The sequence below is a fragment of the Chionomys nivalis genome, chromosome 17 (assembly GCF_950005125.1).
Source record: "Chionomys nivalis chromosome 17, mChiNiv1.1, whole genome shotgun sequence".
Taxonomy (NCBI): domain Eukaryota; kingdom Metazoa; phylum Chordata; class Mammalia; order Rodentia; family Cricetidae; genus Chionomys; species Chionomys nivalis.
The window spans coordinates 24,058,863-24,347,220 of record NC_080102.1 but is presented as its reverse complement, the minus strand read 5'-3'; the positions used below and the strand labels follow the sequence as shown (position 1 = coordinate 24,347,220).

At 40.5% G+C, this 288,358-nt stretch overlaps 1 protein-coding gene across 3 annotated transcripts; it reads left to right on the top strand.

Moving 5' to 3' along the window:
* Positions 1-49,289: 49,289 nt before the first annotated feature.
* Adcy8 (adenylate cyclase 8) lies at positions 49,290-257,826 on the top strand. Of its 3 annotated transcripts, XM_057791701.1 has the most exons (18): positions 49,290-50,260; positions 96,276-96,425; positions 128,820-128,950; positions 133,410-133,521; positions 140,780-140,907; positions 164,119-164,277; positions 167,400-167,670; positions 186,940-187,137; positions 200,682-200,782; positions 207,526-207,727; positions 209,758-209,847; positions 218,273-218,445; positions 229,777-229,855; positions 239,819-239,977; positions 249,304-249,450; positions 252,658-252,750; positions 254,166-254,280; positions 257,323-257,826. In XM_057791701.1, the coding sequence occupies exons 1-18, from the start codon at positions 49,313-49,315 to the stop codon at positions 257,808-257,810; spliced, it is 3,744 nt and encodes a 1,247-aa protein (XP_057647684.1). In that variant the 5' UTR covers positions 49,290-49,312; the 3' UTR covers positions 257,811-257,826. The 3 variants fall into 3 exon arrangements, with proteins under 3 accessions (XP_057647684.1, XP_057647686.1, XP_057647685.1); XM_057791703.1 differs by lacking the exon at positions 186,940-187,137; XM_057791702.1 differs by lacking the exon at positions 209,758-209,847.
* The last annotated feature ends 30,532 nt before the right edge of the window (positions 257,827-288,358 follow it).

The following is a 288,358-nucleotide window of genomic DNA, read 5'->3' as shown; positions in this document are numbered from 1 at the left end:
GAACTGAACTCAGGTCCTCTGGCAGAGTAGCAAGCACTCTCAATCTCTGAGCCATTTCTCCTGCCCTCTGAGTTTGCTTCTCTGGCTGTCTTGTTGGGAAAAGACAGCAATTGTTTTATCAATAGCTTAGAACTTTATTCTCTGATACACTCATCCAGTTAGGGAAATATGTATATCATTTGTGTGCACAGTAGATATCTCAGAAAGTCCACATGCCCTCTGTCTGCATGGCATATCTGTCTCCCACCAATGGTATGGTCCTTGCCCACCATTGGACCTGCCTCAAGAGTCCCTCAGAATCACAACACAGGACCTGTCACCAGAGAATTCCTCTGAACAAAGAGGAATGACTAACTTCTAGCTGCATAGAAGCACTTGCCTTGGATAATACAGAAAAAGAAAAAAGAAGCAAGCCTTTCAAACAGTAAAAACTCTCCTGCAATGTACCAGTTGGTGACCCCGGAGCCAAGTGTCTCTGAACCTCAAGGTTACTGATCTACCTGATATTTCTCTCCAGGTTTTAATTAAACACCTGACATTTACAGAAAATTTAACATTATGTGTTTTACCATGTGTGTTCAGCCATCATAATTACTTAGTGATAGACATGTTTATCACTGCTATTATTATCATTAGTGGCTGTTTTCCTGGTATTAGTATTAACATTAGCTTTATAAATGATAGAAGAATCATCATGAAGTACTGTGATCTGGTAGTTCCAAAACAAAGTTGTGTATGCTTAAACCTTGATATGCCTCAAGTTAAAACTCATATTTTATATCTATATTTGGATGACTCATGTTTATGGTCACTGTTACTTTTTAAGATCATTCTGTTATTAGACGTGATTCAAATGATGAACAAGGAAACTATGAAGGACATCCAAGATCACATACCTAATAAATGTACAAGTTCAGAGAAGGACGCAGGGCTGTCTATTGCTAAATGTCATTGACTTTCAATCATCAGAGCAAGACCAATGCCTCTGGGAGAATGAATAAGTCAACAAATAGCAAGGTGTTTTATTAAGTGTAACAGAATGCATTGTTTGGGCAATGTACTGTTATTAATGGTTCATCTTTACCTTTATGAGGTCTGGGTCAACCATTAAGTCACATAGGCTGAGAAGCCACAGTGAATCTAACTAAAAAGGCAGACATTTCTCTTGCTGATAGACAACAAGAAAAAGAAAATCTTTCAAGAAAGAAGATCCATGAAACTCGAGGTCTTGAATGATGTGGTGTCTGCCTCTGAAGGAGGAAATAGAAGATAGTGTGTGTGCCTTCCAGTAGAGAGAACAATGCTTCTGTTCATGAGGTGTGATGGAAAGTGGCATGTGGCACGGGGGAGGAGAGTGGTGTAGCCTTTGTCTTAAGGAGAGATAGTCCCCTGCCAAGGTCAACAAATCTCCCCAGGTAGAGAGTTTTATCACAAGAGCACTGATGATGTTTGCTAGAACAAGGGGGCGGGGGGTGGTTGAGCTGGTTGACATCTCCTTTCCCAAATGTTCTGCAGTATTTTCAATTGAAGTAGAAACAGGTAAGAGGAAATGATGAGGACGGAAGCCCTGATGCCAAGGGCCAGGTGCTCTCACCTGACAAGTATTCCTGAAGCTTCTTTGTTCTGGATAGATAAGAGGGTTGGGCAAGAAGATAAGCAAGATTGCTGCATTCAGTACATGGGGAAGTAGTCAGTTAGGGAAAGTGGAAGTTTCTAACTAAAGTTAAGAAGACTAAATCAACATGTTTCCTTTCTCATTAGGAAAAGATTGGGTATCATGAGAAAGGAGAAAAAAATAAAACAGGCGAGGAGAACATAGTCCTGGGGATCAAATGAAATGTCATATAAGATTGTTAAGAAGGCAACATCTGAGCAGAGACTGGGAAATGCGGGGAGATGAGCGGTACATGAAAAAGAGGATGCCAGGAAGAAGGAACAGTCAGTGGAAAGAGCCTACAGGGGGTAAATAAAAAAAATGAAGGTAAGGGAAAGAGCAGATGGATGAGGTCAGAGAGGATATGGGTGTCATTCCACACAGGGACACTGGTCATTCTGAAGCTTTGGCTTTTATTCTGAGTGAAGTGGAGTGTGGCAGGATTGAGCAATGTTGTATCTAACGCATGCTTTGAAGATTCATATATGAATTCACAATATCGGAAGATTGCTGCAACCAGTACGGTCATAGATGACAGTGGCTTGGAAAAGGATGTGAAAGTGGAGCCCATTAGAATGGTTGGGTTGGGATTATATTTTGAATGAGGACACAAGGTTTCTACCTGTTTAAATGTCAAATATAAAAAGAAGAGAAAGTACAGAAATGGCTCAAGAGGTATGGGTTTAAACAGCAGGAAAGATAGCATGACCATCCATTGACAAAAGTAGGGTTGCATATGGGTGTTTTGGGGAAGAAGATTAGAGATTTTCCCTTATATCTGGTTTGAAATTGGTACCTTTTCAAGTAGATGTAACAAGGATAACTGTACGTGTAAGCCTAGTATCTGATAAAAGTGAGATATATTGTACTTATACCATTTTATCCTATTGTTGGCTGAGTCTGCAGAGGCTATTCATTCATTTCTGGCCACTTAGATCCAAAATAATCACTGAGAAACTATATTATTTAAATCACTGCTTGGCCAAACACTTAAGGGTATTGCTAGCTAGCTCCTGTATCTTTGGTTAACCCATTCCTATTAATCTGTATATATCCATGTGGCTGTGGCCTGCCAGCAAGGTTCCAGTGCATCTGACTCTGGGAGCGGATCCATGGCTTTTCATTGGCTCTGCCTTCTTTCTCCCAGCATTCAGTTTAGTTTTCCCCACCTAGCTCTATTCTGTCATATCACAAGCCAAAGCAGCTTCTTTATTCATTAGCCAATAAAAGCAACACATATACAGAAGGACCGCCCACACCATCTCATTCTCCTCACAGTCCATCAAGGTAGGCACTATTTCCTCTGACTTATTCCAAAGTGGTTGAGACTTACTCATGATCACATAATTCATAAAAAGATCAGATAGAACCATAATTTGTATCTAAAAGTAAATACTTCAAGTGAAATTGGTGCCCATTTTCTCTCTCTTTGTTTCTGTTAGAGTTGTCTTTCTGATTTAGTTTGTGCTAGCTACAATTAGATAGATAGATCTGTCAAGGCTGCAGACAGCTTGATCAGGCATGAAGATGGAAGTTGCACTTGAAGTTTGTGGGATCTTAGAAAAATGGAATTAGAAAATGAGGGGAGTTGATATAAGAAAATACTGACAGTTGGTCATCAATGACACAAGATGTTCCTATTAGATAGTTCTCAATCTTATCTTGCCCACACTGCATTTTTATTTAAGGGGGATTTAGGCGTATATGCTCCCTCAATGAATGTGCATTGAGCAAAGTATCTCAGGCACAAGAGGATTCCAATGTCATATCAGAAACAAAAAACATGCAGGTCATTCATATGTTCTTAAGGACTCCTATCTTCTGAATTTAACCTTTACAACTACCGCGTTCTATAGCGCACCTAGCACAGAGAACATGTAGGATGGACATGTGGGTGAACAGGTGGTTATAATGCAAGAATTTGGCTCTAAGGACCCCTGAAAGGGACATTCCAGAAAGCAGAAAATTAGTCTAAGTGAAATTAAGTACACTGCCTTCTAACTTCAATTCAAATTCTAGCAGATTTCTATGAGCATTTATTTCATAACTTTTTCTTAATGAGGCAGGCCAATTTGCATACATTTATATGTTCCACTCAAAGAAACTTAACTCTCAGTGTTCAAACTACTTTGCATATTAGGTTTTCCTTTTCTTCTTTCCATTTTTCTCCTCGTGTTTTACTGTTTCTTTTTCATAATTAAGTATGCATATTTTATGCAAGTTTCCCATACTTTGATAGTTTCCTTCAGTGGACTATATTAATGTGAATGACATTTTATGGGTATATATACATATAATAAAAGTTCTGATTTGTTGTTAATCAAGGTAACTATGTCACTATATTTTAGTATTAAAACATTTCTTAGGATAGCCTACTTTTTAAGTGCAAAATTTTGTACCTAATCAAGAACCTTGATCCAGGCGTAATGAATCAACTAAATAATGTGTCTCAAGGCACCATGCCTTTATGAACTCCTGTTTATCCTTTAATAAAATGAAAAGCTCTGTGTTTCAATATTGTGCCCAAAGATTGATAGACATTCATTGCACATCTACTATCTCTAGCAAAACACTGGAGACACAAGATGATAAACGAAGCAGTGTCACTGCCGAAGTGTTAAACAGGCTGCCTGCAGAGGACTGATGGAGATGCAGAAACGAAAACCATTTCCAGAGCAGAATAAAGGAAGCAACCGAGAAATTACACTGGAAAACTCTAACAATTGTTCAAATCAATGGTCCCTAGAAGCAGCTCCCAAAGAATAATGTGCCTTTAAACACCTGAGAAGACCTTTTGGCAATCTACCATTTTAAAAATGCATATTGATGTATAAAGTCTGACTCCTACTGAAAGGTAAGAGAACTCCTCAATACAACTTTCGCATGCTAAAGTTTAAAAATAGCCTTGCCAGCCTGGCACAGAGAAGGCTGCATGAAATCCAGACCTTTTCCTCCCTAAACAGAGGCTTTGTCTGAGGCCAGGGCTGGTGCTATCAACAGTAACAAGAATCATTCTAGGACCACCAAAGAAAAGGCTCACAAAATGGGTGTTTTAAGACCACAGAACTATCTTATTCTACCTCTGGAGACTGAGCCATGACCTCAAACTGTGAGCAGGGCAATGCATTCACCTAACAGTCCTAGGGAAGAATCCAGTCTTTCAGGTTTTGAGCCTTTCTACTCTGGGTCATCTTAACTAATACATATAAAGACTACCAAATGAAGTCACAGCCCAAGAATCTCTGAATTAGAGGAATACCATTGAATTCTGTCCAGCAGCTCACAGTCCAGGCCCCAGAGTCACATTGCATGAGCTTGTATCTTAGTTGATATCATTTACCAGTCTCAGACTTGGCTTTAGCTTTTATAGGGAGAAAGTGAGCAAAAGGAGAAATCTGTTGAATTATATGAAAAGCACAAAAGTTAATGACAAGGTTCAGAGACTCCATATATGCCAGATTGTCCAAGCATTTTGCTTACACGAACATTCATACTCAGAGCTGCTCTATGCGGTGACATATAATTGTCCCCCTTTCTGAAATCATATGAATGATGAGGTAAAAGAAGCTTAAGTCGTTCTCACAAAGGTCTTCTGTGAGATTCTAAGGTACTTAAATTTAAAAGACTTGCTTTTGTGAAAAATTCCTTAATAGACCACTCAGAAACCTAGGAATTAGCCAATGATGTGATCCACTTTTGTTATCATAGCTAGAGTACCTTTCCCTCTAAGATCTGATATCCTTCATAGCTCAGAGTCAACCAAAGCACTCCTGTCCATCCCTAGTGTACAGTGCTGAAGTACCCTCACTGCTTTAACACTCTGTAGCCATTGAGAGAATTCAATGTCAAAACAATTGAAGTGTTGGAAAGAGTCATTTTCAGTAACAATCTCAGACCAGAAGCCTAGAAGCCAAATAACCTAATTTGATTTGTGAAGCCCGTGTGATGGTAGGTCTGAGCCAAGGGAGAATGCTGTTGATTGCTAATTTGAGCTCCAAAGCACTAAACAGGTTGCAGTACTAGATGATGATCATATGTTGTCACCCATAGCTGTTGAGCAGTTATGGCTATAGCAGCCCTGTCATGTACAGAGGACACTATTTCATAGCAGTACGCTCAGTCTTCTGGCCCTTACCATTGTTCTGTTCTTTCTTTCATAATGTCGCATGAGCCTTGGATATATCAGATTTCCCAAAGAGGGACATCCCATAGTTGTTTATTCTTTACACTTTGGACAATTGTCGTTATCTGAAATAACTTCCCTCTGCTGCAAAAAGAAACTTTTTTGATGCCAGATGAGAGCTATACTAGCCTATGTAGTATTTAGATAAGTATTTAGAATGAAGCTGGATAGTCTATCAATTTAGCACAATGAGAGTAGTAAATTATCCTCCAGGGTCTATGACCTATTCAGCAACTAGTTCTTATGCTTAAATTATCAGGAATCCGCTATCTTCTAGTTAGTGGTCTTTACCTACAAAAAGAGAGCAGTTGGTTAACCCAAGACACTAGTGCCACTATTGTATCAATGGGCATATCTCACCAGAACAGTAGTTGTTTTAGTTGGAAGAATTTACAACCTGGTAAGACTATTGATACCTTTCTTTCTCCATCTGGCAAATTTTGTAGAACGTTGTCATACTAGGAGAACAAACCATCAGGGGTGGCTTCCAAGTCAGTGTTAGCTTTATTTCTCCAAGTCCTGTGATTAAAGTCTATGATGTCTTCAGCAACAGTTTCTTAACCCTTGAGTTCTTTCAGGCAACCAAGAGCAATGACAAATACCGATATTGATTAGGGGGAGCTCTTGGATCATAGAGTAAGCAAAATAAAGTCTCTATGAAGCAAAATGAAATTCTAAAAACCTGTGTATGCTGTTTACCCCCAGGGTTTCCCAATTTCAGCCCTACTGATACTTGAATTTAGAAACAAAAAAGAAGTGGTCAAAGCATCAGAACAACTGATGCTGCATCAATAGCAGTGGTGAGAGGAGCAAGAGTATACAAAACATGGCCTTATACATGTCTTCTAGTAGGTGGCATGTTTGTAGCCTAAGTCCAAAGCAACAAATTGCATTTTGTCTGAAGGTTAAAATGGATTTCTTTTGTTTTATTTTTGTTTCTGTTTTTTTTGAGACAGGGTTTCTTTGTGTAGTCTGGGCTGTCCTGGAACTCATTTTGTAGAACAAGCTGGCCTTGAACACATAAAGATCTATTTGTCTTTCCCTCCTGAGTGATGGTATTAAAGGCATATGCCACCACCACTGGCATGAAAATGAATATCTTTTTCATTCAGTATTAAATAAGTTCTCTATATCAAGAATGCAGTTGGATTCCCAAAATAAACAAACTTTTCTAATAAGAGCATGAGCATATAGCTGGTAATAATGAAACCGACAAAGCAAAATGCAAGGAGAGGTGAGGAGAGAGGAGGGTAACAGAAAGATAATAAAATGCAGAAAGAGAGCTATGTCATCAGACAGATCATCAAGCAAAAGGGAAGAGAGAAAAACAACCAAAAGACACAGCTAAGGACCACACGTTGAACAGGCAGACATTTATCATTCAGAATCAATCATAGAGGTCTACAGGACCTGACACAGCAGGCCAGTTAACTCAACTACCTGCTTCAAAATGCCCACAGTTCCTAGCGAAAACAGCACACCCTTTGAAGTGTACAGGTGAGTTTTCATATGGAAAAAATATTGGATTGCTCAATTATAAACAGTCAGCTGGTGTTCCGTTCTCACCGTGAGCTTTGGGAAAGAAAAGAGGAAAATGGAACTGAGACCTCTGCCAAGTATTTGACCTATTCTGCCATAGGCAAGTGGGTGGATTTGTCTACTACCATAAGCAGCCCTGGAACACACCACCCGCGAACGGACACACATGCACACACACACACACACACACACACACCCCGCCTGTCCTGGAATACAGATCTATTTTTAACAGGCCAATGGTAGAAAAAGCATAAGATAGTGAAAGGAAACCTTCCTTTCCCCAGGCTTCGTGTTTCCATACAGAAGGGGCATCTTTCACTGTTGCTCTAAATTCTGTTCCAGTTCCCTGATCCCTCATGGCAACTAGGGCAGCTTATATATGAGCTTAGGATAGAATGGGGTATGTTCAACTTTAACAACTTTCTTTCTCCTTTTTCAGTATCTTTCAATCAATGAAAACATGAATTTTCCTTCACTTATGCATGCTGCAAATTAAGTAGAGACAAGGCCTATGATATGCATCCTGGATGGCAAAATTCCTTAATCTATTGGCCATTTCTACTTACTGGGCCCTCTCAAATCCGAATGTGAGCCTGTTGCTCCTCAGCAGAAATTGTACTCTCCTTTTGCTCAGCAAACTAAATAATTACAAATTAAAACAGAGAATGGTTTCACACTTGAGAATCTCTATAAATTACGGAGTAAAAAAAAAATGGAGAACCACCATTAGGGAACACAATCTCCAACAAAATCTATTGTATTATAAGTATAAAGGCCTAGTAAAAGTAAGTTTACAAATGTGATGGTGAAGCTATTGACACTTAGAATGCTGTGGTAATGATTACAGTTGAGGCTCTATTTATTTTAACTATAGCATTACTACACAATATGTGAAAAACAGGTTATATTGATATGCTCAATATTTAAGAAAATTGAAGCACAGAGAATCAGTATAAGTAGTTAAGATCACTTTATAAATGACAAAGTCAAAATTCAAACCCATGAATTCTGGACTCAAATTGTTCATAACCCTTTTTAAAATTCCTTATCTCTATAACAAGCAAGCAGATTGTGGAAAATGTCAGAATAAAGATCAAATTTGCTTAGAACTTCAACGATTCCAAATAATGAGTACATGAAATTAAGACCATATAATAAATGTCTTGAATGATTATAGACATAAAAGAATAATTTGAGTACATAAAAATGATATAAATGAAAGAACAGACACAAAGAATTTTCATAAATTGAAAAAATAAAAAGAGAAAATCCCATCAGGGGAGTAAAGCAATAAAATAGCTACAACTAATACTTTAGAAAAGAAATGATGTAATAAATTTGAGAAAAATACCCATGAAAACAGAGAGAACAAGAGGAACAGGAATAAAAGGAATGTGATGTTCCAATAGGGGTCAAAATGTGTCTATTCATAAATTCACAAGGAAAGAACACAGAAAATAAAGATACACAGGTGGGGTGATGTCTAAGAACAGACAGTGAAGCTTCTTAGTATAATCACCATTTTAATTTACTGTTATTCATATTAAAATTATTGAAACCCGAATATTAACCTGGTTACCACATGTTTTCAGGTTCACTTTACAATATCCATAGTTTGACACAAATCTTAAAGAAGAATACATATAATATTACACAGGGAAAATATGCTGAGATTGCTCAGAGAGAAATGAAAAATAACTGTAGAAGAGCACCTCAACATATCAACCCAGAAAATATCCTATTAAAAGCATTGAACAAAAGCAAGGATGTCTACATGAATAGCAATGAGTTTCAAACAGGATAAACAAGAGCAAATCTGAATTGAGGAAGCTTGGTGAAAAATGCAGGGAAGTAAAGAACAGGAAGCTGTCAGAGACAGAACAAAATGAATGTGTTTTAGACCAATATTAACTTATTGACAGAGATATTAAAATTAATGTCCCATAAAGCAAAATTATCAGAACATAGATAAGAAAAGGGATGTCAGTCTAAAATTTTATACCCACTTAAACTGTCAATGGAGAAATGATACAATAGATACAATAAGATATAATTTGAGAGATGTAGCCATCAATAGATCTTCATCAACAAATTGGCAAAGAATGTACCTCATGAATAAGTTTAGGACACTCAAAAGGAAGATTTATGCTATAAAGCTTAACTGTTTTTAAATGGATAAGCTTGATGTAAACCTAATCAATAAAGTAAATCGTAGGGCAGTGACTTCTATCAATTCACAATCAGAGCAGTGGAAAGATTGTGTTTTAAATTACCAACAGTGGACTAATTAGTAAGTAATTCTGAGAATTAAATAATTATAAATTTATTATCTCATTCCAAAGAGAAAGGGAAAGATGCTGATTATCAACAGTCATACTGAGGTATACTAAAAAATGGAAAAAATGGAAACAGAAAAAAATGTCACAAGGGTTATACTTTAACTTTTTCAACGGAATCAAAACATTTCCTGGCCAGGAAAAGAATCTAAGCCAAAAAAGCTATGTCTTAGCAAAGACCAGCAGTGGTCAAGATGTACTTTTGTGAACCATAGAGGCTCTAAATTAGGTCATATAAAAAGTAAGAAGAGAGTGCTGTAGAGATTCAGAGGCCAGCCTCTTGAATTCCTGAGAATTCCTTAGAATCCGTAGAATTATGACCTTGTGAAGCCTTGCACAAAACTCTTGAAATCTGAAACACCCTGAGAGGTTACTTTCCTATTCATTCCATGTTGGCTTGCATTTGGACAATTCTTCAGATTTCCTCCAACTCAATATGAGATCTTCTCCATGAATGTGCCTGAGAGAAATGACTATTGACAACCTGAGAGGTTCTGTGGAAGGTCCTGACTACCTCAACTGAGAAGCAAACAAGCACTATGTCCTCTTGTTCCATTGACTAGAGTAGGTCACTTGATAGCATCTAAATAAAATAATATGGGAAAGTCTAGTCAGCTAGTGATGGAAAAAGAAAAGGAATCAGAAAAAATGATAGATACCAATAATAATGTGAACTGGCTTCATTCATTATAAATAGTTTAAGGTGTCATTCTTTTAATATCAGGCTAAATTAATAAAAACAACTGTTTCACATTAAAAGTAAACAATCTCAGGAGCCTTCTTCCCATCCTCTCTATCCTTACATGGGTTCTGAAGGATTATTCCAACCTATAAAAATTCTTTACAATGTTCAAGACTTTGTTCACAAAGCATTATAATACATTCGGTTACTTGGCATCGTGTATTTATTTATTGAGAATCTATCACATGACAGATATAATAAACAAGGGAATAATTTCACATAAAAGATGCTGGTGATTCAGAGATGTTTAATGACTTCTTTGGGATTCTCCAAAATAGAAAGTAAATACAGTAACTCTGCCAATTGTAACAACGTTCATCAAGAGACAATACTTTCCCTCTTATGGAGCCACAACTAAACACCATCCATGCAGATTAATAATCGCTGACAAAAGATGTTGCATAACCAAAGTCAACTTCAGGAGAAAGGCATGCAAAAAGAGACAAGAGAAGAATCACATTAGACAGACCATAATAGACTATTTTAAGGGCTTTACTGCTGCTAGAGAAAGAAGCAATCATAGTTGTACTTTGAGTGTGAGAGAGACATGTTCCTAACTTTTTCAAGTTGGACTATCCCTAATGTTGTCAGGGATGAAAACTGTGAAACATGGAAGAGTTCTTGAAATTAGTATCTTGACCCAAGACACCATAAGAGTAGATGGTGAGTACCATTCAACTCCATATGTTTGAAGGAAATTATTATGAGGGATTTTTAAGGGTAAATTGTGTAATGTGAGAAAGGGTAAGGCTGTTGGAAAATTACAAGGATATAGATAGTAAAGACTCTGAACAGAACAGCTTAGAGTTAAAAAGAGAGCACTAAACTAGAGATGTGAGTGAATGTCACAAAGACTGGTTGGTGGCTGTCATTGTCTCAAGCTCTATGTCAACTGCTTTAGCTATACCAGTGAACAGTAGCCTTTTCCAGTAAATCCTTCCCCTCCAAAAAAAAAAAAAAAAAAAAAAAAAAAAAAAACTGGTTGTAACATGAGGGCCTGCTTGTTGGGGTTTCTGTCCTGCCCAGTTACCACAGTTGTTAGGTCCCAAAGAAAATCACACGGAGGTCTCCATAAGTTATAAACTGATTGGCACATTAGCTCAGGCTTCTTGTTAACTCTTATAACTTATATTAACCCATTATTCTTATCTATGTTAGCCAAATGGCTCAGTACCTTTTTCAGAAGGGCAGGTCACAATCTGCTTCTTCAGTGTCTGGACAGGACTTGGAAGGAAGGGGCTTCCTCCTTCCCAGAATTCTCCTGTTCTCATTGACCTGCTTCTACTTCCTGTCTGGTTGTTCTGCCTATACTTCCTGCCTGGGCTACTGGCCAATCGGCATTTATTTAAAACATAATTGACAGAATATAGACAATTCTCCCACACCACCTGGTAGAGAATTCTGTACTGACTTTAGTGAGACTGAACTATAAAAAGTTGAAGCTTATGTAGGTCTATCCTGAATTTCTTGCTCCCCTAGTAGAGATTTTTGTCCTGCATCCCACTTTTCCATGTGTTGGAAGGAAACAATGCTCATTGGGAAAGTTTCTAGTTCTGGAAAGAGAGAGAAAGAAGGCAAAACTTGTAAGATTCTTTGTTCATCATCCATCTCTCTCTCTTTAACAAACCCTCACACAAACATTGTGTTATAAGTCCTTTTGCAGCCGGGCGGTGGTGGCGCACACCTTTAATCCCAGCACTCGGGAGGCAGAGGCAGGCGGATCTCTGTGAGTTCGAGACCAGCCTGGTCTACAAGAGCTAGTTCCAGGACAGGCTCCAAAACCACAGAGAAACCCTGTCTCGAAACCCCCCCCCCCCAAAAAAAAGAGTCCTTTTGCAAATGAAGATTAATTTTCTTTGCTCTTACTACTGATGGTGAGTTAAGTGAGGACAATGATTCATATGCACTGACTTGGAAAAGGATCCAATAATGTACTGAGTTTTAAAATCAGTCTTGAAACAATATGATTCATATAATTTATTTATATATAAACAATAGATAGTTATAGTTTTCCCTATTATAAAAATAATGTAGATATAAATATTGTAACTAATTCTTGCTTGATACCTCTTTTGTTACTATGTTAAAGTTAAAACCTTCCTTTTTATTTAAACAGAAAAGGGGAGGTGATATGGGATTCCCCCTCTGTATGCTGTGAATATCATTGGTTAATAAAGAAGCTGCTTTGGGCCTGCACAGGGCAAAATAGACTATGGGGGAGACTAACCTGGATGCTGGGAGAGTAGGCAGAGTCATTGAGAAGCCATAGAGCTGCTACTGGAGACAGACTGCTGAAACTTTGCTGATAGGCCATGACCTCATGGTGATGCACATATTAATGGAGATGAGTTAAATTTATATGTAAGAGTTAGCCAGTAAGAAGCTAGAGCTAATGGGACTAACCAGTGATTTAAAATAATATAGTTTCTGTGTGGTTATTTTAGGTCTGAGCTGCTGAGCAACGGGAACCAACTAGCAGCCTTCCCACAACAATAAATTCATGGTGATGCATATTTCAGAGGGAGAATAGTATCATAATAACAGTAATAGTCACCATTCCTAATGGTGCAATTTTGAATGCAGAAGTTTACCAAACCACTTACAAACCCAATCAGATATCCCCTTTACTTATTTCCTTTTGACAAACAAGGAAACACAGGCACAAGAACAGAAGATATTTGATTTCTCAGGAGCCCACAGCTAAGATAAAGCAAGGTGAGGATTCCACTAACCTGGTTCCAGAACACACAGAATTTTTGACTTCTTTATGACTTTCTATACAGTATTTACCATCTGAAGTTTCCACAACAGGGTGTTGTCATTTGTGCAATAATGGAGAGCAATAAAGCAACTTCATTTTGGAAAGGAAACGTATATTCAATCACTGGTGTCAAAGCTGAAGAAGTATCTACAGTGTGTACACTAGAATGTGACTTTGATCTGTTGATGGCATATTGAAGGTCAATCCTGTTGGAAGCATTCCAGGTTTGTTTGGCCCTGGTATGTGAGGCACACCCTCTATTACCAGTGCCTTTGCCCACAGAAACACAGTGCTGGCTTCTCAAGACTACATACGGTGCATTCATGTAGCTGTCCAGGTTGAGATATATACAGAAAGCTGGTTTTGAACTTCTAACCATTTGTGTGTCTAAAGTACACCCTACTGAGAGTATGTACAGGCCTAGAGTCAAACAAGGGGCTACAAACAAAGGTTGTAAGATACTTGGGTGTTTCAGAAACAGTATCTCAAATAACAGAGCAAAACAGACATTTACAGCCATTAAGGATCTTCATTCTTCCTTAAATATGAAGTCAAAAACTCTAACCATTATAAGGGCTTGACTTTTAAACAGAAAATATATTTTAAAATCATTTTTCTGTCGCTGATGCTATATAATATTTCTTCAGTGGGCCATGAGTTTCTTTTACAGTATTTATAACTCTTAGTCTGATGAAGCACATGAATTTAGTTTGAATTCTTTGTGGATCAACACTACAGAGACATTTACTCAGCAAAGACAGCCATGACTCTGCCTGGACTCCTAGTCAGACTATGCCTAGAATCACATTTGCTTGTCCCCCACCTTATATTTAGACTTTCCTTCCTTCCTTTTTTCCTTCCTTCCTTCCTTCCTTCCTTCCTTCCTTCCTTTCTTCCTTCCTTTCCTTCTCTCTTTCCCTTCTTTCTTTTCTTCCTTCCTTCTGTCCTTTCTTTCTTCTTTATATTTTGCTAAAGTCAGTCCTTTTCATTTCTGATAAACTAATATATCCCAAATTTTCGTTTACTTTAGATGATATGGACATTACCAGCTCTAACTAAAATAGAGTCATCAGCTAATGCTCAAGCACATAAGAGTGTTCTTCTTCCTCCTCTTCTCAATCATGAGAACTTGTGTCTAAACTTCAAGTCCCTGTTCAGATATCTCTTTCTCTGTAGTGTACCTCAAGACTTCCCTAGATGTTCTCAATATATTTAATGTAGTTCTCACTTTGACTACAGATCTTGTGGGTGTTTGATACATCATGTCTTCATATCCTTCCATCAAAACTATGAAGGCCTTTTGTTCAGTTTTCTTAACATTTCTTAACACATGGAAAATTTTAGAAATAAATTTGGGGTCCAGAGATACATGAACATGTATCTATAATCAGATGCTTCCCCAACAACCACATGCCTAGAATTTTCTATCTGAACATATTTAATACTATCATTAAAAATCAGAAAGATGATGTTGGGATTGTATAGTCAGGATAAACATGTTTTGTTTTGTCTTTATTTCTATTCAACAACACACTGAACAGCATTGATAATAAAGTAGTCTTATTTCAAATTTGCAGAGAGTAAATTTTAAATATTCTCATGACACATTATGTTTATTATTTGAAGTGACCAACACCTATGCTAATTATATTGCTTTCATTTTCCCTCATTGTATTTATAAACTGTAATATCACTTTGTGTCTCAATATGCTGAATATAATTAATAAAAGAGTACATTTGAGACTTGCTAAGACAATAAATTCTAAATGACTTCATAGAAAAATATATTCAATGTTTGAGGTGACTAACTAACTTGGTTTTCTTATTATATATTAAATTCATAAATCATAACATCATTTTTGTCCCATACACTTATATAATTAAAAATTGACAACTTCAGTAAAAATAAATAAAATGTTATCATTGGAATAAATAATAGCAATGACAAGTGAAGAAGGTCGAAATGAGAATGAGAATAAATTGAAAATGAGAAAAATCAATGTAGACATGCAATAGGCTTGCCGTTAAAAAGAAAAACTAAAGATTAATTTAATTACTTAAAATACAAAGAAAATTGTGAACGTAATTTTGGAAATAATTTAAGAGTTGTTTGCATGAGAAATAAAATGTGCTATCCTTCAGACTTCATGATAATGACTCACAGAACACAACACGGGGTCCCAAAAGGATTTGTGTGGAATTCAGTCCACAGGTGTTGGGTGAAAGGTAACCACTTGTGAATATGATCTTCAGTGTTCTCTTTGTTTTGATACTTCAGTTCATACTCTTCTTAGTCGCCTTCCACTGCTCTACCCTGTTCAGCGTTACAGAACCCTAGTAACTGTGTCTTCATCGGCATTATAGCTGAAAGGCTGACACAGGAGACGTTTCTTTACTCACAGTTCCAAAAGTTGAGAACGTCGAGGTCAAGACAGATTCAGTGTCTCGGGAGGCCCATTTATTGGTTCTGGTTATAGAAGAGAATTAAGTTCCTTGAGACCTGCTTTCTAAGGGCAACAGTCCTTCCCATCAGGGCTCCACACTCATCTCTCATCACCTCTGAGAGTCCTCCTCCAAATGCTATGTGCCACTCTGCGGCTTTCAATATGTGGATTTGGAGAGAAAACAAAGTCCACATAGCACAGTGAGAAAATACTTGTTTCTTAAATTCTCTTTAAAAATAAATTTTTACAGAGGGCAGTCACTATAAGCATGAAATGAAGAAACAAGAAAAGAGGTAATAAAATAGAATTTGGCAAATTCAGCTCCCCCGCCCCCCAGCTGTGCAATGCAGGAAACATTGCTTCTCCTGCTTATGTCTCAATTATCCTCTCTCCCCTTTAGATTAAAAAAAAAACTACTTTTGCATAATGTTAAAGCAATAGGTAAGTAAATGGTAGGTTGATTCTGGATTTTCTAAGTATTATTTTGTTTTAAAGTATAAAAAAATGACCATTGGTTCTACTATCTATTCATACTATTATATCCTAGTGAGCTTTAATTCTGATAAAACCCCAGAGTACATCTCTCATTCTTTGTTCCACTCTGCCAATGCCTTTGCCCACAAGGGCTGTTCCCACACCTGGTCACTGTGCCAACAGAAACCCCAAACTTGTCACAATCTCACTGCAGTCTACATGTTTACTGACCTCTGGTCTGAGATCCAGTGTCTGTTCCTCTGCCATTTTCATATCAAACACATAAAAGATCAAATAAAAACAATATCTTATGGAGTGGAAACTCGCTCTGCCTTTGTTCTTATTCCTGTTGTAATTTCACAGTTATGGATTCTTTCAAAGTGTTTGCCTCAAAGGTTGTCTGGTATCACAAGAGAAGTAGACAACAGGCATATATTTCATACCAGACAGACCCAAATATTAGGATGTACATTCTATACAAGATCTATAAATGACATCATTCAGTATACAAGCACAGTAGCATACAGTAGCATGGGAGAATCAACAAGTTGTGTACTAGAAGGGCCACATTGCATAGCTGGACCTGCTTGGCTTTATTTTCACTGGTCATTCTACACTGTACACAAGTTCTCAGGCTACAGACTCACTCTCAATTATCTGTCTCTGTTATCCATTGTCTATTGACAAGATTTATTTAAATTTTAAAATATTTTTAATATTTTTAAATTAAAATATAGTAACATCATTTCCCTTCTTCCATTTCCAGACAGGGACCACTACAGAAAAACACAGCCAATAAAAATACAGAGTTATGGAATACAGTTGCAATAGATGCATCTACAAAGCACTTCTGCATCAGTGGACCAGGGAACATCACAGAAGAGAGAGCAATAAGATTGCAAGAGCCAGAGGATGGGAATCTGCTATGCCATTTCCCCCCCAGGAGTATCAGAAGCTATACCCACAAAGTCTCATGAACTTGAATAGCCAAAGTGAGCCGAACAAGGACAATGCCAATAGACACACCAAAGTATATGGGAAAAGCCCACAAGGCTTCAACCCTACAAAAATAACCACAAGCAACTAAGGAAAGTTACGAATGGAAGTAGTAGTTTTCCCTAGGGAAGGTGTTCCACTGCCAAATAGTGAGTCCTGAAAATACACATTTAAGTAATATTATATGGACTGAGCAGTTTATATTAAGGAATATATGTGTATATATGTGTATATATATATACACATATATACACATATATCCATGTAAAAATAATTAGTAAAAAAAGAAGCCATGAATTTGAAGGATGGAAAATGGGAGGGTTTGAGAAGAGAAAAGAATTGAGAGAAAAGGTATGATTAAATTATAATCTCAATATATATGTATGTGTATAAATAAATATAGTTACAAATATAATATATATAACATACTTATATCATTTATTTTTAGCTACAAATATATTCCTAGCTGTATAAACACAACCTACTCAACAGTTTCTTCATTAAATTTCATAGGGGTCTAGGATAATAAACTTCTTGGCTTCTTTGACTGAAGTTCAGAGGCATTTGACTCTGCTTTTGGTCTTGCTACTCATTCTCAATGATTTAGAATTGACTTTTATACTCTTCAGTTGTTAGTCATGTTCTTGATATGAATCCATAGCAACAAATGTCATGAGCTTCCCTCCAAACGTGCTTTTGATGATTTGGATATGGTACCAGTGTGGCTGAGAACTGTCTACACATATGGAGCTAACCCTGCACATAGTTACCTTATATTTCCCAGGCTGTTAACACCACCAAATGCTCAGAGAGTAGACAGAGTAAATACCCTCTAGAATTTCAGGCTGTAGCTACCAAATGATTGCTTCAGATCCCTTTTGCTAGAATGCCAACATACAATGGACTCATGCTATTAGAAATGACTGCTGAATCATCTGGATGAGTCTGGTAATTGACCCTGATGTTCAGAAAAGATCCTCTTCCATTTCATCTGAGTACAAATAAAAATTAATCTGATATACAAGTAGGTACGATTCTTTGACAAAAAGTGGCCCAATACTAAAGTTGTGATCCAAGATCATAGGGGCCAAGAGCTCTGGCCTTATGAGCTCTGACATTTATACTCCAATCTCAGCTACAAAAGAAAGGGGTAGCATTCATTGTTCTAATCTTTCCTTGTAATTCTTCCAATAAGATGCCATCCAGGATCCTGAGATCACAGTGGGGAAAAATTTAAAGTGGAAAACAAGTATATCTGAGCATAGATAGTGATAAACTATGAAGCATGTTGTATTGAACAGCACCCCGTCCTAAATCTCCTTCAATACTGATGCATTCTTCTTCCCAGCTCCTGGGGGCACTTCACAATGGAATCAGATAGCTCCACCTTGCCTTAGTCTCTAGAAACTGCCTTCAGGCAGACAGATGTACCATGACCAAGACTACATAACTTCCTGGGCAGCCTGCATCCTGTAACTAGTCTATGAAGAGGTATAAAACCTGGGCTTCTTGCTTCAGATTGGGACAACCCTAAAGAACCATCCTGTCTCTAGTGCTCCCGCCCTTTGGTCTGAGTTCTCTGTATTTACTGGGTGAACTTCCCCATCTGTTGAATCCTGCTGTTCTTCACATCCTTATAATTTATTTTCAAACAAACTCCAGCACACATGTCAGATGTGTTTCTAGGAAACCAGGTAAGATTCTTTTATCAATATTATGTTTGCTCATTTCTTTAGCAATTTCAGTAATGGCATTGATGGACATTATATTTTTCCTTATTATTCCATTCTCCCTTTCAATTATTTTCCCAGTATATTATGTCAATATGTTGTATCTATCCATTCACCACCATCTGTATGTTTTCTCTACTTATTAGTTATATGACACTGTTAATTCCCTCATAACACTTCAGCAATTCAAATAACCCTCTTAGAGAGAATAGAACTGATTTTACATTATTATATGACCTAAGATATTCTTGCAATCTCTCTAGATCATTCTTTGGGAGTTGAATGATCCTATCACAGGAAAACATAGATATTTACATTTATTTGCATTGTGATTCATAGTATCAAAATTGCAGTTATGAAGTAGAAATGAAAATAATTGTATTGTTAGGGGCCACCACAACATGAAGAATAGTATTAGGAAGGTTGAGAAGCATTGCTCTAGATGAAGGTTCTGGCTTGGGTGACTGATCCACGAAGTGTGTCTGCTGTAACCTCTGGTAACTGCTGTGTTCTGCTGGATCAAGATTGTGGCTGAGAAGAATCCTTCCACATACAGTCCTTTTCATTCTTTTGATATTTCTTAAGGCTTAGGATTCTGATGCTCACAGAATTAGCACATAGAAATATTAGGCACCTCAATAACTTTCAATTTTAGATAAACAAATGAGATTGAAAGATGGATATTCATCTTGTACTCTGCAGATTTCCTGGCAACCTGAAAACATGAAGTGAAATTTACTCTTCATTTATATGAAATTCAAATTTAATTGAGTATTCTGTATTTTAACTGAATTCTTTTTTTTTTTTACTACTTTTGAGATTGTAATATAATTACAATTCCCTTAACAGGAAATATGTATAAAATAATGTAGAAAATTCAACATAATGTTCAAATTTCTGAATTTGAAGATAGATCATCAAAAAAATTCTCGGCTTATTGAAATACAGATACAATCTAGTTGCTAGAATTTGTTCAGCTCTCGGGACCTTAATCTATAAAATGGGTATCATTTGGACATACCTTATATTCCTGGTTCTCAGAAGGCTCAGACATGGTGGCAAAGGGCTGGCGAAGTTGGGCCAATGATAAAGTACTCACATAGTATACAGGAGATTTGCTTTTATATGGGTGTTTACTTCCCAGCACAATGGAAAGCACTCCACGAAATGCAAATACACAGAAATCCCAAACTGACTAGGAAGAATCAACTAGAGATTATAGTTTTGGCCCAGGGGCTACACACATTATGAAAGCTTTTGATTTATATTATCAAAATGCTTTTTAAAAGGCTACAGACAATTTCCCTCTAGTGAATGTGAACGTCTGTGTTTTCTCCAAAGTCAATGTCAGATTAGATTAACTCATTTCAGCAATTAGCGTGGTTGTGACTTTATCAAGCATGCTTGATGAAATCCAACATTCATAGTCTAAACTTCCAAGGGAGTGCTATCTCGAAAAAATAATGACTCTATTATCAAGAACTGAAAATCTAGACTGCTTCATAGAATAAATCATTCTGATCCGGCAAAGTTTACTCATCAAATTTGCTACATCCTCCTTATACTCCAGCAAAGGTCAAAGTTAAATTATCCTATTTTTTGCCACCCTTTAAGGTGAGCCGACTCCTTGAAGATTAGCTCATGAAAATTGTACTGAAATGGAATTAGAGGCAGTTCATATGATGAGAGGGAGGCTATTCTGTAGATTCTTTTCAATCAAGCATCTCAAAGCCCTCAAGAAAGTCAATAAACTTCTGAGGCTCCACCAAACATGAAAATCAGCCTGGTCCTCCCTTAGCTTGGCCAGTCTCTGATGATCTTTGAATCTGGCGTTTGAGGTCTAATTACTCTTATAAGAACTCAACTAAGTCATGTGTCATATCTGCTTGTGTTTCACGAGGTCCAATGCTTTACCAGAAGTGAGTAGCAGGAAATGCCTTTTAGAATGTTTTGTTCCCTCATTCCTTCATGCATTATTTATCCTCCTCAAATTTTTAGTAGACAGTAAAAAATAATTGACAGAAGTCATTATGAAAAAATAATTGGGACAATAAGATAAGTGCCAAGACTCATAAAGACACCAACAATGTTACTAAACAAAATTATTACAGTGTAATGGATGATGTGACAGAAAAAGCAATATGATGAACTGGGATAGCTGTTCATCTTAAAATATAACCCAAAAATCATACCTATTTGCCATGTGGGAAATGGCATATTCCCATTTTTTTCTCAGCACAAAACTCTAAAGTGTACATTTAAAATAGTACCATGTCATCATTGGAATGACAGACATCTAGATTATAGCAGATACTTCAAGGTTCATGACATCTCTTGGACACCCTGGCTCTCTTGGGATGTTTACTCAACTGAACATGATATAATGCAGCATGTAGCACCACCAAAAAATGTTGAAGTTGCTTTATATTTTATTATGCCACCTTTGGGGATATTGGGATATTGATCTCTACCTGTACCATCTAGAAAAGTGACCATTAGCTATCTATGTCTGGTGAGCAATTGTGATACGGTTACTTGAGACTGACCCCAGGGTACAATATGCAATAAATGCCAGAGAAAGTCATATCTAATTAAGAATCTCTCTGTCTCTCTCTCTCTCTCTGTCTCTCTGTCTCTCTGTCTCTCTGTCTCTCTCTCTCTCTCTGTGTTACTGAGGGTTGAACCTAGAGTCTTGAGCATAGTTGGAGAGCCCTTTACTACTTAACTCTATGTCTTGTCTCCTCTATTCATTTTTTTAAAAGAAGCATTATTAATAAATTTCCTAGGCCAGTTTTGAATTTGCACACTACTTGTTTCACCCTCCAGAGTAGCTAGTATTTCAGGCCTGCCCCACTAGGCATGACTTAAATTACAAATTTTACATTAATTATAGTATTAATACTTTTTGATTGCTCTGTGTTAATATATTAATAAAACTTATTTCATATAAATCATTTGCATTTTAAAATGTGGCTACTATAAATTAAAATTACATAGGTGTCTTACATTTATAGCTCATAGTCAAGAAGAATAATAAAGAATGTTATTGGTCATATTTTAATAACATAACCATTGCATAAAACAATTTCACTAAGACATTGTCTTTAGACTGTCCTAATATTGGGTAAGCCTGGACTCTGTCCCCTTTCTCTGTTACGCCTCATTCTCTCTTTGTGTCCCATTTCACCCTCTAACACATGATTATTGAAAAGTAGATTAATTATTCTACAATAACTCAGTTGAAAACTTTTCATACCAACTTACTCAGCCTCCACTGCAATCTTATGACAAAGTTACTATTGTAACTCTATTTATTGAGCATAAATTTTAAAAGAAAAGAACATGCCAAACCTTGCATAGTTATGAAAAGCAAAAAGATATGACTTGAACTTACTTGTTTAGCTCTTGAATCCATGCCCAAAGATTCTGTAGCAAATGCCCTTCTAAGTACTTTTGTTTCTGCTCATCGACCTGGGCTGCTCTCAGCCTTGACTCGAGAAGCATCTTTTGTGCAGTGGACAGAAGTTATTGCACAGACACATGACTGACCTGAGTACTGAGAATGAGAGGTTGGGTTCTCAGAGCTAAGCAGCATATCTTAAACAGAGCCACCACCAAGGCTCACAGGGATTCCTGGGAAAAAGAGGCAGAAAGAATGAGAGAGCTGAGAGATAGGGAGGAGGGTTATGAGGTGCTGTCTTCTGAACATGACAGGCTGTCACACTCAGAAATTTGCAGCAGTCATGGTTGCATGCACGATCAAACCAGTTAAAACCCTGGAATAGATAGGGTAGATGATCTGCAGGCCCCATGTCTTACTGAGGAACTATTGGCAGTGGATAATTACTGATGGAGAGAGAATCATTTTACTTTTAGGGTATCATCCCATCCTACAGTGAATACTCCCTATCCATGCACCAGGCATCACTACATAAACTTAGTAAATTAATTTTATATTCTAAAGATTTGAATTCATGAGTAGAAGTGTTGGGAAGTATAAGGAGAAAGTTACAAGAGGAAATGAATGGTGTATATGATCATCCTGGGTTGTATATGTAAACAATGTTTTTAATGAAAAAAATTTTTAATCTTGAGACACCTGGGGTAGGACTGGTGAGCGGTGCTGGAGCGTTATTGGTGACCCTTATTGTGTGTTGTATGGAAGCGAATTATCATTGAGAATTTCAAAACAAAAACACATCTGGCCAAATGTCAGCATGCATTTATTGTCAAATTTACTCTGACATGTAAATTATGTCAACCAACTAATACATCGTTCCCTAAATTTAGTGCTTCAAGTTCTCAACAATTGATTTGACTGCTGTTGGATCTTATGAATGTGGACATGAGCTTCAAATCTGTGCATTTCTTTTTCCTATTAATAAAATAAAAGTTAATTTAGAGACCTCTCAGTTCTAAAAGAAATTCTTAACATGGGTAGATACAGCTACATATAGTGACTCTGACAGTAAGTTTGTAATCATTAGGTACCATTAAAAGTCACCTTGAATACAAATGTAGTTTCTTTTTCCCTCACCCTCTGTGGTAGTGCATAGTCCCATATTCAACCAATGGATAAAAAATTCCAAAAAAAAAAAAACCACCCATGATTGTGTACTGCTGGCAAAATTAGCATTGGAGTTGCTTCAACACGTCATCCTAGGTAACTAGGAAGTATGAGTATTTATTATACAGATAATTTTGCATACTAATCCCAGTTCCTCATCCCTTTCTTCTTCCCATTCCCCCAAACTTCCCCTCACCCCCCCCCATCTGCTCCTTAAATAGGAGAAGGGTGTCATGGGGAGTCCACAAATTCTCTCACATCATCACATTGAGGAAGGACCAAAGCCTTCCCCATAATGTCTAGACTGAGCAAGATTTCTCTTCATAGGAAATGGACTCCAAAAAAAACCAGACAATTCATTAAGGATAGCTCTTGATCCCACTGCCAGTGCCCCACAAACTACCCCAGCCACTCACTGTCTCCTGCTTTTAGGAGGCCTAGACTGGTCTTATATAGGTTTCCTTGTGGTCTGTCCTGAGTCAGGGAGTGCCCACTTATTTGGGTCAGTTGTTCCTGTGGTTTTCCCATCATGGTCTTGACCCCTTTGCTGATGTTGTTGCTCCTCCCTGTCTTTGACAGGACTCCAGGAACTCTGTCCTGTGGTTAGTTTTACAACAAACCACTTTGCATCTTCTTCCATCAGTTACTGGATGAAGGTTTTAGGAGATCATGTCTATTTCCCCTTACTAGATAGAACCATGAATGCCTCATAGAGTGCTCTTTGTAACCTAACTTCTCTGGTGTTGTAGACTGTAGGCTGGTCATCCTTTTTTTATGTCTAATATTCACTTCTGAGTGAGTCCATACCATATCTGTCTTTCTGGGTCTGGGTTACCTCACTCAGCATGTTTGTTTTCTACATCTGTCCATTTACCTTCAAATTTCAATATGTTGTTTATTACTGCTGAGTAGTATTCCATTCTGCAAATGTACTATGGTTTTCTTTTTATCCATCTTCAGTTGAGGGGCATCTGGATTGTTTCCAGGTTCTGGCTATTACAAATAATGCTGCTATGAGAAGCTTCTGTAAGGCAAAGTACATGATCAACAAGACAAAATAGCAGCCCTCAGAATGGGAAAAGATCTTCACCAACTACAGATCTAACAGGGAGCTGATCTCCAAAATATACAAACAACTCAAGAAAATAGACACCAAATTACCAAACAATCCAATCAAAAAATGGGGTACCAATCTAAACAGAGAATTCTCAAAGACGAAATTCAAATGGCTGAAAGACATTTAAGGAATTGCTCAACATTCTTAGTCATCAGGAAAATGCAAATCAAAACAACTTTCAGATTCCATCTTACACCTGTCAGAATGGCTAGGATCAAAAACACTGATGGCAGGGCAGCTTATGCTAGAACGGATGTGGATTAAGGGGAACACTCCTCTATTGCTGGTGGAGTGCAAACTTGTACAGCTGCTTTGGAAATCTGTATGGAAAGTTTTCAGAAAAGTGGGGATCAATATACCTCAAGACCCAACACTAACCACTTTTAGGCATACACCCAAAGGGGGCACACTCATACCTAGAGTATTTATTTTTATTTAGTTGAATTATTTATTTTTATTAAAATTGTCCTTAACGCTTCATACAGATAATTAATGAAATACAATCATACCCAACCTTCATTTCTTTCCTTTAACTCCCTCAACACAGATCCCTCCCAACATCATGCCCTCCTTTTTACAACCCAACAAGTCCCAGGTGCACAGATGTCCTAAACAGGGCATCATGATTAATACCAGGCTACCACCAAAGCTCAAGGAACTTCAAGAAAAGGGATGCAAAAAGAATAGAAGAGCCAGAGGATTGGGAGGAAGGCTGTAAGATACTGTCTTCAGGACATAACCTAGCACTGCACTCGGGAACTCACAGCAGTGGCGGTTACTGTGTAAGAGCTGCACAAGCCCAGGTCCCATCCTTTACCAGGGATCTATTGACAGCTGATAACTGATGTGGGAAGGGGGGAATCATTCCTTTTTGAGGGGGTTCTCTCTGGTAGGTTTCCAAAGCTGCGGTGGAATGGATAGGACTGTTTTTGTTTAGAATTTCAAACAATAAAACAATGTGAACTATAAAGTGAAATATTTTTATTTGGAGAGTTCACATTTCAGTTCACCCATGGAACATGTTATTCCATTCCATGATTATTGCTCCAAATACTTCTCGAGAGAGCAAAGGGGCACTGAAACCAGATCTATTTTGGCTGAACCAAGTACCAACTGTGCTAGATTTGCCACTTGACTGATTTTCTAGGGACAAGCGGACTCTGTCCCTGATCTACAAACACTGCATTCTATGACCAGATCAAGTCTTTCCTTCACTGTATTTCTGAATCAGCTTGGAGAGCTTGTCATCCTTCTGCAAAATGAAGCAACAAGAAAGGGGACAATTTCATCTCTTCCAGGGTCCCACAACTATGGTCTTTATTTTATTCTGATGCTTCCCTGGGCCTTGCCAAGCACCTTTCTCAGAAACGAGGTCATTAGGCCACTGTGACAGGTGAACACTTCTTTCTGTCTGGAAGGAAGCCTAGCACCCTCGCAGCTTCATTTCATCTAAACAAACTCTGGTGTGTTACTCAAATGTACCATTGTCTTCAGTTCTGTGATATGTGCCTGCTCTTCCTTCTGACCAAAGAAACATCCCACTTTCTCAGTCTTTGACATACTTCGTCTTCTAGAAAAATCCCACCTCGTTCCTTACACACTCCCTCACATATAATCGAGAGTTCTCTTTACTAGTGTTACTGAAATCTCCGTATGACCTGTCTGAATTTCTGCTTCCCTTTACCCTGCTGTCATAGTGTCTTTAAAAAGCTAAAGAGTTACTTTCTCTGCACAGTTTACCTAACTCAGATTCCTGGCACAAGGTCTATATTTTGTTTTATTATGCCCCCAACAAACATTTAACTAACAAATGTATTAATGAAATCTGTTCTCTGATGGCTTAAATTGAAACTTTCAAGAAAGCCATCTTTCAATAATAAAAGTAGACCAGGACTGTAGTTGACTTTTATAGTATCTCTTTTATCCCAAGCCATATATGACCTGAATATTGTCAATGATGTATATGTTTTCTTTACGTTTCTCAATATCACTTCATGCTTTCTTGGGTCATGTCCTCTTTGTAACCTTCCCTGAGACTTAGTGAAGTGTTATTCCTACCACTCAAATGCACCCACTCATGTAAGAATAATTCTCCCATTCCCTCTCCTACAATCTTAGAAATAAATTACTTATTTAAATATCCAGGGTTATATAATTTAACAACTAACAAGTGTGGTCTTTCTAGCAGTGAATCTTTACTGTCAACTTGGAGACACACCTTTGGAAACGTCTGTAAGAATGCTTCCCACGATGTTTAACTGAGGGAGAAAGACCCATCCTGAATGTACAGGAACTGGGATCCTGGAATGGGTAAGACAGGCAAAGCAGAAAGGAACTGGGCACCCTCATTAATCTTTCTCTGCTTCCTGACTGTGGACATAGTGTGACCAGCTGCTTCCCACTCTCAATGCCACACCTTGTGCACTCAAACCGTGAGCCAAAATAAACTCTTCCTTTCTCAAATTATTTGTTAAGTATTTTATTTCAACAACAAGAAAACTGATATAAGCGATATATCTATAGTAGCCAATATTGTCTGGGTTTTCTCATTAAAGGAGAGTCGTTGCTCTGTCTGAGGAATTGTGGGTACTGGGTAAAGCACAAGTACAGGAAGCAAAGAGATGGGCCATTTATATTTTCCACAAAGACTGGAAAACACCACCTTGTGATTCTCTGTCTTCCTCTTTACAGAGGCAGAAAGCAACCCTCTTTTCTTGCTTGATTGTTCTATAAACTGATAAGACTTTTCTGTTTAAATAACCTGTTAAAATCACTTATTATGAGGGTCCTTTTTATTCCCACAATAGAAAATGATAAAGGAATTGTTTGGCCTTTCAAAGTATTGTGTAGAAACATTTTTATCCTTGTAGGAAACAAGATACATTATTTGCTTTAGTAACATTATTAGTAAAGAAAAGCTCACAAAATGTTCTTTGTAAAACTTAATTATGTAAAAAGATAATTTTAAAATATTCTAGAAGGAATTAAATGTTAAACCCACGGGAGCCGTCTAAATAAAATCCCATTAAAATTCTAATAGGCAACCTGAGCTTGCTTCTGATAAAAACTTTTCCTTGATGGTGAATTTTATGCTTGAATTGGCCACATACAATTCCTGATTGATAATTTTTAATTAAGTTTTCTTTTAAGTTCTTGGAGTGACAAATAAAATTGTCTTTCTATGGGTAGGTGATCTTAAAAGTTTTAAAAAACAGGGGAGGGCAACATCTGAAATAAAATTTAGAGAAGATCCAGCTTACTTTCCTTAACTTGAGAATGTAATAAAGAAATAAACACTTTCCCTGTGCTGATGTGAATGGGCTTCAAAGCATTTCAGCACCGCCAGGAAGCTCTCATCTAGACACACAAGGATTCTTAAGATGATTAACCTCTGCAGTTAGTTCAGAGCTCATCAATTGCGAATATAACACAAACAACAAGCACTTCTTGCCACAGACCTGAGTTCTAGGCTGCCCCTGGGGTGTATCTTCCAGATCATGTAGGAGCAGCCACCCTGCTCTCTATCACTCGGAGGCTTCCTGGAACTTAAATTTTTCATCTACTTGAGTCTGGTCCACAAAAGTCAGGACAGAGCTCTGTGGCTGCTCTTAGATCACATTTCACAGTAGAACATGAAGAGCGAAATGTGCCTGATCCTGGCTATAGCTTGAGTTGCCTCATTTGGCCTCAACCACCAGGTCCCATCTTTTGTCAAGACACCCAGGAGTCATAAAGCCAGTAGCCTGGGGATCCTGTTCTCCCCATAAACCCTGATGGATAACAGAGATGTCTCAGTAATTCCCTCATTCATATTATAGGTTGGAGGATTTGAGCTCTGTTCCACTCATGGGAATTCGTGCCTGGTTCTATAAATCCATGCCTGTACTAGTCACAAGTTTATGCCTGTGGAGGTCACAGGCCCTAGTGTAGAATCTATTGTGTCATTTTGCTAAATGCTCTTAGTGTCTTTCTAAGTCTTAAGGTTTGTTTCTATAGCTCTAGACTGCTCTCAACTGCGGTCAGAGAAGCTGCTCTATACAGTAAGCAGCGGACAGTGCAGAGGTTCACAACTGGCCAAGGTGCTGAGAATAAATGACCCTGAGTGCTCAGCAGGAAGTGACACATCCTTATGCACCCCTCGCCAAGGTTCAAGGAACTTCAAAGAAGAGGAAGTAGAAAGAAAGTAAAAGCCAAGATAGGAGTGTTGCGAAATTCTGTGTTTTGGACATGGAATGGATATTGAACTCAGTAACTCACAGTGGCTGTGATTATCTGCAAAAAATCAAGTTAGCCAAAATTCCAGCATGGATGAGGAGGAAGAATCCAAGACCTCCACCCAAACTAAGGAGCCATTGGCAGATGATAGCTGCTGGCAGGAGAATCGTTCTTTTCATGGTATATGGCCTCTGGTAGGTTTTCCTGGTGATGGCCCCGCAGTATGGGTGGTACTAGTTGAACTTAAGGAGTTCTTTAATTTAAAAATTTTTAATTAATTCTAAAATTTTAAAAATGAGGAGTTGTGAATAGAGTTGGAGAAAGAAATAGGGACAGATGTGATCATATTTCATTACATACATGCATGTATGAAACCCTCAAAAAACACTTGTTTAACTAAGGACTGTAAACATCTGACCTGGAAGACTTTCCTAGGTACAGAACAGAAAAAAGCACAGAGTGTGTGTACATAAGTAATACACAACCCAGGATAAGCAGGTGGGAAAGGGGGTGGCATAATCACACTGCCCTTGAACCTGAGTCCCCCCCCCCGCCTCAGCCTCCTTAGTGCTGAGATAACACTTGACACCCCCGCCATGCCCATCTGGAAATCAGGTCAATCCACAGTGGCCTTGTCTTCTGGAAAATAGAATGTGCCTCTATGCTCTGAGAACTTGTCTAAGCAAGGTGGGGATTTTAACTAATAAAGCCAAATTCAAGCTTTAACTTTAAAAGTGAACATGAGTCAAAAAAGCATTCTATATGTAGGTTGAAAATAACGATTAGAGGTGCAGTTTTATCCAGGTAACAGCTCATGGACAGATTAGCAGGAATCAAGCTGATTCTCATTCCACAACTCTCGCTGGCTAATAAAGAGTTCTGCAGGATGCAGCCATTAGTTTTTGTTTGGTTGCATAATTATCAAGTAAAAATCATGACTCATTATTAGTCCCATCAATATGTGGTTAAATACTTATTTGAATGAAAGAACCATCTTCTTTCTCCTATTTCCAGAAAAAATGATTGTTGACACATACAATAAATATAATACCTCCCTTAGCCCTCTGTTAATTTCCCGTGTCCCTCAGGCTCAATTAAAGTTCATTTATATTACCTATTCAATAGAGAAAATGTACTCCAACCATAGATATTTCAATAAATAAACTCATTTTAACTTTTTTGTGAGTTCAGGGTATTTCAAAGAAGACCTAGGGATATCTGCTAAGGACCCCAATTATTTTTATCATTACTCCTCCCAAACTGTTCCATGAGTCTACAAATGCATCACCCCTTTAATGCATAACTCCTTTAAAAATCTTAAAAACACCCAAGTGGTCAACACACCCAGTAAATTAAGAATCCTCAACATTGTTCATCACACTCCTTTCTCAGAAAGTGCCTATAGGTATTGTGATAATTCAGTTGGCTTGATGCCCCATTTGAACAATGAGATGAATAAGTAAATGAACAACTGAATAACTCAAAGAGCCTTACTTTTCCCCGTGTCTCTAACCAAGCACTAACAAAGAACTTCCTTTCTTTCGTACACCTGGCTATTTTACAAATGAACCTACAGACACACTTCAAGGGCCCCCTAGATAGCTCCACAGCTGTCACACTCAGTGACTCTACTCAACTCTAAGAAGCCAAATAAATTTATACCCAAGTTTCATAAATGACAGTTAGGATTACCTCTGGCAAAGGGAGAATGATAAAATCAAGAGGTTAGGGAAGGGACCCAGAGGGCAAACAATGCAATAATTTTCATAGCTCTGCAACCAGAAGGGAACCCCAGTTTCTTATCCTCTCCTTAAATAGCACTCCATCTGAAGGCTATCCAAAAGGATGGGGACTTAAACTCCAGAAATGCATCTCCTCTGTTGAACACATTTGAACCAAATCTCTAGATTTTCTCAATGAAAATGGACTATATCTACTCCCCAATTCTATCCCATCACCTAAATGGTCTAAATCACTGAAGACCTAGAAAGGAAAAGCCATTTCCTTCTGATAAAGAGAGTGTGAGTTCTAGTCTGAGCAAAGAGGGACTTAACATTCCATTGGGTTCCTCAGTGGCCTGGCTAAGGCACTACCCCTCAGGAGATAAGGACCACTTTAAGTCATGCTAACAAGATAGAAGGAATATTTTTTTATTCCTTTAATGAAATAATTTGCTTTTCCTTTACAGAATTTCTGACCCCTGGTTCAGTAGGTTACAGAGCTAAATGTATGCAGCTGTATGTATCTGTCTGCCATCTCAATTGCTGAAACAAACATAAATTTTCCTTTTCTTCTCTCCAGCTCTTGTCTAAGCATGTTTTTCTTAACACTTGGGGATTCACATTTTTCTGTAGTTCTCCTTCCCTCCATATGCTGCTTGTCTACCATGAGGCTGACCTCAATGCAAGCTTAACTCAAACAGAATGTGTTCTTTTCCTTCTTTTCTTTCTATCCTTCTCATTTGGGCAACAGCTATGATTTACAGCTTGCCTGTTCTGTGATTTTTCTTTTCAACTCTAATAAAAATGGAGCTGAGAGAAAGAGAGGTGTTGGGGGTGGGGAGAGACAGCACAAAGGCAGGAAGGAAGGAAAGAAGGAATAAAGGAAGGGAGGGAGGGAGAGAGGAAGGAAGGAAGGAACTAAAGAGGGAGGGAGGAAGGATGGAAGGAAAGAAGGAACAAAGGAAGAAAAAAAGAAGAAAGGAAGAAAAGAAGAAAGGAAAGAAGGGAAGAAGAAAGGAGAGAAAAGAAAGAATAATAAACACAGTAGAACATTCCTGTAATCCCAGTACTTGGAAGGAAAATATTGAGTTTGAGGCCAGTTTGGGTTACATTATAAGACCCTTTCAAAAATCAGAAAATAAACAAATATTATTATAGAAGCCGATATGCTTTACCACACCCAGAAAGTCCCTTCTCATCTATACAGTGAGCTTGCCTGCTTTCTCACGAGGTACTATCTACACTGTGAACAGACTCGTGTATCCTTCTGGTGACATAATAAACTCAAGGCCCTGAGTGCCTTTTGCAGAAAAATAAGCCATGATAGTGAAACCCTCGTGTGCAGGATAAATGTCTTCATAAGAAGCTTATAAGGGGGTGATATCTCCCCTGCTGAAGCCACAGCAAAGCAAGCCATCCACAATCAGGAAGAAGGTTCCAACCAAAAGCCAAGCCATGTTGGTACTGTAACATTCACAAACAGAAGAAATCCAAGTCTGTTGTTTGACAAGTATCTTAGAGAGTCCAAAGTTATTTATTGGAATAGGTAGGGCAAAAGATGAGAAGACAATAGCTGCATGTAACTGATGCCTGGGTCCTCAAACTGAAAGTATATGAACATCCTCTGAAGCTGGCCTCACCATGCTACAGCCAGCAAATTGTTGTATAGAAATATAAAACCAGGTACCCACTATTTATAGAGCATCTAGCTCCTATCTCTCTGTCATAATGTAATGGCAGAGATGTGAGAGGTGGCAGAGACCAGACAGCCATCATTATCCCTTCCTACAGAGGACTTTTTGGCAAGCCCAGTTTAAAGATTTGCTTTTAAAAAAAAAGTACCCATGAGCCCCACAGAGATTCAAAATTCTGCAGATCTCCAGGAGACTCTGAAGTTCACACGTAACAAGTACCCCACATGGTCTAAAGTGTCCTCTTCAAGATAATTGGGTCAGAAGTGCTCCTGGAAGACAATGTAGTGTGAATGTTCAAATACAAATGTTAACAAGGCATCAAAAGCTCTGAGTGGCCTGGATGCCAGGTCTTTCCTGGCTGGTGGCCTCCCACCTGCGGAACTCAGCCACACAGGTTGTGCCTCTATGCAGGTGATCCCTGGAGCCTTTGATCATGTTGCTTCTGTCTGGAGTCTATCCCAACCTTCTCTACCTGGCTGGTGTTTCTCTAAGCCCCAGTCTCCACTCAGGCATCACTTGTTCTGGATCACTTGCCTGACAACCCTGCCCTGTGCTCAGAAGTTCTTGTCACTTTCTTTGTTCCCAGTCATGTGACCACTTCTTGTGACTAGTTTCTCATCTAGTGTTCTTTTTCTACATGTGCACACATGCACACACACACACGCACACTCATATACATGGGCATATACACATACACACACATGCACACACATACACTCACACACATACACATACATATACACATACACATGCACACATATACACACATACATGCATGTACACACATACATACAATTTATCCCTTGATTCCTGCAAGGCCAATTATGACAAGACCATGGCGGTTAAAAAAAAAAAAAAAGACCTATGCTGAGGATGTAGTAGACAAGCATGTAGTAGACAAGCAGATAATTCAAATAAGGAAAAGAAAAAAATAAATGAAAGAAAGGAGAGAGAGAGAGAGAGAGAGAGAGAGAGAGAGAGAGAGAGAGAGAGAGAGAAAGCTTGTTAGTTTTGAAACTAAGTTCAGCACATAGCCTAGCCTAGAACAGGACTCATGTCCATAGAATCATAAAGTCCTTTCTTCCTCAACTTGCAGAGTGTGTCTTGATCTAAGTGTTCCCTAGTAAGTAAGCCACAGTTTTAGACTGCCTTTTTCCAAAGTGGAAGAAGATCTTTCTGCTCCCCTGATGGATGGGTCTGAGACACAAGTTGGTATTGTTATGCAAACTGCCCTCCAGACCTCTCCATCCCAGGACAGGTAGGGATTGACTACATCTGGGCAGAAACAAAGGCTCTGTTTTCAAAGTCTTATCTTCCTTCATAATGAAAGGGAAAGATAGGTTTGTGGAAGGCAGAAAGGGTGAAGGGGAAGGGGAGAGAAGAGGAGGGCAAGGGAAGGGAGAAGAAGGAAAGGAAGGAAAGGAAGGGAAGGGAAACGAAGGGAAGGGAAACGAAGGGAAGGGAAACGAAGGAAAGACACAGGTGATTATCTTTGCCCTCCCCAAAATTGGGTTGAGGTGGGAAAATCCAGCATAGTAGCCACATTGTGCCTCACTATTAATAAAAAATGAGTACCTACCTGTGCCAAGGACTTCACAGTGTCGTATCTAAGGAGCATTTTTGGAGGTATGGCATTGTCTCAACCTGCCAAAGATAACAGTGAAGTGGAAAGAAGTCCGGCTACAAGGCCAAGGCCACAAAACTGCCAACCAGAATGGTAAGGGTTCAAAGCTGCTTCAGGCTTCAGGACTGTGTTTAGATTTACAGTCATGCTGTGAGATGGGGATTCAGGACTGGCTACTAGCTCGTGATATGACAAAACTCTTTTGAACCACTCTGAGCCTCAGTTTACCACTCTTGTGGAATGAAAGGGCTTCAGTCCCTGAGGTGCCTTCCTTCGATAGGTCAGTGGCTGCATTAGGCCCACAACATACTCTATTTTTTAGTACAGGACCCTGTTAATTATAAGACAATCCATCATAGAATTCAGCACTAGAGGATAAAAAATGGTGCTAGGTTACAAAGTGTTTTCTATCCCCTTGAAATTAATATTATGGCTGGGCGGTGGTGGCGCACGCCTTTAATCCCAGCACTTGGGAGGCAGAGGCAGGCAGATCTCTGTGAGTTAGAGACCAGCCTGGTCTACAAGAGCTAGTTCCAGGACAGGCTCCAAAACCACAGAATTTAATATTATTCTATTCAAAAAGTATTTTCCCAAAAATAAATAGCTTATTGCATGTTACCCTTGGAGATAGAAAAAGAAAACTCCAGGGTCTGTACAATGAGAAAGAGATTCACAAAACATTCAAAGAGCAACTCTTCTGAAGAGCTTTTCCACAAGTGATTAGTGACTGTATCTTCTAGAAACCATTATCTCTTATACAGCCAAAGTGGCTTCATTATTTCATTTCTTAAAACACTGCCTATAATTGTCTCCTGGAAGTTCTTCCAGGCAGCTAACCTCATTCTAATTTGATTCATTAATTAATTTTAATTTGAAAGCTTCCTTTAGATTTTATCAGTTGATATCAGCACAAGGTTCTTTATACACTCTCTTAGAGATAAAACCTCACTCATCAGGTTTGTGATCCTTTCTGCATTTGAGCAGCTATGACAATAAGGAGCTGCTTATGTTAGGAACTTGCAGTGACAGAGAAGGGGTCAACGCACCATGGGAATGCTAGATTGTTTGCGTGATTCTACGGCTCTAAATGCACAGACAACCTATCACCAAAATCTGCCCGCAAGCTCTCAGTTTCACCAGGAACCGAAGCCAATGTGTCTGCTTTGTTTATGCTGACCCCTTTCCGGGTGCCATAGCCACCATGTCTGAACACTATTTATCGCAATCCTCTCTGAGTTTGTTAGGAGTACACTCAAACCTAATTAATCAGCCTGACTAATAGTGTGCACAGTCGTTAAAGAGTAACCGTGGGTTTAATGAAGACAAAGGGCACCAGATGTCCCCTTTGATCCTCCACTCAGGCTAGTTCTCCTTGTCTCTACCCCGAGACTGACTGGCCTGGCTCCTCCCCATTTTGTTCATTGCCAACTAGCTTCCTGGTGTCCCTTTTCTTGGCAAACACACACATAAGCTTGAAATCCTTTGGTGATTTTGGGTCCCATTTCTGATTCAGTTCAGTGAGCCACTGTGATAAGATAAGACTTGGTCTTCTTGTCTGTATTGTGGAGATGGAGACATCCACCTCACAGAGTTTTCAAGTGCCAGACTCACATTAAGAAACTGCAGGGAATATCCCTGACTTCCACCTTTTCAGTGTGTGTGTGTGTGTGTGTGTGTGTGTGTGTTTGTACATGTGTGCATGCTCCCAGTTTCCCTGCTCTTCATCCTTCCCTTTGAAAACCAATATCCAGTAGATGGGAGCTTGCTGGGTGTCTACTCAGGTAGGCAATTAAAAAGTATGCATAACACAAAAATAGCTTTCGAAGTTGCAAAGTGGTACAGGTTTTTCTTGTTCGTGTATGCAACAAGATGATGTTTTTCTTAACATAATTACTAGGGAGGAATACACAATAAAGTCGGAGGTAGAGGAGGCTAAGAGAAAAGTAAGCCCCCAGTCTTTCTGCCTTGATGTCTCTCCTATTTTACAAGTTGCATTGACCATCAGCACTGGGAACTAGAATCTATAGTACTTGAGAAATGTTGTCTATTGAACAAGCATAATCTTAACTGAACTATAAATAAGCCTAAAAGATGTTTGACACTTGATGCTGTTTGGGGAATTTTATTCATGTTGTTTAATTATTTGAATGCATGTTAGCTGCTACCTGGAAATCAATTTCCTGTTTCTTCCCCAAAGTGCAGCCCCAAGTGATCTCAACATTGTGATGATTGGGTATGAAGGTATAGAGCAGTTACACCAATCAAATGTCTCATTCTCTTAAACTTTCTTTGAAGTTTTCCATGACCAACTGACCCGACTACAGGCAATGACATGGAAATGAAGTCCACCAAGACGGTGATGCAAAGCAGAACCTTTGCTTTCCTAGCAAGCAAGAACAACTAACAAAGACTGAGAGCAGCAACCTTAACCACCAAGAAGAGTTCAGAAAATGTTCTACCCAAGTACCTTTGAGATCCTAACTCATACAGATTGACACTAACTACCTTGAGAAAAATAACCCATGATCTACTTAAGCTAGTTATTTAGATATACTCTTAACTTGTAACCTAAAATAGTATTGCCCTCCTGATATTCAGAGAAAAGTTGGGAGCAAATCTCCTACAAGTCAGGTTGGAGTGGACTGATTACTTTGGGTGCATGCAAATATATTCCAAGTAGCTTCCTGAGGTTACTACAAAGAGGACATGAGTGTACTAGAAAATGCTAGCACTGAGTCCAGTATAGCAAATGTTCTGATGTCCCATCTTCCTTATTTGGGAAGGATCACTTAATGACAAAGGTAGCCCAGTGATGACCCAACAGAACATCTCTGAGAGAAGCTCCTGTGTTCCTTCTTCTGAGGTTTACTCTGCTGAAGTTTTTTGGTATGTAAACCTTTTTCTCCTAAACTGACAAACTTCTTCTGCCCTTTACCTATATGAGAGTCAGCAGTCAGTTAGTTAGCACGTGTTAGCCATTCATGGTCCATATTCACTCTGGACCAAGCTTCTAGTACCAGCAAGCAACATAGGGAGAGAGCATAATAGAGAACATTCCTTGTCTTCCAAGATCTCATTCCCTAACAAGAAAAGATGGAAATAAAGGAACCAACAAAACAATAGGTGATTGCAGATGATGCAATGTGCTAATCAAGAAATAAAGATTGTTTGAAGGGAAGTTTGGAGAGCAAGCGTCTGAAGGGATCTGATCACAGCTCACTTCTCTGTTGGAGGTATGCCTTCTTAGTGAGATCCAGTTGGGGCAGCTAAGGGCATGCAGGAAAACACTCCAGTCAGAAGATGCAATACAGGGACAAGAAGCATTAAGATCCCTTGTGCTTTGCTTAATAGCTATGAATAGATGTCATTGTCTATTCATTGTTCAAAGCCTAGGGTAAATTAAATATCTTTTTCATAACTCCATGGTATGCCTCTATCTGTCATTCAGCTAATTAATGTACAACCATCTACTAATTAATTCATTGATTAGTTGCAAAAAACACAAAATAAGAATGACTTAAGAATTTAGAAGTGATCGGATTTGCTTACTATCCTTCTAGCCACTCATTACTATATTAAAATAGAAGAAAAAGTTGTTGGGAGCACACAAGATTTCTCCTTCCTCTATGAAATTAATAAAACCTAAAAAAGTTTTCTTGACATTCTTATTACCACATGACTGAGAACTATTTTAGTTGCTGCCTATGGTTTTGTTTTCGCTTAAAGATTAAAGCCCAGTTAGGGAGTCAGGATATTTGTTACCTGTTTACTGCATAACGAATGACCCCCCAGGAAGTTGGCTACATCAATAAAAACATAGACAATTGATGATTGCACAGCAGCAAATCCTAAAGAAGGGAAAAATACACACAATAACATCACCAACAATGAAAACTAAATTAACAGGAGATAGCAATGACTGGTCATTAATATCCCTTAATATAAATGGACTCAACTCACCTATAAAAAGACAAAGGCTAACCTACTGGATATGAAAACAGAATCTATCCTTCTGCTGCATACAAGAAACACCTCAACTTGAAAAACAGAGTAAAGGGTTAAGGAAAAAATTTTCAATAAATTTTCAATAAATTTAAAGAAACAAACTGGCGTAGATAACCTAATAGCTAACAAACTAGACTTCAAACTAAAATCAATCAAAAGAGACAAAGAAGGACATTTTATATTACTCAGAGGAAAAATCCATCAAGAGGAAATCTCCATACTGAACATCTATGCCCCAAATACAAGGGCACTCTCATATGTAAAAGAAACACTTCTAACTGTTTTTTTTGTTTTGTTTTGTTTTGTTTTGTTTTGTTTGTTTGTTTGTTTTTGTTTTTTGTTTTTTTTGTTTTTCGAGACAGGGTTTTTCTGTGGTTTTGGAGCCTGTCCCGGAACTAGCTCTGTAGACCAGGCTGGTCTCGAACTCACAGAGATCCGCCTGCCTCTGCCTCCCGAGTGCTGGGATTAAAGGCGTGCGCCACCACCACCCGGCTAAAGAAACACTTCTAACACTTAAATCATACATTAAACCCCACACATTAAGAGTGGAAGACTTCAAAACTCCACAGTCACCACTGGACACGTCAGGCAGACAAAAAATTAATAGAGAAATAAGGGAACTAACAGATGTTATGACTCAAATGGACTTAACAGACATCTATAGAATTTTTCATTCAAACATAAAAGAATATACCTTCTTCTCAGCACCTCATGTAACCTTCTCAAAAACTGACCACATACTCAGTAACAAAACAAACCTCAATAGATAAAAAAAAATGAAATAATCCCATGTATCTTATTGGATCACCATGGCTTAAAACTAGAATTCAACAGCAACACTAATACCAGAATGCCCAAAAACACTTGGAAATTAAACAAGGCTCAACTGAATCATCAATGGATCAAGCAAAAAATAAAGGAAGAAAATAAAGACTTTCTAAAATTCAATGAAAATGACCACACAACATACACAAATTTATAGAACACAATAAAAGCAGTGTTAAGAGGAAAGTTCATAGCACTAATTGCCTACATAAAAAAGCTGGAAAAGTCTCACACTACTGAATAAACAGAACATTTGCAAACTTCAGAACAAAAAGAAGCAAACTAACCCAAGAGAACTAGACAGCAGGAAATAATCAAATTGAGAGCTGAAATCAACGAAATACAAACAAAGTAAACTATACAAAGAATCACTGAGACAAAGAGTTGGTTCTTCAAGAAAATCAACAAAATAGAAGAACGTTTATCCAAACTAACCAAAAGGCAGAACGTGAATATCCAAATTAACAAAATCAGAAATGAAAAGGAGGACACAGAGGAAATCCAGAAAATCATCAGGTCATATTTCAAAAATCTGTACTTCACAAAATTGGGCAATTTAAAGGAAAGGGCAACTTTCTGGATAAATAACACTTACCAAAATTAAACAAAAACCAGATAAGCAAATTAAACAGGCCTCTAACTGCTGAAGAAATAGAAACAGTCATCAAAAGTCTCACAACCAAAAAAATCCCAGCACAAGATGGATGGTTTCAGCTCAGAATTCTACAAGATTTTCAAAGAAGAACTAAAACCAATACTTCTCAAATTGTTCCACATGATAGAAACAGAAGGAAAATTACCGAACTCTTGTTATGAGGCTACAATTACCTGAAACCCAAACCACATAAAGACATTACTAAGAAAGAGAATTACAGACCAATCTCACTCATGAACATTGATGCAAAAATACTAAATAAATACTGGCAAATCAAATCCAAGAACACATCAGAACCATCATCAATTGTGATCAAGTTGGCTTCATTCCAGAGATTCAGGGATGGTTCTATATACTAAAATCTGTCAATGCAATCCACCATATAGACAAACTGAAAAGTAAGAACCAGATGATCATCTCATTATATGCTGAAAAGGCTTTCGACAAAATACAACATCCCTTCATGATAAAGGTCTTAGAGAGAACAGAGATACAATGAACATACCTAAATATAATAGAGGCATTATACAGCAAGCCAACAGCCAACATCAAACTAAATGGAGAGAAACTCTCAGAGATCCCACTGAAATCAGGAACAAGACAAGGTTGTCCACTCTCTCCATATCTATTCAATATAGTTCTTAAGGTCCTAGCTAGAGCAATAAGACAACAAAAGGAGATCAAGGGGATAAAAATCATAAAAGAAAAAGTTAAACTCTTACTATTTGCTGATGATATGATAGTTTACATAAGCGACCCTAAAAACTCTACTGAAGAATTTCTACAACTCATAAACACGTTCAGTAATGTAGCAGAATACAAGATTAACTCAAAAAAATCAAGTGGCCCTCCTATACACAGATGATAAATGGGCTGAGAAAGAAATCAGAGAAATATCATCCTTCACAATAGCCACAAATAGCATAAAATATATTGGAGTAACTCTAACAAAACAGGTAGAAGATTTGTATGACAAGAACTTTAATCATTTGAAGAAAAAAAATTGAAGAAGACACCAGAAAGTGATAAGTAGAATTAACATAGTAAAAATGGCAAGCTTACCAAAAGCAATCTACAGATTCAATGCAATGCCCATCAAAATCCCAGCAAAATTTTTCACAGACCTTGAAAGAACAGTATTCAACTTCATATGGAAAAGCAAAAAACCCCAGATAGCCAAAACAATCCTGTACAATAAAAGAACTTCTGGAGGCATCAGATTCCCTGACTTCAAACTCTACTACAAAGCTACAGTACTGAAAACATCCTGGTATTGGCAGAAGGACCAATGGAACTGAATAGAAGACCCGGATATTAATCCACACTCCTTCAAACTCCTGATTTTTGAGAAAGAAGCAAAAAATATCAAATGGAAAAAAGAAAGCATATTTACAAACATCCTTAGTCATCAGAGAAATGCAAATAAAAACAACTCTGAGATTCCATCTAATACCTGTAAGAATGGCCAAGATCAAAAACACTGATGACAACTTATGCAGGAGAGGTTGTGGGGTAAAGGGAACACTCCTGCATTGTTGGTGGGAGTGCAAGTTGGTTCATCCTCTTTGGATATCAGTATGGTGACTTCTCAGAAAATTAGGAAACAACCTTCCTCAAGACTCAGCAATACCACTTTTGGGTATATATCCAAAGGATGCTCAATCGTGCCACAAGGACATGTGCTCAATTATTTTCATAGCAGCATTGTTTGTAATAGCCAGAACCTAGAAACAACCTAAATGCCCCTCAACCAAAAAATGGATAAGGAAAATGTGGTACATTTACACAATGGAGCACTATACAGCAGAAAAAAAAATGACATCCTGAAATTTGAAAGCAAATGGATGGAGCTAGAAAACATCATTTTGAGTGAGGTAACCCTGACCTATAAAGACAATTATTATATGTATTCACTCATCAGTGCTTTTTAAACATAAAGCAAAGAAAACCAGCCTACAGTTCACAATCCCAGAGGACCTAATCAACAATGAGGACTCTAAGAGAGACATACATAGATCTAATCTACATGGGTAGTAGAAAAAGACAAGATCTCCTGAGTAAATTGGGAGCATGGGGACCTTGGGAGAGTGTTGAACGGAGGGGAGAGGCAGGAAGGGGAGTGGAGAATAAATGTAGAGCTCAATAAAAATCAATTTAAAAAAAAGAAAGAAAAAGAATTTCTTATGAGGCTAAAGTAAAGCTAATAGCTACAGCCAGACTGACCCTGTTGCCTGGATGGGGCTGGAAAATTCATTTGAGGGATGATTTCATCAAATGGTTGCCCAAGGGAATGCTATTTTTTACTGGATGTGGGTATAAGGCCTCAGTTTATCACAACATAAATTTCCCTGGAAGGCTGTGTGAGTATCTGGCTGCCTCACCCATGTTTGGACACTTCAAGAAATCAAGTTTTTGTGACATCCTTGGAATTAACACACTACCAATCACAATCCCCAGTTTTAAGATCTATCTTCCCCTTTGACAACTAAATTAGGTCTTTGCCATGTCTTAAGCAAGGGAGTGACATGATGGACTCTAGGGAGGAGGAACCTTGATCTTCACTATGTACAAAATTTCAGTTTCGCAGGAATGTGGGGGGTGAGAACTAGGAATTGCTCAACAATGTGCTTGTGGCTGGCAGCATCATATCACATACTTATTAAAAACTGTTGGGAAGGTGAATTTTATGTTATGTGCTATTGTCTCACTGTTTATAAAAAAGGTGGTGTGATCATATTTTTAATTTAGAATAATCACAGGCACTGGGGAAAGGAGGTAGACAACAGCTAGAAACATGTTAAAAGTCTCTGTTGAAATTATCTAAGTGAGAGAGGACTGTAGTCAAAAATAAGAAACAGCAGCATAGCTAAAAGGAACAGAAGGCGGCTGGAAAACCACACTGCCAGCAGACGACAGTCTCATCTGGTGGATACCTGGGAGAGGTTAGCCACTCAGCTGAGCATTTTCTGGGTGGACTCCCCATGCCAGAAGTCTCTTCAGATGTTCTTCAGTTTTCAAAAAACCCTGGAAAATTATCATCTTTGCGCCAGAGAGTTTGAAAAGTCTAACAACTTTCCCAGGATCATAAAGATAGCATAGTCAAAGTCCCCAAGGGACTTTGGCCTTCCAGAGGACAAAGTTGACTCACCTCACCAAATAGTGTTTTGGTTAAATTCAAATTCAGGATTTCAGGGCTTAAGGCCTCCTAAACATTTCTTTCATAGCAACTCACATAACAAAGTCTACTTTACAGTATGCCCAAAAGTCATAGTTATGTGTGTTGGTGTACCTGTGCAAATCTGTTTCGTTCATAATTGGGTAACGAAAATCCAAATAGTAAATCTACTTTGTGAAAAAAAAAACAAAACTCATGTTGTATGGACTTGGGAAAATCTAACATTGAGAGTTTAAGTAAATACATTTTTTTTCTAGAATTTTGCCACATTATCTCAAAGTTATTCACTTTAGAGGATGAATATGTACATTAACAGCTGCCCACACAGAAGTATAGATATAGGCACATTATTTTTCTATTTTATTTATAAATTCTATATATATTTGACCCAGAAAGTTGACTGCATAATCAATCCCTTGAGTAATTTGGATCGTACTCTGTGAAAAACAATTCTGACCTAGGAAGATTGCAAACACTCCATAAACATGGAAGCCATGCTGAGAATTCTCCTGTGCAGGGCCTCCTCCCTTCTTTTATTGAAGCAACCTGTCAATCACTTCCAGAAAAGAGGAGATAAAATCGAAAGTCGTGTTTTCATCATCCCAAATCTTAATCTGAAAAGGAAACAGAAAGGTTTTACAGGGGCACAAAGTGATGAGATTCACAGAAGAATAGGAGTATCCAGAAATAAAAAAAATGAAAAGATTTTGAAAAATAGGACTTTTCAGAAAATGCAGAGATTCTCAGACTTATGGGAGAAGACAGTATGTGGATCCTAAGTAAGGGCCTCTTGAAAGGGCAATGTGCTATGTCAGCAGATAAGACCAAAGGTAAGCCCATAAAAATGTCACAGGATGGCATCTTTTACCTAATGGTCATACTGTCAAATTGCCTTCTGAACATTTACGTTTCTGTCTGTAGACCAGAGCTGCACTCAACCTTGGTCAGAAAAGATTCTTTTTCGGGCAGAAGTGGATGAAGAGTTACATGACACAACTGTCAGAGTAATGAAGATAAGAGACTAAGTACTAATGAGCACACGCGCACGTGCACGCACATACACACACACCTGAGAACTACCTAAAAAGCATCTCCCTGAGATTAAGAAGCTACACATGAGAGCTCCATGAAAATCATGGGGTAAATAACTGACCCGCCAAGAAGAAATAGAAATATATCATTTTTGAAAAGTAAAGATGGATGTGTTCTACACACAAAATGAATCTGCACATACGCAGAAAATACCAATTCATAGCAACAGTTGCATTGTTTGTATAAAGAGTCAAATTAAATATTTTACATGAACCCAAAAAGGTTCCAAAGAGAAATTTTCAAGAAATCTGCACAAGATCAGTCTAATGACACCAGTTCATGTGACAATGTTGATGGCAGAAATTTCATAAAGCCTCACCCCCAGGTGAAGAGCTACAGGTAATCAATGTATATATTCTAGCGAGGTTTTTACTGTATTATATTTCTATAAAAGCACTCAAATGGCCCTTAGTTTTAGCTGTCCCTTCCATATTCCCTCCCTCAGCTCCCTCTTTCCTCCTCTTCTCTATTTCTTAATCATGTGCGCATGTGCAGGTGTGTGTTCTTGTAATTTTAGAATCTCCGCAACAATGTCACAGTGAAATCACACTTACCTCACCCTCTGTTTAAACCACAGATCAGATCATCTTTTAGGAAGCCGAAAGTGTTTAAGTCTGTCTCCCTTGGAGGCCCCTGTCTGGTACTTGCCTGACTCTGCCATGAGCTCTGCCTTTCCTGTCTCAAAACAGTTTTCTTACTGATGAGACCCTTGTCTCTTTGCAGGCACTAAAAGCTAATTTAAACTAGTTCCTGCTAAGATGTTTCCTCTTGCGTCTTTCAAGACAGAGAGGACACAGGAGTAAAGCTGATGCTTCAATCTCCTGCCTTACACAGTGCTACCTTCCAGATGGAACAGGAGTGCGAATTTTTTAATGCAGACCTTTCCATAGTGAGCTCTAGACACTGGCTTCCGCCGGAGTTCTGTCAAAGCAGAGATATCGCTGGTGTCTCCTTAAGCAGCTTTCCAGGGGAGGCAGATAAGTCATTTTCCTTCAGGAACTTCTGACTGGGGGAAGCTGTCCTGTTACAAACGTGCTCCTTTAGAAACAGGATCTCTCTAGTTGAACTCAGTCCAACTTTTCCTTTACATGTAAATATTTAATGACTTCGGAAAGGGCCCAGCTTTCTGTGGGCATTTGAAAAGGGGCATAGGTCTTCTAGAATCTAAACCTATATGTGAATATTGAAAAAAAAAGTAAGAAGTCAAAGGTACTTCTGGAAGGGAGAGCCAATTTTTTTTTTTTTAAATAAAGCTACTGTAAATGTAGTCAGTGGTAGGCATCAACATCACAAAACAAATGCTATCTTCCAAAGATGAAAAAGAATATTTTCTCACCATGAAACCACCCAAATGAAATAAAAGAAATTAAGTCAATTGTTTGGTTTAAATCCAATATGTGAAAATCTGTTTTTTCACAATTATAAAAGTAGCATGGGTATATGCCTTGAAATAAGACAAAATTAATAAGCCTTCCATCCATCTAAACCAGACTGTGTTCTGAAAACCTGATAAATTCCTTAATTTGCCCTTGGAAAAGCAACTTACATTTAATATGTTCACTTCTATCGTTCTTAAATTAATCATTATTGATTACCATATGATATCACTATGATTATGATAATGATAGAAGTTTGATTAAGTATGTGCATGTGAGGCCTAGACCATCTAAATGTAACTAACCTTTAACTAACCCTGACACCCTGGGGAAGGTACCTAACTACAAGAAACCTTAGTGTCTACTCGGTAAAATGGGACCTCTAAAACTGACTGATTCACAGAATTGCTGGAAAGGTTAAATGAGATATTTATGAGAGAGTTAGAAAGATTTGACAGCTGATGGGGACTGGAAAACTTGTCACTGTCCTTATTACTCTCGGTAAGCCATGGGATATGGAAACAAGGAAGATCTAGCCACTCTTCAAAGGGGATCACTGTGTCACCAGGAGAAGCAACAGAAATGTAGACACAGGAACAAGTGGAGGATCTCCAGCGCCTCTAGTAGGAGCTGTGCCAGATGATGTGGGAGGGCATCTTTCATGGTTACTATGGATGCTATAAAAGGCCTTATGCAGAGATGTCACTCCCCAATCTTTGAAGAATGGGCTACATCATTATTTTAGGGGAGAAAGTCCAAAAAAGGACAAAAAGAGAAATAGTCATCATATACAAAAATAAATTTAAAATCTCAAAATAGTGTATCTAGATCACAGAAAAGAGTGCCCTAGTAAATATGTAGGGAATAAATGACAGCACTCTCAGAGTTGTATGCTGGTCCTAACACAGTGACTTGGGATGTCGTAAGTAACAAATCATTTGGTGGTGGGCATATTATGAAACAAGTATAGTGTTTGTGCGCAACCAAAGTTCTCATTCAAGAAAAGCATGCTTTGGGGGCTGACCAGCACCATGTCGTCCCAGCGAGGAAAATCCCATTTGGATCATCTTGTGGCAAGCTTTCTTGCCTTACAGTAGCCTGTGACAGCACCCTTCTAAGAAAGAAAAGGTCAGAGGGGCAGATGTGATGCTTCCTCCCAGTAGTGTTTGCTTCAACCTCTGACTTCATGAAATTTTTGGAGTTTCACCCAGCAGCAAGCTAGGCTCATTCACCAACCCGAGTCATTTTATCTGACTGGGCCCAGTCTCCCCCTCTTTGGCCTGCCTCCTTTTGCTGATGAATAAATCATCCTGGGAAACATTCAGGTTGGAGGATGATTTTTTTACAGGAAAGTTCCATCTGCCTTCTTCCCCTCATTGATCCAGGCTCGGGCTACGAGGAGAAACCAGTGACAAGCTGAAGAGGGGGCCTTCTCGGTCACTTCTGCTAAGATGGTCATAGGCACATGCAACTTGGATCAATGCCCTCCAGAACAGAAAAGCCACAATCCCACCTCTGTGGCCAGACTAGAAAACTTCAGAAAAACTCTTCATTTTATAATTCCCTCTCCCTCCGCCTCCTTCAAATCAAGAGGGCCCACCTCAGAATTCCTGAAGGTCTAGGAAAGCCTGAGTCCGAGAATCTGAAAAGGAGAAGCAAGCTGTTCCCACTGATTCCTATCTAAAGGTCTAGGTAACAAGAAGACTGTTTTCTGAGACGCGTTACTTTTAACTTCCAGCTCCCAAGGGTCGAGGAGCCAGTCACTCTCCGAGATCCTTTCAGTTAACAGATTAAAATACACACAAGCTGAACTTTAAAAAGAATCAGCTTCCTTTCTATTTAAAATTCAACGTTTAATTGAGTTTTTCCTTGAGCAATCTTTTCCAGTTAGTATAGTGCACCAAATTCCAGAAATGTGGGAATTAGAACCGGGGTGCCTTAGAGGACTTTTACCCTGTTCTTTCTGGATGCTCTGTGCAAGGCAGGTGACCTGTAAAGCTCGGAAAGGAGAGGTAAAACACACGTTTCTGGGGCACAGCCGCTACAAATAACCCTGAGAAAGCTTGGGGGGTTGGGAGGAGGGCGCTCTGACACCGCGGGGAAAGCTGGTTTTTTGCTTAGGACAGAAAGGAGCTGGGAGTTTGTCTCCGCTAGAGAAAGGCAAAATCTCCATCTCCTGTGGGGGAACAGTGCCTAAGTGATGGCTTGGCCAGGTCTGTTAGGCTTTCATGGGACGCCACAGGGATAGGTAGGAGGATTGCAAAAGCGCCCAGAGCCTTACGTCATTAGCCATCAGCTGACTGTTCAGGACCCGGGCTTTACTGGCTGCAGCAGCAGTCGCGGTGGCAGAGGTGATGGCCACCGAGAGTGACACCACCTGCAACCAGGTTCCAGACAGGCATAGCTACCCGGTTCCTGCACTGGCAGCACCCAAGGATCCCGCTAGACTGGACGCTTGTGCAGGCGGGAACCTCTGCGCCACAACTTGGTTTTTGTCTGCGACTCTTGGAATGCCTGGGCAGGCGGGAAACCTGCACTCAAGGCGGCCACTGGAAATGCCTTTTCCAAGAGGTCTTCCTTCGCACCTCTCCTGTGAGCCCTGACAAATTTAGTGTCCGAAAGGTGCAGGCCACGCCCCCATCTTAATGTTCTATGCCTCTTTCCTCCAGACCAGTAGACACTAGTAGGAGGTAGCCCACTGCTCTATGATTGGAGCTTTTGGGGAGCATTTTGGTTTTAGCCTGAAAGTTGACGTTAAACACACAGAGAGAGACACTCGCGCGCGCGCACGCAGTCACACACATACTACATCACTTTCGAGTGGGGAGAGCGGAAATGAACCCCTCTACTGCGTGTTTCTGGTCTCTAGGAGTTCGTGGGCAAAGCGGCCTACGATCCTGGCTCTGCACCTGCCAAGGACAGGAGCCAGTGCTTAAAAAAGAACCGCGGAGGAACCAGTGAGCCCAGCGCGGCCAGCTGGAGCGCTCCACCGCAGCGCACAGTCAGGCCCGGGGCTGCCGCCCGTGCCCGCCAGACCCACTGGTGCGGGCCTTCAAGACCTGGGGCATCCTGTGCGGATCTGGGTGCCGCCGTGACCCAACCCCCACACTTCTCCTCCCCGCCCCATTCCGAGTTCCGGAGGCGTGGTTTGGCGCGGGGGCGGGTTTAAGTCGCCGCGGGTGTCTGACCGCTCTGACAGGTCTCCAAATTCCTGCCAGGCTCTGGTCCGCTACGTGGTTCAGAGCGCCGGAGTGGCACCGCGCTTCCCTGGATCCGGAGGCGTTTCATCGACTTCCTCTAGGCCTGGAACCTCTTTTGTCGCCCAAATCTTTCGCCTGTCGCCTCATCCGCCAAGACTCTGTTCTCGGGTTCAGGAATCGGCGCCTGTGGGTTCTCTTCGTACTCAGTTGGTTTTGCAGACCTCTCCACTTGTTCTTTCCTCATACACCCCGAGGTCCAGGAAGGCCCAATGGACTCCAAAGAGCGAAGTAAAGGGGATGGGAATTGTGTGCTACGACCCTTCAGAAACGCTGCTAGCAGAGGTGACCTTGTTCTGTAGCGGAGGCTGGGACCCTGGGGCTAGCGCCCCGCCACCATCCTCCTTGAGGAATGCATCGGTCCAGAACCCGTGCTGTCTGGAAGTGGAGACAACCAGGAAAGAACCGAAGAGAAAGCTTCGGCACACCTCCAAATTAACTGTTTGGTGACTTGTTAGCGCTGAGGCTACCACCTCTCTCCTGCCCTCCCGCGGGGCTCCCTGCCACCTCACCATCACCCACACCTCCTGCTTCATTGCGCCCGCCTCCAGCTCCGCCCCGGCTCCCCATGCCGGCGCAATGGAGTTAACCGAAGGGCGATCATTGCAGCCACAGCTGCTAACTTAGCACCCACCCTAGCTATCGGTCACCCTTGGCCAGCCCTGCTGCAGGCGCCGAGACGTGGGCGTCCGGAGCCCAGTGCCGCAGCCAGAATCCGCCCGACGCGCAGCAGAAGCGCGCCGCCGGGACGCCTCTTGGACAGCGAAGACTGCGCCCAGACGCTGAGCCTAAAACCAGCCAAGGATTTTGAGAGCAGAAAGGGGACTGCGTGGCTCAGAGCGCCGAGAATTTCGCAGACAAATAGCCACCACTATCACTGCGTATCCAAGCTGCGCTGATTGGCGGGAAGGTGGCTGGCCAGAACTCAAGGGTCCGCTGCAATCTACCTAGAGTCCCTCGTTCCCCGGAGCACTATGACCTGACCTGTGGGGCCCCTGCTCAGGGCTTCTGCAATTGAGCAACCTAGGGAAGAAGGGATCGCTGCCAAGTGGGCCTTCGGGTCTTTAGAACGCCCCCCCCCCCAACTGCCACCACCAGTTTCTGCGCCTCCCTCCCTGAGAACCCGAGCCATGGAGCTCTCGGATGTGCACTGCCTTAGCGGCAGCGAGGAACTCTACACCATCCACCCGACGCCCCCGGCCGGCGACGGCGGGAGCGGCTCTCGGCCGCAGCGGCTGCTGTGGCAGACGGCGGTGCGGCACATCACCGAGCAGCGCTTCATCCACGGGCACCGGGGCGGCGGCGGGGGCTCACGCAAAGCCTCGAACCCTGCGGGCAGCGGACCCAACCACCACGCGCCGCCACTGTCTGGCGATTCGACGCTGCCCCTCTATTCTCTGGGCCCCGGAGAGCGAGCGCACAATACCGGCGGCACCAAAGTCTTCCCGGAACGCAGCGGGAGCGGCAGTGCCAGTGGCAGCGGGGGCGGGGGCGACCTGGGCTTCCTGCACCTTGACTGTGCCCCGAGTAACTCGGATTTCTTCCTCAATGGTGGCTACAGCTACCGTGGGGTCATTTTCCCTACCCTACGCAACTCCTTCAAGTCTCGGGATCTGGAGCGCCTCTACCAACGCTATTTCCTGGGCCAGAGGCGCAAATCCGAGGTAGTTATGAACGTGCTGGATGTACTAACCAAACTCACCCTCTTGGTCCTCCACTTGAGCCTGGCCTCGGCCCCCATGGACCCACTCAAGGGCATCCTGCTGGGCTTCTTCACCGGCATCGAGGTGGTGATTTGCGCCCTGGTGGTGGTCAGGAAGGACACCACGTCGCACACCTACCTGCAATACAGCGGAGTGGTCACTTGGGTAGCTATGACCACCCAGATTCTAGCAGCGGGCCTGGGCTATGGGCTTCTGGGAGACGGCATAGGCTACGTGCTCTTTACACTCTTCGCCACCTACAGCATGCTTCCCCTGCCGCTCACCTGGGCTATCCTGGCGGGCCTGAGCACATCGCTGTTGCAAGTCACCCTTCAAGTGCTCACACCCAGGCTGGCGGTCTTTTCAATCAATCAGGTAACTCAGGCTTGCCTTTGCTTTCCCCGCTCCATCCCCCTGGGTTGTTCAGAAATAACTTCTAGAGAACTAGGGTTGCCTCACTCTGGTGTGAACCTGGTCCCCTGCTGACTTAGGCTTTGGGCATCCTTCCCTTGCTGTGTGTGTTGGGAGAAGAAGGGGGCCTTAAAGTCTCAGAACATAAGAAACTAAACGGCGGCTAACTTTACTTTTCTATTAATTGCTAACTTTTCCACTCTGGTTTGTAATTCTCCTCTAACAGCAACTGGGAAAATCTTTTTGCCTCACACACTGACACCCAAAGTCCACAGGTGCTGGAGCAGGAGAGAGAAGGGGGTGGGGACCACCTAGATTTAAAAGGTGGCCCTTTGCTTGACTCTTCAGGCTTAGGTTTCCGCCTAGTTTGTTTCTGAATGGGTTCGAGTTTTTGCTAAATATGGATTTGCAGTGCTGAATGCCCTCCATAGGCCCCCCGCATCCTTCACGGTCCCATGACAGAGTTTTTATTTGGGAAATTTTAGTGGCCTTGGGAGATCGACTGTGGTTTCATCTCTTATTACATTGCCCAGACCCAGACCTCTGAATAAATAAATAAACTGGTCTCAGAAATTGAAGAATGGCAGGCTATTGGCAAAAAAAAAAAAAAAAAAATGCAAGTTTTTATTCATTGAAGGAGTCGTTTTAGTATAGATGACTTTAATGAATTACTTAGACAGAGTATCCAACCCCGTCACTCTCTTTTCTCCCCCTGTCTCTTCCTCATCAAATATGGATGTGCTTCCGTGAACAAAGTCCATGTTGTCTATGCCTGGGAAGGTAGACAAAGAATCCAGTCTTTAAATTCACTAAAACCAATGGATAATTAATGACCTGACACTTTGTTCAACAAATATCTGCGAAAGTGAGGGGTGGGCAGTCGTCTTCTTTACCGAGGGAAACATCACCAGAATTGATTTAGGAAGAAAACATCTATGAGGTGTTCAGTTAAGGGTCGTTTTGTATGAATTTGTCCTGTCCTCAACATCTCTGCTTACTCTTGCTGGATCAGACATTAAAACACCTCTGGGCAAGTATGAACAGATAGTTCTTACAATGAACATTCCTGCTAGAAATGACTCGTGATTTGGAGATCACTGGCGCCATTGGAAAGCTTTGCCCATTATTGCCTTCTGGGGTTTGATTGGAGTTTGGGGTCCTTTCCCTTTCATGAGGGATCTGTGTCTGTTTACTCAGGTTGCTTATCAGATTAGCTGTTTGGATGGTGCTTTTTGAAGTGTGTCCTGCAGGAGAAGCAAAGGGTGCACAAAGCATGTGACTGTGGCCGTCCGTCAGGCATGAAACAGGGAAATAAGAGTCTTGCTAAGAGCCACGTAGCTGAACTTTTCTATAATATCGGCAGTATTGAATGTACTCTCAAAACATCCCAAGCCTTTACTATTTGATGCTTAGTACAGCTTCTATTGAAGAAGGCCTTGCATTCTTTGCCTGAGGTTGAATTATATTATACAGTGTATGAACTGTGCTTCTCAAACCCAGGGAACACAGACATTGGAATCCCTTGCATGTAAACCCACTCTCCCCCAAGCACTCCCGTTCGTCTCTTTGCTTTCTTTGCTATGTTTAAATCTCAGCAAATCCTTTCTTTTTTTTTCTTCTGCCCCTCGCCATGGCAGCCGCCACTTTCTCCTGCTTCTCTCCTCTTTTTTGAAAATCTGTCTCAGTCTCAGTTGTTTTCACTAGCAACCATAGATAGATGATATATACAGAAAAATCTCATTTACAACCCACCGCCTTTCAACAGTAGCCTTCCTTGGTACACATTACTGAAAGACCTCATCAAATATGCCAGGGTAGTATTTAGAAAAACACATCCTAAGTGTCAAATTATGAATATCTTCAAAGTTCTAAGTATAGACATGCTTTTCTGGCCAAGTGGATCCAGCGAGTGAGTTCTGGCTCCATATTTGTTTGATACTCTACTCAAATACTACCAGATGGGGGAAGATTAAAAATATCATCAATGCCTGCCCACTCCCATCCGATAATAAACAGTTCTCCACTGTGAAAACCGAGGCGAACTGCATGTAAACTAAGCCCATTCACCTTTCCGCTTGGGACAGGTTATTGATTTAATAGGGTTAAAAGCCAGGTAACCTTTGACCAGACTGAAGAAACCTGGACCACAGTGTTCTTCAGTATGGGAGACAAAAGTTTCTTTAAACGTTTTCCTTTGGCGCCCCCTAGGGGCACGAGCTTCCTAGATCCCACAGATAAAGTGGAGGGTTTATCTCTTTACCCCAAACCCTGATTTTATTTATTTATTTATTTATTTATTTATTTATTTATTTATTTATTTATTTATGAAATACTGGTTGGCTTTACATGTTTAGTACATAAAGCACACTTAAAATTTTCTGGGCAACAACAGAAGCCTATTCAGTCACCCCTAGTGACTGTGTCTCTTTCCATTCATATTTTCTCCTCTGCTCTTCTTCAAACCCTAAATTCTCCACCCATCTTTCTGCCTTCCTAATATGCCAAGAGATTTTATACTTCCTTTGAGCCTTTATATCTGCATTATAGGTCAATTTCCCCCAATCTTCATATGACTGCCACATTCTCTTTCCAAACTCTCCCAAGCCACTCTCCCTGACACACGAGTTTATCATTGCTTTATCATAAATAACATTGCATTAACTTCTGCACAGCAATTACAGGGTCTGAAATGGTCTTATCACTCTGTTGTGTTTATTGTGTTTCTTACAGAAGCCCCAATGCTCACAAGAACACACACATACACTAAGAGGGCAAGAGAGTGCTCTTTCTAGTAACTAGTTTATTCCTAGCACTTAAACAATCACCAGTAATAAAGTAGGCCCTTAACAAATTAACCATGAAAACAGGACTGTTCATCACACAATGATAAGATACTCAGCTTCACAAATTCTGTTGATGAAAAACTCCTCCACTGAAGCAATCTATGCACACACATATATACAATTAAGTTGTTTGTGTGTAAGACAGGCTTTTCCCCCTAAACCCTGGAGAAGTCAAACCACAAAGCATGACATTTGTACAATATTATACCCAGAAACAAGGACCTTTATTGGTGTTATTATACCTGATAATGGAATATAGGCAATGCTATCCTTTGTTTTTCTTTCAAAGAAGAAACGTCAGAGTTTTTTGAAACAAAGGGGACTTCCCGAGGCTGGAGAGCTAACTGGTAACAAGGATAGAATTAAAATTGGGGTTCAAATGCTAACCATTCATCAGCAACTTCTAGGGGTATCCTTCTAAACACCCTCCTGCAGACTAAGAGTAGTACATATATTAGTCAACAGAGTAATAGAACATACATGACATCGATGGGAATTTAGGGAAAAGCCAGAAGGGAATTAGGGAGAAAATCCAGAATGGCATAGATTCTTTGAAATGAGTTCATCATTCTGCTCAGCTGGATACAAATCTGTCAATTGAAGGCCGTAAACCCTTTGAATATCATCTCTACATTAGTCTTAACTTAATTCCCTTTAAGAAGATGGCTCAGGTTCAACTTAATGTTTTCAAGACTCATGGGATTAAAACGAGAATATAGTGTCAATAACAGCTTGTCTGCTGCTTCACTTCACTGAAAATGTCATTTTCAAATGTAATAAACAAGCCAGTGATTGCCTTCTTAATCCAAGCTGTGATTTTTTCCACTCCTAAGGAATCAAATCCATGTTTTGAAATGGCAACCACCTTGCCTCAAATCCCTGCAGACCCCCTATATGAGGTGCCAATGCCCCTTGTAAATCTGTATTGCAACTTGCTTCCCACTGTAGATATGAGATTTAATTTTAAAAGACTTACTCAAGAGAGGATTCTTCTTAGCATAGAAATAGTTTGCATTCTTTCGATTCAGTTAAATTAATTCACTACGTGCCCCCAACACACACACACACACACACACACACACACACAAACACACGTACGCATCAAGAGAGAGATTATTGTCTATGGAAGATATAAATAATCACCTAAATTACCTACATAGTTTCTGGGTCCAGTAACATTGGAAACAATGAGGGACCTTCCTAAGGTGCAAAGTCCAGCTGGAGGATGTTTTTTTTGTTTTTTTTTTTTGTTTGTTTTGTTTTGTTTTTATTTCACCCTCACAAAAGTTTAGTTCCAGGGAGCCCAAGATCTACCATTAAGCCATTAATTTATCTTATGTCAGCTTTACAATATGGAATTCAAATCAGTGGTACTAAGGTTTCCTGTCCGAGTTTCTCTAGGAAGTTGATATTTCCCCCTTCTTAAACCAATTGCTTATCCTGCCAGTTCAATTCATTCATCAGAAAATGTATTACAAAATGACATTATAAGCATAAATAAAATATCAACAGTAAGTCTCCATTTGGTAGATTTTTTTCTAGGCCAGATACGTTCTAAGTTCTATAGATATGACTACCATTTTATTCTGCTTTAATTCCTAGTGACAATAAAACGAGTTACCTCACATTTGAAATTCGTCTTGTTCCCATTCTTCAGCTCATTAGAGATGGGACGCTACAAATCATTTAGTTATTGGAAAACTGAGACCAATACTATTTAACCAAAAGATGACTGCATTGTTCTTCTTTCTTGGGGGCTCTAAAATGTTACAGCTGGTGATTAATTAGTCACCTGTGCCTCTTGGTGCAGCAGATAAGCAGAAACGTAGAGTGGAGGTGGTAAATACAAGATAACTCTAAGTAAATGCAGGTAGGTTTGCACAGCCTGGTTAATCTGTGTTCAAGGTCATGCTGTCAGATAGGAATTTCTTTCCCCGCTTAGACACAGCTCATCAAACAGCAGAGACTTACTACAGCCAGACAAGTACTTACTAATCAAGTCATGATCCTTGAGCTTGACAAATAATGAGAAGCAGGTAGGCTGCTGCCTGTCCTGTCGGAAATCCTGGAGGACGGCATGCAATTGTAATTGTAGCCAGTAAGACAGGGGCGCAGGACGTGAGCAGCTGAGGTTTAGGACTGTGGCTAGAGTACGGATTTCTGGTCATTTAAGTGAGAGGTTGACCTCAGAGTAGAAACGAAACAGGGATGATGGAGTCACAGCCTCTCCCTATTTATACAGTTTTGACACAGGTGCATTTATACATCTCTGTCTAAGACTAGGGCTTTTGGTATCTAACTCAATCTAATAAAGGGATTCTATGACTGCTTAATGTACAAGGAGTGACATGTGATCTAAATCACCCCTAACTCCATAAACACTCTCTTCAGAGCACAGAACTCTGCCTTCAAACAGTATGACAAGGCTGTGACTTAACCGACCTCTCCAGCTACCATGTGCAGTTTCTAAACCTCATGTACCTCTATTTCTGTACATTGTTTTGGAATATTCACACAGGCTTAAAATAGTAACTGCAATCTGAAGAGGAAAAAATACTTTTCAAAAGCATATCTGAGTGTCAGCCTTCCCAAGGTGCCTCTGAAAGCTAGGGAATGGAGCAATTATTCCTCCTGCTTGTGAAAATATGTTTGCCCTTCATGTCCTTTCCTTTCTTTTTCTTTATTTCCATTTTACATTGTAGTTTTGCCTTCTGTTTATTTGTTTGGTTTGTATTTTTGTTGGTTAGTGATACCCAAGTGATCAATTAAGTCTCATTGGCCCTGGTCTGTGGATATTTTTGCCTAAGAGTAGCAAATAGATTTTGGGGTCTGTATATGTAGAGAGAAATATATACTGTTTGTGTGGTATGTGCTGTGCAAGATAAGTTACGAATTTGTTTCCCCATCAATTCAGTTCTATCACCTGACTGGCATCGGTAGGCCAGAACATGATTAGATTAAAACTGAGGGATGGGGGTGATTTGGATTCTGAAGCAGAAGCTGCAATGTCATGCTAAGTAGGATGGATGCATTAGTCATCTTTACACTTTGATGATTGATGACATTTAAAAGCTTACTAAAAAGAAGTGAAACCAAGCATAAGAGGAAAAGATGAACACACACACACATGTAATCAGAGGACACTACTACAATCATCTGTGACATTTCACTGTTGCCTAAATATTTCTTAGGATGCTAATTTATTCACATCACAAATTGATCCATTGGAGTTCACCCTGCATGTGTTTGTTTTCAGAACACAGATGACAGTTGCAATATTCATCTCAAACCTTTTCTCTCACCAACAAATGGGAACAATACTGTTTCTCTGAGAGACCAGTAGGCCTAAAATATACAGCTGGGCAATACATCAAGTCACTTGGCATTTTGTTTCTGAAGCGCGTTCCTTTTTCAGAACCGAAGCAAGAGTCTAAAGTCTAGAGGCAGTGTTGGAAATTGGGGAACATTTGTGACACGTAGGTTTTCACCTCAGTCAGCCAGATAATGGTTTATATAAATAATATCTTCCTCAGGATGAGTACAGGAACACTGCTTTTGTCAGCCACCCACAGCAGGGGAAACCAGTGTAATTGGCCCTGAGCTTCCCCAGGAAATGTAATTGGATTTACACACTCAAATTATATCATGTGAGTTTTGTTTATGAAGGGTATTTTAGGAAGTCAGGTCACTTGAGCAGACTTGAGAGGCCAGCTTTTCTCACTGCAAGATTTTTAGTCAGCGCTGTGGGCTAGAAGAAGAATGTAGGGTGGATTGATTAACCATGGGGATGCTGGGCATTCTGTGGAAGGCTCCAGCCATATCCTAGCCAGAACGAAAGCCATTTCCCTAGCAAATGCTTCCATGGGACCATCTTTCCAACCAATGAACTGAGTTTATGATCTGCTGTCAAATAAACCTACAATAGCTCAATTCATCAATATCTCTGTAGTGGGCTTTGAATGAATGTTTGTAGTGTGAATTTCTCTTTCTGAATTATATATAATTTAATACACATGAGACCTGAATTATCTACTAGTTGCTGGGTTATTGCATCTGCTCTATTTCCTTAAATATATGCCTAAATTCTGGTGTTACAAACTAAAATGCCTTTGGCGAAGAAGGCTCCCCCAAATCAGGAAACAATGCTAAGTTCTATATGGTGAAGACAGAAACTAAATGTGAAAAGAAATTGAAATTACATTAATGGGGATTCTTTCTAAATGAGTAAATTTTTAAACTGCTGTTCAGATTTAAAGTACACAACCATGTAAATATTTTATCTGAGAACAAAACCTACAGCACTTCATCTTTTGAAAACCCCATCCTTGTTTTGGGCCAGCTGATTTTCCAGTTGACTGGAATACACAATTTCAGAACCCCCCCCCCCTTTCTCTTTCTGTGTGTGTGGGGGAGGGTGTGCGTGTTTGCATGTGCACATGTTTGCCTATATGAGTGCATACCAACGGCATTGAGGATGATTATAAAACAGATTGTTAGGGAATAAGTACATAATCACAAGTTAAAACATAAGAACCATAGTTCCCAAATTTTAACAAAACAGAACCAGAAAATTAAAAAAAGAAAAGAAAAAAGAAAAAATACTGCTGGTTACTTGAGGATAGAAGGAATATTGAAGGAATATGGTGATTGTCCTCAAATATCTGGGATTCTGTCGAAACGATGAGGTTGGTTGTTCTATGTGTATCTCCTATCAGCTACAAAGAAGTGAGGCTCTTTAGTATAAGAAGCTGCTCTTTTAAATGATGGTCTCTCCGACAAGAAGACTCGTCGAGGGAAAGCTATACCTACAGGATGGGAGCTCTCCTTAGGAAAATTCTAATATAGGTAGTCCTTTTCTCAAGGTCAGTTGAAAGCCACATTAGTTACATCTTCAAGTTACCAAGATTTCTTTGCTTTCAGAGAAAAAGGGCAAAGGGGGAAGGGCGGGAGCCCTGACTGGATCCGCTCTCCTTTTGAGTGTTCCTCTGGGACCTGTGCCTAACAAAGCATCAACGTGTTTATATTTGAGGGACCAAATTTGTGACATATGACGATTACATCTGCAAGAAATGATGAAAATGATTAGATTTTGCTGCCTCACAAAAACAGCATCGGTTTGGAATCAGGAAGAATGGGAGAATGGATATTTAGTAGACAAACTATTTATTAAACATCTGTTCGCATCCTAGTGGATTCTGGAGCACTGCTGGGGACCAAACTGACCAGGTTAGGCTTTAATAGATCTGATATTTGAATGGATTTGGACAGGGAGTTTGTGACTCCAGTAAAGAGGGGGAGTTTGTCCCTGGTGCTCAAAATGCATCCACAGCAGAAGGTTCAACAAATATTTTATCAAACCCAGGTTTTGGCTTCTGTTGACTTCAACTCTCACAATCCTGAAACCTTTCTGATAGGAACTAGCAAAAGAAAGTTCAAACTCTAGAAAGAAAAGGTGACTGCAGCTCTACCTTCTTAATGAAGTTCATGCTAAAGGGTCATGAGGAGGACCGAGGTCAGTTATTCCTGCATCACCTTGTCTATCACAAGCTCAATTCATCCCAAGTCTGGTGACCTGCAAGCAGGTGGAAGAGGCTAGCCGATGCCAGGTAGCATAGCGCACCACGCCCACCCACGCTCTGTGCACTACCATACAGTTCATGAGCCAGGCAAGAGGATGGAGATTGAAACACACAAAGACACACAGACAGAGACACGGGTCATCCTTGAAACAGGAATGCCTCCCTTACTGTGTACCAGAGCCGCTTCTATAGAGATCCTTAACTGATAACCACGCCCCAGCCAAACCCACCAGAAACCACTCTCCTGCCATCAGGAACTTCTGAGAGTCTCGTGCTCAGAGCAGCTGCAAGCATTACAAGTTGTTTACCAGAAATTCAAGATCTGGGGGGTTCACAGCTCCCAACAAGGTAAGGACAGGAAGGCCTGCAGTTCTGTTCATTTAGCCTCTCAATGAAAACTGAGGTACCGCTCTGGGAGCCCAGATAATCTTCCTCACACAAGGGAGGCAGACCGGAACTTCAACAAGGCTCAGGTTTCTTTCTTGAAACATTGCTATACCCTGAATCTTCACCTATCACAACAAAACCATCACCTTCCCATGTGACCACAGACTATCAGACTCTTGAACACAACTGCTGGGTCATGTTATCTTTGTGTCACTAGACCCTGGCATAGCATTTAGCACAAGGTCAGCTCTGAATGCCATTCTTTTAAATTAGTGGAATGAATGGTTGTGGCCTATCTCCTTCCTTCTAATCCTCCCCCTTGCAATTCTCACACAGACACCAACAAGGCATAAGCAGCCAATGACAGAAGCCAGTTCCTCTATTCAGTACATCAGAAATTACCCTGTGATGTACTTTGTCCAACAAGCCAAAACTGTTTTTACTAGTCATATACTAAATAAATTATTAAATAATATAAGAAAAAACTTAATGAGATTATTTCATTAAAATAAAAGTTATAAACTGGAATTATTTGTGGGTATTTGTCCATCCCTGAAAGCTTTTTTTATATACTTATCACTTCTTTTACTTTTTGAGATTATAATTACTTCATTTTCCCTTCCCTTTCCTCTTTCCAGACTCTCTCGTTTACCGTAACTTCTTGTTCTTTACAATCACCTCTTTACTAAATCAGCATAATCCTTATCTGCATTCTAAATATCTGCCCTTCTACCCACTGGTAAGTTCAGTCCTCACACTTCATCGAGGAAACTTCTTATTGCAACAGAAAGAGAGCGTACAGAGAACCACAACCAGTCAAATGCAGGTGTGGAGCTCAGTTCCAATGGACCACACAAAACATTTCCATCCATAAGGCTCAGGGAACAGTGTGACAGAGGGGCCAGAAAGAGTGTAAAAGATGGAGGAGCATCCCATAGGAATGTCAAAAGTGACACCCATGAAATCTCACCAACATGACTCCCTGGAAATTCTGAATGTGCCACATCCATCCATTCAAAGTAGAATCCAAATACTCAGAGATAGGCTTTACTCTCCTTTGTCTTCTGTTCTTTAGTATTCTGGCTCTGAATTCTGGCATCCACATCAGTCTATTGGTTCATGTACATTCACAAACCCTTTCTTGGCTTGGCACCCCAACAGTAGGAGCCTTTCTGGTACATGCTCACTCTGTGTGTGCTGAGAAGCATTGTTCTCCTCTTTCACCCTGAGTTCCAGTATTCAACAAGCAAAGGGATGCTCTGCCTTACTCTTAAGGGGAAGTCACCGAACAAAAAAGTCCTTCCCTGAGCATGAAAAATTACTCTTCTTCTTTTTTTAACTTAAATTCTATTGTGTAAAAATCAGGTTACACATCAACTAGACCAGTTTTTAGAAGAAAAAAAAACAAAAAATGTTTATAAGAAACTACTTTGTTTTTAGATCTATGAAAGATTATCCATGTAGCTCCCTTTTCTACTGCCCATTAGAAACTAAGACAATGATAATAAGCTCAGAGTTAAAATTCCCCCATGTTCTTTGGTGAGCCTTTCTGGTTCATTGGTAGATAGACAGTCCATCCTAGAGGATGGGCTCATGTCTCCAAGTGGTGAGCAATCAGTGAGTACAAAGCCTTCTTGCCTCTTCTATTTATGAGGTATAGGCTTTGTAATTGTCTCCTTCATGGTGACTACTGACGTTGCATAAGCTTTTGGGGTCTACCCAAGCCACCTAGCCAGAGAGGAACTGCAACAATGGATAGATAAAGAGATATTTCAAACCATGTAGGTATATTTCTTAAAAACAAAGAAACCACAAACTCTCAACCTATTTTTGGTCTGGGTTTTTCTTAGTGACTTTGGCCAAAGAAATGGCTTTGTCTCCTTGCAGCCAAAATTTCCATCAGGCCTAAAAGGTTTGGTATAGAGTGGATATAGAGGGATCCTCAGAGCTAAGACCAAAGCTATATAATACTCTCCCTGTTTATATGGTCTGCCTCATTTGCCCCACTCCTGATCCCCACATATGTCTTCACGGCTGGGCTGTAAATGTCATGGAGTCAAAGTGGCACCTGAATCACTATCAAGTCTCTGTGACCTTATCTAATGCTTTCTCTTGTGTCTTCAGAACTCACTCTTCATTTGACTTCTTTGTGAACAAATGCTTGACCAGTCATATCAGCCATGTTCTTACTTCTTCCCATTTTACAGATGAGGATATTGAGCTCCGAAGAGTGACATCATCTCTCTCAAGTGCAGGGAGATGAGAGGCTCCAATCTAGTTTTCCATTCCCAGTGCTGCCCACTGAACCTGATAGTATATTAGAACCACTTCATCCCAGTTAACTCTGTTAGTTTCAGAGGCAATGAGTTAAGAGTGATGAAGAAAAGGGAGAATGAAGTTGGTCTTCCAAATAGTGGCAATGTCTTTGCTATTGATCTGTGGAACCCAGAAAATAGGGTATTGTGTTGAAAATAGCATCAAAATATCATAAATAGAATTGCCTTGGATTCCTGTATACCTAACAGCACAACTCTGAATATAACATCCACTAGCCTTGGCTTTGTGTGAAGCTTCAAAAGTCTAACATGGTGGGGAGGAAGAAGAACCTAAGTAGTTAAAGAATTTGCTACCCAAGAAAAAAGACAAGATAGCCAGGATCCACATACATGTAATGTGAGTGTGGTGCCTCACCTGTAGTTCTTATCTCAGAAGGCAGAGACGGGGGATTCCTACAATAACCTGGCGAGTGTGTCTAGCCATATCAATGAGCTCTGAGTTGAGTGAGAGGGCCTTACCTCAAAGGAAAAAAAATATTCTTGACATCTATCTAGAGTCTTCACATACACATACATACATATCACAAACCTACACACAGCAAAGAAGAAAAATGTCTAAACACTGTGAAATGACTACCAAATTTTTACATAGTACACAAAATTTTTGTTTCCCTGAGTTATAATGAACATGAATATGGGGATTTTTATCCTGCTTTGGTTTATTTGAGTCCTTAAACCAGACAGTGACAATTCTTACAAAGCATACAACATCTCAACATCTTTGACCTTGAGATTCTAAGAAGGTCACTTGTAAGAAATGATTGAATAAATATTGAGAGAGAGAAAAATCTTAAGAATATGGTTTGTAATACTTAATTCTACTGGTGGCTGAGTGGCATTAACAGTGTGATAAGACCGTGTGTAATTTTAGCCACTGGATTTCTTCTGAAGAATGGATGCCTGTGATATTTAATGGACAGGAAATAGCTTCTTTCGAATATCTAATTAGTGACTCTGTGGCACTTGTCAGGATCGCCTAGCTGGCTTTTTCAAAATGTGTGTTAGCTGTGATCAACACATCTTTTAATGTCAACCTTACTCAACAATGATTGATCTGCCTTTTACTCATCCTGAATATCCAGATCTTGGGAGTGTGGTTTCTGTTGAGTTTTATTTGTCTGTAGCCCCCAGGAAACAGACAAAGTGGCTTTGAGGAACTCACTTCATCTTGCGGTAGGCTAGTCCTTTCACCTATATCTAGATGAAAATTAGATTCCTCTTGCCAACGTCTCTTTCTATAAATGAATAAGAAAGGTTTTGAACCTAATAAACAACAGGGACCAAGAGCTGAGTGATGAAATTACTCCATTAACAAAGCAAGTTTGGTGTGGCATATAGCAGCAGGCTGCTTTGCCTGGGTGGTTGCCATAAAATGCTGCCAAACACAGAACAATGGTTCATAGGATGAATTCATCTGTTAATCACTTCAGTGGTAGATGAAAGAAACAGAATGGCTGTGCCGTCCCTAGCCACCAATGGCAAGACAGATGCACACTGGAAGCATGGGATATACCTCAGAGTGAGAAGATAACCAACATGGGCTTCACTTCCTCTCATGCACACACACACACACACACACACACACAAAATAGCAGTCATGAGGGCTCCTCCTTTGTCATGTATATCGAAAGTTCTTATGTGTGTGTGTGTGTATGTGTGTGTGTGTGTGTGTGAGAGAGAGAGAGAGAGAGAGAGAGAGAGAGAGAGAGAGAGAGAGAGAGAGAAGTTTTGTTCTCATTTAGGGCTGATGTGTCTTCTTTGGGTTCTACACATAGAATTCCTTCCTTATGCAAAGCACTTCTGGTACAAGTTTCTATTTAATATGCTTCACAAAAGCTCTGGATGGTCATCAGTTTAGAGTCACTGTGTTTAAGCACAGTGGAAAAAAATCAGATAATAAAGCTTGCTTCATTAGACCTTTCTTGTGTGCATGGATATATGTCAAACTGCAGATCTATCCCAAAATCAAACAAACCTATGTATGGAAAAGTAATATATTCTCAATAAAACCAGAGAAAAACCCATAAGAAAGAAATACCTCCAATAAATGGTATGAATAAAGAAAAATTTAAAAAAGCAGAAGATTTACTTGCAAACTAAGTCAAGCACTACATTGTTTAAAAGATACTACAGTGCTGTATGAAGAAAGGAAGGTCCTGCTGCCTCATTCCTTGCCATCTTCCCACCCATGACCCACCAAGGATCACTAAATTCCTATTTTGTGACATTTGAGAACCATTTCTTAAGAAAATTCCTTCTAGATAGTTTCCACTAAAGATTTATCTTCATTGTCTTTAAAAATGGAAGAAGGGCCGGGCGGTGGTGGTGCACGCCTTTAATCCCAGCACTCGGGAGGCAGAGGCAGGCGGATCTCTGTGAGTTCGAGGCCAGCCTGGTCTAGAAGAGCTAGTTCCAGGACAGGAACCAAAAGCTATGGAGAAACCCTGTCTCGAAAATCCAAAAAAAATAAAAATAAATAAAAAAAATAAAAATGCAAGAAGGTAGATCATACCCACATTTAACAATGACTCTTCAATGCTGTTGTTGCCATTGGTTGGTAGGTATCAAAATGGAAAATGGTTCTTCTTGATTCTGAGCACCGGTGGTATATTAGTTGCCTTCTGTTGCTGCGATAAAACACCATGAGCAAAAGTGGCTTATAAAAGAAAGAGTACATTTTGATTTCCGGTTCTAGAGAGAGAGTCCATAGCAAAAGGGAAGGCAGGGCAGCAGGCAGCTGAAGCAAGAAGCGAGAGATCACATCTCCATCTATACACAGAAAGCAAAGGCTATAAACTATGACCTAAAAGTTCCGTAAGTACCCCCAAACATCCATTGACTGTCATGGATCATGAAGAGAGCGGGAAGCCATACAGATGAAACTAGATGACGAAGAAACATGAGTATTTAGGAAAATGTTGATAACTTTAGACCATTCTATGAGCCATGGACTAGAGATTCCTACTTTTTGTTTCGTTCAAGTACACGTGTGTGCGTGCATGAATGTGTGAGACGAAGTTAAGACTGGCAACAGACTCACTATGTAGCACAGGCTGCCCTGTAACTTGTTATCCCCTGCCTTAATTTTCTAAATCCTGGTATTCCCATGTGTACAGTCACAGTGAACTAGGAATTTTTAACTGGTACAATTATACTCGTGCCTTATGTTGTCCATTTTATTTTAATTCTCTATTACTAACATGTAAATAGAATTTCTAATCAATAATTGCTACAATGTGTAATCGCAGTGCATTTCCTGAATGATCATCAGTCAGTTCCTGAGACAAATCATGTCTTCTGTCATATTTTTGAGTTTCTGGTGTCTAAGACAAAGACAGTAAACAGCCATCTTCATGTTCTGGGGGTTTAGGGACTTTTTTTCTATGTATTCTATGAATTGGGGACCAGAAAGAACAAGATCAGATGTTGTGTCATCTGATGTATAATTTATTTCACTAGAATAAGTGCAAGGCAGCAGTAGTGACTGGAGACAGGTGGACTATTTCCCAGGGGAAGCAATGAAGGCTTTCCTATTTATAAATCTTTGAAAGCTCACCAGGCTTTGTGAGATTAAAAACTCATCCCTGGAGGTGCTCAGCAGAAGCCAGATGCTTCTAGCTAAGGATTTGGTGCATAGGAGGATGGTTTGAATAAAATGAATTTTAAATCATCTTTTCCAATTTGAAGCTCATGGTTCTGGGACTCTTCTAGGAGTTACCAATAATTGGTTAGGTGTACCACAATCAGAATGTAAAGAGAAGTCCAAAGAATAGCCTGCATCTCAGAGAGATGGTGTATGTTACATCAAGCTGTTTCCTCAAGCTTGTTTCTTCTGGGCCTGACTTTGTGGTCCCAATATTCTCTGTTCTACTCATGCAATGGTCCCAAGTCAGAAACCTTAAAGAGTATTCCCCATTACATCTCCTTTGCTGTCTCTATGGTTAGTCTGTTGTGTCTGCAAACTTCCCCTGCTTAACTTGATCTCTGATCCTTCTGCTCCGGTTCCAAAAAAAAAAAAAAAGATTTGAATCACAGCAGCTTTCCTGTACCTACTCTTTCTCCCTTCCAATCTACCATGTACAGCACTGGGTCTTTCCCTGTTGCAATGTGTTAGGGTATTCAGGTAAACGCCATTGGCTTCTCATTGTTCCTACACACAAGAGCTTCTTTCCTGGGGTGAACAGCTTACATCTGTCTCTGTCTCCTTCAGATGGCACCATCCGTCATCAGGTTCTCATTCCTCATTCACAATGTTTCATTCAGATCATCAGAAACACTCCTCCCCTCTTCTGCTCCTCAGCTGGCGGAGTTCCCAAGGAGAAGAGCTTCTCGGGGATGTCTTCTCTTACGTCACAGTTTGATAGCACTTTCTAAAACTTCTTTCTCCCCCTTCAGAAACCTCTTCCTCCACAGCATCCTCCATCTCCTTTCCCCTCCTCTTATTATTTCTTTTTCTTATAACCCCCTTCCTTTCTCCTCTTCTTTCTTCTGTTGTTACTATTTATTGACCCTGCTTCGGTGTTCCTCCACTTACTTCTTTCTCCTTCCTTCTCTCCTCACCTCTCTTCTCCTCTCCTCTCCTCTAATTCTCTCTTTCCCTCCTCTCCCTTCCTGTTTGTCTGACTTCACTCTCATAGAGTAAGTACAATGAATACAGTGTATCTGGTTTATTTATTTACCAAAATATTATCAGTATTCCATGTTTGACAATTATTTAAGGAAAAATTAATGAGAATACCAAAGGCCATTGTTCAGTACCAATCGTGTGTGTGTGTGTGTGTGTGTGTGTGTGTGTGTGTGTGTGTGTGTGTTAATTCTCATATGTTTCTCAAGCATGCCTTAAACCCAAATTGTTCTGGTAGGGATAGAAGTGTAGTCCACAACACTGAGCTGGCTAAAAAATTTCAGTGTCCAAGAAATTAAAATAAATCTAGGTTGGATCGGGATTCAGGTAGTGCTCCTACCAAATTTCTGGTGTTTTGCCCTGGTTCAAATGCAGAGGAAAGCTAAAATTTGCAGATGAGACATTTTCAGTAGCAGCAGCTCAGTAAGAATTGCACCAAAGTAAGATGACCTCGTATATCTGCCAAACTGTAACTTCAAGAATCCCACACAAGATTATTGTGCCAGTGCTATACCCTTCTTTTAATAGCTCATGTCCTGTAACAGGACTTGTGGTTTCCATCTTTAAATAGATGAAATCGTTTAAGAAGTAAACAAGCATCTATCCTATTAAACATGATTATTCTTGTCTTACTGCTTTTACGTCTGATGCCAGCTCTCAGTAAGATTGGTATAGCAAATAAGCGTACAACATTTTGTGTCTTCATGAAGAAGAATTTGATGCTAATACAGGATTAGGCATGGAAGACATTTTTGTCTTCAGTGGCACCAACATTTCTGTAGTATTTGAGATGTAAGGCGTGTCAATTCAGGCTGAGATCCCCACAAAATACTTCACCTCAGAGGAGCCAGAGAAGACAGCATTTAGAAGTATTGAAAAACTGGGTAGCTATAAAGATAGATCTCCATTGGTGGAGAAATAATACTTTTGTATTCATAACTTCACTACATTTTAATCTTCAGGAAATTGCCCTCCTACACTTTACCCCAAATAGAAAAGGGAGGTTGGCAAAATGAATGATATCACATAGCTCAGTATCAATTTGGTTGACTTTGGATCCTGACACCAAGACACACGAATCCAGCAAGATAGTCAGCTTCCATTAGCCTCAGTTAAAGGGGGGAAATTATAATGTGTGTTTTATTTTTTTTAAACAACATGAGAATAAACAGAGTTGATGCAGGAAATTCCCCCAAATAGTTGCTATTTGACTTTATTCAGCTTGCAATGGAAGTTTGTGATGGTTTGGACTTTGACTCTAATTTATTGACTGACCTCCAGTTCTAAGAACAATTCCAAGCACACAGATGCTCAGTGGATTTTTATTGAAAGAATAAATAGAGCCACTAGGGAGGTTAAAATGACCAGCCACTGAGAAGTTGACATTAGACTCTGGGAAAAGTACTAGAAAAGAGCTCAATTAATGAAAATGTATGTATTTGATATCTTTAAATGATATGGCCAAGTCACTCACCCAAACGCTGGAAGACACATCAATCTCACCCTCTAAGATGCTTGGTACATTTTACTAAAAGGGTTTTCCTCCCTCTCTTTCCTTTTTTTTTTTTTTTTTGAACTACTTTTCTTTCTTTGCACGTTCTTTTTGACCTTTCAAAATATTAATAGCTAAAGGAGATAGTGTTGGAATTACATTGAGTCACTACTTGATTAAATATTGAAGTAGAACATGTATTTCAGAGCCCACTTCTCCCCCTAGAACCAACATTTACTCCGTGTGAGCCACACATCAGAGCACTCAGACCTACAAACCACATCTCTGACACTTATAATGCAATGTATACTTTCACATACAAGGTGGTATATATAAGGAAATTACTGGCCTTAATTTTTTTGCCAAACAGAGAAACAATAGTCTGGAGAGTGATGTGTGTTTGTGTACGTGTGTGCGCATCCCTGCTTGCCTATGTGCATGTGTGCATGTGTACATGTGTGCATAAGAGAGACAGAGGACAAACTCAGGTAACATTCCTTAAGTATTAACCAACTTTGTTGTTGACACAGGTCTCTTGCTAGCCTGAAACTCACTCCCCAAGGAGGCTAGACTAGTTAGCCATCAAGCCCCAGGGATCTCTACCTCCCCAGCACCTTGATTAAGAGAGCACACCACCACAGCTGATCTTTTCTAGATGGAGATTTAAGGATTAAACCTGGGTCTTTAAACTCGGCATTTTTCTAAGTGAATTATCTCCCCCAATTCACTGGGAGGTTTCTAATGAACCCTGAAACAGTTTACAATTATACCTTGTTCATCTCCTAGTCGGGTTTTTATCTTCTTACATGGCAAACTTCATGCTTACCATTTTAATTCTGAAGAACAAATAATTGGCTACTGGATTCAAACAGGAAAATCACCAATGCTCTAATGGTTGGCTCTCCTGGGCACTCTCTGGTGTTGCCCCTTCGTATTCCAGCGTGTGTGTGTGTGTGTGTTAATGTAATTATGTGTGTCTGTGTGTGTATGTGTGTGTGAGTGCTCACCACTGACTTTCCAGCTTTTCTTCTGCCCACTAATAAAAAACAGTTATGAAAACATTATTTCTTTTTCAGAAACTCAAAAGCTGTGACCTGCTGAGATGGCTCAGCAGGTGAAGGTACCTGCTGCTTAGCCTGATAGCCTAAGTTTGATTCCTTGATCCACATGATGGAAGGAGAGAACTAACTTTCCCAAATTACACATGCCTCATTAATAAATAAATGAATGAGTAAACAGATGTAAAAATCTTAATTCACAGCCGAGGCATTTGTCTGGAGAAAAATGACTCAGGGTGGGAGTCAGCAATCTCACTTGGAGTGGTTCTAATCACCTGGTTCGTATTCCTATGTTCTCTGACTTTAGAAGAACGGATGTTCCAAGCTGGAGAGAATTCATAGGGTCACCCAAGCATGTTTTAATCAAAGCAGGACCAAAATCTCTGGTATTTGTCTTTTGGTCTGAGGAGCTTCAGAAGGAGGTGTAAAGGAAACCTACCTGGTGCTCTCTTTTTTGCAAACTCTAGCACATGGACCATTGGCTTTCTGAGACATACCTCATGGACTGAACGAAGCCAGGACCCTCCTTTTCTCTAATAGTACTGCAGTTCTCTGTTTTATTCTTATTGATTGAAATGAGTGTTGCCAAAGTGGTCCATAGAATCCTCCTGTATCCTCTTCTGTCCAGTTCATGCTATTGTCTCCATCATTGATCTTCTCCAGTCTTCTTTCCATGAAATCCTTAAACATGCCAGTCTACTCTTACACAGGCTTACTATCCGTACTGCTCAAATCTCTTCGCTACATAGATCCAAGAGATTCCCTCAAGATCTTGCTTGAGAGTCATCCACCCCGTGGGGACACCTACCTTAACATACTTAGTCTGTGATTTCTCCCCCATGTGCATCCCTACCCAGCCTCCTCTTCCTCTCCTTATTAACTTAGTCTACTGTTAAAATTACTTGCCTTCAGGCCGGGCGGTGGTGGCGCACGCCTTTAATCCCAGCACTTGGGAGGCAGAGGCAGGAGGATCTCTGTGAGTTCGAGGCCAGCCTGGTCTGGACGAGCTAGTTCCAGGACAGGAACCAAAAAAGCTATGAAGAAACCCTGTCTCGAAAATAAAAATAAATAAATAAGTAAATAAATAAATTGCTTGCCTTCTTTTCTTGCCGAGAAGATAGGTACAGCAATCGGAAACGATGAGCAAATTACTGTGCCTACAGCAGTACCTGACACATAGCAGGTGCAAGGGAAAGTACTGTTCTGTTTATTGAGGGACGAATAAGGAAATACATTTCCATGAATACTTGTCCTGACATTTTCCCTCGTTCTTAAATAGACAAGCTTCACAGCATATTTTCCCCAGTGCAGAGAAAGTGAGACAGACCACTTTATTTTCTGTGTCCTCATAAGAAAGGGTGTAGTCTATTTCATTTGACTAACTTATCCCTAGCCTAGAGTTCTGCCTACCTTGCTGAGTTTAACAGAGTACCCTTCACAAATCCGTTTCCCAGGTTTGAAGACTTATATGACTGTCCCATTCCTTGATTAGTAATGTGTGCCCACACCTAGGACACTGCAGATTTATGTCTGGCACCTTTTTCACTGATATAGTGTTCTAATCTGTACAATGAATGCCACTGTCACAACAGTTATGAAATCAAGAAGAATTATGTCACATAATCCCACACTGAAGGATCGGAGAGAAAGAAATGAACATTGATAGCAGCAGCTAGCATGTCCTGGATGCTCAGTATCTGTCAGGGTGCTAAGTAATTACCTCACTTAATCACAAAAACCTGTGAAGTAGGACCAGCGGCATCACTGTTAACATATGAAGAGCCCGAGGCTCAGAGAAATTAACAAGATTAAATCTTTCCACACTAGAAAAAGCCAGAGCTGGGATCCACATGTCAGAAACAGACCTGTAAGCCAGCAGGTTAAGGTGGCAGGCACAGTGGGGAGACTTTTGTAGGTTTCTCCTTGTTTCACCCTGTGGCAGTCCTGGAAGGTAGTCATTAATTACTCCATGTTCTAAACATTGGGAAAATAAGCATAGTTGTGTTAAGTGGCAAACTTTAGATTCAAATATAAAATAGACGTATTTCTTTTAAATATTGTGAAAGGAGGGTGTTAGGTATGAGTCATCATCGGCTGAAGACATTTTATGTTCCCAGCTTCCATTATATTTTTACTACTGAATGTGTCACAAGGTACATGGCTCAGCGTTATGGGCCAAGTCGGTTTGCACTTACTCATAAGTGCTGTGCACTTAAATTTTGGAAGAACATTTTATTTGATTGGAACATTGAATGAGAATGAGTAAACTTGAAAAGGCATAGATGTGCTAAACCCTTGTTGGCAGATTGGCTAATGTTTAGTTTCTGCCATAGATGGGAGCCAAAGTTTATCCTTAGCTAGTATGTCCTTCTAAAACCACCCTACTTTCTATGTCCATCAGAAAAAGCTGGGACATTACTCAATCCCTCTCACCCTGGAAAACAATACAGTTGAGAAACTGTGTAGAGTTACTTCGTCTGATGTTAGCTTGTTTATGAGCCCAGGTATTCAACATGGACCTAGGAAACTACCTTTTGACCTCTATTAGGTCAATATAATATCCCTTTGCAACAATAAGACTATTTCTTCTGTAAAGAAAAAGGGAAGCTACTGTAGATGTCTACATGAAAGTCAAAAATTCCCTGACTTGGGAAAAGCTCCAATCCTTGGTGCCTACTGGACTTTCTCTGTCCTAGATAACAGATACATTTTAAGTAAAAAATGAAAACAAACTTGGGCCTGGGATGGTTAAGTCAGCATCTAATGTGTTTACCTATTGAGTGTGAGGTCTTGAGTTTGATTCCTAGCACTCATGTGAAACTGATGGAAGCAGCGGTGTATCCTTATAAACCTAGTACTGAAGATGTAGAGACAGGAAGATATTTGGGCATCATTGCCTAGCCAGGACAGTCTAATTGATGAGTTCCAGGCCAGTAGGAGAGCCTGTCTCAAGAGAGGTGAACAGAATTCATGGGGGATGATACCCAAGATTGTCCTCTGACACACATGTACACACCTGTGGGCACAGACACACAGATATGCATAGACACATACACACACACACACACACACTTGAAAAAGCCACATTCAGAAAAACAAGTGCTTGATAAATTGCTATTTTTAACTTAGTAACTAATGATGAATCAAATATTTCTTCAGTATCAATTACCCAATAAAAATTGCATAGTAACCATCATATTACACCACACACCCTTCATGCTAGCTCCAAAATCTTCCTCAGGAGCTGCTACGACCACCTTCGATGACAGGGCCATCTACCCCGCAGAGAGGAGGGAGAGACAAGAAAAATGTACTTCTGTTGTTCAAATCATTGTTAATGGGGTCTTGGGGAAACAGACGTCTCAAGAGGAAATTTCACTTTCTTTGGAACTCTGTTGTGTTTTTCTCCATGGTCTTGAAGCTCAGGACAAAACAATCAATCACTCCCAAGGCCACCCTTCTTTTTTCTCCTTCTTTTGCTTTTTGTTCACTCCCCTACATGTAATGACTGTTAAGTGGGTATTTTCTCCTTCCCCTCTTCATGTCTTAGATTTTTCAAAATACCTGACATAAAGTGGTACAAGACATCTTATGGAGAAGGGATCTTGGCTTTATTCTTTACTTTTGGGTTTTTGTGACTCAGTCCTACCTAGAAACCAACAAATATTTCTGAAACCAAGGAGGAAATGGAGAAAACTAGCTGTGAGATAGTTACACCATCATCATTATCCATAAAATGTTCTAAATGCAAAAAATAAATCTTTTGATTAGATCATTTACTCAACAAGTCCTGGAGACTGAATAGATTAGAAAAAAGTAAGGAACTCATGTAGGCCATACCAGGTTGGGTCTTCTGAGAATGAGATTTTGAAAGGAAAATGCACATGCTTGAAATCTGTTAGTGATGAAGTTGGGATCAATACCTATGAAAGAAGGGAAGGAAGCAGAAAGAAAGATGTGGACACATCCAGTTAAAATACATTTCAACAGAGACTCAGATTCTGTAGGCAGTTTTGAGGTTAAGACAATCTCTTGGGATATTCTGAATTAGAGTTATGAATTTTTATATGTCAATGTTTTTCAGTCTTGGAGCATGACTTTGGATGATGTCTTCTTTTCCTTCTGAAGTTATCTTCAAAAGAAGTTGATATCTGTGAACTGTCTGACAGAAATAAGCCTGATCATACATCCTTCATTGCTAGCCAAAGGAAGATCTATGACTTACATAGGATTTACCATGGTCTACCCCTTTGCCCCCAGGATCTACTTACCTCACATATAGTCTATGAGTTACCCCACTCCCAGGACTGATAGGCTACTCTTCTCTGGTGAGGTTTACAGGAAGAACATTAATGGTACCAATTGCACTCATTACCACAACTGCTTTAAGAGTCAAACAAGTCATACGTTGTGTCTCTCCTCTACTCTTTGACCTATCAACATTCTCCACCCCTATGAGATCTTCTGATGGTCTCAGTAGCGTACTTGGTAGTGTGATGATGGCTTAATTACTAGGGGGCCAACCTTCTGATCACTGTGGCTTCTCATGCAAGCATCTTACACCTTCCAGGGGAGTGACTTATTTCCATCACTTTGCTTAAAAACATCCAACTAGTTTCTTGCCCAAATGGCTAGCAAACTCTATAAGGAGCCCCTTTGATGCCCATTATCTTCCAGAAGTCATTACTGCTGTCAGTCTATGTCTCATTGTCATGAACAGTTTACATTCTTAAAACATTTTAAATGTCATGTTCTGTAGGTCTTTGAAGTCTTTGAAGGTTATCTAAATAGCTGAAATGTATCTCTGTATGTCTAGCTCCCATGTAGAACAGTTAATGCTCTGGACTCTGTATCCAGCCATACAAGTTTGTATCTCAGTGGAACCTGTTCCTTGAGGAAGAGACCTGGTCAGTCATCTTCATCAACGCAGACCATGAAACCCAATATAAATGGGCTGTCCATGCATGCCTCCACATTGCCAGGGCAAGTTTCACTTGTTTCATGTCTACATGGCCTACCTAATTAAAGGTTTGATTTTCACGGATGACTATTAACCTATATTTCTTAATTATACATTCATTTTAAGTGAGCTGTATAAACATAACACCTTAAACAAGAGCAGAAGTATACATATAACAAAATTGACCTTAAATTTGCATCAATCAATCAAAGCCCATACCAAATGTAAAGTATTCACTTCTATATCATATTGCCCCTCCTTTTTTGAAAAAAAGATTTTGACGTGACCATTAACCATTTATGATAAAGCCCCTTTAAATGAAAAGAAACATTCATAAACAATCATTTTTTTTTTTTGGAATTTTGGCATAGTTTTCTCCAAACTGCTTCCTGATGTTTGTTGGGCAAAGTAATTTCAGGGTTCATGGAGACCTTTTGGGGGGGGTTGCTCCATCAAGCCACATTAGCCTGGAAGGAATCCATAGGTTTCCATTCTCTGTGGAAACAAAAGCAGAACATCTTTTCAGAAATAGCATATCTTTAGACTCAAATGTTGAAGTCAAGATTCCTTTTAAAACAAATGTATTGGTTTAGCTTAGCAGCTCCCAGTATCAAACGTTTCTCTGCAGTTAAAAAAAATTCAGAAAACACAATAATGTACATAATCTAGACACTCTGTGCATTTTCCATCTTTATGTGGCTTAATATGCATATACTTACAACTTTATATAAAAAGACATACACACACAACATATTCAGAAGGATGTCCCACATCACTCTCCAAACTCAACCATTCCACACACTGGGAAAATGCAGGATCTTGTAGAGGCTTTTGATTTAAAGTCTTTACTGTATATGGAGGAGAGCCCCACTTTCAGAGAGGGATGGCTTTCCTCAAGCACCTTTACCAGAGTGTTCCTGTATCAGCATCTGGCCTGGAATAAATGATGGAGTTGAGAAACCCTGCAAATATATGCTGTTTCTTCTTTCTGCTGTGTTTTATAAAGGTCTGTTTGTCTATCCTAACAATACTAAAATTGCCTGTGGTATCCTTTCAAACCACTCTCTTCCCCAAAACAACACCAAAATACCCCCTACCTATACCATCACCTCCATGCTTAGATTAATTACAATTAACTTAAGTCAAAAAGCTACCTCAGAGGTATCTAAAACAGATCCCCAGAAACCCCTTGTATTTCAGGGGATTATATGTCAGCAAATACAGAGGTTTCTTCAGTGCCCTGTCTGTGACCTGTTTAGGATCCATCTGACAAAGGAGTAATACACACCAGGCTCAATCTCAGGGAGCCCTTTACTCCTTCCTGCCCCATTCATAAAGCACTTTAGATGCAATGTCTGACAGCTCCTGGATAAAAAGGAAAGAGAATTGAATCAATGTCCACTTTGGTCTTCAAAACATATCTGATTTGCCTGACTACGAATATTTATAGATTTCATTTTCAAAGCAAGGCTGAAAACGTCCCTGTGTCCACAAGACAAGGCTTCTCAGAAGAGGCAATGGATTGTTTTCTGACAGAAGTTACCCAGGGGTCACTCATTCCTTGTTTTTTAGCCAACAAACATTTAATATGCAGTGCCTATTGCTAAGTACACTGCTAGGAACTGTGTGCACCTATCAAAGATTAGAGACACTAAGGATTGTGGATTTTCAGTGGCTTCCTCTCTCCTCTCATTTCTACATTTTCCCATAGCTACGTATGTCATAATAGGACTTTGATACACACACTTTCCCCCTCTCTTCGAGTGAAACCTACTCTACCTTGGAAATCATTGCTTCACTGGGAGTCGTTTTTAAAGAACTGAATCCAGTTTGTTTTGTTGTTGTTGTTGTTGTTGTTTTTAAAAAAAAATGCCTGCAAAAAGTCAGTAAATGGCTGTATCCTGTTTCAACAAGTCCAATACACTCCCCCAAAAGCAGTTATCTTACGTTTCATGTCCATAACCTGTGGGAAAGAAGCACCTTTATGCTGGGTGGTACACTGACACAATGAAAGTGAGTCCTCCACCTCTGGAGGTCACAGGCTGTGAAAGATTATTGGATCATCATTTTCTCACTGTGCCAAAAGCTCTGAGCAGTCAGCATTGTGTAGGGACAGAGCCCCACCCATTGGGGGCGTGTTCGCCTCGGGCTAATGTTTACGGATAAATCTGCCGGGCGTGAGCCCAGCAGCCCTTTTTCTTTTGCTCCGCTTTTCCGGTACACCGCGGGAACCTGTGGTCCTGTAAGTTTATTTCCTTATTAAAGCTGTATATATCTATATAATCTGTCTACATTCATTTGCGCCACCACAGCATTGTTTGGGATGCTTCATTTATGCAAGTCTTTTCTTTATATCTCTCCCTGCCTCTCAATCCAAAATTTGTCTTATGTATGAATATATATATATATGTGTGTGTGTGTGTGTATTTGTGTGTATGTGTAAATGTGTGTATGCATATATATGTATGTATGTATATGTATATATACATACGACAAATACATATACAAGTATACACATACTTCTTATTCTATTTCTATTTATATCTATTTCTATTTACATCTATTTCTTTAATATATAGGTCAATTATACATTTTGTTTATATAAATAAAATTTATATAAATAAAAATTATAAATTTTATTTATATAAAATTTAAAATTTATGTATATATTTTTAATTAATTTATTTATTTATTAAAGATTTCTGCCTCCACCCCGCCACCGCCTCCCATTTCCCTCCCCCTCCCTCAATCAACTCTCCCTCCCTCATCAGCCCGAAGAGCAGTCAGGGTTCCCTGCCCTGTGGGAAGTCCGAGGACCTCCCACCTCCTTCCAGGTCTGGTAAGATGAGCATCCAAACAGCCTAGGCTCCCACAAAGCCAGTATGTACAGTAGGATCAAAACCCAGTGCCATTGTTCTTGACTTCTCAGCAGCCCTCATTGTCCACTATGTTCAGCGAGTCCGGTTTTATCCCATGCTTTTTCAGACCCAGTCCAGCTGGCCTTGGTGAGTTCCCAATAGAACCTGATAGAAGAGAAAGTGGGAAGTACACTACAGCACGTGGGTACAGGAGACCACTTTCTACGTATAACCCCAGCAGCCCAGACATTAAGGGCAACATTGAATAAATGGGACCTCCTGAAACTGAGAAGCTTCTGTAAAGCAAAGGACACTGTCACTAAGACAAAAAGGCAACCCACTGACTGGAGAAGATCTTCACCAATCCCGCAACTGACAAAGGTCTGATCTCCAAAATATATAAAGAATTCAAGAAACTAGACTGTAAAATGCTAATCAACCCAATTATAAAATGGGGCACTGAGCTGAACAGAGAATTCACAACAGAAGTTCAAATGGCCAAAATCACTTAAGGTCATATTCAACTTAGGGAAATGCAAATCAAGACAACTTATATTTCTTTTATATATGTCAATTTTATATATAAATATGTTAATGTTAAATTAATTCTAAATGTATATATATATATATAAATTCCACTGTGTTATAATTTTTCACCTCATAGAACAAGTTCAAAGAAACAGTCTTCCTTTGTATGCCTTATGAGAAAATGACACACCTTGTCTGGACCTGAATCTTGGTTCTCCTTGAAAAATAACAGCTGTTTTGTGTAAAGCTTGTAGAAAGAAAGAAAACAGAACTCCTAAAGCTAACTGTGTCAATATGTACGCTCGTAGGTAAACTTTGGGAATAATATCTGTGTTTGGGGGTATGTTTGTGAGTCCTAATATAATGAAGTACAAATTTTCTGAATGTGAAGAGTGTACGCAATCACATAGAAGAAAGGATTTTCAAATCAGGTGGACCTCCTACTCCATTGTGAAATACAATTATGGAACAAATTAGAACTTTCAACTGTTTTTTTTTTAATCCATTTAAGACAAGAAGGCCATACACTGAGAGACGTAATAGTTAGATAAGCACAGTGTGTTATAGAGAAATTGGTGGAGTTGGTAACCTCCTCAGCCTCTCCCAGCTGTCATATCCATTGCCAACCTCTCCAAAGTTAAATCTTTCTTGCTACACTGCTAGTCTTTTATACCCTGCCAAATGTTCTTGCTATTCTTTCTATTCTATTCACTGCTCTTTCAAAACACTGGACCTCTATCTCTACATTTCCTAACTCATACTCATGTTTGAGCTTCAACTCTATCCTTTCCAGGAAACTTCCTTGGATTCCATAACCTCTGTGGATTCTATTGCTTTCCACTATTTTTATAGAACATCGTAGTTAGTACTTCCAGAAGTGGAGTCTGGAACCTGAATGAATGACTTGCAATCCTTGCACTTCCACCTATATAGAGAGATGTCCTGAGCTGGGGACTTAGTATGTTTTACCTTATTTTCCTTACCCATAAAATGCAGATTTCATAACCAGATATCATATGCTTTGAACCTTAAAAGAATTATCACTGTCAAAAATCATTCTGGTTGGACAATATCTATGGTGACTCTAATGACAACAATAGCACTCATGTAATTGGCTTTTTGTAATGGTTTGGAAGATGTTAAGTGATATTAACTATTCTCACACCGCATATGGTTATCCTTCATGCGACTCCACGATCATATTCAGCCACTGTATCCTGATTTCATGTCCCGTCGTCTGTCTTCCTTCTCAGATTTAAGTTGCTAGAAGAGAGATAAAAACTTTGTTATGATGATGTTTGTACAGCTAGGATGCAAGTCAAAAAATAGATTTAAAGTCACATTTACGCACAAAAAAAAATAACCCCATAAGGCAAGATCAGAATTGTGGGGATGAGAGCTGAGCTTGTAGATAGCTCAGTTGTAAAGTACCTATGCAGCAAATGCTAGAATCTGAGTTTGATTCTCAGAACCACCTAAAAGGTCAGGCATTTCAGCAACCCTGATGCTGACTGAGTGAAAAGAGGCAGATCCCTGGAGCTGGGAGGCCAGTCACTCTAGCTAATGTCAGGTGCAATTAAGAGGTGGTCTCTCAAATAACCAAGGGGATGGCTCTTGAGGAATAATAGCTAAGATTGACCTCTGCCCCCCCACAAACACATAAACACACTCAACATACTACACATACATAACATACCATACACACATAACACACCATACACATGCATGCACCACACATCACAAACCACACATACATATACAACATACACACACATACACCGCACACACTACACATCACCACACCACAAACACACACATCACACCACACACACCATACACACCACACACACACATACACACACCATCATAATGAATGCTGAAATGTTTAAAATAGAGTCACTATATTCTGGATGTAAAGGGATTTTGAAAACTAAGGTTTTCAAAATGTGTTGCCCACTAATCTGGTGATAATACCTTGAGTATTTGTTATACTCTGACATTTGTTATACAGCTGCTAAGCTGACAGAGGGGGTTTCTTAGTCTCCAGTTACTGGTGCTTGGAGTCAAGTGAACCTCTATTGGAGGAAGCAAGACTGGTGTTTGGAGTCAAGTGAATCTCTATTGGAGGAAGCGAGACTGTCTTGCACTACATAACATTGCTGTCTTCCGGCAACACCAAATGCCAGCAGCACACCTCCCCATCCCAATGGCAATAACCAGAGACATCTCCAGATACTACTAGAGTTCCGTGGTAGGAAAAGAGCCCCTTTTCTTTACCTTACAAATAGATCTGAGAAGCTGAAAGACCTGGCACTTATGAGTTTGCATAACAAAATCCATGCACGCCATCCTGGCATTGTGTATAAAGGGCTCTGATTTCCTGTCTGAGCCACTAATATTCCTAATAGCTATTTAGTAACATGTGTTCTTTCTTAGCTGATACAGCTAATCAATCAGCGCAGTAAAGGCATTTCTGCAAGGGAAGTGTCTTGTTTTCTGATGCCCATTTGTTGTTATGTCGCTGCTGTTTCCTGGGCATGGCTTCTCATTTTCAATTTAATCTCTTTTAGACTCGGTAAGTTTCTCTTCCTATTTTTGGTTTCATATAACAAATCTCATGTATTTATTCATTGTAAACAGGAATCACAATATGTTCTAAATTATCAGTATAACAAGAGACTAAGATGCTATATTGGAGCAAAATGCCTCTGGGAAGAGCTGTCATTTGGCCTTGGCACTCACCTTTCTGGGGACATGATTACAGTGTTTTGGGGGTGATTCATTTTGAAGTTTCACCATTTGACATCATGGTGACCTAAGCGGGGTTGAAATGAACCTATTGTTGTTACTTGTTTGTCTTGAATTTTTTTCCTTATTTTCCAACATTGATCCCAGTACTTAGTGACACAGAAAAAATGATTTATCTGTTACCAAGGGCTTTGGTAATATAAAAATGCAAGCTTCCCAAAGAGTTCATGTCCCATAAGCAAATGTTTAAGCCTAAGGACCATATTTATGAAACCCTTTGGATTAATGGGTTCTTCATTAGTAGGAGCAAGTTATAGGGGAAACTCTCATGGTTGCTAGAGTGAATGAACCTGAAAAATCCTCACTGCCCAGAAATGCAGTCTCTTGATAAGACATATGACTTTCCCTTAGGAAACAACCTTCCTTACAGTGACAGGCATGCAGAGGTCACTTGTGCCTCTTCAGTGACTCTCTCATCAGATATCCCTGCTGTTCCTCCAGACAACTGTCAACACAAATTTACTGACTGATCACTGCATGTCAAGTACAGAAACCCAGCAGTGGCAGACAGCAAAAACTGACCCCCAAATCCACAGATGAAACCCCAAAACTGATAGAAGCCCTGAGGCAATGTGGTAAGAGCATGCTCCGAAGCTAGACAGCACATGAATGGGGACTACCAGGGAAGAGTTTCAAAGAGAAATTTTTAACTCCATATCAAGTCCTAGGAATGTAGGTGTGGGTGTGTGTGTGTGTGTGTGTGTGTGTGTGTGTGTATGCATGCTTCTGGATAGTGGACAATTCAAGGAAAAGGAACTAAGTGTCCAAAGGTCTGGAGATGTTAGAGGGCTTGTAGTGTGTCTTCCAGGGTTCTATCAGGAAATAGACATTTGAAGGGGTAAATGATGTAAGCTCAGGCAAAGACTGAGATAAGATTCCAGGCACACATCTTGATTAGCTACCCACCCCTGAGCCATAAGGAAATTGTTTCTGTTCTAGGAACTTGAAGAGGCAAGGGTATGGGTAGAATTAGCAGATCTCGATAAGAATTTCAGCACTTTAGAAGAACACAGTCATTACTCAAAACTGTAGAATAAATGAATCTCTTTCCTTCCCCCTCTCCTCCTTCCCCTCTACCTTCTTCCCTTCATCCCTGTCTCTTCTCCAGATTACCCTATCTTCCTCCCGCACTAGTCAGAAATCACATGGAAGTTGAGGGTGAAGGCACCTGACAAATCCAACACAGAGGAATCAGTTTGGGGAGTACAGAGTGGGGCAAAGAAAGGCAAATCCTAGAGGAAGTGAATAGCCAGTAAACTGATCCAGCTAACTTCAAGTTACTCTATGTAACTCGAAGCCAGAAAGTGCATGGGGAGGGGAAAAAAGAATCAAAAGAGGACCTGGAGACTGGAGACACGGCTCAGTGGGTAAAGTGGTGGCTAAGCAAAGATTCTACCTTGAATCCCTAGCAACCATGTAAAAAAGCCAGGCTTGACAGTGAACACCTGGCTGAGGGGCAAAGACAGGGGGATTCAGGGGCCTCACTTCCAAGCCAGGGTCAAGGAAATGGTGATCTCCTCTAGATATAGTAAGAAACCTTGTGTCAAAAAAAATAGAGAGAGAGAGAGAGAGAGAGAGAGAGAGAGAGAGAGAGAGAGAACACAAATAAAGGATTGAGTTAGAGAGTCACAGTGCCAAGTACCCCAGGATCCTTCCTAGTCTCCTCAGTGCCCTGATGTGGAGGCAGCTTGGGGAGGATAGAGGGTAGTGGCGTTAGTGGCTGCCATGTGGGATATTGGCTATGCATCAAGCAGATGCCAAGCACTTTGTGTGTGAGTTCTTCATTTCATCTTTATAGCCACTAATGAAGAATTAACACTTGCTGGCTGACGGGTTCCAATTACCCACCAACTGGAGTCCTCTACAACATTGTTTGATTTATCCTCAGAATAACTCTAAGTCACAGAGTCTCTCTCTCTCTCTCTCTCTCTCTCTCTCTCTCTCTCTCTCCCTAATTCATAGGAATATAAACTCCAGGACAGAAACCTGTTCTGTGTCATCACATCAAGGGATCCCACATGGCACATTGGTTACAGACAACCAGCAAGTGCTTGAATTAAAGCTGAAATAGACTGTGATAATGAAAGTCAAGATTGCATTCTGACTCCCATCCTCTAAAAATTCTAAGTCATCGAAGCACCCTAGGCAATTGAGAAAGAATAGCACAGAGAACATGCGTCTTCCTTCTTCCCCATTCGGTGTCCACCAGAAACCACAGACTCCCTTTAATTCCCTCAACCAAGCTAGTTCACTCCGTCAACACACATATTTCAAAGTCTGCAGCATGATTAGCCTTCAAGCTGCAAGAGGGAGTGGTCCGGGTTTATTTTGTTCACCCACAGATAACCCTAGCACACTGTCCACCCTACGGAAAGCACTCTGTTCGTACATGAGTATGGATGAAAAGGAAGAGAAATGCAAGCATCATGCAAAGCACTAGAGGCAGAGAGGCCACCATACACAGCCCAGGGCTAGTTAGTAGCATGTCAAACAGTGACAGGGCTCTGCACAGATAGTGTCTATGAGATGAGGAGGAACAAAAGGTTGACCCAGTTGGATCTTGACCTCCATTAGGTGAGTAGGTTCTTACAGGACAAATAGTGGAAGGAGCTCTGAAGAGCCCATGCCAAGACAATAGTATAGTTTCGACAAGAAAGGAAGGTGAGGGTGGGGTGAGTCTGGGGAAAGCAAAAAGACAAATGATGAGGCTTAAGAGGTCATTAAAAGGAAGGTTCCAGATAATTTTTCTTCTCTATTTCTATTCTTGCTCTAAATACATCGTCTTTTGTCTGACTACTTTGCTTCGCTGAACCTTATCTCTCTAAAGTGTGCCAAATAAGATCCACTCTAGATTCCAGCAAGCCTTTCCTTAATTCACCCATGTTCAAGTTTCCTTCTCTTTTTTTCATTATTTAGAGAATACTTTATTAGTTTTAAAACTAATAAAACTAAAACTAATCAAGTTTTCTTCTTAACCAGCGTACAGCCGTCACCATAAAACTCACCATTGCCAGGCTAAGAGATAAAGATAGAAAATAATTAACTCAGTGTCTTTAATCGCTGATTGTTTCCCAACTGTTGGCTAGTTTCTTAGGAATTCCTACAACAATACTCCTAAAGCCTCTGCTTCCTTTTCTCCCGTTCAAATTCATTCCAAATGGACTCTGGGGGATGTGAATCCAGCTAGCACCAGTGTTATGGTATCCAGTGACCTGGGCATGGCTGAAGTCAGTCTGTTTTTGTTTCTTATCACAGCTGGCTTCTCAGCAGCATTAAGCATGGCCATCAGCAGCCTTCCCCTCACTCACTCTCTCCATGGCACCTTTGGATCCCTGATCCCTGAGTTGGAAGCCAGTAAACTGATGGTCCAGTCTACACACAATTCTTCACAAGCAGATATTATATCCTGTTTCCTTTGCTTGACCCATGAAACACACACACACACCACACTTGGCCCAATCCCACCTTCTTCCTCTGCTGTCATTCCAGAGGTGCTGAGGGCCAGGGGTCAATAACTGTTTGGTTTTTGATTTTTTTTTCAAATATTTCATGAATAAATCAGTCATTATTTTAGGCTTTTCCAAACACATAGTTACTTTTCCCTCTATTCTGCTGTTCATCTTCTGCTTCTCCTCCTTCCCTGCTTTTTCTTCTCATTCCTTCTCAGTTCTTTAAAAATATATATGTCATTCTTAGGTTGCCAGCTTCCCAGAGCCTGATTTACTACCCTGTGGCTGGTGGGACCATGCATGAGATCAGGAATGAGAGTTCCCTTTCCAGGATTAGAAGCAAAACTGCAGCAAGCAGAGGTAATTTGGTCATGTTCGTGCCATTTGCTAAGTCTATGACATTGAGCAATTATTTAGCGTTTATGAGGTAATAGCTTACTATTATTTAACACAGATCATCCGTTAAAGTAGTATTTGAAAACTTCAAAGTACAATGTCTAAAACATGTCTGGGTGTGTAAATAACCTCAAGATAGCTTATCAGGAGGCCGGAAGGGCTCTCTGAGCTCTCAGTCCGGAGACACTCTTGGAATACTCAGCCACTGCTATGTTTACCTCTCTGAACCTAATGGCACATATACTTATAACACGTTAATGGTTTTTTCAATTTGTACTATGGCCTATTAAATATCTCATGTAAAAATTATTAACTTCATTTTTCACCTGGTCGATTTTCTAAAGATTTGCTTGTACCCTTTATTTCTTCTCTACCACTAGCCTTCCTATTTTTTCAGTCTTTACCAATTTTATTTCCCCTGACTATTATAGTTTTTAAAAACTCCATATTTAAGAAAATCTATTATTCCTACTCTTCTAATCTATTTGTGTGTGTATGTGTTTATATCTATATCTGTGTTTGTGTGATATCTTTGGAAAAGACTACATCTTTCCACCTTTGCCACCTACCTGGATGTTAGTCTTTGAGCTCAAGATGTTCCCATGGTTCATTATTATTAGTCCAGCATGTCTTATCTTTTCTTTTGTTTTCTATGATTTTTCTTGCTTCTTTAAAGTTCGGGAACCTTTCAGGCTTCATTATGTGCTATTTAATTCCTTATCCAAATCACAAAGTGCAGGCAGGAAGGATGGCCACATAACTGACAGCTGGAGGGAGAGTCCACAGCCCCAAGAGAGGATGCTGTCAGGGACATTATCCTCCTCCCCGGTCTCTGCAGACTCCTTCAGATCCTCTTACACACTCACTCCCTCCTCTTTATTCCCTGACTCCTCGAAGCATTTAGTCATGGTCAGGACCGCTCCTCTTGCTATACCTCAACTGATTTCCTGAAACACAAATGTGGTCATGGCACTTGTCTGCTCAAGTTCAACAGTGGCAGAAGAAACAAAGGAAACAATCATAACAACTAGTGGTATCTCCCTGGGAAAAGGCAATTCAAAGCCACCAACACATTCTACTTCTCTCCAGTAAGAGCGACTGTTAACAAGAAGACAGGAGGTAATTATCACTGTTTGTGGGAACGTAAACTAGTCTAGCCACAATGGGAAACAGTGTGGAAGCTTCTCAATAAATGAGCACAAGGAGAACTGGCAGGCAATCGAGAAATCCCAATAGTGCTTCTACACCAGGGGAAAGCAACTAATCACGATGAAGAGGCATCTGAGCCTGCATGCTTATCGCGGTGTTATTTGCAGTAATCAAGATACAGAAAGAACCTAAGAGTACATTAATGGAACAGTGGACACAGGAAATGGAAACTATTTTCACAACATAAAGGATGGCTGGAGTCTTGCCATTTACAAGGATATGGATAAACATGGAGGAAAGATAACTGCCTCTTAACATCACTCGGGTAGAATTTTGAAAGACTTTATCTCAACAGTTCGGAGTAGAAGACTGGTGTGACCAGAGGTTGAGAGCAGTGAAAAGAGAAATTTGGGGAGACACCAGCCACTGGATGCAATGTTAGATAGGAGAAGTAACTTCTGATGTTTGATTGCCCTGTAAGGTAACTATAATTAATGACCATATGTTGTTTGAGTAAAAATATCTAGAAGGGAAAATGTTAAATATTCTTACCACAAAGAGACGATAAAAGTTCGACATAATGAATATTCTAATCATGCTAACGTGCTAATTATGTATTTCAAAGTACCATATTGTATATGTAAATATGCAATTATTTTGTATCTATAAAACATGACAATTTTAGGGCTAGAAAATGACTTAGGACAAGACGTTTCCTGAGGACATATACCACACATATACACCAGATAGGGAGTTCATGACATACAAAAGTATGGATACCACCAAAGTCCAACTGGTGAACCAATGAGTTTTCTGGTGTTAGTCGGGAATGTGGAGGAGGATTACTTACAGGAACAGAAATGCCTCAAAGACAGCTGTGTCCGAAAAATCTGTCCCCACTCGGTGACAGATCCCAAAAGCTGGGAACCTGGAGCATGCTGCACGGCCTGCAGGTGACTCAAAAGATTGAACAGTGTCCTCTCTAAGTGACTCACTTGATCTCTTATAGTCAGTTTGGCAGGCCTCCGCTTCTTCCAAGCACTTCTCTTGTTCAGCGTCTTCTTTGTAGCTTAGTTCCTCTGAGAGAGACTCTAAGCAGTCTTTATTGTTTACTGTAGATGGGCACTTCTGTGTCTCAGCAGCTGCTCCCAAATAACCACAAAGAGGCTTAATATTAATTATAAATGCTTGCCTAATACCTCAGGCTTGTTGCTAGATATCTCTTACATTTTAAATTAACCCATATTTCTTGCCTATGATCTGCCTCGTGGCTTGATATCTTTTCCCAGTATGACAAGTTCATCTCTTTCTCTCTGTATCTCCCCCCAGTTCTGAAAGACCTCTTCTCTTCTTCTTTATTCTCTCTTTTTTTTCTGCAAGTTTTACCTAACCTCTACCTGTCCAGCTATTGGCCAGTCAGCTTCTTTATTAACTCAATCACATATTCACACAGCATAGAGGAATACTCCATGGTTTACTCTTGGGAGGGAGGAGCCAAGTGAATCTGGTCAGTTTTGGGGACTTCCTGAAGCTATTTTGAGTTGTTTACTGTTGGTGGGAGTCAGGTGAAAGGGAAATAACAGATTAATTTATTTAGCAACAAGGAGAATCTTGTATACCCTCTGGAGCATCACCTAGGTAACCATTACCCATTTAACACTGGACATCAGTGGATCTTTCTGGAATGACAACATTTAGATCAAGTGGTGCAGATGATTCTGAGTGTCTTCCAAATGGCCCACACTGTGGATACCAGCCCAGGAAGGATGTAAGGTACCCAGCTTCCTGGAGATTATTTCTAGTTCCTGTGGTTGGAGAAATGAGCTGGTCAAAGGGAAGAGAGGGTCCATATTTGGATGAATTTATGGAAGGCTTTTCACATCAAAGTGACTGATGACATATTACCAGTGATTAGAAATCTAGATCAAAGAGGTGGGCCATTGGTATCTTCTCAAATGAGGGTATTAAATGCAATACATGCTTACAGAACTTGGGCATAGTGGGCCCAGAGCTAAGACATGGAGCCTCAGTGGATACAGTCTCTGTCCCTGGAGGATTCAGACTTTAGGAGAGTTGATGAGCGTATGCAAAGGAGACCAGAATTCTGTCAAGCTAATCTTCAGTTAATTTATGGGAAGTAGATTCCAGTCCTCCAACCGGGGAGGCCGTCCCAGCAGATTGACTTGGAAGCTTTCCAAATTAGGGACCCGAACACCTGTCAGAGATCTGCATCTTCAATTCCTCAGGAGATTCCAAGCACAGTAATTACCATGACTGACATCAGCTTTGTCTCCTTCCGTTTTCTCATAATCCACACAAAGACCCATAGGTGGGGCCTGTTCCTTTGAAATATATGGAAAAATTCAGCCACATTTCAATGTCTGCAATTATTCCCCACACTCACTCAGGACTAAGCCAAGAATCGTTCCTCCATGAGGCTTTTGAAAGATAAGTCTAGCTTGTCTCTCTTGCTCCATCCTTTTATACTGCAATCTATTCCCAGGCATTGCGACCTTGAACATATAAATAAGCCACATTTCTCTGGTCAGGAGCTCTCAGGCGTTCCAACCCTTAGGAGAGAAATGCCATTGGTATTAGCATGTCTCAGGCCCCAACTGTTCTGTCGTGTTATGACCTTTCAGAGCTCACCTGAAAGAGAGTCCCTCAACTTTCCCCTCTAGCACATCTACAGTGTGCTGCATAATGAGATTCTGTTTCTCAGAGCCTTTGCCCACTCTGTTCCTCCTTCTTGAAATGTCCTTCCCCAGCATCCTCATAACCAGCTTTTCCTTTCTCCTCTGCTCAATATTCTTTTCTATTCATTGACTGATTGATTTACAGGTCAAATGCATGTCATGATGTGCATAAGGAGGTCAGAAGACAACTTCTTGGAAATGGTTCTCTTCTCCCACCCTGTGAGTCCTGATGATCAAACTCAGGGTGTCAGGCTTGGGTGCAAGTGCCTTGATGTACTTAGTAATCCCTTTGGCCCTCAAATGTTTTCTTATTGTAGAACCTTTTCTAACTTTGCAGAAGTTAGTGACCCCACTATCCTCTTCATTATGCCCTATTCTTTTACATAATGTTTTATTATGATAAGCACTGTGACCACTATGTATTATTTTTTGGCTTCCTTGTTAACTGTGTCCTGTTCCTAGAAAGGGCTCTATCTTCTTTGAATATTACTAATTCATAAGATTGTGTCAGACCTGAGACATCACGTGGTTAGAGTGAGGACCAGAGTTCAGATCTCCAGAGTCTATACAACTGTTAGGTAGACCTGATAGCCCATCTATAATTCCAGCACATCAGAAATAGAGATAGAAAATCCCAGAAGCAAGTTGGAGAGGCTGGTTAACTGTATCTACATCAGCAAGTTCTGGGTTCAAGTGAGATACCCTGCTTCAATAAATAAATGGAACACGATCAAGAAAGACTCAGAAAGGTAACCCGGGACTCCATACCTAAACAAACGCATGTGCACACCAACATGCATCCACACACATATGCACAGGCATACATACACGAACCCATATCACAATTCATACATGTGAGAAAAAAGAAAACTTTTTCATAGTCATAGAACTTGCTCCATAAAAAATCAGGAGTGGGGGGAGAGGGAGGGAAATGGGAGGCAGGGAGGAGGCGGAAATTTTTTCAATTAAAAAAATAAAAATTAAAACAACACAATAACAAAAGAAAAAAATCATGAAACACACATTAGTAGAGGTTAGTAAAGTTTACAGATATCTAAGGGTAAATAAAATATTGATTCATGGTATTTCTTCAACATCTAATGCTTGGCATACTAGCTCTGACTAAGAGGTGCTTTAAAGATACAGTGAGACAGCAGGACCCCGGGTAGAACTGTGTAGTTGGATAGATCACAAAATACAACAAATCTGAGACAGCACACAGAAAAAGCACTAACGGGCCACCCCCAAATGCCATAGCCACTAAAAAGTAGCATTTACCTCATCACAGTAGCATAATAATAATTGAATGATTTAGATATTCTTAGATTCTTATTAGATAGCATTAGACAGATTAGATTATGTGATAATAAAATTATTTGTAAGATCGATGACATCCAGACGCTGAGGGCCTGTGGAGGATGGCTTGCCTGTGAACTCTATTCTTCTCTTCTTGCATTTTCCTTTACTGAAAATGTTCCTGACTATCTTATTTTCCCTATCTAAAGTCTCATTTCACACTTAACTCAAATCTACTGGCATTCGTTTTGCTACATAACCGAAGGATACTCGGTTGATGAATTTTCCCCCAATAGCTGACCATTTAATCTTTTAGCAACATCTTTCCTCTTTGACATATGCATATCATATGCAAGCCCGGTATGATTTTGATCATGTATGTCTCTATCATGTACTTTCATTTTTCCAGTAATTTTCAATTGAATATCTCTATTGGTACAATTTTAATTATTATAACATAAAGGCATTTGTTACTGTGGTTGGTAAAGACCCACTATAGTCACTTTTGTAGAAAAATATATTTGATATTTATAAAATCATTCATGAGAACAGCACATGGCATGTTTAGTGTAATATTTTTAAAGCTCCAAAGCAAGTTGAATAGTATTTATATAGCTAATGATAGCATTCCTTTACTGAAATGGCTCCTTCGGATCTCGTCTAAATTCACTCACTGTCTAGCACATTTGCTATATTAGCATTTGTTAGAGATATTGTTTGATGTCTTTACATTTATCACTGTTACTCCCAGATCATCACCATACACCCATATCTTGTAAATGATGATTAGTGGTACATAAGGAAGTTATTCATTAATTCATGTGGCCATTCATCAAATACTTAGCACATTGAAATGCAGAACAATTCATAGACTCATTGTCAAGCAGTAAAGTACTGTGCAAGGCAGTGGGTATCAGTCAAGCTGAGCAACTATCACGTCTGTATTGTAGGAGTAAAAAAATCCACTGTGGCTTATAAACACCAGCCAATCAGGCAAGCAAATAAGTATGTAATTATAATTAGTAATGAACACATAGGCTGCAAGAATCACAAATGTCAGGGAAATCTGACTATGATAAAGTGGTCAGGGAATATCTCTGGGAAACTATAATAAAACTAGAAACTGGCAAGAATCAGCAAGACAATAAATCTCATGAGAGGTGCCCGAAAGTAGAAGGAACAATGCAGGCAGGCTTGAACTCAAATGACTTTTAATTCAGAATTGACTCCAGATGGAAAATGAGTCACATGTGGGTTCCCATATAAAAGTCCAAAAAACGAAAAAACCTTAGGGAATATCAGAATCCATGTAGATGCTGGTATAGTGTAGTAAGTAAAACAGTCTACCAATAAACCCTTCACTGAGAACACAGACATGATATCTAAGGCACAAGCTGACCAGCCAGACTAGCCATATCATGTAGCTCTGGCTTCAGGTAAGAGGCTCTGCCTTGAACAAAAAATGTGGAGTGTGACCAAAGAAGATTCCTAACGTCAACTAGTATTTCTCTGTATATATGAACATGTATGCACGTTCATTTACACATTATGCTTGCAAATACACATCTGCAAGCATGCATACACACACCATGCATGTTTGTATAAAAGAAGGAAGAAAAGTAATTGTCAGGCTTGTATATCTTGGTCCATACCTAATCTAGACTTGGATATCACTATACAAGTTTAGTCTTGACTTACAGACACTCATCCATGGTACTGCGGCTCTTCATTTTCTGTGTTATCTGTCAATGAGTGGATAGGAATGTACACAGTTTTTCATGGAGACCACAAGATCTCCAATAAATGTACAGGGACTTCATACTAATTATAAATGCTCAGCCAATAGCTTAGGCTTGTAACTAACTAGCTCTTGCAACTTAAATTAAACCTTATTTCTTATCTACACTCTGCCACATGGTGATACCTTTTTTCTTTTTTTTATGTTTTTTTATTAATTAATTAATTTAATTATTAAAGATTTCTGCCTCTTCCCCGACACCACCTCCCATTCCCTCCCCCTCCCCCAATCAAGTCTTCCTTCCTCCTCAGCCCAAAGAGCAAGCAGGTTTCTCTGCCCTGTGGGAGGTCCCACCCACCTCCATCCAGGTCTATTAAGGTGAGCATCCAAACTACCTGGGCTCCCACAAAGCCATTACGTGCAATAGGATCAAGAACCCATTGCCATTGTTCTTCAGTTCTCAGTAGTCCTCATTGTCCATTATGTTCAGCGAGACCGGTTTTGTCCCATGCTTTTTCAGTCCCCGGCAATTGAAAACACTATCCTGAGTGAGGTAAGCCAGACCCAAAAAGAGGAACATGGGATGTACTCACTCATATTTGGTTTCTAGCCATAAATAAAGGACATTGAGACTATAATTCGTGACTCTAGAGAAGCTAAATAAGAAGGTGAACCCAAAGAAAAACATATAAGCATCCCCCTGAATATTAACCTTCATCAGGCGATGAAAGAAGACAGAGACAGAGACCAACATTGGAGCACTGGACTGAAGTCTCACGATCCAAAGGAGGAGCAGAAGGAGAGTGAGCACGAGCAAGGAACTCAGGACGGCGAGGGGTGCACCCACACACTGAGGCAATGGGGATGTTCTATCGGGTGATACCTTTTTTCAACACAGCATGTTCATATAGCTTCTCTCCACTCACCTTCTTCCCCATGCTCTCTTTTTGCCCACAAGTCCTGCCTAACCTCTACCTGCCCAGTTATAAGCCAGTCAACTCTTTATTAACCAATGAGAGTAATACATATTCACACTGTACAAAAAGATCATTCCACAGTACAGGAGTGCAATCAATTTTATTTTGACTTGGCATCCTTGTTAAACTCTTCCTTATCTAACAATTTTACTGCAGAGACTGCAAAATTTTTCACACATGTAGTCCTCTCATCTGAAAATAGCAATGGCCAGATTCTTCTAATGCTCTTTCTTTCCAAACATCTCGTGAACTTAAGAAATTCCAGTTTGCTTGTTGGTTTGTTTCCTCAGAGTGGCCAGGACGTGAGAATAATATTGTAGTGATAACATGTAGTTATAACTTGTTAATAACTGATTTCCAAACCATTAATCAAATACTTTCAACCTTTTATTGAGTGGCATATTGCTTCAAGTGTTTGTGTTTCTATTGACTCTAATATTCCACCTTTTGGTTAGGAGAATTGATTTCTGTTCTGAGAATTTCATTTATAAAAAAACTATTGAGTTTTACCCGTGCTTTTTATATTATGGGATATTTAAGTATGCGTGAATATAACAGATTTAATAATGTTAAATTATCCACAAATTCTTAGAAAATAAAACCTCAGCTTAGTCATCTTTTCTATATAATTACAGCTTCAATTATTTATTGTTATTATGTCTGAAAATTCACCTACTCATGATTATGAACAAAATTGAAACTGCTGTATCTTAACTAATAGTTTCAGCATATCAACATTATGCTACTCCAAGGGAGACACTGTGGCATACATCTGCAATCCCAGCACTAGGAGGCTAAAGCAGGAGAATTGCAAGTTCAGTGCCAGATCTGTCCCAAATAAGACAGCTTCACAAACCAAGTTGGGGAACCTTCTCTACTTCTATTCTTTGGAATAGATAAAATGTTTAGAATTTTTATCTCACAATTGTTTCATAGTTATCTGATGAACCTATCAGAATTTGTAGACTCCCTTGTGGGAAGAGTTTTAATTATGGTTACACATATTTAATTTTCCCCTCTTTTTTGATTCAACTTCAGAAACAACGCACTTTCAGAAACATCTTAATTATATTTGAGATCTTACTCACAATAGACTCCATAATTAGCATTATTATTTATTAAATTCCTCAAAGCCTTTAATTTCCTGGTTTTCTAATCCTTAATACTGATCTTTTACACTTTTTCTCTTTACTCAACTTGCAAAGAAGTGTTTCTCTTTTACTGTCCTTGGCAGAAAAGAAGCAATCAAGTTTATTGGTCCTTTAGACTTAATCCTCTTTTTTTTTTTATTTCATTGCTTGTTGTTCCTATTGTATTGCTTTTTTACTTATATATACCTTGTGTTTATCCTGGGGCTTACTTTGTTTTATTTGGTTTGATATGATTTTGATAATTCTTTATGTTTAGTGGCCAGCATGTTCATCTTCGACCTCTTTTTAACTACTAAGTTTTGTTCTGTGGTATTTTCACTATTCCCCAGCCATCATTTTCCCTTACAAGATTATGATGTACTCTTAGATCAACATGATATATAAATTTTGTATATTATTTTTAATTTTAAGCACATGGTATTTTATGATTACTCTTAGTACATTGCTTTGTAACTTGATGGCATTTAGCTGTATCAGTTATTTTTCTGTTGCTGTGATAGAACATTAGGGCCTATTTGGGTTTATGGTTCCAGAGCTTTAGGGTCCATCACAGTGGAGATGGCGAAGCAACAGGTGGCAGACATGGTAGCTGGAGCTGAACACTGAGAGCTGAGGACTGCCTCTTCAATCACAAGCAGGAGGCAGAAAGAGTGACCTAGGGATGGCACAAGACTTTTGAAACCTCAAAAGCCTACCGTCAGTGACATATTTCTCTGTAGTCTACTCAAACAGTGCTGCCAACTGGGGACAATGGATTTAAATAACTGAATTTGTGGGAGCCCATTCTCATTCAAACCACGACAGCAGTCATTCACTGTATTTGTTTGATGGCAGTTCTTTAAAATCTGAAGAGACTAGCTTCTGGCCTTCTCTTAAGATGTGTCTACAGTTTTCAGTGTTTCTCTGTGAAGAATTTAAGCTACCTAATTCTTTGATACTATACTCCATTTAATAATAATTAATTGAAAGAATTAGCTCAAGCATTTTAATTAATTATTTTATATTTTTATTATTTATTTACTTATTTATTTTTATTTATTTTGGTATTTCGAGACAGGGTTTCTCTGTATAACAGCCCTAGCTGTCCTGGAACTAGCTCATGTAGACCAGGCTGGCCTTGAACTCACAGAAGTCCACCCATCTCTGACTCCTGAGTGCTGGGGTTAAAGTCATGTGTTACCACATCTTTTTTTTTTTGATACAGTAACTACAGAAAATAGATCCCTATGATACTGATCTATAAATAATTACACAGATTTTATTATATTTTGAGACTATATTATTAAATGTGTTATAATTCAGAATTTACATTTTCCTGATACATTGGATACTTCCCTCTCATGTAGTGACTGCACTTACCCCTAGTAATACTCTTTTATTAAATACATAATATTTATGTAACACAACTAACTTAAGTTTGTTATAAATTTCAGAATTTTTATGTAAGTGTATTTAGGAACATCTCATCAATAAAATAGATCACGTCTTCCTATTTAATATGGAAATAATTCTGATACTGGAAACTAGATTCCCAATGTCTAATTTTGTCCTATGACTGTTTACAAGATTGGTTTTGGCTTTTAGTATTTGGCCTTTTATGTGTACAGGCATATTTTGTCCACATTTAGCCTCTATGGACTTTACTGAGTTTTTTGAATCTGAAACTGCTTCCAGAAAAATTGGTAAAAACATTGGTTCTTTAAACAACTTTTCTGCCACATTCTCCTTTTCCTTTCCCTATGACAATCTAAGTCGTAGGCATGTTGGAATTTTCAATATTGTCACCCACATTATTAAAGCCCTTAAAAGTGTTTTTTTTTTCTCAATGGGCATTTTTGCCAGATGCTTATCTTATGAGCTGCCTTAACATCATTCAGAATTTGTATGTGTGTACAGGTGCGAGCCTGCGTTTTCTGCTTCTCTCTTACTCTCTGTCTTTTCATTCCTTGCTAGCATACTTGCCCTTGTCTTTAACTGAGCAGTTAAAAGCGCTGCAGTGAATTTTGGCTGCTAATTCTGGCATCTGGCTCCAGTCAGAACGGGTGTCTCTGTTGATCATCTTATCTCAGGAGAGGGAGAGATATCCAGCTCCTTCTATGCTCTATACCTTTATAGCATGTTTGGGAAATTGTGAGCTTTATCATCATCTGGAACTGGTGGGTTTTTTTATTTGGTTGCGTTTTTATATATGTCTAAATTAATTGAAATCAAATGAAAATCTTTACCTCTTGGTCTGTAGTTCCAATCTCAGTTGATCCTTAATCCTCAATTCAATCATTCTTTATCTACTCCATGCATGTGTCTTTCAGGAAATGGTTTATATAATAACTTTGGGAAACAGTAAGGCATTTCAATGATAGAGTACTTACTTAGCATTCCCCAAACCCCAGATTCATTCATTACCCACACCCTAAATACTAGAGTCCCCTCACAGATTCTCTTCATTTAATGATTCATTCATTTAGCTTTTTATTTTGAGATACAGTCTCAAAGAGTAGCCCAGGCTAGCCTCAAACTTGCAGCAATCTGTTGTGAGGTATTTGTACACTCTATGAAAATGTATTGCTGTGATTGGTGTGATAAAAAGCAGAGTGACCAATAGCTATTCAGGAGATATGGGTGGGATTTCAGAGAAAAGAAAGGAAGAGAATGAGGAATTTAGGTGTTCAGGAGATACCAACAAGCCATGGAGAGAGTCGAATATAAAGAATGAAAGAAAAATAAAACAGATGAATAGAAATGGGCTCATTTAAGTTTTAATAGCTATTAGGAACAAGCCTAAGCTATAGGCTTAGTTTTCATAATTAATAATAGGTCTCCATGTCATTATTTGTGAGTTGACAATCCTAAGGAAAGTCCAATTATAAAAATCTTTCTACCTTAGCCTCCTGAGTGCTGGGATTATAGACATAAGCCACCACATATGCCTCCTTTTGGGAATTCTTTCTTTGTGTTAGCCATTATGTGCTGGTGTTTCGTTGTTGTTGTTGCTTTATTTTTGTCTTGAGTTGGTGACTAGTCATGATTCTGTCAAAAGAACATTAGAGCAATAATAAAAACACAGCACATTCACTAATAAATAGTGAATGCACGCTCGGCAGTGACATCAGAACACAGCACATTCTTCACGCTGCAGTGACATCAGAACACAGCACATTCTGCATGCTTTGCAGTGACATCAGAACACAGCACATTCTGCACACTGCAGTGACATCAGAACACAGCACATTCTGCATGCTTTGCAGTGACATCAGAACACAGCACATCCACTACTAGTGAAGGCATGATCTGATCCTTTTTGATTTCTTAACTTCATCTATCCCTAACCTATTAAAGACCCAACATTTCAGATAATGATGGAGGAAGATGGTGAAGTGGAGAACCTCGCAGCCTTTTCTTATCTAGAGTTTCTAATGAAAGTCCAGGCTCAGACTTGAGGACAAACTGGCAGTTTTTAATTGAGTCATCAAGAAAGGTCTGTCTGAAAAGTGACTTTTAATGCAAGATCAAAATGAAAAGTATCATTGGGTCAATGTAACCCAAGACACATTGCTAAAAAAGACTTCCTTCTAAAATATTTACTTATCTTGATCTTTGCCTCTGAGCAGCTGCTGTTTGACTCATCTAACCAGGATGTTTGGAATTGTCTCACAGGTTCTGGCCCAGGTGGTGCTATTCATGTGCATGAACACGGCTGGGATCTTCATCAGTTACCTGTCTGACCGCGCCCAGCGCCAGGCCTTCCTGGAGACACGGAGGTGTGTGGAGGCCAGGCTACGCCTAGAGACAGAGAACCAAAGACAGGTACCAAATACCAGACCGTGTTTCAGATGTCACTGAGACAGTCTTTTTATCCTTGCACAGGAAACTCTTCCTTCCAAACACATCCTGCTTTGCCAGTGTTCTCTCCAACTGTGGGATCCCAGAGTCTAAAAGACTCATGTTAGACTTTGAGTAAATGTAGGTTGTTCTTATTCTCCACATTATTTTCTATAAGATATAAATACCTCACTGACACCTGTAACTGACATAACTATTTGGGACCAAGACAATCATTCTCAAAAATCACCAGCACCCTCTCATTGACATTTCTTCTTTAAAACTATAAATTATTATTTCATATAATGTTTTCACTACATATGAATTTAAACTATAAACTCATAGCTGGGCAGTTTAAAAGCTCACACCTTTAATCCCAGCGCTTGGGAGGCAGAGAGAGGTGGTTCTCTGTAAATTCTAGACCAGTCTGGTCTACATATATGGTTCTAGAACAATCAAGATTACACAGAAAAATTCTATCTCAACAAACAAACAAAATACTATAAACTCAAAAGATCCTGATATTTATCAAATTACTCATACTTCACCCTGGTTTTGGGAGGTATAGCACACAAAACAAATTCAGTGAACCTGAAGCCAAACATAGACTAAAGAATGATGTAGGCAAAGAAGTTTAGATGGGGTTAGAAAGTTGGAGAAATGAGTTTCTGTGTGGAAAAAAAAAAAAAACATTGAAATAAATAAGAATCTTAGACATATTGTTTTGGAAGGTTTATAGAGCTTAAAACTAGTTTGTAGCAAATGATATGCTTTTCTAGAATGAGATATGCTTTCAAAGGATGAAGATTTGCTCCTAGTGCAGCTATTCAGATGTGAAAACTCCATTTATTCCATTGTTTTTGAAAGCAATTGTTAAAGAAAATATTAAGAATGTACTGAAAACCTGCACTAGAACCAACATACAGGCTCCTAAATTTACATATTCCTGAGAGTTGTATGCATAGTGGATGTATTAGCGATACCATAGCAGGCTCTTCTTCTTGCAGTTATATGTGTACTGTACCAAATCCATTCTAAATCTTCACTAATGGTTGTGACATCATGCAGCAGCTGCGAGGGAGACAGATGGCTCCACATTGCAATTGTCTTTTACTCTTTTGGCTTCTTGGGGGGGGGGCGCCACCCAGCTCCCAAATAAATCACACACTAGTCTTATTATTTCTTATATATGCCAGACTTCAGCTTGGTTTGTTTCTAGCCAGTTTCTCTTCACTTAAATTACCCCATCTATCTTTTGCCTCTGTATTTACTTCTTACTTCTGTATTTCTTACTCCGTGGTTGGCTGGTGGCTGGGTGGCTGGCCCCTTCTTTTCTGCTTGTTCACTCACTCCTTTTCTCCTCCTAGATTTTTTTCTCCTCCTTTTTTCTCTCTGCCTAGCAGTCCTGTCTATCCTTTCTCCTTCCTTACTATTGGCCCTTCAACTCTTTTTTAGACAATCAGGTGTTTTAGACAGGTAAAGTAACACAGTTTCACAGGTTAAACAAATGCAAAATAAAAGAATGCAACACATCTTTGCATCATTGAAACAAATGTTCCACAGCATAAGCAAATGTAACAAATCTTGAAATCATATTCTACAACACTGCATTTCTAAAGCATTTCTTTAGTGGAATCATGAGGAAGTCAACAAACCCAGGTCTGTGCTATAATGGATGTATCAGACAAGCTGGGTCCAACCTCCTGGGTCAAGACTCACAGCACAGAAGACACCACTGACCTTGCAGATTCTGCGTAAATGGTAGGGAATTCAGAAGAGGACACCTCTAAGTTAATGCCTAAAAACATTGCAGAACCTCCTTAATAGCTGTTTTTTAGGTTCTCTGAATAGCTCTGAGGATCAGTTAGAAAAATTCTTTCCTGAAAGCAAAGCACTTCATATAATAGAGATCTCCAGGAGTGTGTATTATGTTCCTATGCAAAGCAGAGCCATTGCCAGACTAGCACGTCAATCTTCCTGTGTGACTTGTGCCAACAACAACAACAACAAAAAAAAAAACTCGCCATGTTAATAATTTATGCAGCTGTTGATCCTGATGGTCTATCACAACAAGAACCACACTGTGGATGAGTCTTCAGCATGCTATTTGCAGTGTTTATAAAATACTGGAGGCAATGAAAATTGGTGCTTCTTATCCTTAAGGTTATTCAGTTCCAAGCGTGTTATGATCACTGTAATACAGTTATCAAACTTTCTGCATGGATTCTTCTACTGCCATCCATCCCTAATCATAATTAATTTATTTTTTATTTGTGTGTGTATGTGTGTGTGTGAATGGACATGTATGCATGTGGGAAGATGCTCCTGTTGTGTGTGTACATGGAGAACAGAAGAGGGATGTCAGGTGTCTTCCTCTACTCCTCTCCAATTACTACTTTTGAGGCATGTTCTTTCTCTGAACCTGGGACTCACAGTTTTCTTGGCTACTCTGGAAATCAAGTCCCAGAGACCAACCTGTCGCCGACCCTCTGAGTTTTTCTAGCTTGTTATGTGAGGTCCAGAATCCAAACTCTAGTCTTAATAACCATGTAGCAAAAAGATTTCTCATCTGCCAGACCATCTCTCCAGATCCTTAGCTTATATTTTTACTTAATAGAAGGAGAAAGAAATGTGCCAGGATGACAATGTAAACACTCCAAATGCAGACAGTCCAAAGTCTAGTAGAGTTTTGACATAGTCTGTTGCTTCCTAGTGGAGCTACCTACACTACTGGGTTCTCATCCTTACGGCAGCCATCCATTCACCACTCAGTATTTTCCCCATTGCATTTGCATGGCATTAGATAAAGCATATATGAAAATAGAAATTTATGGAGCAGTCTTGTTGGTTTTGTGGATAAAAACATCTATCACTTAGTAGATTGTTCGTTGTAAAAATTAAGCAATATATCCTGTAACCTTATAGGCCCATAATCACAGAAATAATCAAATACACCTCACATGTTGTTCCCTCCTTCCCCTAGTACCTAAGATAACCGGCTTTGTATCACTCAGTGCCAAAATGACTTTCCACTGACATTTGGTCTCTGCTGCAGGTTTCCATTATCCCTGGGAACATCCTTTGTGGTAGAAGGGCAAAGGAGTCCAGCGAAAAACACACAGGCTTTTGAATGAGAATGTCCTGGATTTGAAAACTTTGCTTGGTTACTATTTTGGCGAGCTGAGAATAATCTGAGTCTTCTTTTCTCTATCCACAGCAAGGATATAATAATATCCTGCCTGAAAAGCCTCCTCAACAATTTGAAATATTGTGTGCAATGCCTTCTTCGCAAGTCAGTGAAGAGTTTCCATTAGTGTTATTTTGTATAATTATTTATGTGACTCAGCCAATTCAGCTCAGTCCCAAGAGGACTCATTTGGGAAAACATTATGAATTGGCCTGTCTCGTTTGAAATAAGGTAGAGTTCTTTAGCTGGAGGTTAGGCAGCATGGGGGCTCGCCTTAAGCATACAGCAGCTAGACCTCATCACCATTACACTTCATCTGTATTTTTCAAAATATTATGTGTCACTGATGAATACATCCCCATTTACCTCTTAGAGCTAATTATAATATGGCAATGGCTCATAATTCTCTACGATGCAAAGGAGGTACCAGAAGAGCCTAAATAACAGATGGCAAATGCTATCTGGATAATTATTCCAAAGGATCCTTAACAGTATATTTTTTCAACTAAAAGTGAAAGCTGAAGAAGCCAGGTTGAACACAAATAGTCACGTTTTATGGGCTTTTTCAAGTATGGGCTTTATCTTGTGGTAGGACACAAAGGGGGTATCTAGATAACTTGTTCGTTCAATCACAAGCTGACTTATTTGTTGTGGATGGGTTACAAGGGGGGAGTTCAGCTGAACATTAAGAGCAGAATGTGGGTAGTCATCAGCACTGGGACTTAAAGTTTATTGGATAAGGACTGGGTAAGGACATCTCCAAGGGTAGTTGTGGTAGTAGAGATTGGGTCACAGATAACCTGCAAGCATACCGAGAACTCCCTAAAAAGAAACCATCCAAACTGACCCATGGATGAGATTCAGCACAATGAAGTAATGACAAGTACCCCACCCTGGGCAAAACATATAAGAATATCTTGGAAGAGAACACAGTTTGTAGGTGTAACCTGTAAAATGCCTCACAATTCTTCACTCAACTTGTCATTTGTTTAGACACTCATCCCTAGTGTAGACAGAGTCAAGTAAGACTTACTTTTCACTCGTGATAGAGTCTCAAGAATGAGTAGAATCTCAGTTATTTAAGGTCACTATTGATAGAAAATCTGCTGAGTGTTTGGCATGAGGTTTTATCTGATTTCATCCAGGAAGTTTGTGTACTACTTCAGTGGAACATTGCTGCTCTCCATACACTGAACATACAAGCCCCCAAAAAATGGCATATTAATGGACATGCTAATGCAGAAGAGCCAAATTTTATGGAATCCTACACTCAGACAAAGGACTATAGCTAACTAATGACTGCTGGGATGGGAGGAATTATCCTCTCCCAGGGATGAACCTCTATTGTTTACTTAATACAAAGTGAACAGTCCTGAAACCACATACACAGAAATACAACAACAAAAATGAAACAGATTCGGCAGGTTGTAGTTATATATTTGTGCATACATATTGTCTTAGAAAGGGGTTCTATTGCTGTGATGAAATACCATGACCAAAAGCAAGTTGGGGAGGAAAGAGTTTATTTGACTTACAATTCCACATTGTAGTCCATCACTAAAGGAAGCCGGTACAGGAACTCAGACAGGAACATGGAGGCAGGAGCTGATTCAGAGACCCCAGAGAGGTGCCGTTTACTGGTTTGCTTCCCCTGGCTTGTACAATCTACTTTCTTTTTTAAAAAAATTTTATTCATTTTACATACCAAATACAGTTCCCCTTCCCACCTCTCCTCCCACTTCCTATTACCTCCCCCACAACCCACCCCCTATCCACTCCTCAGAAAGGGTAAGGCCTCCCATGGGGAGTCAACAAAGCTGGGATAGAACCCAACCAAAGCATCTTAGCCAATGTTCTAATGCCGTGAAGAGACACCATGAACACACAACCTTTATAAAGGAAAATATTTCATTGAAACTGGCTTACAGTTTCAGAGGTTTAGTCCATTACCATCATGGTGGGAAGCAGGCACCACACAGACAGACTTGGTGCTAGAGAGGTAGCTGAGAGTTCTACATCTGGATCAGCAGGCAGCTGGAAAAGAAAAAGGATGGGCCCGCTTTGAGCATTGGAAACCCAAAGAGTACCCTAGTGACATACTTCCTCTGAGAAGGCCACATCTCTTCAAATAAGGCCACATGTCCTAACCCTTTCAAATAGTGCCACTCCATATGACCTATAAGAAGCCATTTTCATTCAGAACACCACAGAGAAGAAAAGATCTGTTTTAGCTTACAATTCCAGAGGGATTGAGTCCATCATGGTGCAAAGGAACGGTGGTAGGATCACAGTCCATGCACACACAGGAAGCAGAGAGATAGAACAAACAGTAAGTGGGGCAGAGGTAAATTCTCAAACCCCCAGCCCAGTGCTGTACTTACTCCAGTAAGGCTTCGTCTTCCCAAACAGCATCACTTACCAGAGACCAAGTGTTCACATGAATGAGCCTATGGGGGAACATTTCTCATTCTTCCTTCATCTACATTTCTCTTGTTCCAAGACCACCAGAGATTAGTGCAAAAGCAGCTTCTATCTCTCATTCATCTGATATTCTGACACTTACCTGGCATTTTTATTAACACTTATTTTACTGGATACTATTGAACTTGAACTTTGGCTCTCTTCTTACTCTTCTTCAGATGTGTATTATTTTAAAAAAAGGTTCTGTGTAAAAGAAAGGAAGCCTGTGTCAATCATAGACAACCCCCACTGAAGCTAGTAATTGGGTAAGAATGCTCTTACCCGATTTAGGAAAAGCTGGGACAGACTGAATGCAGACCAACTAGGGGAATTTTCCATCTGAAAGTTACATCTCGGAACATCTCTCTTTGGGGAGTTAGATTCTAATTATTGCAGTTTTTGTAATCCCATTTCTCCTCCCAAATGATCCAAATGGCCCATATTTATTTTAAATATTAAAATGAATTAATTGTTTTTCTTTCAGCTTCGAGAATTGCATAAACCTCTTTATGGTAATCGTGGCATTTCGACGTGTCTCAGAAGCTCCAGGGGTGCTGGAATAAAGTTTCTGATGATGCCATATGTCACAGCAGCAGGAGATTATTTTTGAGTGCAGCAGATGTTTTTACTGTATTACAGCAGTTCTGTTTACCTTAAACGTCTTTGTTAGAAAATAGTGACGTGAGCTAGAGGTTTGGACAATAGATTGAGAGGCAAAGCTGGGCTTCCCACTGAGCTCTGAGTAGGGTAGTTTGATCTATGTTTCTGCCCTATAGCATCTAGGATATCTTTAAAGATACAGATATAGATGACTAATAAGAAAGAATCAAGACTGGTTTAAAAGTAGAAGAATCTCAAAATAGTTATTTCTTCTCCAGGTATAGAGAACTTATTAGAACATAAAATCCACTTGATCGTCCTGCTATCCAATCATCTTTCTGCTAGTCCCCATCCCTTAGATTCAAAGTCACCCCCAAACCACTCATCAAATTCAACCTCATTTGTTAATATATCTCAAATTCTTTATTCTCATCTGGACAGAAACATTTACTGTTTCCCACATGTTCTGCACCCTGGCTATACTTGCTCATTTATGCCTTTCTTCTTATTTGGTATGACCATCTTTTCTCCCTTAGCCTTATGCATTTTTTTATTTTTATTTACTTATCATATAGACAACATTCTGCCTCCACGTATGCCTGCACACCAGAAGAGGGCACCAGAGCTCATTATAGATGGTTGTTAGCCACCATGTGGTTGCTGAGATTGAATTTAGGACCTCTGGAAAGGCAGCCAGTGCTCTTAACCTCTGAGCCATCTCTCCTGTTCACCTCATACGTTCTTGAGTGCTCAGGTCAACTGTTATCCCTCCACAAAGACTCCCTCTGAACACAGCTCTGTAACCTTCATAAAGTTCTATTTGTGCATCTCTGTATAAACTTAATCTCTTTATACAGTTTTCTGGATCCCTCCTTATATTCTCTATGAAATGGATTTACTGAGATGGAACAGATATTTGCTTGGTCTTTTTCACAATAACTGTAGTCTCAAAAGGGGAAAACACAAACCAAGAAAAACAATAGAGTCAATATACATGTAGTGGCCTCTACTAATTGTTTTCCAAATATTGTTTCATCTATTACTAGATAACTTAATAGATTAATGACATGCTTTCCTTTTAGTTTAATTACTCAGGTCCTTATTATTCAAAAACAAGAGCCTAGTCTATCCTCAACCATTAAGAATGTTAGTCAATAAAGGGCAGGTCTCCCATGTATATCAGACAGCCATGGTATATCAAGTTGTAGTAAGACTAGGTGCCTCTTCTCTTACTGAGGCTGCTGCACAAGGCAACCCAGTAGGAGGAAAGTGTCCCAAATTCAGGTAACAGATTCAGAGACAGCCCCTGCTCACACTGTTAGTAGTCCTACAAGAAGATCAAGCTATACAACTGTAACATACTGCAGAGGAACTAGATCAGTTCAATGTAAGCTCTCTGGTTGGAGGATCAGTGCCTTTTTCTGAAGAAAAAGGAGGAGGAGTGGACGGAGAGGGGAAAAAGGAATTTGGAGAAAGAAACTGGGAGAAGAGGAGGAAGGGAAAACTGTGATGGGGCTGGGGAAAATTAATTAATCAATTCACTAATAAAAATAAATTTAAAAAAGAGAATGTCAATCAACTCTTGTTCTGTTGATCCCCCTTTGGTATCTATATTCCTTTATATGAATGGCATCAGCATGCTGCTAGAAACATATGCATGACCTTCCTCGCATTGTCTAGCAACAATCTGCTCCTCATAGATGAATTTTGTTCATAATTTCATCTCCATTGTTTATATATCTTCCGAGTCAAAAATAAAAGGTTATTTCAGTCACCATCCTTTCCCCAAAATGTTACATTCTGCAAATTCTTGTGATGGTAGAAATAGTTTAAAACTGTGCTACCCAAACTCTACCAAGCACTTAGGAGTATTGACAGCACATGAGACTGAGGGGAAAAAGTGTGTGCATGCATGTGTGTGTGTGTGTGTGTGTGTGTGTAGAGCCACAAAGTCAATGTTGGGTGTCTTCCCCAATCACTCTCTTTCTTTCTTTTTTTGTTCTTTCTTTCTTTCATTATTTATTAATGTATTTTGTAACTGTCTCTCATTGATCCTAAAGTTTATTGATTTGTTGAGGTTGGCTGGCCAATGAACTTCAGAAATCTGTGCCTCACAGCCAGCTTTTCTATGTTCCTGTCTGTGGTCCCAACTGAATCCTCACGCTTGCACAACAGACAATTTACCAACTAAGCCATCTTGCCAGCCTCTGCCAAAATTCCATCCCTCCTCTTAGATTCCCCCTTCAGAACCTCCATCATATTAACGCGTGTATTATTGCTATCCAGTTAGATTAGTGTATCATAAATCACACACTGTGGGTCAAGCACTCAGGTCCCAAAGATTAAAAAAGAAATAGATGATGTTTTCAATACAATTTTCAGAGTAAACTGGAGTCGGGTAAGATTGACACTTTCCAACTTAGTCTCAGAATTCTATGTAGCATGTCAGACAGCTCCACTCTTAAATAGCAAGCTCCTTGATCCATGAAGAGCTTTGCATTTCTCCACCAAGGCAGCTTCTTTAAATAGATGAATACTAGAGGGAGAAAGAATTAAGGACCCAGAATCAGAAAATCAAGAGCTAGAAAACTTAGAGCGCTTCCTTTCCTCTGCACCTCCTATTTTCTCTCCCTCTTTCCAAATAACTATCTCTGCAATTCATGTCCCGTTGCGGGAAAAGGGAGTGCCGCACGTCTACTTCAATCTAGAGAAGAGTCTAAAATGAAGTGATGTTATTCAGTCAATCTGAAAGTATTGGAACTGAGATATAATTGGACAAACTTAGGATGAGTATTACCGCAAGGGTTGCTGTGAGAAGCACATCACACACTGAATCGTGGCCACTGAGAGCCTTTCCTGATTGTGGGGTGGGAAGGCTTCCAGATGACTGTCAAGTGCCCAGTATTGTCTTCTACTATCTCCAAGTTTCTCTCACTCACGCAGAAAGCCTCCTCTACTGTTTCCAGTTCAGAAATTATTTCTTTTTCCTTGGCACACAAAAATTTTAGTTTTCATGGGTTTCTGACATTCTGAGAGTGACAGGGGACTATATTACTTTTTCTGGAGAAGTGTGAGCAAACATCTATTTACCATAGGAAGCATATCAACAACAAAAAAGAAGAAATGATCTAATATAAGTCTAACTTGGAGTAATGGGTTTTGGGGAGTTACTCACAAGAACATGAGAGATTCAAAAACAGTTTCATCACCTCTATGTCGGTGATATCTCATGAAAGCTGTATTCCTGGAGTTCCCTGCACAACCAACATGCAGTTTGCTCTACCAGGGATTTTGTTCTTTACTATCTGACAACCCTGGAGCAAGGATCTTGTGGATCTGGTAAGTTTTTTGAGCTTCTCAAGTCTTGCATGTTTCATTAGCTTTCTGAGTTCTAGGAGTGCCCTTCCCCTTCCAGGAAGGGATGTTTCAATTTGGGAAAAATGTCTTCCCCACACCAGGTCAGCACTATGATTTCTTTTAGCTGTCGAGAACGTGTCGAGCCATGAGTAAAGCCTTGGTGTTAATGGTTATTGATTTCCTTGTCACAGCTGTCTTTGCTCTAGAGAACATCTACACTCCATGTGGCTAGTCCTCCATCCCTTATTCCACCTTTGCAATCTTTCTGTGAATCATTTGTATTTGGGGTGGGACGGGGTAGTGAGGTGAGGGGTGTTTCAAAAAAAGACAAGCATGGATTTGAGTCTAGTTTTAAATCCTTTTCTAGGTGCCTCTGATTTTAACACCTAATTTCTGTCAAAGATCAGACTCCCTACATCTTAAAGTTGTGCCAGAAAATCAGGCTACGCATGAAAGTATGGGGTCCATTGGTCGATTTAGTGGGGCACCAAGAGGTGTTAGTTGAGGATCAGGGTTGATTCTTGGACCGTTTGTGGCACATTCTGAGTCTAACAGCAGCAGATCCTGAGAATCTAATAGTGTGGGTTTTCTTTCTTGCTATTTGTGTTCCTATTTAGATTTCCTCCTTGAGCAGAATTCACTTTACATACTCCTCCTGATTCAAAGAGAGGCTACCACCCTGTGCTCATTTGCATACAATTAACATTTTCAGAGATATTCCAGAAAGAAGAAATCAATCACCATGACAGCTCACCACACCTTTGATCCAGCATTGAAATGTAGGGGAGCCACATGCGGATATTTTATCTCAGGAATTTAAACAGAGCACAGAGCGGGGACTTGATGCTTAATACAGCCCACTAGGAAATACTGAAGTGAAGCCCTGCTCTGTTATTTCAATGCAAGTATAGCCATGTTTTTAAGTAGTAAAATAGAGAAGAAAAATAAAATGCATATAATTTAAATGACCCAGGCCAATCACAGTCTAGTTAACTGGATTTCAGTGTGGGCCCATTGACTGAACTTCTACACCCTTTATTTTGCATAAGGAACACTCAAGAAGGGGAAACAATCTAAAAATACTTTCTTAGAAATCTCAGTACAAAAATCATTCTATACTCTTGTTCCTTAATATTTTGTCTCTGTCTCATTTGAAGGAAATTTATCAGAATAAGTTTCTTTGTTTTGTTTTTAGTTCTCCACAGAATACTATCCATTTTTCTTAAATACAAAGCTATTTTTTCTTTTCACGCTCCTCTTTTGTTCGTAACACCATACTTAACTAAATCTGAACACAGTCGTAGTGAATATAACTGGTATAAACAAGTTTAGAAAGAATTCTTGCTTCATGGTAAAGAGAGAATTCTTTTTATTATTGTTGATATTTTTTACTATAGTTTTTTAAGTTAAATTAATTTATTTACTTTACATCCTTACCACAATTTTCCCTCTCCTCTCCCCTCCCATTTCTTTCCCCCACTTACCCTCTGCCCACCCTCAATCCTCTCCCCTTTTTCTGTTCAGAAAGAGACAGATCTCCCATGAACATTAAGAAAATACGGCGCATCAAGTTACAGTAGACCTCAACACCTCCCGTTGTATTAAGGCTAGGCAGCTCAGCCCAGTATGAGAAATAGGGTCCCAAAAGCCAGTCAAAGCATAGTGAATAGGCCCTGCTCCTGTTGTTAGGAGTCCCAAAAGAAGACCAAGCTACACAACTATCATTTTTTTGTGTCTTTTCCCAAATAGATGCTGGATTTTGCAAAAGCCTACAATAGCCAATAGAGGGTGTTCCTACAGGTCTCTCCACTTCATCGTTTTATCCTCCTTCATTCCTGTTGTCCAACAGAGTTTGCAGTTCCGCTCTACAGAAACCACATCTACTGTACATTGTCAAGATGTAAACATTTTGTCTTTATAACTCTTGATTCCCCAAGACCTCGAAGTATTTTAATTATCACATATATTATTTTGTATCACTTTGTAGTGTGTAAGAGACCTAATGCTGATTTCTGGCCTGATGTCATCAATGCATTTTTGCAGTCATCATTATCCACTAGCCAACTAGACTGCAAGCAAGCAGGCAGAATGAAGCTAATCCGCTGACTGGCCCCATGTGGAACACAATGCCTACAACAAACCCCTTCCTCACTACACTAAATTCGAGAAGTTACAGTTTGTCAGATGCATGACTGAGTAGTAGATGATACTGCACAACAGACTGTAGGGTGGTAGGAAAAGATCAGGACAGCCCCAAGTAATCCATTGCATCCAGAAAAGAGTGTTTTCTAAGTTCCGTATCACAGAGTCCACAGATGTATGTAGCCACTCGGAATCACCAATTACTCTGTGTCTGAGGACAATCACCCAGTCTTTCTGTGCCTGGATTTCCATATCTAGGAAACAGTGACAATAAACACATCTACCTCACCAGTCCTGGAGATCCTATGAGATGATCACACACGAGCCTGACACATAGCCAGTGAGCAAGTGACATATTTAGATCTCTCTTAGAAGTGTTGAGCTCAGTACTTCCTGATCCTCTTGCGTTTTGTTGTGACTTGGTTTGGTTTGGATTGGATTGTGGTGGACTGGGTTTGGGTTTCGGGGACAGAAGCTTACTCTATAGCCTAAACTGACTTGGATCTCTGTCATCCAGACTGACCTTGATCTCATGATTATACTGTTGCCTCTTCAGCTTCCGGGGTATTTGGATTACAGGTGTGAGCCACTACACCCTGTTTCCATATTTTCTTGAAACAGGAAATCAAACAAAGTCATCAGCCTGTCAGACACTGAAATGATATTAAGCAAGTATAAAAAGATACAAGCTGAGACATTCACCATTCAAAAAGATAGAAAACTCAAAGAAAATTAGATTGTATCTTAGGCTCTGAAGGGTAGCTCACGCTTGTGCCTAAAACAATGAAAGAGAAAACCAATGAGTACATGAATGATGCATGCAATGTCTGGGTAGGCTTGACTGATAATGATACAGTTCATGGTTTTCATGTGTAAATTAGAAAGATATTTTAATTTAAATTTATTTATTTTTTTAAAATCTATCTTTTCTCATTTTACATATTAGTCCCAGTTTTCACCCCCTCCCCTTCTCTTGCTCCCTCCACCATTACCCCTCTCTTAACCCCCATCCACTCCTCAGAGAGGGTAAAGCTTTCTATGGGGAGTAAACAAAGTCTCACACATTGCTTTGAGGCAGCACCAAGGCATCCCCAACTATATCTAGGATGAGCAAGATATACCTCCAAAGAGAATGGGTTCCAAAATGTCAGTACATGCAGTAGGGATAAATCCTGGTCTCACTACCAGTGGCCCACAGTCTGCCCTGTCATACAACTGTCATCCATATTCAGAGGGACAAGTTTGGACCTATGCTGGTCTCCTCACAGTCAGGCTAAAGTTGGTGGGCTCCCATTAGCTCAGGTAAGCTGTTCACCAGTTAGAACAGCTAAGAAAAAAAAAACACCAATGATAGCTTATGCTGGAGAGGATGCAGAGTAAGGAGAATACTCCTCCATTGCTGGTGGGAATGCAAACTTGTATAATAACCACTTGGGAAATTTGTATGGCAGTTTCTCAGAAAACTGGGAATTAAGCTACCTCAAGACACATCAGTACCACTCTTGGGCATATACCCAAAGGATGCTCAATCATACTACAAGGACATTTGTTCAATTCTGTTCATAGAGGCATTATTTGTAACAGCCAGAACCTGGAAACAACCTAGATGCCCCTCAACTGAAGCATAAATAAAGAAAATATGATACATCTATACAATGGAGTACTACTCTGAGATAAAAAGCAGTAACATCTTGAAATTTGCATGCAAGTGAATGGAACTAGAATAAACTATCCTGAGTGAGATAATCCAGACCCAGAAAGATGAGCATGATACGTATTCACTCATAAGTGGATACTAGCTATAAAGCAAAGGATAAGAAACCTATAGTTCACAACCCCCAGAGAAGCTAAATAACAAGGAGAACCCTAAGAAAAACATATATAGATCCCCCAGGAAAGGGAAATATACAATATCTCCTGAGAAAATTGGGAGCATGAGGGTGGGAGGAGAAGGGAGGGTAGAAGGGGAGGAGGAGGGAAGAAAGGGCAGGGATGGTAGAAGCATCTTTTTATAATTTTTTTAGTTCTAAGCAGAAAATGGACCCAAGTTCATAGTTAAACATCTGAGAGAAAAATGAGAGTTCATTAACCAGTTGGTTTTCACGTCCAGAAGCCCTAAATTCCAACCATTGGGAGGGAAAGACAGGGAGATCTCTGTGAGTTTGAATCCACCCTAGTCTACAGGGTGTTCAAGACAGGCAAGGCTACGCAAAGAAACCCTGTCTCAAAACATAAATAAAAAAGAGGAGGAAAAAGAAGAAAAGGAAGAAGAAGGTCAGATTGGAAGGAGAGGCTAAGAGTCTACCACAGGAGCACTTTCTTGGGACGTTTTATGGAAGGAAAGCTGTGAAGAGGCTGGGCTCTGCTGCCTCTGAGGTATTCATTCCTGTGCCGTGCCAGCCTTGCCAGGTTAGAGGCCATAAAGCAAGTGAGGAGTTTGGCAGCTTGCGTGACTAGACAGACTGGCTGTAAATAACTTCTTTCTGACCTTGTTCCTTTATCTGGGACATGTATTTAGTAATCTCTACCTCACTGAGCTGTACTGACAGTAAAATGGGACAACAAATAAAAAGATAATTTCAAGTTTAAATGTGCACTACAGATGTTATTTTAAAAATCATTAGTAATGACAAGTATTGATATTTTGTATTGTGTTTGACAATGATATATAATCTCCTAATGGTGCAACCAAAAGGCTGCATATTCGAATCTTAACTATTCTTTAAACTTCCAAATTAGGCACTCCAAATGCTACTGCAATAAGGTGTCCTTCACATGAATTAATGTGAAAAGTTCAGCTCCACATAAAGTTAAACCTTATTAATTTTATCAGCTTTATATCAATATAAATATACTAGAATTATAAAATTGAATTGGAAATTAAGAATTTACTGTATTAGGGATGGTGTCGAGAAAACCTCCTAAAATCTGTACCATAGCATAGTTCCAGTCAGGTAGCTATGGAAACGACTGCATATTAATATTTGAAACAGGCAAGAGTTTTTCACATATGACTACACACAGCCATAGGCTAGGTGGTTCTCTAATGCAATGCGTCTTCAAACACTTAATGAAAATGAAATGTAGCTTGTCTTCTCAGATGTGTGCTCTCATGAAGCTGATGAAGGTCAGGCTGGAGGGGCCCCACACTGGAAAAGACCCTTTGAGGCCTCAGAAAGGCTCCTGGAAGTTAGTAGCTACTGTTTTTCAGTTTTCAATGCTGCATATCCTCCAACTTACTGAAGTGTTAGGAGCCACCCAGCCTGGAACGGGCTATTACTTACTTAGAATAGATGGCATCCTTCTTCCTAACACACCTGCAGTACGAAAGACTTCACTCTGTAATGCACTAGTTCTTGTCTCTTCTAAGAAGGATTGGGTGTTAAAATTGATGCATTCTGAATGTTTCCCATGCTTTTATTGGAAAAAGAAAAACTGATGATGTAGAGGTCATTTTTACACAAGCATTTGCAGCTATCCAAAAATATACATGGCCTTTCACCATGTTAAAGCAATAGTTGGTAGCTTTTTAAGACTCACTTCTCCTGTCCCCTAACACCAATTGTAGCATGCATTTTAATTATTTCTTTTATTTTTGAGATTGTAATATAATAACATAATCCCCCTTCCTTTTACTCTTTCCAAACTCTCCCATATACCACCCTACCCTGTCTTCTTTCAAATTCATATCCTCTTTTTGTTAATTTTGTTGTTCCATGTGTGTAGATGGCAGATGATAGATAGATGGAAGATGATAGATAGATGATAGATAGATAGATAGATAGATGATAGATGAATAGATAGATGATAGATAGATAGATAGATAGATAGATAGATAGATAGATAGATAGATGCATACAAACACAATTCACACACATGCATATACATACGTATATACATATTCCTAAGTAATACATGCTCAATCTATATAATGTTATTTGTGTCTGTGTTCTTGTGGCTGACCAATTGGTGAGTTCTTCCTTAACAAAGACTCTTTTTTCTACTCTCAGCTTTCTTGGTTGCCTTTAGTTCTTCTTGTAAGTTTGAGGCCTTGTGGTTCCCCCTATTCTCTTTGGCATGTTTATTGATGTTGTACTTATTCATCTAATGTTTAAGGAATCATGCTGGAGAGACTTTACTAGTTTAGCCTCGTGTAGATTCCTGTCCCAATTGATAATTCTATAAAACACTCCCAAACCTAAGGCTCAAGGAATATGGCAGGAACAGGGCAGAAAATTTTTAATAACCATGGGATCCGGGAGTTTACTGTACGATTGTGTCTTCTAGTAATGCAGCACATATTTTAGGAGTTTCTGACATATTAAAAGAGTTTCTCATTATTGAAGGACATATCCAATATCTAATGTCAAGCTTACTAGGGCCTGTGTTTCTCAACCTTCTGTGTATGAACTCACAGGACAGTTTTATTCTGAGTGAATTTACACCGTGCATAAACAACGTAATTGGAAAGTTGACATCAGGGTCCCACAGACCCAATTTTGATTCCTAGGGTTGCGTCCTAGGAGCTGTGTAGTCTTGGATAAAAGAATATATACCATAATGTGCTTTATCTTCCTTACTTGTTGAATTAGAATGCCCCAGTCTACCTTACTGAGTCACTATGAAACATATTTGAAATAAATGCTCATAGCGGAATTGTCTGAGAGATTGCTGTAATTAGATCCCCATTCCCTGCTTCCAGGGGTGTCCTGGTATCCCCATAATTCCCAGAGTGGCAGAAATGTTTCTGAACCCACTTTCCAAGAGGCTTACCTGTTACTCAGAAGGCAGGACTACAGTAATCACCCGGCAGCACATTCTGAGCCTGGTGTGTATCACAGGTGATTACTATTTATTGAAGGAAATTGAATTGAATAGTCAAATAGAGTCAAATATGCATGCTCTTTTGGTGTCTAATGGAATGGTGGAAATATGTGCGGTGTGACATTTGCAAACACATAATCAGAAGGACTTCCAGGGCATGCATAATTTGTAAAGAACTGGTGAATTTCTGAAAGGATTTTTGAGAGAACTGATGAAATTTTAAAATGCCTTTTTTTTTCTTCTCTCACCTCTTCCACCATTAAACAAGAAGGCAGCACTATTCTTGTCCACTGACCTTGGAGGTGGATGAAACCCGGTCTTAAGACATCGGTTGTCCTTCTGTAGACCTTGCTTTCTCGGTGGATATTGAAGGACAGAGGTTGGCAAGCTCCTATTATCCCCGTAACCTATGTAATTAGTTCCAGAGCTGAATTGCCTTTCACATCTACCCCAACGAAATGTGGACACTAGCCACTTTGGGGTATCCATAGAGATTGTCACTGGACACCGTGGAGCTACTGACAAAAATCAGAAGTAACTGAAACACAGCCTCCATTTAACATCTCAGGCTTGTAGGAGTACATTTAATTGGCCAAAACATCAAACCCCACCCAGAGATAAGTAGATGAGGAACATGAAGTCATGCTCCTTCCTCTGAAGGGACATCCCTTTCGCATTTGTTTGCTTCTCTTTGATAAGTTAATTCAGTTTGGAGCCAGTGTTGTCATCTATAAAACAAGATGGTAATACCCACTTGCTTATGTCTACACATAAAGTGCCAATCTCTCCATATAGAAAGATACAAATGTAGATAGCGATATATTTATAACTATGTTTCTATATATGTGTGTGAATATGCATATATTTTTCTATTATCTATCTGTATTACATTTGCTAAAGCAAGAACCATAACCAAAATACAAATACATGTTGTAGGTATCTCTCAAGCAGAGTTGTTATATAAATGTATGGAAACAATCTACTCTATTTAGCTAAATTTCTGTTGTCTGTGATTTCCTTCTGATAGTGAATGAAAAGACTTCCTTGCCTCGCCACTACCTGCGGAACTACAGGAAGAGAGACAATATTTGTTCTGATTCATTCAAAAAGACACAAATGAAATAGAATCCTCTATTATTAACCATTGTTTCTTATTCATTTTTAATGCTTAAAGTGTGAAAGCAAAGAAATATGGAGAAGAAGGAACAAAGAAAAAGAAGTAATTAACATTTGTAGACCCCGCCCCAGTCTGTGTCATGACTTAGGTTTGTCCTCATTACCCAGAACCCACTATGGGACGCTGGATATCATTCCCATTTTAGGGACAAACTACATATGCCACTCCACTATAAAATAAATTGAAACCAGTCAATCTTAGTCCAGAACAAAATTGATTTCCTCTCCTAGGTAACATGAAGATCAGGGTGGCAAATAAATTGAGCCACATTCCTGTGGTTTCCTAAATGCCCACCAGAAAAAAAAAAGAAATCATTTTTCATTTCAAATGAGCAAAGCACTTTTACACGGACTAGGAAACAGGTCTATAAATATGAATTGGCCCCTGGGAAAATATCACCAGCTCCATGGGATGATTGAAATGTCACTTTTCAGGTTCATGAAGCTGTTCCTAAACAGATGTTGTGGGCCTTTTCAATGCTTTTTAATGTTGCCTTATTTCTAATTTCATTAGTTATTACATCACCAGTTGATTTTCCTGACAAGCCAAATGAATTGCAGCCTGTGTTAGATTGGTGTCATTGGGCCTCTGTTTGAGTCTATGTTTGTATACATTTATTGCAAATTGATTCCAGCTCTGTTGATAACTGGAATACAAATGTATGGCAGAACACATGAGACAAGAGAAAGCAAGAGACTTTGGACATATATTTACTGCATTACTTAAATACAGTGAAATCTCTGTACACCTGATATGCGAAGGAAGCTTATTTCCAGAACAATTGAACAGGCCAGTAAACAGACACGGAGATCAGCTGTTCTCATGTTTGTTCACAGGGACTCCAGGCAATGTTCCAGTGCAGCTTAAATCTCTAAAGGTTTGCCAGTCTCTCTATAAACCCGGTCTTCTCTACCAATCTACCTACCTCGCAAACCATTCACTATTCTTATGCATGAGCATAATGCAAAGCAAATAATTTGGTTAGGAGCAGGAAGATCCATTAGGTGAAAAGATGGTGTTAGAAAGGATAAGGGATAGGAAATGAGGCCAAAGTGGGCACTTTTGCCTTGTTAACTTGGAATGCTTGCTATCGATCTCATGGAGCTGCTGAATGTGCAAGTTTAAATCCAAGAGTGGAGGTTAAAATAAAGACACAACCTCTGGAACAGGTTGGCCATACTGGTCATTTACCTGGAGGCAATTAAGGAAGGAGGTTCAGACAAAGGAGTGGGAGAGCTTCTGCACCAAGCTCTGATGTTTCCCAACATTTAAGGGGTGATCAGAGGAAAAAGAATGAAGGAAACACTAAAACTTTCAATAACAACAATAATAATTAAAAACAAGTCACCTGGTGATAACATACCCAGAAAGACCAGGGCATCTAAAAAGCACCTGGTGGTGCCCTGGAGTCACGATAGGAAGCTGTAAACAGCTCTTCTAGTCCCTGCTGTTGAAAAGAAACATAAAGAGCCACACGTGACCCATTTCTTCTTGATGTGCAGTAATGTAAAGAGACACATAAGAGACACATAATGCTGTGTGGCAGCATTGCATGACACTCAAGACCAGGAAAAGAAAATAACTTGTGGTCTTAGGAATACCGACTCCCTGACAATGTAAAGCATATCAGTTTTTATATCTATTATCTTTATATCTCTTTCTAATGAACACAGGATATGTGACTCACTGTTCTGACTTCTATCCTAATGTCACTAGTATCTTATTAGAGTCATTTTCAGTCCCTGTGCCAACTAGAGGATGACACAGGAAAGATAAAGTACACACCTCCTTGATCCTCAGTGCGGAGCACAGTGCCCACAAACTCCTCCCTCATTGTACGTTCACCAAATTGCTGTCTATCAGATACGTGAATGAGTGGGGTACCAGTCTGCACAAAAGATTATGGAATCCTGGGACAGCACCAGGACAGAACCCGATGCTCCACTATATCAAAGGAAATGAGGACCACACAAATGGAGAGAAACCAGGCTCACATTCACCGTTTACTTGCTCTGTGTTGTCAGAACAACCATCTGACCTCTTGGTGGCTTGATTGGCACAACTGAAAAACAATGATGTAAGCTTATCTTCCACATCACTTGCTGTGAGGACTGAGATGATTCACGTTCAGAGCATAACAGAGAGAAGGTGCCCAATAAGCATCTTATTGTATGATGGCCATACTGCCTCGAGCATCAGCTTACATAGTGAGACAATGCACTTACTCCTCCAGAGGCTCCGCTTAACCTGCAGGATGGAGTTCCTGTCTCCCAGCTTACTTCACAAGCACTGTGACCACTTTGCCTCTGACCAACTCTACATCAAGATGCTTAAATCACCAAGGGTACATCATCTCTCAAACACGGCTTCACTCATATAACTCCACACACCTAAACCCACTCTCCCAAACTCAACCCCGGGATTCCATTTACCCAGAAGCATTTGCATGCTAGGAAAGATATCCTTAGTGGGGTCTGCCCTATCCTGGCCCTTCTACCCACTACTGCATTTGCCATTCTTAGGGATCCATGCTCACATTCCTGAGACTGTAAGGGCAAGCGACCTTTTATTGAATAAGTTTCATCATTCTGAAGACAGCTTTGGAAAAATATTTGATGAGTGGAATAATTAATGTAGCACTCCCAATTATGTGGCAACTGTTAATACTATCAGGAGAGAATAAGACCAGTACCATATTTTTTTAGCCAAATTTAAAGCAAACTTTGTTAAATATACTGGTCAGTATAGTAGACACTGGCTGGATACAAGCCCAGCATTTCCAGGATCTGGTGATGAATTACATTAGTCAGGGGCTTATAAAGGCAAAACCCACAAGGCTATTTACTTCCCACCTCATACTCCCCACCTTCATCCATTCAGAAGCAAGCAAGCATCGTGGTTTACTTTCTGCCTATGTATCTCCAGCCTATATGTAGTCAAGCACATTCAAACAAGCTTGGGCAACCAAGTTTGGTTACAGAATTGAAAACACATGAATTGTTATTTTATTTAAACAACAGACCCTAGCATTCTAGGAAATTAACTGCCCCTGGGCAAGTAGGGATTACAAATTAGAGACTTTTTTGCTTTGTATTTCTCTTAAGCATAATAATTTAAACGTAAAGCATAATGCTAGCCCTCACACAACATGCCTGCGTCAGCAAGTAAACTTTTCTTTCTTGCTCTTCTGTTGCATTCCAGAGCCCTTGCTAAGCCTACAGATAGTTAAGAGCTACTGAACTTTGACCTCAAAGAGCATAACAATTAAATGTTGTTGCATCCACACAAATTATCCAAAACATCCTTCTTCTTTTCACCTCTTATACCCAATGTGCCTACCCAATATATGCCACGAGTTTCTGCCCCTATTCTTCCATGATCAGAGTAACTTAACCCCTACTCCCATTCTTTATTTCTTTGAAGAAATTCTCCAAAGAGAAGAGAGAGTAGTCTGAAAAAAAAAAAAAAGCGAAGAAACAGTTTGAATTTTCAATCTTCCAGTGGCTCTCCACCATCATTGGTAATCCCAACTGGAGAAGCCAAACCAAAACCATTAAGGAGAAGACATCTGAGCTGCCTTGGAAAGCTACATGGATTTTGAAGGATTAAATTAAAAGAACGTAAGTCACCAAGCAGGGAAATGGTTTTGGAATTCAGAGGTGTTGTTTCATTGTCATTACTAACAGCCAGCTCCCAGGACTTGCCTCATTCACAAACATGCATTGGCCCCATGCTTATTATGTATATATCCCAGCTGACCTATACCCACACTAGCTTCTCCGTTTTCCTACAAGTACCACTTCTTTTTTCCTACTTATTTGTTTTAGTCAGTATTGAGTTACACCCAAAAAGTACACTAAGAGATAATCCTGGTTGCTGGGGCTGAGAACAAACCTTCCATGATTTCCTGTTCAGCCTGGAGTTGCAGAAATAACCCAAATTAGAGACTTCCTACCAGCTAGGGACCATTTGCCCTGCAGTGATCTGCTTAGTTGTCACATGGGAGGAACTAAAGGTAATGGATCAGTCAGGCTAGATTGTCACTTGGTAAGTGACAACCAACTGGGAGAAGTTATACCACACTAACGTGCAACAAGAATGGCTATATAGGTTTCAAAAAAGCAGAAAGAGTGAGGTTTACATAGCCTAGGAAAAATCTGGGAGCTCCCTATAGGTGCAGGGATCATTCAGCAGATGCATTTTATAGGAAACTGAAGGATTTCAAAGGATCACATGATCCACCTGAGTATATATGCATGGATTAACAGCAGAGACTGAGTACTTGGATCTCTCTAAATTCCTGGTGGCCAAAGTTCTGGCTTGCCCTGGGTCTGGAAAACAATCAATTTTACACAGACGTCCACCTCCTCCACCTTTCTGTATTGACCAATCTGCTAAAGAAGCCACTAGCTTCCCTTAGTCCTCCCTGTGGTCTCTTCTATTAGTTCTACGCGTGGACCCATTTTGCTTTCTGATAAGCTCCATGCCCAGGACTTGGCCACCCACTTTTTGACTTTGTAAATAAATGATTAAATGGGTAGGTTGTGATCTAAGTTTCAGCTGGTAAAAGAAAATTTGCTTATGTTTTTGTTGTGCAATTCCTAAATGGATCATCTTCTGTTCTTATTTTGGGGTTTTGTTTTGGTTTTGTTTGAACAGTAAGCTCCGTAGCCTAGACTAGTTTTGAACTCACCGCCTCAGCCTCCCAACTGCTGGTATTATAGGCATGAGCCACCACATCTAAATCCAAATGCATGACTTTGGATGGCCTGGTTTAAACCTTTTGGTGCTCAGTATCTTCATGTGCAGATGAGACGAAACTAGCAACTCTTATGGATGGGAGGTTTCTACGGGCAGCGCATGTGAAGCAAGTGACATGCTACATGGTGTGTGATCAGTATCACCTGAAACCTCAGAAAAAAGGCTTACCTTGGTTTCTGTATGTTGGCTGCAGTTTATACTGCTCTGCCGGCACTAGAGCAAAGGGAGTTAACACAGAGCCAGGGTTTGTGAGAGCATGGGAGAGGTGAGGGCTTTCCAAAAGCAATCGAGAACTCTGCAGCTGCGTGTACACTCAGAAACGCTGCCTGTGTCACGATGCCACCCTGCTACTGCTCTCTTCCTGCTATGACCATTTGCATGGAATAAAGATCTCGATTCCCTCAGTTTCTCCTTTGACGCCCCCTCAGAGGTACTGTAGCAGCTGATGGCCACGGAACCATTTTAGTGTCATGAATAGAGAAGGTTATGTGAACTGAGAGGGGAATCCAGAGGCAGCTGCTTCATAAATTTTAAATCCAACCAGGGTTTCTTTTCATGCAAATGTAAAAACCCAGGGAAGAAACTAGGTGCAGAATGTGAGCACAGCCTCCACCCAGGGCCATAGTGTGGGTCCGGGAAAGATTCGTGTACTTAGAATCTCCAAAGCCAGAAAAGTATAGATTGGGCCTCAGCAGGAGCTTAGAATTGTAATAAAGGGTGAACTTCCCTGTTTTCTTTCAGTTTGTGCTTTCGGGGATCTGAGGGATGTTTCTCAAGCAGTGAATGGATCCAAGGGAAACAAAAGTGCTGAAAATGGGCCTTTGTGAGCAGACTCCAGGCAAACTCCCTTCGTTCTGCAGAAAATGCTTTACAGAGGGAAGACCCGGGACAGTTGCCAGTAGCACAAATGGCTGGAGCCTGGCAAGTCTGGGTGCTGGAGTATTTCTCTATGAAAATGTTACTATCAAGATCTCCCATGTAAGCATCATGACACAGTGTCAGCTGAGGATTCGATGTGTTTTACAACGGAAAGACGAGTTAACAATCCCTGAACGTTCTACACCGAGAACACATTCATTCAGGAGCCCCTTCCTTCTAGAATCCTTACAAAGGTATCATTTGTGAGTTCATTTGGGAGCTAGTTAATTACTTATCACCTGCTCCTTCCAAGCATTGAGGAGGTTGCTGAGCATCTCAAGTGAACAACACAGATGCCATCACCATCTCCAAAGCATGAGGAGTTGTGGCAGGGAGACAGCCTAGCCCATATCGTGAGCACTGGAAAGGGGAAGGAACGCGGCAGAAGTGTCTGTGCTGCAGAGCTGAAAGACCTAAATCTTCTGAAGGAAGGGGTTATTCTGGAGAGAAGCAGGCAAGAAAGAAATGAAATGGTCTGTTCAGTAGTTCAGTGAATGGTAGGTGGAGAAACATGGACCCCTGCGAAGGCTGTCTGGAATACCTGTACGGACAGAACTACAGAGGAGGAAAGAGGAGGCCAGAGACTACTGTCAGTCTAGGTTTGCCAAGGATATGCCTTTTGTCTAACTAAATAGGCTTCCCAGAGGTAGGCACTGGATGAAAATCACTGCTGCGATGGATGGCTTGCTCTCCCAGCGTTGCTTTCATTTGTTGAATAAAGAAACTGCCTTTGGCCTTTTTATAGGGCAGCCCGTAGGTGGGTGGAGTAGACAGAACAGAATGCTGGGAAGAAGGCAAGTGTTGTAGATGCCATGAATCTCCGGCCAGAGATGGATGTAGGTTAGAATCTTGCCAGTAAGCCACAGTCACGTGGTGATACACATATTTAATAGAAATGGGTTAATCAAGATGTGAGAGTTAGCCAATAAGAGGCTAGAGCTAATGGCCAGGCAGTGTTTAAATGAACACAATTTCTGTGTGATTATTTTGGGGGTTAAGCTAGCTGGGTGTGGGATGCGGCCCACTCCTCTTACAACAGCCTTGTTTAGTTTGATGGTCTATTGAAAGGATGGGTTTCCATGACCATCTCTGTACAGGTAGGTGTGTCGCACCAGGAGCGGCCTGCTGTTGGCCACAACAGAGGCAGGACAGTTGCCTTTTTTGGAGAACAAAAGCTGAGTGTTGGTGCACCCCTCGCAGTCCTGAGTTCCTTGCTCGTGCTCACTCTCCTTCTGCTCCTCCTTTGGATCGTGAGACTTCAGTCCAGTGCTCCAATGTTGGTCTCTGTCTCTGTCTTCTTTCATCGCCTGATGAAGGTTAATATTCAGGGGGATGCTTATATGTTTTTCTTTGGGTTCACCTTCTTATTTAGCTTCTCTAGAGTCACGAATTATAGTCTCAATGTCCTTTATTTATGGCTAGAAACCAAATATGAGTGAGTACATCCCATGTTCCTCTTTTTGGGTCTGGCTTACCTCACTCAGGATAGTGTTTTCTATTTCCGTCCATTTTCAGGACTGCGATGGGTGCACCCACACACTGAGGCAATGGGGATGTTCTATCGGGAACTCACCAAGGCCAGCTGGCCGGGGTCTGAAAAAGCATGGGACAAAACCGGTCTCGCTGAACATAATGGACAATGAGGACTACTGAGAACTGAAGAACAATGGCAATGGGTTCTTGATCCTATTGCACGTAATGGCTTTGTGGGAGCCCAGGTAGTTTGGATGCTCACCTTAATAGACCTGGATGGAGGTGGGTGGTCCTTGGACCTCCCACAGGGCAGAGAAACCTGCTTGCTCTTTGGGCTGAGGAGGAAGGAAGACTTGATTGGGGGAGGGGGAGGGAATGGGAGGTGGTGTCGGGGAAGAGGCAGAAATCTTTAATAATTAAATAAGTTAATTTAATAAAAAAAAAAGCTGAGTGTTGATGAGCCAGTGTCAGAGGACATATCAGCAGGAAGAAATTCCATACAGAGGCAGGGGAAGCCAAGTTAAATCCTATCTTGGATTCTTGAAAAAAAAGCTTCAATTGTTTCTTGTTACTCTGAGATTAAGATCTGACCAACCCTAATACTTTACCTTATATATTTCACGTTACTGGATTCTATCCATGGTCCTTCTTTGGACATCTCAAATATGCTGTTCATCCTTTTCCAGTCGGTCCTTGTGCACGCTTTTATCTCCCCTTAGGACGATTTTCCACAACCAACCAGCACACACACGAATACACTCTCCGGCACATATCTGAACTTCAATTAATTAACTACTCATCTAAGCTAATCACACTCTCTCATCCCCCATTACGGACTCTCGGTGTATTAAGTATGTCTCTTTAATTGCACTAGCAGTAGATGCAGTTGTATAATTATTTCTATGATCATTTCATTAATATCTACTTCTCCCACCAGACTGAGTAAGATCATATTAGGTTCTGTTGTACACTCCACTGGAGTCTGATTAGCTATCACTGTTTGGGGAACTAAAACTTGTTAGAGGAGTTATGACTTATGATTTTTACATTACTTTGTGTCCTATTAGATTTGACACAAAGATAAACTGTGAATAAGAAAGAACACGTAAATTTTAAGTTACTGCCCACTCACTTTGCCTTTATTTAAGGAACTATTAAAAACACTTCTGGAGACAACAGACCCACACTGTAATTGCTAATTCAAATGTAGATAAGATGAGAGCATTAGTGAAATGTTCAATCTACTTGGATACAGAACAGCATGTTAATACACTTCGATTTGTTATAGTTTAGTTTCATATTTTAATCATCATTAAATACAAATGCTTTTTTCAACACGAAAGCAGTAAGTACTCCAGCTTCACAGTTACTATATACAGAGATGTGGGTCAGAACGAAAAGAGTCAATTAAAACCCTTCATTTAAAAAAAAATCATGTAACAGATAAAAACTAGAGGCCTAGTAATTGCTAGGTACCTTTCTAAGTACTGTAATTATTGATGCTGAACAGATGAAGCAAAATATAGACCCTCATCAAACTCAATCCCAACTGATACAAGCAGATGTTTCCTTTTACAGATAAATGGGTATTATTTGGAAAGAGCCTCTGCCTTCGCCCCCCAAGACCAACAGTTTGAAGAGAGGTTTCACAAACAAGGGTTTTTGATATGACCATTAATGGCTTCTGGGAGGCATAATATCCTCTGTGGCCTAAGGCATTTTGAATAACAAATATTTTTTGAAGATAAAAAGTAAAAGCTATAGAAAATTAAGTAATAATGAGTACTAAAGGAAAAAAATAAATCAAATATGAAAAATATATGAAGGGGGGCCAGGAGTGTCTGGGCATCGCAGCATGGACCTAAGGAGATACCTCCATGAGAAAATGAACTCAGCAGATAGAAATCACAGAAATTAGGGCTGAACATTATCTTTCATTTATTCAGTTAGCTACAGTTATTTATACACTAAATCTTTAAACACTTGAAGTTACTGTTTTCACCACCTTTGTGTCCATAAAGCATTGCTCATGAATAAACAGATCTGTTCCCATGTTTCTGGGACTGTGTGGATGGGATACCAATGCTCCCATGGGATGCTGATGCTCCGATGGGATGGTGATGCTCCGATAGGATGCTGATACTCCCACGGGACGCTGATGCTCCGATGGGATACTGATGCTCTGATGGGATGCTGATGCTCCGATGGGATGCTGATGCTCCAATGGGATGCTGATGCGCCCTGAGGCCTTTCACTCGCTTGCTGCATCCTACCATCCAAATGCAGAAATTCAGACCTCCCACCCTGCATTGGCTTTCAGGAAGAGGTTACCCCACATCTATCCCTGGAAGCAGCCACAGTTTAGCTCCAGAAAAACAGAAATAAGCTTCCAAGTTACCCCAGGATCTGTTTCTAGCAACCATCCCAAAACTTAAAAGTTGAGGAATGAAAATCTTAGCCTGGTCTCTAGTGAGATTCAAGTTCTCTAGGCCATTAGAATATAATCGTTTGAGGTTAGGGGTTCTTTGCAGGCCTTTTTGATTTATCCAAATGTTTCATATTCAGACCCAAGTTTTACTTGCCCATTTATCATGTGCACATTTACAAAAGTCTCTTTAATGCATGTTCCTTTGCTTGGAATACACACACACACACACACACACACACACACACACATACGCCGAGTAGTTCCTTGTGGTGTGGCAAATGCTGGGTGAGAGAGAAGGAACAACACAAAATAGTGTGATATCAGAGTGGATGAAAAATCCTTTTCACGCCGTGGTAGTGGCACACACCTTTAATCCCAGCACTCGGGAGGCAGAGGCAGGTGGATCTCTGTGATTTTGAAGCCAGCCTAGTCTACAGGAGCTAGTTCCAGGATAGGCTCCAAAAGTACAGAGAAAGCCTGCCTCAAAAAAACAAAAAATAAATAAATCCTTTTACAAAGGAAATGAGATTTGTCCTAATGTGTGATGAATAGTGAGACTCAACTTGCTAACCAGAATACACTCAATGAGTGTTCTGTGACCCACTCAACATAGACAACACAGAACGGGCCGAACTGTCTCAGCATACAGGATCTGACAATGTGTAACAGGCCAGGGTAAAGGGCAGAACATGCATTTTTTGTTTAAGAAGACCGTGTGCTTCTAATTTCCAAAATAATTAGGATTTCTTCTTTGAATAACTTGGCTTTGAGAGGATATTTTTTTTTCAAAAGTTAATATCTCTGGTAAGGTAAAAGGAAGTTTCTAGAAGAGGCTAGCAATCCAGATTCTGTCTCTGTCTTCATTGTGACTATGGGAAATTGTTTTACCCCTCCTGTTTATGAACCCATGGTTAAATATTCTCACTACATAGAAATGGTGAATTGTACTTGAGATTATGAATGATAATCATAATCATAACATAATCCTTGTTAACTCTGTGGTGTAGAGCCTGTGGTGGTTATTCTTAGAGCCACGTAAATGACAGCTGGTAAGGGGACTTGCCCAAGCATGCCATTTAGGGATCTTGTCCAGTTCTATGTATAAAGCCTCCCTGAAGGATCCAGCTTTTCTCTGTGTCTGGAACTATGATGCCACATAGGATGCTTTCAATAATTATTTGTTGAGTGAATGATTAAATCAACACCACCATTAGCAAAAATATTTGAAATCTCACCCAATCTATCAGGAACCTTGCTGGGTCATAGCCCCTACATTCCTTAGTGCACTGGGTCCTCACTGAAACACTCAGCCCTTATCACAGTGAGTTGGGTGCTTTATTTGCCAACTAGACACTAGCTAGAGTCATCAGGGGAAGGAACCTCAGTTGAGGAAATGCCTCAGTGAGATCCAGTTGTGAGGTATTTTCCCAATTAGTGACCAGTGGGGAAGGGGACAGACCATGGTGGGTGATGCCATCCCTGGGCTGCTGGACCTGGGTTCTATAAGAAAGTGGGTTGAGCAAACCAGTAAGCAGCTCCCCTCCATGGCTACTACAACTCCTGCTTCTGGGATCTTGTCCTGTTCTGAGTTCATGTCCTGATTTCCTTTAGTGATGAACAGCAATGCTGAAATGTGAGCCTAATCAACCTCCCCACTTGCACTTTGGTCATGGTGTTTCATCTCAGCAAATAGAAACCCTAGCAAAGACGCACAGGAATACCTAGCTGCTGCCTTAATTAAGAGGGTTTTCATATGTATACAATGACTTTCTGTATTTATGTGCCTCAAAAAGGTGCCTGGTGTGCAAAGACGTAAGGACGGCACATTGGAGCCCCTGAACTGGGAGTTCAGATGGCTATGAGCCACCATGTTGATCCTGGGAATCAAACCCGGTTCTTCTGGAAGAGCTGCCAGCAGTGATAATCACTGAACTATCTCTATTGTCCTGAGTTATTTTTAAGTCTTGTGGAACTCAAAAGATGCCTGAACAACTAGGAACATTTGTTGCTCTTGCAGAGGGTCTGGGTTTGCTTCCCAAGGCCCATATGGTGGCCCACAACTGCCTTGTAACTCTGCTTCTAGGGTATTCAATGCCCACCTTTGACCTTCATAGTCACCAGACACACATGTAGTTTTTATACATACATGCAGGATTTCATAAGAAGAAAAAAGTTAATACATTTTAAAGAGCCTTGTGCACTGGGTGAGAGGAGATTTTAATACATTTGGTAGAAAGAGGAACTCTAGGAAGCATCTTATTCCAAGTCACATGATTTGTTTCGAGGTCTCTGTTATTGGCTTCTTAGGTAATCAGATTACTAATGCCATATTTTTGGTATTTTCTATGGCAATTATGAGCTACATAAAGTTTAAGGTGTCATTGAGTTCCTACCAATGTTTGACTTAGAATAGGCTAGCTTCTGTCTGTCTGGCCTGAGTATCCCAGACAACTTCAGATCTTTCAACACCCTGCCTGCCTGGCGCTAACCGTAGAATACAACTCAGTGAGTCAGGGAGGGGCAGAGCACATGACTTTCACAAGGCTGCCAGCCATTCTGCCAGAAGGTCAGAGCACGGAGTTCATGAAAGAGTCTCATGAACATGGACTTGGATTTCAGGGATGGAACTGCTTCTTAAGGCTGCACTGGAAGAACCATGTTTTCTCTGCATCTTTTCAGGTCTCACAAACTAGGGTCACCCTATGCATGCAGCGGCATCGCCTTCCCGTGCTTCCTTTGTGTTGCTCTCCTTCTCATGCCAGCTCTTCCCTCTGTCATTTTTCTTCTTAGACCTCACTGCTAACGCAAATACTAGTGAAAGGGTTAGTCACAGCACTTTTGCAAACTGACCACAGGGTGTATGCGAAGTGCGTGCTTTATTTCCATGACTCCCTCTTACTCCGGCTGTACCAAGTGTGTAAATAGCATCACAATTAATCATCACCCACAACCCTGAGCACCAGTGCTTGTCAAAGCTGTGATTAGCACCTTCTCTTATTCCCCAGCAATTGTATGAACCGGGCCATAAGCACCTGGGAAATTGACAAGTAACATTTGTGAACATGAAAAAGACATGATGTAGGGGCACTGAAAAAAAAATTATGCCTCTCAGTCACATCATGGGTCAGCTTTCAAGGGGGGAAGCATTATAATATAGCACTCAGGGGGTACTTTATCAATAAAGCCCTTTGTATGAGAGGATCAGGATTAAGTAGAGTAGGGAAAAAGGAGAGGGAAGAATGGCGGGTCCTTGCAAATTCTACTTTACTAATTCTCAGAGCAACCCCCACAAGATAAATTATAATATTACCTCTGAACAAATTAGGGATCCTAGGCACAGAAATCACGTAGCTTATGTAGTGCTATATCACTCATCCATGCTGGGGACAGGATGCAATACCTCCTTGAGACTCAGAATGCAAACACTTCCCCATCCCATAAGAATCCCTGCAGAGAGAGGAGAAGGAAAAGGATTGCATCCTGGTTGCTCAGTTTATGCAAAACCTTGCTTCACTTCCAGACTCAATTGTACATTCTGTGAGGGATTTTTGCAGACTTAAATTTAGACTCTTGTGACAATGCCTAAGAGCCATAAAGCAGCACTCAAGCACTGTGGTGACCAGAACCCATCTGTCTTCATCCATGTGTCAGAATTCAGACCCTTGTCTGGGTTCCAGGACACAAGGATGTTTGAGGATTTCATCTGTGTTCTCAACCAGGGCATTCTTTTCTCTACAATCATAATGACTGTTATCATGACTTATATCACACCAGATACCAGGGCTCCATCTTCAAACTGCACGTGTCTCACTTTTCTTTTCGATAAAGAGTTTGTGCCTCTGGGGTAGCCTACACTGTACCTGTATGATCCCAAGTTTGTCAACAGTTAACCACAGAACTCTTGGCTACTGGTGGATTCTGGAGAAGGGAAAGTCATTGTTTTGTTTCTGTACTTCAATGGGTAGCTCCAAATGCATGGCCCTGAATAAACTCAGTGGGTCACAAAATAAAAGATGTGAATGTAAGAGAAGGGCACGGAGGGAAGAGTGGGGGGAGATGGGGGTAAAGGAAGGTCTAAGAGGAATTGGGTGAGAGGAACCGCAGCCTTATATAGCTGTGCAAAATTGACAAGCAGCACACATTTAATTTAAAAACTAAAACTGTTTTAAAAAGAGAGTTGGTGCCTCATATGCCTGGTTTCCTTCCTGTATCCCCTCGTTCCATAGCTGTAGCAGGTTCCCCCCCCCCATCAGCAGGCTCAGAACCCAACCATCTCAGGGAGACCCTCTTTCCCTCGGCCAGTCCTGGGAATCTTTTCTCAAACGCAACTTCCCATCAGTGCGGGAACTTTTTCCACTGACCCCTTTGCGTCTTTCCTTGGTCCCTCACACAAGTCATCCTCCAAACCAGTCAGAGAAGTATTTTTAACTGTGAAGAAGTATTTTTACCTGAGCTCCTAGTTATCACTGGAATTAAATTTGAGCATCTTTTGGTATAAGATCTGTCTATATGTCTCTCCACATTGGCTGTTACAATCCCTCAATTTATTTACCAGTCTTTACTCACATCTTCCCTCAATGATGCTGGAGAGCATTGCATTAACTACTTATTCTTTCTAGATTTTTCCTTGTCCTAACATGGAAATGGCTCATTACAAACACTCGGGTCTCACATCATTCCAAGAAAAGGTCATTCATCACACCTGATTTTGATCACATCACATCTCATTCTTTTGTAATCTTTGATGTTCTTCCATGTCACTCATCACATCTATTCAATGTGTATCAGGGTCTTTGGGTATGTAATAGATGGTCTCTTCTTTCCTTATTAGGCTATAAACACATAAATGGGCACTACACCCATTAATAGCATCATCACTTAAGTAGGCACTACACCCATCAAGTGTCAACGGACAGTTGTATATTCTCATAATGACAAAAAAACTAACAACTCCTCCAGAAATATGCGGCCTGGGGCTTCTACACCTCTACCCCCAACCCACGTGGAACTCACTGGTCAGCCTAATGAGCCTGCCCTTCTTGCTTCTTCTAGGAGCGGCTTGTGCTGTCTGTGCTTCCCAGGTTCGTCGTGCTGGAAATGATCAATGACATGACCAACGTGGAGGATGAGCACCTGCAGCATCAGTTCCACCGCATCTACATCCATCGCTATGAGAATGTCAGGTGAGGACATGACACCCAACCCCGGTCTCCGCAGGGTCAGTGATCCATGTATGCCTGCCATTCGCATCACCCTGCTTTGAGTGCTGAGTGTGGAAGAGTCCTTCATCTACCTGGTTAATCTATTAAGTAGTGGTAATTCATCAGAGATATCTGCATTCCCATGTTGACTGGAAAAGAATGTCAGAAAATTTGATTATATCTGCTGATTGATGTATTTCAATTCTTTAAAATTAGTTGGCTGTATTTTAAGTTCTAGATCCCTTTAGAAGCAGATAAAAGTAATCATCCCAACATTCTGCCTGGGGCCAGTTATAATCATTCATGTCTCCTCCTGATGTCACTTTGAAATCAGCACAAAGATGGATACAGCTCCTTTTCCTTATCAAACAGGTTTTTGTAAGCAGCCATACATACATACATTCACACATTCACCCACCCATGCATCTGCTCACTCTTCCAACTACTCGTCCATTCATCCACTTCCCCACCCATCTACCCATCCATCTATCCATATAGTCATCCACCCATCTCTCAGTCCATCTGTCTGTTAGTACCCTCTTTGTGCTCAGCATTCCAGTATGTGTGGCAGATGCTGAAATCCAGAGAGTTGCCTCCATATTACTAAAGACCTTAATTTAGATCTTCATTTTGACTTTTCCTTATATGTGGCCATATATAATTCATTTGCTTCAATTTCGGTGTCTATCTGTGAATAGATGATTTAACAACTATCTCGCAGTTTTCTATAGATTATGTAGATGAAGACAGGTCTACAACACACAGGTTTAGAAATCTAGTGGAGTATCAGGCTTATTGTAGGTTACTTCAGACATACTTCCTAGTGGCAATCAGTTCCATATAATTTAAAATGCACTGGGAGGCTGCACTGCCACTCACAGAGTCGCTGGAGAAGAGTAGAAAAGCCATCTAGGGAAATGGGCTGGAATGAAGAAAGGCCACAAAGTCAAATAGCTCAAAATCACACCAGGACACTAGGCCACGTAGGGTGCCACTGCAATGGTCTCTGATTAGACCACTTCTTACAGGAAAACCACTGTCCTGATACAGGGTACCCCAGTTCCTCAGAAGTGGGGTGTTGCTGCCTCTGCTTCATTCCATTTTCTGTTCCTCCAGCTTTTTTTTTTTCTGCATCTCAATTTAAAACTCCAAACGTATAGGAAACGGCTAAGCCTCGTCATTTTCTAGAAAAGCCAGGAAAGCTAGCATCTGACATTTTCAGCTTACACAACAGAATTGCATTTCCCTCCTACCAAATCTCATAAGACAAGATTTCCCAGCACTGGCTAAAAGCCCGTATATTGATGAGCTCCTGAAATGAAACACATGGACACTTGGTCCCTTCCTTTTCAGCCTCGGGGGCAAGTAGCAGCAGCTCCTAGCACACCTGTGTGTGTGTTCTCTGCCTGGCACTGACAACATTCAGTGCACTGTCCTGCAGAGAACAAGACTCTCATCAGACCTTTAGCAGTGACAGCAGAAACCCTGATTTGGATGCTGGCGTTTGCCAAGCAAGCTTTTGCAAGAAGCAACCCCAGGGAGAGGTATTCCCACACCGAACTTTGACTCTGGAAAACAAAAAGGAGCTCATCAATTCTGTTTCTGGATCACAGCATCATACTTAATGTGACAGGGAGTTTTACTATTAAGTGTGATAACGGATAATTTTTTAAAAGACAGATGAGAAGTAAGGATGTAGAGGATGGGGTGGGTTGTAGAGAAGCTTTTCCGGAAGAGGTGATCCTTCTGGTCCTAGCTGACGGGGATCAACCAAATTTACACAGCAGAAACATGAACTTTGGACAAGGAATCTGCTCTAGCTAAGGTTGAAATTTGGAATGTACAGACAATAACTGGTTTTCTACTGTATTTCCCTAGTGACAAAGTGGCTTGTCAATCAAGGCAGGCCCAGACAGAGCAGAAATTGGATGGCTTTTTTTTGGAAGACAATAAGCAAATAAGTAAATGTTTTATGGATATATACGATATATATCTCTATATATGATCCATACATAGAATAAAATACATAGCATAAGAAAGTGCCTATCATCATAGAGAAAAACATAAACCACCTTTAAAAGGAAAAAGGGGAAAATGCACATGTTCAGCGTTCCACGTTGTCTCCTGAGTTCACTCAACGTGCTTGACCTCCATGCTATGCTAATCACTTTTGCTCCACTCTGTGGTCCACAAGAGCTCATTCCTGTTCGTTTGCTCAACACATCTTATGATGGGGTCTTTTTTCCCAGGAGTTCACACTCCTCTAAATGAGCATTTGGCTTCCTGCCCTGCATTCTCTATGCCCCAGGGTAACACAAGCAGTTTCTAGGAGAGAAATCAAAAAGCATCAAATCCCCTAAGACTTGCTCCTCTCCAAGAGGCAAAAGCAAGATACCTGCAGCCATAGACTCTTGGTGCTAGGAGGATGAAGTTTACCGGTGGCGGGAGGCTGCCTGCCTGTTTGGAGGCCACTGGGTGCTAAAATAAGACTAGAAAGAAGGAAAGAGGAGGAGGATCTTTCTCAGCCGGTGTCTGAGAACAAAGCCAGACCGGCTGCTACACCCCCTCCCCAACCCCCAAAGTCACCCGCACTGGCATTAGGAATATTTTTGAAATTATTTCTAATCTTGCCGCCCTCTGCATAGCAACCTGCCTCGTTTATTCTCCCTTCTCTACTGTTGTTTTAATTTTCAATGTTCATTCGATGAGTATTGCCTAAAATTTATCTCCTGTACATTTCTAAGTTTCATTGTGTGTTGTTGGCCTATTGGACTATTGTCTCCTACTAGTGACGAGTACAGTGATACCTGTAGGAAGATTCTAAGTTTATGTCTAGACTCAAGAGACCTTTTGATCTTGAGTCCAGCAGCTGGGGGACAGAATGTCAAATGGAATGAAAGCAAGGCCCTGCGGGCTGCTCTGTCCATCACTAACCCAGGTGATGAAGCAGGAGCTGCTCCATTATTACAGTGGATAGCCCTCATTCAAGGCCCTTGCTGAAGCAGATTTGTTTCTGTGGGTCCGCAAGGACTCTGAGGGTCTCCACTTCAAACAATCCATACTCTGGGAAAGGAGGGCTTAATTTTGAGTAGTTCTGCTGATTGGACGCAGAAAGCATGTAATGAAGCTGGCGTGTTGTGGGTATGTGGACCCCAGAGGTGAATTTTGTCTTGTTTTATAACTAATACATGGAACCCACCAAGCCAGGTGTCGATGCGTTCTTAAGTGTCATGGAAGGAGGAAGCACACAATTGGTAAGACACTAGAGGTGGGTGTGACAGGTTACTTCAGTTGGAGAAGTACCTACCTATAAATGTTCATTAGTAGTCTATGATAGAGGTCATGAAGAGCACGTAGGATTTTAATAGGACTATGTACTGCAAGGAGCAGCGCAATGCGTGCAAAGACACATGCATAAAATATACCTTGATGCTTCCCAGAAGGTGAATACCAAACAATAATCAAATCAAATCAAATCAATAATCCCAAGCACAATGTCCCATTTTGCATCCATCCTTTCATTCTTTTTTTTTTTTTTTTTTTTTTTTTTTTTTGATTTTTTGAGACAGGGTTTCTCCGTGGCTTTTGGTTCCTGTCCTGGAACTAGCTCTTCTAGACCAGGCTGGCCTCGAACTCACAGAGATCTGCCTGCCTCTGCCTCCCGAGTGCTGGGATTAAAGGCGAGCGCCACCACCACCCAGCTCATCCTTTCATTCTAAGGTCTGAAACGACATGGCAAGATGAGTGGGTCACTGGCTTCTGACGACAGTACCAGCTCTATTACATGCCTCTGGCCCCATCAGGTAGCTGAGCAGATTGACCAAGACGGTGGTCATGCAGTGCCTGGCTTGTAGAAAGCTTTGGTGGACTGCTTTCCCTGTCCAAAGCCATATGCACAGAGTAAACTGCATCACTGAAATCTATATAAATGCGAATATTTTAGCTGAGCATTCTACCAGGGCCTCACGGTGTTACCACCTTAACTCATCATTTTGGGGAAACCTACTTCTAGATGTCTTATTGGAGGGTAAAGCACATGCCAGAAGGCCTGGGGCACTGAGGCAGTTCTGTATGCTTTCTTCATGCCAGGTCTGTTTTGTTCTGTGTTTGTGACATTTGTATTACTGCACATTGTAAAAATACAGAGATAGATCATAAAATGTTATTGTAAACAGGTCTCCTCCTACTGACCTCTTGGAGGGTGGTTTACAACACAGGACCAAGACCATGGTGTTTGGCTGTCCCTTTGTCCTTCCTGATCGCTAAGTTGACTCACTGTCATTGTTAAACACTGAGGCGTTCCTCTTAATATCTATGGCAGAGAGCTAAAATCTCAGACCACAGACACGGTTGATTTATTAGAATAGAGTTTATGTGTCTCCCAGAATGGACGAAAATATTAATCCACTTTTCCTCCACTCTTTCCTTCCCCGTTGTTTAGTATTCTTTTTGCAGATGTCAAAGGATTTACCAACCTCTCTACGACCTTGTCCGCTCAGGAGCTGGTCAGGATGCTCAACGAGCTCTTTGCCAGATTTGACCGGCTGGCCCATGTGAGTTGCATTTAATTCCATCGTCGTCCTGGCAGAAGTGAGGGCCTGCATGTGGAATGAGGGAGGAAAGGATTCAGCCTTCATCGCCAATGCCGTGACCGTTCTGCACTCCGTCCCCCGGCATGGACCCCTGACCCTCTTGCACCCGAGAGGCCAGTGTTACTTGTTTATAAGTCTCGGGTGGGAGGTTTCTTAGATTGATTTTCCCCTTGAAAGACAGCTGGTGGAGTGATAATCAAACCAGTCTTTTCTGTCGGCTTTCCACTCTCCCTTCACGAGGCCAGGTGCCATCCAGCTGCAGGCTCGGAGCTGGTATGCAGAACTGGCTCCCTGCAGTTTCCTGGCCAGCTCAGGCCATCTGCAATGAATTAGCCTGCTCTGCAGAACCAGTGATCTGCTGGGCCCATCCCACCACGGTTTTGTTTGATCTAACTTAAGAGCTGTGTTTTAGCAAAGAAGACACACCTTTAGTTTTCAGCTGCCTTAATCACAGCTAAGCAAGAAAACAGAGGTAATGAGGTAGGCATCTAGGAACAAAGCACAGACTGTATTCGCGGATCCACTCAAGTGACAGAGGAATAACACTGTCACACCACACTTAATACTGGGCTTTGGGTTCAAATAGGAGTAACCCAAGTTCCTGCTTTGTGAAGTTCTGACTTCCTGAGCCATAGCGAGGATTAAAGAATACTGTGTCAAGTAGAAATTCACTAGTAGTATTCAAAATTTAGGGCTGCCCCATTCCAGGGGCAATCCTGTCACAGCTGCATATGAGCAGCCTTTAGGTACTGTCATGTCCCTATATGCAGGCATGAACATGAGAATGGTGAATGTTCATCTCCATTCTTAAAGATAAGACTAGTTGGGGATACAAGGGTGGATAGTCAGTACACAGAGTGTTCCCTACTCTTGTTAACTCTGGAATGCTCTGGAATCACAGAGGGAGAATGTAACTCTGTAAACATGGCAGACAATGAGGGCTGATGAGAAGTCAAGGACAATGGCACTGGGTTTTGATCCTACTGCATGAACTGGCTTTGTGGGAGCCTAGCCTGTTTGGATGCTCACCTTCCTGGACCTGGATGGAGCGGGGAGGACCTTGGACTTCCCACAGGGCAGGGAATCCAGACTGCTCTTCAGACTGGAGAGGGAGGGGGGAATGGAGTGGGGGGAGGGGGAGAGAAGGAGGAGGAGGGGAAGGGAATTGGGAGGCAGGGAGGAGGCGGAAATTTTTTCAATAAAAGAAAAATAAAAAAAGAATGTAACCATGAGAAAGTGAATCTGAAGCTAATTCTTAAAAGTGATATAAACAAATATAATTTGATGCAATACTGTTTAGCAATGAAGAGGAAGATACACACATAAGTAATGAAGTTCAGATAGAGTATGGCAAAAGAAAGGTGGCAGACTAAAGAAGTGGAGATTCTCTAACTCTACTTATAAGACATTCTATACAAGACAAACGACAGAGACAAAAATCAGATGCATAGATACAAGGGGTGCTAGAATGGGAGTAGATAGGTTGCTAGCAAAGGAGCCTGCAGGAGGTTAAGTCACATGGCAGCTTTGTGTCTTGATAATGATGATTGCATGACTGCACACATTAACCAAAAGGGAAAGTCTTGGCCATAATTGAGAGGTCAATTAGCAAAGTGAAGAAATCATGACATAGTATTTCATCCAGAGAGGAGAACAAGAATAAAGATGTGTCTCCGTATACCCAGAAAAACCTGAAGCAATTGTGGGAAGAGGAAGCACATGATAGAAAGCGGAAGAAGTGAGAAAAGATATAGACAGGGATCTTTCCAACTAACTAAACTCCAAGTTGATGTACCAGACAACTAGTAGATAGGAAACTGTTAGAAACTGAAGTCTCCTCCTGGGAAGAGGGTTGAATTTACCTGGGACCCAGAATTTAGGGGGAAATATGCATATGACCTGTCCTTTAATCATTAAATCAGTGATGGTTGAGTCACACATTCTTATTCTCTTTTCTAATACGGTTCCAAGTATTTTTCTTTCCACAAAGACAAAAGCAACAAAGATAAATTCCCAGTAAGACTTAAAAGATGTGATCAAATTCAATTTTTTGTGTCTTAGAAACTGCCCCCCCACACCAAACACATGCACAATGACCTAAAGAAAGCGTACAAAGTTTAATTTAATCCAAGTTATTCAACCAATTATTATTTGCTAGGTTTGAACACAATACAAGGCTCTGGAAAGAAAAATCCAGTGCCTTCTCCCAGGAATCCGCTAGTCCGGCAAAAGTGAAGGGCTGAGTGTATAACATTTTAGCAGTGTGATACACTGATAAACACAGACATTCTGGTGAGAAGAGGAGAGGACTATCAAGATTGGGAATCGATAGCCACCTGGCAGCATCCAGAGACAAGAGCTTCGTCTCCAGATTAGGCAAGTTCTTTTAGGATAAGGATTGGTAGCTCTTGGGAGCTTGCTAGCCAGCTGCCCTCACTGAGTGTGTGGATTCTAGGCTCAATGAGAGACCCTGTCTCAATATGTCCATGAGGAAACTAAGGAAGACTCAAAATTGACCTCTGGTTGCCACATACATGTGCACACATGTGCACACACTTAAACATCAGCACATACACACACCAAACATGAGTATCGTGGGGTGAACTTACCAATTTTGGTAAGAATATTAAACATTCATAAGCCACCAGTGCTGAATGCTTTCCCTGGTGCAAGGAGGTTTTCCTCGGATTAGGTCATAGTGTTCTTATAACTACTGACCTGTAAGGCAGACCTTGTTGTTCCTGCCTTGCACATGGAGACCAATGTCAAAGAAGTAAACTATCCAGAGCTATTCATATGTGATGATCTATAACTCAAATGTGGACCAGCAGAGGCCCCTTATGACTAACCTCAGGCATCATTAGGGTCTTAAAGCTTTTTATTAAACTTCTATCAAATGGGAAGCAGCATCAATTTTTTAACAATAAGGAAAAACACTGTGGAGAACTGACCAATTAATTTCTAGTGAGATGGCATATCTATTGCCTGACATAATATTATATGGGAGAAAATTCAAGTTTTACACCTCCAAACATGGTGTGATAAATCCAAGACGAAGATGATGAAGCACAGAGCATATGTGTACCTGTGTACCTTCCCTATAAGAACAGCTAGAAGACTGAGCCGCCAAGGTATTGGATATGTGACAGAAAATGGGTGCCCAAAGGGACTTCAGCCTTTTCTATGGTTTAAGTTTTACTAGGACAATATATTCACATATCATTCTCTAATTTCAATATGATAAAATTAGACAAAATATTTTAAGTTTTTCATGATTTTATTGTCTATTTTTAAAGTACATTACTTTTAATAATCTTTTTATTGTGCATTGTTTTTCATAACTAAACAACTGTTTTTAATAAAGTTGAAACATCAAATATATAATATCACTGTATATACTTTTAAATTTTTAAATCCTTCCAAAAATGTATAAGTATCTTGATATGTTTTCCTAAAGTTTCATCTACTATCTACATTGGTTATTTAATCAACTCTTTGGATTTGGAAGACTCTTAAGATATTAAGCCAATCAAGATGGGAAGAAAAGGATTATAATAAGACTGACTTTAAATGGAAGATGGTCCTTATCCTTCTTAACTTTTAAAATATCTTTTTCCAAAGCAGCTTGTCTTCTCTAGCACGAGTTTTCAAAGCCGTTTCTGAGAGAATATACTTGGAATATTCTATTAACTCATCTGACAGCTCATCAAACATGATAAGAAAAATGTGTTTGAGAACTGACAGAACTTGGCAGATAAGAAGTCAGTCATTTCATATGTGTGTGAATATATATATGTATACATACACACATATATGTGTGTGCACATTTGCATATTTCCCTGCACACACAATGTATGAAATATATACCACATGCTATATATTTTATTTTGTATATAAAATATATTCTATATAAAATATGCATATATAAACAAATAGGCAATAAATAATAGGTGTTAGACAGACAGACAGACAGACAGACAGACAGACAGACAGACAGATAGATAGATAGATAGATAGATAGATAGACAGACGCATGAGATATTCCCATTTACTTAGGGCCTATATATTTTCAAGAAACCTGTCAGATTTACTTCTTCCTTACATGAAAAGTGGACCTTAGAAGTGAACATTGCTCAGTGTCTTCACCAAAGGGATAGTAAGTCATTTTATGCAATCTTTTTCCAAAATATATTTTTGCCAGGGGATCTGCGATTCTGTGCTGTCCTATAATTCTTGGCGTTTAATGGAGAACATTCATTGAGTTCCAGGGTCAGAAAGGCATAGACTGAAATTCCCTGTCTGTCTCTCAATAGTGGTGTGGGCTTTGCCTCCTAAGCTTGAAGATCATCTGACTGAGTCACAGCTCAGAAGGCAGCTGTGACGATGATGTGAGATGAGCAAGGTGAACGTCACACGCCTTTGGCATGTGGTGTATTCTTTGTGCTGAGTATTCCATTCTTTCCTCGCTTAGATTTTCCAAAACATTGTCACTTCAGTGTGCACAGTAATATCAGTGTCTGGGAGACGCTGAGTAGCACACCTGTTGTGGTGAAGATGGAGCCAGTTCATCTGTGATCTGGGGAGTTTTTATATGTTTCATGCTATGCTCTTCCTGCCTGTAATGCAGAGGTGACTTCTACTTGTCCTCCATGTGTGAGGCTCAAAGTGAAAGATAAGAAGCAGCAGGTTGGACGCGGAGAAGGCTACTCCCAGGCACCAGCTGTCATTGGCACTGCTAAGAGATGGCCATACATCCTCTCTTATGCGTTAAGAACAAGGTGGCTTCGTTTGTCCTTGTCATCTATAGAGAAGTAAAACTCACTCATCAGTGTTTTAAGGATGTTATAACAAGGTGATGAGGCGAGCAAATCTGATAGTAATGAAGATAATACAGACTCTTAGATCAAAGCATTTCCTTCCCAATCTCTTTCCTTCATCCCTCACCATAGCCAATAAGGAGGCCACCTCTATACCTCAGGTTGGTAGCGTCAGATTCTCACCAGTCTGAGCTACACACACCATGCCCTCCCAGAAGTGATTGTTCGACCTGAAATCAACAGCTTCTTCCTTCCAGCCTCAGTGTTCTGCAAATCAAAGTCAGGTATTAAAACAACGGCACTCAGTCTCTTTCACAGGCAAAAATGGGGAATACACACATACACACACACACACTTACTCACACACACACCCATCTCAGACTAAAGTAATGGGCCTCTCCCTCCCCTTATCTTCTTGTTAACTTGTTAAATTCATGTCCTATAAATAAACATGCAGAGAGGAGGGAGGGACAGAAGAAGTGAGGAGCAAGAGAGAGCGGGCGGGGGGGGGAGGATGAGGTATAAACACACAGAGGAAGTTTATTCTGTTGTAAATAATAATGAACCCATGACATTTGGAGAAAAATGGATTGAACTGGAGATAATTATGTTAAGCAAAACAAGGCAGACTCTCAAAAACAAATAATGTGTTTTTTCTCTCATGTGTAGAATCTAGATATTCAAACTGTGAAATTTTGGCTTATGGGCATGAGATGGGGAAAAGTGGCAACAATGATAGGAACAATATTGTGACTTTTATCATGGTGAATTTATTTAGGTATTTTCTTTAGAATTAAGTCTTTTGTATTTCTAGTTTTAAGGTATTAAAAATCTTTGCTTTTTTAAGGTAAAGGAAGTAGTAGATAATATTCTCTCCTCCTCTTCTCCCTCTTTCTCCTTTTCCTCCTCCTTCTCTTCCTCCTCCTCCTTTTGTTCTTTTGGCTTTTTGAGAAGTGGTCCAGATTACCCCATGCTAGCTTCAAATTCAGTATGCATGCAAGGTTGACCTTGAAATCCTGATTCTCCTGCTTCTATCTCCTAAGTGTTAAGATTACAGATATTCAACTTCAAGTCTGGCTGATCATATTTCCATTGTTGTTTGGGTGTTTATTAATGGACTTATCTTTTTTAGTTATTGGGCAAATTTTTGAAAGTTTTGTATTCTAATAAGGCTGCCAGTTGATAGAATTTCCATTATTGTTTTTAGTCGTTGTTGACAGATTTTTTTTTATAATTCCTTGACAAATTTTGAAAAAAAAAAAAGTGCCCTCTGACAATCTCCCAAGTCCTTTGGTGTTTTGTAAATAATGATCCTGTGGACTTACAAGCCTAGACGCCAGAGATTACCTTACCAATGGGCAAGGTAATCTCTAAGTTCATGGTAGACATGATATGCTAGAGATTCTAGAAGAAACTGAAGACCTTTATCTCCTCTTCCTGATCTGACTCCATCAATAGCTCTCTAATAAAAAAGTAATTACACTGAACAGCCAATAGACAGGAACTCCAGGCTCCTAAAATCACCCGTGAGCAGGGAGTGTGCATGACACTGAATCCTGCAGGATCTCTCTGTGCCTACTTAGGAGGTTGGAAAGGTTCTAGAAATCTGACCCAGCCAGATAAGCATCAGAGGCAGTTCAAGTTCTTATTCTACCTGATGGTGTTTAACTGGAATTCAATTGTTATCAAAATGTTTATATTAGGAAGACAGCACAGTACTTTTCCTCTTGGTATTTCGAGGTTCTACTGAGCTTCCATCTCAGTGAGGCCCTTTCTGTTCACACCTCATCTCTTTAGCCCTGAGACCCGGTTTTCAAAGGAAACTCCCTTACCCATGAAATCATAAGTCCCTAGGACGCAGCTCTAGAAGGTCTGTAAGAGGTTACTCACCTCCAACCACTCATCCAAAGAAGCAGGGTCAGTCAGTGTTCCCTAACTGTAACACAATACCTGAGGTGATTGATGAATTCACAAGGAAAATATTTATTTTGCCTCATTTTTGAGTTCCAAACAATGATTATTTGTTCTTACTGCTTTGGTCTGCAGTGGCAGAGCAAACCACTAGCTACACAGTAGCTGGGAAGCAGAGGGAGTTCATGGTAGTATAGTCCGACATCAACAGTACACCCACCCGAGGACTAGACGATCATCCCCTAGACTGTACCTCTTCAAGTTTTCACCACCTCACAAAGCAACAAGTTGTGGCCTAAGAATTTACTACCCAGGCCTTTGCAAAAACAATTCAGATCCAAACTATAAGAACAGTAGGAGGATGTTCTAAAGGTGAGGGTTCCCGACTCTGAAGTGCAGACACTTGACATCCCTTGCGTCTTTTCTTAAGCATTCTGAAGAACTGGTCCTCCTGATGACACAATCCTTTTCCTACCTCTTTGTTTCTTTAGGAGCATCATTGTCTTCGTATTAAAATCCTGGGGGACTGCTACTACTGCGTGTCTGGACTGCCTGAGCCCCGCCAGGACCACGCCCATTGCTGCGTTGAAATGGGTCTCGGCATGATCAAAACCATCAGGTAACTTGTTATCTCCTCTGCGGTGCTCGAAGCCTCGGTGTGTGTGAGGAGACATATGGCCACATTTATCCTTTGCTGGAAATTTTGGAGTGTGGTTTTAAGCTTGCCCTATTTCACAAGACCTGCATATCTGTTGATTCTTGCACAGAAGATCTACTGGTCCCCCTGTTTAATGGTAACATTTCACTTTCAGGCAGTCATGCAAGTCATAAATGTTCTTGTGGGGATACTGTTGAAAAGATAAGCAAATCCTCTTCAGAGAGCAGAGCAGGAGAGATGGGCAATGCATACACAATTTCACTGCAGTACAATCTCTGAATAAAACCCAGGGTTTGGGAAGGTTAAAAGGAAGACCTGTTAATTCAGCTGCTATCATGGAGATGCCCATGGTGGAGGAGATATATAAGATGTTGCTTGAAATATATTCTGCATAGACATCAGTAAGATTCTGGAGACAGAGCACGGAACTCCGAAAAGCAGATAGGTGTGTATGCAAATCAAGATACGCTGCAACCACTGAGACCTGAAGGAAAATGAGTGATGATGATGTTCTATTGAAGGGTACAAGCCAGAGCCCATAGGGCCTTGGTAACAAAGGTATCTTCAAGTCAACTAGCATTGGCTTCTTGTGTGTGCTGCAAGTACTTTTAGCTTTTGTCAATACTCTTGTCCAGAGTTCTAACTAAGGAAAGGAGTTTGGGGATTCTAGAATTAAACTGTGTGGCTTTGGGACAAAAGCTCATGACTGCCAGAATTTCCACCAAGATTCTAAAATGGTTACAGAGCCTGTAAATATTACATTCTTGCACAACATCGGAAAGAAAGAGAGAGGAGAGAGGTGTGTGTGTGTGTGTGGTGTATATGTAAGTGTGTGTGTACATGTGTGTGTTTGTGTTTGAATGACACCCAAATGCTCCCATGAAATGTAGTACAGAAGCCTGAAAAAAAAAAAAAAAAAAACACCGCATTTCAGGAGTTAGGGCTTTGGGGTGAAAATAGAGTAGACCAAGCAAAGTCAGTATAAGCAGAGTTTGGCAAAATGTAACTCCAAAGCTTGAAACTTCTCTCTGGGAAGTCCCACTTGAATTAAAGTAGAGATTCCATAGACAACTCCAGTTTCACAAAGGAGAGGGACTACAAATCCATAGTATCCCAAAAGCTGGCAAAATAATTTCCCTGGGGAAAGGCAGTGAATTCCTTGTATTTTTTTGTTTTTAAACAAGTGCTTTGATAAACTCCTGGTGTTGAGAGCATATTACTTTTGAAAGTTAAGTGACAAAGAGGGCCGCCTGTGTTCTGTTTGTGGGCTGCAGGCCTTTCTGCTGGACTCGGCATGCCAAGGAACAGCACAGGCATCTGGTGGAGGACATCTGTCAACAAAGTCTAAAGAGTGTTCCAGACAAGATGCTGGGGCACAGGCGGTGGACAACCAGGGGAGATGCTGAAGTCTTAGGTCTGAGTGACTTCATACCGTATCTGCAATTACTTCCTTTTCTGAGCAGGGTTATATTTTTGCTTTTTCATAAAAGAAAGGAGTTTGAGGATCAGGAGCCAAGAAATCCTAGATAACCTCTTCTCTTTTTTTGATGCCACATCCAAGATCATTCTATTATCTGACCATGCTTCTTGGCCCTGCCATAGTTCACTGCCCTAATTTCTAGGCTGGTTGATTCAGAGGTAGAAGTAGATCTATAAAAATGCTGCAGACAAACCCTATATATATCCAGGACTTTATGAAAGCTACCACATTGCTATGTCAGTAAAAAGTAAAGAAGCTAGAATCCTTCTAAATCTCATTTTTTTTTCATCAGCAGAAACCCTATGCTTGTCATGATAGTACCTTACCTTCCATGTCTTGTATCACACTGTAAGAAAATTGAATGAAGGACTAGAGAGATGGCTCAGTGGCTATGAAAGCAAACTGGTTTTGTAAAAGTCCAGAGGACATTCTCATGGCAGTCACGTTGGGTTGCTCATTACTACCCTTCGCTCCAACTCCAGAGGATCTGACAACCTCTTTGGCATTAGCAGACACTTGCACAACACCCACCCCCAACATATGAGCACACACGTGGACACAGATGTGGGCACAGACATACACACATTGTTAGGTATTAAATTCCCAGTTGCTAGGTTCCTCCACCGCCAATACAATAAGCCAAATCAAACTGAATTAATAAACCCAGATTTAATGAACAGGGCAGTGCAAAGCACTCCTGTGACTCTCAGGAAGGCAGGAGACAGAACAGGAGAGCATACATGGCAGATCTACAGGCCAAGTCTTGAATAGCCCATAGGCGTGGTCCCAGGCATCTCCTGGGGAGGAGACTCTGATGGCAGACTTTCTAGGAGGTGGAGTCTGAAATAAAGCAGCTCCAGGGAGCTGCTGCTTGGTGTGCTGAGGAATGAGTCTGGAAGAACCCCAAAGCTGGAGATTCCAAACACACATAATTTAAAATAAAACCAATCTTTATTCAAACAAATAAAATTATACAATTGTCACTTAATTCTAATCCCATCTAACCTTCCCTTCAAACTGTCTTTGAATATCAACTCAAAAAGTTAACAGTGATCATGATCAAATTTAAGGAACTTTTTTATTTTAATTTTATTGAGCTCTACATTTTTTTCTGCTCCCCTTCCTGCCTCTCCCCTCACCCCTCCAACCCTACCCCAAGGTCCCCATGCTCCCAATTTACTCAGAAGATCTTATCTTTTTCTACTTCCCATGTAGAATAGATTTATGTAAGTCTCTCTTAGTGTCCTCATTGTTGTCTAAGTTCTCTGAGCTTGTGGTTTGTAGGCTGGTTTTCTTTGCTTTATGTTTAAAATCCACATATGAGTGAGTACCTGTGATAATTGTCTTTGTGCCCATAATGTTGAGAAGAGGGAATGAGGGATCGTCAGTGTATAGTATTTTGCTGTGAGATTAGTGATAGAAACTGAAGTTTCCACCAGCCCAAGTAGACAGAGAGACTACAGATGTCAATTTTGTTTGTTCCCTGTCTTCTGTACTGCAAAAGTTCCCACCCTTAAAGACTGGAAAGATGAACCAATAGGTTCTAATGCAAAGTTTACTTTATGCCAGACTTCGACAAATTAACTGTTCACTTGGAGACTTGAAGCTTTGGCCTGAAAACAAGTACCAATTTGATGTTTAAATAGGTCTGAAGAGAGGCAATGGAACAGGCACCCAGGGAAGCAGAGATCTCTGCAACCAAGCAGATATGTGATGCTCATCCTGTCAGCCAGCCAATAACCCTGAAAGCAGAGGTTTATTGAACATTTCTGTGTCGTCCTTGTGCCAAACCCCGAAAATCCAGTTGTGACTGCTTTATCTCTAAGCCTTTGTTCTGCATGATTATAGAGAGACCACTTGGATTTATTGACTGTAAAGTGAAGAAGTCAGACCAGGCATCCCTGAAGTCTCTATTGGTTCTGAATACCTGTGACTTATACCTCCATAAACCTCACAGCCAAATAATAAAATATACTGCTCACATACCGTAAGACTTTCTATATTGATTTTAAGCAGAAGACATGCTGTAGAGACGCCATTGCAAAGGAATTGAGCCTGCTCAGGTCATACTCATTTCTCTTTCGGTAGAGAAACTTGTCCCTGGTCCTTTTGATGGCTTATTTAAGTTCCTTTCTGGAACTTTGGAGTTGGACAATGAGAAGCAAAAACTTAGATAAGTTGAAATGATTCAAGGGCACTCTCTTTCGTTCATTTATTAAGTACCACTTCTACTTCCTCACGAATACACACATTGGTTGCATATTTTTTTAACTGCATGACTCAGAGCCTATTAATACCCAAAGAACTACTTGATTATAATGTAGGAGACTTGAGGTCCAGCATTAATTCTTCAGTTAACAAGAAACCGTGGCACAGAGAAATGAACAGGAATGCTGGATTTAGGCAAGCCATTGTTGTAATTGGCTCAGGCTTCTAGAATCTCACTCCTACTGACAAACATTTCACTCTGGGAAACAGCTGCTGAAAAGATTCACCCTTCAGTGTGTGTAGAACGGCATCCAAGTTACTAGCTTTATGATGAAGGAATTATTCTTTACCATCTATCACTTGCATATGCTGCATTTGCTTTATTCTACCTCAAAATACTTGTCTCGACAACTGGAAAACACATGTGTGTATGTATATATGTATGTATGTGTATGAACTTCACATAAATGTGATACACACACAAACATGCACATATTCGCACTCAGCTATGAAAAAGAACCATCTGTCATTTTTAGCAACATAGATAAGTCTGAAAGGCATTCTAATAAATAAAATAATCCAGGAATCAAAGTACAAATGCTGTAGGATTTCACGAATGCGGTATCTGAGCAAGCTGATTTCCCAGAAGCAGAGAAGAGAGCAGCAGTTGGAAATCTGTGGTTCAAGGGTGGAAATCCTCAATTCTAGAAATAACCCTAAAAGACCTTGTACATCACTGCAACTGCAGTCAGTTGCATATTGTATTCTTGAAAAATGCTTATAAAAGTTTTCTTATAACAAAAATGAAAACTACATAAGAAAAAATATTCCAGTTAGCTGGGTTTAATCATTTCACAGTCTATACATAAAAGCAATGTTGTATACAGTAAGTACATACAATTTTGCCTGTTAATGAAAATAAGAAATAAAATATAACAAAACTGAAGCATTCACAGTAGGCAAGAGCCAAGACAATCAAATCAATTGAGGGAGAACTGGTTAAACATCTCAGTAGCTAAAGGAATGAGGAATGAGAGACACAACTCTGTATAAAGCTGTAATCAGACCTCCAAACATGTACAGTGGCACTAATGTGCCCACACTCACATATAACACACATAATAATAATAACAGTAATAGCAGTAGCAGTATTCAGAGCCAGGAAAGCAAGAGCTCCATAGTTCTAATTCCTCTAACTCTTTGCACTCTTATTTGAGACTAAGGAAGATAGAACTATAACTTTGTACCCTTTATCCAAACCATTTTGATATTTGTTTTCTCCATCTATTTAAGCTAAGGTAGCAGTGGCTGCCACCCTGTGTTCCAAGGTGTCTCTAGAAGGTGGGAAAGCCGTGATGAGAGATGTGTGCACATGTGCTTAGAAGTGCCTTCTTGGGTTCTTGGTGTCCCCAGACTATATCCCTGATGCATGAGGATTGTTTTGGGGGAATATCATTCAGAAATAGTCCTTTTCTCTGGAAGATTCTCCAAAAGATGGGTTTCCTGATTTGGTGCACATACCACCACCTCCAATCCAAATTTCTGTTGACCCTACGCAGGCAGTGCATGGCTCATTTTGTCCCTAAAACCATGTATAAAAGGAAATTGGTCCTGTATATTTATTAGCAGATGATACTCAGATTTTTTATACATGTAAACGAAATATGTCACTATAAATTCCTATGGTTTCCAAATAATAAAAAAACAATTTCATCTTTCATCTGCCTTTACTGAGGTATCTGCATAGCAGGTCTTTTAACAAAACAAAAAAGTATTCCCCCCTTGGAGACAGAAGCATGAAGAATGAGCCAACATAACCATCAAGAATGATAAAAGCTGTAAGTGTGTATGGATGTGTATGGATGCATATGTCACATATGTATGTGTGTATAGACAAATGCATACATGTATGTGTCTACATGTGAGAGTGTATATGCACATATGCCCTATATGTTTATGTATATATGTGTGAGTGTGTCAAGCAATAAAGAAGACCTTTGTGGTTACCAGCATTCAAAGCTCAACAATACAATTAGTACAAGAACCATTAGGATATATCTTAGGCAATGTGAAGTCACAGGTATTGTGTAAAAATGACAGAATCCAGAACAGACATCAAAAGATATCTGTGGATATGAACCACTTTCTTAACAGTTGACTCTATGTGAAGGAAAGAGTTGAGAGGTTCTTTTCTACCAAGTTAGGAGCAAGATGAACCTGACATAAGGAAATTGCCGTAAATAATAGGAAAATATGAAAATATTAGAAGCTAGGACCTTAGATATTAACTAAGAGGCAATACTTAAATGTGTATCTTGATATTATAATTGTGTTTTAATTAATATTATTCTGAGATTTTTTTATCAGAATTCCACTGCATTAAAGGTGTAGTTTGTTTCCAGATGTGACTGCAATGAACATTCCTTAAAAGGAAAGTGATTTGCATGGCACATGTTGCATGAAGTGGGTAGTTCTGTATTTGCAACAGCAGACCTCATCTGTTCCCTTCTCTTCGTCTTACTAGATGTGTGACCATAGATTGCTACTTAACTTAGAGCCCCATGGCCTGCCATGCAAAATACAGATCAATGGATTCCAACAGGAGTGTTCCTTTAAAACCCCAACTAGGTAAACAGGTGACATGCATGTTGTCATAACAGAAAAACTTTTAACATTCATCTTATTTTAAACTCTGTGTTTGGGAATGTGCACCTTTGAGCATAGGTACTTGGAACATCTAGAAGAGACAGTAGGGTGCTCAATAGTAGAATTACAGGCAGTTCTAACACAGGTGCTGGGAACTGATCTAGAGTCTTCTTTAATAGTATGCATTCTTTCTAGTTCCATTTGCCTGCAAATTTAAGATGTCATCGGTTTTTTGTGTTTTTTTTTCCCACTGAGTAGTACTCAATTGTATAAATGTACCACATTTTCTTTATCTATCCTTAGGTTGAGGAGCACTTAGGTTGTTTCCAGGTTCTGGCTATTATGAATAATGCTGCTATGAACATAGTTGAGCAAATGTCCTTGTGGTTTGAGTGTGCACCCTTTGGGAACATGCCCAAGAGTGGTATTGCTGGGTCTTGAGGTAGATGATTCCTAATTTTCTGAGAAACCACCATACTGATTTCCAAAGTAGCTGTACAAGTTTGCACTCCCACCAGCAATGAAGGAATATTTCTCCTATTCCATATCCTCTCCAGCATAAGGTTTCATTAGTGTTTTTGATCTTGGCCATTCTGACAGGTATAAGATGATATCTCAGAGTAATTTTGATTTGCATTTCCCTGATGGCTAAGGATGTTGAACAGTCTCTTAAGTGCCTTTAGGCCATTTGAGATTCCTCTGTTGAGAATTCTCTATTTAGATCTGTACCTCATTTTTAATTGGATTATTTGATATTTTGAAACCATCCTGAGTGAAGTAACCCAGACACAGAAAGACAAACACAGTATGTACTCACTTATAAGTGGATATTAGACATAAAGCAAATGATAACCAGCCTACAGTCCAGAATCCTAGATAAAACAGGAAACAAGGAGAACCCTAAGAGAGACCTACATGGATCACCCTGGGAAGGGGAAATAGACAAGATCTCCTTAGTAAACTGGTAGTGTGGGAGAAGGAAAGAGGGTGGGAAAGGAGTGGGGAGGAGAGAAGGAAGGCTGAGAGGAGAACAGGAGGGATCAGGAAGGTCAAATTGGGTAAAAATAGAGAGGGAGAGTAAGGAAAAACATACCTTGAAAGAGGAAGCCATTATGGGGTTAGCGAGAGACCAGACACTAGGGAAATTTCAAGGAATCCACAGTGAATACCCCAGCTAAGAATCTAACACTGCCCTTCCCCCGTGATGACTACCTTAGTTGTCATCATAGAACTTTCATTTAGTAACTGATGGAAGCAGATGCAGAGGACCACAGCTAAGCACTGGGCCAAACTCCTGGAGTTCAGTTATAGAGAGGGTGGAGCGATATGAGCAAAGGGGGCCAAGAGCAAGATGAGGAAACGCAGAGAAACAGCTGATTCAAGCAAGTGGGAGCTCACTGACTCAGAACTGAAGCTGGGGAACCTATGTAAGACCAAACTAGGCCCCCTGAATGGGGTGACAGTGTGTGACTTGAGCAGTTTGTGGGGCCACTGGCAGTGGAACCAGTGTTTATCCCTAGTGCATGAACTGGCTCTTTGGAGCCCATTCTCTATGGAGGGCTACTTTTCTCAACCTAGATACAGGGAGGAGGGCCTTGGTCCTGCCTCAAGTGATATGATAGACTTTATTGACTCCTCAAGGGGGGCCTTGCCATCTCTGAGAAGTAGATGGGTTGGGGGAATGGTAGGCTGGGAGGGAGAGAAAACTGGGATTGGTACATAAAATACAATTGTTTTAAAAATAAAGATAAGGTCAGAAGAAAAACACAAAAAAAGAAGAGTATAGACTGTTAACTCCTGAGCCACAGGTCCTGCACCACAGAAATACTTCTAATAGACTCTTGCAGATGGGTCTGAGTTGGGCGGCAGAAAATTTCCCTTAACACAGTTACAGAAGTCATTCCTTTATCATGCCTTCTAGCCAATACTTTTGAAATAAAGAGAGTTACAAGAGTTTATTGAACATTTAGGGTATATTGAGCACTGAGGAAAAGGTTTTGTGTATGTTAGCTCCTTGTGTCTTCATAAAAAAAAAATCCCTCGGAGTTCAGCGGGAGTGGCAGGTAAAATATTGAAACACTCTGTATGTCCACAGCATACACTGGTCGGGATGGTCAGAGCCACTGTCAGAATCAGTGTCAGCCACAGACAGGTTGGTCTCCTGAATGGCCTCTTACCAACTATTGGATGCCCTAGAAATAAGTTCCACTTGAAAAGTGATGGAAATAGCACACACAGAGGTCAGATAATGGCTCAGAGTCACACAGCTGGTCAGTGGCAGCACAAAATTGCCAATCTGGAGGCATACATAGTCATAACCAATATGCTGTCTGCCTCTCAGCCCTACGTGTATCACTCCTGACTCTCAGAATCTGCCATCAATACCTAAAATATAAATTAATAGCTTAGGAGACTTCATACCCATTCCTGAAAAAAAAAATAGAACTAATATTATTGGAAAAACTCAGTAAACACCCAAGAATAACATGAGAGTAACCCATAGTCAAAATAACCTCACAGCAAACGCATTCCATTGAAAACACTTGACTTTAGAAACAAGAACTTAATAGCTAATGGGGGCAGGGGCTGAATGTAGCTTTATTCCTAATGAAGCATTCAGTGCCGTCTCATGCATGTCTGTTCATAAAAGTTAATTAATTAAAATAGGTTTAGATAATAGCTTCTATTACATAGATTGAAAAGTGACTCCAGATGGATCCTTCTGACATACCCTGGGTCTATTCTGGGGATCCTTAATAGCTGAGGAGATGCCAGAATTGACTCTGGGCCTTGCTCTCTGTGTTACTTTTATTAATGATCTATAAAAGGTGTCCTTGATGAATCTAAATGAAATCTGCAGAGCAGAGGCTTTTCAGTGCAATTGCTAAAAAGCCACAGGAATGACTCCAGAATGCAAAGTAGGAACAGCATTTTTCCAGTAGTTTATTTAGAGCAGAGGTCCTAATCCTCGTGGCAGGGTTGCTCTGCCAAGCCGTACAGTAGGACAGGGACTGAAAGGCAGAAATTATCATGTTTCTCATCACTTAGGAAGAATGTCAAAGCGCATCTCTCAGCTCCCTTTCCTTTCTCTCTTTCTCTAATTCCCCTTCCTTTGTCTTTCTCTTTCTGCTTTTACTCCTTCTCCCCTTTTTGCTTCCTCTTTCTGTTCTCTCTCCTTTCTCTACAGCCCTCTATTTCTGTCTGTCTGTCTCTCACACATGTGCTTTTTCTCTCTGTGTGTCTTTCTCTCCCTTTCACCATCGCTCCAAGTCCCTTTCCTCATCCTCTTTGCAAACATCACTAAATATAGCTGCATTGTTGATTTTCTCGTTGCTGTTATGAAACACCTAGCAGAATGCAGCTGAAGGGAAGAACGGTGTGTTTGTTTTGCAGTCCGTCATGTCTGGCCAAGCATAGTACCAGGAGCATGAAGCTGTTTATTCTCCCTGGGCAGATCGAGAAGCAAAGAGAGATGAATTCTGGTACTTATCTAGCTTTCTACTTGTTATTCGGTTTAACATCCCAGCTCAGAGGATGATGCCACCCTCATTCAGATATATCCCTTCAGATAATCCTCACTGGAAATGCCAAAGCATGTGCCTCATTAATTCCCTGGGCTAGGGGCTGCCTAATCTAATTAAATCAATGATTGAGATTAGCCATCTGAACAGCAGTCATAAACCTGCTCTCCCATTAAGATGCAGTCATTCGGATGGCATTCAGCACCTCTCTAGTACTTATAATCAACAAAAGTAATGATGAGGGACTGTTCATCTGCAGGTATTACACTGAATAACCTTCACCCTTCACACCTTACTCTAGTCAATACAGAAGCCATATAAGAAACTACTATTTTCTTCAGTGTAGGATGAAAACAAGCGAGCATTCTTCAGACAGATGACACACAGCTTGTCAGTGGCAGGACCAAGGACATTCCAAAGACAGGAAAGTTGTTAGGACAATTCTGTTATACCTGCATTGTAGAAAACTGGGAGCCCACTAAATGCCATAGTTTACATTAGTAGTGCATGGCACAGGAGAATGTTGAGACTTTGCAGAAATATATATGGAATAACAGTCAGAAATACGGATAGGGCAAACAGTTTTTACAGTGACTATAGCTCTCTGAATCAACAGAAGAAAGCAGAGCACAAGGTACCAAGACTGCAAGTAGCACACATAAACAGGGTCTAGAATGTCCACTCCAAGCTTCAAGTGGATTGCAGTAATCACGGCTCCACACAGAAGTGAAGGAGGAACCCACCAAATCCTGACCTTTCAACAGTGATAGGTTGAGCCAGCCCCTGCCTGTTTATAGAAATCAGTTTTTAAACTTGCAGAAACTTTTTATACCAGGTGACATCAAGATGGACACTTCAAATCAACCAAGAGAAGAATGTTTACACCACAGTAACTGGAAAACTTTATAAATAGTGTTCTGTTCCGCAGAGATGTTTGTGAGACATTTCTCAGCAGGACTCTTGAGTCTGACCCTCAAATTCAGTCTTCTATGGAATGTGAGACAGGCCCCATCACTGCTCACAGACAGATCCAATTACAAATTACAAAGCAATTGGAGCCTTATTTCATCTCTTACAACTGGTCTACACATAACCCATCACAGCCTACTGTGTGTGTGTGTGTGTGTGTGTGTGTGTGTGTGTGTGTGTGTTTATCACCAGGTTGATAGACACACATGAATTAGAATAAATAATGTACTCATGGATCTTTGATCATTGCTTAATACTTACCACACTCTGTGTATTAGCCAGGATTGCTGAATATCTAAGGCATTTTAAAAACCAACAAAAGGGCAAGATTGGGGTTTATATTAAATCACCTTACCTGTTTAGATATGAGGTACTGGCGGGCCCTTCAAATGATGTGGAACACACTTTCTGTGGTGTTAGATCTGAGGGGTCTAATGGAGTTTGAATCTGGTTCTTGGAATAGAAATGTATAAATCGTTCGCTCCATTCTCCCTAGTTTTGAAAGCCACACCTCTCCCAGCTCTAAGTTTCTCTTTTTTTTTTTTTTTTTTTTTTTTTTTTTTTTTTTTTTTTCGGGACAGGGTTTCTCTGTGGTTTTGGTTCCTGTCCTGGAACTAGATCTTGTAGACCAGGCTGGTCTCGAACTCACAGAGATCTGTCTGCCTCTGCCTCCCGAGTGCTGGGATTAAAGGCGTGCGCCACCACCGCCCGGCCAGCTCTAAGTTTCTATTTGTATTTGTCAAAGTTTTGCTACAGTCACTTTCATTGCTATTAAGTAAAACATATTAAGAAATTTGTAAGATGATAAAAAATGGAAGACATCTACTATAAAAATACTTATTATATGATTTCCAAAATGGGTTTTACTATTTAGTTTAAGAAAACACACCAGAGCGTATTGAATGTTGCATGCTCCCCCCCTCTTGAACTCATGCTGAAAGTCAAGCCCCCAATATGATTGTAACTGAAGCTGCGTTTTCCAGGAGCTGGTTAGACTAAAGGAGGTTTGTCTTGATGGACTAGTTTCCTTATAAGAATGTGTACTAGAGAGCTGTTGGTCTAGTCTCGCCACCTAGGCTGAGCATTCAGTATAGGGCAAGAAGGCTGCCATCTGCAAAACAGAAGGAGGCCTTCCCTACAGCTCCCCTAAGCTGCAACTCTGACAACGAGCCTCCAGAACTGTAAGGAATCAGTTTTCTCTTGTTTATGACTCCTGTCTGAGTCATCTTGTTATGGCATCATGAACTTATCAATACATACATTAAATCACAGGAAAATATCATGTCTTTATCTTTGATTATTACCCAGGGGACCTTGAAATTTATAACTCCACAAAACTTTCCAGGCTTACTTATAAGAAACTGTGGGTTCCCAACTCAGAAAGTTTTAGGGTTTTAAATAGAGATCTTAAGGCAATAGACCATCCTGCCTGGCCAATGCAACCTATAAGGTATGCTGAGTGGCTCCTACTGTGACAACTACAAGGCTCTCAGCAGGGAGGACAGATTCTTTGGAAAAGGAAGAATATTGATATTAGTATTAAGAGGCATTAAAAAGAAATCATATTACCTATCAGTATTATCTCCTCCCACACAAAGCCCCCTCCCATAGAATTGGGTTAGTGTCATTTCTACACAGATATTGAGTATCCAGAATACCCCACTTTCCTGAACCTTCTCAAAGCTAACTTGGGTATACAAGCACCCTTACTGAGTCTCTCACAGTGCTCATGAGATGAGAGAGTGTCATACTTCTTCATGAACAAGGACAGAAATGAATGGATCATTGTTCTCATTTGTCTCCCCCAAACCCTCTGGTTTCAAAGAGAAATTCAATGTAAGACCTTCTACATTTCCTCTTCTATCCCAGAAGCAGGACTATGATGCTAAAGGGAGTCAGTGAGAGATGAAGTATGCAGGCTACATTCAGTTTCGGTGCCAGCATCATGAGTGTGTGAAATCCATAACTTTTCGGACCTTCAAGGACCTTGAGTGAGTGCCTGCACCACTTTCAGCTCTGGCTTCCTTAGTTGTGAAAAGAATGCACCCTCCAAAAGCAAGCACCACGAATACACACAACACCCTGTTTGCTTGGATCACTACCCCTGGTTGCAGACATCCGGACATTTGAATGAACAATGGATGCTCCATTAGTAGTGCAGGTGTGGCTATGAGGATAAGAATAACAATGAAAAGAATATCTAATTCTGACAGTTTCCTTGCTCTAATCTCTGTCCTTTCTCCATCTCGACTATCCCATTCCCTCAAATTCTCCTCAACCCTCCCCTTCTCCCCTCCTGTTCCCCTTCTACCCTTTCTTCTCCCCCCACTCCCATACTCCCAATTTTTTCAGGCAATCTTGTCTGTTTCCAATTTCTAGGTCAATCTATATATGTTTCTCTTTGAGTTCACCTTTTAGTTAGCTTCTCTAGGATCATGAACTATAGGCTCAATGTCCTTTGCTTGTAGCTAGTATCCACTTATGAGTGAGTACATGCCATATTCATCTTTTTGGTTCTGGGCTACCTCACTCAGGATAATGTTTCCTAATTCTATCCATTTGCATGCAAAATTCAAGTTGTCATTGTTTTTTGCCACTGAATAGTACTCTAATGTGTAAATGTGCCACATTTTCTCTATTCATTCTTTGGTTGAGGGGCATCTAGGTTGTTTCCAGGTTCTGGCTATTACAAATAATACTGCTATGAAGATAGTTGAACAAATGTTTTTGTAGTATGATTAATCCACACACCTATGAACACCTCATTTTTGACATTTATTAATTTATTAATGGGGATTGCATTGAGTCTGTATATTGTTTTTTATAAGATTGCCATTTTAATTCTGTTAAGCCTACCTATTCATGAACATGGGAGGTCTTCTCATTTTTTGATATCTTCTTCAATTACTTTCTTTCTTCAAAGACTTAAAGTTTTTGTCATACAGATCTTTCACTTGTTTGGTTTAGAGTTACCTCAAGATATTTTATGTTATTTGTGACTGTTATAAAGGGGGTAGTTTCTCTGATTTCTTTCTCAGCCCATTTATCATTTGTATAGATGACAGCTACTAAACTTTTTGAGTTAATCTTGTCTCCTGCCACATTACTGAAGGTCTTTTTCAGTTGTAGGCGTTCCCTGGTAGAGTTGTTGTTATCACTTATGTATACTCTCATATCATCTGCAAATAGCAAAAGCTTGACTTTTTCCTTCCTAATTTGTATCCCCTTTATCTCTTTTTGTTGCCTTATTTCTCTAGCTAAAACCTCGAATACCATATTGAATAGATATGGAGAGAGAGGACAACCTTGTCTTGTTCCTGATTTTAATCACTTTGAGTTTCTCTCCATTTAATTTGATGTTGGCTGTCAGCTTACTCTATATTGCTTTTATTATATTTAGGTATATTCCTTATATTTCTAATCTCTTCAAGACCTTTATCATAAACGTGTGTTGAATTTTTTCAAAGGCTTTTTCAGAATCTAATGAGATGATCATATTATTTTCTTTCAGTTTGTTTATATGACAGATGACATTGAGAGGTTTTCATATGTTGAACCACCCCTGCATCACTGGGATGAAGCCTTCTTGATCATGGTAGATGATTTTTTATGTGTTTGTTTTTTTCAGTTTGCCTGTATTTTGAGTAATTTTACATCAATCTTCATGAGGGAGATTGATTTGTAATTCTCTTTCTTGGCTGCATCTTTTGTGGTTTGGATATCAAAGTAACTGTAACATCATAAAAAGAATTTAGCAATGTTCCTTCTGTTTCTATTGTATGGAACAATCTGAGGAGTAGTGGCACTAGCTCTTCTTTGAAATTCTGGTAGAATTCTAAACTAAAACCTTCTGGCCCTGGGCTTATTGGTTGGGAGATTTTAATGACTGCTTCTATTTTCTTAGGGGTTATAGATCTATTTAAATTGTTTGTTTGGTCTTGATTTTACTTTGCTATGTGGCACCTATCCAGAAAGTTGGCTTCTTTTTTTTTTTTTTTTTTTTTTTTTTTTTTTACATTTTCCAATTTTGTGGAGTACAGGTTTTTTAAGTATAACCTAATGGTTCTCTGGATTTTCTCAGTGTTATGTTCCCATTTAAATTTCTGATTTTGTTAATTTGTTAACCCTGCCTTTTGGTTAGTTCAGGTAAGGGTTTATCTATCTTGTTGGTTTTCTCAAAGAACCAACTTTTTCTTTCATTGATTCTTAGTATTGTTCTCCTTGTTTCTATTCTGTTGATTTCAGCTCTCAGTTTGATTATTTCCTGCCATCTACTCCTCCTGGGTGAGTCTACTTCTTTTTGTTCTAGAGATTTCAGCTGTGCCATTAAGTCCCTAGTGTGAGATTTTTCCAAATTCTTTATGTAGGCATTTAATTCTATGGACATTCATCTTAGAACTGCTTTCATTGTGTCCAATAAGGTTCGGTATATTGTGCATTCATTTTAATTGAAATCTAAGAAGTCTAATTTCTTTACTTCTTCCTTGGTAATTCAGCTGAGAGTTGTTCAGTTTCTATGAGTTGGTAGGCTTTCTGTAGTTTGTGTTGTTGTTGAATTCTACATTTAGCCCACGGTGATTCAATAAGATACAGGGTGTTATTACAAATTTTTTATATATGTTGAGATTTGCTTTGTGATCAAGTATATAGTCAATTTTAGAGAAAGTTCCGTGAGGTGCTAAGAAGGTATACTTTTTATGCTTCAGTGGAATTGTCTATAGATGGCTATGTCCATTTGAGTCATAACATCTATTAGTTCCCTTGTTTCTCTGTTAAGTTTCTATCTAGCAGACCTGTACATTGGTGAGAGTGGTGTGTTGAAGTCTCCCACTATTAACATGTGTAGGTTTGATGTATGATTTAAGCTTTAGTAATGTTTCTTAAACAAATGTGGGTGCCCTTGTATTTGGGGCATAGATGTTCAGAAATGAGACTTCATATTGATGGATTTTTCTGTGATGGATATAAAATGTCCTTCTCCATCTCTTTTAATTAGTTTTAGTTTGAAGTCTATTTGTTTAGATATTAAGAAAACTGTATCAGCTTCTTAGGTCCATTTGATTAGAGAATCTTTACTCAAACCTTTACTCTGAGGTAATGTAAGTCTTTGAAGTCGAGGTGTGTTTCTTGTATGAAGCAGAATGATGGATCCTTTTTGCATATTCATTCTCTTAGCCTGTGTCTTTTTATAGGTGAATTAACTCCATTGATATTAAGGATTGTTAATGACTAGAGATTGTTAATTCCTGTTGTTTTTGGTTTTGTTGATAGTGGTGGTAGTGTGTGGGAATTTCCCTTCTGTAGGTATTGCTGGTGTGAGATTATTTATTGCCTGTGTTTTCATGGATGTAGCTAACTTCCTTGGATTAGAAGTTCTTTCTAGTACTTTCTGTAGGGCTCAATTTGTGGATAGGTATTGTTTAAATCTGGTTTCATCATAGAATATTTTGTTTTCTCCATCTATGTTAATTGAAAGTTTTTCTGGGCCTAGTAGTCTGGGCTGGCATTCATGATCTCTTAGAGTTTGCAAAATGTCTGTCCAAGACTCTCTGGCTTTTAGAGTATCCATTGAGAAGTTTGGTGTAATTCTGATAGGTCTGCCTTTATATGCTACTTGGCCTTTTCCCTTTGCAGTTCTTACTATTCTTTTTTTATTCTGTATGTTTGGTGTTTTGATTATTATGTTGCAAGGGGACTTTTTTTTTTTTTTTTGGTCCAGTCTATTTGGTGTTCTGTAAGTTTCTTGTATCTTCATAGATATATCCATCTTTAGGTTAAACAAGGTTTCTTCTATAATTTTGTTAAATATATTTTCTGTTCCTTTGAGATGGACTACTTCTCCTTCTTCTATCCCTATTATGCTTAGGTTTGGCATTCTCTTAGTATCCCAGAATTCCTGGATGCTTTGTGTTAAGACCTTTCTTTGGATTTAACATTTTCTTTGACTGATGAATCTATTTCCTCTACTGGATCTTCAAGGCCTGAGATTCTCTCTTCCGATACTGTATTCTTCTGGAGATCCTTGCATCTGTAGATACTGTTCATTTACCCATATTTTCCATTTCCAGAATTTTCTTGGTTTGTGTTTTCCTTATTGCCTCTATTTCAGTTTTCAAGTTTTGAACTGTTTCCTTCGCTTGTTTGAATTTTTTTTCCTTGACTTTCTTTAAGTGATTTATTGATTTCTTCCAATATTTCTTTGTCTTTTCCTCAATTTCTTTAAGGGACTCTTCATTTCCTCTTAAAGGGCCTCTATCATCTTTATAAAGTTATTTTTAAGGTCGTTTCTCCTGCTTCACCTGCATTGGGATGTTCAGGTCTTTCTGCTGTAGGATCACTGGGTTCTGGGGGCGCCATATTTCCCTTTATATTGTTGAATGTATTCATAAGCTGACTTTTATCCATCTGTTCTTCTAGCTGGTGTAGTTGGTGCTTATGCCTATAGAGACTGTTCTTTTAACTGATGTAGGTGGTGCTTGTGCCTATAGGGGCTACTGATGTTGCAGGGGATGGTTGGCTGAGGGGAGGATGATGAGGTCAGTGGGTTTGGGTTGCAGAGTGGGTCTGTGGGAACCAAGTTCAGTGGGTAACAGAAGGGGTCGTGCAGCCTGCTTGCAGGTTTCTCACCTGCTGCCCCCATAGTATACCTCTTTACCACGCACTGCGCCCCCGTGTCTGCGCTCTGTGCCCTGGCACCCAGTTCCGCGAGCTTCGGGCAAGGGGGCTAGCGGTTAAAATACACAGACACACACAGACAGAGAGACAGTGACACGGGTCATCCTTGAATTCCCCAAGAATACCCCCTTTATTGTGTTCAGGGGCAGATTATATAGAGATAGCCATGCCCCAGCCAAACCCACCAGTAACCACTCTCCTGCCATCAGGAACTCCTGAAGGTCTTGTGCTCAGAGCAGCTGTAGGCACTCAGATCAGGGGATTACAAGAAATTCAGGATCTGGGGTCTCACTGCTCCCAACACCTCTTGAGGTTCATTTTCATCATTGTAGAACGCTGCTGGTGATGGCATGAGATAACTTTAAAGATTGTACATCTAGACAAAGCCCTCAGCAAATGTAGCTCTCCTCCATAATGAGCTCCCGTCCTTTTCCTCCTCTTCTGGAGAGTTAAAGATACCGTTTCTCCCGGGCACCTAAAGTATAGTCAGATCTTAGTGTAGCTTTGCCCAGTTGACAGTTTACCTAGGTTGGTCAAAGCTCTTCTGATGTAAGTAAAGAGAAAGCAGCCATCATTTTAGCAGGAAGGGCTAACTAAAATCATCAGGTCATAGCTTTGTATTGGTCTGACTGTAAGCATGTAATTAAAAACTGGTATCCTCTAGAGAAACTGGTAGCTAATACTGAGTGTTCAGCATTAAACAGGCTAACCATTCCCTTCACGTGATCTTATAAATCATCTTTATAGCTCTGTAAATGCCTCCTCCTCCTTTCCATTACATTTATGAACAGAAACTCAGAGGTTAGCAGCACTGTCCTAAGGCCCATGGCTAGTAAGTAGAAAAGTTTGGCCTTAACTTCAGTGCATATTCGGATCCTCTCAGCAGGACTAAGGAAGCACATGGACTGATGAAAGTTCAATGTCTATCCCAGACCCAAGGAACGGATGCCCTTCACCCCATAGTAACAAGGTGTGCCTTGCCCAAGTTAGTCTCTTCATGCAACCATTTGTTTAGTAATAGAGAGAGTACACACCATTCTTATCATGTCACCGTCACCTTCCATAGTTTCATTAATCTCTTTTAAAAGGAATCATTGAAAGTGCTTAAACAGAAAGGAAAATTCTAAAGCTTTACCTTTTACCATACAACTGAACCATTTCCTCTTGCTAGTTTAATCACAAGAAATGCCCTCAGTAGTCTGCTTATTATTTGTCCACAGAATTATTAAACAGTAACAATAGCTATCATTATTATTAAGAGCGTTTTATTTACAATCAGTCTTGAGTAGAAGCCTAGCATGAGGAATAGACTCCATCGTGCTCTAACAGAAGGGAACAAGTTTGGAGGGCCACACCCTCTCCCAATTATCCAGTACTAAGACACCTCCACAGTTCCTCTGGACTCTTAGATTCCTCTTGAGACAGCCACAGAGCTGTGAAGCAAGAACAGTGAGCTGTGTTCATAATGCAATAAGCACTTTTGAGCACAGATGATTCCTGTGTGCTAAGTGCTAAGGTGCCTGCGTTCAGGAGCTTCAAGTCACTGCAGAAGACAGAAGGTGCAGATGTTGATGATACAGAAGACAGAAGGTGCAGATGTTGATGATACAGGAGAGCTGTGATCATTGTTCCTTCATTATGGCTGACTGTACACAGCACAACACACCTGGATTCTTCTATGTAAGAGCTGAGCAGGTGCTGGCCCCGATTTCCTTTTTAACTCTGAGAAGACCCACAGACCTCCATCAAGAGCTGCTCTTGAAACACCATATTGATGGGTCTTTGGAAAGAGGGTCTATGCTGTGCATTATCCATTACTTTTGCATAGTTTTATTCTCAGCTGTATTCAAATCAAATCCCAGACAGAACAAAATAGAGGCAATGCAGTAAGGAAATATTAAGTGTCCTTATGACTTTCATCTTGTAGAAGAAAATGAAAATATCTTTCTTTTCATTAGGACACTTCAGTTCATTCCTGCATAGTGTTAATTACCTAATGACATTAACACAGTGTGCTGTATAGTACTCCTTTATATTCATCGGTGGAGCACTTTAACATCTGCTACCCCCTTTGAAGTTCACAGTAATGCAGGCACAGCCTCATTTTACGAGCACTGAACCTCTAGGTCAGCCCAGGCTATCTTCCCAGGTGGTCATACCAGGCAGGCATTGTATTTTTTTGCAAAGAGTCTCTGCAGGGCTGGTTTAGTGCTGGAATCCTGCTTCCAACTCTGCGGCTACACAAAAACTCACTTGCTTTCCTGACCCCTCTCTCTCTCAGTCTTTCTCCCACTTAATCTTAAATTGCAGGGCAACAGAGGAGTAAAATTTACCAAGGGAGTGTAGTCAGTGAGATGGGCAGAGTAAGATGCAAACTCATTAGACTGACGTTAGCACACATGATACTAACCTTTAAGCCATAGCAACAAGCATGTAATGAGAAAAATGTAAACATAGACAGATGGTCGATCAGCCAGAATAGTATAATCTATGCTAAAATAATTGTGCTATATAAATTATATTGGTTAAATGGTCATGCAATGTCTGTTTGCACCCGTTGAGATCTTATCCAAGAACAAGAGGTAGAACCTGTTGTCTCAGACCTACGCATGTTTATCACAAATGTCCTCTGAGATCCCTTGTCCAGGAGCAGGTGAGGTCCCTGACCCTATAACAAGGAAGAAGGAGAAGAACCAGAAGCTGAGGGTATTCAAACAACATTGCAGCCTTAAGAATAGGTAGCCTACAAGGTGTATCTGCTGTGGGAACAAGATGTGGGAAGCTCAGTTGTGGAGAAAATCCTTAGCCTTGCTCAGAAATCCTCACTTGGGAACTGTAACTGGGTGATTTCAGCAGGAATTCCCCAGTCATTTTTGTTGGATGTTGGAAGCACACAATTGGATATTTTGCTGCCAATGTGCTGTTTGTTATCTGTTCTTTTACTCGAAAGCCTGACCTGTGGGGAACTCTCTCAGCTTTGCCCAGTGTTCTCTGCTGGGAGCTCCAACTGACTGCCTTAAAGGGATTTCTCTGGGTGCTGTAAGAACCCAATTTGATGATATTATCTAACTGCTACTTTCTAGCTCTTCTTTTACTTATGCTTGCTGTATGCTTAGTAAACTCACTCTTCCGACGTCAAAAGTCTGTCTATAGTAGAATTTCCTTTAAATCTATTTGGTTTGAATAGCAGATTTTTTTTTTCACTCACAATTCCTATCTGTTATGGGACAGTGGAAAATGGAAAGGAACTGTTCATTGTCCTGATCCAACTATCACAGCTAAGAAACTCTATTTCATTACAGGCGCCCATCCTTGTCCCCTGCCTCTTACTATCTAACCACCCCCTGTTACACAATGTTGCCGAGCCTTGGGAATACAAGTTGTGTGGTAAATGTGTCAATTAAACTGAAGAGTGGCAGGCAATTAATGCTTGTTGAGAGAAAGGAAAGCGGTCTCACCAGAGACAAATCCCTTCGGATAGGCTAACTAACTCTAAGACTCCATCTCTAAACACATGCGAGAAACACTAAATGAATGACATTTTAAAACATGTCTACAGTTCAAAATATTTTGTTCTCCCTGTTTTTAGTGAGAGTAGGGAATTTGAATACAAAATTTACAAGTTTTTATACAAATAGCCTTCAGGCTAGAATAGGGTTGCAGCTTAAGAAACCCTGAAAATATAATTAATTGAAAATGCATTTAAAATACCTCATCTGCCAGACACCAGAGCTTTTTTTTTTTTTTTGCTTCCAGCATGCTACATTTTATTTGCTTTTTTTTTTAATTTTTATTTTTACTTAAAAATTTCCACCTCCTTCCCTCCTCCCATTACCCTCTCCCTCCCCCACTGTTGAGTAAGTGTAAACATAGCTGTTTACTGTTGTGGTGGCATGGTAGAGTGGGGGCTGCTTTTTGTTGTCTGTGCCTAGCATTGAAGGGATTGTGCTAGTTCACATCCCTGACTCAGATATAAAACTTGAAACTCTGAACTCAAAGTCGAGTTTCTAATGAATAATAAACAAAAACAAATGTGTATTGCCATCATCAGTCAGACCACATATAATCTGCGATACCATAAGGCCAAAGGTTCAAAGTTTGATTATTTTTATACTACCCCGCATTAAAGGCTGTCAGACCTATATCTGTATCTTGCAGAGATAGCTAGATCCCACAGACTCACAATCTTGGCTGTCATAGAGTTAATAAGTTAGAACAAAGTGATGTGTAAGTCTGTCAGGTAAATTTTCTTCCACCTTGACATCTATCAGTTATTCTTACCACCTCCTTAGAAGACAAGGCATTTTTATATCTTTAGTAAATGGGTTCATACTTCATCACCAAAGCTATTTATTTTGAATATCATTCTAAGCTGAGTTGCAGGTATTAAGTGCAAAGATTTTGATAAGTTATATAGCTTTGGTTTGACAATAAGATTCCTGTATGTGGAAACATTTCCAAACTTCCACTTTCAAGCATTCTCTTCAGAGCAATGAACTCATTTAAAGGTTATATGCTCGCTCTCTCTCTCTCTCTCTCTCTCTCTCTCTCTCTTTTATTTCTAAACCATCAGACTTGGTTTGAAGTTCAAATTAAGATGGTTTTTCTCAAATATTTTCAAGAGGGAATATTAACAACAACATCTTATCACAAAAAATAATAAAAAAAAAACTTACAGCATTTGTCTTTTTACCAGAGAAAAAGGAAAAACCTTCACCTTTGTTTGACAACTTTTTAAAGTATTTTTGAGGGAAAATAGCCATCATATATTTTTACAGCAATAAAAAATTCCAATTTACATATTCTTTTGAAATATCATATTCTACTAATTGAATTTCTACAGAAATATCTTTTATCCATGAATTAGAATTACCTAAGTACTCTGAGAGTAAAAAAGAGATAAACACTTATACCTGGAGAATGTCCAACCCTGACTACATCATCCTCTTTGCTCAGGCTCCTTCTTCAATGTCCACAAAAGACAACACATTGTGGACCCTATATACTGCTAAATTGAATCTTATTAAGCCTTTTCAAAGTTAAGACCTAAAAACATTGTAGGGAAGTCCAACATCTTTCCTGACTCTCCAGAAATGTATTAGACGGGTCCTGGGTTGTGAGTCCTATATTTCAGAGGCTATTACTTTAAGGAGTAAAAGAGAAGGAAAGAGTTTGAATCATAACATTATGGAGTGATGCGATCATCTTTTTATTTGTAAGGAATAGCTGGAAGCCATATCCAACAGCAGAAGTGGGGACCTCAGACTCTGCATGAAGCTTGATTGAAGGAGAGTGTTCGCAGAGGCTCAATGAGAAGAAAACCAGAACACTTCTGGTTGGGAATAGAACATGCACTGAAGTACAGCGCCCAAAATCTACCTCTTTTATTCACAGTTAGGTACTAAAAGTGCTGGTGTCATTTCTAGAAACAAAGGTTACAAAATAAGCTTTGGGAGCAGGTTACTAAGAGCATGAAAATGGCTCAAATCTAAGGGTTTTCAGACAAAAATAGAATCCTTCCAGTCATTGGGGACCTCAGAAAGCTTCATGGAAGAAGTGGCATTTGAATAAGGAAGAGGTAAATTTATGGAGTAGTCAGTTCTGGTTCTACCACCTCAGTCCAGTGATGGTTATCCTGGCCTAATTAGTATGTCTCCTTTCATCTGTCAACAGGTATGTGAGATCCAGAACGAAGCACGATGTTGACATGAGAATTGGAATCCACTCAGGCTCCGTGCTATGTGGCGTGTTGGGTCTGAGGAAGTGGCAGTTTGATGTCTGGTCTTGGGATGTGGACATTGCAAACAAACTTGAATCTGGAGGGATCCCTGGGTAAGCAGAGCAAAGCCCTTTCTTGCCTAACTTTTTCACTGTCTAACATTGTGATACCAGGTTTTCTGTGTACAGAGTACAAAGATAGAAATCTAGGAAGCCGTTATTCAGGAGGTCAGATATTAAAGCAGCATACAGTACTGGCCTGAAAATTCTAAGGAAATTGCTCAGAGGTGGAAAAGATGATGAGGCAGCGAGGCTGGTGAACTGCTTATGTCCCTGCCCTGTGAAGCACTGCTTCTTTGACTTGTCTACATATTAGATTCACAGCCTGATAGAATACTCATGACCAGACCTGACTTCATCTAAAGTGGAGTCTTTGCAGGATCAATTTTCAGTTTTTAAATCAGTTCTAATGAGCAGCCAAGATTAAAACCTATTGACCGCCAATGTGTACATGACTATAGGCTCCATTCCAACTGTCTGTCAGTGCTTTCTTTGAAAACTCATCTGCATTCCAGCTCTGGTTGGCAAGACTAGTTGGTACTGAACCTCCGGATACAGTAGTTTCCTAGACAGCAGAACTGAAGTAGTACACAGATCTTTAGGATTCACCCTCAGAATTTCCAAGTCTGTGTGTCTGGGCTGGGACCTAAGCAAAACACCTTTCTAACAAGGGTAACAGTGATACAGCTGGTTTCCATATTATACAAAGACTATTGTTGTTTTTTTTTTTTTTTTTTTTTTTTTTTGTCAAGTGGCACAACATATATAAAATCCTTCCTCTGTGCTCAGGAGACTCTATGGCTGTGGTTGTAGTGGTTAATTATTCAGTCACAAGATCTTAGGGAGATCCTGAAACAAAATGTCTTACCTCCAGCTAACACTGCTACCATAATAGGGCAAAATACATTCATTGTCCCTGGACCAGTCTTAGCATCTACAGAATGAGAAAGGAAAACAAAAGGGGGAGAAAAAAGAAAAGGGAAGAGACAAAGGAGGAGTGAGGAAAGAGAGAAAGGAAGGAGTAAGAAGGAAATGTCTATTTCCTGGGCTATGGCAGGTAACAAATCAAATCATATAAATAAATTCATGAAAACAAACAACTCCCTTCCTACAGCAAAAGATAGTATTGAGGTAAGGAAAACACTACAAGGTTGTTGGATTATATTTACTATCATAACTATCATGATTATGTTACAAGAAATGTCAGGTTTACCTGGCAGGCATCACATGAGAGTACTCTCTGAGCACAGATTCAAGTCCTTAAAGGAAACAAAGTCACTGGACCATCGTGTCTGAAAATGCCTCCCTTCAAAACTCAGAGTAGCAGCAAAGACTTTCAAAAAGGAAACATCAGAACCCTAGTTTCTATCAAAGGCATCCCAATGTATAGTAACCAAAACCTTGATAGAAGTATTGCTATGAAACGGAGGCTAAGATCCCTCTATCCACTAAAGATATACCACTCACTTAACACAGGCAAGGATCAGTCCCTCTGAACACAGCACTGATTGATACAATGTAACATGCAGATAAAATGCTGAGAGAAGCTGGTATTTGTTATGATTATTTAAAAAAAAAAATCAGCCATCAGACTTGACAAAATCCTCCTAGGAAGCTCATTTTCCCTAAGAGAAGAAGGCAGTGCCTTCTTAACCTGATCTTAGAGAGCAGCTCGGGGCTCCTGATTTGTGGAATATGAGCTTCTGTGCTTCCAGGTAAAACGCTGTGGAAACATTTTGAATTCATCAAGCAAGTGTCTCAAGAGAACCCAGGCTTTCATGCATTTGCTTGATTATCTTGGTCTTGAAATCGGTACATTTGGAAGATGTGAAGAATGACCTATCATCTGTGTTTTTGTTTGTTTCTGCAATGAACTATTCTTCCCAGAAAGCAGGAATTTGACAGATAGGTTAATTGGCCAGAGGAGGAAGGAGAGGACGTACTGAAAATACAAGGCATTATTTAAAATGCCTAAACTTAAAAATGAAAGAACTCTTCATAGTTTATTTGAATATATTGCTTCCGGAATTGCAAAACCCAAGCAAAGCATTATGCATCCACCATATTCATCCATTTACTCAGGGGAGCTTGGAGTCAGCTTAGCAAACAGTTAAGTCAAATCTGGAAGGAGGACACATTTAGCAAGCATGCAATCACATGCTGAATTGAGAGAAATCACAAAGGCTTGAATAGCTGAAGGCAGCATGGGGGCCAATACTGAAGGCGTGTCTGAAAATGTGCTGTGAATGACAGAATCAGTGACAGAGGTCTCATTCAGATGTCAGCCTGCCTCCTGTGAGCCTTTCGAAGGCACGGGATATACCACAGTGTGATCACAATGGCATTTTAGAGAATATTCTAAATAATTTGAAGTCTGTGTTTTCATTGCTCCAGCATTCTGTATAGCGTTTTGTATACTCACAATGACATTGTGAGGTAGGTCTATGTCCTTGGCCATGTTTATGGGTGACAAATGGACTGAGAAAATACCTTCCATTCAGATAAGGAATTACAGCTTGAGACTTCTACAAATAGAGTTTAATCCTAATAAAGTCACATATTGTTTCATTTGGAAAAAAAGATGAAAGAAACTTGGACTGTGAGCTGCATGAGTTACTCTGTGAGTGAGCCTTGACCACCAACAGCTTGCGCATTCCATGTTACTCTCTGCTCCTTTGGATACATGTTAGAGGGGAAATCACATCTTCCAGTGAGTTTCTAAAAGGAATGATTCGTGTATCCCCATAGACATACGAAACTGCACCTAAAACAGGTTGGAGAAACATGGTACAGATATGTAACATGTGAAGTGATCGGGCAAGCTCTGAGACAGTGAGGGGGCCATGGTCTAAGATGATTTAACTTTAATCATGAACATCTGCATCATTTGCTTTTCCAGTATAGCCAACACCACTGAAAGAAATCACTGGCTCACAGAGAGTGTTGACAGTAATAGGAAAAGCCAAAAGAGACTCTTCACTCTGTCCAGATAACCATCAGAGCCATTTGTAAGGTTATGGTGTCCTTAGAAAAGGATTTCTAATTTTGTTTTTGCTTTTCCCAATGCTTCTGAGGGGGACAAATTTGTCCTTGAGAATGTATTGTAGCAGTGCCCTATGTTCAGCCCTAACTGGGCAGCATGGGCTATTCTAATAATCCCTTCTCTGTACACACAGGAGAATTCACATTTCCAAAGCCACACTGGATTGCCTCAATGGTGACTACAATGTGGAAGAGGGCCACGGTAAAGAGAGGAATGAGTTCTTGAGGAAGCATAATATAGAGACCTATTTGATTAAGCAGCCTGAGGAGAGCTTGCTATCACTGCCTGAAGACATAGTCAAGGAGTCGGTGAGCTCCTCAGACAGGAGGAACAGCGGGGCAGCCTTCCCAGAAGGATCCTGGAGCCCAGAACTGCCTTTCGACAACATCGTGGGCAAACAGAATGTAAGTCCTTCTTCCTTCTTCTGTCAGCAACAAGTCCCTACCTGAGTGCATCTCCAACCAATAGCCTCAGAAGGAAGCAATCCATCTTTAACCTTTTCTCTACTGAGCACCGTAATTGAAAATGATCAAACAAATTTCCTCAGGACAAGATTAACCTATGTGTGCAGTCTCAGAAAAGGGAAGAAATACCACATTCCTGACACCCTCTTACTTTTTTATTCTATAAATAAAATGCCCTGTATCTACCCCCTCCAAAAAAAGGCTCATATCAGAAAAGTCCAATGTCATTAAAAATGATTAAGCATATGAGAATGACCTCCTTTAGTCGGTAGTCCTGAGTCTTCCTCTGAGATTCAAAATCAGGAAGGTTACCTTGATGGGGAAATAAAAGGGGCAACACTGGATGGTGCTGGAGCTGGGGGTGCTCTAGAGAAACATGCAGTTTTAAAACCACTGCTGTGATTCTAGTTTTCCATAGCATGAATTCGCTTCTTATATGGAGGAAACAGTTACAAAAACAATACAAAGGGAATAAATCATTAATAATCAGAATTACTTTTTAAAATTATTTATTCAGGTATCTGTATCACATTAATTCAGCTCCAAGAACCACCGCAAAGATGAGGTTTGACCAGGCTCAGATCCCAGGTGGAGAGCACAAGTCCAGCTTGGAGCTCCCACTCAGAATATCTGATGAGCCATTTTCCTTTATCGTCGATACAAAGCACATGCACTGAAAGTTATGTGAAATTGTCCAACTCTACCAGAATGTTAAAAGCAAGTGGGAAAACCCTGTGTTCAGGATTTATCTGTTTTGAACACATCCCCAAGTCAAACAGAAGTTGAGAGTATTGTGTAGAACAAACCAACAGTATTTGGGTTTTATAAAGATATTAAAGGGTGGTTTCTATTTTCAGCTGTTTTGGTTTTTTGGCAGAATTTCACTGTGTAGCCTCAGCTGGCCTGGATCTTGCTGTGTAGACCAGGCTGGCCTCCAACTCACAGAGATCTGCCTGTCTCTACCTCCTGAATGTTGGGATTAAAGTCACACACCACCATGTTCCATGGTGATTTATCTTTCACACCCGAAGACCTGAACATTTCTCAGTAGCCCTTAGATTGGAAACACGTGTCTGTGAAAGCCACTTTAAATGGAACAGGTTAAATGCTGAAAGGCTTCGCTCTTTCTTAGAGAAAGGTGGGACATTCTGCTGCCAGGTGAACTTCAATTCCCTTCCAGTTTTGTGGGAAGGAGTTATGAAGCAATGCATGTGCCAGATTCTACCAAGAAAAACAGAAGACTGAATTGACCCAGTAAACCTTGCAATGTTTACCCTTAGGCGTTTACTATTCTCTTATGAGTATTTAATTTGCCCACAAAATAATATTATGCCTACACAGTTCATCAAGATTCCAGTGCCTACTACTTTTCACCCCTAAACTGACATGCATGTTACAATCTCCTATAAGTTAAAGAATGGTACATATACTTTTTGGAGTGTATGCATGGCCAACTGAAAGTTTCCCTTCTGTTTCCTCTGCCTATTATGAGCTGGAGCCCAGGTGCTGACTTTTATAGAGAAGGCTGTATCTGCATCCTTACCTTGACGTACCTTGGTAATTTCATATTAAATTATCTTTCCTACTTGTTTTGATTTTTATCTTTCCGTTTGGTGAATTACATTCAAGCTAGTTGTAGAGAGTTGAAATAGTTCCTCATTGTTCTAATCTCGCTTTGCATCTGCCCTTGCTGCTAATAACTGAGAACCAAGAAGGGAGAGATGTGTGCTTTCATTTCATGGCTAACTGATCTGGGAAAAATTTTATGAGGAATTGAAACCTTTCTTTCTGATTTTCTAATTTGGATGGCATCAAATGGTTACTATAGAAGATATCAAAGTAGCCAATATATTTGTATTTTGTAGATTTTGCACAATGCCTTGGTTTTGCTTAGATAAAATTTATGCGACCCATTTTCTGTGTGAATAATTTCAATTTAGGTTGACGTCTTAATATTAAAGAGCCAGGAAATGGGTACTGATCTCTGTGAATAAGCACGAGTAACTAATAACATGTTGGAAACTATTGAACCAATTAAAATTATCACAACCATTCAGAGTTTATACTTACACTTAACTCTAGAAATCAGTGAGCCATATGCTCAATTCAGAGACTTAATGTGCTGAAAGAGATTAAGATTGTCTGGCTGAGTCTACACCATGCCAAAATACTCAATCAGTTACACAAGACCCAGGCAATCTAGTGTTTGCAAAATATAGATAAACCATACTTAGGTTTTGTTGGGAATTTGCCAGCCAAATTGACCAGATGTTTTGACTTTTATTAGTTCACAATGTGCGCTTAGGACTGTTTATAATAACGTTATATAACTATGTCATATTCTGTGTTTGTGTATACAGCAGGTGTTCATGTTGCTAAATCCTCACATATCCATTCAATGGGGGTTAATTCAACATCTATTGTAATGCCAACTATGGGGAGAAAGGCGAAAGAGAAAGAAAGAAAGAAAGAAAGAAAGAAAGAAAGAAGGGAGGGAGGGAGGGAGGGAGGGAGGGAGGGAGGGAGGGAGGGAGGGAGGGAGGGAGGGAGGGAGGGAGGGAGGGAGGGAGGGAGGGAGGGAAGGAAGAAAAAAAGAAAGTTAAAAGTGTTTTAGAGATAAAGTCAGTAAGCGTTTCGTATGTTTCAGGAAAACAAGAATTACATCTGTTTTTCTCACCGTTATTTGGTAAGATAATATCTGATAAATCATGTGGTGTGATTAATCTGTTCAGTAGACGAATGAAATGGTAACCATGGATAGTAAAGGAGGCAAAGTTGGGAAGTGAGAAAAGCAGACCTTGAGGAATACTGTTAGAATTCCCGTGAGTAGGCAGCTAAAACAGCAAAGCAATCAGGAGCCATCTGGGGGCACCATATCGTGGAAACCCAGAAGTTCAGCATTCTCAAGTGAGGAACGATCAGCAAACCAAAGATAACCAGCTGTTCCAATAATGTGAAAAGTCAGAACCGCCCATTGGAATTGGACTGAAAAATATCACTGTCAAGATACAGAGCTGGTGAGATAGAAAGTCAAAAGCCAGTGTCATAATTGATTAGAGAGGAGCCCAGGCTTCTCAGAACTCCAATTCTTGCCCTCCTCCCTCCCTCCTTTTAATTTTAGTGATCTACCAGTGGCTGAGAGGAACGAGTGAAATTACTAAGATTGATTCCTCACCCACTGGTGAGTTTCCAAGTCCCCGTGTGCTTCATTTTGATGCTGGAAATATTTTCTGCTCCTATCTGTTTATCCACATTCATTAAAATTGATTACTTGAGCCTGGCTAGATACTAACATACATGTTAATCTTCTGAGAACCAATGTTCTGCCACCCTGAATCCACATACGTGCAAGTATTCTGCCCAAGGTCTTAATGCCTGGTCTTCCTGGGCGTTGGCTCAATCATCACAGGATTTTACCACCACCAAGCCCTGGGTTCCTAAGTATAGGAAAGTAAGAAAACCAGAAGATAACTGGACAGATAGATTGCAGAAGTAGAAGCTGGTGGACCAAAACACACTGAGTATTTTTAAAGACTATGCACAAATCTGGGGACAAGGAGATCCCTGCCTAGGCTTGAGATCCCAAAGTTACCATGACTTAGCAGGTCAATTGTTTAGATTCACTACTAGAATCTAGTAGTGAAAGCATAGGCCTGGTCTTTGTCTTCCAGATTGTATATTTCAGTGGACTGGGAGATGCATAGATTTACCAAAGCTGTGAGTGGTATTTAAGAAATAAGGATATAGCCGGGTGGTGGTGGCGCACGCCTTTAATCCCAGCACTCAGGAGGCAGAGGCAGGTGGATCTCTGTGAGTTCGAGACCAGCCTGGTCTACAAGAGCTAGTTCCGGGATAGGCACCAAAGCTACAGAGAAGCCCTGTCTCGAAAAACCAAAAAAAGAAAAAAGAAAAAAAAAAAAAAGAAATAAGGGTATGTCATGACTAGGAAGTAAATATACCCTCCGCAGGGGAATTTTCAAAGAGGTCCTTCCTGAAGATTCCATCTGAGTACTACAAGGACTTTCAATACAAATCACCAGGATAGAAGTATCTTCCAGGAGAAACAGCACAAAATCTCTGAGGAAAGAAACACTTTGTAGCTTACAGAAAGCCTTCATGGCTAACTCGTGGTGAGCAGGGGGGGAGGGATAGACTCCAGGAGAAAACCGGACAGATGAAAGGTTTGTCTCTCAAGCTTGTGCTGACCGTGTTTTATTCCTAGTGGTGTGATGTGGAGGTTTAAGCAGAGCAGTGGGGTGATCTGATTTAGACCTTTAAGAGAATACTTAGATTGCCTTCTGGTTAATGGATGAAAGGGGTTGGACTTGGGCAAAATGTATCTAAAGCTCAAAATTTATAATATAACAAGGGTGGACCTTTTACATTGCTGTTAAAAATTTTTGTGAAGAATATTAATAGCAAAAAAAGAATATTAATAGCTTTAATTGAATTTTTATGGCAAGTAAAAAAACAGGAAATATGGAGTTATGCTTTTAGGAGCAAAGCTCCTCTTTGGAGTCTTAGATCTGTCTCCAATTAGTGTAGAAAGGTCACCTTCATACCATCCATCTATTTTACATGCAGGATGGCCTGAGATTCCATATAATAGTCTATGACTTCTCAGGCCTTTCAAAAGACTTACTTAAAGAAACTGAAAAAACAGGAACAAAAATCCTACTATTGGTACTTCTAAAAACACACCTTAATCACTTCTACCCAACAGACTGACATTTTTAACTTGAAGTCAAATGTGTACATAACGGTGAGACTAAGTAGAAATTGATTTTTTAATCCATACGACAGAAAGAGAAAGGTGTCACTGTTTAGAATATAGGTAAATGGACCTTGGTGCTACATGCCTTTAATCCCAGCACTTAGGAGACAGAGGCAAGTAGATCTCTGAGTTAGAAGGCAGTCTGAGCTACAGAGTGAGTTCTAGGACAGCCAGGGCTACATAGAGATCCCCCCAAAAATAAGTTATAGTAAATATCCACAGGTCACTAGCATAGTTAAATCTCAAAGCAGCCTTACACAATCACAGTTTTGACACTAGACTTACACACACACAAAAAAAAGCATTTGTCGTTCTGAAACCCCAATTAACTTCCTGAAGAATATGTACCAGGAGCCAGAGCTGGAATTAGAATGAAGCTAGGTGTGACCCCCCAAAACCATGTGTTTTCCATCAGACCCCAATTCGTCCTCCTTGGTCTATTCAGAGTTTTCACTGTCTACATTGTTTTTCAAGTTAGTCAATCCTCTAAGCTGTGTGTGTGTTTTGTGTGTGTGTGTGTGTCTGTGTGTGTGTGTGTGCATGCTGAGACACATGGGTCACTGGCTCTGAAAAGCTATTTAGAATATTCTTCCATAGCCTTAGGAATCAACCAGATGTAACCTTCTCCATTACCTAAGTAGCTAGCTGTTCATCACTTGAGTATCTACCTAGTAACAAAATCTTCAATCAACCATTCAATGTAGTTCCAGTTGGACTGGGTGATGTCAAGACCAAAAGCAAATGAAATGCTGAGAGAGGTGCTGGCTGGGCTGGCAGGGATGAGACAGGATCATCCCAAGAGTCCTGTGATTTCTGCAGGCCCCACTGGGAATTTTTTTAATTATTTATTTATTATGTATACAGTGTTCTGCCTGCATACCAGAAGAGGGCACCAGATCTCATTACAGATGGTTGTGAGCCACCATGTGGTTGCTGGGAATTGAACTCAGGACCTCTGGAAGAACAGTCAGTGCTCTTAACCGCTGAGCCATTCTCTAGCCCCCTAGACATTTTTTTATTTATTTTGTATTTTATTTATTTATTTATTAAAGATTTCTGCCTCCTCCCCGCCACTGCCTCCCATTTTCCTCCCCCTCCCCCGATCAAGTCCCCCTCCCTCGTCAGCCCAAAGATCAATCAGGGTTCCCTGCCCTGTGCAAAGACCAAGGACCACTGGGAATTTTCTTAAGGCCAATTTTCTAAATCTTTTGGAAGAACAGGAAGAATTCTCATGCAATAGCTTTCCTGATTAAAGTCTTCCTGTAGGCTGCTGATCATGCAGTTCCTCATGACAAACTGGTCCTAGCAGCAGTGAACTTTGTGATCTTCAGATAAATCTCTGCGGGTCCCAAAATGTGGCCAGAAAATGACCCTTGATGAATAGAGCCTAAATGGAAACTCAGTAGAATGAAGGGATTGCCCTGATTTCTCCACCTACCAAGTTGCTAAGGCACTTTGAGTAGCTACACTTCTCTCCACACCTCAGCACATGCAGGCGTACAACGGCTAAGCCAGCAGTCAAGTCCGTTGCTCTGGTCACCACAGGCACATGCCAGGGTCTGGGGCTATATTGTGTGAGCTATGACTACTTCAGAATCCTCCCTTCCAAATTCAAGGCGTCCATGAATCTTTAGGAAGTGACGAGGACACCTGCTATTCACAGTCATCAAGGGATAGAATAAGGGTCATCTTTAAACTATAATCATAAAACAATGTAAAAGAATTTGAAGAAAAAAAATATTTCACGCCCAGAGTGTGAAACCCTGTTATATTAGCATAATGTATAGCTTGAATTTTGATTACATGGAGATAAATACCCAATTATTGTCCCAAATGCAGTTACACTCTTGTCTACTTTCAACGTTCTTCTTTAGCATGATCGCTGTGTTCTTCTCAGGCAGCATCCTTAGGATTTAATCCTTTCCTTGTTTCTACTCCTTAAATACTAACCTACAAACTAAGCATCAGGCCCTTTTCTGTACAAATACTTGCCCAGAAGACAGGAACATGCTATGTTCAAACACATTTTAGCCATCACATTCAAGAAGAGCAAGTCTCTCCCACCAAGACGCTCACTCGTCCATGCATTCATCGCCTACCCATTGAGTAACTGCACTTGGCTAGGTGAGGCGCTACAGTGAGCACAGAGGAATGGAGAAGGCTGCCTGAATGGTCAGGAACTTTTAGCTAAAAGCTGATTCTTATGGATCACGAGGCTCAGTGTGAGCATCGCCATGATTATAGGGCACTGTAGTAAAGAACAGGAGACTGATCTGAGGCAATCAGGGAAAACCTTCCAAGGAAGTGATGTTTAAACTGAGATCCACAGGAGGAAGTGAGCCAGGAACAAGAAAGCATGACAGTGAGAGAGGGAAAGCAAATCTACACTCTTAGCCTGGCTTTCAATCGCTCCAAATCAAAGTATGGGATTCCCTTTCCCTGCACAGAAATTAGCCTCAAATCATTTCCACCAAAAACACTCAAAATGTTGGACACTGATATTAAAAGGGAAAATGCTTTCCCAGGGTCTACTGTTTCTGCTCATCATCAAACTGTTAATCTTTAATCTCATTATGCAGAAAATTGGAGGTAAATCTTTCTCCACAGGCTATTTGTTTTTAATGATTTTAATGTCAGATTGGGTTTTGATGTTACCTGGATGAGACAACTATTGGGCTGGCGCTGAGAACATGGAAGACTTCAGGAAATTCCCTATAGTTAAATCTATACTTTTTCAGTAACCTGGCTTTTCCTGGGATAACCCCAGATTACCTTGAGCTCGACTCTGAAGACAGCTGCTGAGTTCAGTCAGGGAGTCATTAGAGGATCTGGTTTTTCACTGTTCAGAAAAGCAAGCTGGTTTGAAGGCTTTCATGGAGTGCTTAGTAGATTAAACAAGCAATTAGACCCATTAACTTCGACTAATTACCCTTCCTTCCCCCGAAGTTCTAGGGTAGATGTAAGCAAAAGAGATGATGTTAGATATATTGATGTGACTCGAACAGAATGGCAGAACTAGAAACCTTTATTTACGCTGTCAAATGGAAAACATATACCCTGCGGTTACTTTATAGGCATTACTGATGGGAACTTTTTAAAGTAAGTCAAAAGGACTCTTCTTTCATCAAGGATGACTTGGTATTTGCATGTCACAAACTGGGAATCAATGCTGATCATATGGTGGAATCTGTTTTTGTTTTGTTTGATGGAACCAGAGCCTGCAAATGCTAAGCAAATGCTCCACCACTGAGTTACATCCTCAGCTTTCTGTTCTTTTTTTTTTTTTTTTTTGAGACAGGTCACACTAAGTTGGTCCTGTCAGCCTTAAGGTCACTCTATAATCCACGCTGGCCTTGAAGTTGTGATCTTGTTGCTTCAATCTCATAAGTAGATTTCCAAGTATGTTTGAAACATTTGGAAATATATCTGAAGAAGAACAGCAAATACCTGAATTTTTCACTTCCTAAATTTCCTAATTTGGGGAAGAAAAGTGGCATTTGCTTTATATTGGTCCCAGCACCCACTTTTCCAATGCCTAGGATGACCCTGTCCATTATAAATTGTTTTCATTAAGCTACATCCAATTGATTCCAAGCTTACATCATAAGGGACAGCTTCTAGTATTTTGACACAATGAAATTTGTTTCTATTAGATTTTTTTTTCTTTGCAAACAAAATTGCACTCGTTGCTAATGACCTTTCCTCCAGTTCTCCAGTGGTATGTCCCAGTTGCCATCTCTTACCAATACCACTGCTCTGCAACATCGAAATGTCTCTGCCCTGGGGTAATCTAATTCCAACCAAGCACAGATACTGATTTTTTTTCTTAACATGTACAGCCTCATGGTAGCTGTTCAATGCATGCTTATTCTGAGTTGAGTTGGCCTCAATATGAAATTTTAGTGGCTTACCTCAGGAAAGTAGATGAGATTGGTGAAGTTATTTTTTAAAGTTCACCCACTTCTCAAGGATCCCCAAACTCCTCTTGTGAGTTCCAGGTTGTAAAGTATTAGATTCAACACTCTATCTTACCCTGTGGTTGTGATATCATTTCTAATACCTTAAAGCAATTGTTCTTAATTTTCTTCACACTGCATCCTTTTAACACAGTCTCTTATGTTGTGGCAACTCCTCCAACCAAAAAAAAAAAATCATTTCACTGTGAGTTGATCACTGTAATTTTGCTACTGTTATGAATCATAATGGAAATATCTGATATGTAACCCCCAACAGGGTCATGACCCACTGTCTTAAAGGATGTGTTTAAGTCCTAAGGTTCAATGAGACTTCACATATCTTGTGTATGGTAGCTTCCATCAAGAAGAACATATCTGGGGAGTACTTAGTTGCAAACACACTCTTTAAGAGATCAGCTCAGTTAATTAGAAGGCTCTAGACAGGGAAGAACAGCTGAAGGCCAGGACTCCAATTGGTCCCAAAACTTCACTAGCAGAAAATATGTTTAAAGTATTCTTTTGATAAAGAACTGTTTCTAAAATATACAGAAAGCTAATAGCCAGCATTCCAAATTAATATCACCTATGGAAATATTGGCAGATATTTCACTAGAGAAATGGTGCGGGATTACTAACCATGTGACAACTCATTCATTGTCATTAAACATGATCACCTGTATAATTCACAAATAAACTGCTAAGTGATTATCATCAAATCCTTAAGAGATTTAATATTTTAAAATATATGTTAGTAGTAGTAGTATTTGGTAGCAATCACTAATAGGAACAAATTTCTTGTTGAATTTGAATTAGATGATAACCTGGATATTAATCATAAAAGGAACTAATAACAAGAACTCTAAAAGCTATTGGCACATGCAAAACACAGGTTTCTCTGAATAACTTTGGTGCCTGTCCTGAAACTATCTCTTTTTGACTAGACTCGCCTTAAATTTAAAGAGATCCACCTGCCTCCCAAGTTCTGGGATTAAAGGCCAGCACCACCATCACCTGGCTATTTCTCTTAAGATAGTAAACAGTGCCGGGTGTGGTACCACATGTGTTTAATCCCAGGGCTGGGGGTCTGAGGCAGACTGACCTCCATGAGTTCTAGGTCAGCCTGGTTCTAGGACAGAGTTAGTTCCGGGACAACCAGAAACTCTTGTCTCGAAAAAACAAATAGAGAATAAACAGTTTCATAATAAACCAAAAAGTGATGTTTTGAATGAATAATTAAAAAGCTGAGGAGTCCATATAAGTTCAAAAATTAGTAAACAAAATTAGTGTTACTGCTAAACTAAATTTACTCTCTGGGTCACAGTGAGTAAATACTAATGTATCTATGATAAATGATTAGAAACAAGAAATAAAAACCATCTAGAAAACATGAAAACACCATTTGTCTAAAGGCTGATGCTGTGTTGTCTGAGTGAAAGATAATAACTACAATACTTCAGTATTACTAAGTAAAAGTCTTAATGTTTTAAAACTTTAAAAATGTTTAAAATCTACTGAGATACATACCTGCCTAATTTAGAGAGTTCTGTCAGTAGTAAAAACTGTTAATTTTGTAATTTTCATAGAATTCACTTAAACAACAAATACACAATTATCTCTGGATTTTGTTTATGCTTTCATTTTATATAATAATTTTTCTCCTTCATTTCGTATTAAATGCTATATATTTGAATTCTATTTATTTTATATCAACCAATAATAAAATTTAATCCTTATCAATGTATGTGTGGGTTTGAAAATTACTCTGTGCAAAACTGGAAAATAAAAATAAACTCACCATCCTTGCTCATATGTGAAATAAAATAACCAATGAAAAACAAAAAAACAAAAAAAAAAGAAAGAAAGAAAAAAAAGGAACAAGCACTGAGGATAGCAATAGCAACCAAGAGAAGCAGGACTGATCAGACAGTTCTCATGGGAAGCGTGTACTAAGAACGCTACAGTGAGAGAAAGAAGACACAGCCAAAGTCCCAAACACTTTCAACCTCGGAGGTAGTTTCTTCTCATCTCCATTTTGTCCTGTTTCAAACTCTGTACCTCAAGCTCCAGAAGATCAGGCCTCCATGGGCGTTCCCATATATGCTACTCACATGCATGCATATATATGCACATATAAAAGTAAGAAATAAAACATTGATAACTACATTTGATTAGCATATTATATAATTGTACCTGAACAAATTATTCTAGTAGACATAAAACACCAAACATGAATCCTCTATCAGTAACTCAAACAAAACTTCTCTTCTTGAAGGAGATTAAAGTTTAGGGAACTTTTAAACTCCCCCTCCCCAATTTCTATTAAAAAAACACATACACATATAAACATGTACATGCTGGCACATTGACCTAAACTGCATTTTCTCATAGTATTGACATTTTTCAAAAACCAACGCCTTTTATATTGGAGTGGGAAGGATTGAGTAATTTGGGTCCTTGTCTGTATTCCTCATTCACTTCCTGGAGTGAAAATTTCCAGGCTGTGGACACAAGATAATTTTGTCCATGGGATAGTGGTCACCTCTCCAGTCACAGCCAGACATCTTGGCCCAATGATTTCAGTGGTAGGGTCACTTGGGTTCATACTTGCCTGTGTCCCATAAACAAACCATTATGTGCCCACTCCTCTCTCTCCCACTCTCAATTGAATCAGGGGTCCCTTTGCCTCCCCAACCTGTCCCTACCTTTATTCTCCCCTAACCTGACATGAAGCCAGGATTGGGGCTGGTATATCTCTTGAATGCATTACCGTGGACACACTATTTTAAGACTGAAATTTCCATTAGCAATTGTACTTCCCATTGGGTGGCTTCAAATTGGTCACCTGTAAATGGATGTACCATGTTGTTTCAAGAAACCAGCAGAAGTTTCACAGCTACCTTGTTTTGTTTAAAAAAAAAATAGCCCAGGGTGAAACAACTCAAATGCAATCACATTTCCCCCATTTGAGTGACAGAATCCACAATCTAAGCAAGCTTCTCAGACAGGAGAGGGTCAATGTAAGAAGACATTTGTTCATAATTGTGATTGCTGGGGTAACTGGACAAGGGATTGGAAACTAGGGCTCAGATGCTGAAGGTTCGCTCTTTGGGCTCTATCTACTGTTCCGAAACCTCTACCCAGACATCTAAAATTGTAGTTGTTGGTGAAGGCTCAGCCACAGCTGAAAACCTGTGCATATCCCATCGCAAATAAAAAATGAAGACCAGTATCCCTACTCCCCAAACCGTGACCCAATAATATGAGCTGAACAGCAAGGGTGGGGCATTGGGCACCACCTAGAGCACACAAGGAAAAAAGGGAGACTTTTTGCTTAAATATTCTTGGATTTAAGTCCTCAAATTAAAAAAAAAAAGCTGTTTTAATGGTGCCATTCAATAATACAAGTTAAAGGTCAAGAATAAGCTCATAAGATGCAAATTAGTACAAAATTAGTAAACACCTCCTGCATGATCAGCCAACAGTAGGAATTCCTTGCTGCTCGTGTGTTATTTTCTTCATCTGAGAGAGCTTGAAATTGCAGCACAGAAGATGACAAAGGACAACCAAAGACTTGCAAAGAACTTTCTGTCCCCATCACATCATCATTCAGACCATATCTGGAAACTCTGAATTCTTCCCTAAGGTGAGATTTATCAGGGGCCCTGATTGCCTGCGCCCCAAACTGACACCATTCACACATCTTTGAACATTGGAAAACTAGTTACAGATGGTAGTAGAATCCTCTGATAGGCTTCTGAGAAAATTCTGGACTCTTAATTCAGAAAATAGAGGGGACGTTCCAACCCTAGTTATTTCATTTCCTGGCGTTTAAGCTATAAGACCATATGAATTACATAAAGGCTCTTCTAGGCCAGAATCCTGGGACTTCCTCCCACAACAAGACCTCATTAGACATTGCTTTAGCAAATCTTACTGCTGCAAGTACTATGAAAAAGTAAATCAGATTCTTACCTTTAAAAAGTTCATAAACATATCATTTGGATGTGATACTTCCTTTTCTCTTCATGAAAATAAGGAAAATTGTGTCATTGACTATTGAGCCTTGCTTGTAGGGATTGGTTCAAATTCCTATAGATCTTATTCCCATAAAAGGGGACAATACAACATTCAGGTTTTGGAGACTTTATGTGGATATTTTAGGAAATGTCACCCAAGTTGATGTTTATCTAAATGTTACTCTGTGCCTTCTTTAAAAAAACAAAAATGTCAACTCACATTTGAAGAAATCTGTGCTCCTCATCCCTAGACTTGAGAAAAACATAATTCTGTCTTTTCCAAACAGGGCAACATTCTCTTTGAACTCTCAAATCCAGAGTGCTAAAACTATCCCAAGAGCTTTCTTAAAAAGAAAAATGGTAATTATTTAAGGAAGTGAATATGCAAATTAGTATGATTCACTTTTCCTACCATATGTATATAGTATAACACCACTGTGCGCCCTTTTACTATATGATTATCACCCACCAAAAAGACAAATTAAACTCTTGTAAAAGAAGAGCATCCTCTTATGATTGAATTTGTATCTTAACAAACGATAAAGAAAATGAATTGTATTACTGTATGTACATGGGATGTTCCTATCCAGTCCAAATATTATTCTTGCATCCTTTAAGACGAAGGACAATACATAAGAACTTGAAAGGTTTTCTTTTCCACAGACCAAGCACTGTGGACATCAGGCAAATGGAATGACAGATGCTCAAGGCCAGGCATAAGATATGCCCCAGAGGTGATGGAAGGGTGGTCCAGAAACCAGCTAAACCTGCCTTTGATCATCCTACTTCTCAGTGCATACTCGTCTGGAACTGGAAATAAGCAGACTTTGAGAACTGACAGGCTTCAGGTCAAATGGGAGAAGCTTTGGTGAAGTCCTGGATTTGTTGATGGTGTTATCCTCTATAGGTTTATCCAAATCAGCAGTGAGCTGTCCCTAAGCCATACCCACTTGTAACTGGATATCGAGGATACCACAATCACCTAATAGTGGAGCAAAATAATACAGAGTCCTTTCCCTCACTTAACCTTCTTAAGCAAATCAGCTAAAGGGACATGCTTAAGCTGAAGTTAGTCAGGGCTCGGTTCCAGAAAAGACTCAAAGTTATCACTTTTGAACCTCTCTAGTAGCACTGGGAGATGTAATCTGAAAGGCAGTCTCTGCACTCCCAGAATGCAAAGGAGACCTCATACTGAGAGGCACCACAGGGATGCTTTTATGCTTTAAAATTTAAAGGTTTTTGCTCTTCACTGTAATGTCAGCTGTCATGGTACTAGTGTCATTTATTTCATGATGATCTGGTAGCCAAAAACCAGAAACAAAGCTCAGAAAATACTATTTTTATTTAGCAAGGCTTGGTACAGAGGATCTTTCTAAATTTAGAGTTATGTCAGAGGAAAATGGGAAATAATAACATGGCCGTTAATAATAAAGACCAGTAACACTTCCCTAGAGGTAATCTTGACATAGACACCCTAACATCCATCCACTCTGTTGTTCATTCAATGCATATTTATTAAAAACCTAGCAAACACATCAAGTGATAGAAACTTGGTCATACATGAGGCACTGTGCCTTATTTCAAGGAGATCAGAGACTAATGAACAAGCACACACATGCTCAAGAAACAAGTTCTCTGCTAAGGACAATGTATGCTCAGAATACACTCCCAGAAGATGACTATATCTGATTTCATTTTGAAAGAAGATGAAGAACATGCGTATGCTCAGGACTGAACAGGGCAGAAGCCTGAAGTCTTGTGTCTACAAATCTCATGCATGCCTCTACCTCACTTGTATGTATTAGGAGATCTCAGTACATAGCTTTTTTAATATGCCTGTTCAACAAACATGCACTGAGCAACTATAAAATGTGAGGCATTATCATGGGTAACTGTCAATAAAAAAGACCAAGTCTCCTGCCTCAATGCAGCTAGAGAGAGATGCAAAAGGAAGCAAATATTAGATTCCCATTTCCTGGCCAACTGGTCTACAGAATCACAGTATCATGCAGAACCCTGTTTTGTGTGTGTGTGTGTGTGTGTGTGTGTGTGTGTGTGTGTGTTTCTTGGAACATGGTGGGAAAGAGTGAAGTGGAAGGCTTTGGTCATGAGACCGCGTGACTTGAAGAACCGGCAGCAATGCTGCGAAGAATGTGCTCAGATTTACTCTCTTGCCTCATCGCTTTTGTGTCTCCTTTATGTTTCTGCTAATTCCCTTCCTTCCTGCCAGTCTGTGTCCCAGATCTCTAACTTTTTGGTTTTGTTTTGTGATCTACTTAGCTTAACTTGTATTATGTGTGTAACTGTAGGATTATAACTACACATGGAGGTCTGTTGGGGTCACCGATGGGCACAACTGAGGGCAATGACTTCTAAATCAGTAGCAAAGAGTTCAGCAGTGGAGAATGGGGTTCCCTTGAACACCTCTTCTATCCACACCTAGTTGTTGATGGACACTGTACACATATCCCAGCTTCTGTGAATTTGAATGACAATAGCTATGACATTTCACAACTCTTCACCCCATCTTCCAGCTGTTACATTCTTTCCTACTCCCCTTTTCACAGTGGAAAATGGATGGGTCTCACAGGTGTACTTTCTGCCTTAAATCTAGTACTAGGAACCAAGGCCAAATAGTGTTACGGCCATTTGGGAAGTGGCAGGAACTGAAAGGAGTAGGGATTCAGTGGCTTCAAAGGAAAAGAAGAAGATTCTCACAGAAAAGTTTTTATATCACAAAGCAAACAATGAGCATCCCACCCCCACTCAAATACAGCTAACAAAAGCTCCCTAGACCCTGTCATGGTATTTTCACCACTCCCACACTCTCAAGCAAGGCCCTGTCTTCATAATCTTGCCTACAGAAGATCTGTAATCCACATATGGGCTTTGGTATGTCTTAAGCTCTGTGGAAGCGAGAGTAATTTCAGAAATGCCTGAAGAGTGTATGCAGACAACAAGGACAATTCTGGGTACTACCGCATCTGTTTTACAATGAAAGTTTGACATGAGAATTCAACCCAAGCAATAACTAACATTGACACTGTTGATTTTGTCTCTCTGATGATATCTAAAGCACCAAATAAGATGAACAGCATGATTTATGATTTATTTATGGCATCATCTATTTATAATGATACAGTAGTATCTGATTATCATAAAATATATTCCTACTTCATCCTGAGTTCATAAATATCTAGAAACACCAGCTAAAACTGTGAATACATAGTACAACTGAACATTAAATAATATATTTTTATCAATCTTATATTAAAGTGTATATTTAAAACTGTAATCGTTTGCAAAATCCAACTCTGTTTTGACCTGATCTCAACCTAGCTCTTCTATGTTAGGTGGCTTTAAAAGAATAGAAAGTATTGTGCTATTTAAAATAGCTCATTCTGGCATGACTTTATGTAGACAAATGACTCATGTCTTATATTTCCCAATTCTCCTTGCAAACAAATTGCTGTAAAGATACAAGTATCTGGACTGCCAGTATTGGCAGCATCAATCCACTAAGGTGAACATGGAACAAAATCCAATTATTTTCTGGTGTAGGGTGTCAAAGAACATCCCAAACTATAGTCACCTCAAAAGTCATGTATCCTTTGTATTGCTTTGGGAGCTACACAAACGTATTTGACTGGCTGGTGTCTTTTTCCTATTTCAATCTGCTTGACGTTTTGAGATGATTTTGTTTCTTTACTATATGCAGCTTAAATACAGCTGGGATTCCCCCCCACAACATTTTAGTGGAAGCATCGCCTTCCCAACTAGGAACTGCATCTGGATGGTACTGATAAATGAAAAGAGAGTTGAGAACAAATTCATTCTCATTGGGAACAAGCATACTGGTATCCAGGACCACAGAGGGGACCTGTGAGTAGGCAAGATTTCACTGGCCTTACAGAAGTGGTCAGTGAATACCAAAAAATACTCTGGTCAGCAAACAACAAAATTTATGCCCAGTTCCCAGGCCTCTTACAGACTAGCATCAGTTCCCAGTGATAGTTTTCATCAGTCCACATCAGCATGAGAAAAAAAAAAAAGCAGAATAGACAGCTTATTCAATCACTTGTGTTTACGTGGGACACAGCTCAAGAATAGAGCATTGACCTGATGTATGCAAAACCCTGGGTTTGATCCTCAATCTTACAAGAAAACAATTAACAGCTAATTAATTAATTCAATGTGATCCAAGGGTTGTTTTTTATTTCAAGGCTATGTCATTTTTGTTGGGAAAAAAATGTCCAAGTCCTTCTTTTTATGAAATACTGTTGCTTGGCCTCTTGAGTTCGTTTAATGTTGATCTTTCCTTGAGAGCATGTGCCCTAAAGCTGCACTTGTGGTAAATGCTGCTATTATGGCAAATCTGTCCCCAAAACATGTTTTGAAACTTGCCTGCTCCGTGAAACTTGGGAGTCTCGGGGCTGCAGGCATGATGAACTAGCAGAATGGATGTGCTTGATTTAATTCGAAGAAGGAAACCTGTAAGCACATTAAAATTATAAACAGCTATGGAGATGTCTCCTTCCAAATGCATGCATATACTGCAGCTGTTGAGCTCCAGCTGTTAACACTTCCGGAAAGCATTCTGGCATCCCTTAGCCACAATAAACAACACCTAGATAGGGGCAACCTCATCATCCTTCCCACCTCCTCTCCAAGACAGAAAAAAAATAAGTTGTGTCCAAACTGCACAGGAAGAGTTGTTGCCTATGAAACCAAATGGGAGATCTACCGAGGGACCACCAGTTCTGTTCCTGCAGCCGCATAGCCACACCAGTTCTTAGTGTCTTGACCTGGGGTGGACTCTGCTGCTCAATTTTCTGCAACATTGGCCCCTGCTTCCTTCTTTCAACTCCTGACCTCCTCTCCCCCTTGCCCTTTCTTGCCTACCTCCCCTGAACATCTGTCCTTTTATCTATAGTAATTTCCTAGGTACTTGTTGCTGAAATCAATTATGTCAGTGGAATGAGAGTATATTTTGCTTAGCCATGTTGGAATGTTTTACTCCACCCATTATCCTGGGACTGAAGAAGGGGTTTTTAGCCGATGCTATCTCTGATGAAGATTTACCATAGAGTTCTTTAGAGATATCAAATTTATATGACATTGACTATTCCTAACAATGCTATAGGAAGAATCATTATCACACGGACTAGATGATTTCAAAGAGGTTAGAGCCCATGACTCTGTTTGGACTCCAAAGTCAGTGGGTTCATATCAGCTTTGAGAAAGTAGCTCTTGAACAAGTCTATCCAAGACTATAGATGCATGAAAGATTGGGGCCAAAGGATCTTAAAATGCTCCATCACCCTTCTTGTGCTTTCCTGGGATGATTCTGTAACTTATGTAGGTCTAGCCTGTGTTCTAAGCATACAAAATAAAGAGACTGGTAGAGGAAAGCAGAGGCTGTGAGCCTACACCAAAGTGGGGAGTGTGTACTTCCTCACAGATGCACCACAGCCTCTGCTTCTACTCGGGGAAATCCCTGATGGGGGACTGGGCTCCTCTGCTCCTCTATTCCTTTAGGCCAACTTAAGGTTTGTTTGATTTAATTTTTAATTTTCTTTAATAAGCCATCTGAAATTGGAGCTGTAAGTTGAGTATTGCATTTGGCTAGAGCCAGCCAGTTGATTCTCATCAGTGGCTGTTGAATCACCAGGAGACAAGGTCTCTGCTATGTCCTCATGAGCCAATGCAATCTCTGCATCCATGTCCCCATGTCCGTTTACCAGCCATGGTGGTACACCTTCTTCCACCTGACGCTGTGTAATCCTGGGAAACAGTGAGATGCTGGAATTGCTTGCACTTTTGTCTAAAGATTATTATACATATATCTATATAAAAATATAGATATATAATGGTTTGTGTTGGAAGAAAACATTCTATGTGTAAAAAAAATAAACCTTATTAATATTTCTCAAGTTTGAGAAGCAGAGCCTGGCACATCTGAGTGTCTGTGTTTGCGGGATGCTTAAATACCAAAGGCAAGCCACAAGGCACCCTGAGTCTTCTCATCACCGTTAAATGAAAGACCTCATCCAAACATGGAATCTATTCAGTGGAGGGAGCTCATTTTGGTGGGCTTTTTGGACACACAGATTTCCTGCTATTTCTTTGGTTCTCTTTCTCTCATACCTGAGATGTGCTTAGTTAGAGAAAGAGCAGTGATTCACATTTCTCGGGCAACAGCTGCCTAAATGCCTCAACCAAAGGAATTCAGTGAACCTACACGGAGGAAAGAGAGTGTTCCTCTCCATGTGATACTTTGCCAGGTTGTGTTTCTCTGAATCAAATGCTAACTGACCCAAGTGTTGTAGGCGCCACTGAATACAACTGCATGGAATGCCGTGACTGTGTGCGATGCAACATGATCTAAAAAAAACATTGCATTTCTTTTTGGATCCAAAGGGGACTAGCAGGTTTATTGTGTTTGCATGTGCTTTCCCTCTAGACTCTGGCTGCCCTAACAAGAAATTCAATAAATCTGCTTCCAAACCATCTCGCACAAGCTTTGCATGTCCAGTCTGGGCCTGAGGAAATTAACAAGAGAATAGAGCATACCATCGACTTGCGGAGTGGCGATAAGCTGAGAAGAGAGCATATCAAGCCATTCTCACTGATGTTTAAAGACTCCAGCCTGGAGCACAAGGTAGAACTGAGTCTCCACGGCGGCTTTTTCTCAAGTAAATTCTTGTCCATGTTTGTGGGATTAGAGTGCGCAAGGGCTGTGGTCTTGCTTTCCGTTTCTTGCTTGTTTGGTTTGATTTGATAGATTTGATTCAGTACTGTTTTCTCTTACTCTCTTTGGAAATAATGAGTGTATGGAAGGCCATGAAAGGAGATGATCGGTAGACAAGGAGATCTTCGTCTCTGAGCTTTAAGAGAAAGATGCCTAAAGAACAAGGAAGCCTTGATTCATTAAACATCAAAAGAGTTTTTTTTTTCCATTTTGAGACTATGAAGACAAGTATCTTTGCTAAGCCTTTGTGTCCACTCTGGGATGCATTCATTTCACTGTAACCCTGATAGCCTAACATATGTGGACTCTCAAACGCTGATGTAAATGTCAGCAGTGAACCCTGTATCTCTTAGATCTTTATGTGTTAGCCAGTTTTCCAATTGTTTGCTGGCTCAGAATCCATCTCCAATCACAATTTGGTGATATGCTATGGATTCTGAGTCAGGCTGAATTGCTTCCTTGCTACTTCCTTTCTATGTGACCTTTGACAAGTAGAGTGACTTCACTTTCTGTAAAAGAAGGGAAAGAAGGGTACCATACACGTCTCAATCATGAGTTATCTTGGTTACTTGTTTGTTATTATAATTTTAAGAATTGACATAAAATACTAAAGGAAGAAAAGATGTCTTTTGACTCACAGTTCGGGGGACAGTCCATCACGGCAAGGAAATCAGGGTACTTGGAAGAGCCGGTTGCATAGCCTTCACAGTCAGAAAGAAAAGAACAATAAACACTTGTACCAGCTCCCTTTCATCTTTGTATTCAGTTCACAGAGACAGTCCATGGAGTAATGCTACCTGCCATTAGGGTAAATACAGAACTAACCTACTCAATAAAACCCCTTGTGTGTCCAGGAGCTAACTTCTAGGTAATCCCTCACAGACAAGCTCAGAAGTTCCTTTACTACATGATTCTGGATTCTCTCAATTTAGCAATCATAAACCATCACACAGGTTATTATGAAAGTCTCCTAGTCAATGCTTAGCTTAGGCAAATTGTTCCAATATGGCAAGGCATCGCTGTGTGGCCATTTTCCATTCCCTTCTTCTGCCCCAGCTCTGTATTGGGGGAGAAGGGAAGAGGCATAAAGTGACCTGCTTAGATGAACTATGCATTTTCACGGTTAGGAGCAGACAAACCTTCGCTGGCTGAGCATAGGAGGTGTTGGGCATCTGCAGGAGCCTCCAGAAAGAACAGCAGGGCATTTGCAAGCAAATTTCGGGAGTTTGATCCAATGTTTCACGAAGCTCCAGTGAGCAAGTCTCTTGTGAGTTTGCTCAGCTGCCTGGGAGATTAAGCTTTCCTCTGGTTAGGAGAATTCACAGCTCCGTGCACATGCCCTGCTCCCAGTGAGTTTCTCTGATTGCTACCTACAGACTACGAACTCTAAACCGAAAGTCTTCTACTTTCAGTTCCCAATTTAAATTCCATTGTGTGTACACACTAAGCAAAGGGAAAAGAAAGAAACATTTTTGCCTCAATCAACACCCCCCCAAGAATAGCAGGTGTGATTTTCTTATTCATAATATAATGAAGGGCTTACAGACCAGAATTAAGATCATTTTGTTTCCTGGGTGCTCTATAAAAGGAACTAGGACAATGAGCAGAGTGGCTTTGCAGAGAATCTTCTCCATTAGCCTGTGTAGACACTGTAGTTCTACCCAGGAGTGAACAAAACCCTTTTATTTCCTTCTTACTAGAAGTGTATTTGCCTCGCTAGTATCTTAACCCCTGCAGACTGCAGTATCTAGTGTGTTTTAAATAATAGTGTCTGTATCTTATTTGCAGCTCCCTTGTACTAGAACAAAAAAAATGTCAGGCAATGCATGTCTGGGGTTGATTTCCTTGACAGGGGGCATTCTTCCAGAACAGTTAGAGGGTAGTATTACAGTACATGTGAGATCTGCTCGTTGGTGAACAAGTCAGGTACCACCTAACATGTTCTCTATGGTACTCAGTGGTAAGGAGGGTAGCAAACTAAAAGAGACATTTAGTTGCCTTGTTGAGGTCCCATTGACTTTCTTCGGTGTCTCTTACCCTGAGATCCTCTCTATAGACTAGGTTTCTGCTAAGCAAAGAATGTGTAATAAGTGCCTTCAATTAAGGATCTACAGCTGGTAGTATAAAATGACTAAGACACCAGAATAAAGTAGATGCTATTATGCTATTCAGCTTTTAATTGATCAGGAGAGACAGAGAGGAATAGTTTGGAAGCCCTGGGGACTTGGATTAAAAGTGAACACGATACAAAGGCTGGTGTGCTTGTTCATGACACACCTCTGCCCAGGTTCCCAGGGCTTGCTCCTACACATGCTTTCTTGAAGAAGAAAAGCCTGTCCATTCTTACCCTTTGAGAACTTTGGGTGAAAAAGAGGCAGATGGAAGAGGCAGGGAAAAGGTTGAGGTAGGAAAATGTCCTAAAACCTTAGCAAAGTAATAACAAGATTCTCAGAACACAGGATGCTAGAAACAGAGAATAGCTTTGGTGTGATACATTAACTCCTGATATCCTTAGAGAAAAGTCTGATCTCACACTTGAGAAGAGAATACTGACCCGCTAAGAGCATAAGCACAGGTCATAGAATTCTAAAGCTAGGAACCATATTTTATTGACTCTAGGTATCATCAATCCAGGGGTAGTGTTTTCTCTGTCATTCAGAAACAAAAATCACACAGCATTAAAGATCTATGGGAAGCATGAACAACTCTCTCTCTCTCTCTCTCTCTCTCTTTCTCACACACACACACACACACATACACACACACACACACAAACAAACACTCACACAAGCACATGCACATGCAGAAGATACCACACACAGAGAGCCAGGTTAGCACAGTCTGGGTAAAGATGAGAAGGAAAAAAATCCACCCAGTACATAGGAGCACTGAGGAACCCATATGCCTAGTCCTATTGGAGAATAGGTAAAGAAGAAAAAAAATGCCCCAAGATCTAAATTTCAAAATAAAATTTCCACAGGTTTGCTCCCAAACTCATAGTCTGGGTGTAATCTAAAGAAAAGCCTCAGGCAGAAAATTTAAAGTGGTATTGGTTGATAGTGCCACCTGGTGGCTAGAAGAAACAATCAAACACCTCCCTGGAAAGAGCTCCAGTTTTAAGATCCCTGTGGCAGCAACAGTCACCCTGATTTCAGAGATGTCTACATGTTCTCACTATCAAGAATTCACATTTTAAGTAAAACTGTGTATCTTTTAGCATTTTTAATGCATAGATTATTTAAAATTCCCAACCCCCGTTTCCCCACTGTCCTACCCTAGTTCTTAAAAAGGAAATTTGGATCATAAAAGTACATTCACTAAAAGGAAAAACAGAAATGAAAACATTGAGTACAGCCTTGCAATTTTATTTGAAATAATAGGCTTGATTCTGTTTAGGCAGCATGAATAAAAGGAATGAAGATTCGGTCATCTCTTCTTTATGAGTGAATCACAGAGCTCAAAGCTCCATTGGAATGTATAGAAATGCTACTGCTTTGTCATAGTTTATAAGAACTGATATGTTTATTAACAGTCTCATGTGCAATGAGGCTATTACACATCTCCTAGTGTTGCACAAGTACTTGCTGGATGAATAAGAAAATGCAGAAAGGATGAGAGAGATGGTTTGGTAGGCAAATGTGAGGATTTGAATTCACGTTCCCAGAATCTACAGAAAACCAAATATGCCAACAAAAATCTGTGATTCCAGTGTGCATTAGAAAGATAAGAAGGGTAGAAAAGGGCATCCACAGAAACTTCCAAGCCAAAAGGCTGGTTATGTAGTGGCAAACAGAAAAGGCACCCTGTCTCAAACAAAGAGAAAAGTGAGGACCTACACCCACCATTGCCCACTGACCTATGTGCACACATAAATGCACACACATCATAGAAACATATAAACACCCACAAAAAGAAAATTCACCCATGATGTATTTCCTGTGGTCTTGGCCAAATCACAATCCATGCTCAACGTTTTCTTTATCAGCAAATTCATGAGGACATTTTGAACAGAGCTCTGATGAAAGAGGGAGGGCTCAATTATCAAAAGTCCAATATTTCATAGAGAAAATTTGTCTTTCTTTAGTAAGGTTAACTATATTTCAATGGAACTTACAGATCTTGGGGACCCTCAAGGATTAGGACATCAAAAGAGTGATATAGTTAAACATGTTTATTAAATATGTTTGATAATATTGGGTTTTCCTCACATAAAACAATACATTTGTACCATGGAGCACAAAAGTGGGCAGTGCACTTGCTATAAAAGGATCCGCAGAACCCATGCAAAGCTAAGCACACAGCTCATTGCTTTAGTGATGTGAAAGGCAGAGATAGCTGGGAGTACTTGGAACAGCGTACAACACAATCCTATCTAAAATGAGGCAGAGGGTGGGGGCTACCACCAAACATGCTGACACATGTACCATGACACACGAGTGTTCACACTTAATGCTCAAACATGTGCCGTCATATCACACACACACTCACTCACACACACACAGAGAGAGAGAGAGAGAGAGAGAGAGAGAGAGAGAGAGAGAGAGAGAGAGAGAGAATAATGTTGATGATGTATTTTTAGTAGCACTATTTCACACTAAGTATGTGAGGAAATAAAGAAAATGAAATCTTTCTTGATCTTTCAGCATACTGACATTTCAGCATCAACCACCGAGGGCTTAAAGGGATGTGCTTATTTGTGCGTTTCTATAAACCAGACTATTCTGTACATAAAGGTCAGGAGCAGTTTTAATGATTCTGTGCTTGAGTCTTTTTCCATATTGGTATTTAATTAGACAATAATTTTAGTAACTGCATGCTGTCCCATTGTATGTTTAGACCATTTTGTTTTTACATTTTCAGTCTTTCACTACAGTGAGTTTCCAACTCTGTCTCCATGGCCATTTTCACATTTAAACACATTCATGCTTGCTCTTTACTTAAGGTGAGATCTTAAAGACACAAATAGAAGATGTACTTTTAGAGTATTTCATAAACACTATGAAATTTCTTTGAGGATGGGTGCCTATACTTTCTTAAAAATATCAATTTGATAAAAAGTGAATAGCATCATCTTATTGATTTTTGTTGTTAATTGTGATTGGGGTTGAAGGTCTTTCTGGATGCCTTCTGATCTTCATATTTGTCCTTTGGGTAGCATTTCTTTATCTTAACTCCCTGTCTTTTATTACGACATCCACCTATATCTTGGAAGTTGTGAGGCTTCATCATCCAGCAAAGAACTTGTCCTTGGTGGAATCACCCATCTTGCTTCTTTCTGTTTTTATAGTTCTTGAAGGAAGATAGTATCTCTCAACTTCTGGCCCTCACTCACTTCTGAAACAAGACTCTCTGAAGGAAGTTTAGGATGAAAATGACAGCTACAGACAGATGTTCCCAGCCAGAGAAACCTGAATAAAACCCTTAGAGCTTTGGAGAGTTTAATGGCTTGGGCACTTATTTGGAAAGAACTTCCTAAGTATAGTGTTCCATAAGCCATGCACTGCCCTAAAATGGGCCAAGTTCTTTATGTAGAATAAAAATTAGGCAAAGATAAATACATATTCTGTGATTGGTTGGGCATTTTGACTTTTGATGTTGGCATTTTAGTAGGTTAGGTATTAAAATCAAAGCATATCAATGAAAATGAGATTTCCTTCTTTCTTCCAATTCTGACATCATCTGTTTGATCCTGAAACATCTCCCTCTGAGAAAGCCTCTTTCTGTATCTGTGCCAATTCTCTTCATCCTGGCACATAGTTTACAGACTGCAGAGTTGCTCAATGATCTCGTCTGAAACACAAGTGCCTGTTGGTCAACTGCCCTTACAATTCTGATTGTGCAAGAGGATACCTATTTCAAGACATATTCACAGTGGATTCAGTTTTTCTGAAAATTCAGCCTTATTCCTTTGTCCTTTGGCTGAGTGGGCATAATTAGGAGTGACTCATGTCGAAAGGTCCCTAGGACAACACTTGAGCCAGTATGAACTTGACAGTTTCTGAGAGGCTGTCAGTGGTCCAAGAAGAAAAAAAATACCTTGATTCAAATTGTCTTTAGAAATAAAATCAGGCACAAAGAGTTGCTTATTATTTTATAGTAGCAGAGACAGTCAGGTTAATAGCCTTCTGTCACTCCAACAGATGTTTTTGTACTCATGCAAAAATATCCTCATTGTGTTAAAAAAAAATTTAGTCTTTGTTTAAGAAGAAAAGGCATATACCTGGTCACCCAGTAAATGTGACTTGAGCCCAGCACCTGTCAGTACAAGACAGGAAACAAGACAAAGGGTTTGACCTCACTGACATGTTTATAATCCTCTGCCCATAGGAGTTAGTAAAATAAACTAAGGGCTAGCAAGATGACTCAGTGGGTAAAGACTGTGCCAGCTTGGGGACCTGAGTTTGGTCCCCCAGAATCTAATATAAAAGCTGGAAACTTAGTGGAAGCATCTGTAACCCCATCACTCTTTCAGGGACATGTAAAGCAGAGACAGGAGAATCCTCAGAGCTTCTGCTCCAGCTCTAGGAACAGCTAGCCTGGCATACAGAGCTGGGGGAGTAGATGACGTCATACAGTGTATATCTGAATAAATTAAGTATTTTTATACCAATCCAAACCTGGGTGATGGTAAACCCTCAGAATAAATTCTACAGTTCCAGAGCTATTTAAAGCAACTAATGAAAATCAGTAGAAGGTTCACTCTTAATATGTCCTGTATTCTGGAGTACCAGGATTCCAATCTTTATTCACTTAATCAAGTACAGATTTGTCACTCATTAAGAGAGGTATTCCCACCACTGCCTTTAGATCATTGGAGCAGGCACACTGGATGCCTTGGCTTCTGGGATGTGTCTGAAGAATGAGAAAGATGGGCTGTTTATCTAAGAGCATCCAGCGCTTGAGTAGCTCCAGAGGCGGTGTCTCTTCCTATGAGAACAAGCCACCCAAGTGTTTTCTTATCTTTCCCACATGAGTTTCTTCACGTTCCTGCAAGAACTGTCTTTCTAACCACCTTTGATGTTATTTTGGGCCAGTCCATCTGGCATAGCTCAGAGCATTTGATCTGTTCACTTCATGCTCTACTCGCCTGGGCTCCACTAACCTCATGTTCTGGACACTGGAGAAAGATAAAAAGTCACAGTTTCTGTTCTCATGGAGTTTGCACTCTTTTTTGTGCTCTTGGGCCAGCCACTGACACTCGCATCCTAACAATGCATGTCAAAATACCTATGAGTGGTGAGGTTGCTGTGCAGGAGAAATGCAGTGAATGCTTATGTGCAGGCAATAAACTGATTCTGGGTGCAGCATTACAAGGAAACATTCTCATCCCATCCCTTACCATCACAGCAGGCTCTATCATAAGTACTTTATACTTGTCACCTCATGTATTGTTACAACACCTCTAGTGTAGGTGTTAGTTTTACCATTTGACAGGTGTAGAAGCCTCAGAGAATTTGAGTACCTTTTCCAAGGCAGTGGATATGGAATTCAAATCTATTTCAATATGTCTCCTAAGCCCAGACTATCCAGCTCTATAATGACAAAATCCCACATTTTCAGAGTGCCTGGTTTTCATGTAGCTTAAAGTATTTTTGTGATACAGTCCGTAAAAGATATGATACACAGAAGTGATTATATAGCAATTCATGTCACAAAGACCTTGAAGGAGTGAAAAGAGTAGAGTGTAAACTCATAAGCAATTATTTTACCCTGTCCATACCTACACATATGCATACACATGGACAAATGATTTGCCACATGTTGTTGGTAGCATGGAAAACACTGAGAAAGATTGGGTACCACTAGGGCAACTTTATCACCCTAGTTAGTTCTATATGGAGACGTGTCAATCAAATAAACAAATAAATACACGCATGGAATAGCTTTCCTCTTAGCACAGTGAAAATGGGAATAAGACTGAGCTATGCACACAGAAGAAAGCAAAGAGGTTAACAGTCAAGAATTTAGTTGTCTAATGAGATGGTTTTGAAAGAGCAGAAAAATAAAAAATAGCTCTTAAAAACATTGAAGGCATATGAAGTTAAGTTGAGGAGAGCTTCACATTTAGTACACAAATCAGCTATTAGCTCTTGTTCATTTTTATTCAGTAAAAACCATTGTAATTTTCATGACACGAACCAAATTCTTTGCTGAATGCTTTCGAAACATCCGTTTAATGTTACTATTTCCTACCACATAAATGTTACTATTTGCCACCCAAGAACATCTTTAGATAATGCTTTGGCTGGAGTAAAATTGATATTTTCTGTGTTCAGAATTTCTCTCAGTTGTCTGTACACTATATAAAGAAAGTCAAAATTATGAGGAGGATTAACCGGTTTCAGTAAAGATGTATCAGACACATCAGAACATTTCCTCTTACTATAGACTCTTGGGCTGCTATGACTGAAGTAGATTGAAAAGGCTGGAATCTGACCAAGAACGCTTGGAAAAAGAATGAACTTTCTGGTAGGTTCTGATGCCGGCCTCTTACACACAGTCATAAGCAAGCATGTGCATGTTTTCTTGGAGATAATCAGAAATTTTTGCATCCCTCCATTCATTGTTTGGATGGCATAGGTTGGAACATGGAGCATCAACCAAAGGCTCTCAGATGTAGTTTTCATTTCTCTAAATCAGGCACTTCCTCATGATCTCATTTCCAAGGTTATTTTGAAGGAATGATTCTCTTATAACATCTGGCTTCTCTTAGTTCTTTTTTGCTGTTCTTGTCAGTCTTAAAAAAGCAGTCAGTATTTAGGTCTCCTTTCCAAGTATGAAGGACACGTTTCAAAGGGACTCAGAGAATAAAACTACCCTTATTTAGATATCAGCTTTGTAGGACTCCCCATCCTCATAACACCTTGTAAAATACTGCCATTTATACCAGCCTCGAGGCGGTCAAATGATTTCAAGGGCCATTTCACTTGTGTATTTTTATTAGATCCATTAGCCATCTCTTGTCTCACAAAATCAGTGGCATTCAGCGTGAGAAATACCATCTCTGCCTCCAGTGACAGGATAAGGAATGACAGAATTGGAAAGATTTCATCCCAAAGGTCATTGACCCAGTTCTGTTCCTTCATGATAAAGCATTATTGTCTGCAACCAGGGCCTTCTAAACAAAGAACCTGGGAGAGATACTATTCTTTAGGTCACACGATAGCTTGTACAATAGTCAGTTCAATACCCTACCAAGGATACTACCACTTACCATCTTATAGATGGGAAGCAGTGTGCCTTCCTGTTCTACACGTATGATACAGCTCACCTCGGACACAGGTGACCATGTTTCTTTGTGAATCATCTAAACATGAAAAGATACACCTTCACTCTCACATCGGGTTCCTGAAAAAAGTGAGGTGGTACAAGACTGAGCAAATGGTCACTTGTAGAATTGTTGTAACTAATGATTTTATTGGACTAGAAGTGAAAAAAGAGAAGGCATTATTTAAAAACTTAAATTTTATGACAGAGTGCAGTGCACCCATCTGTGCTCTATGCGCTACCATACGGTTGGTGAGCCGGGCAAGGGGCTGGAGATTTAAACACACAAAGATACACAGACAGAGAGACAGAGACATAGGTCATCCTTGAAATAAGAATTCCCCCTTTATTGTGTCCAGGGGCAGCTTATATAGGGATAGCCACGTCCCAGCCAAACCCACCAGAAATCACTTCCCTGCCATCAGGAACTCCTGAGGGTCTTGTGCTCAGAGCAGCTGCAAGCAGTCTCAGAGCAGAGGAAAACAAGTTGTTTACAAGAAATTCAGGATCTGGGGGTTCACAGCCCCCAACAACAGAGTAGATGCGTGTTTTGTTATGGATATTCCATTTGTCCAAATAATATAACCTAAGGACGCTCTAGGCCATCACCATGGAATATGATACACAAACTTAACATTAACAGGGGTCAAATTACTTAATTCTCTTCCACAGAATTAACAGTTTGTCTCAATTGAGACTCAATTTAGCAAGCATATTCTTTTAAACTAATGAATGATGTGTGAGAAAATCCCCTTTCTAAGCTAGTTTTTCCAAATATGGAGTGAAATTTAAAAAAAAATAGTTTACTTATTCTATAACAAGAAATACCTAGGACTGAGCTAACACTAATTTCTGAGTGATATTATTGAGAAATATTGGTGTTGATAAAAACTGAACAAAATTAAACATAGCCCACTTCATTGGTGAGATTATTATATTGGTCACAATGAGACACAAAGTGCGCAGTTTAACTTTGAAGAGCTATCTGCCCCATTGCTTCTCCTGGAAGAACCATCCACACCATGTGGGGGATGTAAGAGCATAATTAACACTTTTATTTGTATTCAAGATGGAGAATCCTGGTGAGTAGGATGTTTTCCTTCCTCCCTGCTAAGGAATATTTTTAGGACGGTCTCAAGAACAGAGATAGAGAAGGCAAGAGGCATTGTCCATCACATCTGCAACTACTTTCCCTGACCGTCCCTCTGGGATGAGACTCTGGAATGGATTTTTCTTCCATGTGACCACATAAATACTTGGATTTCTCAGTTTCCTTGTGATGAATCTAGAACCCATTGATCCTCATGGCTCTGACTAACTGTAGGGTTAACATTTCAGTAGATTCCAGGGCCCGCATCTCCAGACATGAACAAAATGTTGCCCTACTTTCTGATTCGTAGTATCAGGCACGTGATATTTCACATGACACGGCTTTGAGCACTTTGTGCACATGAACTCAGCTTGATTTTCCAGCAACCCTTCGGAGTGACTCCTATCATACCCATTTGGCTAGGTGAGATAAACAAGTCCAGTAGATATGCCCCAAGTTCTGTTGCCAATAAGTGTGGAAGCTAAGATTCAAAAACAGGTAGTCACACTCTGGTTTACTTCATACTCACAGCTGAAGTATAGAAAGATAAGTCTGGTCACTGGAGGACAGAACACAGATGAGACAAAGAATGTCTAATTTGGGAAAGTAGGTGCAAATAACAAACCGAATATAGCCAGGCACCCAAGTGTTCAGACCTTCACAAGTCAAAACGAAGCTCAGTGAATCGTCGCCCAGTCTTGATACTCTAACATCCTGAGCCAATTAGGAATTTTCTTTTCATAAGCCTTCTCTCCTTGTATTTCAAAGTCACAAAGCATTCCATCCTAAAACCCAGTATTCTATGTTTGATTGACATCAATGGCACAGATTTTTTTTCTTTTCATGGCTGTGCAAGGAACTGAAATTCAAACATGAAAGTAACAGGATGCTTTAGCATTGCAAACCTTCTATGTCCCCCATTTGGCAGAAAAAGAAAGTGATCTTCAAAGAAATCAGCTTTGCTCATAGAGAAATACTGATGGGGCTGGAGACAAAGTCAGTCTTCCTACTTGATTCCACCAGCTTCGTATTTAAACAAAATGACAAGCACAAAACTTCCTTCAACTTTAATTGGGACCAATGATGAATGTGCAATTGTTTAAATGTCATCAGTAAGAAACTTTCAGGAAAGAAGTCATAGGGACAGTTTGATGCCTACTGATATCCCTGATATTCTCCAAGTGAGAAAAGGCCCCCGAATGGGAACCCTAGAGAAGAGTGAAAGCCCAGACATAGGCACTGGATCATTTAAGCAGAGGGTGTTTATAATCTAGAAGTCCCTAACCAGGTTTAAGACAGAAAATCTGCTTTACTGACAAAACAGAGGTGGTTACCTGATGGTAATCAGCAGACATTTGAGTATATGTGAAAGGAATCAAGAACTAGGAAGGTCTGCCATAACTTCAAGAAACTGGCATGCTGATGACAATGATGATAATGATAGTAATAATAATGAAATTAAATGATTAAATACACTAAGGATTGTGGGTGATATTTTGTAAAATCCCAATATCGAATCTAGATAGTCAAATTGGTTACCAATCAACTAGTAAAAAAAAATTAGATTGTGTGTAATGAGATATCATAAGGAAGTCAGACATTTATCTTTCTTTGAATTATGTTTTATAACTAATTCATTTTGGCCTGAGTGTGTCACTATGATTGTGTCTGGCCCTAGGCTGCACTATTGACAATTATTAACAACGTGAATTTTTCAGAAGCTTTATCAGGAGAGAGTGTGGCTTATAAATATTTTTCGGGGTTCCTGGATCCCCTTCAGATACCAAGCAGATTGTCAGCAGCTGAACAGAAGCCACAGTGCTTGAGAATGAGAAAGGCATTTCTCTGCAAAAGCAATGGATGTGCATTCTCTGAGCAGCATGGCCCCTCCCCCAGGTTGCTCACCAGCTACTACTGGTCATTCCCAAAACCTGAGCCATGACTCTGAGCCATAAGTTTACTGTCTACAACCTAGACCACAAACAGAAGTCAACAACAGTGTCAAAATCCTGTAACTGCTAATTCAAACTATTAGTTCAATAAAGTGAACTGAGACTGTCATTTCATTGACCTGACTTAAACCTTTATTATCTATTGTGGATGAAGAGCCTAAAGGCTATGAGAGAGACACTGACCAGCTACCTGGGTGAAGTGACCCCAAGGATTACAAAATTGTAGTGGCAGGTTTAGCTGTGTGCCTCCTCCGTCACCCCAAGATAAGAATCCACATTCTCTGTGATCACAGCCACGCATTAGACTTTTCTGTCAGTAAGGCAAAGTGAGGGACTGGATTTCACCTGATTCTAATGCTTTTCACAGCTTTAAGCCCTCTGTCCCTCTTTCTAAATTATTATTTTGCAGTTTAATGATTCTATAAAAATTCAGGAAACGAGGGAAGAGTGAGGCAAGTACAAATCTCCAACATTTGACCAGCTTTTAAAGGCAATGATAAAATTACTGAGTACTCTGGGTAATCTAATAATGCTACCACCACTTTCCAGGGCTGCCTAGAATGAACAACAGATGGTATGAGCATATAAGCCCATCAGCCTTGCTTTGTCTTCAGTGAGGCAAGAGGCTACATGACTGGAAGTCCTGTGAGCTGCTTTAAACTCTAGATTCTGTGATGTTATTCTCAACGGTTCTTATTTAAGAGAAGGTAGAAAGATTCCCTCACAATGCATTTGTCTATGTCCCCTCGCCTCACGATAAATAGAACGCCATCCTTAAATACCTTCATTTTGTTTAGGAGGGAAGTCCACAGGAGATTGAACTGTGGGGTACATGGCAAGGGCTCTTCTGTTTTGTTAAATGATAAAAAAAACTTTTGGGACAGGAGCTGGATGAACTCATGAGCCCTCGCAGGTCCTTTGGCTAGAAAAGGAATATATTGATTCCTGGGATTTCAGAGGAAAATTTGTGGGGGGCCTGGAAATGAAGATTTCAGAAGAGACAGCTTCCTACTGAACATTTTCAAGAAGATATTGCCTTGCTGTTTCTTGTTGTTTCCCCTTAACCTCAAACTGATACAACTCATCTCCTCCAAAACCTCAACTCTGCTACAAAGCAATTGATTCTACTTTTTTCTAAATTGCAGTATTCTCAAATGAGAGATGAAGTTTTCAAGTCAAACTTGGTCTGTGCATTTATCGTTCTTCTGTTCATCACTGCGATTCAAAGTTTGCTTCCTTCTTCGAGGTAAGTATGAAAGGGTTAAGAGGGCAGCTGAATTGCCTCTGAGGGATGATGGGCCCTCACCTGGAACCATTCAACTGACCTTTTCAAAGGTTCAGTGTTTAACGGTTCAGGACCAAAACCTACGTGCTCAACAATCCTGGGTCTATTCCGACTGTCTTACTATGCATAATATTCTCTCCACTCTGCCTAGGCAAAAAAATCCTTCCTAATATGAATTAAGTAGTAGCACAAACATGAATAGTCTGCATCTGTTGTACCATGAGTGCAGAAAGCAATGAATTATAAGAGGCTTAGTCATTTGTTTGTCCAGATGAGTCATTCATAGTTGCGTCATCACTTCTAGGTCAGCAAATTTGAAAGTCAACTCTACAAACACTTAGACATTGGCCAGTCACTTACAAACACTTTACCAAAAATAAGTCAGGAAAATCTCTGTAACAAACTCACTATGTAGCTACTCTCAATGTTGTCTTTATTAACAGAAGAGACTTGAGGCTCAGAGTGCTGAAATGGGTTTCCCATTTGAAGCATTACAGCCTTAATTCAAACACAGCAGCAGATCTAGTTCCGGAGCGAGGGTTCCTAACAAAGTCTTGTACAAGACAAGCCTTGTAGCCGGGCGGCGGTGGCACACGCCTTTAATCCCAGCACTCGGGAGGAAGAGGCAGGCGGATCTCTGTGAGTTCGAGGCCAGCCTGGTCTACAAGAGCTAGTTCCGGGACAGACACCAAAGCTACAGAGAAACTCTGCCTTGAAAAACCAAAATAAAACAAGCCTTGTGATGATGATCTCTTTTGTCTGCTCAGTTGATTTGAGAGACATCTAGAAAATTGGGAAAGCACATTTTAGGTGTTCTGTGAGAGGGTTTTCTGAGGTGACTGATGTGTGAGATGGTGGATTGAACTAAGAAGACCCGCTCTGAATGTAGCAACACCTTTGAACATGAACTTGATCTTTTCAGGGTATCTCAGGCTAACTTCTATCCAGAACTGCACTGTTGATTCCTATTGTTCTGAGCCATTCATTGACTGAGCAGCTAATGGTTCCCTGGTTTTCCACCCCCAAAAACAGCCACTCAGACTATAAGTCAATCTAATACATCCCCTATTATAATTATATGTTTTATTCTTTATGGTCTTCTGGAGACCTGATGGATAAACAAGACTGGAACAATTTGTTACTTAAAAAAAAGCCTTTAATCATTGTTAAAGTCATATTAGAAGACACCAGGGGCAACAGGAATGGGTTATCATTGTTGTAAGATGGGGGAGTTTTAGCCTTAGAATGCCTATTAAGGCATTCAATAAAAGCCTAGAAAATTCATACTTCTTTTGCAGAAGACTCAAGGTCAACTCCCAGCATCTGTATCAGGCAACTCATAACCACCTGTGACTCCAGCTCCTAGGGTTCTAAAACTAAAACTCTTCTGAACGCCAAGGGTACCTGCACTCATGTGTATATATCTACACACTGACACACATACATTCACATGACTAAAAACAAAATAGATATTTAAAGATATTTTCAACAATGGGAGTAAAAGTGTTCAATTCTCAGGATTGTCACAAGTAAATCGATCTTGTCCATTTGGGGCAGTTCTAGCTCCTTTCTCCTTCCCAAGTCACAAGTTATGTGTCTGATGAGCGAGCTAGGAATACCAACCTCTCGGAGTTGCTCCAAGATCAAATGTGAGATTGCACTCACAGTCTCTTTGCAGATTTTGAAGTTTCATACAAATGTCCTCTTTGGGTTTGATCTGAACTTCTGAGTCCTGTTGAACCACAGCTGCTGTGGGCTGGTCACGCCTCTCAACTGATCTCCGGCTCTCCAGCAAATGTCAGTTGTACTACCACTCCAATCTGTATTTTAAACACAGACTTCAGAGGGTAATTAGAACCCTATGCCTAGAGAGGACTCAGATAGAGCTGTTTGAAAAATCCCTTGTCGTTCTTTTGGAGTCTCAACTTCAGAAATGAAAGGTTTCCTTCTCTCATGTGCAGCATCAAGGCAGAAAAGCAAAGGCAGAGACCCTGGATGTCTGGATGGATCTATAATTAGATGAAATCTGCAACAGGATGCGATAATGTTTATGTGTGCAGAAATAAATGAGCACGGGGGGGCTGAAAAACGCTTTCAGAGGAATTTTACATGTAGCACCAGCACCCAGCAGAAAAAGCCTGTCTGATACTCAGAACTCTTCTCACAGACCTTTAAATACCTTTAATATCCTGAACTTCATCAGCAAGGGAAAGAGGATCTTTTATTTTATTTGAATGGAGTGAATAGGTTACTCTATTCCCTCGAAGGCTTCTTTAAAATGTAAGGCTAAAAATACCAGTTTTGTAGTATTTTTTTAATGATGCTAAGAGGAATTAGTTAGCTCTCCAAGTCTAATAGGCATAGGGTCCTTTTGGAACTACAAGTTCAAACCTGGGAGGCTTTTGTCTTATCCCTGGGCTACCCTACCCACCCTTTACATCATTTTCCCTTTCCCAGTAAATCACAAAAAGTGTCAGTTAGGACTGTGGTACATTTAGGTGGTGTTCTGTGAAAACCCTTCCCCATAATCTTCAGTGTGACCTCATGACCTCCTGGTCCTGAAAACATTACACAAAAGTCCCAGAGTGACATGTACCCACAGAGCACTGGTTTTTATAGATTCCCAGACAAGTGACTATGCAAACCCGTGGCAACAGCTTGGATAGACTAAGCCAAGAAACCACGTGACCTCCATGTTTGTTCCCTTGACTCTTTACCTGGCCTCAGAACTGTCTTCAAACTCCAACATGAGACCTCTGCCCTGATGTTGGGAAACACCAGTAAGACACAACCACCAGTAAGACGTGTAAGACATGCTCCACTACATTCCTCAAAGAAACAGAAGTAGTAGCGGATGGCAACCTACAGCTCAGGGCTAGAAAGCCCAGACTACAAAGCCAAGCGCCATGCTTTTCCGTCCCTGTATATACCCTGAAGCGGTGGCCACTTAAGGCTTTACAGATCTCCAGGGCATCTTTCAAACTTGCTCTTCCTGGTTCTCATCTGCCTCACGCTTGGACACGCGCCATGCTTAATCGCAGTGGCTGCTTCACATCATGGAGACACGCCAGCTGAGCAGTTGGCTTCGATTCTTGCGGAGCTGCCTAACGAAGTGATCCACCTGTGTGCTTCATGCGGCTTTGCTGAGAGCCAGCGAGTAACACAGCCTTCTCTGGGGGGTGTTTCTTCATCCCATTGGTGGGGGGAGACCCATCTGCCTAGAGCTCTCAAGGAACGTGCTGCTGCACAATCCTATCTAGGAGTCCCTCAGAAATTCCTTGTGGAGGTGATCCATAAAACCGAAAGTGCCATTTTTAAAATTGTAAAAATAATAGCTAAGGCTACGGAACTATCATTTTCTAGCCTTCTCATTACTTAAATATGTAAAAGTGTAGCAGCCAAAAAAAAAAAATTCTGCAGAGACTTTAGATACTCCTCTTTGGTGATCAGGATGTTGGAATAATGGACGCTAAGAAAGTAGAATTGCCCCCAGGAATCTTATGCTGGAAGAGAGGCAGCATAGAGTCGCCTGAGCCACAAAGGAAGCCTCCCTCACCTCCTTACTGGAGAGAGAATGCTGGCCAGGTTCAGTACACTTAACTCTGACCCTCACTTAAACCTCAACCTTACTTTAAGATTCAGAAGACAGGCTTGGGCAAGGAGCAAGAGGAATACCATCTTCCCTCCAGTGCAGCCATGTTGAATAAACTTTCTTTTTCTACCCTTCATTGTTGATGTAGCTGTTTTCATTGGCTTATGAGAAAAGATGGCTTGTTAGAACAGAGGCTATGATCCCAAGTCCAGGAGCAAAAGAAGCTGACGTTGGGTTACTCTCCATTTGTAATTTTTTTCCTTCCCTCCCCCATGCCAGGAGTGGCCCCAGTGTATCTGACCACATTTCTTCAAGTCCTTTTGATTTTTTTCATATCTTCAAGCCCGTTAGCTTCTGTACACATTCCTCTTCAACCTTACTGCTCTCTGCCGTGCGCATTCTCCTCAGATAATTCCCTCACTGCCGTATCTACAACCGTCTCCTGTTCACGCCAGGCCCAGAAGTACACAATGATCCCTGTAACTGTCCCTACAGTACCTAATTGTGTCCAACATATTTGCAAACAAATATCAACTATTTGACCTTCCCCTAATCACTTTGTCTGCTAAATATACCCAGTTAAGTTGATAAAAATATTCCTGACATCCTTATTTCCAAGAAGGCCCCCTACACACCCACACAATACTAACTAGATTGTCCCCACAGCTTTCTCCAAAGCTGAAGTTCCTTGTGTTCCTCCACTGGGATTTCTATCCAAATCTTCTTCTAAACGATTTTTCAGTTGTCTTTCAAATATCTGACCATGACCTTCCCTGGCTTGAAATCTTGAGCCTGGCAGAGAAAGCTCCCTAACACACAGCAACTTCTGTCCACCTTTACAGCTTTCCAACTTGAGTTGTGTGCTGGCTGGTTGCACACCAACTTGACACAGGCTAGACTCATTTGAGAGATGGGAACCATATTGGAAAAAATACCTACAGAATATCTGGCTGTAAGCAAGTCTGTAGAGGATTTTTCTTAATTAGTGCTTGATGGGCAAGGGCCCGGCCCATTGTGCATCATACCACCAGTGGGCTGGTGGTCCTCGGTTCTATAAGAAAGCAGGCAGAACAAGCCAGCAGAAACAATGCAGTAAGCAGCATCGCTCCATGACCTCTGCATCATCTCCTGCCTCCAAGTTCCTGTCCTGTTTGAATTCATGCTCTGTAGTGATGAACTATGATGTGGAAATTTAAGTCAAATAAACCCTTTTTCCCCAACTTGCTTTTGGTCATGGTGTTTCAACACAGCAATAGTAACATTAACTAAGACAGGTTATTAGCAAACTCCAAACACACCGGCAATGCTAGTTCTTCTACTGCCTTAATCATGTTCTCCCTTATTCCTACATTACAAAAAAAAAATCTTTTAATTCTGCAAAGTCAACCCCAAGTATAATCTCCTTCTTGGAGCCTCCTTGGGTTCCTATTCTTGCTTTCCAAATGATAGCTCTTTATGACTTGTTATGGATCACTACATAATACTATTTTGTCATTTGCATAGCCATATTCTCCTCTAGGTTATGATCCCCTAGATGATATGGAAGATACGGTTTTGGTTCTGGTATCTTGCATGAGAAGAAAGATTATTTAACAAATATATAGCATTATAAACCAGAGAAGAAAAAATAATTACTGGAAACATGCGCATATCATTCTTTAAATGTATTAGTAGAGTTACATAGCATTGAGGACTTTAAATTCCAGCTTCAACACTCATCAGCTGAATTACCTTTCTGTGAACTTTAAACACTCATCTAGAGGGGAAAATGCCTCTTGGTTTCTTTTGAGGAATGGAGATTAGATATCGTATAAAAGGGCTCCACAGTGCTGGCACATAGAGCTCAATCATTATTCCGGCAGAAGGACAGCAAGAGAGAGTGTTAGTGAATACAGTTGTCTAAAGAACTAGCATATGGAAGTTCTTAAAGCAGATCACTGTACTAGATGACAGAAAGTCTCTGGCCTCATCTACAAAGGCGCCCTTTAATAATGTGCAACAGTTTGCTGGCAGAGACCTAAGAAAACAAGAGATCCCACTGTAGATCACAACTAGTCACAGAACAGAGGACAAGGGATCAAGTCCCAGTGAGAGGAGTAAACTTACTTGGTGATGAATTGATTGATGAAGATAGAAAGTGATCAGAGACACCTCCAAAGCCAGAATATTACTAATAGATTCCTACATTGATAGAGACACCCTGCAGGTTTTCAATAGATAGAGGCTTCTGTGGGACCAAGGTCTCATGATATCTTAAAGCCAGGGTTGTAATCTCAGAAGAAATGTTGATGACTTAGGAATGAATACTTACTCTTGCCCTAAACTGTACTTCTTACCTATAGAGGCAATGGCTTGTAATATATTCCATGAAAACCATAATAATAATTAACCCTACTGAATACTGAGCTGATTTATGAGTAGGAGAATAGGTGGAGAAAGAACGAGTCATAAAACCTTCCATGAAGGGGAAAAGGATGTGATGGGTTTTCTCCCAGAGCTTGTTGATGAAATACTACGTATGGTGTAGTGTCTTTGCAGCAGATGCCATATAAAATAGGCTGAGGCTCCGTGGGTAAAGTAACAGTCATTCAAGTGTGACTGAGGACTTCAGTTCAGTTCTCCTGGTAAATGCCAGGTAGGAGTGGCAGTTCACTGTAATTCTAGCTCCCAGGAAGCAGAAACAGCCTGGTCATTCTCAGAGCAACATGGCTACCTAGAATAGGAGAATAGGCAAGGTCTGGGTTCTAGCAATTTCTTGACACATAGGTAGAAAATTATCAAGGAACCCATCTGATGCCACCCTCTGCCTTCCATGTATCCACATACAAACACATATCACACATTTGCACCTACATGCATGTGAATGTTCATATGAAGTTCATGCACACACATGCATGCATGCCCCCTCCCCCAAAAAAGAAGAGAGACAAAGAGAGATGAAAGACAAAGGGAGAAAGAAGAGAAGAAACAAATCAAGCCAGCTATCTCCTATTCCTTCCAGAGGAACGGCACACAAGACGGGGAAGGAAGAACATGAACAAGGTTGATAGGGCTGTTGGGTGGGGATGAGCTGACCTGTGCCCACATGACCTACATTCTGTGTTTCTTGCAGGCTGATGCCGATGACCATCCAGTTCTCCATTCTGATCATGCTGCACTCCGCCCTGGTCCTCATCACCACAGCAGAGGACTATAAGTGTCTGCCCCTCATCCTCCGCAAAACCTGCTGTTGGATTAATGAAACATATCTGGCCCGGAACGTCATCATCTTCGCTTCCATCCTGATTAATTTCCTGGGAGCAGTCCTAAATATCGTAAGCATCCTCCAAGCCCTTCAGCCCTGTGGTGTCTAATGTAGAGTCAGGAACTAAGAGCATATGGAACCAGCAGCTTCTTGTATTGCCCTTCCATGGTACCTTATATTCGTGCACCAGTTCAGTCCCAAGCTCGGGGATGGAGGACAAGATAATGGCCCCTGTAGAAGTGTGTATTTTACTGTGGGAAAGTTATCTTTAACCCACCAGGGGAGCTTAGTTGTCCCAAAGGACCTTCACTGGCCTTCGGATTCTATACTGTCTGCGGCCAATAAATTATAATGGTAAATAAAAGTTGTAATTTATTTATTAAGTATCAGGACCTACCTGCTATGTGCCATGCACTGAAGGAAGACCATCACACATTTTTCTTACTTAAACCCCACATAAACCCTATGAGGTAAGTCTCATTTATCCCCACTTTATGACTGAGGCAACTGAGGCTCAGAGATATGAAATAACTTACTAATAAAGTCTGTCTGACTCCATGACCCGTGCTCAACCTGATGTGCTAAAATGCATCTCTGGGAAGAGGGCAGGATGGGGGAATGAAAACAAATAGCTGACACTTATTGAGTACCTACTATGTACAACAGGTGGGTATTATTCTCCACGTTTGATGGATGAGGAAACTGCATTTCGCTTCAGAAAAGTTGAGTACCTTGTCTATGACTTTCTGAGGACTCATATTTGATGCGGCACATAGAACTCAGAAAAACCCACAACCGCCATAATGTTCATGGATGTTTTTAATTTGATGATTCACGTTTCAGTGGCTTTGTTTTTGCTATAGAGTCAGACCAGGAAGGCAACAGGTATTTCTGTATATATACAGTCTATGTTGTCTGTGACCCAGGCTAGATTAGAGGTGCTTGATCTAACTCTGGTCTTGACCTTGGCATGTGGAGTCAATCTACTCGAGGCATCGTCTGTGGATACAAGTATCATTGTGTCCTTTGGGCCATGTGATAATGGACCTGAGCGTTCATTGACACGAGCTTCAGACTCTCCCTGTTCTTGTTCGGCAGCTGAAGTGGGGGCTTAGACTGCTTCTACTTCGCTGTATAAGCTCTGTTGCTGACTTTGTTGTAAAGACTCAAAGGAACAAAATAAAGGAAAAGCCATCCTCTATCGGTGTGCTCATCCACTGAATGTTGTATAGAGCAAGGCATTTGAAATGGATGGATATGGAGTTTCAGATCCACGTGAAGTGAACTGGTATCTAGGATCGCGATTCTTGATGAAGCAGATTTAGAGGAGTGCAGGATTTCGAAAAGACTCCAAAAAGCTCTAGGTGGAGAACACTACATCACTGGTGTGGCAGGAAGCTAGGAGGCTTTGGAGTCAGATAGACCTGCGTTTGATTCTTAGCTCTATCCGTCACCAGCGTGGTGGCCCTAGACAAGTTACTTTACCTCTCAGAGTTTCAAATTTCTCGGTTGTAAACTGGGGATAAAGAGAGTAGTTACCTCACAAGATGATTGTGGGGCTTTTTGAACTAAGTGTCTGGCACAGAGGAGGTTTTCACCCAATGGATGTGACCCTGGAATGCCAAAAAGCCTTCAGCGGTAACACCAGCCCAAGGAGATGCCCATCACTCCAATGTTAAGAGTCTTTCTAGAAACCGTGTCCCCTTCGGATCCTTTAAATTCTCCCAGCTTTGTATCTGGAGACAGGCTATCAGTTTACCTCAGACCTCTTCCCCCGTTCTCTAGCTCTCTTCTGTGCCCTCCAAACACACTCCAGTGTCCCAAAGTGACTGCGCAAACAGAACCATCCTAACCCAGTTTCGTGACTGCCTTACAGAAGCCTTTTTCTGAGCCAGTGCTTATTTTTTTAAATAAAAGAGGTGAAAGGAACGGATGCCTCCCTCCTGGCAGGCAAGCCCCTCTAGGCCCTCCTACCCCTGGCTTTGGCTGAAAGCCAGCAGCGCTAGCACACTGTCCCCCTCCCAACACTCGCACTGACTGTTGTTCCTGTGTCTTTTTGTTTTTTGTTGCTGTTCTTTTATTTTTTTTTTTAATCCGCAGCTGTGGTGTGATTTTGACAAGTCGATACCCTTGAAGAACCTGACTTTCAATTCCTCAGCTGTGTTTACAGATATCTGCTCCTACCCAGAGGTATTTATTTGCAAGTTCCCAGTGGTGACAGGTGGACATGAACACCTCCACCAGCACAAGGGCACAGGACTGACCAAAGGGTCTTAGTGGCTGCTCCAGAACCCGTGTTCCTCCTGCCTATTCCTTCTTCCCTCCTTCCTTCCTTCCTTCCTTCCTTCCTTCCTTCCTTCCTTCCTTCCTTCCTTCCTTCCTTTCTTCCTTTCTTCCTCCCTCCCTCCCTCCCTCCCTCCTTCCCTTTCCATCTTTTCTTTACCCCATGCTCTCTCTCTCTCTCTCCATCCTCATGCCTGCTCCCTCCTCTGCATCTTTCCCTTACCCATACTTCACTGGTTCTCTCTCCATTCTTCTTCCTTTCTTCCCTTTTCACCTTCCCCATTATACATTGATCCATTTCTTTTGTCTCTTTCTCTCCTAATCATCTCATCCAAGCTTACCCTGTAGGAGACTGTGTCAGGGTCTCCGTGGTCAAGTAATTGTACTGCTCCCACTGTGATAAATGGGACGGAGGGAAGGAAGAAGAAGGGGAGGAAGAAAGGAAGGGAAAGAAGAAAAAAGAAGAAAATAAAGAAAATAGAAAAAAGAAAGACAGAAAACTACAGCTAAATCGAAGTCAACATGGTAGGGGCAGTTTTCAGAGAAGCACTGGGTCTGACAACATCTCATCGGGAGGCCTGCCATCATGTTGCATGTTTAGCCTTCTCCCAACCACAGAGTCATTAATCAATCCATGGGTCTTAGGGTCAGTCTACAAAATCTGTTAGTCTGGACTTGTGTATATTAGAGTAGAAATTCTAGGCCAGAAGAGATGTTAGCTGATAGCTCTTGAAGACCCCACCAGATCCCATATTATGAGGACCAGGGGTAGACCTGATCCTCTAGTAGGTAACAGACTCAGAGAGTTCTCCAACATGTGAGATGAGAAAGGGTTCTCGCTAGTCTCTCAGGGTCTAAGAACAGGACTGAGAACCATTGAATCCTCCGTGTACACCTACAAACACAGGAGAGGCTGCTGCCGCCACTGTGCTATAATTAATAATAAAGCTAGTGTTCAGAGAGTAGCCTGCTCAGTCACACTCCCACCTTACTGCTTTGCTTTCTTTCTCACTCCTTTCCTTCCTTTCTTTCTCTTTTAACTCAGTTATAACGACTTGGTACTGGCGCTTGTTCTATAGATTCCTTACTTTTTGTCCTAGTCCTAGAAGGAGAAGAAATCAGACTCTTCCCGGGGATATGCAAGGATGGATGGGAATACCACACAGCCTGTTTCCTCCTTAGTGTATAAGATTCTGTGTGATACCAGCTTCCTAAGAATTTCTTGGTTTGAAGAACACAGGGAGTGCCCCAACACTGAGAGTAAAGGAAAGCTAAGATGTGGGTAGTCAGAGCTTGTCTAAGCTGGACTTTACTTTTTCTGATCTGTTTCCTCATCTATGAAATGGGAAAATGAATACCTTGCTGTCTATTGGCTTGGCAAATATATAGCTCCTAGCATGTGTCTGGCATGAAGCAGGTGTTCATGGTGTATTACTCTGTGTGCCCTGTCTCTCCAAGTTGGCACTCTATACCTGAATACACATGAGAGTTTCACATCTCAGGAACGCAGCATTCATCGGTTTTTAGTTTTGTTTTTGCTTTTTTTTTAGCTCTAAGGTCCAGGTAGGCAAGCGTTACGATCACACAGTTTTGTCTCTATGCCTCAGTTTCCATAACTATAAAATAAAGATAAAAGTAATGCTCACTGGGAAGTTATGAAAATTGAGTAAGTATATCCATAAAAAGAACATAGAGAACACCTAACAAAAACGGGATTTGCTTATTTAATGTCTGGCATTGTTTTCCTCCTGAAAACCCTTGTGTGGACTATGATATATATTATAAATAAGCATATTCAAAAGTGGAAATGTGTTAATAATATACTCTAAAATAGAAATACAATTAAAAGATCCAATGATCATAAAGTGGAAATTTAGAACCTTCCTCTACAACCGATGGATGATTTTCCTCAGGACTCAGCAAACTAAAGTCAAAGAACTAATTCTCCAGCTGTGACAACAACCACTTGACTCGACCTAGAGTTCTCCACTTCAGTCTGCACATCTGTGTCTCTCTCTAGGCTCCTGTCTGCCAAACTAGAAGAAATTAAACACCCAGAAACTCTGAAGGCTTCGTCAGCTCCCAGATCTCACAAGGGTCTGTCCCCAAGCAAAACATGTCATTTCTCTGAGCCTTGGTTTCCTCTGCTAGCAACATGATGTTTGCACATCAGCCTATGGGAAACCACGCCTAGTTGAAAGCATTCTACCAAATTGGATGATCCGCTATAAACACAAAGCAGTTCTATGATGCAAAAAATAACTAAGTTCTAAGTTGGAAGTCTGTCACGTACTGGAGAAGAGTAAAGAAAAAGGAAATGGTAAAAAGAAGCCTTGTTCCAACCGAGGAAGGGAAAGGTACCAGTTGTTTAGAAAATGAATGCAGATCTCATGTGTAACCCAGAGGGGTGATCATCTTCAACCCTGGGAAAAGCCTCATTTCAGAACCAAATCTCTTTACTTCATTTTCCATCTGTTCAAGAAGATCACTGTTTGTAAGAGTGGCCAGGGTTTGCTATGGTGTAGGAGAGCGAGTTTTCCAGTAGAGGTTTGGCTATATGTATCCTGCATCCTGGAGTCACGTTTTTGAGTCCATCTAATGTCCAAGTCTTTCTTTTCCCACATCACACACATTGATGGCATCATCTTAGGACACACTAACACATATTCCTTGTTCCTTAATTTTTTCCAGTGCTTCAAACCACTTCATGCTTATACATTTTTAAGACTAAAAGATAAATATTGTAATGTTACAGTAAAATTCCCTAAAGACTGATCTCAGCACAGAACCTACTGTCTACTTAACAATGTTTACTTATCCTTCAGATGAATAACAGGGCAAGATTTCCATTTCCACTTGGGACAAATAGAAACAAACAAACATAGCCCATGAACTGTATCTTGTAAGATACTGAACACCAAGCAGTGAAGACAGTGATTCCCAAGAGGTAGGAAGCAAATGAACTGAGTCCTGATATGCCATGAGTTTTGTCCAGACCGTGCCTTAGGGAGGTGAACCCAGATGAAACACAGTGATTTTGTGCCTCAAGAATAAGCAAGTGAAGAGTCAGGAGAGGGTAAGGCGGCTTAGAGGTTGCAGAGTGCACCACCATTGAGAAGAGCATTGCACAGAGAAAGGCTCAGAGCTGCAGAGTGTCCAATCGGCACAAGCACATGAGAAATCAGTGATGGGGAAAACCATCAGAGTTAATCAGGATCTGCAGCTCACATGGGCTGAAAACAGCGTGTGACCCTGCACTGACCAGAACACATCACAGCCCACTGGACACTTGGTGGAGCAGGAGCTAAAGGCTTTAGTGGTGTTAAAGTGTTTATTCCTAGACTATATTCTGCTCTGATTCTTCATTTAAATAAGATGTAAGTGTAATTGTTTTAAAAAAATAAAATTTTTATACTGTGGTTTTATTATATCTTAGAACGAATCATGAAAATACTCATAAAAATTTAAAAACATCCAGGATTTAACAAAAGTAAAACAATTTTAAAAAATAAGATAAAGATTCAGTTCATGGAAGAAAAAAAATCACTGTGGCTAGCTAGCATTTAATCAATGATGACCAGACATTAAAATGAACTATTATTGATAATGAAGGAGATAATCAATGAATGGAAATTAAGCCAGAACTTGGTGCTTATATATAACTATCAAACAGGCAATAAAATAATTGTTATTTTATTTCATATGCTTAAAAAAAATGAAAGATATATGTAGAATCCAAACTGAGCATTTATAAGTAAAAACTACTAACTGTGAGATGAAAACTACACTGGAAGGAATTTAGTAATATTAGACATTATAGACAAAAATAAGAGTAAAATTGATGAAAAGCAATAGACATGTCCAAAATAAATTACAAGACAAAACAGCCATCAAAGATAGCATTAAGTCCAATTTTCAGCAGCATAACACCTCCATAATTTGAGTCCTCTCCCACAAGAAGAAAAAAGACAAGCTACGTAATTAATGAGCATTTCTGTCCAATTTTGATGAGAGCTATAAATCAGAATTTTCCTAAACAACACCAGACATAAGAGACATTAAACATACACACACACACACACACAATAATCAGATTGCTCAAAACTAGTAAATACAGGAAAAAATAGTAAGTATTAAGTGGGCAAATCAAGGTTAAAATCATTTTTATACACGAAAAATAGGTTGAAAAACATTTTATAAAGGGGCAAACATGACTATTTTAATTTAGAATAAATCAAATATAGCATTGCATCACAACATGAAACACACACACAATGCTTCTTTCCTAAGAAAATACAACCCAGTAGCCAGCTCAGAATATCAGTCTAGGAATCCCACATTTACCAGTGGTGATCCTGAATTATGGCATCTTCACTCCTTGAACAAGCAAGGAGCCCAGGCTGAGGTACAGTGGGAGCAACTTTATCTTTTGCCTGCTCACCCTTACTGTAGTGCTTGCTGCAAGACCTGGAGTTGTTGGAGACCAAGTTGTGTGTGCATCAATCAGTGTTTGGATTAATCTTTTCAACCATAGTGACTTTTGGAAACTGTCAGATTGATTTCTTTCCTTCTTTCCCTGTGAGTTTAGAATGGCAGAGGTTTGGGCAGTACCCAAATGGGCACAGATAGTTCAGTTTGTCTGACTTGTATGTGTAAATACTCAGTTTCTTCTCCAGTTGTGATGGTGTAAAGTTCTCCTTGCTTCTCTTATAAGAGGAAAATATTATGTGATGCCAAGATAATTTATGGTATGCTATGATGGTGTCATAATATGAATGTGGAGCCATCCACGCTGGAGCACAGGAGGTCCTTAGTTCACACAGTAGGTTCTTACTTAACAGTCATATATTAATGAACACATGCTATTCTGTCTAGGGAGTTTGTGTAGTGTTGAGTGTGTAAAGTCATATGAGTCCAAGATTTTCAGAGTTAGAGGAATTTGATGTATTTGCGATTTCCCAGGTTAGTGTGTCATTTGAGAAGAGAGAACCTTGAGTATCCAGAAATAGGAAATGCCTCCATGGACATCCCTATTCCTTAGAATTGATGAAAGAATAGTGTCTAACTTTGAGTACACTAACTACTGAACAAGATGGGGTAAAGTCATTTTTAGAATCTTTTGTACAGACTGCATGCCCAGCAAGTGTTTGATTGTAATCGTTACGTCTTCCCTCCCACATATCACCCCGAGACAATAAACATCCCCCCTCAAGCTGGTCCCCATATTACCCTGAGTTCATTTCACATTGGACCTCACACTGCCAGTTTTTGCGATTGTACATCTAGCTACACAGTTCATCCTCCAGCCTGAATTTCCTTCTTTTTCCTCACATGTCAATTTATTCTGCAATATCCAAAAATTGTAAAAGTCAAATTATTTTATTATTGAATCTTTTCTATTTTTCTTTCATAGATTGTCTCATTCTTTTACCTAAAACAATTGTGGATTTCCCTCCTAGGACAACTCTATTTTCTCCATACTTTCTAGTATGTATGGCTACACAATTTATGTATTCTATAATAGAATGATTTGATATAGTTTTAAACAGATTTTTTAACCAGTCTGCTAAGAAGTCTGATGCTACAGATGTATTCGGTGAGTGATTGTGCCTAATTGCTAGGTAGATAAAGCAGGGAGACAACATATATTCTCTTGGCCTGTGTTGCCAGCTCTCCTTATGATTAGTTGCATGGATCTTTTGTTTAATCCAAGGAATGATTCTCCTAAATCCCTGCTCCATATACCCTGGCATTTAGACTATTTTGTCTTCCTATTTGTTGTCCACCCCTCAAGACCCAAAACAAACTCACCTCTTCTGTCCCTCTTTAGCCACACCTTCTCTCCATGAAATATGCTTGCTCATGCCTCTATGTTCCTGTCACAGTTGGTCACATCCCTACCATAGTACATTTCTATTGGCATTTTCATACCTGCCTCATATTTCTTTTTTACTGTCATTCCCTTTAGGCCCCAGCCAATTCTTATCTATTTCTTCAACCTCCCATCACCTATCCTGATTACAATGGGCATTCACTAAATGGGCACAACATTCTTATCCAACTAATATGCCCCCCAAAGATTTTGCTTCAAGGGCACTATTGTTTTAATATATTTTGATATAATACATGATTCATAATTTAAGTTGACACAACCAGGCACAACTATATGCTGTGCTAAAGACAACAACAAAACAAAATCCCTTGGATATATTTTCCTACCCTATAGCCTGCATTAAAATGGAGCATCTTGAAGGTTTCTCCAGATGGAGAAAAACTGTGCAGATGGAACTCTTTTATCCGGCCTCTTCATACCTGACTTCCTGTATCAAATCAACATGAGCTATATATAAATCTTGCCCAAGGAAAAACCTTAGAGGACAGCTGAAGACAGTTGATCCTTCCATTAGGTACAAGGATTAGTAATTGGGCTTATTAGGAAAAACAGACATGGTAAAGGAAGCAACAAATGACGGCCTTTAAGGGCAGAGACGGTATCTGATTCTCTCCTGAGCCAATCTACAGGGAGTTTGTCCTTAATGAGAAGTCATCTGAGACACTGACGACATTTTTGAATCAATATTTGTAAAAGGGTTGCACAAATGAGTTACTGATACTTAAGGAATTCATAGCACAACTTCTGTACTCAGAGCTTTTTAAAATTCTTACCTGTCTCCTCATCCTTATAAAAGCTGCCCCTCTGTATAATAGAAGAGAGAAGGCAATGTGTACATGAAAGGGCTGTAGTGTTATCAAGGCCCTCATTCCCACTAAAATCACACTCCAGTCAACTGGCCATACCTAGATGACCAAGACACCTCTTTATAGCTTCAGGATCATGAGCGGTTTATTTATCTCTACAGTCATTGGTTTCTTAACCTATACAACTGGGAGCTGTGAGTCCCATTCTGAGTAGTTTCCTTGACTGCTTCAAGAGACAATACATGTACAGATTTTGAGATCAAAATGGACCTTTGACAATATGAATTTTTACTAATCCCAACTTAAACCAACACTCAGAATATGTCAGAATAGTTCTGTAAAGAAAATAGCCCAAGGTGTTTCTCAGACTGCAGAAAGGTTGCTGTGTAGACGCTGGGAGACTGTTCCACTCCTCAAGTTCTTGGGTGATTGCACATTTGCAGTTAGAGCGGTGATGCTTGACACAGAGTGGGAGATGCCATGCTCGTCTCTGCAGGGTACAGAGGTTGCGGGTGCTTCCCAGAGGACAGGACACCTGATGTGTGAATAGAAGCAAGGCTTAGTCACTTGAATGAGATTTGAACCCCAGGCCATGGAGGTGTGAGAAAAGGGTTTAGAGAGTGCAGAGAGAGCTAGTACGTGGTAGCCTGTGTGCTCCGCTGTGTGGGAGACAGAAGAATTTGAGGGACTGGAGAGCAAAGAAAGGATTTCCAGTGAGGAGAAACGTGATCAGGCTGGTGTTCCAGAAATCCTAGGTAGAGAGAGAGTGCATGTGTGTGTTTAGAGGTGCGAAAGCCTAGCAACAGATTTAGATGGAAACAAGGAAGGCTGCTGGCCAGGATGGCTCAGTGGATAAAGGCACTTGCTGACAAGCCTAACGGTCTGAGTTCAAATCCCAGAACCCACGTGTGGAAGGAGAGTCCCAACTCCCACAAGTTGTCTTCTGACTTTCACATGTATGCTGTGGCATTCACACAAATACCTATAAATAAATGACAATGTGTTTTTATTATTATTATTAAAACAATTTTCCCAAGCTGCTTGTGAGAACTAAAGCAAGAAAAGTAGATAAAGCTGGGTGAGCATGAGATCTGTTCAGAAAATAATGAAGAGTCTAAAAACTGAAACTAGCTGACTGTGGGACACGGGAGAGAAGGAGGCATGAACGGGGAGCCTGAGAATCTGGAGATGGGTTGGTGGTTAAGGGTCCTGGCTGCTCTTCCAGAGGGCTGGGCTTCTACTGCCTGCTCACATGCAGCTCACAACCATCTGTAACTCTAATACCACAGAACAGGACACCATCTTCAGGCTTCCGTGGGCGCCAGGCATGTATGTAGTGCCTAGACGTACACACAAACAGAGCACATAAAATACTAAAATGATAAAACTTATTTTTACAGCAATGAGACTGAAGGGGAATAAGGTGAATCATGACGTCACTCAGAGACAGGGAGCAGAGACGGGGGCAGGAGAAGGGAGAGTTCAATTTGAATACCACAAGGCCCCCAACCTCCCAAGGAAAATGTTCAACAAAAAAAAAAAATCTTCCTAATGAGACCAGGGGGCAGCATGGCTAGCAGAGGGATCCTCGGAGGTCCCTGTGAGTCTGACCACCTGTGCTCTCTGTTTGCAGTACTTTGTCTTCACGGGGGTGTTGGCCATGGTGACCTGTGCAGTTTTCCTCCGGCTGAACTCTGTCTTGAAGCTGGCTGTACTACTGATTATGATCGCCATCTATGCCCTGCTGACCGAGACCATCTATGCGGGTCTCTTTCTGAGTTACGACAACCTGAACCACAGTGGAGAGTAAGTGCCCGCTACAGTGTTTGTGAACCCAGGTGCCACGAAAATAAAAGCACTGGGCACGTGAGTGCGGTCATTTCTGAAACTGAGGGATTGGCTTGTTGTGAACACATTTCATTCAGACATTGTCCGGCTTACACGTCTAGGAAAACTGTCTACTTTTCAGCATATGAACTATAGACTAATTACAAAAATTATTTAAAACTTGGACTAAATTGGATGCGGTAGTTTATTTTTCTGCCACACCTAACAATTAACTTGCTCAGCATTAGCAGTTATAAGGCCGGTGGGATTTAATTTTAATTTGGCTACAGCAATATTGATAACATCAGTCACTATAGATTGAGCAATAGTGATCCTTCACTGCTATTTCTGAAATATACAAAAACGCAGGAAGTACTGGATAATTCCAGATTCCTTAGAGCACAGAGTGTGTGGTAATGCTTAGCTTCTGATACAACTCCAGGACAATGAAAGTGAGGGGGGAGACAAGAGCGGAGAAGAGGGCGGGGGCAAATGCAAGAAGAGGTCTGATGATACAGGCAGTGTATGCTGTCAAGAGATGTAACCCCCATGCCTTGGAAGATCCATTCCCTCAGCTATTAGGAGTATCAGCAGGGTTGGAGAAAAATTCCTCAGAGTAGAGTAAGGTGGAAGGATGTGTCTTCTGATTCCTTCAGCCCTTTGACCCCACTTCAATCTCTGGATACACTTTTGAGGGTTTCACTTGACCCACTCACAGCCAGTGTATCAGACCAGACTTTGTCCAGGAAATAGTAGGAGGAACTGTAGCATGAATTCTAATTGTTCTTAATAATAAAAACCTGGAGTCAGACACTAGGCGGTGAAAGCTGAGAGATCAGAGAAGCAATGTAGCCAGCCACTAGAAAAATCTTTTACCTCTACCAAATCCTCAGACTGAAGTGGTGATCCTGTCTCTATGAATCCTGAGACTGCATCCTCAGACTGAATCTGAGCTCTTGTCTCCTCCCGCCTAATATTCCTCTCTCTGCTCAGCCATATCACTTCCCGTCCCCACCTCCCTGGTGCTGGGATTGAAGGTATGAGCCACCACCACCTGACTCTGTTTCTCTTTGAGACTGGATCAATCTTGTATAGCCACGGTGGCTTTGAACTCACAGAGATCTGTCTGTTTCTGTCTCCTGAGTGATGGGGTTAAAGGTGTGTGCCACCACTGCCTGGCCTCTGTGACTAACTGGTGGTTTAGCTCTGCACTCTGAACTTCAGGCAAGCTTTATTTGTTAGATCACAAACAAGTTATCACCACAGGGAGCCAGACTGATTGGGAGCAGGTGTAGGAAGCACGTGTATCTAGTGAAGCCAGAACAAATTTCTTATAGTCTTAGAGGGTAGAAACCAAGATAATCCAAGAAACCTCCAAAAGTGCCTACACTGCATGTCTATGAGTCAGTCCTGAAAGTAAACAATAACAATAAGCCACACTTGGTTTTGTATTAAAGAAAAAATATGTCAGGCATCGTTTAAACTCCCTTACCTATTTTTACTCTCCTCCGTCTCCCAAGAAAAATCAACTAATCCGCTGAAAACAGGAATTGTTGTTATTGTTGATTTTCTTTCCATTTTCATGCATGTGTGTTCACCTGTGTGTGAGTGCACATGTGTGTCATACATGCATGTGAAGGAACAGAGGTTAATGTCAGGAACTGTCTGTAGAACAACCAACGCAATTGTCCTCAATAATTTTTCTGCCTTATTTATTGAGGCAAAGTCTCTCAATAAAACGCAGAGCTCACTGACATGGCTGGTCTTGCTAGCCAGCTTGCAATGGGATCCTTTTTCTTCAGCTTCTGAGGCTGGAATTACAGCAGGCTGCCATGCCTATTCAGTAATTACATGGGTTCTGAGGCTCCAGACTCCAGTTCTCATACATGTATGGCAAACATTTTAACCACAGAGCAATCTCCTCAGTCCAAAACACTGAATTTGTATCCATTCCAGTTGTGGCTTCTTCTAATATATGTTTAGCATCTGCATCTAAGAAATCTGATGCTGTTTTTACATTAGTTTTGGTGGTGGTGGCTGTCAGACAATGTCATCTTTTTAAGATCCACGTCAATTGGTATCTATGTATCTAGTTCATTTTGCCTGAGATCTGTACATTCCATATAATATTAATATATCAAAATATATGCTATCTTTTGGCCTATTAGTAGAAACCCAGTCTCTTCCTAGTTTTGTCTACATGGGTCTCCTGGAACTTCATGGAAAAACTCACTTGTTGAATTGTAGGTTAACTGAATTCACTACTTGAAAGCAATTTTGTTTTGCCATATTGCTCTCCAACATGAGTCCAACGATTTTCCTCTTCTAGGTAATTGTCCTGTTGCTCTCCGTTCTAGCCTTTGATGTTCTTAGACCTTTGAAATTTTTCTAGATTTATAAAAGTTCTTTTTTAGCGTGTGACATGCACGCACGTGTATATACATACTGGGAGGCATAAATGTATGCTCAGGAATATTCTCTTTGTGTGTGTGTGTGTGTGTTCAGAAGCCCAAAGTTGGTGTCAGAAATTATCCTCATTCTGGATCTTGCTGAACCTAAAGTGTCCCTGTTCTGACTAGTCTGGTTGCACAGTTTGACCTTGGGAACCCCTGTCTCTGATTCCCTTGTCTCTTACTCCCCATGTTGGGATTATAGCTGGCTGCCTCTTCTGCCCAGATGTGTTTACATAGCTCCTGGGGATCCAACTCGGGTCCTCATGCCTGTGTGGAAAGCACTTTCCCCACTAAGCCATCTCCCCTGCCTGAATCTGTGTTTTTCAGGACTTTACGTTTTTCATGTGGAATTTACGAGTTCATTTTGTCTTCTTTAACAAGCAAATTATATCTGTTCATGGTGGACAATATGATTTTACAGATGAGCAATTAATATTTACTTCCTAAAGCTAATTTTTTGTAGTAAAGGCATTTAAAAATCTACTCAGCGCTTTTCCAAGTGTACAGTACACGACATTGACTATAATCACCATGTTTTATAATAGAACTCAGTTTTATCCAACTGTCCTATCAGAAATTTTACATCATTTGACCAACAATTCCCAATACCCATTCCCAGCCTTGGCAAATGCTGCTCTACCTTCTACTTCTGTCAAGTTCAACAATTTCAGATTCCAAATCTACCCGAGAAAACAGTCCTCTTGTGCCTGACTATTCCATGTAACAAATTTGCCCATATTGGAACCAATGCCATTTTTTTTCTTTTTAATGGCCAAATAGTTATCCTTTATACATGTGTATTTTGAATTACACTTAATTACCATTAATATTTTAAGTACACTTAGATCATTTGTTCATGCTCAATATATGATTGTCCACAAGCTATAACAGCTCTTTGTCATTTCTAGACCCTAGCGTGTGATGCATGTATACCCTGTGTATGTTTGTCTTGCCATATTTAATCCTCACAGCATTAATGGAACCAGCAATGGATTATAACTTCAATCCAGACTATTTAATTAGAAAGTCACTTCCCACCTCCGAACCTCAATCTGTCCACAGATAAGTACACTATACAAACGTGTTTGTATTGGTCAGCTAGGACAGGGCTGAGTGACTTCAATAGCAGAAAAGTATCTCTCACATTTCCAGAGTCTGGGAAGTTCCAGGTGCGCACTCTCACCGACTGGCTTCTTGGTCATGGTTCTTTTCCTCTCTTGTATCTGGCCAACTTCTTGGTGGACCCTCAGATGAACTGAACAGGATGAGAAGAAGGATATGGGCTCTTCCTTTTTGATAAACACATCAGGCTTATTGGGTCAAAACAGCCTGTGTTATAACTCCATTTACCTTCAGCTATCTCCTTGTCGACCTTGTCTCCACATGGAGCAATACTGAAGGCTGTGGCTTTAACCAAGAAAGAGAAACACAGTACAGTGAGTCTCAAATGTGCTTATTATCTAGAAAGTTCATTCTCAGTCTCTCTTTCTTCTAAGGAGAAATTTTTATTATTATTATTATTATTATTATTATTATTATTATTATTATTATTGGTTTTGAGAGAAAGTTAATAACTTCTAAGTAAGAATTGTGAGATCAAATATGACCTCAAACTCATGGCTGATAGTCACATACTTCTCTCAGCTATGTCCTCTCTAAAGGTCAGCCATTGGTTAGTCTTGGTTGCTCTTTCTCTGCTACTAAGAGAATTAACTTAGAAATTAATAAAAAGCATATTTGGCCTCAGTCTCAGCTGAAGTATAGAGGTCAGATGCATCTTGCTGGCCATAACAGGACAATGGGACTCATCTAGTGCCTTACAAGTCCATGTTCATTCGGGAACACTTCTGCAGCTTGTTCCTGATTTCTCCAGAGAATGGCAGACTAATTATAAAATACAGCAATCACAAAAAACATTGGGAATGGCATTCTGACCACTTTTCAGTAGGGTGGTCCTAATACCTGAGGCTTTTTTTGCCCACAATGTTCACCAGTTCTACTTCATGACAGCCTCCTTCTCAGTAGATGATGCTGAGCTCAAAATAAAGTGACTTCATCTCTAGTGTCATGTAAGTCACTAGACACTGATCTCCTTCAGAATACCTTACCTGGAGGCACTATAGTGAATTTCTCTTTGAGAATCAATTTAGGAGTTAAACCACCTGGATTCAAATCTCAGTTCTTCCACCAGCCATGCCTGTGAACTTGATCACATTAATTTAAAAATTGATTCAACCTCTCCAACCCTTGCTGTTCTTACCAATGACATGAGAATAACACTGGCTCCTTTTCTATAGGAATGTTTTAAGGGTTAAATATGATAAACATTTGCACAGTGTTAATGTTTGTTATTAAACATGACCCATCCCTTCCACAAATGTGAAGATTCTACGAAGTTCCTCATTTTCATTTCAGGACTGTGCTTCCCTAATTGGTCTCCAAGCTTCTATTCATAATTATCCCATCTCAAACCCATCTTGTCAATACTTAGTCTTTCTTCAAATCATTCTATGGCTCTCTGTTACCTTTAAGAAGTTCTTTGGTTTGCTGAGGATTCCTAAACTCTCCTTCCTTAGACCTGAACTGAATTGTTCAGTCTCATCTCACCTCCGGAAGCTCTACAGATTGCTATTTACTGCCTGTACTTTAGAGGTGATAATTCATATTCTTTCCCCAAAAGACTTTCTACATGTACATCCTCCTATGCGGAGGTGTCCATTTCTAGATGCCCCAGCCACAATTCTTAAGACATAACTCCAGGATAATCTCCTTGGTGACAGCCTTAATTATCATCACTCACCTTCCATCACATCACCACATTAACCTCTTCATGTCACAGTCATTAATTTCCATGTTTTCCTCTTCCATTACAATGGGAGTTTTAGAGGACACAGAGTAGAGCTAAGATTCATGTTTCCATCACTTAATAGTTTCTGGCAATAGATTTCCAATTAAATAATTGCAGAATGGAATGTACAATGAAAATGAATGCATTCCTAGAAGAAGCATTAGCTCATTTGGAATCACTTAACAAATATTGATTCACAGTAAGTCTGCATCACCTACAATGCCTACAATGTCATGTCACTGTTGTCCTTAAATTGCACAAACCTCGTTCTGTAAGCCCAGCTTACTTTTGTACATATGTGTAATGCTTTAGAGATAATGTCATTCTACCTGACTGCACTTTTTACTTTGTTTGGTATCATTTGCTATTCTTAATTTTTCATAGTTTTTATTTATATATGCATTCTACCGAGTGATTAATGAGTCTGTTTTATGTGCCATTTATGCCTTGTTGGCATCTTGAAATATAGGCAAAATACTGGAATCCACCCATGCGTTGTAATAGATGTCAGAGGTCAAAACTTAAGTTCTGGCTCCCACTTCAGCTCACCAGAGGCCATACTGACAGCTAAGGAAAGCAGCACTCTCTACCCGCTGTGATCAACAACACCAGCTCAGGAGATAACTACCCTACTAAATAATAATGGTACTTGGAAAAGGCCTCCCTCCAATGTCCACTTTGGATCCTGGAAATAACAATGGTGCTCTCTGTCCTCTCTTCTGCCTCAAGAAGAGTATCAAAGACATTTATTTCACTTCAATAAAATCTCTGAAGATTTACCATACACGTGTTGTTACAAATAGGTGATGACAGACAGAAAAGGTTTCACCTCTGCTTTTCGTTTCTACATTCATCTGCCCTCCTCCTCACTCCACGCCTTATGTATACATGCTTTCATGCTGTATTTCCTAACTCTGCTAACTATCTGTTTGGGCCTTTAGAGCTAAATCTGAGTAAGGAGTTTCTCAGAGCTTTCCATGCTACAAGAAAGTGATGGCTAGCAAAATCATCCTTGCAAAAACACATCAACAGTGTTAAGCAGTGAAGACATTTCAGGCACAAAATTTATAGTGTTCACAAATGAAAATAAATTGGAATAGATGAAGTCAAGAAAAAATGAGATGTGAAAAATTATTTGGAGAGAACTAGAGAAAGTTGGAGCTGGAAGAACCTAGGTACCATGGGTCACTAGAGCATCAGATCTCTTCTGACCTCAATAGCAATCTATTTGATGTCTGTTTACAATCAGAGGGTTCAATGCTTTAATGCTTTGCTGTCACATTTTTAAAATCTTAGTAAATTTTGTAAAGAGCTCCCTTCATTTTTATTTTATACAGACACACACACCAAAAAGAAGTGGAGTCCAGACATGCATTTGAGTAACCATGGTAGAGGTTCCTTTTAGAACTGAGCACTGAATGATCACTTATTCTCCATGCTTTTCCCAGTTAGGAATCTGGTTAAACATGGTAACCACAGCCTGGTAACCAAAATCTGGTAACCATGACCCAATAAAAGCAGAACCTTCTCTGACTAAGGCTGAAAATAGCAGTAATCTATGGGTACAAGCACGAATGTTTAGAAAGTAGTTTGACACATCCTTTTAGTTAAAGAAAATAGTAGGTTCCCCTAAGGCCTATGATTTCCCAACCATTGACTACTGACCAAACTTACAGTACCAGCCATGAATTCCTCCTCTGGAGTTGACATGAAGAAATCTAATCAGAAGTGGTTGGTTACCCCTGTAACAGTCATAACACTATGGCACCCACTGGGCACATCTTGTCTGACAGTTGGTACTGAAGTTCATGTAACTCATGGCTGTGTACACTGTTAATGACTTTTCTCCTCCGGCTGCCTGCATAACATCTTCTAGCACTTTGGAAACTACCCAGCAGAAGGGAAGCTTCTAGCTCAGTTCCAGGTTTACACCCTGCAACCAAAGCCTTCATCAGTAGAGTCTGGTCATCCGAATCTGCTGGAAAACTACAGAATGGCAACAGCCTCTATTACTTTGGGGTCTTCCCTGACCAACAACTTATATGGTGGTACCCCAACTCTGTCACTAGGACTTTTGCTTAATAACCTGTGGCTTCTGAGAGTTACATTATTTACCCATATAGAGTACCTCCCTTCAAATTATTTTTTTAATTATATATTTTAATTAACTTACAAAATAGTGGGATTCCTTATGGCTTTTTTTAGACAGCCTTAATTTTGTTTAACCCTCTGAAATTCCTCATATCTGCCATCCATGCACCCACATCACATATTGTTGTAGGAGGCTGCTTGTTTGTTCCCAGCTGCTCAGCCCCGAAATAACCACACAAGAGCTGTATTAATTACAACACTGCTTGGCCTATTGGCTTATGCATATTTCTAGCTCACTGTGATCCCTTAAATTAACCCATTTCTGTTATTTGATATTTTACCATGAGGCTCGTGGCCTAGAGGCAAGGTTCCAGCTAGTGGCAGCTCCATGGCTTCTCTCTTGACTTTACCTTCTTTCTCCAAGCATTCAGTATAGTTTTCCCTGCCTAGTTCCACTTTGCCCTATCAACAGGCCAAGGCAGTTTCTTTATTCATTAACCAATAAAAGCAACATATATACAAACCTATTCCCACACTAACCTATTAAACCTTTCCACTACCCATATTCTCCCACTGCACTTTCATATCCCAGGGGTTCTATCACTATCCTCCAGGAATGGCCTTCCACAACACTGTCTGCTGCTAGCTTCCTGGGCTCAACAGGCACTTCAAATTGAACATGGAAATCTAAAACTTGAAAGTGAAGATTCTCATATGAGAACATTGAAGTATTTGTCTTTCTGATGCTGGGTTACCTCCCTCGGTATATTTACAAGTTCTATCAATTTTCCTGCAAATTTCATATTTTTTAGTGCTGAACAAAATTCCATTATGTATATGTACCACATTTTTACTGCCTCTTATCAGTTGATGAATATCTAGATTGATTCCATTTTCTATTGGAAAATGTTTCAGGAGTCAACACAAAGAGTTCTTGAATAACTCTGAAAACAGTGATTGACCAAAAATAGAGGCGCGACTAGACTAGACTCAGAAGAAAATATGAAAGAAAATTATGAACAATTTTTGAGTGTTTAGCTCTTGTGAGTAGGGCATCGATGAACATGGTTGTTTAAGTATCTCTGTAGTAAGTTAACATCATCACAAATTGTTAACATGAAAGAGATAGCGCAAGAAATATATAAAAAGTGGCTGTTTCAGATATAATACAACTTTTCAAAATTACACACTATTTATAATACAGAATAAAAACAAATTTAAATGGGGTGGTTTATTAATTTTGTGGAATAAAAGGCAAACTAATAAATAAAAATTTGGAGGTGAATAGTCAATATTGAAAACTTAGAACATCACACCCAAAACTGGGTTCTTATCCTTGTGGTAGCACAAATCAATATGTGACCTTGAGCCATTGACCTCTTCCCTCTGGGCCTCAGTCTCTTATAAAATAAAAGCCTTGCAAGGGGTATTACATTACACAGGATACACAAAATACAGAATAAAATGGATTTGCCAAGTGAATTGTAATATATCTAATTACAAAACCTATTATCATTCTCTACATTAAGTACAAAAGTAACTTAGGAAAAAATATGAGCCATATAGCCTTAAATTTATAGGTACATTTTTGCAAAGAGGAAATAGAAATGACATTTAATGAATTCCAAAATAATAATAGTTTCCTCTGGATGGTTAGCTGTCTTTTTTAGTTTCCAGATTTACTACAATTAGCATGAATGCTTCATTAGTGAGTCATACTCCCATTAAATATTAAATTTTATGATACATCAGATTAAATGATCTCTAAAGATTATAGTAGCCCTGAGGATTTCAATACTCTATGCGTGTTCTCAATTAACAATGTCTTTTTTCCTAGGAGATGGAAGTATTACTTTAGCTATTTTATTAATACAAATCAATATCTCAAAATTTCTTTCGTATTAAGTCTGTGAAACCCAGTATCAAGCAAAGCTCAATAATATGGGATATATTTCAGTCACTCGACTCTCCGTATGCTTTTCCCAAAATCATGGGAGGTACAAGAAAAACTTGTGAATTCAAATGAAAATTCTTTTGGCTGTTTCTCAACATGATTGGGTTACTATTCATATACTTTGGTCCCTACACAAAATTTTTTTATATGAAATATAGCTAAACCCTCGAAAATTGTTCATAATTTTCTTTCTTTTTTTCTTCCGAGCCTGGTATAGTCGTGTCTCTATTTTTGGCCAATCACTGTTTTCAAAATTATTCAAAAAGTATTCATGTTGCCTCCTGATAATGTGCTTCAAATGAGAAGTTGCTAGGCTGAAAATAAGCTTCGTGGCTCACAGAGAGAGGATGTCTTAAGTGCCAGGCAGTACGCTGAGACAAAGCGACAGATTCCAGGGGAGGTTCTAAACATAGACAGCTCTCATTCACATGAGTAACGCGAGCAAATGATTCTTTAAAGCAACACAGACACGGACAAGAGTGTGTGTCAGAGGCTTCACGGAGCAGTGAGAGGAAGCTATGAGCCAGGAACCATGTCAAATGCCTCAACACCATTGTTCATTTCATCCTCACAATTAAGGAGGTAAAACACTGTGGAGTCATTCTTCACATATGAATGAACAGAGGCTCAGAGATATCAAGTGGCTGGCTCGAAGTCAAACAACTGGTCAAAAACAGAGTTGCACTAGGAATCTGGATCACCTTTAAAGTTCATGTCTTTAATCATTTTTCCCAGCAGCCCATAAACATCAAAGACCAGAGAAGTAAGTGGCAGAAATGAAAGAGAAATACATAAATATGCCTCCCTCCTCAAGATAAGCACAATAGTATAGAATGGGTGGGTAGATGAAGGGGTGAATGGATAGATGAATGGTTGGGTACATGGATAGATGGATGATGGACAGATGGATGGATCTCTACCCTAATGCATGAGTTATAGTTCATCCCTCTTCACCTAAGCACTCTTGTTGGATGATCCTGACAAACTTAAGCAGCTTCCCTTACTGAGTCTTCATGTGACCTCAAACACGACATGATATTTGCTTATTATTTTGAGGCTAGAGATGTGTACATACCAAGCTAAGTGATATATGGCTTAGAGCTACATCCTGGACTTCTTAAGTATTTTCTGAACATTCTGTCTCAGTTAGTTACTATCTCTTTTCAAACAATATCAGAGCAACAAGGATATGCTCTCCCTAATTAAAAAAATACCTATATATTTGATTCTTGCTTCTTGTGAATTATTTTGAAAGCATGAACAATGTATCCTCTTCATTTCTTGATCCCAGCATATGTTGGGATACAGTAGATGCTCAATCATGATGTGCTTCTCTGGGACTATAACTGAGAACCAACAATAAACTCTGCTGTTAGCATCTTGACAGGAAAAAAAAAAACAGAGTCTTTATTAAAAGATATAAAAAAAATAAGGTTCAGCTGACCCCACTCATAGAACTGACATGAGGATTAAAATAACTGATAAAGGAATTAAAATTGTCCAACTCATACACTTAAGATAATACTCTAAGCATGAAGACACTTAAGATAAAGACCATCACATAGCAAGCATTGAATACTGGCTACTTAAGTAGGTCAATACCTTTCAAAAAGGAATACTTACCTCACAAGATATTTTTGATCACAGTATTCAACCTCTTTGAAATTGAGAAAAGTTTTAGACAAGTAGAGACATTGTTGCTATGAATGTGGTCATATTGTCTAGAAGCTAAACTCTAGATTCTCTTTTATCAGCTATACCCTCTAGGACCTCACAGGCTTGACAGTCTCTTGTCCTCTGAATAAGATAACATACAAACCCTTTCTATATCACATGTCAGATATTTGGAAAATACTCCTTTCTTCTCCTCACACTTCATTCTAAACCTGGTTCTTCATGCTTAACCTTGAAATCCCTCTACAGTTGTTAATCACCATGCCATTCTGCTTTTGTTTTTCTCACAGAGATTTCCTAGGGACCAAGGAGGCGTCACTGCTGCTGATGGCCATGTTTCTCCTTGCTGTGTTCTACCATGGACAGCAGGTAATGCCATGTTTTTCTCCAGTCACCCATGGTTAGTTGGCATTTCCTTTTGCCACAAAAACCACCCTGTAGACTTTTCTGTGCCTTCTATCAAATGACTCTTACGAGTCTTAATCAATTGATTTCCTAATGAAAAGCTAAGTTTTGGAGGATGATTGACAGACTGTGTTTTTAATGGCCCCTGAGCCATTAAAAATGATGGTTTTCAAAACCATTATTATCCTTTTTAAGAAACACACTTAATTTCTGGCTGAGACAAACTGGTGTCTTCCAAATCCCATGGCCTGGATAAGAGTCTCACTAGAGAAGGAGTGTTCCACTACAGGGAAACACGCAGGCTTGAGGATCATCTGACTCATAGTTCCAGGGACAAGTTCTTATGTCTCTGAGGCTCAGTCTCCTCCATGCTAGAATAAAATATTAGTATAGAAATAGATTGTCTTGAGGAAGCAATTGATATTATTTTAAACTGCTTTTTTGTTCTGCCATGTATGCAAATAGGCAAATTAATAAATATTAGCCACTTTTCTCAGAGTTGTAACCAAATACCCAAAAGGAAGCAAATTAAGGAAGGAAAGATTTATCCTCGCTCACAGGTTAAGAAGGGACTCAATGTGTCACAGGAAGAAAGACATGATAATTGGTCACCTTGTGTTCCCAAAACTCAAGGTCTGTCCCCAGTGGCCTATTTAATCCAACAAGTCTCCAGCAACCTCCCAAGTGCCATCACCATCTGGGGACTCAATGTTCAAATTCATGGACCTATGATGGACAAATTCACATTCAAACCACAGCAGAACAGGAAAAGCTTAATTGGTGGTTGGTTATGATTAAACAGCATGCCTGCCATGTAATGCTACTCACTGTGATTACCCATTATTTATTAGGATCTTGAATATACAACTCCATCCCTGCATCTTTTGGAAGATGGTAGACCATAAGCCATACAAAGGTGTCGTATGTAGAACGACATTCTTATCTAGGGTTGTAAATCAAGCAAAAGCATTACATGTAAGAACATACCTACCCTGGTTCTTCATGGGAGGAAGCTGTTCTGTCTAGGAGTACCGTGGTAGACATAGCACTTACCTTATAGACCTTGCCTAGTGTGCAAGATCTCTTCCCAGGGAAGACTGTTTCTCTGGCTCCCAGCACTCCTTGGTTGTCTGTACTTCTTGTGTAAGGTTGAGGTCTCATGGGCTTTTCCCCCATCCACTTTATCATGTCTACTACAAGGAAAGAAAGAAAAGAAAATTATGTATTATAATCTCAAAAAAGAGAAAAGAAATAATAAAAAAATAAAAAACATATAGGACTTCTCTAGGCATACTGAAACCTGTGAAACACTAATCTTCTGGTAAGATTTTTTGGCCCCCTATAAAAACCAGACTCTATCAGCCTTGCTAATAGGCTCTAGATCCTGGTCCATCTTTCTTTTGTCTATGTTCACTTCAAACAGACAAGAACAGAAAGGGCAAATCAAGAAAAAGTGTCAGTCAGAGCATATAGCAGAGGCATAGCCCTGGGAAATCACCATGGAAACAGGGGGCCAACAAACCCCAGGAAACCAGAGATGAAGCAATTTAAAAGTCCCAGAATTCAGAAATATGTACATAGAGCTATTTTTAACAAGTTGAGCGAGGTGTAAAATGTAGTCAAGAAAAGGATGGGTAGTGTAACGTCTTGGTAAGTAAAGGAAATGGGGAATTAACTGTTGAGTTCCTCATTTTACTTAATCCTATCAACCAGCAACCTGGAATGGGAGTTTTGTCTTCCCCATTTTACAGAGGAAGCCACTCCAGTAACAGAGCTGAGCAGTAAAACTAGAATTCCAGTCCACTCTCTCACCAAAGCTCATCTTTCTCCTTCACCAGCCTGGAGCGGAACGAAGACCTTCTTTCTGTACTGATTCTGATCAGGAGCACTCAGTGTGGTTTTGATGTGCTTTTTTTGTTGGTTTTTGTTTTTGTTTTGTCTTTGCTGAACCTATGATGAAGCAGTAAGGCAAATGTGAAAGTCCAGCCATTTCCAAAATTCCTACGCTTAGGTCCCTCTGGCTGTCTCTGAGCACAGAGTCCTGCCCTGTCCTAGGTCTCCATGGCTTCCTTTAATCGGGAACTTCTTAGTTATACAAGTTATAACAATTCATCACGCATTCCTTTTTGAGGACTTTCCAAGACAGAACCAACTGAGGCTCTCTTAAAGGAAGACTATATGTGCACTCTATCTTGAGGTCTTGATCTGAGTTGGGAGAAATCCCCACACAGAGATGAGAGAACACACGCACAGTGAGAGTCCTCTTTTCATAACTATAAGTATGTATCTTTCCCTTCCTTCACCATAATGAATTGCCCTGGTTCCTCTCTGGGCCTCCTCCTTCACATGGTAGCCTTCTAACATACTGGTTGAATATATCGTAGTCTATATTTGTCCTGCAAGAGCAGAAAGCTTCATCATGCTAAGATGGTATGTAAGGTAAGAGCACAGAAGTGCTTCCTATTGGCCTGCTAATTTGTGACATTTGATATTTTTCAATTTTATTTCTAATTTTTAAAGATCTCTGAAATCTCATAACTGCCCCATAGTCATAGAAGCTGTAGATATTTGGTATTCAAACCCCAACTCCACCATTAAAGATATCTGACCTTTGGCAATTTAATTTAGAAATAGATATCACAGTAACAGGTCCTGTTTCAGAGAGTTATTATAGCTTTATATAGGATGTAATCACAACATGTTTATCTTGGTGGTTTGCACATATAATGCTTAATATTATTGGCTGCTTGGAAACAAACCTTGGGCACAGACAGGGAATTTACTGCTGTCCATCTGATTCTGAGAAAGGAGCAGAGATTCAAGTCCTCTGAGATTACAGAGCTAAGAAAAAGAGCCAGAATGAAATGGGAACACAAATGCTTCATAGTTTCTAGCTCAAGTCAGTCTCTGCAATGTGCCCTGCCTCCCATTATAGAGACAGCTTTCCGCGGGATTGCATCATTTGATGTCTATCTATAGCATCCAGTGGAGTCCTCTGCATCCTGGTTACAGCTTGCCCACTCCTGGACTTGCTTCCTGTTTCCCTTTGTGACTCAGATGCCCTCTATTTTTAATAAAGACTGAAAAATGCCCATTGATGCCTGGTGCACAGCAGTGTCTGGGAGTTGGGGGGTGTTGAATGTGTAATTATAATCTCCAGAATGACAGAGGTGGTTATGCAACTGAATAATTGGGAAATTTCATTTTTCATGAAAGTAGAAATGATATGCCAAACACTTCCTCCTCCTCTGACTGAGGCAGGTGAGTGTTCAGAATGTTGGACAGAGTGTGTAATCAAATGCCTCCCACCTTGTGCCTGATTCAGCCTTGGGAGTTTGAGCTACGCCTGGGCATCTCCTTTTATAGCAGAGCAAGCTACAATTGGGCGTAGAAAAACAGATTAATGAGGTCATCTTTCTACTCACCTACTTCTGAGTCTGGTTCCAGAGACTATCTGGAAGAGCCAAGCCTTGGAACCTAATGTTCTTGCATGGGACCCAGCAATGTTATTCAGAGAATCAGTGGTCTTTGGACATTCAGCTTCTCAGAGCTTCTTTTGTTTTTAATCTGTAAAGAGAAAATGTTAATAGAGAAAAGCTGAATGAACAGCCCCCTCCCCAACACACACACACACACACACACACACACACAGGATGTAATCTAAGTGCTACAGATTAGAGTTATGAGCTAGGTTCAAAGCCAGCTTCTGTCTTTGAGACCTTCACAGACTATCTTCACCTCATGCCCACTCCCTCATATGCTAAAATGTAGCGTGACTGAATGAGGTTAAATACATATGAAGGGCTTGGTACAGCTCCTGATCCACAACGAGGTTCTATTGATATTTGCTGTCATGTGACTAGCCTGGCACAAAGACAAGAACTTTGTGTGCAGCCAGGTTTGGTGAAAATCAGGGGTGTGCAGTCCACCTCAATGAATACTTTGGAGAAAATGCTTAAGAATTTTTGGCTTTCATAACCGTGTTTATGTCTTACATATGCTCTGCTTTCCCTCCACGTCTGTACTAACCAGCGTTACTCAGCTGAGCTCTTCTCTTTGGGTGCCCTCCAGCCACCATGCACTTATCAGTCAATAAAGGAGGAGACTGTGCTTCGCTCATTGTTGGAATTAAGCATGTACTAGGTGCAACAGATCTTCTGCAATCTAAGGAAGACTATTAACCTGTGAAGATAGCATGTATGACACATGCCTTCTGGGACATGTTTTGCCAGAAGTCTAGATTATACTGAACCAACACATATCTTTATAAACCTCCTTAGACACAGCTACCTGCTATCACCAGGCCAATAATTAAGCTGTTTCTGTCTAATAACTGGGAAATTTTGACTTAGGTCTGGCCTTCTGGATTTCCCTATTCCTATTCCAGATTCAAATTCAGTTAAATGAAAACTTCAACAAGAGAACTGAAGAAATTATTCTGTACTTCAGCCTACTATGTATTTTTAAGAAGGGGGGTTGTGTTTAGAAACAAGGATAAGAAAATCCTGTTCTTTTGGAAATCAAAACCTGCTGCTCTTGAGTCTAGAAGAAAAAAATTCAAAGCAAAGATTTCATCTGACCTCATCCACAGATGCCTTACATGCTAGGAATGTCTTTGGATCTACCTTTTTTGCATGTCAGAATGCTTTTACATGCATCGTATTTGTTGATTTATATAATAAACCCATGTCCTAATACAGATGTTACCAGGCAATTATCCCAGTGGTTAGAAGTCCTATAGGATGATGGCTCCGAGACTTGGAGGAGTAATCAGGAACAACATTGTTTTCGATGTCCAGCTGCCTCCACATGCAGCTTTGTTTTATTGTATAGAAAACTCACACACAATCAGAAGTAAACAGAATAGTACAATGACCTTATGAAGACCTACCCACACACATCCAGCCTGTTTGATAAGTATCTTCATGGATGTGGCCCACTGTCACTTCCCTCCAGTTATTTGTAAATTAACTCCACACATTTTTTCATTTAATCTGAAAATATTTCAGTGTATCTAAAAACAGGGAGCTTCTAAGTTAATCACAAATCCATTAACACACCTTTAAAAAGAAAAGAGAAGTTGACTACTTTCCATTTATTAATGGATAGTTACTTATTAAAAATTTGCTCATTTGAATTGAGATCCAAAGTCTGTTCCTTGCCATTACATGATAAATCTCTTAAGGCATTTTTAAATATTTACTATCTCCCTCCATATTTTTTCTTGAAATATTTTATGAGAGCCATCTGACTTTTATAATATCTCTTTGTCTTATTTGTCAACTCATTCTCTAAGGTTATTGAACACATTTCTCAGTTCTTTGTGTTTTTCATTGATTGTTCTGTGTAGAAGCTTAGTGAGATCCAGCTTCAGTGTTTTATGAAATATTTAATTGGTTTCTTTACAAATTACGTTTAAGAGATTATCGTATCTTTTCATCTGTTTTGACGATGTTAGCAGCTACACATAATAGCCTGTATTCATTTATTTTAAAAGTGTGACATACTAATCTTATCAGCAGCCTGTAATTTGTCAGCTGGAATACACTATAAAGAAGAATTTTCTCCTCATCACTTATATGTCACCTACAAGTGTAGCTCACAAAGCAAAGTTAATGCAGAGCTCTTTCCTTTTAAATCTGCTCCATGCAAAGTTTGCCAGGTGGTTTTATCCCCTCAGCATCATTCCAAGACTGTGGATAAGTTTGGTTCCTTAAGTCACTGGGAATTTATGTTTTTCTGTACATGTTTCCGGTGTTTCCACCTATTGCAGTTTTTGTTCTTATGAAATTTCAGTGTGTCGCTTTTTTTATTTTATTGTGCTCTACGTTTTTCTCTGCACCCCTCCCTGCCTCTCCCCTCCCCTTTAACTCTCTCCCATGATCCCCATGCTCCCAATTTACTCCAGAAATCTTGTATTTTACTACTTCCCATGTAGATTTGATCCATGTATGTCTCTCTTAGGGTCCTCATTGTTGTCTAGGTTCTTGTAATGGTGACTTGTGGGTGGGTTTTCTTTGCTTTATGTTTTAAAACCACTTATGAGTGAGTACATATGATAATTTTCTTTCTAGGTATGTTCCTTATATCCTTGCAATCTCCAAGACCTTTATAATGAAGGAATGTTGTATTTTGTCAAAAGCTTTTTTAGCATCTAATGAGATGATCGAGTCGTTTATATAATAGATTATGTTGACAGATTTTCATATGTTGTTCAAGTCTTGCTGTTCTAGTAGGGTCACTAGATTTTACTGGTGTTGTGTGTTCTTACCTTGTCTACCCATCTTTTCCTCTAATTGGTGTAGTTGGGGCTGTCTGTGACTCTGTTGATCCAGGTACCAGTGGATCCAAAGTTCAGATGGTTGCTCCTTGTAGTGTAGTCAGGGCTATGGTTCCAGTCACCCCATTGGTCATTCCATGTTCCTGGAGGTTGCTCAGCGCTCCCAGTGTTTGTTCCACTCCCATGGGGTTCTCTGTCTCACACCTGCTCTGGCCTAGGTTTCTGGCTCAGTCCTGCTCCTGTGGAGTTCATTGTCCCAGGCCTGCTCCAACCCAGGTTGCTGGCTCAGTCCTACCTCCGCAAATGTCCCCAGTCTGGATCCACTCCCATTCCCATTCCCATGAAGCTCACCATTTCAGGCCTGTTCCAGTCTAGGTCACTGACTCAGTCCAAAGTGTCACATTTTTGACCACTGAAAGCCCATTAAAGCTGGTTTTATAGTCCTTCTGGCATAACTCAATGGTCTCTGATAGACTGGTTTATGGTGTGAATATATGATTTTTATTTTTTTTATTGATTTTATTGAGCTATACATTTTTCTCTGCTCCCCTCCCCTTCAGTCCTCTCCCATGGTCCTCATGTTCCAAATTTACTTAGGAGATCATGTCTTTTTCTACTTCCCATGTATATTAGTCCTATGTATGCCTCTCTTAGGGTCCTCATTGTTGTCTAGGTTCACTGGGATTGTGATTTGTAGGCTGGTTCTCTTTGTTTTATGTCTAAAAGCCACTTGTGAGTGAGTATATATGGTATTTGTCTTTCTTGGTTTGGGTTATCTCACTCAATATGATGTTTTCTAGCTCCATCCATTTGACTGCAAATTTCAAAATGTCATTATTTTTCTCTTCTGTGTAATACTCCATTGTGTAAATGTACCACATTTTTCTTATCCATTCTTCAGTTGAGGGGTATTCAGGTTATTTCCAGGTTCTGGCTATGATAAACAATGCTGCTATGAACATAATTAAGCACATGTTCTTGTGGTACGATTGAGCATCCTTTGTGTATATACCCAAAAGTGGTATTGCTGGGTCTTGAGGAAGGTTGTTTCCTAATTCTCTGAGAAATCACTGTACCAATATCCAAAGGGGCTATACCAGTTTGCATTCTCGCCAGCAAGTCAGGAGTGTTCCCTTTACCCTACAACCTCTCCAGTATAAGTTGTCATCAGTAATTTTGATCTTGGCCATTCTTTCAGGTATAAGATACAATCTCAGATATATGCTTTAAGCTTATGAATTCTCTGTCCTAAAATTCACCTGTCTCTGGCAAGAGTATGGGCTATGTTTCTGAGAACTGGCATTTTGAGTTGGAACCTACAAGTTGGAAGTGCATATTGGTGGGAGATTGTCACTGTTTCCCGGCCTTAAGAGTGGGGAAGTAGAAACATACACCCTGACTTCACAATTACATTTTTATTTCTTACTGAAATTCCTAGGCATTTTTTGGACAGCCTCTCATGTAGCACAAGCTGACCTCCAACTCACTGTGTAGCAGGTGGACTTGAACTCTTGATCCTCCTGACCCTGCCTGCCAAGGGATACAGGTGTATGCCACCAACCTTGACATAACCAGAGGCTTTTATAACCACAGCATCCCTGTCTGTCTTATGCTTTTTTCCTCCTACAAATTTCTATTTTCAGTGACAAAATCATGATTGCTCATTTGCTTTTTCATGAAATTCACATGTAATAGTCTAGATTAAAACAATGGCAATGGGTTTTTGATCCTACTGCACGTACTGGCTTTGTGGGAGCATAGGCAGTTTGGATACTCCTCTTACTAGACCAGGATGGAGGTGGATGGTCTTTGGACTTCCCACAGGGCAGGGAATCCTGATTGCTCTTAGGGCTGACGAGGGAGGGGGGCTTGATTGGGGGAGGGAAATGGGAGGTGGTGGTGGGGAGGAGGCAGAAATCTTTAATAAATAAATAAAATAATCCAAATATTGTCACCCACAGTATGATTATCATAAGAAGGTCATGGGAGTGGAGGCATGTATAAAGGAGGAGGGAGTGCTCTTAGGTTCTTAGGTAATTGATATATGATGTGCAGCATATATTTTCCTTTCCTTGGAGACCAAGCCGTCAGAGTACAGAGGAACATTCTTCAAATCCTTCTATAGCTGTAATTAGTTCCATTGTGTATATTACTACAGTCTGTTCGGCCAACAGAATGAACACGTGGATCATTTCCAGTTTTTACTATTATTAACACTGAACGAATGACCTTGTGCCTCCACTGAGACTTGAAAATAAAACCCAGAAAGTAGCTAAGTTTTAAGTCTTCGGATTCGGGGCATCCAACCCTGTGCCCAGCAGTACAGCATGTTGCTATTGCTAAAGACATGAAAACAATAGCCCCAACACTAATATAAAGACATTTTCTGAGCTGCCCTGGAAGAGAAGCTGCCCACCTCTAATATGAAAGGAAGTTGAGACAAGAGGAAACTAATGTGCGATGAGTCAGACCTCCGATGTAATTTTTCCTGCGCTGTCTTGTGGTCAGTGAGAGTCACCTCTAATTCAGAGACAAGAAAACTTAGATTAAGCCCCTTTTAACCCATGTGACCATATATGATTATGACCAAGAGCTCTAAGCCTTATCTGTATGATGTGAAGCCCAAGGTCTTCCCAGTATCTCTCCATTCATTTATTCCTTATTGCCTAGTCAGGGAGAAAACAGACTCTTGAGCTGACTTTGGGACATATGGATAAAACCTGGCTTCACCCCTAAGTGGGGTGTAGCTGTCGTGTTCAAGTGACTTAACAGCTTTTGTCTTACTTTCCTCACCTGTGAGATAAAGACTAAAAGTACTGCCTTATAATTAGGTCTACCGTCTGGATCAAATGTCTGAATATTTATATAGTGCAACCAAGAGAGCTGGGCACACAGGCTGGCTGCCACCTGAGTGCTATGTGTCTTTATTACTCTCATGTGTTGGGATAACAAATGCTGACAAGCTTCTGCCCTGTGAGGGATACATTTCCTCATGCTTCCTTCGAAAAAAAAAAAATGCTTCAGACTTGGCTAACACCAGAAATGTATTCCCTGAGATCAACAGGGTTTGGTAGCTGATGATGGCATAGTCTAGTTTGCAGAGAACCATCTTGCTGTCCTTCACGTGGCCTTTAATCAGTGTGTCCACATAAGAAAGCAAAGCAAAGCTGCTCCTGTCTCCTCTAGTAAGGTCAAATATCTCAGCCCAAGCATCCCACCCTCCAGGTCTCATTGAAACGTAACTTCTTTCTAAAGGTGCCATTGCCAAGGACATGCCATCAAGAATTAAGAATTAATGTTTCAAGATATGAACTTCTGGGGACAGGGCACATATTCAGTTCAAGACAGAAATAATGTAACGTCAAGCAGATGGAAAACTTCCCTGGACATGAGCCACCTTCAGTCCAAAGAAGACATGAGTATTGTCAGATAATCCCACACTGGAGAAGATGATCTATGTGCAGATAGTACCTGGGAGAACAGATGCACATCCCTGCGAGCTCTGAGCATCCTCAGATAGCTTGTGTCTTCAGTGAGAAAATCAGGCTCTATTTTGCCTGTGTCGAGTCCCAGGGAACCCTTCCCCACCACCTTCTAGATGCGCATACCTGATCCTACTGCTTCTATTTGTCTCCTGTCAATTATAGCTGGAATATACAGCCCGCCTGGATTTCCTGTGGCGAGTACAGGCCAAAGAGGAGATCAACGAGATGAAGGAGCTGAGGGAACACAATGAAAACATGCTGCGTAATATCTTACCCAGCCATGTGGCTCGTCACTTCCTGGAGAAAGACAGAGACAATGAGGTGAGTACAGGTCTGACTAGTTAGTGGAGAACGGGTGACCACATTGACCCCAAGCACTAAGAAAATTCTGTTACACTCAGGAGATGTAAGAAAAAAGGCCATACGTACCACATGCTGCCTAGCAATCCAACATGTCAGATGCTATGAAATTTACACACTCTCTCCCCTGGCATCATCTGTTAGATAAATAGAAGACCTCTATTAAAGATTGGATTGGAATTTCAGGGTTTTATATATGTGTGTGCATATATAAAAATGTATATAAATATATATGATATAATGTAATAATATTTCATATGTATACTCTTGGAAAGGAAAGAGAGAGCTCCAACAATTCTAAGTGTATCTGCAAAATAATTGAAAACAGAGTCTCAAGGAGATGAGATGTTTACACCTTATTTATAGTAGTCAAAAGTCAGAGGTGGAAGCATCAGCCCAAGTATTCATTGATGGATGCATAGATTAAGAATATTTCCTATAAACACAGAGAGAGGGAGGAGGAAGAAAATGTTATTTATCTATAAGAAAAGATGTCCTAGAACACACTACAGCATAGCCGTACGCTAAAGAAATAAGCCAGTTTACCAGAAGTACACATACGATGTATGATTCCATTTACATGGATTGTAGACACATGTCGATGTCAATATATAAACAGAGAGTAGAAATATGGTTCATAGGGATTGAAGGAGGGTGTAATGGGACTTGCTGTAGCTCAGGTTTGCATGCTGAGGACTATTCTATGGTGGATGTGAAGGTTACACAACAAAATGAAGGTGTTTGATACAACTGAGTTAATAACTACAGGACATAGAAGGAAAGTTGTTTGTGCTATAAACATTTTATTCACCACAATTTAAAGTAATATTTATATTTATATATTTTTCACACAAGTATATGTGACATACATACATGGTGTATAAAGTATGAGGGTAGATGTATATGTGGGGAGGCATATATATTCTTGGCACAATGCTTCACATGGGGTAGGTGTTCATTAATGGTTTTTTCTTAGAAGATCATGCTGAAGGTCTACTTAGGGAAACAGCAACAATTGTCCACCAAGGTTCTAGAAGGTTATTGCCTTCGCCACAGGTTCTTCCAGCTTCTGGTTGTTGTAGGAATCTGCTTGTTTGTTCCCAGCTACTGGGCTTCAAAATAACCCATACAGAAACTGTATTAATTAAATTACTGCTTGGTCTATTAGCTCTAGCTTCTTATTGGCTGGCTCTTATATCTTAATTTAGCCCATATCTATTAATCTGTGTATCACCACATGACTGTGGCTTACCTGTGGCTTGTCTGTTCCCAGGGGCTACTTGGCATCTCTTGACTCCGCCTTCTTTTCCCCAGCATTCAGTTTAGTTTTCCCTACCTACTTCTGTTCTGCCCTGCTATAGGTCCAAAGCAGTTTCTTTATTAATCAATGGTAATCACAGGATATAGAGGGAAATCTCACCTGGTGACCCCCAAATCTTTGACTGTGGCAACATCACTCCAATCTGTGTCAGCATCTTCACATAGCCCTTTTTGTGAAGATATAAGTGTCTTTCCTCTAAAGACATCAGTCCTTAGATCTAGGATTCACTCTAATCCAGAATGATCTCATCTTAGTCAATTATATCTATAAAAAAATATTACTCCCGAATAAGATCTGATATTCCAAATGGACACAAATTTGGTGAGAATACTACTCACTCACTACATGGATGAAAGTGTATTATTGAGTAGAATAGACAGGAATCTGTCCAGGGCCTGTCAGTCAGGCCTTTGTGGGATATGGTAAGGCTTTGAAACATTTTTAAGTGAAATGGGATGGAAAGTTCCACACATAGCCTAACGCACAAGCTGCATGGACAAGAATATGAATCTACATATTATAAGGTCAAAACATGGTCACAGACTCTAAGATAGTTCAAATAAGACCCTAATGGAAGGCCTAGAAGATGATGGAGACAGAGAGAAGATGAGCTCCATCTATGGCAGGTAAAACTAAAGGTCTCAAAAATGGTGCTGATGTGAGCAACGAGAAGTGAAAACACTGAAACTATTGTGTTTGCCCTGTAACTTTAAAGGGAACGTTACTTAAGAGCGATCAGAATGGTATTTCAAATACCGTTTGTGTTTAGTGTGTTAGAGTACTCGACCTTACTCTCTGAGACACTCAGACAGACCTAGCACCATGGACAGACCTCCAGGGACCATCTGCAGACGCTGCCTCAAGAGGAAATCTCACAATAATGAAATAATCTGACTGTTTCATTTTCACAAGATGGTGCCCTCAAGGATACAGATTAGGCTGTCCTTGGTCATGACTGAGCCTCATGCCTGGACCTTGATCCTTTCTGAAGCACTCAAGCAAAACCAGCTGATCCTTGGAAAGACCATATAAAGGCAACATGCACTGGCATAGAGGCTGAGCTGACCAGGTTTGCAATCAGCTTACCAGGGGCTGGCAACCCTTAGAATAAGGTTACAGCAGACTATCTCTCAGAAAAGCCTGAACCAGCTGCCTGAGACAGGAACCACTGGCTACTGAATTGCTGACTTGTGTTAATTTGAGGGTATGGTGCCTTTGAGAACATCACAGAGTCTCCAACTGACCCAACCACACCCTATCATTCATTTTACCTCTAAGACCCTCAAAGATGTTGACCTTTGCCTTGGGAGCTTAAATGACAACTGAGATAGTTCCATCCAAGCCACAGAAGAACAAAACAGGGAAAGATAAGGCATAACTGAAATATCAATTGGAAGCACTTGGCTCCTGAAGAGCCTCTCCAGTAGAGATCACAGCTACCTATTCTCAGCATGTGACTTTTTCTGGAGTAGTGTTTAGACCTGGTTTTCTTGAGACTTTGCTGCAAGATTATTTGGCAGCTTAGGTAGAGCAGAGAAAACATGGACGTATATCAGTCATGACCACCAAGTGGAGAGGCAGAAGCACAGGAACCTCAGAGGGGAACCCCAAGACAATGAGAGAAATCCGCTTTTCAGTCAAAACATCAAAACAGTGAGGTGCCTGGGAAAGAGAGAAGAGAGACTGATGTCATCCTGAAAGGAAAAAAAGGACCTGGAGATGTGCAAGACTCTAGGTCCTCAGCTGGGGTGTGCACCAAAACCCACAGAGTATGATCATAGAAATTCTCTAATAGAAGGTGACATTTGAACAGAGATTATGAATATTGACAGGGAAGATTCTCAGGTCTCAGATATTCTTTCTCCCCTGGCTTTCACTTGGTATTAGAAGCACAGGACTTAGTTACAAAGAGCCTGGGCACAGAAAGTATCAGACAACACAGTTTCCTGAGAAAAGAGGAGAGCAGCTTCCCCATGTCAGCATGCAGAATTGAGGAGGGTGGGTATGAGTGTTCAGAATCTTCTACACAGTCCAAACCTGTGCTTCCAGCCCACAGAGAAAGATGACAATAAAACAATTATAGCTTTTCTATATCCATCTACCCTTCTACAGTTTACAACGTGCTTTTAGCTTCTTCAGACCCAGAATAGAAAGAAACAGATGGCACACTGAAAACAGTTAATTAGAGTGAGTTAAATAAAGCCACCATCTCTAAAGGTAGTGGGTAGGTTGCATGAATCCATTCCATATGACTCTCCAAGCTCCTTCACTCTCTTTTCTAATTTTCCCAGAGTGGAGTTAGGGATAAACTAAGTGCACTGCATCAATAACCTCCCGTAGGCTCTGTCACCCAGATGGAGATTGCCAGTGTAGGGGAAATACTAGGAGATCTGAGTGAGAAGAAGCTGTGAGGTCAGAACACCTATTTCCTGGGAATCACATGAGGCTGGCTGTATTCCTCCACATACCTCCTCCAGCTACTGTGCTGTTCCCAAGTGAAATCAATTTGGAATTGTTCTCATTTCTTCTAATCCAAAGAAATGGTAGCTCTTCTTCTTAGTTCCCAGGTTTACTGGAGCTTCCTAATTCTCCCTTTATCTTTTTAGTTGAGTCCATTACATATTAACTTGAGTTATCTCGCTTTGCATGCACCGTCTTGCTTTGTCTGTGTCTCTAACTGAAACAGCAGGGATCAGGAAAGAAAAAGCAAGGCTGCCTAGGTCAGTATGTTGTTTTTTGTTTGTTTATTTGTTTGTTTGTTTCAACTACTGTAGTAGAATTTGTAGGAAGGAGGCCGCTTGTTGGTTCCCTGCAGCTCAGCTCCAAAATAACAACACAGATACTGTATTAACTAAATCACTGCTTGGCCCTTTAGCTCTAGCTTCTTATTGGCTAACTCTTACATATTAATTAAACCCATTTTTACTAATCTGTTTATTGCCACATGGCTGTGGTTTACCGGGTAAAGTTTTAGCATCTGTCTCTGACAGGCTACATGGTTTCTCTCTGACTCTGCCTCCTTTCTCCCAGCATTCTGTTTAATTTTTCTCCTCCAGGCTCTGTTCCCCTATAGCTATGCTATAGGCCCAAAGCAGTTCCTTTATTAACCAATGATATTCACAGCATACAGAGGGGAATCCCACAACAAAGCATCTTAAGAAAGGACATGCTTGTCTTGCCAGCTTCAGGATTTTCAGTCCATCCTGATCATCTCCATGAATTCCAGGCCTATGGAGACACAGAGGACCATCATAGAGGCACATGGTAGAACAGAGCTATTTACTTCTGCAGTTAGGATAAAGCAAGAAGTAGGTAGCAGAGGATAAGACGCATGTCTAGATACATCCCCCAATGGCCCACTTCCTACTTTCTGCAATGAGAATCTTTGAAAGTATAGACCCATCAGTTAGGTTAGGACCCTCCACATCCAGTCACTTCCCAAAATCCTATTGGCTGGCTCAGGACGTGAGCCCATTATGGACAGGTCAGTTTTAACCACAATAGGCAGCAATTGTGCAAAGTTGTTTCCACCCCATTTCCAAAGGGACATGGGTGAAAGCAGTTTACCAGAAGCAGTGACAAAGTCACAGCCAGCTGCAGTGCGTTGGGACAAATAGCCCACTGGAGGGGAGAATTTCACTGTGACCAGGTGCCAAGCACAGACACAGTCAAAAACCTTTCACACTTGATAGAATGAAGGTCAGAGGGTCCACCTTGCTGCCTAAGGTCCTGTGACCACACCTTCAGGGGTTGTCATCTCTTTTTCCACATTGATTTCCTTGGGGAAAGTCCCTCTAAAATGTTCCACCTCATCTAATTGTGGAGGATACAGCGAGAAGAGCTGTGGTGACGATGGCAGGCATCGCTGATGTTATTTCCCCAAGGACCTGTTTGTGTCCGAGATGAAGAAGATTTCTCCTCCCGTGTGGCAAGCCCAAGAGTATGGGTTCCCCTTCATGTCCCTCATGAAGATGGGGACACATCACTCTCCATGTTCTCTGTCATCCAGTGAGTAGGTAAACCAAGCCATTCTAGTTCTAATTCCTGAAAAGAAACAAAAGATACCGTTTTGGCCTCGTATGTATCTAAGCCATCATCACCTGAGAGCCTGAGCTTGTGGATTTGTCTTCGTGTATACTAGTGTCTCCTGGACACTCTCTGCACTAGTTGGCATCCAGCCAAGAGGAGAAGCTACTCCCACCCACCTTTTCCCGTTTTTCTCACTTCCCGTAGATGCAACAGTCAGGAGCTGAACTGAGTCCATATTTCTTCAAGTTCAGTATTTTTTGTCTAACATAGATTCCCCCAACTTTAAATCAACTTACCATTCAAATAATAAGCTAAGCAGTTGTAATATTTCTTCATGTTTATCATGGCTAGTGTTACCATCTTTCCTAAATGAAGACATTATTATTATTTAGTAGCTTGGGCTCAGGAGTCAGACTCTCCAGTTATAAATTTCTACCCATTAATCACTGTGAGTTTTAAGCAAAATACTTAACCTCAACCTCTCTCATCCTCCCATAGATAAAATAAAGACTTTAATTATATCTGCCTCAAGCAGTTATTGTGAGCATTAAGTAAGATGATCCGGGAAGTGTTCTGTGATGTGCCTGGCATATGAGTGCTCAGTGTTACCACAATTTTATTTTTTAAGAACTGAGAGCAGAGCCGGGTGGTGGTGGCACATGCCTTTAATCCCAGCACTCAGGAGGCAGAGGCAGGCGGATCTCTGTGAGTTCAAGGCCAGCCTGGTCTACAAAGGGAATTCCAGGACAGGCTCCAAAGCTACAGAGAAACCCTGTCTCGAAAAACAAAAAAAGAAAAGAAAGAAAGAAATGAGAGCAGTGGCTAGAAGGACGTTTAGTAGGTAAAACACCTGCCATGCAAGTGTGAGGAACAGATCTCGGATAACTAGTACTCACTTAACTTGGATAACTAGTACTCACTTAAATGCTAGGTAGGCACGATGATAATTACAGCACTTGGAAAGCAGAGAGAGGGGATCCCTGGAGAAACCTGATGAGTTAGACCAGATACATTGTTGATCTCTCAGTTCAACTGAGAGAACCAAGCTCAGTGAAAACTCCAAATATCAGCCTCATGCCTCCACACACGTGTTGCACCCCCATGTCCACAGCATGCAAACATGTACTCATACATACAAATGTGCATGCATGCAAACATCGGCACACATCACATAGACACAAACACATGTAAAATAAAATAAGAAATCAGAGCATTCCGAATGTTGGCAAGACTGAGAAATGGAAAGAAAGAAAAGGGTATGGGAGGGGCTAGGATTCATTAGAACTCCAGTGGGCAGACACTTTCGGAAGCTGACCCTATTGATGGGGGTGCAGGTAAACCAGCCCGAGAATGTGAGCATGGGAGAGCTGGCCCAGCCTCTCATCTGCCATATGGTGGTGTGGGTGGGAGAAAGATGGCCTCCCTTTCTCATCCTCACTGCCTGTGGCAGGTGAGAGAGCTGGCCCTGAGGTCATAAGAGCAGGAGAGTTGTCCCCGCCTTCCTCGGCTACAGCCCTCCAGCACTGTGGAGAAGTGCCCCGTCCCTCTACTGGGGAACATGGTAGAGCAGGTCCTGACAGTACAAGTGTGGGGGAGCCAACCCTGAGGGCACGAAAGTAAGAGAACTGGCTCTTCCCCCTTGTACATCACTGCAGGGGGTGAACTAGCCAGGGTAATGCTGGAGAGTTCACACTGGTGGTCAGGACAGGGGAGAACTGATGGGTTGACCAACCCCACAATTACCCAGAACCAGAACCAAGATCATGAGTTGGCCCGCCCCAGCATCCACCCCATCTATGATCTATGAGATCATATGGAGGGGCCAGTCCTAAAAGATCAACAGGATATCCAAGAGGACCCAGTGAGGGTCCAGCACTGGTAGTGTAGCAGAAACCAGAGGCCTTGAACCAAACCAATGACTCTGCAATGAACCCTTGCAAGCCAAGATAAAAGATAAAAGGACATAAGTGTTTACTGTGTGCCTCACTATGTCATACCACAGCTTCCATGATGAGGATGAGATTTTTTTCTTTTTTCTCTCAAATTTTATTTTATTTGAGGATGGGGGCATTGCAAGGACAGAGGGGAGATACGAAGGGATAGTGATGGAGATGCATGATGTCAAAGACACAACAAATAAATAAAAAGAAAGTTAAAAAATGAAAATAAGCCCTAGTGGGCAGCCATTTTGCACAGTGGAGGCATTTATGATGTAGGGAATGAAAAAAGTTGGCTAAGGAGTAGATCTCAGAGAGCAAGATTTTTTCTTTTCTATCATTAACTAGAAATAGAGATTGTGTGGGCTGAATTATGCTTCCTCAAAATTCATGTGTAAAAAATCTAACCCCAAGGACATCAGACCGTAGCTGTCATGGAGGAGGTAGCTGTGTTAAAATGAAGTCATGAGCAGCCTTCCCTTAGGAAGACTTTCGCTGCAACTCTTCCCTGCTCCGCAGCTCTGCACAGCCGGTCACCAGCTGCCTGTGTCCCTTTGGGTGAAAACTAAATTGATTCACACTCAAGATTGATGATGAATTGGTGACAGTGTCTTTACCAGACATAGGCCATGATAGGGGAAGAACTCATGGATATGCGGACTGAAGGAACCCTGCAACCTTCTACCCTGTCTCTTCCACTGCTAGCTACATGACCCAAAACAGTAACTCCTCTGTCTCACTTCACTCATCTGCAAGATGCGGATAATTAGAAAACTTGGCTGGATTGTTATAGCTCACCAGGTTCATGTGAAAGTACTTTTCAGGTTTTCCCGAAAAGATCAAGAAGTCATTAACTCAGCAACTGGTTGTGAGTGTATGCATAGGTTATGCATCTTATTGCAGGACTGCACAAGACACACAAAGATGAGTGGTATTGTTTTGCCCTCATGGGATCCGTGCTTAAAGGAAAACTTAGATGTTAGATGCTGGGACAAGGAGTATATTACACAGCTGCCTGTAGTACTTTGAGAACGTTAAGCTTAACCTCCTGCCCCCATTCAAGAGCCCAGAAGTTTCTGCAAAACACATCTCTACATGATTAGTGAAGATAGGAAACAGGAAGTTACCTGGCTAAGCAGCTAACCTCAGGCTAGAAGGAAATTTCCCATCATTGGACAGGTGGTTGAAATGAACGTATTTTATGGTAACATGGAAACTGTCTGTCTCTTCATTTGGCTTCTTCTGGAAGTAAACCTTGAAAACTAGAACTTAAGAAGTAGCAAATTCTCTGGCAGAGATCCTAGGAAATACAGAATGGAAGAAAGAGAAAGAAGACACTGATCTATGGTGCACTGTGGGTAGATCAGCTACCAAGGTGGGCAATGGAAGCTGAATCTGGCAGTTCGAAGTTACAAGATTCTAGGGGCAAAGGAGAAGGATGCAAAACGCCACTTCCCATCAGTTGTTTGTGGAGACCTGTGATTTAGGGATATTAATCCTTTGCCTTTTAAAAGCTACTGGAAACATGGGCAGAGTGCCCTCTTGTGGCCAAAGAGAGAACTCACAAGACCCACACGTGTTGACAGACAAGAAGGGTGAGACAATCTCAGGAAAGAAAGATACCTGTAACAGTAGCTACAACCGGATATGGAAGTAGAAACACAGACTGACGGTATAACTGCCTTGCTCCTTCTGGCACATGTGGACACAGCTAGAAAGGACCAGCTTTGGACCAGAAAGTGGCTCCTCATTATACACTGTCTTCCGGATACTTACAAGCATCCAGAACAGAAAAAATAAATTGGTGGTTAATAATCATTCCAGACTGATGTATTTGGTTATGGCAGCTTGGGGGTCCTGAGACATACAGTGCTAACTTATCGTGCCTGAACTCTCATGGTTTTTGTCCTGCCACAGGATTCTGTCTGCCAGGAATGTACAGGTAGCCTCATTGCAGAACTTGAACTCTGATGATTATTTCTACCTCCTGTCTTCCCTAGGAGCTATATTCACAGTCCTATGATGCCGTTGGAGTGATGTTTGCTTCCATTCCCGGATTTGCAGACTTTTATTCTCAGACAGAAATGAACAACCAGGGAGTGGAATGTCTGCGCTTGCTGAATGAGATCATCGCTGACTTTGATGAGGTAAATCTAAGCATCAGAACTCTAGGGTATATTTCAAACACAAACATGTATTAGATTATTTGATTTTCTAAATTTTCATCTGAATGTACTGATGTCTTGATAAATGTATAAAATGTAGACTATTAAATCAACCGACATATTTATCACCCCCACATTGTGATTAAAAAAAAACATGAAATGTAACCTCTTGAAGATGGAATACAATACATGATTTACTTTAGTCACTGTCTTAGTTAGGGTTTCTACTGCTGTGAAGAAACGCCATAAGTGTGGCAACTCTTGGAAAAGAAAACATTTAATTGGGGTGACTGCTTACAAGTCACAGGTTTTATTCATTATCAACATGGTGGAACAAGGCAGCATGCAGGCAGACATGGTGCTGGAGAAGTAGCTGAGAGCCCTATACTTGCAGGCAACAGGAAGTGGTCTGAGTGTTACAGTGAGTGAAGCTTGAGCAAAAGAAACCTCAAAGCTCATTCCCACAGTGACATGCTTCCTCAATTAAGGGTGCACCTACTCCAACAATGCTACACCTTCTAATAATGCCACTCCCCTTGGGGTCATTTTCTTTCAAATCACCACAGTCACCAGAGTGCACAATGGTCTCTAGAATATCTCCTTCTGTCTATTTGAAACATTCTGCCCTGTAACAATATCTCCATATCTCCACTTCACATTGACTCTCTAATGGCTACTATTAATAACCACTCTACTCTCTGCTACTGAGTTTTGCATATTATGATCCCATATATATGTGAAATTTCAGAGTGTCCTGCTTGGTTCCCACAGTCGTTAAGTCCCAAAGAAATCACACAGAGGTCTACATTAACAATAAACTGATTGGCCTATTAGCTCAGGCTTCTTATTAACTCTTATAACTTCTATTAGCCCATTATTCTTGTCTATGTTAGCCACATGGCTTGGTACCTTTTTTGGTGAGGCAGTTACATCTTGCTTGCTCTGTGGTCAGGTCTGGAATGCAGAATAAGTTTTCTTCTTCCCAGAATTCTCCTGTTCTCATTTCCTGCCTCTACTTCCTGTTGATTGTCGGTTGTCCTACCTATGCTACCTACCTGGCTACTGATCAATCAGCATTTTATTAAAATACAATTGACAGGCTATAAACCATTGTCCCACAACACTTCTCCCCCCCACACACACACACTTTTTTTAAGGAACGAGAACTCTGAATCTAATATTTGTTTAGCTTTTCTCCTGACCATTATCCATAACAACCTGTAACCAACATTCTAAACAAAGGAAAATTCCATAGTCCAATTTTGGGGAATGTGCACATTGTTTTCCAGGCTACTTCCTGCTGGTTGGGGACACTGATAATCTTATGGGGACCTACAGAAAATATATAATTATCATCAAGTCATGACTGGAATATCCTGTGAGGCTTGATCATCTCAGGCAGCAGTCTTGAATCTGTTCTGGATGTAGACATCTGGGCCATCTGCTCCTACCAGAGATTTCTCAAGTGGTCTTCCTTGATCAAACCTGATTTTTCTTAATTTAGAATGAATCCACAGCCTCTCATTTCCTGTGGAAACAAAAGCAAAACCTCTTCTCCAAAGTAACATACCTATTGACTTCAATTTTAAAGTCAAGGTATTTTCAAAGTACCTATCTTGGATTAATTCAGCAGCATTTATAAACAAATATCTTTTGGCAGCTGTTGTTCCTTCCTCAGCATTCAAACAATTCAAAGAGAACATAATAACATACAGTATCCTGACTCTCTGTATTTTTCATCTTTACATGGCTTTATATTAATCTCTATTTCTTTTATTTTTATTTTATAATTTTTGACTTTTTGAGACAGAGTTTTTCTGTGTATCTTTGTCCTGAAACTCACTCTGTAGACCAGGCTGTCCTTGAATTCACAGAGATCGGCGTGCCTCTGCCTCCCAAGTGCTGGGATTAAAGATGTGTGCCACCACACGAACTACTCTCTTTCTTTCTTTTTTATTTTAAGGATTTTATCCTTCTTCATTTCTCTCCCAAACCTGCATATATTTTTAACACATTGTAAACCATTTAGAGGTATTTTTCTTCTTTGAATCTATCTTTACTGTATATATCTCTCTCTTTTTTTGAACACATGAGTCTATAATTTGCTAAGCAATATAGGTAGGTTTAAAGCCATGGCTTTGACGGCTGGATCCAGTTCATTCTTTTGCTGTCTGAGATTCCAGCCTTCAGACACAAACTCATGCCTATTTCATTTATCACATCTGCCTATGCAAGTCCAGCACTTGCGACCCTATGAATTTTATGGTCTTAAAAGGAGGCAAAGTGTTAGAGAACTGAAAGGTGCTAACATCAGGTCTTGGTAAAGCTGTGTTCCCTCTAGAGCAGTGGTTTTCAAATTGTAGGCTGTGACTCCTTTGGGTCACATATCAGATATCCTGCATATCATATGTTTACATTATGATTCATAACAGCAGAAAAAATTAGTTATGAAGTAGCAATAAAAATAATTTTATGATTAGCAGTCACAACATCATAACAAACTGAATTAAAGGAGTGCAGCATTAGGAAGGTGGAAAAACCACTGATCTAGAGGCTCCAGGGAAGAATTCATTTCTTGTTATTTTTTTAACTTTCAGAGGCTCATGGCTCCTTCCCTCTATAAAGTCTTGCTGGGCTCACTGAAAACTGACTTTGGCTCTGTGTAGATTTAGAAGGCACTGAAGGGTTCTACACTAAGCAGGGGCATGTTCTGACTCACTCATAAATAATATCACCTGGCCTCTATGCTGGGGGAGAGGAGGCAAGGATAGCAGTGGGCACAACTAAATGCTAACCGTGCCTTAGACCTCTGACTTAGAGTAGGGTACTGCCAGGGAAAAGTTGGAGTGGTAACATTCTAAGTACATGCTTGGAAGTAAACCCTAAAAGATTTGTTGACTGATTGGGGAACATTTTTATGTCTTATTGAAGCTTCTCAAATACCCTTGGTTATTCCAGGATTCACTGAAACAGTCAAGAGAACTTAGACACACCCGTCTAACACTTAGTAAATGCATGACCCTCAGAGAGAAAAGACACCACATCAAAGCTACTCAACCATTTTAGTTAGGCCTTTCCCCATGGTGGGTGCAGGGCCCATATTCAGGAGCTCCAGGCTACGAGAGCCTCCTTGAGTTTACACAGCTGTGGGAACTCAAGGACTAACACCATGACCTGGATCCATTGCAGCTGCTTGGGGAGGACCGGTTTCAAGACATAGAGAAGATCAAGACCATTGGTAGCACATACATGGCCGTCTCAGGACTGTCACCAGAGAAACAGGTAAGGTCTCCTTGGACTTGGTCACACCTGTGCATGTGCCTGACTATTGTCCTAGGCTAAGGATGGCTTGAAGAACAGCGGTAAGGAAATCTAAACTTGGCTCTCATGGTTACGGGGTGACATTCACTCTTGGGAAAAGAGGTTTGCTGAATGAGGTGCTGCTATTCTGTTAAAAATCTTCCAGGCTTCGTTCTAAATTTCTCTGTTCGTTTGAACAAAAATCTGTACAAAGAAATATCTTGACTCTGATTTAGCTGTATCACAAAAACCCCTAATACCTATCTGTTTCCTTATTCTTTCATTTTAACCTTCAAAAGCTGTTATGCAGTTGTGGTGGTGGTGGTAGAGGTGATGGTACAGGTTGGGGGGTTGGGTAGTAGCTTTGTAAATTATGGGCACCAGTGTTGATGGGGATACTAACTTCTACCTTCTAGGGCTAATGGGTTAGTTATCTGAGATAGCTTTCATGTTCCCCATATAAAGCCTGTAATCTTGCAATAACTCAGCAGGTGTTATGAGTTTGAATCAATATCATGGGGAAGATGAAGTCCTCATTAAGTCATGATTGCACTTAAGCCTCTTGTGTATATTTTTATTAAAGGGAGAGACTCTAAGCACAGCTATGTGAGATGAAACCCACACTGGTATTACAAGTGTGGCCCTCAATAGCAGGAGTTAGAAAACAAGTGCCTCCAGGCCACATCCGACCCACTACCAATGTTTGTAAATAAAGTTTTATTGTACGCAAACATTCCCATTTATTTCTATTTTATCTTTTGCTTCTTTACAACCCAAATGACAATGTTGAATACAACAAGGACCAGATTTATTTGATGTTTGGCCTTTGATTGAACTACCAATCTCTGTAGGGTCCCAAATTCTCTCACACACAATCTCATTCAACTGTAAAGAGGTAGACAGGACCAACAAACTTCGCCTCACTTTACAGATTTGGAAACAGTGGTAAAGAGACTCACTCTGCACATCTCTCAGGGATTTCGCAAATATGCATGGGAAAGTCACTTAACCGGATGCTGTGAGCATTTCAGGCTCACAGACACAGTTTGGGGACTGGAAAGTCTCCATGTACAAGGATAGGAACACGTCCAGATGGGTGTTGATCCACATCTGGACGTGTTCCTATCCTATGCAGTGTGCATACTCAGGAATCCATAATGCAGTGAGCTTCCCATGTGAAGTAAAGATGCGATAACAACCGCACACTATAGTGTTAATTGAATCTTCTGTGATCTTGTGTTTCTCAGATACTGATGGCTTGAGAGTGTAGGGGCAAACAACTTGCATAGTTGTTTCCTCCAAAAGGAGTATGCAGTTGGGGTTAGATTGCAAAACCTTTGCTGGAGATATCAAACGTCTGTAACACTGAATGAATCCTTCTCTCATATTTTCTCCAGCAATGTGAAGACAAATGGGGGCACCTGTGTGCCCTGGCTGACTTCTCTCTTGCCCTGGCCGAAAGCATACAGGAGATCAACAAGCATTCGTTCAACAATTTTGAACTCCGAATTGGTGAGTTGCAGCTCGAGGTGGAGGCCTTACTGAGCCAAGTGTCTTTGTTCCATCAGTCCCTCCCTGTCCTGGGCATCCAGCCAGGAGAGCTTTTGCTTGCAAAATGCATGAGACTCTGTATGACCCTGACAAGGACAGGAATGGAGTCAACTCAGGCCTTTCTGGGCTTCCTCATCCTAGATCCTGGTAGCGAGGCAGGATTCTGTTCCATGTAGAAGCATAAAGCAAACACTAGGCTGGCCTCTCCAACATATATGTCTAGCACCCTCGCCACCTATACAAAGGCATGCTTAGAAAGGCATCTAATGACCCAGGAATCACATAATTCTGACTTTTTCATGCTACTCAAAGCTAGTGGTCAATGTATTGCTTGCTGCTTCTTCTGGATAACACCTCAGACAACAGCAGGATTCTACCTCCGAGGCTATCACATACTGTATTGCACCAGAGACAGGCAGAGAGGAGCAGTTTCTCAGCCATGGCAGGGACAGACACTCCTTGATCAAAGTAGCCACACAGTAATCACTGTGATTGAATAATAATGCTCCGTGTTTGCATGATTTGTTTATTTCTCCTTCATCTCTTCTGGGCTTTCAGGAGCCTCCAGAAGTCCAGGCTGAGAGTGCCGGCTCTAGCTCATATTTGCATTTTGTAGACGAAGACACTCGATCCTAAAGCAGAGTCACTAGCCTAACATCACACCACACAGCCATGCAGTCATGCCAGCAGCAACTTCAATGAGCCTGACTCTGAGATGGGCGGCATCCGGGCTACCCAATGACAGTTGAAAACAACTTTTGCTTCTGTCCTTGTGCTGTAACTGATGGGCCACTTTATTTCATTAGGTTCTCCCTTAGCAGCCTGCAAGAAAAGAAAGGCGGAGGTTTAAAGAAATATCCATATCTGTTCCTCAGATCAGAGGAATGTCACATGCTTTTGTTCTTTAAAACAAGGATTTATATTTATGGTTTTGATCTATGGATAGGATGTTTGAAGGCTTGATCCTCATTAATCTCTTGTCCTTTTCTGAAATCATTGACATCAGAACTGAACCAAGAATCAAAAAAGAATATTCGCCCTGAAGAAAAAATGGTCAAGTAAATTCCAAAGACATTGGTGAGATCAGGGCTACCCCTTGATGTGACATATTAAACAGCTGGTGTCGTTTCATCGATCTTCAGAATGAGAAGCTTTAAATCCCCACTGGACTGAGCATCTCAGTCTGTGTTCCATGTCTGTTATAGCCAACTCTGTGACTTTGAGCACAACGCCAAGACTTTCTCAGCCTCAGCTTTCTCATGTGCTGGCTAGACCCTGCATGATCACCCCCACTGCCTGTGACCTTATAGAAATCATATGAGAGTCAAATGACATAATGTCTCTCAAGGTTTTAAAGAGCTAATTGTCACTGTGATTGCTGCGTCTTCTCCAGCCGGTGTGTGTGCTGTGGATAGTGTGTAATGTCTAAGTGTATGTATAAATGTGTTGGGTATAATGCAGTGTATGTGACTGTGTGTATAGTGTAGTAGATAGTGTATAGTGTAGTGCCCTAGATACAGTGTAGTGTATGTGTATATGTATAATGTAGTATATAGTGTGTATGTATGACTGTATGGTATAAGGTAGAGTGTTTAGTGTATATGTATGCGTGTATAGTATGGTACATAGTATATGTGTGTATGTGGAGTATGGCATGTAGTGCCTGTGTACACGTGTTTTATTCTTCCTTCTGCCTGGAATGACCTTACCCAGCTATCTATAAGGCTAGTCCTGTCTCTTTCCTCAGGCCTCTGGCCAGAAGGTCTTTCCAAACTGCTCTACTCAACAGTATAATGTCTCTGGTCTCCTAGTCCTACACACTGATAGATTTTGTTTCCATTATCTGCTAATATTATATTACCTGCTTTTAAAATTACTTTCTGTCTCCCCAGTAGGAGACAAGCCTATGTCTTCTTGCCTCCCCTACTCCACCAGTATCTCACATATCAGATGCCCAGCCAATGTTTATAGAATTATGAGTCTTTCTTAGAAGAGAAAGATGTGCACAGTGCACATTTAGTGAAATGCTGTCATTTCTAGAAGTGTCATCTAGATTTCCTGAAGGAGTAAACATTGATACTACCATTAAAATCATTAAAACATTTCCAAATGAAGAATGGGAGTGGAGCAGGGCACAAGGAGCTCAAACAAAACAAAAAAACAAGACTACGGTACCAAGGTGAACACGGTTACCAGGTGAGGAAATTAGCAGTTCAGTGTGGCATGGTAGAGAGGGAGGAAAGGGGATGAAATAGGCTGGCAAACCAGGCAAAAGAAATCCAAAGTCCAAAGAAGCTAAGGATTATAATCCTAAAAGCATGGGTTTTATCCTTTCCCTTCCTGTAGCAGTGGGGAAAGTGGGCTTCAAGAGGACAAGACATATACAGGAGATATTGTCATGGACTGAGAGAATAGTGCTGGAGACCTAGACAAAAACAGAGAAAGAAATGGTCTGCCAAGCTCTCAGAGCACTGTGTAAGACACAAAAGATCCCAGGGCCCTGAATTCTGGTCAGAACTTTGATCATTCCACATCCAAGATAAGTCTGTGTGCATGTGGGTTCAAGCCTCTTCTGTTGATCACTCTCTGGCAGTGGTGCTCATATTTCTTCACATGAACTTCCTTTCATATTCCAACCCATAGATAGGTAACGTGAGGTCCACATAAGTAACAACTCACCCAGGTGGCTCATTGAGGTAGGAACTGGACTATGCTGTTCCCTCAAGAGACTACATACAAGCCGGGCGGTGGTGGCGCACGCCTTTAATCCCAGCACTCGGGAGGCAGAGACAGGTGGATCTCTGTGAGTTCGAGACCAGCCTGGTCTACAAGAGCTAGTTCCAGGACAGGCTCCAAAACCACAGAGAAACCCTGTCTCAAAAAACCAAAAAAAAAAAAAAAAAGAGAGAGAGACTACATACATACCTATTACTTCCTGGTGTGTCCAGACACCTAACTGCCCATCCTCTCCCTTACCTCTTGCTCTTTTGTGTTCTTTCATAGGCATCAGCCATGGCTCAGTGGTAGCAGGTGTGATTGGCGCTAAGAAACCACAGTATGACATTTGGGGTAAAACTGTGAACTTGGCAAGTCGAATGGACAGCACGGGGGTGAGTGGCCGGATCCAAGTTCCAGAGGAGACTTATCTTATCCTGAAGGACCAGGGATTTGCCTTTGATTATCGAGGAGAGATCTATGTGAAGGGCATCAGTGAGCAAGAAGGAAAAATCAAAACGTACTTTCTCCTCGGAAGAGTCCAACCCAACCCATTCATCTTGCCCCCAAGAAGACTGCCCGGGCAATACTCTCTAGCTGCAGTTGTCCTTGGCCTTGTCCAGTCTCTCAACCGGCAAAGGCAGAAGCAACTACTCAATGAGAACAGCAACACGGGCATTATCAAAGGCCATTACAACCGGCGGACTTTGTTAACACCCAGTGGGCCGGAGCCTGGAGCACAAGCTGAAGGCACCGACAAATCCGATTTGCCATAAAAGCATTTTCTTTGTGTTTCTTTCTCTTTTTTTGTATTTCTTTTATATATAAAATAAATATACTAATAAAAAGGTTTAATTTTTTTTAGAACAAGGATGGTTTCATTGGTCTTTGAATACACCAGATCAACTACACAACTTGAGGTTCTCCTCGTTCACCGCCCTCTGACTAATCACTTCTTATATGCAAGAGACCAAAATTCTTCCCACCTAAATTAGAAAAGGGGGGTTGTAAATAGAGCCTTGATGTTACTGGGGGCCTAATAGCAACTTACATTTTTTTGAAATCTAACCTTGTATTAGGCCAAGTATTATGTCAAGTTCTAACACAAGGGCCTCATAACCCTTATGATATCTATGCATTCCTCAGCTGATATTTGTTGAGCCCCTGCACTATGCCTAAGTTGTTCTGTGTCCCACAGAAATTCTGGCAAAAGTGTTTTCCTCATGGAGCGAACATTCTGCTCGGTAACAACAGACATGCTATTAAAGCAATACACGATCTACTTTCAGATGGGCATGGAAACGATGAAAAGGTTAAATGTGGGGCTAGAAGGAAGGTTCTGTGGTTAAGAAGGCTTTCTTCTCTTCCAGAGGACCCAGCCTCTGTTCCCAACACCATGTCAGGTAGCTCACAACTGCCTATAATTCCAGTTCCAGGGGATATCGCCCCTCTTCTGGCTTCCATGAGCACCTATACACACAGGCCATACACTCACACAGACACCAACGCAAACACCTAAAAATGTTTTAAGTTATTGGGGGTCAGGTACTGAACTGAGTACCAGTGATAGCCTTTTGAAGATATGATGTTAAATATTAACTCTCAATCATGGGACAGTGGAAGCAATGTGAAGTGATGGAAGGGATGTGAACCAATGGGCCTTCAAGTGCCAGCTCCCTGGGGTGGGTTTGACTTGGAGAAACAATTAGAAAGTTGGCTGGTGGGGTTAGAAGCTGGTTTCCTGGGGAGACTCTTTCTCATCCTCTTCTCTCATAAAGACAGGCTGCGAGGAAAGTGTCACACAAATGAGAAAGCTGAAAAATACCAAAGGCTTTGATAGTTCACCTAGTTTGTTAAAGAAACAGCTTCAGAACCATACGAACCAATAAACACTCACTGCTATAACTAACAAGCACCAAGCTTAGTTACTAAAGCCCAATAGAAGATTGATTTGTTGTAGCTGGAAGATTTTATCCAGAATACGCTCATGATTCAACGATGCCAGACCCAGAGCTAAAACAGTCAGAGAAACAAACACTCCAACTGGGGTCTGTGAGGTTTGGCTTCATTCAGAACTCCGTCAAACCAGAAGCAAGACACTGAGTCTTCAAGAACTCTACTAGGTAGACATCTGGCATGCGATCCATCATTCAATCTCAAAACACCGAATGCCCCCCATAGAGGACCCAGAGAGCTTCATCCTCTCCCCTATGGGGTCAAAACAACTGCTACCATTTGCTTTGTGTTCTGTGATGCTGGGGGATGTAGGGACGGGATTAACTGAGTCAAAAGGCAATTCCACGAACTGAATCTTGCCTCTATCACCTCCAAGTATGGTGCCAAGCGTGTGGCATGAACTCTGCACACCTACAATCACAAAGGAAGCTGTGGAGATTTAGAATTCTGAAGCTTTTAAGTGTAAGGAAGATGGTAACAATATCAAAAAGCCCGACACAATACTGTGGCCATATTCTGAACCACCCTGTTTAGCTTACAACCTAGGGTCATCTAGGAAAGGAATCTCAATTCGGGGATTGTCCAGATCAGATACAGGTGTGTCTGTGGGTTTATTGGAGAGGTCTTAATTGTTAATTGATGTGGGAGATCCAGATCATTGTGGGCATTCCCCGGACAGACGAAACTGGGCTGGAGAAGAAAGGTCTCTGAGCTTGAGCCTATCACTGAATCTCAGAGCAATGACCCTCCATGGTTTCTGCTGAACTTCCTTCTCTGGGAGTTCCCTGGTAAGAGATAGGGCTGCATGTATCGCAAGCAGGCCTTTCTCAAGTTGCTGCCCTGAATCCCTTTAGTGATGGGCTCTAGCCTGTAACCAGAAATAAATGGGGTTTACAGGTTAGAATAAAACAGTAACCCTTTCCTCCCCTAGACTGCTTCTGGTCAGAGTATTTTGCCACAGCAACAAGGATGAAGTAACTAACCCCATTCAAAACAGCCAGACACAAATAGTCATACCAATTGGTGTGAGAAAAAAAAAAATCTCTAAATCTCTAAGTACACTCAGCTCTATTCTTATCGTGTTTTGGTCCCAAGTATGTATGATGTTTTGGTCCCAAGTATGTATGTGTTTTGGTCCCAAGTATGTATGATGGACATTGACAAAGAGTGGTTTGAGCTTGAGACTTACGGATGCAAGCCACAGAACCACACGAGGCTGTAGCAAGGGCTACAGGAAATCCTGCACTGCAATCCACAGAGGCTTATCCTTACTGCCGTTGGGAAGCACAATGTCTCTCTTGGAATCTTTTCCTGTCTAGGATTTTCTTTTTACTGGTCTGTATCCACATACTTTTCTATGTCTGAGTTACTTTAATCGTGCAAAATCGATACCATAAGAGTTGTGAGTTCACTGAAAAGGCTTTAGAAGTTTCGTTTGACCCTTGGCTAACCAACCCTGAGTCCAGGGCCTGGATTGCTTCCAGGATGAATTAGACACTCTGCAGAGAGACCTGGCCCACAACACACACATGGAGCTCTGCGGTGGGTGGAAAAAGAGAGTTTCCCCGGGGACAATTACCACTACTGACCCAGATTCCAGGACCAGAACCTGCCCTTCCTTATACAGCCAAAGCAGGGTGTCAATGCTCACTCCCTTGCCTGAAATTTTAATTCCAGACCACAGACTTTTCGGCTACTCTTCAGCCTGTGTCTAGCCAGCATTTCCAAGTGAGAATGCTGCTCTCAGATTAGCTGTGGGCTCCGACTGTACCCGATATTTTATTGATGAGTTACCAGGTGGCAGAATGCCCTGAAGGTAACACCATGTGCCTATTTGAATTATTGATCGCCTCGCAGCCATGCATTTCCATCTACCAACCTGGAAGATCAGGTGGCCATTCCTTGGTGGGCATCAGGCTTTCCAAGTCAACTCCATGATTTTTGCTTTGCCTTTTGTGAAGAGCAAGCTGGCCTCAGAAGCGGTGTGCTTCTGTTTGGAAGCGATTGCTTTCACTCACAATCTCCTCATCACACACTAGCCTGGCCCCTCTGATAGCACTGACATTATCAGAGCAACATGATCAAACATTTTTAGAGTGTCTTACAAACCACCCATTTTCAAAGTTCCATTACGACTGATTTTCATAACACATTATTGTGTCAATTTTCCAGACAACTGGAGCTCATGAAAAAATAATAAAATAAACTCTGTCTACACATGAATTCTTAGAGCTGAGACGAGCTTAAGAATCATGTAGGGCCCAAAGGCTTGGTTTTCCAAGACTCTGTTGAAGGTTAGACTACAGATAACTTGATCCCTTACTGTATTTGGACTCCACTCTGCCTGCTCTGATTTCTCTTCCTCTGTGTATTATGAATAAACAGTCATGTGACCAGCCCTCTGTGGTTTCAGAGAGATCAGAGAGAAGACTGCAAGCTCTGGCCTCTCTTCTCGGTGTCTCCAATGTGGTTTTTGTTTGTTTTGGTAGATTTTTGATAGACACACACACACACACATCACTAGTTTTGAGACCTTGTTTCTCCCCCCACATCAACAGTCTGCCTGTCTACCTGCCTGAAATCCCACAGGACTTTACCATCTGTGGATTAACTGTATGAATTCTGAATTGAAATGTACATATGTACTTTCTTATCTTGGGCAGTTTGTCTATTTTTGGAAACAGTTTCTATGTTGTAGTCAGGCTAACCTGCAACTCAAAATCCTCCTGCCTCAGCCTCCAAAGTGCTGGAACTGCAAGCGTGTGCAATCATGCACAGCCACCAAACTTTTCTGCACATTTACGTGTCTGTCTTTGTGACTATAGAGATGGTACAGCTGTTTCATGGAACTGTATAGTTCTGAGTTTTTGGATTTGATTGATGGAGAAACAGAGATGGGTAAAGACAGAATCTTCCAATAGTGGCTGGCACAGGGGAGACTCTTTTCTCAAATCCCCACAGCAGATAACAATCCATATAAATACATTTTCTCTCTTCGGTTTTACCCTGTAGACACCTTCTTGTTTTTTTTCAAGTGTGTGTGTGTGTGTGTGTGTGTGTGTGTGTGTGTGTGAACCACCTACACACTGGTGTCGTTAAAGACTGGAAGAGGTCTTTAGATGACCAGAGATGGAGCTACAGTCAATTGAGCCACCCACACTTGGGTCCTCATCATGGGAGTGTTGCATTTGAAACCAACCCAAGTCTTTGTCAGGAAGCTAACAAAATGATTTTTCCTCTCCCAGCCTCTGGAAGGAAAAGGTATTTCTCTCCTTGAAATAAAGGCAACAACTTTTCATTTGAACGTTCCAATCTTCTTGAGAGAAAATGAACCAATTCATCCATGAACAAATGGTCAAGGGGAGCTTTGTATTCAACAAAACCCTCTGTTTAAGGAAACACAATGCACAACCAAGTTGTGCTATAGTCTGTTTCTTGTTCCCTGGTCCCCATTTTCCCACCTTTGAGATGACAAATACCATGGGAATCAAAGAAGATACCCAGCTCCGCTGCTGCTGGCTAGGGAGCCACGTCTCAAGCTCTGCCCAACAGAAGTTGAAAGAAAATGTCAAGTTGTACCTCACAGACTCATCTTTCCCTCTTTCCATCCTGCATCATAGAAGTGGATTTTTCAGTAATGGACCCAATATATTATGTGTTTCCATGCAACAGATCCTTAGTATTAAGTGACCAGAAATAGAGATTTCTGACTCAGTTTCCATGAGTCAGAAACTCAGAAGGGGCTCAGATGAGCTATTCTAGCTTAGGGTCTATCTATCATGAGGTCATTGTCAAGACCTCACCCAAGGCTATCCAGTCAGGTTTGACTGGACTGAGAAATCTACTTCTAAGTTAATTTCCCTACTTGGGAGGAAAACTGGCTTAGTTTTATTGCCAGCTATTGGCAGAGTCTCTGTTCCCTGCCACATGGACCTGGACCCACCTCACAGCATGGCAGCCGATTTCTCCCAGAATAAATAATTCAATTAAGAACCCATGTTGCCTTTATGTAATTTAGACACACACCTTTACTTCCACTGCAGTACAGTGTTCACAGATAAATCACCAAATCCCACCCAGAGGGAAGAAACTTGGTCCACTTTTAAAAGAGCATGTCCCTTAGTTGAGTGCAATCCAAACTCGTTCCCTTCCTGAATGAGGGGCATGAGGCCAGGGGACTGAGTGACACCATCTCCGGGTCCTCACCTGTGATCCTATTTACACAGGTACTCATCACCATACTGAGAACCGAAACCCGTTGTGCAAAAAGAGTCAGCCGTGTCCTTGTATGGGACAAAGGCTCAATAAACAAGAGCTAATGTACTCATCACTCACTGCTCAACACTTCTGGGGGAAGAACTCCTCTTGGTCCGTAATTAGGTCATCGGGGCTTGGGTGAGGAAACCTTCCGCAGAGTTCAGCAAAAGTTGGAGTCGGAGGAGAAGGCTCTGCAGCAGGGACTGCTGAATAATTGTGTTAATATCTTTCTCACATATGAACACTTCCCTCTCGCTTTTTCTAAAGATGAAACCACAGCTCACAGACCACCAGGCAGCACTCACTAAGGCACTCCAGTGGTTCTGACCTTTCCTATCTCGGGATCTTTGCAGCAATAATTGAACACGCTGTGGGCGCTTACTCCGTCTGGCATCTGCCAAGGTCTCCGGCAAGCTAAGTAACCTTAATGTACTGGGAGATTACGGAGTCCCTGCTCTGCTCTTTGCATCCCACGTCAGCAGCAAAGAGACACACAAACACAACCACATACCTCCTTATTCCCTTATTTAGCAACACCTGCCTCCTTTAATTCAGCCTTCTCTTTCCTAGGCAAAGGACCGGCCTTGACCCTCGTCAAAAGGCTGCCTCAGCCATGGAAGAGCTTGCCCCGTGTATTTACCCCTTCCATTCATTCACTGGCCCACCAGACACTTTCAAGACCCAGAAGAAGAAAAAAAGAAATATTACTGATCACGTCTGCCTTCTGTCAAACACAGGGATGGTCCTTTGTACCCCGTGTTACATGACTCCTACAAAACACACATGGGTAGAACATGATTGCTGTTAGACTAGCGAAGATGTGAAAGGTACAAGAGCTAGCCCTGGCATGCCCCAGAGCTGGAATCTAGAAACTGTTCCTAGACCATGAAGATCTCTGGACTGGGAGTGTGGGGTCCAGGGAACAACTTCTAGATGCTCATCTGGAGGCTGCTGTGAATGCCAAGTGTGTTCATCCAAGGAGAATATAGCTAGCTGCCCGGAGCAAGGGCAGTCTTCTCTCCAGCTCTGTTACAGCGGCTTCCCTGGTGATTATAAATGAGCCACAGACAGCCTCGGCACACTGGGCTCCGGCAGTTTATTTCTTCGCTGGAGGCTGAGATTCATTAGCTTAACAGCTCACACATGCCAAAACTTAAATTTTCATACCCCCAATCATTTTTAAAATAGCTCACACAAAGTATATTGCAGCTACTTAGAGCCTACTCTATTTGGATTCTCCACAGAACCGTATCCAGCTCTTGATGGCCCTCATAAGACTGAGCTTGTGGCAATAAGATCCCAAGGCAGTACTGTCTTCCAGAATGCAGTGACCCAAAGACACCTCCAGGGGCTGCTGAGCAATGTCACCTGGACACCTATGTCCTTCTAACTCTCTGCTCAATCCACCAAGTCCCCATGTGTGCTTCTGCTACTTCGCAGTCACTAAAGGCGTTCTCTCCAAGAGCTCACAGACACCAGACTCCTTTAGGTAAAATCGTGGGTTCCCAAGATAGCCAAAAAGACCCCCCAAATGAAGGTGTGATCTGTGTAGTACAAGCCTCTGAACGTCCTGGTGTGTCGGGAGAGATCTTTCCTTCTAATTTGAGTTACTAAAAGCTGTCTCAAAGTTGTTTACCAGCTCTGCTTCACGAGCACGTGTTGCCTTGGCCTTGAGGATCAGAGGATAAGGTTTTCACCTGTTGACCCACTTGACCATTGGGTATATAAGCCTCCGTGGTGCTATTAAATAAAGGGCTTCTTACCAGTGACTAGAGGTCCGTGTCTCTGTCTCCCTGTCTCTGTGTGTGTGTGAGTCTGTGTATGCGCTGCACTGGTGAGGATGCTTAGCCAGGAAGTAGAGGCAAGTCAGCAGGCAGGGGGAGGTTACAGTGAAAACGTCCTACTTCCTGACTCAGGACCTCTGCAGTTCTGAACCCAGCTTTAGAACTGGCTTTACAGACATATGCTTTCCTTTGCTGCCATCTTGTGGTTACACTGGTAAACAGCAGTCTGGAGACCATACCAGTAACTCTCAGGAAGAAAAAAAAAATCTTTCCCTCCTGAAGCTCTTGGAGGGAGCAATCATTCCCACCTGATAGAGCAGGGGATCAGGTTTAAACAGGTAAGGTATTTCCCAGACCACACATTCTTAGAAGTGGAAATGACTAACTTGAACTAAGACCTGCCTTATCATGGTGCCCTCTTGGCTTTCCGTAAGTCAGTCAGGAGGTCTGAATGAGAAGGCACAGATGGCCAAAATCTAAGAAAGCATCAAAAACACTAAAAGACACATGCCCTGGACCAGGACCATGGAGACACCATGTCAGACCTCAACCTTAACACTCTGACGTCATAGCCTGGAGAAAAACACTGCCTCTGCTCAGGTGTGAAGTGAGCGAAAGACGCCTGTTATCTGTGGTCTACTCATTCACAAGCACCGTTTGTCGAGCACATAGCAAGTGGGGTCATAGTGCTAGGAATTGTGGTCACAACCTATCTGAGTGACCATCGCACTCCAGCCCTGCCCATAGCGAGACAACCTCAGACCTTCCGGCTCTCGAAAGTTTGATGCTCTCTCCCGCTTACTAGCGCTGCAGGTCTGGATGCTCCCAGCACGGCTGCCTCCTCCTGTCCTCAGGTCCAAGCACTGCAAATTGTCCCCATGGTTAGTCCATGTAAATTCTACCCCCATCAGCAACCCTGAAAGAACAACACCTAGAAAACCATGCTGATGAGTATCCTATTAGCAACTTTTCAGTATTGCTGCTGCCCTATACCCCCCACACACACACACCGTCTGTGGCCTCCATACTCTCGGAATATATATTTGACACTGACTTCTGTCTTCACCTCCTTCTGACCAGAGTCCTAGAGACACTGCAGTCCCATATCTCAGAATAGGCAGCTGAGAAGTGGCGTCTCTTCAGAATTCTCTCCTATTCTCTTCTGGACTCAAACCTCTCCCTTAACATCAACATCCGTCTTTCCCACACATAAGTCAAAGCTGATCCTTCGTCCCCACTGAGTGTATTCTTTTTATTTAGAATATTAACTCCAAGTAATAATAAATGTTTATTTTGCAAGTGTATATTCACATGAGTGTGCAGATTAATGCCAAGCAAGAATTAATAATGAGATTTAGATATTTCCATATTTATACTTCAATAATTCCTTGAGAATTTCATACAATGTATTTTAATCATATTCACCCCATCCTTCCCCCTAAGTCCTCCAAGAACTCCCCCTTACCTCCCGCCAACTTCCTGCTTTCTGTTTTGATTTTTTTTGTAGCCCACTGATTCCAGTCTGTGCTGCCCATATATTTCTGAGTGCAGAGCCAGTCACAGTAACGTGGTCAAGCTATTAGGGCTCACACCCTTTAAGAAAGCTGACTAGCCCTCCCCTAATGGGTCATCTACTGTCAATCACTCAACAGCGTGTTGAGTGGGTGGAACCTGTGAATCCATTCTCACCCTAAGTTGAAATGCTGACTGGCTCGATCTTGGGCACACAGCCCTAGCCTCTGTAAGTTCCTGAGTGCATCAGTTCTTGTGATGTCCAGAAGACACTGTTATGCTCTAGTCCTCCCTGGCCTCTGGCTCTTACAAGGTTTCCATCCTCTGTTGTCATGGTCCCTGATCCTTTGGGGGAAGGGGAGCGGTGTAACTGGACCATCAGTCAATTGTTCTTGGCCACAGACATGTTTTACTACTCAGCACATTCATCTTACCATGAAACATTTCAAATCTTTGACACTGAAGCACATTCCACAAATAAGTTAGTATCACTAATTAGCAGTCTTTTTGTTTGCGGTTTATAAAATAATGCTGCTGCTTTCCCTACCAGTTTACCAATTTGCTAGCGTTGTAGTCATTCAGACCCTTCCCAGAAACAAGAGGCTCTTTCAGCAAAACCATGGGTGTTTAAAGACTGATCCATGCAGAAATGAAGCCATGGCTTCGGGAAGGACTGCTAAAGACTCTTGGTTTCTCTCCTTGACTGCACAGATTTTCAAAACAAATACTTCACTTGCATAACTCAGTGAACACACATTAAAAATCACTGAACCATTTGCTTTGGAAGGACAATTTCATGCTAAATAAATAACAACCAAAAATATATTTTAAAAAAGCTTCTCAAACAAGACACAATGGTGCATGCTGCACTCCTAACATTGGGAAGATGAGGGCAGATCAAGGGCAAAGTCAAGGCCAGACTTCTCTAGATGGCAAGATGTGTCAAATAGACAGAAGATAGAGAGACAGATGGGTGGATAGATAGATACATGATAGATAGATCAATAGATAGATAGATAGATAGATGATAGACATACAGACTGACAGATGGATGAATGGGTGAATGGATGGATGGATGACAGACAGAAAAAAATCAATGCTTATCAAACAGGATAGATATCTCAGCAAGTAAGGGCATTTGCCCTAAGCCTGTGGACCTGAGTTCAAACCCCAGGCCCTACACAGTACAAGGAGAAAACTGTCTCCCACAAGTTGTCTTCTGACCTAATTCTGCTTATCCCTTGTCTGCCTGTGCTCATTTTTCAGAGTCCTGAAATAGCTTTTTGGATTATTTTCATTCAATTTTGTTCTTGTTTTGAGTCAAGATCATTAATTCTTCTCTTTAAATCAACATAACCAGCAGTCCAAATGTTCTATAGAAGAGGCAAAATTATGCTTATTGTAGCTTTATTATGGTAACTATGTTGTGCGTGTATGGAAGCATGCATATACTCACAGCCTCAGTATGTATATGCATGTGTGTGTACATGTACCCACAAGCCTCTGGTGTGTGTGTGTGTGTGTGTGTGTGGTTTGGTGTATCTGGGTTTGCCTTTGGGTGTGTATGTCTGTGTGTTTCTCTCTCTCTCTCTGTGCGTGGGGGGGGGGGGTGTATCTGGGTTTGCCTTTGGGTGTGTATGTCTGTGTGTTTCTCTCTCTCTGTGTGTGTGTGGTGTATCTGGATTTGCCTTTGGGTGTGTATGTCTGTGTGTTTCTGTGTGTGTGTGTGGTGTATCTGGGTTTGCCTTTGGGTGTGTATGTCTGTGTGTTTCTTTGTGTATGTGCTATTGTTTAAGACATTATTTACCAATCAGTATAGTTCTTTGCTCACAACCAGCACTCCAGCCTGTTGTGTAAAGTCCAGAGAAAGCAGGACAAAGACAGAGAGGAAGGGAGAGTTGCAGCCAGCATTTTCTTATGGAGACTTGGTGTCCAGCCAGTGTTCCTGTGAAGCAGGCATAAAGGACACGTGAGGTGCATGGAACTGGGAATGGCACTCAGCTTCAGGGTCTTTCCTCCTGGTATTGCTTGGGTTCTTCCCCCTCGTTCCATGAGTGATGCTACCCACCCTATGGTGGCTGTGTTGGAGTTTTGTCATCACATTTTGGCTTTCTTCACCCATTCATTCACTTTACAAAAACACATTGACTCAGTGAAAAGTTTTAAGAATACAAAGGAGAAAAAAAAATGAACTTCCAAAACCTACACGTTAACAGGAAAGCCATACAATTATAACAAAATGAGATGCCTCCCACTGTGACAGAAGAGCAAGATGCTAAATTAGCTTCTTCAGACAAATTGGAAAAAAAAATTCAAAGTAAGTTCCCCCATGCTTCAGCCGCTCTCAGCTCCTCAGAGTTGAAATCAGCCACTGTCCCGTATTTACCAAGCAGCTTTTATGTAACCACAGCCTGCTATCCTGTCTTGATACTGGAGATCTCAAGAGCACTGAGCAGCTCTGATCAACATGAGGACACTAAGAGCCAGGCACCCCCTTAGTATTCATGCTCTTGACTATCCAATGTGCACCTCAAGTTCTTTGGAAATCACCAAATTGGATTCCATCATAGAGGGACATACGTTTGATCCAGGGGATGTACTAGTTGATATTTTGATGGTGCAAAGTGGAAGATGGTAGAGGAGGAACTGGAACTATGGCTCTTCACAGTCAGCTAGTAGTTTGCTAATAGTTGGATCAAATGATGGGAAGTTCATGTGTATAAAAGTCAGATGATCAGAGGTGGAGTGGCACAGACTGGAAATATAGGAAGCCATGCACAGAGTACAGCTTGTGAAACACATACATGATGTGTATAATATGAAATCATATGTGGTGTGTTCTGTATCTATGATGAGAAGCAAGGAAGTTTGTGGTAAAAACCTCTTGATGGCAGGATTGGTCATTTCCCTTAATGAAGTTCCTGAGCTTTTTCTAATAAAATTCAATTGCCTTTCTTAGTATTTATCTAAAAACCTGGTGTCTCAAATCTACACAGAAATCAGCCCATGGGAGTTGATAGCACCTTTATTTGATGTTGCCATCATGGTGGCCATCCCAGATGCAGTAGGTAGACAAACATAAACTGTTGTATCTAGAATGAGCAATAATCTTCAACACACTTGAGCAAAGCAATGAGCTACTGAGTCATGCAAAGACGTGGAATAACTTAAGAGTGCATGCAGGCCGGGCGGTGGTGGCGCACGCCTTTAATCCCAGCACTTGGGAGGCAGAGGCAGGCGGATCTCTGTGAGTTCGAGACCAGCCTGGTCTACAGAGCTAGTTCCAGGACAGGCTCCAAAACCACAGAGAAACCCTGTCTCGAAAAACAAAAAAAAAAAAAAAAAAAAAAAAAAGAGTGCATGCAAAGTGAAGGAAGAAAATCTGAAGTAGCTTCACACTGAAGACTCTGGTCATGTCATATTCTAGGAAAAGCAAAACGGTGGTGACGAGTGATTGAGGGTAAAAGGATCAGTGATTGTCGGGTTGAAGGAAAGTGAGGATTAACATTTGGAGTAGAGGGGTTTTAGGGATGGTCTACAATGGCGGGTATATGTCTTTACACATTTGCCCAAGTGCAGAAGGTCAGCAGAGGAGTCTCAGGGAAACTGTGCAATCCAGTAGATAATAGGTCAGTGCAGGTCCAGCAGCTGGAACAATGTACTGCTCTAGCAGGAGACATTGATAATGAAAAACCTGCATGTGGGGGATACAGCTTTATGAGAATTCTTTACTTTCTGCTCCATTTTGGTAGGAACATAACATTTGTCTAAAATATTTTTAACAATGAAAAGTTGAATGGCTTTTGTGATCATTATAAAATTTAATATTTTAAAAATCTCTTTATTATGGAAAATTCAAATGTACATGAAAAGTAGAAAGAATGCCTGAATATCCTCCAGTTAGTCAATAATTGTACCTACTTAGCCACATTTGATACTGTGACCCTTCACCCCTGAGTTTTTCTCAATATGGGATTCTCAGGCATAAATACAGCAAGTTAATACACTTGAGAAATAGATAAGATAGTGTTATCTAATATATAAACCATAGCTAATTGTTCCCTTTTTCTCGGCAATGTCTCAGAAGCTCTGGTTCTGTGTTTTGTTCTACTTTAGTTTTATTTGAGTGTTAAGTATTCCATGTCGCCTTTAGTTTTTATATAATTGTACAATTTTTAATTATTAAACTTAAGAAAGTGAGCCAGCAAGATGGTTTAGCAGTATAAGTACTTGTCATGCAAAACTGATAACCTGAGCTCAACTCTCAGAACCCACAGCAGGAGAGAGAATCGTTGTCCTATGACCTCCACATGCAGACTGTGGCATGCTTGCGTTCTTATTCACACACACACCTCACAAACACTCATGTGCCTATTTACAGCAGCAACAACAAAAATAATGTGTTTTAATTTAAAAAGAAAGCAAGTGGGTCATGGTAGTACATACCTTTAATCCAAGCACCATAAAGACAGAGGCAAGAGGATCTCTGTGAGTTCAAGGCCAATCTCCTCTATGTAGTGAGTTCCAGGACTACATAGAGATAGAGACCCTGTCTCAAAGAGAGAAAGAGAGAAAGAAAAGAAAGAAAGAAAGAAAGAAAGAAAGAAAGAAAGAAAGAAAGAAAGAAAGGAGGGAGGGAAGGAGGGAGGTGGGGAAGAGAAGGAAAGGAAATAATGATGTGGGATTCCCCTCTGTATGCTGTGAATATCATTGGTTAATAAAGGAACTGCTCTGGGCCTATAGCAGAGCTATAGGGGAACATAGCTAGGTGGGGAAAACTAAAATGAATGCTGGGAGAAAGGAGGCAGAGTCAGGGAAAAGCTGTGTAGCCCACCAGAGACAGACGCCGGAACTTTAGCCGGTAAGCCACAGCCCTGTGGTGATACACAGATTCATAGAAATGGGTTAAATTAATATGTAAGAATTAGCCAATAAGAAGCTAGAGCTAATAGGCCAAGCAGTGTTTTAAATAATACAATTTTGTGTGATTATTTCAGACTAGGCAACCAGGAGCTAACAAGCAGTCTCCCCTCCCCCAACAGAAGGACTAAAGGAAGGAAGAAAGGAAGGGAGGGGAAAGGAGGAAGGAAAAGAAGGAGAGAGAAAGAGAGAGAGAGAGAGAGAGAGAGAGAGAGAGAGAGAGAGAGAACAAAGCAAGAAACCTGTCCCTTGAGCACTATCCTGCTTCAGAGAATATGTAAATGTTTATACACATTGAAGTAGCTCCTGTTGAACAGAGAATGAATGGACCACTTTGCTAGCTCTACACAGATCCCCTTCAACTCCTGATTGGGCAAAACAACAGTGTCAATCAACCCTTGTAAAATAGCAGTGATAACAGATAACTCACATCCTGGATTCTTTATTTATAGTGTAAACACTTATTAAGATCTATGCCTTTGTTTCTCACCTGTCATCTGGGTTAGCACAGTGTTGCTTTACAAGGCTGTCACAAAGCTTGTAGATTCAGATGGTCAACAGGCTCAAATATTCCATTAATATTATCCGGGTTCTTACTTAATTACAACACGCCAAGAATCTGAGTGCCTTTGGATTACTGTAACAAAAGTCTGATGAGAGTAGCGTAGAAACAAGAGAGATTTATTTCCCGCCGTTCTGTACAGTTAGAAACTGAAGTGCAAGTTGCTAGTAGATGCTTTTCAAGTTCACATAAAGCCCCTTCACACTGTATCTTCACATGGAAGGAGGACAAGGCCTGAATATTTTGTTGCTTTTGTTTTGTTTTCTGTTCAGAATAAATAAATAAATAATCTCTAATCTTATTCTGATAGACCTTAATAAGGACAAACCAATAGACGGCCATCGAGAGACAGCCTTATGGCATATGCTCCCCCAAAATGAAACCTGAGACCATCTACCATGACATAAAGAAGAAGTATAAAAAGGATTGGGTATAGCATGCTGAGTAGAAGTTCTAAAGATATCTATGTCTTTCATCTAGTTTCTATTGGAATTGATTTCTATGCCTTTGTAACAGTAGGGACAGTAGCTAGGTTCTATACTTCTAGAAGCTTGTCTCATTAGTGAGAAAGAGCAAACAGGGACAGGTGAGATCACATCAGAACCTTATATTTTTAATCCTGACTGCTCTCTTACTGACTCCATAGGACCTGAGCTACCCTCTAACCTCTGTGGTCTTCAGTTTCCTTAATTAGAGACCGACAGCTGTGACCAAGATGCTTTCTGTCAGCCCTGATACCCTCTACTCCCTTCGGATAGATTAAAATCAATAGTCTATCCCAAGAGTTGACTCTGTCAACAAGTTCAGATATAACAACAATCACAAAATAGCTCAAGGTCAAGAAAGGAAGAAAATGAAGAGAGGGTTGTGTTAAAAATAACAGAAACAAAATATATATTTCTTTAAAATTTCAAGTGCAGAATGTTTTCATTGGAACTGACAGAGCATCGATCTAGCCCTCTATCTTCTTGGACAGAATCAATTGTCTTCATTGTTTGGCACCTATAAAAGTAAAACACAGGTCCCACTCCTGCATGGATTGAACTTGCGGTCAGTCCCCCCAGGTCGCTGGCCCAGTCTTCAGGTCATGGCCCTTTTCTTATTGAACATCTTTCTATCAGTTCCACAAACAAGTTTGTGTTGAAGAAAAACAACAAAATATTCTGGGAAATTTTCACTAATGGATTCATGTTTCTTTCCACATAGTTTAGACTCTCAACAGGAACTTGTGGACTCTGAAGTACTTAAATTTTACAACTGCAAATTCCTTTTATAAAATGTTCACTTCTTGTCACTCTTCAATCTAATAAATGGCATCCAAGTTCTGGCAAATCAGCTGCAATCACTGACAGAAGAAAACGCAGACCTTTTCTCTCATGAAGTAGTACTCTGTATCCTACCTTAAAAATATATTGGGTAATTTTAAGCCACTGGTTCCACCATTAAATTAGCTGTTGTTGTCTGCTTAGAGATGTCAACAGAGAAATTTATTAACTTCATCTGACAGAGGAGACAGATTCGATCAATTCTACCTTCTTCACAGTAGAGTTCCATGTCAGCAGTTGCCTGTGAGAGACACATTATCAAGACAGCGAGTGGTTGCTAAGTGTCTACAATATTCCAAGTGTGTTATAAATGCTATGAGGGGATGCTACTTCATTTGATTCAGGCACATTCAATTAATGAACTTCAGCAAAGATAGTAAATGTAAGAGAAATTCTATCACTGTGTGCCCATCGATACAAAAGGGGACACTAATTTGCTACTCTTTCACTAGGTCTCAGATCCACCCGCTCTTACCAGCATGACCTTTTGGCCCCATGGCAGACGAATTACAATTTTTATAAAAGGCTGTTGTGTAGCAATTTCCTCTGAGACAAAACCATCCATCTTGTAGGAAAGCTCCTTAAGACATAGGATACTCCCTAACCCCACAATATTTCCCTCTATCAAGATATCTCTTTCATTGCCCTCTGATGTGGGGTTCCCCTCTGTATGCTGTAAATACCATTGGTGAATAAAGAAACTGCCTTGACCTGTTGATAGGGAAGAACTTAGATAGGCGGGGGGAAACTAAACTGAATGCTGGGAGAAAGGAGGCAGAGTTAGGGAGAAGCCAAGTAGCCCCACAGGAGACAGATGCCAGAACTTTAGCTGGTAAGCCACAGCCACATGGCAATAAACAGATTAATAGAAATGGGTTAAATTGAGGTGTAAGAGTTAGCCAATAGAAGCTAGAACTAATGGACCAAGTAGTGATTTAAATAATATAGTTTCTGTGTAATTATTTTCAGGTCTGAGCTGCCAGGCAGCCAGAAAACAAACAAGCAGCCCTCCTTAACACAGCTCTCCCTCCCATAATTTGACCATCCCATTCCCTCGTGTTTTCAGCCCTATCCCCTCTCTTCTTCTTCCTGCCCCCACCCTGGTTAACCTAGGAGACCTTATTTGTTTCCCCTTCCTAGGGAATTCATGTGTGTCCCTCTTAGGGTCCTCCTTGTTACCGAGCTTCTCTGGTGCTGAGGATTCTAACCTAGTTATCCTTTGCTTTGCATCTGATATCCACTTATGAGTGAGTACATAAACCTGATGCTGGGGAAATACCCAGGAATCCACAAGAATGACCCCAGCTAAGACTCCTAGCAATAGTGGATAGGATACCTAAACTGGCCTTCTCCTGTAATCAGATTGGTGACCACCCTAATTGTCATCATAGAACCTTCATCCAGAAACTGATGGAAGCAGATACAGAGGTCCGTAGCTAAGCATGGGGTCAAGCTCCTGGAGCCCAGTCAAAGAGAGGGAGGAGGGATTATATGGACAAGGGGGATCAAAATCATGATGGAAAAACCCACAGAGACAGCTGACCCAAGACAGTGGGAACATACAGACTTGAACTGACAGCTGGGGAGCATGGGACAAAACTAAGCCCTCTGAATGTGGGTAACAGTTGTGTGACTTGGTCTGCTTGTGGGACCCCTGGTAGTTAGACCAGGATTTATCTCTGGTGCATATCTGGCTTTTGGGAGCCCATTCCCTATGCTGGGATATCTTACTCAGCTTTGATACAGTGACAAGGGACTTGGTCTTGCCTCAACTTGATATGCCAGGCTTAGTTGACTCCCCATGGAAAGGCTTATCCTCGCTGAGGAGTGGATGGGGACGGGGAAAGGTAGGGGACAGGAGGAGGGGAGGGAGGGGGAACTGTGGTTGATATGTAAAATGAGTAAAAAACTTAAAATTTAAAAAAGACATAGAGCTGAGCAGTGGTGGTGCATGCCTTTAATCCCAGCACTCAGGAGGCAGAGGCAGAAGGATCTCTGTCAGTTTGAGGCCAGCCTGGTCTGCAGAGCAAGTTCCAGGACATGTACCAAAGTTATAAAGAGAAACCTTGTCTTGGAAAAAAAATACAAAAGATGCTAAAAGGAAGGTGAAACAACAGAATATTCCAAGGGGAGATGGCACTTTTCGTCCTACAATGAAGCTCCTAGACTCAGGAAATAAACAGCTCAATAGTTTGGGGAAGTCTATGAAACTGACCAGACTCAGCTTCCCTCCACAAACATATGTAAGCTGCAAGGACAGCTGAGAGCTCTTTTCAGACACGTTGAGCTGCCTGGAAAAATCAGAGATAACCCAAGTTGCCTAGAAGAGACTCTGAGTAACTGAGCTACTTAGAAAAGACACTCTTCAACCTCTTAAGCTGCTGGTAGGTTGTGTGGGGCACTCTGGGCTTCCAGGTTTGGGGAGCTGTCATCCATGCTGTGGTAGGCTATAGTGAATCCACTGTCTTCAATTCATTTCTGTTGCTATAAATAATCCCTCATAAACTCATTGGTTCGCCAAGTTGGACTTTGCCTATACCCTTACTTTGGTCTTTTGTTCACCTCTCCCAAGGAGTAGTATCCCACAATATAGTGTACTTACCATGTGACCTCTGAAGGCTTTGCTTGACAGTATACCAAAGATATGTGTTCCAAAGTTAGAGGAAAAAATCATGTACAGTCAACTTACTAAGATGGCATCAGAAGGTTTTCTCAATCTTCAGTTGTCAGTATGGGTCCTTCCCATACACTTCTCAGTATTATCACATGCCAGGGTCACCACCACCACCTTGATTTTCAATGCAATGTCCCTAATATAGGTATCAAAGACCAGTGGATATCAGACTATTATCTCATCAGTCGTGTTAGCGTCTTGCTCTTCCTTGAGGTCATTGCAGAAAGGAACTGGGTGTGTTCCATGAATATGACTATCCTGGGATTACAAAACTCAACTACTTGATGAGGCCATAAGAAAGTGCTGTCTCCCATGATAGTTTTTCTTTAACTTAAAACCTACATGCTTTAGAATCATTTACTTTTCTGATAGATAATATCAATTTTAAAATCCAAGAGGATGAGTGGGATTGCCTTGAAAGAATATGAAATATGTTACACCTCCAAGTGTTATATATCTTCTGTATCTTTTTTCCAGCATTAGCTGCTAAGGTCTATGTGGGTTCATTTTGAATCTGCAAATCCTTAGGAAGATGCTATTCTGTATCAACACCTGACTGGTTTACTTCCTTAGCAAAATAGAGTTGTGAATGCAGTCTTGCTAAAATAAAATGAGGGTAGGGGATGTCAAACATCTGCAATGCACAATATAAATTACTATAGCAACCAAGATTTGTGTAGGGGTAAATAAGAAAGGAGGATATCAATGTGATCAGATTTAGAAAGAAAGAAAGAAAGAAAGAAAGAAAGAAAGAAAGAAAGAAAGAAAGAAAGAAAGAAAGCACAGTGATACAGAATACCACTTAATGATTACCCTCTCAAATCCTTGCCACAAGTTTAGGAAAAAAACACTGGCTACTGAGATAAAAAGTAAAGAGACAGCCTACTCCTGAGGAGGTAAACAGGGAAAATCATTTTTAGACAGATGATTTCAACTCAGACCTGACAGCAAGAAATTAATGTTGAGAGGAGACATCAAAGTCACTGGAATAAGATTATATTGGTCCCAGTACTAAGGAGAGATGACAGTGGCTGGAACATGGAAGAGAGAGAGATGGGGGGGGGGGAGGGAGGGAGAGAGAGAGACAGAGAGACAGAGAGAGAGAGAGAGAGAGAGAGAGAGAGAGAGAGAGAGAGAGAGAGCAGCCATAGGTATGTATGGGAAGGTACAGAGGCAAGCAGCCCAGACTTTGCATGAAGGGATGTGATTTCAGTTAATGGAAAGGATATTGCTTTGTTGAGATTGGTGTCAACATCTGCTCTCAGAGGATTACTGGTCACCACCACTAGGAGAATGGGTTGTGTAATCAGTGTAATCAGACCAATGAGAAGCTGTAGTGATGGCCTAGTGCGCATATCCTCCGCCCTCACTTCTGCCTGCCTTCATCCGCATCAGAGCAGCATAAACACCTCTCAACCCAACAACAGCCCGCTGACCTCTAATGAGGGGCAAGAGCATTCAAAAAAAAAAAAAAGTATAACCCCCTTAAGCTGGCTCTTTCCCTTAATACCAAAACCTCTTTCTCCTTCCAGTGCCTGGAATAGTGACTAATGAGATTTAACACTCTCTCCCAACAAACACCCCAAATTAAGAACTTAGCATTCCATTTATAGCGCTCTCACCTGGAATAATTAGCAGCACATGTAAAATAACGGCGGTGGCTGGTAATTTTCTCCCGCGAAAGTCATTTTTAGGAAGGCTACAGATTGTGTCTCCATGTAGGCGCCACCTCCGCGCCACCCCCTCCCAGCTGTTTCCTCCAACTGGGTGCCTGCTCACCTGACTCACTGCGGTTCTCATGGTGATGGAGCATCTTGGTAAGTAGGGGAGACGGATGCAAAACAAAAGCCTGCAGGATGTAACTAAGTTCAACGTAGTCATAATAACCCCATGGACACCTTGTGGGGGAAGCTTGCCGCAGGTCTAGTACCTTGTTAAAGAGTTTGTAACATCTTCCCACAGCACTGACGTGTCTCTCCAAATCCTTAGTAGATTATTGCCCAGGGTGGCACTGGCATTTAGCTGTGTCTCCAGCTCAGGAACATGGCACCAGTCATGTACAGGGGAAACAATATGGCAATTGCTTTTACTTATAAAAACAAAAAGTTCAGTCTTTGTTCTTTCCAAATGTTAACTTACATAATCATGTGTTTTCCAACCCTGAGGTTAAATCTGGATTTTCTCCTTTCCTTACATCTTAAGTTGCTTACTACTTGAAGATTTTTTTTTTCAGTTCCTTACCAGCTTGTGCTAGTCTCACAGAAGGGTAATTCTCTCATAAAAAGTGTCCTGTAAAGACTTCATGCCACATTGCCCGGATGAGTCCATTTTCATCGCTGTAATGAAATGCCTGAGTAACTTTCTAAAGAGAAAAGGCGGAGCTGAATGGTGGTGCGACCTGGGAGGACGGAGCCAATAGAGGAGGTGGACTCGAGTCTTGTGCCACCGACAGCCTTGGTCAGAGCATCAGACAGCTTAGACTCCGGGGGTTAAGAACAGTCACATGAGTGGAGTGTGCATCACAAGGACAAGCCACACACATGGCCAAAGCATGCTTTTCCCCAGAAGCATATAAACAAATAGCAAGAGCCAGCTGCACAGGCTAAGAGTAATCTCACTCCTCCCCACTACCCCTGAGGGGCCCAAAAGCACATCCCAGGAACAATTCTGTGTTTTTGAAGAAACTGAGGTTACAAGACTCTTGTCTTCTGGGAGTTTTCTCACAAGCACTCAGAATTCTCCTCGAATGACTCCGTTCTTGGACCGTGTCCAGGCAGCTGGATAAATAGCTCAGTCATTAAAGTATTGGCTTTCAAGCACACGATTCTGAATTCAAACCCAGAACCTATGTTTAAAAGGATAGGTTTAAGTGGAAAGCACTATAAGGTCAGTGGTAGGGGATGTGGAGATGGTAGATTCCAGGGTTCACTGGGTTTCACTGGCCTACCTGGTAACTTCCTGGCTAGTTTTAAAGACCCTGCCAAAATAATAATAATTAATAATAATAATAATAATAATAATAATAATGTAGGCAGTACCTAAGGATGAGATCCCAAAGCTGCCCAGTGTGTTACACACACACACACAATTAAAATAAATTATTTTAACACTATATATCTAATCTTTTTCAGTTATATAATTTACCTCTGAGTCCAGTTTCTTTTGTTACAATGAGAAATTAAATTTAACAGAACTGACTTGAACAATGAATGTTTGCTGGTTGGACAGCCTTCATAATCAAAACAGGTTCAGAGAGCAACACTGTAATATGTGATCAGGCAGTTTTATGGTCAGAAAATGACGACAAAGCACATTTGAACATAGTCTGATGTTTGTTTAGTGAGACTGATAGAATTTCAGCTGCTATGACTGACTGAGATTCAGCTGTTTACCTAAGACCACACTCCTGAATTAGGTTTTCCCTAACTCTATAGACCGGGTTAGGCTGTAAGTAGTTAGGTTGAACCCCTTTGTGGTCAGCTAACTTCCACCCTGCATGCACACATAGGTTGCTGAGTTGCTGAGACCAGACCCTTGGCTATTCCTTCTTTCACACACCACGCTGAATGATTTCCCAGCAAGCCCTACTGGCTCCCCTTTCAAAATACTGAATTATGTTGTCCACTTTTTCTTTCACCTCCACCAACTGCCACTTTTGTCCAAATCACACACATATCCCTTACCTGTCCTGTTGCTAAACACTCTCCTGTCACTCTTATCTACTGTGTAATTAAAAAAGAAGAAGAAGAAGAAGAAGAAGAAGAAGAAGAAGAAGAAGAAGAAGAAGAAGAAGAAGAAAGAAAAAGCTTGTATAAAGATCCTATAAAAAAGTTAGTCAGACATGCCAGTCCTTTTCCTCAAACCTACCAAGATTTTTCCACCTCACAGAAAAGAAGAGATGCAAGCTTCCCTCCTTCTTCTGATTCATGACCCCCTGTTTCTCTTGTTCACTCTGTTCTACCTTTGCTGGTTTGGAGAGCGGTGTTTACTTTTGTTCTTAAATACAAGGTGCATCTCTCCCTCTGGATCTTTGTGTCACCTCCCTCTGACTAGAATATCTTTCCATTAATCAATTCAAAATCTTTTTTTTCCTCACTCCAATCTTTACCCAAATCTTATCTTCTCCAAAAGATCTCACCAGAAATTCATGTTTAAATTTTATACCCCAATTCCCTCTCACACATCACACAGTGTGGGGTGTTCACAGAGGAGGCATCTATGGGGGAGGGAGACGACGTGTGAGATGCTTTTCTCACATGCCCTTAGAACAGTGCAAGTCCTAAGACAGTGTCAAAGCAGAGAGCACACAGTGCCCCCAAAGCTCTGCCCTGCAATATGCTCATCAGCCTTTGTGGGATTGCACAGTCTGTTTTTCTAATGCTCAATTATTCATGTTAGGAAGGGGTTGTGGAAATGAAGCATTTGCTGATTTCTACAGCACCATCCCAGGAGACATCTCTCTCCTTTCTCATGAGATTTCCTAGATCCAAAAAGAAAAAAGGAAGGAGAGAGGTAGGGAGGAAGGCAGGCAGGAAAGAAGGAAAGAAGGAGGAAGAGGGGGAGGGAAAGAGGGAGAGAGGAAAGGAGGGAGGAAAGGAGGGAGGAAAGGACGGAGGGAGGGAGGCAAACACATACAAAAAATCACAATAACAAAAATCAAAACAGAGAAGTTGGAGAGAGAAATAGGGTATATGTGATCATCCTTCATTGAATACATGTATGAAATTCTCAAGAATAAAAAATTTTCCCACACTGATACAGAGATAACAGAAGCACAAATGTGAATTGCCACCATCCTAATGCATGTGGACTATATAACAACAGCAACAGCAAAACCAAATCAAACATTGATAAACAAGAGGAATTGTTGCTCATAGAGAAGTCAACATTCAAAGAGCCAGCTGATTTGGCATCCAGTGAGAATTTATCCCTCATGGAAGGTGTCTTCTGCATGTTGTATGTAGTATAAGGGGTAAACATGGGCTCCCCGAGCTCCCTCAGGCACTAATTCTGTTCATAAGGGTGAAACTCTACCCTCATGATGAAAAAAACATTTAAAGGCTCTAACTCTTCACAATTAATACACTAGACATAATTTATGACATATAGATGTGGGAAAATGTAGGCACTCAAACCAGTCACTCTATGACAGGATCACTGTGGTAAAACAGAATGGAGTGTCCTCCACACTGTCTCCTTTTACCTCCTGGGTTTTAATCCTACTTCAGCAAAGCACAATGCTTTCTCAGTGGAAGAGTACAGCTTCTTGCACATTAAAACCCTTCTAAAATTGAGATGCCCTGTGCACACTTAACAATGCTTTTCTTATATCCTCATAAGGCATGTGTAAGTTAACAGCACAGTTTTAAATCTAGTGGCATCTTATGAGAAAAGAGATCCACGTGTGCTATTTCTTCAGTTTTTTTTTTCTTTTTCTGCTTCACTAGGACCTTGTTAAAAACAGAAATGGAAATATATTCACTCTGGCATTTTGAGTTCCTAGCACAGGGGAGGCTTGAGAGAGGTGAAATGATTGAATAAGTAGACAAGCAAACAAAACTGTTTGCAAAGCAGAAAGGAAAATACATTTTGCAACGCCCCAGTGGACATACCCCTGACCTACCTCCTAGCATTCATGTTAGACTCTTCAAACATCCCTTTGGTCGGTGGTGTTGTCTCTGGAGGTGACATTTCTCCCTGGAGGACGTGTTTTAGAGACACTCTCTGGCTTAGTTTTCATGTCCTGTCAATGTCACAGAGAAAATTATTCGTTTGGCATACTGCTTCATCCCACAGGCTCTTGGCCATTTGAATGGTGTTGACAGCCCCTTCAACTGGTTCGAGTGGATGGACTGAGACTGCAAAGGTTGTCCTCTGACCCCAAGATACCCAATGACAGCAGCTCCTGCCACATCTCTGCATCCCTGCACTGGGTGCATGCCCTTAAACATCAAAGGGCCTCATCCAGACTATTATAAGAGTGTGGGCTTTCCTCCCACCTGCAAAATGAACATCTCTGAAGCCTGCATTCTGATAAATCTATACAACATTCCTTAGCACTGCTGTGAGGTAGATGCTAAAGCAGAAATAACAATCCCATTGGACCCAGACTCACAAGGTACAACCTATAAGGAGCTCAAAGCAATCAAGATGTATTTCTATAAGGGCTGGGAAGACTATAGAAAAGAGCATGACGTTTGTCTGGTATATCCCAAATATCTAGCGTATGCGTAGTTGAGATCTCAGATTTAGAAAAGAGAAAAAAACGGGCCAAACAAAACATAAGAATATCTGACTGAAAAGTTTCTAAAAATATTGGAAGTTATCTGTAAGTTGTAGATTGAAGGAATTTTTTAACCCACAGGATATGTCAACCAGATGTAAACAGCTGGCAGTCTCTCAAGAATTTAAACATTTACCTGCCACATGATTGTTCAGGGGTTTATACACCATAAATGAAAGTACATTTACAGCAGAGGAAACTGAGGCCCTGCCACCTTTAGCTGTACCACCCATAAAGGAAATAAAAACCTGAATGTGTACTCCAGATTGGTGACTGAGGCCTGGGGCGTTAAACCATGGTTAAAAGCTTGAAATTATGGCATCAACAGCTGAATTTGAAATAAGAACCTTGGCAGATGCTTTACCTGTCTACACATTAGTTTTCTATGAAATGAGGATACTGTAATATTCAGCATATAAGGCAAATTCTAATGATTAGGGGGAAAAACATAGCTCAGACATTTCCAGAAATATGCCATAGCTCAAAAAATGTTGGTGGCACTTACAATAGCATCCCATGCTAGCAGGTCAGGAGGTCTAAACTTAGTCAAGCATCCACTAAGCTACAAACGAAGTGCACCCCAGAGGGCAGTGAGCACAATGACATGCCTGTTTCAAAGGTCATGTCATTTCTTTCTACCTTTGAATCCAATTATTTTCAATTCTTCCTTCTTTGGGATCCCACAGGCAAGATCATTTCTCCTTCTCAGCTGATATTTTCTTTCTCTTTATACCATATTCCTTTTAGATTTCCCAAAGCAATCAAATCATCGGGCTGTCTTTTCTTCTCAGATATGCTCTGCAGCCACCTGCAGAGTTCACTAATGTCTGTTCTAGCCCAAGACTGGAAACAGCCGCCCTTAGTTAACACAGGAGCCAAAAATATCACATTCCCTCAGCGGAATAATTTATTCACTTTAGACTGGCGTTTTCTTTCACTGTCCTTATTTTCAAAGGCAATGCTGAATGTAAGCTGCTCTATTCCTCTGACACTGATGAGACAGCTACATGCCGACCCAGGAAACAGAACCTCAAATGTTTTTTTCCATTAATTTCTTCACATAAGATGCTCTGAGTACCCATGGACCAATGTCAAGCACACTCCATGAACCAAAAACACTGGAGAGCAAGCCAGGGGCACAATCCCTATTTCACAGCCTTTAGTCTGGTCCAGAGGCACACAGCACACCAAAAGATGTCAAAATGCTTATATAATTGTCATCTTCCTAAGAGCAGAGAGAATTTTCAGCTCAGGGGACACTGGGAGGGCTGGAGATATTGCTAACAGTCTCTAGAAAATGATGTTCCCCTCCTCTCTTCACTGAGCTAAATATGGAAAGGGGTCTGGTGGTGAACAGATTTCTATTAATCTGTGTATTGCCATGAGGCTGTGGTTTATTGGTAAGGATCCAACTGGTGTCTTTCTCCTTCTGCAGCTACATGGCATCTTCTTGACTCCTTCCTTTCTCTTCTATCTGCTTGGAATTCCCACCTTGCTCTATTCTGCCTTGCCATAGGCCAAAGCAACTTTATTCATGAACCAATAAAAGCAATACATATACAGAAAGACTTACCACACCAAATGTCTCTGAAACTATGCTCATTTCTTGTGCTTGTCCTATGGCTTCTTTTCTTCTGTTTGTTTTACTTTATTCTGATTTGTTTGCTTTGTTTTGTCATACTTTATTTTACTATTATTCTTTAGAAGCCTGTTCTTTTTTTTTTTCAACAAGAGACAGGAAGGGAGCCAGGCGGTGGTGGCGCACGCCTTTAATCCCAGTACTCGGGAGGCAGAGGCAGGCGGATCTATGGGAGTTTGAGGTCAGCCTGTTCTACAAGAGCTAGTTCCGGGACAGGCACCAAAGCTACAGAGAGACCCTGTCTCGAAAAACCAAAAGAGAGAGAGAGAGAGAGAGAGAGAGAGAGAGAGAGAGAGAGAGAGAGAGACAGGAAGGGTATGAATCCATAGAAGAGGGAAGATATATAATAATACAAGATATTTATCACACTTATTAAAATTAACCTACTAATTTCATAATATGTGGTATTTTCCCCTAAAGCCCAAGTTTTTGAATAGTTCCATCTTACTTCCGAATACAAGAAACTTTATATTTAGATAATTTAAACTAGGCTTTTTCCACATTTCATGCTCTTTCCCAATAACTCATTTAACAAACAGTATGTGTGTGTGTGCGTGTGCATGTGTGCATGTGTGTATATTACTCTAAATGATATCTATATATTTTACTGGTTTTCTTTATTTTATCAGTTTCTTCTTGTACCTTCCTTGATCCTTCTGGGTTCATTGATCTTCTCGGTTAAGTTTTTATTTTTAAAGCAATTTCACCTAAAACTGCTTTTACCCAGGGTATGCCTAAAAATATCTTTATTTTATTCTTGAAATGATGTTTGGTTTTTTTAAAAATAAAATCCTAAGCTGTTATTTTTCTCTGCACTTTGGGTGGGTGGGATATGAATATGTATTTCCAGAACTTTATAGCTAGAGTTTTAATTATACAATTCTTACGAAAAAGGTTAGATCTGATAGTTGTATAAAGAGAAACAACTGGTGAAGATCAGAACAGAACGTGGGGAGACAAGGTAAAAATGATGGAAATGTTATGTGGGAAAGTAACTGTGAGAAACACCATCTACTTTTAATTAGTTTTTTTACACTAGTATGCAGAGTACTGGGTTTCTCCCTGGCACCTTTGAACCTGTGTGTCATTATACTTCAGACAAGTACTTAAGGCATTCTGGATTTCCTCCTCCCTCATCATGGCAACCAGTTGCCCTTGCAAGGTGTAGACAAGCTAACTGAGCTATAAATGACAAAACGAAAAAAGCAAGAGGTGGGGATACTTCCCCAGGCCTTCCCCCAGCATAACCTGATGCAAAGATGCTGCCTGATGAGGGGATTATTGGATGCAGGATCCAACTGAAGGAAGAGGCTGGAAACAGCAAGTCATTGAGGCATGAAGGAACACCTAAGATGCCTTCAAAATCTCTTTGAGAGGAGTTGCCATTCACTGGAACAGTTTCGTCTTTGCCCCACTGAAGGACATTTGGAGAACTCCATTCTTCTCCATCTGTCCTTCCAGTGAGTGCACAGCTTAGATGCTAGTCAAGAGTTTCTCTTTGCAGGGCTGGTAAATAAAGCAGTGAGTGTGGGCTTCACACCTTCACCAAAACAACATTACAGTAAACTTCATCCTGTAGAAGGTTCCGAACTCCCATTACCAGGTTGTACTTGGTTAGAAAGAGAGCTTGACACTTGGAGAATAGTGCTCTGAGGATCCATGCTGCACCATGGATGGCTGGTTCTTTCTTCTCTCTTTGGGTTTGTTTTCTATCTACAATCAGAAGAAACTTCTGAGTCCTCAAGTTTCCAGGACTCAGAGCTCCAGATGATGAATCCCCTGTAAACCCTAATAAACACATAGCAGGATAGTAGGAAGTAATTTTGGAAATGGGAACATCCATTTGTAACTAACTAGAATAGAGGAAAATGGATGGATCCCCACAGTGCTGAAGGAAGCCTAAATTCACCTTCTAGAAATCAATTTGTGACTTATTCTCTCTCTCCCCCCATCTCCATCTCCCTCTCCCAAATTTCGCCTTATTCTATAAGAATTCGGTGCATATAGAACATTTATGAGGATGTTTACTGCATGACTTTTTGTATTACATTTTTTTCTTTTAAAAAAGAAAATGCTCATATGCTCTACAGAAATAACCATGAAAAAGAAATATATGTATATGTAAATGCATTGGAAATAGCTTCAACATTCATCAATGAATTGACAGAAGAACTATGACTCACGCTGTGAAACGCCTCAGTGCTGTCTGTCTTAGTTACATTTCTCATTGCAACAGGAGAACACGCTAACAAAACAGCCTAAAGAAGGGAGCGGTTATTCTGGGTCATGGTTCTAGAGTACAGTCCATCACAGTGGGGAAGTCAAGATGCCAAGAGCTTGAGGCAGGTGCTCATGCTGCATCCTCTACCAGGAGTCAGGAAAAGATGAAGGCTTGAAGTTTCAGTTACCTTGTGGTCCATGACCCAAGCCCACGAAATGATACCTCCCTCCTTTAGGATGGGTCTTCCCACCTCAGTCAACACATGGTCATGTCAGGAGGCTGGTCTACACTAAATAAGGCCTGAAGGTGTTCCCGAGTTTGTCTCATAGGTGACAACAAATCATGTTATGCTGATAACATTAACCACTGTATTATTATAAACAAAAAAATCTGCAATTATTTTCTGCAGGAATGTCCAAGTGTCATTAAATAAATTAGATTAAGGGAAAAAAATAAATTAACATTGTATCACGTACCAAATTATCACATTTTTTTCATTTAAAAAGAAAATGTTCATCTGTTATATATAAATATCAATGTGGAAGATATATATGCAAATATATATGCACAGATATATATATAGATAGATATATGTAAAAATCTAGAAAAGGACCTTCACATAAGCAATCTATCCATAAAATTTGGTTTAAAAGACAAGGGAAATTATTAACTTTTAATGTCTTTCTTATTTTGTTTGACTTCCAGTGATCATGTACCATTTTTATAATGAAGAAATATATGAATTTTTAACCTGACACAAAGTAGTTGGGTCCTATAATATGTCTCAGTAAATAATTCTGTGTATATCATCATCTTTAATTTAAGATTCCTCATTAATTTGGTCCTTCACTAATGCACTCAATGAACATTGCATCCAGAGAAGCTGCATGTCAAAATACCTAGCCTGTACCAAGCGTCATGCTGTATTCTTCTGCATTGTGCAACAGGGCAACAAAACAGACAGGTTTCCTTCAAGAATTCTGTAGTCTAGAAGACAAAGAAACACATGAATTAACTGAAATACGACTGTGAAAGGAAAATATGGGATACTGTGGGATACTCTGCTGGATATGTTCTTGTTTACTCTGTGTGATCAAAGAAGTTACTCCAAGGAGAGCTCAAGCAAGCTGAGACCCAAAAGTGGGTCTAAGAGCAGAGATAAAAGTCCACCCAACACTACAGGAGGAAAGGAGATAATACAAGCATCAGAAACTGGGGCAAATCTAATGGGCACAAACAAATGGAGGGAGGCCACTGCCTGGAGACTCCTAACAAGGGGAGATAGAATTGTAATGAGATGGAAATATGGGGCGAGATACCAAAGAGCTATACAGGCCAAAACAGGAGTTTGGATTTTGTTGCATCGTGCATAGAAAAGAATTCACACAGAGGTCTCCCATAACGGGATTTATTTTACAAGGCAAACACTATAGAGATGACAGTGAGGAAGTTGTAAAACAAGTAAATGTTGTAATACAGGAGGGGGGGGAGCTTCCTGTGCCTGGAAGGAACTAGAAAGCAGCCTCATGAAATAAGACCTTTGTATGTGTTTGAAAGAAGACTAAAGGTTTCCTGGGCCAAGGCAGGAAAGCCGTAAGCAAATAGAATAGTGAGCTGAGTTGCAGAGGATCAAAGACTTAGAGAAGGGAGGACCATCATCTGCTTTCCGTACAGAGTAGCAAGAGGGACACGGGATGGGAGGTGAGCAGTGAACAGACTTTGAGCAGCCTTTCATACTTTGGGGAGTTTATTCTGTGATGTGTGATTTTAGTGACTGATTTTAAAATATATCAAGATAGCAACTAATCACTCCATGACTCCCAACTATAACATAAAATCAGGCGGCATACGTGTGATCAAAATGTTTGCATGGATTGGTTGTCGTTTGGTAAATGAGTGTTTCCTTCTCTCAGAAACTAATGTGGTTTTTTTTTCTAAGTATTTGCCCCATTTTTTAATACTGTCCAGAAAAGTCTGGGTGTCATGTCCACTCCCTCACCAATACTTGATATTGTTCTTTTTCATAATGTCAGCCATGCTCGCATTGTGTAGAAGCGTTCCGACATCATCTGTACTGAGTATGCTTACTCTTCTTTCACATGTTTTCCTGAGTGACTGCTCGAGACTTTGGTTTGTGTTTAACTGGAATTTTTACACTTTACTGGTGGCACGTAGGGGCTATCGTTACACT

Excerpts from the sequence above, each read along its gene's own strand:
- Adcy8 (XM_057791701.1), top strand. The coding sequence starts at position 49,313 with ATGGAGCTCTCGGATGTGCACTGCCTTAGCGGCAGCGAGGAACTCTAC. Across the intron at positions 200,783-207,525 it reads AGTTTGCTTCCTTCTTCGAG|GCTGATGCCGATGACCATCC; the intron begins GTAAGTATGAAA and ends TGTTTCTTGCAG. Across the intron at positions 209,848-218,272 it reads ATATCTGCTCCTACCCAGAG|TACTTTGTCTTCACGGGGGT; the intron begins GTATTTATTTGC and ends CTCTGTTTGCAG.